The sequence below is a fragment of the Natrix helvetica genome, assembly GCF_964273705.1.
Source record: "Natrix helvetica genome assembly, chromosome: 16".
NCBI lineage: Eukaryota > Metazoa > Chordata > Lepidosauria > Squamata > Natricidae > Natrix > Natrix helvetica.
The window spans coordinates 6,816,434-7,071,697 of record NC_138563.1 but is presented as its reverse complement, the minus strand read 5'-3'; the positions used below and the strand labels follow the sequence as shown (position 1 = coordinate 7,071,697).

General features: G+C 46.4%; 7 protein-coding genes across 16 annotated transcripts in view; all 7 read right to left on the bottom strand.

The window, feature by feature from the left end:
- Positions 1-6,115: 6,115 nt before the first annotated feature.
- PYGM (glycogen phosphorylase, muscle associated) lies at positions 6,116-35,420 on the bottom strand. The gene is made up of 19 exons (XM_081968522.1): positions 35,089-35,420; positions 30,671-30,772; positions 30,028-30,106; positions 27,597-27,832; positions 26,524-26,635; positions 26,109-26,191; positions 24,168-24,311; positions 23,273-23,365; positions 22,503-22,649; positions 20,847-21,010; positions 19,161-19,275; positions 16,951-17,052; positions 16,662-16,809; positions 15,086-15,144; positions 14,272-14,413; positions 11,479-11,686; positions 10,391-10,525; positions 8,251-8,317; positions 6,116-6,676 (listed from the first exon to the last, which is right to left on the bottom strand). Exons 1-19 carry the CDS (start codon positions 35,329-35,331, stop codon positions 6,524-6,526), a joined length of 2,532 nt encoding a protein of 843 aa, XP_081824648.1. The 5' UTR covers positions 35,332-35,420; the 3' UTR covers positions 6,116-6,523.
- A 6,272-nt stretch (positions 35,421-41,692) lies between these two features.
- On the bottom strand, positions 41,693-61,447 carry SF1 (splicing factor 1). 5 transcript variants are annotated; one of them, XM_081967955.1, is made up of 13 exons: positions 60,793-61,332; positions 58,213-58,341; positions 53,983-54,058; positions 51,291-51,443; positions 49,582-49,671; positions 48,417-48,600; positions 46,080-46,195; positions 45,879-45,986; positions 44,868-45,048; positions 44,392-44,665; positions 44,182-44,238; positions 43,883-44,048; positions 41,693-43,479 (listed from the first exon to the last, which is right to left on the bottom strand). In XM_081967955.1, exons 1-13 carry the CDS (start codon positions 61,238-61,240, stop codon positions 43,233-43,235), a joined length of 2,229 nt encoding a protein of 742 aa, XP_081824081.1. In that variant the 5' UTR covers positions 61,241-61,332; the 3' UTR covers positions 41,693-43,232. The 5 variants fall into 5 exon arrangements, with proteins under 5 accessions (XP_081824081.1, XP_081824080.1, XP_081824082.1 ...); XM_081967954.1 differs by having other exon boundaries at positions 43,887-44,048; XM_081967956.1 differs by having other exon boundaries at positions 43,887-44,048; positions 44,182-44,233.
- Positions 61,448-62,852: 1,405 nt separating this feature from the next.
- Positions 62,853-112,691, bottom strand: MAP4K2 (mitogen-activated protein kinase kinase kinase kinase 2). Of its 4 annotated transcripts, none has more exons than XM_081968519.1 (32): positions 112,368-112,687; positions 102,304-102,361; positions 100,483-100,573; positions 99,598-99,662; positions 97,713-97,768; positions 93,997-94,044; positions 93,851-93,893; positions 92,051-92,123; positions 91,093-91,224; positions 88,545-88,607; positions 88,371-88,452; positions 86,903-87,010; positions 85,745-85,823; positions 85,284-85,342; positions 83,877-83,920; positions 83,527-83,565; positions 82,774-82,810; positions 81,715-81,880; positions 80,246-80,358; positions 79,415-79,456; positions 78,903-78,987; positions 78,200-78,279; positions 76,879-76,939; positions 75,787-75,910; positions 74,723-74,781; positions 73,224-73,327; positions 72,921-73,092; positions 72,030-72,098; positions 70,364-70,450; positions 69,070-69,140; positions 68,088-68,143; positions 62,853-66,709 (listed from the first exon to the last, which is right to left on the bottom strand). In XM_081968519.1, the coding sequence occupies exons 1-32, from the start codon at positions 112,461-112,463 to the stop codon at positions 66,622-66,624; spliced, it is 2,550 nt and encodes an 849-aa protein (XP_081824645.1). In that variant the 5' UTR covers positions 112,464-112,687; the 3' UTR covers positions 62,853-66,621. The 4 variants fall into 4 exon arrangements, 3 of the variants coding, with proteins under 3 accessions (XP_081824645.1, XP_081824647.1, XP_081824646.1); XM_081968521.1 differs by lacking the exon at positions 112,368-112,687 and adding an exon at positions 106,701-106,779; XM_081968520.1 differs by lacking the exon at positions 112,368-112,687 and adding an exon at positions 102,739-102,880.
- Positions 112,692-117,653: 4,962 nt separating this feature from the next.
- Positions 117,654-131,811, bottom strand: MEN1 (menin 1). Its single transcript, XM_081967782.1, has 9 exons — positions 131,105-131,811; positions 129,967-130,175; positions 128,946-129,074; positions 126,903-126,943; positions 126,419-126,506; positions 124,761-124,897; positions 122,328-122,466; positions 121,136-121,306; positions 117,654-119,822 (listed from the first exon to the last, which is right to left on the bottom strand). Exons 1-9 carry the CDS (start codon positions 131,538-131,540, stop codon positions 119,391-119,393), a joined length of 1,782 nt encoding a protein of 593 aa, XP_081823908.1. The 5' UTR covers positions 131,541-131,811; the 3' UTR covers positions 117,654-119,390.
- Positions 131,812-135,737: 3,926 nt separating this feature from the next.
- On the bottom strand, positions 135,738-194,245 carry LTBP3 (latent transforming growth factor beta binding protein 3). 2 transcript variants are annotated; one of them, XM_081968500.1, is made up of 27 exons: positions 194,227-194,245; positions 165,156-165,446; positions 163,438-163,652; positions 162,258-162,363; positions 161,304-161,378; positions 160,247-160,369; positions 159,909-160,067; positions 158,630-158,818; positions 156,078-156,094; positions 155,014-155,092; positions 154,454-154,546; positions 153,644-153,769; positions 152,539-152,670; positions 152,248-152,376; positions 151,014-151,133; positions 149,095-149,217; positions 148,413-148,535; positions 147,097-147,216; positions 145,445-145,573; positions 145,192-145,353; positions 144,289-144,372; positions 142,668-142,796; positions 141,310-141,447; positions 139,967-140,128; positions 139,290-139,367; positions 137,850-137,981; positions 135,738-136,929 (listed from the first exon to the last, which is right to left on the bottom strand). In XM_081968500.1, exons 2-27 carry the CDS (start codon positions 165,424-165,426, stop codon positions 136,784-136,786), a joined length of 3,360 nt encoding a protein of 1,119 aa, XP_081824626.1. In that variant the 5' UTR covers positions 165,427-165,446; positions 194,227-194,245; the 3' UTR covers positions 135,738-136,783. The 2 variants fall into 2 exon arrangements, with proteins under 2 accessions (XP_081824626.1, XP_081824625.1); XM_081968499.1 differs by lacking the exon at positions 194,227-194,245 and adding an exon at positions 174,195-174,737.
- A 2,111-nt stretch (positions 194,246-196,356) lies between these two features.
- LOC309400151 (signal-induced proliferation-associated protein 1-like) lies at positions 196,357-249,566 on the bottom strand. Of its 2 annotated transcripts, XM_081968509.1 has the most exons (16): positions 249,386-249,566; positions 237,145-238,356; positions 233,296-233,420; positions 232,136-232,324; positions 229,998-230,172; positions 228,978-229,081; positions 226,888-227,045; positions 218,868-219,468; positions 217,613-217,887; positions 215,862-216,089; positions 214,372-214,462; positions 211,613-211,784; positions 210,534-210,632; positions 209,919-209,994; positions 206,338-206,419; positions 196,357-196,637 (listed from the first exon to the last, which is right to left on the bottom strand). In XM_081968509.1, exons 2-16 carry the CDS (start codon positions 238,055-238,057, stop codon positions 196,485-196,487), a joined length of 3,441 nt encoding a protein of 1,146 aa, XP_081824635.1. In that variant the 5' UTR covers positions 238,058-238,356; positions 249,386-249,566; the 3' UTR covers positions 196,357-196,484. The 2 variants fall into 2 exon arrangements, with proteins under 2 accessions (XP_081824635.1, XP_081824636.1); XM_081968510.1 differs by lacking the exon at positions 206,338-206,419 and having other exon boundaries at positions 196,360-196,637.
- Positions 249,567-252,906: 3,340 nt separating this feature from the next.
- LOC309399803 (uncharacterized protein) overlaps positions 252,907-255,264 on the bottom strand; it is a 45,826-nt gene continuing 43,468 nt past the window's right edge. The window contains 3 exon segments of the mRNA XM_081967915.1: positions 252,907-253,523; positions 254,316-254,725; positions 255,089-255,264. The exon segment at positions 255,089-255,264 is cut by the window's right edge and continues 18 nt beyond it. Of these exon segments, the coding sequence (XP_081824041.1) occupies positions 253,326-253,523; positions 254,316-254,725; positions 255,089-255,264 (784 nt within the window). The 3' untranslated portion in view covers positions 252,907-253,325.

Genomic DNA, 255,264 nt, shown 5'->3' with positions numbered 1-255,264 from the left:
GGAAAAAAAGCCCCTGCTCTTGAAAGCTGCAGATTTCCAAATGAGGAGAAGATGCTTAGCAATCATATGAGATTATCAAATAAGACCTCCTGATCCGTTTCCTGAGTCAAGAGTAGGTGATTTGTTTTTTTAAAAAAAAGATATTTTCATTGATAATTAAAAAACATATTTTATTCCTTATTTCACTAATATTATTATTAATGATGGATGGATAGATGCATAGAGATAAAAGAGATAATAGAGAATAGATACAGATGATAGAGAGAGATGATAGATGTATAGATGATGCCTAAAGTATTTATAGTAATTTTAATATTATATTTATAATAGAAACAGTAGAATATTATACTCCGTTAACATTACGGCGCGGTGGCTCAGTGGCTAAGATGCTGAGCTTGTCGATCAGAAACGTTGGCAGTTCAGCAGTTCGAATCCCTAGCGCTGCGTAACGGAGTGAGCTCCCATTACTTGTCCCAGCTTTTGCCAACCTAGCAGTTTGAAAGCACCTAAAAAATGCAAGTAGAAAAATAGGAACCACTTTTGGTGGGAAGGGAACAGCGTTCCGTAAGCCGTTGGCGTTTGGTAATGCCGACCACATGACCACCGAGACGTCTTCGGACAGCGTCTTCGGCTTTGAAACGGAGATGAACACCGCCCCCTAGAGTCGGGAATGACTAGCACATATAGATAGAGGGGAACTTTTACCATTACCTTAACATTACAGCATCAACCTAGGTTTTTTTTTTCCCCATTAGGAGGCTTTTCCTTTGTGACTTTATTTTCACCAAACACATTCTGTTCACTTCTGACTTGTGAACCTTGCCAAAAAAACCTCCCGGCCAAGCCTTCACGCCCCTGCACCTAAGCGGCATATATTTCACCCCTCATAAAACCCCTGCTCTCCCGCGACAGACAGCAGGCTAATAAAACCTCACCGTTCCGTTATTCATGGGCACCACTACCCCATCCAGTCAGGTCTAACTTGGGAATCCGCTCGATTGACTTCGCCAGCTTCCCCGGACTGGCGGGCTCCGTTCCACTTGAAAAAGCTGCTGAGCTTTTAATAAAACTCTCGCGGCTGGAAGGCAATCTCCAGTTCCTAATTAAAAGAGCAAACCGACTTTCCGAGAAGGAGGGTCTCTCGTTGCCGTAGCTCGAGCGAGAAATTTGGCGGAGGATATTTTTAAAAAAGCAAGCACCTAGTTTTTGCTGGATATTTTGTTTGCTTTCCTCTTTGGGAATTTGTTGCAGGTAGTTCTCGGCTTACAGCCATAATTGAGCTCAAAATTTTTAATATTTGAGGGGCTGCCACAGAGAGGAGGAAGGGGGTCAAGCCTTCGGGTGCCTTGGAGAATAGCTTGACCCCCTTCCTCCTCTCTGTGGCAGCCCCTCAAATATTGGAAGATGCCCTCCTGTCTCCCCTGGTCCTTCTCTTCCCTAGACTAGCCATGCCAACTACTTAACAGATTAATAAGAGTTGGAAGGGACCTTGTAGGTCATCTAGTCCAACTCCCCGCCTAAGCAGGAGACCCTCCATCACTTCTGACAGAGGGCAGTCCAGTCTCTTCTTGAAAGCCTCCAGGGATGAAGCTCCCACAACCTCCAAAGGCAACTTCTGTCCCCATGGGTTGATTGCTCTCACTGTCAGAGGATTAATCTGGATTTGCACCAGGCTCAAATACAATTGGATAACTTGAAAATCAGCAAGCTTTGGGATCCACCCTTTGGGTTTGGGGGTGTTGTGTGAACTGGCTTTTATGCCAAGCTTAAAGGGCTTGAGCAAAGAAACCAATATGTTAGGCTCAACATGGGTGCAAAGGCTTCTCCTGGTTCATAAATTACGCCCGTTGCGAGGATTTGTCCAACTGAGCCCAGTGTGAACTCACCAAATGGATGGGTTGCATTGGCCACCAGGGGGCACCAAACGACCACTTTGATCCTCCCTGGGAATCATCCCAAACATACATAGCCAGATGTTATACAGGTAGTCCTCGACTTACAACCGCAATTGAGCCCAACATTTCCCTGTTGTTAAGCGAAACAGTTGTTTAAGTGAGTTTTGCCTGTTTTGCGACCTTTCTTGCCACATTTCTTAAGTGAATCCGTCGCAGTGGATAAATTAGTACCCTGGTTGGTAAGGGAACCTGGCAATTGACTTTGCTTTTCAGAAGGCATCTTTTGATATATTTTTGTACTTTTATCTCAGGCACGAGGCTGACTGTATGACTATATTTCCGCCGATGATATATTCAAGTTTCTTGTGCGGTATTTGTTTTCTCCCAGATGACAGCAGCTTCTGCCTGTTCTGACCTAAAGGTTCCCCTCACACATATGTGCTAGTCGTTCCCGACTCCAGGGGGCGATGCTCATCTCCGTTTCAAAGCCAAGGAGCCAGCGCTGTCCAAAGACGTCTCCGTGGTCATGTGGCCGGCATGACTCAATGCCAAAGGCGCAAGGAACGCTGTTCCCTTCCCACCAAAGGTGGTGCCTTCTATTTTTCTACTTGCATTTTTTTACGTGCTTCCGAACTGCTAGGTTGGCAGAAGCTGGGACAAGTCACAGGAGCTCACTCCGTTACGCGGCGCTAGGGATTCGAACCGCCGAACTGGCAATCTTTCTGAACGACAAGCTCAGCATCTTAGCCACTGAGCCACTGGGTCCCAATATTATGTAGCTACCAACCTGGGTTTTCCAACCTGGTGCCTTTTCTGACCAAGGCTTCCGAAGAGCGTGAAGCAAACTCCTTGTTGTCCCAACAAAACCCCTTTTTATTAAGTTACTGTGAATTCCTCTCATTCTCATCCAGCAAAGTCTTTCAAAGGAGGATTTATAGTCACAGGCCTTATCTGGCTTGGAGAGCTTCCAGGCCGATGTCTGCAAAACTTGGCCAGGAGTCTCAGAGAGTCATGAACCAATTAAGTGAACTAATGGTCTCCTGCAAACTCCACTCCCCTTTTGCTCCTCTTTTATTTCCTCTGGGAGAGGCCATTCATCGTCCACCTGTGGCCTTACTCCCAAGTCGACCCCTGTTCTTTAGCTATTCCCTTCGTCTGGCCTCTCTGCGCATGCGCACACTGGGAACAGGCTCCAGCTGTTCTTCTGCCTCACTGATGTCTGACTCTGAAGGCAGCTGATAACTGTCAGACGGCTCTGGCCCCCTCTCTGCCTCCGACATAGAGCTCTCCTCAGAGCCTTCCCCAGACTCCAGGACGGCCCATGTTCCTCCCCAAACCCCTCATTGTGTGAATGTGCTGTGAGCTCTGCTGGTCGCTGGCGGGCCAAAACACTGCCTACATTTACCCCGCTAATCCTTCCATTCCTTTCTCCTGCTCACGTTGCATAAATCGAAATTCCTGCAGAACGGGAAAAAGTCGAAGCCTCAGCTGGGCTCCCTTTTTAAGCCCGAGTTCATTTATTTTTAATTAACCTTTTAATTAGCACTTAAACGCTCTTTACGGCTACATTCATAAATATTTTAGCCCTGTTTATGTCGTGTATACGTCTCGTGAAAACATTAACAAAATGCCACCTAAGCAGAGTGTGGAAAGACTTAAAGCAGCCTTTTTTTGATCAACGACAGGTGGAGAAATGTTGAGCGATGCATTTAAGGAAAACCGATGGTTTTTTTTTCTTCTTCTTACTTTCTCGCCGCCTCCGTGCAGTTTTAGCACTGAGGCCTCTTGGAGCTCACCCAAAGGAGACTTAGAGAAGCATTTTCAACCCTAATTGAAATACTAATTTAAAAAGCAACAGGAGCACAGCCTGATGGGCAAATGAGACTCCACAGGAAAAGAAAAGCCATTCTTAGCATATCCCTAAAGATTTTTTTTTTAAAGATTTTTTTTTTAAAGGGATGGCTCAGGGGCTAAGATGCTGAGCTTGTTGATGAGAAAGGTTGGCAGTTCAGAGGTTCGAATCCCTAGCCCCGTGTAACGGAGGGAGCTCCCGTGACTTGCCCCAGCTTCTGCCAACCTAGCAGTTCGAAAGCACGTAAAAAATGCAAGTAGAAAAATAGGAACCACTTTGGTGGGAAGGGAACAGCGTTCCATGTGCCTTTGGCATTGAATCATGCCGACCACATGACCACGGAGACATCTTCGGACAGTGCTGGCTCTTCGGCTTTGGAACGGGGATGAGCACGCCCCCTAGAGTCAGGAACAAGGGGAATCTTTACCTTTTAAAGATTTGTTGTCGTTGTTGTCGATTGTGACAACATCACCCTCCCTGAACAAAAGTAAAACATCTGTTGAAATACATTTTAGTCCTCAACTTGCAGCAGTTAATTTAGTGATCAAAGTTACAACAGACTGAAAAAAGTGACTTATGACCATTTTTCACACACATGATTTACATTGGGATGCTTGACAACTGGCTCGTATTTGTGATGGTTGAAGTGTCCCGGAGGTCACGTGGTCCCCTTTTGCAACCTTCTGACAAGCCAAGTCAATGGGGAATCCAGATTCACTTTGCACCGGGTGACTAACTTATCTATTGAAGGGATTCACTTAACAACAGAGGCAAGAAAGATCGTAAAATGGGGCAAAACGCACTTAACCAATGTCCCCCTTAACGACAGAAATTTGGAGCTCAATTGTGCTCGTAAGTCAAGGAGTACCTGTAATTAACACTCAAAATATAGGGTGTTTTTTTAAAAAAAGAAATATGGCTTTATGAAATTTTGCAGTCACATTACATAAACAAGTAAGTGTTTCTTTGACATTCCTCACAACAAAGTAGAAAATGCCGGATTACAGTTCCAACATCCCCAGCCCAGGACTATAGTGCCAAGTGCATTCCTTACTTTAATGGACTTCCTTGGGGGGGGGGGGGGGGGACCCAACCCAACCCTTCTTACATTACCCTTTGGACAGTGTTGATGTGATTTGATTTAATCTAGTGAAAAGAAGGACTAGGGGAGACATGCTAGCAGTGTTCCAATAATTGAGGGGTGCTCCTATAAAGAGGAGGGGGGAAAGTAAAAATAGAGTAACAGAGTTGGAAGGGATCTTGGAGGTCTTCTAGTCCAACCCCCTGCCTAGGCAGGAAACTCTAGTCTATACCATTTCAGACAAATGGTTATCCAACCTCTTCTTAAAAACTTCCAATGTTGGAGCATTCACAACTTCTGGAGGGAAGTTGTTCCACTGATTGATTGTTCTCACTATCAGGAAATTCCTCCTCAGATCTAGGTTGCTTCTCTCCTTGATTAGTTTCCACCCATTGCTTCTTGTTCTATCCTCAGGTGCCTTGGAGAATAGTTTGACTCCCTCTTCTTTGTGGCTACCCCTGAGATATCAGAAGACTGCTATCATGTCTCCCCTAGTCCTTCTTTTCATTCAACTAGACATACCCAAATGGTTCCTGCAACCGTTCTTCATATGTTTTAACTTCCAGTCCCCTAATCCTCTTCGTTGCTCTTCTCTGCACTCTTTCTAGAGTCTCAATGTATTTTTTACATCATGGCGGCCAAATCTGACTGCAGTCTTCCAAGTGTGGCCTTACCAAGGCCTTATAAAGTGGTCTTAACCCTTCACGTGATCTTGATTCCATCCCTCTGTTTATATCTGAAGGCAGGACAAGAATTAACTAGTAATGAAAGAAATTAATCAAGGAGAGAAGCAGCCTAGAACTAAGGGGACATTTCCTGACAGTGAGGAGAATTAACCAGTGGAACAACTTCCCTCCAGAAGTTGTGGATGCTCCCATCACTGGGAGTTTTTGAGAAGAGACCGGACAACCATTTGTCTGAAATGATATAAAGTTTCCTGCTTGAGTTAAGGGGTTGGACTAGAAAACCTCCAAAGTCCCTTCCAGCTCTGTTACTCTGATTTGCAACCTCCAAGCGTTCCTGTCCACGCAGCCCCATTTCTCTGTGGCTCAACAGAACAGCAGCTAAAGGTGGCTGCGAACTTTGCCGCTTGCTTGATGGGCGAGGATTTTGGATGCAACTCAAAACAGATGTGTTTTTTTTTTTAAAGCTGACATCCCAACACATTGCTCCCTTAAAGCTGCCTTTGTTTTCAGAGCGACACACCTTCCGAAATTAAGCAATGCGTTTAACAAACAAACAAAAAAACCTTGCAGGAAAAAAGAAAGAGGCTCCAGCAGTCAGGAATGTTTTAAAAGCTTTTATTTTTAATTTTTTTTCTTTTGCTTCTATCTTCCGGTTTGCAAACCCTTTCCTCCTCGTTTCACAATGGCCGGAAGGATTGTGTTGTGTTTGGTTTTTTGCTGAGATGAACAATCAGCTTTCTTTCCCCTGCTGGTTCCCAGCTCTTTTGCAGACCCTTCCCCCTCCAAAAGCTGCAAGAGAAGCTTTTTCTCACACTAGGAAGGGGAGGAAGCACAGGAGAAATACGAAGGAAAGGGTGATAGTGAATTTTTAAAAAAAATACATACCGAGGGGGGCTAGGAAGTTGTGGGGGTCCTTCCTAACACATCCCCCTCGTTGGGGGCTTGGCCGAGATGTTGCAGCCGAGACCCCCAGTTGCTGGGGGTAACAGGGCAGGAGGACAGAGGGTGCTCATTCCCGAGGGTCATCGGGGGCAGGGATCTTTGCACGGGTGGGCTCGACTCCCCAGATCTCGCGGGCGTACTGGGAGATGGTGCGGTCACTCGAGAACTTTCCGGAAGTCCCAATGTTCCGGATCACTTTCTTTGTCCATTCCTTGGAGTTCTGCGAAAGGCCAGCAACAGAGGGATTGAGAGAAGGAAGGAAAATCGTTTTCCTCTTTTTTCTTAAAAATACATTTTTATTCGAAGTTTTACAAAGAGCATAAAAACTACCACAAGCTAAGAGAGAGGAGGAAAGAAAGAAAAGAAAAGAAAAGAAAATAGGCAAGGAAGGACGCTAATGAAGGAGAAGAAAGAGGGAGAGAGATAAAAGGAAGGAAGGAAGGAAAAAAGGGAAGGCAGAAAGGAAGATGAGAGAAGGAAGGAGACAAAAAAGAAAAGAAGGAAGGAAAGGAATGGAAAGGGAAGGAAAACTTCCATTTTCCATTGTAGCAAATATAAGTACCGTGTTTCCCCTGAAAATAAGACAGGGTGTTATTTTCTTTTGACACCCCCCCCCCTCAAAATAAGTGCTTGGCCTTATTTTCGGGGAGATCTTATTATTTTTGAGGTGCAGGAGGCAGCGAGCGTGGTCACCTCATGGCTGCTGCTGTGTTGCAATATTTTCAGGGAGGGCTTATTTTCGGGGGAGAGCATGCGCTCTAAAGCCCAATTGGGCGTATTATCCGCGGAGGCCTTATTTTGGGGGAAACAGGGTACCATTGCGACTTATGATTGATGGGCAGGCTCCATCACAATCGTAAATCACATCACAAACAATCAAAACTATTAAAACCATTTTTAAAAATCATCATTGACAAGAACGTAATCCAATTTACTAAAAAATATCGCCCTTTCTCCAATGCACTTATTGCAGACTTGCACTTGCAGTCTCTTTAGAAATGGGTCTCACGGTTTAAAGAAAATGTTAAGATGATGGATGAAAGACCGAAAAACAGAAGATTTTATATCCTTATATTTTAGCATCCGTACCTCTAATCTTTCTCTTTATTAGACTAGACATCTCCAGTTCCTGCAACTGTTCTTAACAAAATGTTTTAGCCTCCAGCCCCCTAATCATCTTGGTTGCTCTTCTCTGCACTCTTTACAGAATCTCAACAACTTTTTCGTATCGTGGTGACCAGAACTGGATGCAAAATGTAATTTTAATTACCTGGATTAACCAAATGCAAAATTTAACAGAAGTACGCTTTGCTCTACCAGCCTTAGCTAAGGTAAAGGTTATGTGTCAGTCGTTCCCGACTCTAGGGGGCGGTGCTCATCTCAGTTTCAAAGCCGAAGAGCCAGCGCTGTCCGAAGACATCTCCGTGGTCATGTAGCCAGCATGACTCAACACCAAAGGCACACGGAACGCTGTTCCCTTCCCACCGAAGGTGGATCCTATTTTCCTACTTGCATTATTATGTGCTTTAGAGCTGTTAGGTTGGCAGAAGCTGGGACAAGTCACGGGAGCTCACTCTGTTAAGCATTGCTAGGGATTCGAACCGCCAAACTGCCGACCTTTCTGATCAACGAGCTCAACGTCTTAGCCACTGAGTCACCATGTCCCAATTATCTAACTTCCAGCCTTAGCTGGATAGTAGCTAATACAACTTATGGTCTTTCTGATTTTCCCTTGATTCAAAGCAGCGCTAATCCTGCAAAAATATATGTCCCTCCCCTCTGGCGCAAACTCACCTTGTAAAGGGCGCTGACTTTTTCTTGACATTTAATGTAAGCTTCGTAGTCGGCAAAAACTTTAAACCTGCACCAAGAAAAAAGGGTGATTACTGGAAAGCCCAGTTTTCTCATTAAGATGCTGGTGGGGCAGCGAATGAGACCCTTGAGGTCATCCAATCCAACCCCTTGATCCAGATTAAAAGCACCTCTGACTGATGACACTCAGTGTTTTCTCACCTGTACCAACTTTAAGACAAGGGGACTTCAACTCCCAGAATTCACCAGCCAGCAATAATTCTGGGAGTTGAATCCACTTGGTAAGGGTGAGAATTTGAAACATTGAGCTTGCTCATTAAAGGTAAAAGTAAAGGTTCCCCTCGCACATCTGTGCTAGTCATTCCCAGCTCTAGGGTGCACTGCCCATCTCCATTTCAAAGCCAAAGAGCCAGCGCTGTCCGAAGACGTCTCTGTGGTCATGTGGCTGGCAGGACTTAACGCCGAAGGTGCACGGAACGCTGTTCCCTTCCCACCAAAGGTGGTTCCTATTTTTCTACTTGCATTTTTTACGTGCTTTGGAACTGCTAGGTTGGCAGAAGCTGAGACAAGTCACGGGAGCTCACTCCGTTAGGCGGCGCTAGGGATTCAAACCGCCAAACTGCCGACCTTTCGGGGGTGGAGGAAATTATCATAATTTTTAAAGTTAGGATTCTTAAGCTTTGCTTAAAGCTGCCCCCTGCTGGACACCCAGCCCAACGGCAGAAAAGAGAGCCTGAGCCAAATATTGTACCCCCAAACAGATGCTGATGAGACGGGTGGACTTCAACTCCCAGAATGCCTCAGCTAGAACGTGTGGACTTCAACTCCCAGAAGGAAAGATGGCTGAAGGATTCTGGGAAGAGAAGTCCACCCACCCCAGAGCTGCCAAGTTGGGAAACGCTAAATATATGGCCATATTTATTCCATTGATTACAGGCCTGATTATACTAGCAATTTATGAGCAAATGCCTATAAGATGTAGACTATGGATGGATAAGCATGATAAAATACGGGAAGCATTTATATGAAACACAGTAGGTTTTTAAAAAAAGCATATTTATGTAATGTATGTGTATGTATATTCCAATACACTTATATAACTATCATGCAAACATTATAAATCTATTTTTAATAAATATTTACAAATTATAAATATAACAATATATCGTTTGTAAATGTTTATTTACAAAAATATAAAAACATTTATTACACAATTACTTAATTATATAATACATATATATTCATAATATATGCATTAGTTACTTCTAAATAGAATGGCAACCATTTTTTGTGGTAACTTTTGCACTATATTTTACATTGTATTTTTTGTTAATTTTTTTAAGCACCTGTGGTTTTTAATAATAGTGTTTTGTTCCTTTTAAGCTCCCCCCCCCCACCTATTACTAACAGAATATCAGACAAAATAACAGAGTTGGAAGGGACCTTGGAGGTCTTCTAGTCCAACCCCTTGCTCAGGCAGGAGACAGATTAACAGAGATTAACAGAGTTGAAAGGGACCTTATAGGTCATCTAGTCCAACCCCTCTGGCTAAGCAGGAGACTCTAAATCATTTCTGACAGAGGGCAGTCCAGTCTCTTCTTGAAAGCCTCCAGGGATGAAGCTCTCACAACTTCCCAAAGCAACTGATTGTTCTCCCTGTCAGGAAATTCCTCCTTATTTCCAGTTTCCATCCATTCTTCCTTGTCTGGCCTTCGGGTGCTTTGGAGAATAGCTTGACCCCCTTCCTCCTCTCTGGGGCAGCCCCTCAAATATTGGAAGATGCTCGCCTGTCTCCCCTGGTCCTTCTCTTCCCTAGACTAGCCAGGCCCAGTTCCTGCAACCGTTATTTAGTCTCTATACCAGGGGTGTCCAAACTTGGGAACTTTAAGACTTGTGGACTTCAACTCCCAGAATTCCCCAGCCAGCATTGCTGGCTGGGGAATTCTGGGAGTTGAAGTCCACAAGTCTTAAAGTTCCCAAGTTTGGACACCCCTGCTCTATACCAACTGGCTGCCCAATCTCTTCTTACTTCAAAAGCAATAACAAATATATCAAAACAAACTTGGAGAAACACCGCTTTCAAGTCATAAGGGAAAAGGAACATGCGCGGATTGGCTCTCACCGGTCGTGGTACATGAGCATGTTAACGATGTCCTTAAAGAGATCCGGCTGCTTGGGTGAGAAGAAGCCGTTGCTCAGCTGGTCCATGGCTTGCTTCAGTTCGGGGATGCGGTCATAATAGTCCTTGGCACAGTAGCTGCGGGAAAAAACAGGGTTTATTTTAGTCCAAAATGGCTGCTCCTCCCTCCCTACACAAATTAAACCGGAGGGGAAAAAAACCTTTTTAAAAAATAGACATATTTTACCAGCTGTTTTGTGGGAGGACACCCCAATCTGATCCCCCAGTGCTTCTCAATGTTTGGGGTGGTTGTGCTCCACCAGCGGAGCTGACAGCAGATTCGGACAGTGAGGAGGTTGGGGAGGAACCTGGGCCAGTCCTGGAGTCTGGGGAAGGTTTGGACGAGGGCTCTGCGTCGGAGGCAGAGAGGGGGCCAGGGCTGTCTGACAGTTCTCAGCTGCCTTCGGAGTCAGATATCAGTGAGGCAGAGGAACAGCTGGAGCCTGTTCCCAGTGTGCGCATGCGCAGAGCTGCCAGAAGAAAAGAACAGCTGAGAAATCAGGGTTGGCTTGGGAGTAAAGCCACAGGTGGACGGTGAATGGCCCCTCCCATAGGGAATAAAAGAGGAGCTAAAGGGGAGGGGGCTTTTGCAGGAAACAATTTGGTCATTTGGTTCTTAGATTCATTTCAGGAGTGTGAAGATCTGTCCGTGAATCTCAGAGACTCTGTGCCCAGAGTCTTTCCTTACACAGCACCTCATTTGGGTAAATATTGACATGGCAGCTTTCCAAGATAGATAAGGTCGGTAGTGATAAATACTCCTTTGAAAGACTGTTTGCCAGGCCTTGGCTCAGTGGGAATGAGAGGAATTCACATTCGATTAATAAAAGGGGTTTTGTTGGGACCAGGACTCTCTGCCTCGGGCTTTTTGGGAAAGCCTGGATCAGAACAACAAAATATCCTGCTGCCCATTTTAGCCTCACCAAGCAAATTAGACTCATAAAATTCTAAAGCTGCAAGAGACCTTAGAGGTCTTCTAGTCCAACCCCTTGCTCAGCCTTCCCCTGCCTTGAGCCCCCTCTGGAACGTACCCCTTCTTGTCCATCTCCTCCACGTCCTCCACGCGCATGCCAAAAATGAACAGGTTTTGCTCGCCGGCTTCCTCCGCCATCTCCACATTGGCGCCATCCATGGTGCCAATGGTCAGAGCCCCGTTCAGCATAAACTTCATGTTCCCAGTTCCAGAAGCTTCGGTGCCGGCTGTTGAGATCTGCTCAGAGAGATCAGCGGCAGGGATCACTGCACAAAAAAAGAAGAAGAGCCGGTGTGAATCAGATCTAGGAGTCCTGCTGGAGCGTCTTGCTTCTTCAAAAGTCAACTGGGCTTTGTTTCTCCTTGAAGGGGTTTTGCTCCTCATCCAAGAAGCTTCCTCAGTTCTGAATGAATGGCCAAGGAGGGAAGGATTTATATTCCTTGCAGTCCTCTGGTCATTGGTACTCTTCCTGGGAGTCGCTGTGGCCGCTTGGAGGTTAATCTCTGCCCTCAGGGTCACCTGAATTGTGCAAATGGGTGTGGAACCTTCTTCGAACTGCTGAAAGGACTGTTGTAAACACACTGACACTCCTTTCAGCAGTTCCAAGAAGGTTCCACACCCATTTGCACAATTCAGGTGTTCCCGAGGGCACAGATTAGATATTAGATTATAGCTTTATTGATTAGCCTATCAAAAGCATAAGGTTCAAACACCTATCGCCAATAAAATCCTATATGGACAATTTAAAATAAGAATAGGGTAAAAATACAATAGTTATAGGATAAGATGCAATATAACTGAATACATAAGTATGTTAAATGGAATAAAATGACAACATTATATTATACAATCTACCCCAATCAGTCCCACCTATACAGATCTCAACCAAACCATTTTGTTTAAGGATGTTATTTTCAACCTCTGGCCGCACATAAAGTAAATTGTTTTGACAAGGGGGATCCCAATGGGTCATTCATTTGGTGTATAGACCCAGGTACCTATCTCTCAGGGACGTGGTGGCTCAGTGGCTAAGACTGGTTCAGAGCTGTCGATCAGAAAGGACGACAGTTTGGCGGTTCGAATCCCTAGCGCCGCGTAACGGTGGGAGCTCCCGTGACTTCTCCCAGCTTATGCCAACCTATAACAGTTTGAAAGCAGGCAAAAAATGCAAGTAGAAAAATAGGGACCACCTTTGGTGGGAAGGGAAAAGCGTTCTGTGCGCCTTTGGCGTTGAGTCATGCCAGCCACATGACCACGGAGACGTCTTCGGACAGTGCTGGCTCTTCGGCTTAGGAACGGAGATGAACACCGCCCCCTAGAGTCGGAAACGACTAGCACATGTGTGCAAGGAGAATCTTTACCCTTTACTTGTCTCTCACTTATACAAGCATCAATCAACTAGGATGTGAGCCAGGTGTGTGTGTGTATATATATATATATATAGTTTTTATTAAGCATTTTAATTTTTAAAACCAGAAAGAAAACATAACAAGAAAAAACAAAAAACACAAGACATATATAACAATATAAAGTAATTATACAGCCTTCTGTATCGGCATTCATGTTTAGCCTTTATAGTTCTCCATTCTGCATTGCCTTCCTATTGATTTTACCTTGTCTAATAATATAATAACAATAGCACTGATTGATTGTTCCTATCACCATTATATTTACATTCTCTATTTCCTGTTTTGGCTTCTGTTTTCTAGCCACTTATAAATTCTATTCCATATTTTATAGAAATCCGATTCTTCTCTTTTCTTTTAGTTCCATGGTCATTTTGTCCATCTCTGCACATTCGAGTACTTTTCTAATTATTGTTTCATCTGCGGGTGTATTGATTTGTTTCCAGTTTTGTGCGAAAGCAATCCTGGCTGCAGTCAGCCTGTGTAGTGTTGTGTATTGAAATTGTTCATCCATTTTCAGGTCTAATATTCCTAATAAGAATGTTTCTGGTTTCAATTCTGTTTTTTGCTCCATAATTTGTTCCAACCATTTCTGAATTTTGCACCAGTATTTCCTTGGGATGAGGCACGTCCACCACATATGGTAGAATGTTCCAGACTTGTGGCTACATCTCCAACATTTGGGGGATAAATTTGGATACATTTTGGCCAATCTCGCTGGGGGGAAATGCCATCTATAAAACATTTTATAGAGGTTGTCTTTGTAGGCTACTGCCGTCATAAATGTATAATTTCTTTCCCATAATTTATCCCATCTTTCTAACTCTATATTATGGCCAAAGTTTCTTCCCCAGTTAATCATTGTCTCCTTTACCGTCTCTTCCTCCATTTTATATCTTAAAAGAAAATTATATAATCTAGTAATCATTTTTCCTGTCGCTCCTAATAATATTTTATTGAATTCTATTTGTTTCTCGTGTATTCCGTATTGTTCCCGATCTTTTTTAAAATCTTGCTTTAATTTGTAAATAGGGCCACCATTCCATATTTATTCCTTGTGTTTTCAGATCTTGTACTGATCTTAGTTCTCCTTTTTCATCTAAGAGGTCTGCATAGTTTGGATATGTCATTGCCTCCACCGTTGATAACCAGATTGGGATTTTCATGTAATGGGTTTTTTTCTATTTTCCCCCAGACCTTAAGCAGGGCATCCCTTACTATGTGTCTCTGGAAATATGAATGAGATTTATTCTTTCCCTCCCACAGGAAGCCTAGCTGGAAATCTGCAGAGGCGCCCCTGAGTGCACAGATAAAACTCCAAGCGGCCTCAACGACCCTCTGAAAGAGAACTAAGAACCAGAGGAATGGTTGAACACTTGCAGGGTGCAAAGAAGCATTCCTTGACAATCCTAGCCAAAGGCAGGGCCAGCAAGCAAGACACCTACCCTTTTCAGCCATGGAGACGCGGTAGTTTTCCAAGAAGATCATCTTCAGCCGGTCACCAACAATGGGATCGTGGTTGACGATGTCTCCGATGGCGGTAACAAGCTTGATGATCATTTTGGCCATGTGGTAGCCAGGAGCCGCCTGTGGGGGATAAGGGGGTGGGGGGTGGGGGTTAACCTCCCTTTGGGGACCCTCATGCAGCTCAGAAGAGCTGTTCTGCCTACTAAGAGTTTGCAAGGAAATGATGGCAGGACATCTCCAGGGAATCAGAGTATCCTGAGCAGAACTTGGTTCCGGAGCAGAGAATATTGGGTTAAATCAATGTTTGCCAACCTCAGCACGTGTAAGATGTGCGGACTTCAACTCCCAGAAATCTTAGCAATGGGCTATGCTGACTGGAGAATTCTGGGAGTTGAAGTCCACCCATATTCAAGCATACTAGCTGAGGAATTCTGGGAGTTGAAGTCCACCCTTCTTAAAGCATGCTGGCTGGGGCATTCTGGGAGTTGAAGTCCACCCTTCTTAAAGCATGCTGGCTGGGGCATTCTGGGAATTGATAACAACATCACTGGAAGTGTTTAAGAAGAGACCGACAGCCACTTATCCAGAATAGGTATAGGGTCTCCTGCTGGAGCAAGGGGTTGGACTAGAAGACCTCCAAGGTCCCTCCGAGCCCTAGGATTGTTTGATTTGAAAGCTAACAGGTGTTAAAAGACCAAGCAGATATTCTCTCTGTATCCCCTCATCACACCTCTGCCTCGAGTATCCCAACTCCCATCTTCCCCAACCCTGCCCTCTGCTTTCCATTCTCACCTTGCCTCCAATCATGACCGTCCGTGGCACAAAGGGCTTGTTAGGTTCTCTCTTGATTCCTGTTGGGGGGGGGGGGCGGGGGGGAGGGGGAGAACAGGCCACAGTCAGGTGAGAAACCAAAACCAGCTTCTTTTGGGGTGTCCCGTATCTCCCTGCGAATCCTTTCAAAGGCAGGATTCGCATGACCGACTTAGCCAGAAGTCCTGCATTCATTGAACTCATTCCTTTACTGCTTCTGAGAAGTAGCGGTTTGGTGCAATGGGGAAGGGTGCTGTGTAGAAACTGGGGGAGGGTGAGTTCTAGTCCTCACCTTAGGCATGAAAGAGTTAAGACTCTCTCCATCACAGTTTCATGGTGGGAAAAGAGAAGGGAGAGGGGTGGAGGCTTAAAGTGGACCAAGTAACATCAAGGCGGGATGTAAATCTGACAATAACGAAATCATCAATGAACCAAGCTTAGCTGAGCTGGCATAATGTGCTAGGCACAAAATAATTTGCAAAACTGAAAAGGAGCTGGGCTTATAATGTGCCCTTGGTTGTTTGGGGATGGATGCAGAGAAAAGGAGGAAGAAAGAAAGAAAGAGAGAGAGAAAGAAAGAAAGAAGAAAGAAAGAAAGAAAGAAAGAAAGAAAGAAAGAAAGAAAGAAAGAAAGAAAGAAAGAAAGAAAGAAAGAAGAGGGAGGGAAGAAGGAAGGAGAGAGAAAAGGAGGGAAGGAAGGAAGGAGATAAAAGAGGAAGAAAGGGAGGGAGGAGAGAGGCAGGAGGGCAGGAGGAAGGAAGGAGAGAAAGAGAAGGAAGGAAGAGAAAGGAGAGAGAAGGAAAGAAGGAGAGAAAGAGGAAGGGAGGGAGGGAGGAGAGAAAAAGAGGCGGGAGGGCAGGAGGAAAGGAAGGAGAGAAAGAGGAAGTAAGAAAGAAAGGAGAGAGAAAGAGATGGAAGGAAGAAAGGAAGGAGAGAAAGAGAAGGAAGGAAGAAAAAGAGAAGGAAGGAGAGAAAGGGAGGAAGGAGAGAAAAGCGGAAGAAAGGTAGGGAGGAAGAGAAAAAGGGGTGGGAGGGCAGGAGGAAAGAAGGGAGGGAGGAAGGAGGGAAAGGAGAAAGAAGGAGAGAAAGAGGAAGGAAGTAAGGAAAGAGAGAAAGAGGAATTAAGAAAGGAAGGAGAGAGAAGGAAGGAAGGAGAGAAAGAGGAAATAAAGGAAGGAAGGAGAGAAAGAGGAAGTAAGAAAGGAAGGAAGGAGAGAAAGAAGGAAAGAAGAGAAAGGAGAGAGAAGGAAAGAAGGAGAGAAAAAGAAAGGAAGGGAGGGAGGTGAGAAAAAGAGGCGGGAGGGCAGGAGGAAAGAAGGAAGGAAAGAAAGAAGGGAGGAGAGAAAGAGGAAGGAAGGAGAGAAAGAGGAAGTAAGAAAGGAAGGAGAAAGGAAGGGAGGGAGGCAAGAAACAAAAGGAAGGAAGTATCTGAGTTTCACCCAGAGAATACCAAACCCCACCAATGCCAAAACACGGGAGAGACTCCCGAAGAAAAAGGGGGGCTTCATTCTCCCCAGGTCTCGCTGCCCTTTAGCCACAGCCGGAGGCCGGCACTCACGGTTGTATAGGGTGATGACATGCAGGCAGTTGAGCAGCTGCCTCTTGTACTCGTGGATCCGCTTCACCTGCACGTCGAAGAGGGAGTTGGGATTGATCTTGACCTTGTACTCCTTCTCCAGGTAGGCGGAAAACTTCAACTTGTTCTCCTGAAACCAAGGCGGGGGGCGGGGGGGGGACGCAAGATAAACTTTGGGCTCAACTGTCGTTGTAAGCCGAGGACTCCCGGCATGTATTTGGGTCCAGCCTGGCCAAAAACCACACCTCTCCCCCACTCCCAACCTCCTCACCTGTTTGACTTTGGCCACATCCCGGATAAACCCTTCGTCCTCCACAAAATTGAGAAGTTTCCTCAGCTGATCCAGATCAGCTATGTAGTCTTCTCCGATGCGCTAGAGAGGAAGTCACAGAAAGCAAAATTAGATTCGATGAGATGATCAGATTAGAATTCTTTATCGGCCAAGTGTGATTGGACACATAAAGAATTTGTCTTTGGCTGTAGATGCTCTCGGCGTACATAAAAGAAAAGTTATATTCGTTACAAATCATAAGGTAGAACGCTTAATAATAGCCATAGGGTATAAATAATCAAATCATACTAGTTTTATTGTTTTTATGTGAGGTTTTATATTCGGTAAGCTGCCTTGAGTCACCATGTGCGAATAGGTGGCAATATAAATTCCGTAAATTCATAAATAAATACATAAATAAATATTTTTTAAAAATGAAAATCCCCTCATTGCTCCTGCAGGCATATTTCAGCTTCTACATAGGATTCCTTTCCCTGCAGACGTTATTGGATACCTCAGACAGTGAAAAATCAAACCCAACAACTAAAAATGCTTTTAAGCATGGACAAAGTGGTTTTTTCCCCCCTACACGCAAGACTGCAATTGTCCTTTTGGGGGTCACAGGAAACAGGAGTCCCACTGCATCAATTCAGTGAGAACAATTAACCAGTGGAACAGCTTGCCACCAGAAGTTGTGGATGCTTTTAAGAAAAGATTGGAGAGCCATTTGTACAGAATAGTATAAAAGGGCTCCTGCTTGAGCAGGAGGTTGGACTAGAAGACCTCTTAAGGTCTTTTCCAGCCTTGTTACTCTGTTAACTATATGGTTACAATATTTGGGAACTGCTAAGCACCCAACACTCAACAGAAGCTTCATACCATCTGCAAAGCCATGCTTTTATAACCACTCTCCATCAAATAAACCAGAATGGGCTGGCTGAACTATAAACCATGATTGACAATCTATAATCGGCTGGTAACAGACAAGAGCCTAGCTCCAAATGCAAACCAACTTGGCTTAGCATCTTAAACAGAGTTTATACATTCAATTTGTTTTGATTTGAGCCGCGTCATTTCATTAATCATTCATTTTGATTTCAACCAAATCGAATTAACCTAATTTAATTTGTGGGTGTTAACTGCCTGCCGTTTAGAGAAAAGTAAAAAAAAAAAAAATAGGATGGGAAATTCATGGCCAGAACAGATATTTGGGGAAAGTGCATGGAAAATCTTTTGCAGATAAAAAGTTTAGTGACTAAATCCTCGCTTGGTCTCATGACACTCTGGACTAATTTTGGCCTAATTACTTTCTCTCAGTCCTGCTGCCTGGATTTCAACGTCTACAAGAAAAAATAGGTTATAAATAAACAGATCAATATTAGGGGAAACTGCCAATGGGAAAGGAAGTGACTGTTTTAATGGATTATTTCATTTTTTTAAAAAAGGAAATCTATTAAAAACCACAGCAGCAAATAGCTATTAAGGAAGGTTGTAAACCAATTTATATTGATCGGTCCATCTTTACTCTCCACCACTTCCAGGCTAAAAACCGTCATAAATTTGCTACCAAATAATATTTTGGGGATGAGCTAAGAATGGATTGAGGCGGTGATGGGGTTTTATTATGGTTGTGGCCAGTACAGCTGGCAGCCGATTCGGACAGTGAGGAGGGTTGGGGAGGAACCTGGGCCAGTCCTGGAGTCTGGGGAAGGCTCTGGTGAGGGCTCTGTGTCGGAGGCAGAGAGAGGGCCAGGGCCGTCTGACGGTTATCAGCTGCCTTCGGAGTCAGGCATCAGTGAGGCAGAAGAACAGCTGGAGCCTGTTCCCAGTGTGCACATGCGCAGAGCTGCCAGACGAAGGGAACAGCTAAAGAACAGGGGTCGACTTGGGAATAAAGCCACAGGTGGATGATGAATGGGCCCCTCCCAGAGGAAATAAAAGAGGAGCGAAAGGGGAGTGGAGTTTGCAGGAGACCATTCGTTCGCTTAATTGGTTCGTGACTCTCTGAGACTCCTGGCCAAGTTCTGCAGAGATCGGCCTGGCAGCTCTCCAAGCCAGATAAGGTCTGTGACCGTAAATCCTCCCTTGAAAGACTTTGCTGGATGTGAAGGAGCAGAATTCACAGTCAATTAATGAAAGGGTTTTTTGTCGGGACGAGGAGTTGGCTTCATGCTCTTGGGAAGCCTTGGTCAGAACAATGACAGGCTCACCTCAGCTATGACCTCTGCCAGCCCAGGGTTGCATAAAACCAGCCACCGACGGGGCGTGATGCCGTTGGTTTTGTTCTGGAACTTGTGCGGTTCAAATTCGTAGAAATCTTTAAACCTTGGGAAGAGAGTGGCAATAAGAAGAGAGGTCTATGCAGGGCAGGGAAAACTATTTCCATTTGGCAAAAGGGCGAACGAAGATGGGAAAAGAAGAAGAAATAAAAAATTATTTCTGAAGAAGGCAAAGAATTATCCATTATTGGGGCCCCATTTGGATTCTAAGATAAAGGTCAAGGTTCCCCTTGCACTTATGTGCTAATCGTTCCCGACTCTAGGGGGCGCTGCTCATCTCTCTTTCAAAGCCAAAGAGCCAGCGCTGTCCGAAGACGTCTCCGTGGCCATGTGGCCGGCAGGACTCAATACTGAAGGTGCACGGAACGCTGTTCCCTCCCCACCAAAGGTGGTCCCTATTTTTTTACTTGCATATTTTATGCCTTTCAAACTGCTAGGTTGGCAGAAGCTGGGACAAGTAATGGCAGCTCACTCCGTTACGTGGCGCTAGGGATTCGAACCGCCGAACTGCCGACCTATCTGATCGACAAGCTCAGCGTCTTAGCCACTGAGCCACCACGTTCCTGGATTCTGTAAATGTCTAAATGCAATTCATATTCTCCCAAACTTGATTTAATTGTGTAGTCCAGGATCCCCCTCTTATCCTTAAATAAAGAATCTTAATCAGAATCTTAATCTTAACTATAGTGTTAGCTAGGATCCTCACTGTAACCTTAACTAAAATCTGGCTTAGAATATTTTTCTTCAATTATAGAGTTAGCCAGCATCCTGATCTTAACCTTAATTCAAATCTTAATTAGAATTTTTGTCTTCGACTATTTAGTGTTAGCCATTTAACCCTTACAACCGTTTTTCACACTTAATGACCATTGCAGCATTCCAATGATCACTTGATCAAAATTGAACTGCGTGGCAACTGACTCCTATTAATGACGGTTGTTGTGTCCCAGGGTCATGTGATCCCCCCTTTTGCGACCTCCTGACAAGCAAAATCAATGGGGAAGCCAGATTCACTTAATAACTGTGTTACTAACAGCTGCAATGATTCACTCAACAACTGTGGCAAGAAAGGTTGCAAAATGGGACAAAACTCACTTAACAAATGTCTTGCTTAGCAACATTCTTTTTAATTCTAATTGGGGTTATAAATTGAGGACAGCCTGTATTACAGCAGCCGCAGAGTCACGTGACACTCGGCCTGTATTTATGACGGTGGCCATGTGATCCGCTTTTGCGACCCTCTGACATGGCGAAGCCAAATTCACTTAATGACCATGCTACTAACTCAACAACCGCAGTGATCCACTTAACAACTGCGTCGAGAAAGGCAAAACTCAACAACGGTCTTGTTGAACAATGGAAATTTTAGGCTCAGTCAGTCCTACGTCAAGGACCTTCTATATTCCAGCACCTGTTCAGTTTCAAGAAAAGAGAGCTAACCCTTTTGTTCCGTCTAGTTGTACTTTCGTGGGCCGCACAATCCTTCTTTTGCACAAGAGAGTCCATTGTGCCAGGTTTGGACAAGGGTCCAGTCTGCCCTCCTCTTGTTTGTCCCCGATGGTGGGAGAAATCCCTCTCCCCCGCTCCCTCCATCTCTCTGAGACTCCAGATACCTACACAGTGGCCTTCAGGATCTCAGAATGGATCCAGGCGACTCCGTTGACCGCATGGGAGCCCACGATGCAGAGGTGCGCCATGTTGATCCGTTTGACGCTGCCTTCTTCCACCATGGACATGCGGCGCATCCGGTCAAGGTCTCCCGGGAAGGTGGCGTAGACTCTCTGCAGAAGACATGGACAGACAGACACACACACACACACACACAAAGATGCTGTTAGGACAATCGTTGCAAATGACCAGATTCACACACAGCCTTGTGTGTGCCTTTGCACGATTCTTTATGTTGTGGGAATGCAACCATTGATCCCTGGAAACAGCTGGAGAACACGAGATTCTCCTTGAGGGACCCAAAGAGAATGCAGGAGAAAGAAGAGAACAGAGAGCCAGGTGGAATGGAGTAGCTGGGCAATGGGTTTGGCTGGCTCGCTGGCTGGCTAGGCCCTTAGAACATAGAATCACAGAGTTGGAAGGGACCTTGGAGGATTTCTCGTCCAACCCACTGCTGAAGCAGGAGAGCCTATAACATTTCAGACAAATGGGTGCCCAACCTCTTCTTTAAAATATCTGGTGACGGAGCACCCCCAACTTCTGAAGGCAAACTATTGGTTGATTCCTCTCACTGTTTGGAATTTCTCCTTAATTCTAGGTTGCTTCTCTCCTGGATTAATTTCCATCTATTGTTTCTTGTCTTGCCTTCTGATGCTTTGGAAAATAGGTTATCCCCCTCTTCTTTGTAGGAGCCCCTTAAATATTGGGAAACAGCTTTCGCATCTCCCCTAAAAGGTAAAGGTTCTCCTCGCACATATGTGCTAGTCGTTCCCGACTCTAGGGGGCGGCTCTAATCTTTGTTTCAAAGCCGAAGAGCCAGCGCTGTCCGAAGACGTCTCCCTGGTCATGTGGCCGGCATGACTCAACGTCGAAGGTGCACGGAACGTTGTTCCCTTCCCACCAAAGGTGGTCCCTATTTTTCTACTCGCATTTTTTACGTGCTTTCGAACCGTTAGGCTGGCAGAAGCTGGGACAAGTAACAGGAGCTCACTCCGTTACAGGGCGCTAGGGATTCGAACCGCTGAACAGCTTACCTTTCTGATTGACAAGTTCAATGTCTTAGCCCCTGAGCCACCGCGTCCCTTATCTCCCCTAGACATGCCCAATTCCGCAACCGTTCTTCGTATGTTTTAAGAGCCATGGTGGCAGTGGTTAGATTGCAGTACTGCAGGCGACTTCTGCTGACTGCTGGCTGCCAGCAGTTCGAGTCTGACCATGCTCAAGGTTGACTCATCCTTCCAAGGTGGGTAAAAGGAGGACCCAGATGTTTGGGGGCAAAAGGCTGACTCTGTAAACCACTTAGAGAGGGCTGAAAAGTTCTGTGAAGCAGTATATAAGTCTAAGTCCTGTTGTTATGTGTTTTAGCCTCCAGTCCCCTAATAATCTTTGTAGCTCTCCTCTGCGCTCTTTCCAGAGTCTCAACATTTTTTTACATAGCGTGGCGATCAAAACTGGACACAGTATTCCAAGTGTGGCCTTCTAAAGTGGAACTCTTATATGTGATCTTGATCCTATATCTGTATCCAGGAGCAGTCTATCTGACTGCCCAAAATATGAGACATTTGGCCACGACGAACTTTTTTGGGGGGTGGGGGTTGCACTCACATCGAGGAAACGCTGGTTAATTTCGTAGATGATCTCCAAGTGACGCGGCAGGAGGGTCTCGAAGAGGTGGACAGGCCAGCGCTCCAGCGCCTCCGGCAGCACAGTGTGGTTGGTGTATGCGCAGGTGCGCACGGTGACGTCCCAGGCCTGCAATGCGGAGAGAGAGCAAAGCTTGTTTCAGAGGCATCGCGTTTGCAAACATTGTACAAAAAAACAACAACCAGTGGTTAGAGTGCAATACTGCAGGTGACTTCTGCTGACAGCCGGCTGCCTGCAATTTGACATTTTGAATCTCACCAGGCTGAAGGTTGACTTGGCCTTCTGTCCTTCAGGGGTGGGTAAAATGAGGACCCAGATTATAAACCGCGTAGAGAGGGGCTGTAAAGCACTATGAAGCGGCATATAAGTCTAAGCGCTATTGCTATTTTTTCTTTCCTTCCTTCCTTCCTTCCTTCCTTCCTTCCTTCCTTCCTTCCTTCTTGTTAAAATGCAGAATTGCAGCCTAACTCTGCTCACAATCAGGAGTTCAGTCCTGACCAGCTCAAGGGTGACTAAATCTTCTGTCCTTCCAAAGTGGGTAAAATGAGGACCCAGATTGTTGGGGGCAAGAGGCAGACTCTGTAAATTGCTTAGAGAGGGCTATGAAGCACTGTGAAGTGGTATATAAGTCTAAGTGCTATTGCTATTTTTCCTTCCTTCCTTCCTTCCTTCCATCCATCCATCCATCCATCCATGCCTAAGGTTTTTTTTGCCAAATTACAGATTCTTACCTTATCCCAATCCAGCTTCTCAATATCCATCAAAATCCTCATCAGCTCTGGGATGGCCAGCGAAGGGTGTGTGTCATTGAGTTGAATGGCGACCTGCAGTTGTCAAAACACAACAAATCCGAGGGAATGGTGGGAACTTAAAGACCTCCAAACAGGCATTGCCATTTCAGCTGTCCTTAGGCCCATTTTACAGCTGGAGAAGGCTGAGCTCCAAATTCCCCAATAAATCTAGAATAATCCCTTCTGCTAATCTCCCTCTGAACAAAAGAAGCAGCCCTATCTCTCCATCCAGCTGGGTGTGACCCATCTTGAACCCTCTAGGCCTGTTCCCAGTGTGCGCATGCGCAGAGCTGCCAGACAAAGGGAACAGCTAAGGATCAGGGGTGGACTTGGGAGGAAGGCCACAGGTGGACAATGAAGGGCCCCTCCCAGAGGAAATAAAAGAGGAGCGACAGGGGAGGGGAGTTTGCAGAAGACCATTAGTTCGCTTCATTGGTTCGTGACCCTCCGAGACTCCTGGCCAGGTTTTGTAGAGATGGGCCTGGCAGCTCTCCAAGCCAGAGAAGGTCTGTGACCATAAATCCTCCCTTGAAAAACTTTGCTGGATGTGAATGAGCAGAATTCACAGTAAATTAATAAAAGGGTTTTTTGTCGGGACCAGGAATTTGCTTCAGGCTCTTGGGAAGCCTCGGTCAGAACAGAAAGGAGGAGAGGCGAAACAGGACTCTAAAGCTGAAAGGGGAGCTGAATCAAAAACGAACCACCCTCCCGAAATGGGGTCTCCACTGGTTCTCTGAAAAACTGGCCCCCGAGGCTCGTCCGGTGAGCTTTCCCACCCACTAAACCTCCTGGGACACAGATTGGCAGTTGCATCACAAACTGCTTTGTTAGGTACCTTGTCTGGGAAAGCGTCAAAGGAGGTGCGGACAGGATCACGGCTGCCGAACTTGGAGGATTTGAACCGGCGGATGATATCTTGAAGCGTGGCGGCCACCACGAAATACTCCTGCTTCAGACGCAGCTCTTTGCCCTCGAAGAACTGCGGAGAGAAAGAGCAGACGTCAACCTATTGTTGCGGCCCGCCAGTGCAGCTGGCAGCAGAGTCGGCAGTGAGGAGGTTGGGGAGGAACATGGGCCAGTCCTGGGAGCTGAGGAAAGCTCAGACGAGGGCTCTGCGTCGGAGGCATAGAGGGAGCTAGACAGCAGTGAGGCAGAAGGACAGTTGGAGCCTGTTCCCAGTGTGCACATGCGCAGAGCTGCCAGAAGACAAGAACAACTCAGAAAGCAGGGTCGACTTGGGAGTAAAGCCACACCTTGGAGGTGATTGGCCCCTCCCACAGGAGACAAAAGAGGAGCGAATGGGGAGGGGGCTTTTGCAGGAAACAATTCGTCCCTTCAGTCGTTTCAAGAGTGGAAAGTTGTGTTTGTGACTATAAGAGACTCTGTGCCAAGTGTGGCCTCGCCCTGCGTTTGGAATCTAGTTATCTGGCAGCTCTCCAAGCGAGATAAGGTGCGTGTGGATAAACATTCCTCTGAAAGACTGTTTGCTAAGCCCTTGCGGACTGGGAATGAAAGGAATTCACAGTTGTGTAAATAAAAGAGGTTTTGCAAGGACCAAGACTCTGCTTCTTGCTTTCTAAGGAGCACCTGTTCTCCAAAGCACCTGAAGGCAGGAGAAGCAGCAGTGGATGGGAAAAGATTGCCTACGGAGAGTCTCAATCCTGGTTGACCCAAAGGTGTTTTTTCCAAGAGGCAACCGGCTCTTTCTGGCTTTTCTTTGAAGAGGTTTCGCTTCTCATCCAAGAAGCTTCTTCAAAGAAAATCCAGGAAGTCCAGTTGACTCTTGAAAAAAAAAAAAAGCACCTTTGGATCAATGGATGGAAACTAATCAAGGAGAGAAGCGACCTGAAATCAAGGAGGAATTTCCTGACAGTTAGAACAATTAACCAGTGGAACCCCTTGCTACCAGAAGTTGTGAGTGCTCCATCACTGGAGGTTTTGAAGAAGAGACTGGACAGCCAACCTTCTGAAATGCCAGGGGAATGGACTAGAACAAGGGTCCCCAACCTTTCGGACCTACGGGACCACTAAATTCATAATTTTAAATCCCGCAGACCACTAATATGATTTGGCTAATGAGTGGCCAACTTGATGTCACTCATGTTGAGGGGCGCCTCGCCAGCCTCTACTCGCCCCTCCCCTCCCAGCCACTCCTCGCCTGCCCATCCGGGCTCCTTAGGGCCCCAACAGGAAGCCGTTGCTGGAGCTAAGCATCCACCGGGAGAAAGAGTTGGCAAAAGAGCTCAGTTCAAATTGGATCTGACCGAGGAGGCTCAGCAGAGGCAACTCACTGAGGACTAGGAGCATGGGCTTTCCAAGCAGAGGGAAGACCTGCAGGAGTGCAAGGCCAGGTGCCAGGGCCTGGAGGCTCAGTGGGCTGAGATGGTCAGCCAGTTCCAGGCCAGGATGCAGTCCCACTGGAACGAGGCCCTCTGGCTCTTCGCCACCAGCAGCGCTTCCCTCCAGCCTTCGCCCAAAGCCCCCCACCAGGAGGCTGAAGCAGACCCCAAGTTGGGATTTCTGCCCCCCCCCCGACCCACCCAAAAAGACCCCGAAGGGGGAGACTCTCTGGAGCAACACAAGCGTTCATTGCACGTATCCATCCCAGGGGCCGTAGTTTGAGGACCCCCGATTGAGTGCAACATAACAAATGGAAATCTTTTTTCTGTGGCCCACCAAAATTTTCTTGTGGACTCACCAGTTGGTGACGGCTGATTTAAAAGTTCCCTAGCACATTCGGGGGGGGGGGGGGGGAATAATAGAAAAAGATACTTACATTATCATTGGGATACAGAACGCGGGAAATGTTTTCTGCCAAATTTCGGTCCAGCACGGCCTGGATGTAGCCACCCACATTGACTGAAGAAGGGAAGGTTTTTAAAAAACGGAGAGAAAAGAATAGGTTAATATAATTTAATTAACCATAGGAAGCTTCAAAATTAAAATAAAAAGACAATGAGGACTAGAAACACAGCCTTCTTGGTGTTGGGGCCACACCTGAATAAAGTTTAGTTCAGGGCCACGTTTCTGAGTTTATCATGTCTGTTTAAATCGAAGTTTCCCAACCATGGCAACTTTGAGGTGTAGGGGCTTCAATTAACAAATCTTTTGCTTAACAACAGAACTTGGGGGTTCAATTGTTGGCACAAGTCACCCGAGATCAGTTTAAATCTCAGGTTGGAGCTACTTACAATCCTTCAGGTTGAACTCGTTGGGAGCCCTGGCCGACCACAACCGCATGGTGTTGACCGTGTTGTTGCGATACCCGGGCACGGGGGTGTCGTATGGCAAGGCGAGCACCACCTGCGCAGGGATGGGGAGGGGGAAAAAGTAACCGTGATCAGTCCCCAGGCAGACCCAGGCTCCCATAGGTAATATAGTAATACTCTATTTCAGACAAATAAACAAGGCTTACCGAACAATGGGTTCACTTAACAACGGCCACAAAAAAGGCTGTAAAAATCACTCACAGCTCACTCACCAACTGGCAGCTGGGAAATTCTGATCCCAGTTGGGATTTTACAGGTAGTCCTCGACTTACGACCACAATCGAGTCCCAAACATTTTTGTGGCTAAGCAAGACATGGTAAGAGAGTTAAATGGGTAAGTCCCATTTTACGATCCTTTTGGCCACAGTCGCTAAGTGAATCACTGCAGTCATTAAGTTTGTTAAGCGGATCCGGCTCCCCCATTGACTTTGCTTGTCAGAGGGTCACAAAAGGGGATCGCGTGACCTTGGGACACTGCGACCGTCATAAATATGAACCAGAGTCCATGGGGATGCTGCAACGGCCGTAAGTGTGAAGAACGGTTCCCGGTCACTTTTTTCAGTGCCGCTGTAACTTTGAACGGTCACTAAATGAATAGCTGTAAGTTGAGGACTTCCTGTCATGTAGGAACTCCAAACAGGAGCAGTGAGAGATGAAGTGAAAAGTCTTGTGGGAATTCAGCCAGAATGCCGGATAAGAGAAACGATGGGTGGTAAATTCAGCCACTTCTACCCAGTTCGGGTGAATAGGTAGTGACGGCGGCGGGAGGCTCCACCCACCTACCCGGATGTCATCACGTCCCATTTTTGATGCTCTGCGCATGCACAGGAGGTCCTGCACATGCGCGGAGGTGGTGCGTGCAAGCAAAGCGAGCGAGCGCTCCCATTTGCAAACAGGTAAGTTGATTTCGCCCCCGGTTGTATCCCAGGGAAGCTGCGATGTTTGGGGAGGAAACACAAGGACACTCACCTGTGCAAGGACCAAAAGCCGCTTACCTGCGTGTCAGTCCACTTCTGTTCTCCCTCTCCGTGTTGCACGCGTCCGTAGAAGTGGACGGGGATCATGTACTCCGGGCGGGCCTTCTCCCAGGGATTGCCGTAACGCAGCCAGTCGTCGGCTTCCTCCACCTGCCAGCCTCCCAAGATCTTCTGGTTGAAAATGCCGAACTCGTAGCGGATCCCGTAGCCATAAGCAGCCAAGCCGAGAGTCGCCATGGAGTCCAGGAAGCAAGCTGGGGGGCGACGGTGAAACCCACAAGAGGACCAGTGAGCAGAACGGAAAGAAGACTAAAGGACATTGGAAAACAGGAGGATGCAGCTTTGACAACATTAGGACTTGTGGACTTCAAGCTGGGTGGGGAATTCTGGGAGTTGAAGTCCACAGGTCTTAAAGTTGCCAAGGCTGGATACCCCTGATTTTGTTCTGACTGAGGCTTCCCGAGAGACTGAAGAGCCTGTCTTTGTCCCGACAAAAAAACCCTTTTATTAATTTACTCTTTCCCATCCAGCAAACTCTTTGAAGGGAGGATTTACAGTCACAGACCTTCTCTGGCTTGGAGAGCTGCCATGACGATCTCTGCAAAACTTGGCCAGGAGTCTCGGAGGGTCACAAACCAATGAAGCGAACTAATGGTCTCTCCTGCAAACTCCACTCCCCTTTTGCTCCTCTTTTATTCCCTCTGGGAGGGGCCATTCATCGTCCACCTGTGGCCTTCCTCCCAAGTCGACCCCTGTTCTTTAGCTCTTCCCTTCGTCTGGCAACTCTGCGCATGCGCACACTGGGAACAGGCTCAAGCTGTTCCTCTGCCTCATTGATGTCTGACTCTGAAGGCAGCTGATAACTGTCAGATGGCCCTGGTCCCCTCTCTGCCTCCAACACAGAGCCTCCATCAGAGCCTTCCCCAGACTCCAGGACTGGCCCATCTTCCTCCCCAACCTCCTCCCTGTCCGAATCCGCTGCCAGCTCCGCTGTCCACTGGCAGGCCACAACAGCTTTAAAGTGAGTTTGACGTAAGGCATGTTGGCTTGGTTTCATTGAACACCCAACACTATGGTTTGTAAATGCACAAAATATGGAAAGAAACAAGCCACATTAAGGGTTCGCTGGTTGTGCGAACCAGTCCCAGTTTGACTGAAACGAGGGGATTGTAGAGATCACTAGGCTGAGCGTGGCACACTAGAGGCAGAAGGGTCCCCAGAAAAACCTGCATGAGTTAGTAAGTTCCTCTGAAATGGCTGCCTTAAAATAGCTGGATTGAAGTTGGAAAGGAGACCAACAGGAAATCTTCGAAGGCAGACGGGGTTCATCTCTTCCCTATCAATGGCAAGCAAACACCGTGGAGTGTCTGCGAGACCACCTCAGGACCTCCACTCAACTCAATAAAGTGAGATTGAACTTTATTCTGAAGACAACTCTCTCGCTAGTGTCATCGGGCCGAGGCTTGTGGCAACACACTCGGGCTGAATTTGCACCATATATCCAGCGTACAAAAACAGCCTGACAAAGCTCAGCCTAAGGAATACACTGTAGATCAGGGGTATCCAAACTTGGCAACTTTAAGACTTGTGGACTTCAACTCCCAGAATTCCCCAGCCAGCTCTGCTGGCTGGGGAATTCTGGGAGTTGAAGTCCACAAGTCTTAAAGTTGCCAAGTTTGGACACCCCTGCTGTACATCAATCCCCAAGTGGGGATTCTAGACTCTAGATCCAATGATGGCGAATCTATGGCATGTGTACCAGAAGTGGCACAGCGCCCTTCTCTGTGGGCACGCATGCCCTCTTCTGATTTTGGGCACTGAACATCATGGGCACCGGAGCGCTGAAAAACATTCATGGCGTTTTCAGGCCATTTGGGGGGCTCAAAATGGCCCAAAACAGCCTGAAAATGGCCCAAAAAACAGGCATGCGCGCTCCGGCCAGCTGGTCTTTGGGGTTCCAGCACTCTGGTACATGCACACATACGTGGATTCCAGTTTGGGCACTTGGTGCCGAAAAGGTTCACCCTCACTGCTCTAGATGATCACCTCTATGCAATTTAGGGGGTGGAGTAGATGACCTCCAGAGGCACCATTCTAATGAGGGTGAGGTTTTACGAGCAGAGGTTGCCCTTGTCTAGAAAAAAAAAATATCCTCCTGACAGGAAGGATTTTAAACTTGGGGGGGAAATTGGGTTCGTCTTTTCCAACGAACCAATTGTTTTTATTCCGTTGGATCCCGCCTGTATCGTTCTTACAAATCTCATTCAAAGGCGGAAGTGTTCAGCAACGTATCGCTTGATCAGCTGATGAAAACGTCGCCCTTCGATACAATGGTAGACGGGGCTTCTCTGCTCCCCAAAAGGCAAGATCGTACAAGATCTTTGCAGGAACTTTGGCCCGCCAAGGAAGGGGGCTGTTATGTCCCAATTTGCCCCTCGCTCATGCCCACCTGCCAGTCGCCCCAGTCCTCCGTTGCCCAAGCCGGCGTCCTCTTCAATTTCCTGCAGCTCCTCCATATCCAAGCCCAGCTGTAACAGGGAAGAAAAGAGAATATAATTTCAATTGTGGGACCCAAAAATATTTATCGGTTAGTTGGTTTGTATTCCTCCTTTATTATTTTTACAATTAACTCAAGGAAGTCAACATATCTAAGATTCCTTCCTCTTCCTCCTCCTATTTTTCCCACCATAACAACCTTGTGAGGTGGGCTGGCGGAGAGAGAGTGATTGGCCCAAAATCACCCAGACAGCTTTCAGGTTTAAGGCAGGACTAGAACTCACCAACTCCAAAGTCACCTAGCTGGATTTCATGCCTAAAGTGGGACTAGAACTCACTATCTCCTGGTGATTGGGCCAAAGTCACCTAGCTGGATTTCATGCCTAAGGCCACTCACCATCTCCCACTTTCTAGCCTAGTGCCTTAACCAGTAGACCAAACTTCCTCGTCCCTTCATAACATTCTCCTTTGTGAAAAACGTGGGGAGGGGGGCATCTTTGCAAACGTTTTTGCCCCCCCCCCCGGGATCCCTTTCCCTAAAGCTGCCCCAGTTCCCTGCCCCCTCCCCAATCGATTCAAGAGAGCAGCTCCCAAACCTGGTAAATGGCTTCATCGCAGGCATTTTGCAAGCCCAGGTTCACCATGGTGTTTTGCAGCGTCCGTCCCATGTAAAACTCCAAGGAAAGGTAATAAATGCGCTAGGAGAAAGGAAGAAAAAAAAAGGGGTGTGTGTCAGTAAATAGCCTTTCCCCCACCCGCTCCGAAGAAGGAAACTTTTGGAATTCTACATTCATCTCTTCATTTTGGAGATGAATTTGCAAATTGGAGACTTGCAGAAAAAAGTGGAAATTTGCAATCTGAAATCTAGGCAGCATCCTAAAAAGCAGAGACATCACCCTGCCAATCAAAAGTGCGTCTAGCCAAGGCAGTGGTTTTCCCAGTTGCAATGGATGGCTGTGAAGGTTGGACCACAAGGAAGGCTGAGCGCCAAAGAATGGAGGCCTTTGAACTCTGGTGCTGGAGAAGAAGACTCCTGCATTGAGTCCCTTGGACTGCAAGGCCATCCAACCGGTCAGTCCTAGAGGAGATCAACCCTGGCTGCTCTTTAGAAGGCCGGATCCTGAAGAGGAGACTCAAAGGCTTTGGCCACCTGATGAGAAGGAAGAAGGACTCCCTGGAGAAGAGCCTCATGCTGGGAAGGATGGAGGGCAAAAGAAGAAGAAGGGGACAGCAGAGAATGAGGTGGCTGGATGGAGTCCCCGAAGCAGTTGGCCTGAGCTTAAATGGACTCCGGAGGATAGTAAAGAACAGGAAGGCCTGGAGGAACGTGGTCCATGGGGTCGCGATGAGTCAGACACAACTTTGCAACTAACAACAACACATCCAATGCATTCACCTGAATCCTGGCTAGACGTAGTCCTCACCCTACAACCATAATTGGAGCCGTTGCTAAGCCAGGCAGTCATGCAGGGAGTGACAGGGATTCGAACCACCGAAGTGCTGACCTTTCTGATCGACAAGCTCAGCATCTTAGCCACTGTGTCCCTGTTATTCCTGCATTAAGGGTGCTCCACCATTACTGGTGGGGAACGGGAAGATTTATATTCTAGAAGACGTATGTTGTATAAATCCTTCCGTTCCCCACCAGTCTGTTCGAACTGAAGGAGCTTCTTGGATGAGAAATGTTTTCAAATTAAAAATCAAGGAAGCCCAGTTGTCTTTTGCAAAAAGTACCTTTGGGACAACCATGACCTGCATAATTGAGAATCTCCATGGACACACTAAGAAAATAGCTGGGCTTCCCAAACACACCTGAACATACATGACCCTCTTTATGTCTGGACTAATGTGAATTGCAAACTCAAGCCAATCAGAACGGAGTTTGAGTCCTAAATCCTTTTAGCTTTTCTTTGAAACTGATCTTTGCACACGGAGTAGGCCATTTTTAAAGCACTGCATTGCCAGCATTGCTATCAACACCAAGTGGCAAACTCCGATGTGAGAAGCTGTCCAGAGCCCAAAACTTGGCATTAAAACGTTAGCAGAAGTTCATCCAGCCTGACTTCAAGTCCTCTAAAATGCCTCATTTCACAAGGTGGTTTTACCAATGGATGCCACATTTTCCATCCACACGGTTAATAAATAAACCACACCTCTCTTCACATCAAATCCATAGACTCAAACGATCGAGGCCTGAATTTTGCAAAAGCCCATAAATATTTTGGAGATGAAATGGAGAGAAAGACCCCCCAAAACACCAAAGGAGAACTCAGATACCAGGGCTGCCACAGAGAGGAGGGGGTCAAGCTACTTTCCAAGGCCCCCGAATGCCAGACAAGGAAGAATGGATGGAAACTAACCAAGGAGAGATTCAACCTAGAAATAAGGAGGAATTTCCTGACAGGGAGAACAATCAACCCATGGAACAGGAGTTGGCTTCGGAAGTTGTGGGAGCTTCATCCCTGGAGGCTTTCAAGAAAAAACTGGACTGCCATCTGTCAGAAATGGTGTAGGTAGCATCTCCTGCTTGGATGGAGGGGGGGTTGGGCTAGATGACCTACAAGGTCCCTTCCAACTCTGTTAATCTAAACAGCAGGATAGAAAATCCTAAGAGATTTCTCTACCGCAAGATTTGATTACATTCTCATTCATTGTGATGATACTTTATTCCAGGAGTCTCCAAACAGGGCAATTTTAAAACTTGGCGGTTTTCAAACTCTCTGCAGCTAAGCTCATAAGCGGTTATTAAGTGAATTTGCCTTGTCAGATTCACATAAACCCGGGATGCAACCCCCGTCATAAATATGAGACAGTTGCCAAGTCTCCGAATTTTGACCATGTGACTTCAATAATCGCCAGTGTGCAAAAATTTCTCTTTTTTTCAGGGCCGTCGTAACTTGGAACTGCCACTAAGCGAAACTTGTAAATCAGGAGCAACCTGTATTCAATGCAATTGTGCACATGGTTGCATTGGCAGACCCTCGGTTTACGGGGGTTGTGTGAACGCAACAACCCCCTTGGGTTTAGAACTGAATGCATCGTGCAAAACAGGAATGGAGCAAGAGCCCCCCACTCCCCAAAAGAGAGATTTGTCAAGAGCAGCCTGCTGCAAGCCGCTCCCCCCTTTTTGACCTCCCCCCGCCCAGTCCAGCTGCGCTAACTCAGCCCTTGGTAAAAAAGTTTGCAAGCCGTATCCAGTATCCCTTGAAGGCTCCTGCTGACACAACAAGCATAGCTGGCATCAAATAGCAAAAGTTCACTCCAAATGTCAAGCCGGCTAAATTTAAAGAGTCGAGGCGCTTTTGCACTGGGGCGCGAAGGGAGAGGGCACCCCTCGCAGGGCAAGGACCCCAAGGATGGGGCGGCTCCAGCTTTGGGACCAGGCTCCTGCTTGGCATGCAGGGTAGTAGTCGGGCTACTACTACAGAAAAAACCATGGCTACCAACCTGCCTTCCACCTGTACACTGCACGAGTCAAAAAGAGAGCAGTGAAAATATCTCTACAACGCAACCCCCTTGGACATAAGTTGATTCAACTCCTACCCTCAAAACGACGCTATAGGGCACTGCACACCAAGACAACTAGACACAAGGACAGTTTTTCCCCAAATGCCATCACTCTGCTAAACAACTAATTCCCTCAACTGTCAAATTATCTACTAAAACTGTATTCCTCTTCTTCTCTTCCTTCCTAGTACCTCTCTCTTCTCACTTATGACTATAGCCATGTTGCTTGTATCTTTACAATTGATATTGTTTTACTTGTTTCCTAGTATGATTTGATTGCTTATTAGTAACCTAAGACTATCACTAAGTGTTTTGTCTTTTTACTCTTGATGAACGTAGTTTATTCTCCTTATGCACACTGAGAGCTTATGCACCAAAGACAAATTCCTTGTGGGTCCAATCACACTTGGCCAATAAAGAATTCTATTCTCCTTATTCTATTCTCTTCCATTTCATTCTATTCCATTCTATTCTCCTTATTCCATTCTATTCTCCTTATTCTATTCTATTCTCATTCTATTCTCTTCCATTTCATTCTATTCCATTCTATTCTCCTTATTCCATTCTATTCTCCTTATTCTATTCTATTCTCCTTATTCTATTCTATTCTCCTTATTCTATTCTCTTCCATTTCATTCTATTCCATTCTATTCTCCTTATTCTCTTCTATTCTCCTTATTCTATTCTATTCTCCTTATTCTATTCTCTTCCATTTCATTCTATTCTATTCTATTCTCCTTATTCTCTTCTATTCTCCTTATTCTATTCTCCTTATTCTATTCTTAGCACAAGGTGAGGGTTTGCTTTGCACACAGGGGTGTGCAAAGGCGTCTTTGCTGGTGGCTTTTCCCCCTTGCCCGTCCCTCATCCCAAACTGGGGCTGTGATTTCCCACCATCCTAAGCGATGCTATCAACAGCTATTAATAGGCACCTCTGCAGCTTTGATCTTGCCCCCCATCGCTGCCAGCTTGCCTCCCCACCCCCACCAGCCCCCTGGAGTCCTGCCTGCCCATAACTGGCTGGGAAAAAAGAATCCGATGTAGACAACGGCCACTGACTTGCTGTTCTCCTCTGGGACTACAGCGCCCATCATCTCAGCCTGGGCGGGGGTGATAGGGCCTGGAGGATTGGGCTCAAGGGGTGCAGAAGGGGTGTTCTTAGGGAGCCGGCAAGGAAAGAAAGGAGTTGTGAGTTTGATCCGAGGCAGAGGCAGGGTCTCCTGCTTGGGCAGGGGGTTGGACTAGATGACCCGCAAGGTCCCTTCCCTCTCTGTTAACTCAAAGTCAAGGAGGTGTGGGGGGGTTCTTATCCCAGCAAGCACCAGCAGCGGATGATGGTTTTGGGGGGGACGCGGGATCCTTTGACGGCAAGCAAGCAAGCAAACTCGTCTTCTCACGCCCAATCAAGATCGCCAGCGAGCGATCCACGCGTGGCTAAAGCGCACAACAGCCCTGCCAGGTAGGCAGGAGGAGGGGGGGAAGAGGAGGAGGAGGGGGGTATCCGCACCTTGGGGTCCTTCTCGTAGTAGTGCTGCTGGGTGCGGATCCATCGCCCGACCAGGTGGTCGCGGACGGTGTGGGCGAGGGCGAAGTAGTAGTCGCGGGGCGTGGAGACGTTGCGGTCCTTGACCAGCGTGAAGTGGAGGTGCCGGTTGAAGCTCTTCTTCAGGTCGGTGACGTTCTCCACGCCGGCCAAGCCCCGCACGCTGATCTGCTTCCTCTTCTCGTAGTCCGACAGCGGCAGCGACATAGCGGCGGTCCGGGATGGGCTGGACGGGACGCAGGGAGGGAGGAACGAGGCGCTTCGCTTGAGCGCCGGCAAATGCGCCCCATGCCTCGCCCCTCCGGCCTTTTAAACCTTCCCCCCCCCCCCCCCGCCGCCGCCGATGCATTATGCATGAAGGGCCGGGCCGGGGTCCCCGAAGCCCCTCCCGCCTTGCCCTGGGCTCCATCTGGCCCCGGGCAGAAAAGAAAGGGGGAAAATGGAAGAGAGGACTCTAGAAAATTGTCTTTTTGGGGTGGAGGGGACACGACCTGGTGGGCCCGTTTGGATGACCAATTCCTGTTTTCTTTCTTTTTTGGCTCTTCTGCTGTTTTTGTGCTCGGTTGCTTTTTTTACTACTAGTAAAGATTTCTCCTGCGGATCTGGGGATTCAATTTTTATTTTCCCTTTTTGCTCTTCTGCTGTTTTGGGGTTTGGTTGTTTTCACTGCTAGAAATGATTTCTCCTGAAGATTTCTTCTTCTTTTTTCTTCTTTTCCTCTATAAAAATAACTAGTGGATGCCATTTTGGGGGGCGTGGTGGGATGATAAATTGGATGATAAATTGTGACTTTGCAAGACTTGGCTCCAGGAATATATTTGGATTTGAAGACCCTGAAGATAAGAAGCAGTTTAAGGGATTGGAGTTGGATTATAAACAGTGATGAAATTCAATTTTATTTATTTTTACTACCGGTTCTGTGGGCAGGGGAAGGAGACTGCAAAATCCCCATTCCCTCCCCACTGGGGCCAGCCAGAGGTGGTATTTGCTAGTTCTCTGAACTACTCAAAATTCCCGCTCCAGAACCTGCTGAATTTCATCCCTGATTATAAGCAAGGATTTTACCCTTCTCTGGGATTACAATTTAAGTATATTACAGGTGGATTATAAATATCAAGATTTCTAAATAAATACATATGAAGAAAACAACGTCGTTGTCAGCGCCTGCTGCCTCCAGCGCCACTGGCAGAAGAACAATGGAACCATCCTTCAACAAGAAAATTAACTCCACACAAGCACAACACTGCTTAGCACACAGAATCATACGGTTGGAAGGGACCTTGGAGGTCCTCTAGTCCAACCCCCTGCTTAGGCAAGAAACCCTATCCCATTGTAGGCAAATGGCTGTCCAGTCTCTTCTTAAAAGCCTGCAGTGATGGAGCACCCACAATTTCTGGTGGCAAGCAGTTCCACTGGTTAATTGTTCTCAATTGTTAGAAAATTTCACCTTAGTTCCAGGTAGATTCTCTCCGTGGTTAGTTTCCACCTGTTGGAATCTGGACTTCTTCTTTATAAAATTACTATTGGCTTGGATATTTTGGTTTCTTTCTGTCCCTAAGGCAACAGGCGGTAGCATCTGGTGGGTGACTTTGAGCTCAGGGATGGATCAGGCCGGAGGAATGCTTTGACGGACAGCTGCTGGAAGAGCTAAAGAAGCTTCTTGGATGAGAAGCAAAACGTCTTCAGAGAAAAACCGGGAAGTTCAGTTGCTCTTGGGGGGGGGGGGGGAAGCAAGGAGCGAACAAGGAGAGATTCAACCTGGAAATAAGGAGAAACTTGACAGGGAGAACCACCAACTCATGGAAGAGAAGTTGCCTTTGGAAGTTGTGGGAGCTTCATACCTGGAGGCTTTCAAAAAGAAACTGGACTGCCATCTGTCAGAAATGGAGTAGGGTCCTCTCCCTGGGCAGGGGGTTGGACTAGATGACCTCAAAGGTCCCTTCCGACTCTGTTAATCTGCTTCTTGTCCTGCCTTCTGGTGCTTTGGAGGATAGTTTGACACACACACACACCCCTCAAATACCGGAAGACTGCTTTATTTGAGGGGCTGCCACCAAGAGTCACACAGCATCTAGCCCTCTAAGAGAACAAGCATCTAGTCCTCAGCATTTGGAGTGTTATACTGCAAAGGTGCTGTGGCTTATACGATCTACTTTGGGCCAGCATGAGGCAATATGAAATCCTGCTGGCCGCTGCAGAACTACAACTCCCATCACTCCCAGGCAGCACCATCATCCCATGTCCTGTAAAACCCTTTGGGGGTGGGGGAGGGAACGGCCTCTGTTGGCAGCTGTACATGGTGTTTTACAGATGGGGAGGGGCACCGAAAGGCAGCAGCTCCTTGGCGACGGAGTTGGCACTGGTGATCCTGGAAAGGGGGGGAGGGGGAGGGCAGCTGCCAGGATTCCTGCCCAGCCTAAACTGGCAAGAGAACCAGGGCACACGCCCAGACACACAACACACACACACTGTGCCTGTCGCTCAACTGGCATGCCTATAAATACAGTGACTTTCAGGGAAAGGTCACAGCTCAGCTGACTGCAGCCTGGACCACTTGGCCCAACCTGAAGCCCCTGCACCTGGTAAAGGCTGCCCCAAGGCAGGCTGGGAGATGTAGTCGCCTTCACACCTGGCCTTTAGGTCTAGGATCCCCATGTAGGAAGTTAATACCAAGCCGTCTACTAGAAGATGAAATATTCCGGGAAATATTAAAAGGGCAGAATATTTCCCCCTAAAAGGTAGGAAGAAACGTATCCCCCTCCCTCACCTTTATCAATGAGCCATTAAGGTCTGAGCCAGTCTACTCTACATAACAAAGGTAGGATTAACCCTCTACAGAAAGTCACCACAAGGCACCTGGGAAAATCACATGGTCTAGCGGTTAAGGCGCCATGGTAGAAAGCAAGGCGGCCATGAGCTCAAGTCCTGCCATGAAAGCCAGCTGGGTGACTTTGGGCCACTCCTTCTCTCTTAACCCAATCTACCTCAGAGTTGTTGGTGTGGGGAAAATAGGAGGGAGGTGTGTTGGGATACGTTGGCTGCCTTGAGTCATTTGTAAAAATAATAAAGGTGGCATATGCATTAAAAAAATTAAATAACATGTAGTCCTCGACTTATGAGACCAAAATTTCTGTTGTTTGTTAAATGAGCTTTGCCCCATTTTAAGACCTTTCTTGAGGGACGGGGTGGCTCAGCGTTTAAGACGCTGCGCTTGTCAATCTGAAAGGTGGGCAGTTCGAATCCCTAGCGTTTTGGTTTTCTGCAGAGAAAGGAAGTTTTCTGGAAAATGCATTCTTTCATTTTTGCAAACGGGGCTTCCCTGGCTCCGAAAAGCGAGAGCCGTTGTCGGCAGATTAAACCCAACTCTTAAAAACTTCCACACCCACCACAGCAGAGCCCCAAGGATGAAACACTCAGCTGCAACAAAAGCTGGCCAATGGTCTTGAGTGGACGGCGTGCAAACCATTGAGGCTGGATCCAGCCCCAATCCCAAGGCAACCAAGGGAAATCTCCAAGGGAGAAGGACAAAGAGCCCAATGTCTTTTACAGCTAAATTCGGTTCCTCTGCACCGATAATAGGGGGCTGGACAATTTATACACAACTCAGCAATTTTGGATAGCGAAGATCTTTTGTGATGATGTTAACATTGGCATTCCCCAAATTGTTGGGGTTTTTTTAACATTTGAATGTTGTTCTCCACACCCGTGTAAATATATCAGAGGTGGATGTGTTCATAAAGACGGATTTTATCTTCTCCCCCAAATATTTCACCCTATATTGTCCTCGACTTACGACCATCCATTTAGCGATCAAAGTTACAAACTTATGATTATCACAGCATTTCTATCTTCTATTCTATCCATCACACACACACACACACACACACACAAAAGCAATTTCAACCAAACTTGGAACACATATGACTTACTCTCTGGAAACAAATAATGTGGGGGTAAGACACCCCTAACACCCCTTGAGGTGTGTGTTCTGTAAGATACAGCCTGTTATGCCTTAAAATGGCTTCTACCGTGCTGCCAGAAAATGGCTTCTACCCTACAGGCAGTGGAGTTGCTATAACAGCTTCACAATACTCCACCAGGGGGCTCCCTCTGGTAAGAGGGAAAATCCAACATTCGAAATTAAAGTTGGTCCGGACATTTTACCCCTATAAATAAATACCTAGGCAATGCCAGGTTAAACATTTGGATACTGGGCAACTGGCACATATTTACAATGGTTGGAACTGTTTTGCAACCATGTGCCCTCCAGACTACAATTCCCAGAATCCCTTCCTGGCATGAGTACTCTGCTTTGAGTAGGGATTATGAGGGTTGGAAGGTACAAAATCAAAGACCACTGGGCAGCCATGGAAGTATATTTTGCAAGTATAACAGGTTTGAGATAAAGTGAACCGGGTCCCATGAATCAGCCCTTAAAGATTTTCTCCTATAAGGTTCTAGTCCTCATGGTTTTTAAACAGGCCAACTTAAAACAGCATATTTGAAAGGCTGCTTTGATATTCAGTCAACTGCTTCAATGTCATGGCTGCTTCAACTCGTGAACAAATGCCTGGGGATTTAAGGATTCCCTGAAAGGATCTAGGATGCAACGAGGGAAGAAATCTTGAGATCCCAGCCCGATTGGATCAATTGTGCAAAATCTGCCTTGCTTTAGCACAGCCTAGCCCAGTCTTTTCTTGCGCTTGACCACTTTTTAAGACCAGTGGAGCTGGCTGGGGAATTCTGGGAATTGGAAGTTCACCGGTCTTTTAAAAGTGGCCAAGCGCGAGAGAAACCAGCATTCGCGCATCCAAGCCATGAATTGCAACAGCCCGAATGATTAATATATGGGGTGACCCTCTTGGAACTCGAGATGAAGGATCTGGTGGCTGAGGAGACCCAGGGTGGATTTTGTTCGGCGGCTCCAAAAACCCGCCCTGCCCGAAAATGGCAGGCGGGAACTTGACCCCCTTCTTAAGACACCCAAAGCTGTTTGGAAGGACGAGACAAGCAGCAAACGCAACCTTCTCCGTCCTGCTTAGTTAAAGGTCAAATATGAAACGGGGAGCAGTTGGGAGCTGAAATCTGATCGGCCGGAGAAGTTATGCAGGATCCTCAAAAGGACGGCAGACCCACTCATGCTCCACACCCCTGGGACAATTCACCGTTTCAAAACGCGCCCATGAAATGAGCATTTCTCCTGGATTATTTCCATTTTAAATACATACATTCAAGCCTTTCTTTTCCCCCGGGAGCTTCAGTCCAGCTTGTTGGCTTTGTCCACAATCCAAAGAGAGTTTTTTAATAGAACTTGCAAAAGTTGGCTTGAAGTTTGTTTGTTTAACGCCTGCAAACTAGCATGGGTTCGCCCGTTTTTCTCCTAAGACAGCAACTGCTTTTTAAGAGATGCTCCTTTAAGTCCAATAAGGAATAAAAATTGGCCATTTCATCAAACGGCCTTAGGGCTTTGGGGGTTCAGTGTCTACCAGCCTATTGTGGTTTGTTCTGTAATTAAAATTCATCCGGTCTGGTGGAAAATACAAACCCAGCCAAGTTCCCTCCGTAGCTAGTGTTTCTCATAAGACTTTAAAGATCCATGGACTTCAACTCCCAGAATCCATGGAGGTTGAATTCTGGGGACTTCAACTCCCAGGATTCCCCAGGCAGCCATGCAGGCTGGAGGAATGCTGAGAATTGAAGTCTACACATCTTAAGTCAGACAGACAGGTGCATTTGGCAAGGACAGGGGTCGGCAACCTTAAAACACTCCCAAGAGCCATTTGGATCCGTTTCGCCACAAAAAAGAACACCGGGAGCCACAAAACCTACTGGGGCTGGAAAAGCTCCATAAATTGCACGCTGGTGGGTGTCACCCATTGGTGGTTGTGACAGATATTTTGAGCGACAGGGAGCCGCAGCAGAGGGATGAAAGAGCCACATGCGGCTCCAGAGCCACATGTGGCTGACCCAAGGACAAGGGAAGAGCTCTGGATTACAACTCCCTCCACTCCTTGATGGAAGCAGGCTTAAAGAAACAACTGAGGGGCTTTTGGGGTGCCTTCTGCTGAGCCCCCTTACAGACTGGACTGGAGGACGGACCCCCTATTCCCCGCAACCCAAGTTTATTATTCTCAAGCTCACCTCTTGGCCGGTCTCAGGATGTTGTTCAAACATCCCCTGGCTGCGGAGGGAGGAAAACAGACACACACTCTCCTTCCCTTTGCTGCCTAATTGAAATTCTCCAGTCTCCACCAGGAACGGGGGACGGTCTCGCTTTACACACGCCGTGTTTTTGGCAGAGGTGAAGGAGAGAAAGGGACAGCCAAGCGCCCGGCGCACGTCACTCGATTTCAGCCACTTTGGATTGCACTGTCCACCCCCCGCCCACCCCAAGAAAATTGGGCTTTGAACGCAACTTCTGGACCGAGTCAAAGAGTAGTAAGAGACCATTGCAAACTCCCGGAGGCCGAGAACAGCCTGTTCTTGGCCGAGGGCGTTTTTGTATTCAGGTGGTGGAGAAAGTCATCCAACAAAGGGGCCCTTCCTGCAAAAAACATAACATTACCAGAAAGAGAGAATTTAATTAATTCCATCATGGAAGCCCAGCTCGCCTTTCTCCAAAGCAACCGCAGGGCGAGTGACGGTGGCTAGGTTCACTTAAACCGCATCCAACGAGAGTTTATGGCCTGCCAAGCCAACGGCGGCAACCGTTCCTTCTCACTTTCTCTCTTCTGACTTGGCTCTCCCAGGAGAGAAAAAAAGACGGATTTGCTCCGGTTTCTGGCAAGTTCCTTATTGGGGAGAAAAGCTCAAGGGGGTTTGGTTCCAGACTAGTTCTTTTCTTTCTAATAAACGACCCTTTGTCAACCATTTCATTTTGAAAAGGAAACTGCCTTAAAACTGTCCCCCCCCAAAAAGTTGGCGTTGCAGCAGGACCATTTTTTGGCGACTTTTCACCAGAACTGTCCCCCCGGATGACTCCAAATGGGCAGAAACGGGAGAGAAAACCCCGGTTTCCCTCCCCTGCCTCCAGAGGACCCATGAGGCTGGCGCCAAGGTCCGTGGCCTCCACCTGCCGGCAGCAGCAGGGCACCAGCCCCCAAAAGGCGTTCCCTTTAAATGAAAGGGAGAACGGGCAGAGGGCTATTTTAAAAGCGGCATTTATTTTGGAACCTCCTCCTCCTCTTTTCTGCATCGGATTTTATTCTTACACACACACAGGAGGGGGGGGGAAGGCCATTAAGAAAATGGTTACAGGAGACAGGGACGTCCACATACACACATCAGAAGCCATTCAATCGGGGGGGGGGGCAGGGGGGTCACCCCGGACCACAAAATTCTGCTGTGTAAAAAAGAAGAGAAGGAAGTTTCCACGCTGATGGACTTGGGGAGAGGCCGAGAGTCTCCCTCCCCGGCCTTCGTTTTTCGGAGGATGTTAAAAGACTCCCTCCGCCCAAAGTGAGGGGGGTGGGGTGGGGGGGTGAGAAACACGTCCCCTTGACACACACACACACACCCTGCTCGATTTGGTGCATGTGGCCTCCACGCACATCCATGGACGTCTGCAAAGAGGGTTTTAAAGCAGAGGATTGAAATGGCTGCAGAGAGAACGCAAAGAGGCGGCTAAAAAAATAAAATGGCTGTTTGGCAAGAAGAAATGAAAAAAGGGACCCTAATGCTGTCCTTCCACCCAACCCCTAAGCCACAGCCTCTCCGTTCAGCCAGGAGATTTCCCCCAAGTTTCTGGGTCTCTCCCCCGCCTGGGGGGAAGGGGGGGGAACCTCTCAAAGGAGAGAGAATAGGGGGACGTGGTTCAGAAAAAGCCGGCTCGGCTCCCGAAAGACACCTGTCAATCAGCCGAGGAGGAGATCAGAGTCACACCACGCCTCTCCAAATACAGACAAGGGCACAACTTCCCCGCTTTAAATTTCACACACACCCCAAGTCCAATTCCTGGCTCTGTATTGTTGGGGGGGAGACGGAAGGGGAGGAATAACGGTATAGAAAAAAAATTGCTTCTTCAGTTCTGGGGAGGGGGCGGTGGGGGGGCCGGGGGCATGCCGAAGGGCGGCAAGGCCGGTACCCCCACCCCCATCATGGTGACAAAATTAGAAGGGTCCATGGGAGGCGGAGGAGGGGGAGGGGCGTACATCATGCCCGCGGAGCCAGGCGGGGGGGGCGGGGGAGGAGGCGGGGCCCCGGGGGGCAGCGGAGGCTGGACCCCGGGAGGCAAAGGCACCATGGAGGGGCTGCCTTGCATCTGAGGGGCCCCCGTAGAAGTTGCTGCCCCCGCCCCCTGCTGCTGCTGCCATGGAGGGATGCCCCCGGTGCCAGCGCTCGTGGTGGTCGTCGTATCTGGAAGCGGAAAGAGCCCGAGGTCAGATCCGGGGGAGGGGGGGAGTGGAGTCCCACGTCCCACTAGGGAGGGAAAGGGCTGACCCCTCCCTGTCTTGCGGTGCAAGGCCGATCAACAGAAAGGTTCAGCCATTGAAAGATGGACCCTTGAGGCAGGTACGACAGGGGGTCTCATCCCCCCCCACCTCCCCCCCCCACGCCCGTGGCCGAAGCGCCAAACCTGCCCTGCCTGAATGGGAGCCTGGGGCCTGAGAAAGGCACCAGAGAGATCCTATGGAGTCGGCTTTCTGCAGGCCCGAATAATCAGGGGGAGGGGCAAGGGGGACCCCCTCCCCCCCGAGAGGCCCCAGAGCGGGAGAGTGGGAGGGGGGGAGGGAGTGAAAATTCAAAGAAGTGCTCTTACTCACTTTGCTGCCATGGCAAGGGAGTACTGCTGCTGGGAGGCGGGGGTGGCGGCTGCTGCTGCTGCTGCTGCCATGGGGGGAGAGGACCAGAGGGAGGCGGGGGAGGCTGGCCACTGGGCGGAGGGGGCGGAGGGGGCATCATACCCATCGGAGGCAGCATCATACCTGCAGGGCCAGAGAGCCCGTTGAGCAGAGCACAGAAGCCACCATCCCCCTCCCGTCGCCTGCTTCTTCCTCCCCCCCTCCCCCCATGCGGGACCCTGCCGTGCCTGCCCCTCCCCCCAATGCCCCCACTCACCTTTTCCTTGGAGGCGATAGGCCCCAGAGCCCACGGGCGCGTTGCCCAGGTACTGATCTTAAGGGAAGGAAAGACCGCAGCCTTAACAACAGCGGGAAGGAAGCAGCCCCCCTTCCCAGGACTGAGCTAGCGCTTCCAAAGACCCTCCCCTCAAACCGAGAAGGGGGCCCTGCCCTGCTCCTCCCGGGTGGGTTTCTGGCTTGGACTCACCCATGTGGTGGGGGCCGGGGTGCCCGTGGGGATGTGGTCCCTGGTTCATGGGAGCGTTGTGAGGTTGCATCCAAGGCGGGGGGCCACTGGGGTTGTGCTGCATGGGGTGACCCCCGTGTCCTCCCATGCTCGACATGGGGTGAGGGAAATTGTGGGGGCCGCTAGGGCCCGTGGGTCCCCCGCTACTGCTGCCGCCACTGCTGCCACTCCCCCCGTGCATGTTATGGAAGGGCCTGTTTTCCGAAGGGCCGGAATTCATCCAGGGCGGACGATTCTAGGAGGGGAGAGAAAGACAGAAGAGAAGGGTCAGGCCAACCGTCGGAGAGTGAGGAGAGCCATTGAGATCGTCACACAAGTGGGACACCCCCTCCAGGCAGCGAAGGCAGCCAAACAAAAGACACAACCAGCTACAGAAAAGCCCGCCCACCCTCCCCGGGGCCAGGTTTGTCCAATGATGGAAGAGTCTGGATACTCACAGGAGGCGGCTGGCTGTTTCCTGGGCCCGATGGCCTGGGGCCACTGGACAGGGGAGAGTTGGAGGGCCCGGAAGAGGATCCCACGGAAGCTGGGACCGGAGCTTCTCCCAGTTCAGCCATCAGAGACAAATATTCCTTGTCCATGCGGGCTTTGTCTTGGGCCGACTGGGGATCGCCAGGCCTGTCCAGAGAAAACCATGCTTTTATGTCATGCACAATGTCCTAAAATGAGCAGGTGGGAAAGAGATGCTGCCTAGGAAACGATTAGAGAAGGGAGGCAGGATCCCCCAGCAGCTTAAGAGTCAGAAACGTAGGAAGGACCTGTCTAGCTAGGAAAAACCCTGCTCACCCCCCGACAGCAGCAACAATGGGAGGGGGGGCAGGGAGAAGGCACCAGAATGCAGGGGGAGGCATCGGGGAGACAATTCCAGCACCCCACGGTCACCAGCTGGGAAAGTCCCAGGTGGACAGAAGGCTCCCAAAACAAAGTGAACTAGATGAACGGACCGTGGGAGGGACAGGGGGAAACAGGAGGTTTTCCTATGCTGTTTGCACGCGAAACTGTCAGAATTGGCTTTTCAACTTCTGTACCCCTATGGAATCTTCAGTAAAATTATTACCCTTAGTAAAAAAAATGCCCTGGGCGTTTTCTTTACTGGTTTAGCCAATGGGGTGGTTGACATGACCAGTCCCTAATGGATCAGGCGGTTAAAAGTAGCAGCGTCTGTATCTTCAGACTTGCACGGTTCTATTAATGTAGCCTTACAATCAAGTGCTCGTGTGGGCTGTGCTTCCTGTCTCCTTGGGGGGATGGCAAACACACCAACACCCTGGGGGGAATAATTAGCGCACCCAAATTGCACAGGTCTTGAGCGGATTTCTCCAAGGGGAATGGAGGAGGTTGGGCAGGCGCTTCCCTCCCTCTTTATGGTCATGACAAGGGAGAACGGGCGCTGCAATTTGGCAGAAGCAGAAGCCAAGAGATGGGCGAAAAAGACTTCCGAGGCTTACCGGGCAAATTTGCAGTCTGATGCTATGTGTCCGGCTCCTCCGCATTTGGTGCACACGGTGGTATTTGTGATGCTGCGAGTCTCCGTGTTTTGCCACGGACGTAGAATCCTTCGGACAAGAGAGAGGCGAATCAGAGCAGGGATAAAGGAGAACAGGCTCTCTTTCTGGCAGCACCCCCTTCAGACGGTCCCATAATCCTACCTGTTGTCATCTTCCCGCAACGTCCCGTTGAGGCGTGCCAGCTCCCGCAGCTGCATCTTGCGCAGGTCGTTCTGATCCTCGGGGGTCTCAATGCCTTGCTTCAGAATATTCCTGATCTGGGGGAGACAAAAGGCCTCCGTTGTTTCTGCCTTCCTTCCCTGAGCATCAACTGCCTCTAAGGGCACCAACCCCAATAAGACCAAGGAGCTTATAGCGGACTATAGAAGGAATAGATCAGACCTCCAGCCCTTGCTTATCAATGGAGTGGAAGAAGTGGCCAGTTTTAGGTTTCTGGGTGTGGTCATAAAAGGGGAGCTGACCTGGGGCCTCACATTGCAGCACTGGTCAAAAGGGCGCAGCAGGGATGATACTACCTGAGACTTCTCAGGAAATAACAACTGAATCGAAAACTCCTGGTGACCTTCTACTGCTGCACCAAAGAGAGTATTTTAACTTACTGCCCCTGTGTTTGGTCTGCCAATGGCACAGTGGCAGATAGGACAGCGCTCCAGAGGGTCAACGTCATGGCCCAGAGGGTCCTGGGTTGCCCTCTCCCCTCTTTGGAAGAGCTCTATAGTTCCCGATGCCTTCAGAGAGTTCAAAACATCCTTAAAGATGCATCTCATCCTGGGTAACCCCCCCCCCTTTTTTTTTTGAACTATTACCATCTGGCAGACGGTACAGGGCAATAAAAACCAGGACAAATAGGCTGAAAAACGGCTTCTATCCCAGGGGCAGTAACTATATTGAATTCTACGGTATAATGTAATATTAACGCAATATCAGGAGGTTTCAATTCAATTCTATAGCACGTGAAGGATGTGCGTTTGTGTTTTTATTTTCATAATAATGTACACTGAAGAGGGCATTTAATTTTGTTGTATGGTTTGCGATGACAATAAACTAAACTAAACTAAACGGTCTCACCAGTCTTCTCAACAGCACTGGGGATTGCCAGAGCTGGGACGTATTTTTGGAAAAGGGACGAGTCTTCCTTTGGGGGAAATATAGCTGTGCATTCCCGCTGCTCCCCACCCAAGAGTTATGTCACCAAACCTTTTGCTGCTCCCCTCCCAATCTGAAAGGGGATGGGCTCAAGAACCTGTCTAGGGTAAGCCAATCCTTTCTTGCCTCTGTTTGGCAAAGCAACTGAATAATTTGACAGGCATTCCAGGGAGCGCCTTAATTTCTGCTACCTTTTCTGCCAAACCAGAGACCCTACTCAGAGCAACTTTCCCTGGGGGGGGGGGGGGGGGGTAAGACACATGATGTTTCTATGTGGCTGCATAATGGTTATCTTTTGAGAGCAGAATGCAATGAAATTTCATTTTAATATATGTTAATTAGTGTACATTTAAAGGGACAATGACTTCTATTCTATTGTGTTCTATTCTTCTGGAAGATCATACAAGGGATATGTATATACATGTGTGTATGTATATATATGCATGTGTATATATATATATATGTGTGTGTGTGTATATATGTGTGTGTGTGTGTGTGTGTGTGTGTGTGTATATATATATATATGTATCTATCTCTCTATCATCTCTCTATCTCTCTATCTATCATATATATATATGTGTGTGTGTGTGTGTGTGTGTTTGTGTTACAACCCCTGGTATGCCTAACACAAACACATACTTATTTCCCTGGCTCAGCTGATAAAGGAGGAGAAGCCTGTGGCATAGTGGTTAAGGCTCTTGCCTAGTGTATAAAACAGCCCAGGTTCGAATCCCAGTAAGGGTATGGCTAGCTGATGAGAGCTAAATAGCTCGAAATGGATCTATACTAGTCTCCCTTTATTTATTTATCAGCACAAATACAACACATATCCTGAACACTCAGATTTTGGGAATTGCGACTCCTGCCTGCCCTACTGGCTGAGAAGTAAACACTCCCGACACAACTGCAGGGAGATCTTCAGTTCCACAAGGTCAAGCCATGGACGTAGCTACAAGGTTAACGAATGCATTTCAGAAATAAATACAGGTGATCCTCAACTTACAACGGTTCGTTCACCAGCTGTGCAAAATTACGATGGTGCCAAACGAAGGGATTTGGGATTTCTGCCTGAAGCATCCCTGCCACCATGTAAACCAAATTCGGGCAATTGGCAAACAATTGTACATCTCAATTCTTTCATGTTTGCTTTCTCTCACTGCTTCACTCTTGAAATAATGCATCGCTGAAGCTGTAGTTATCCTCCGGTTTCAGATTTGGGGGGTAGTTTGAACATAACATGGTGATGTTTCTGCCTTGCTCCTGGGGTGTAGGGCTACGTATCCTTTTAGCGTATCTACGTGTTTACGTATCTAAGAGGTCCATGCAGCCTACCTGTTCCACAGCCTTCTTCACATTCTCCATCGTGTTGGCCGTGACCAAAGCATGCAGTGGCTCATCTTCGCCGGGCAACATCTGGCCATCTTTCCGCCCGACCTTTCCTTCTTTCACGGATCCTTTACCCCTGATCATGATCTTGGCATTGCACTCTTTCTCTATGTTTTTCAGTGTGTTGCCCCTGAAAAGGAAAGGAGTGGGAGATTACATCAGGCAGCCAACCTGGTTAAGAGAGAAAGACTTTCCACCAGTAACACCTCAAACCTGGGAAATGGGATAAAAAGGCTTCCACAAGAAATATACACCTGAAGGACTTCATTATAGAAAGGAATAGCAATAGCGCTTAGGTTTATATGCCACTTTCCAGCCCTCACTAAGCAGTTTAGAGTCAGCCTATTGTCCCCAACAATCTGCTTTCTCATTTTACTGACCACGGAAGGATGGAAGGCTGAGTCAACCTTGGGCCTGGTGAGAACTGAACTCCTGGCAGTTGGCAGAAATAGCCTGTACTTTAACCATTGTGCCACCAAGGAATGACGCGATGGGTTGTAAATGAGCCTCCCCTTAGATTAAAATCATGAAAGAACATAAAAGCTATGTCAGAAAAATCGTGTCTTCCTGGAAGCCGGCCCACAAAATGGTGGCTGCTGGTCACGCGGCCCGATGCCAGCAAGAGCTCTGCCTAGAAAGGCTCCAGCGAGCCGGCAGAGCTCCAGCGCCCACCGATGGGCTAGGAGCGCAGCACCTCAAGGAATCTACCGGTGCCCAGCTTCAAAATCCCCCGCAACGACTCCCAGCGGTCCCAGAGGTTCAAAGGCAATAGACAAAGCCCAGCTACTCACCACAACCAGGGAAGACCAGGGGGGGAGGAGGGGGAGTCAAGGATGGAAGAAATTCTCACAAGTAAATCCAATTGCAGGAGCCAAGAATTTAGTCTCCTATGAGGCCGAAGACTGAGATGAAGACTGGGGCCAGGAAGTGAGGCAGAGGGGTGTGGCCTCAATTTTAACCTCAGTCTCAAGGCAAATGGGGTCTGAGAATAACCCATCAGTGACTCCTCCCACAGGGTCACCCAGGAGACTCAAAGAGCACATTTGCCCCATTAGAGAAGTGCCGTGCCATCCCACCCACCCCACCCACCCTCCTTGAAGCATTTCCATACCTGGGTCCAATCAGAAGCCCAACAAAGTTAATCTCAGGATATTCATCCTGCGGAATCATCACCTTATCGCTCACTCGAGTTGCTGGAGGTCTGGAAAGAACGGAGAAGAAACGTTTACACACCGTTACCTCCCCCATAACACAGGACTGCACTGACTCCAAGAGTCTTTTGTGTCCAGCCAGCTTAAGAGAACTTTACCTAATAACACAGGGCAAAATTAACCAAGGTTGTCAGCTGCAACTTTTCAGGAAATGGCTGAGATCTAGAAGGAGGGACTTCCAAGTTTTGACCATATCGTCCTCAAAAATAATACAAACAATACAGGTAGTCCTCGACTTACAAGGTCATTTAGTGACTGTTCAAAGTTACAGCAGCACTGAAAAAAGAAACCTATGATCGATTTTCACACTTATGACTGTTGCAGCATCCCCCGTCACGTGAATAAAATTCGGATGCTTGGCAACTGACATGTATTTATGACGGCTGCAGTGTCCGGGGGTCGCGTGATCTTCTTTTGCGACCTTCTGACAAGCCAAGTCAACGGGGAAACCAGATTCACTTAACAGCTGCAATGATTCACTTAACAACTGTGGCAAGAAAAGCTGTAAAATGACTTTAGAAATTTCTCGCTTAACAACATACATTTTAGGTTCAATCGTGGTCATAAGTTGAGGACTACCTACCAGGATCACAGCTGTTCATTTGTACAGATAATTACCTGCCCAGCACTAAAGGACCACAAAGGCTCCCCAGGATTAAAGGCAATTTCAATGCCACATATTTGCACTGTTCCTACTTGGCCCTTTAAAGTCTGGGGAGGGTCAGTTCAGAGCACACACACACACACACACACACACACACACACACGTTCTGAGATGCAGCAGGTGGGGATAAGGAGCAGCCACAGGGCCCACTTTAAACCCCCTTATCGTGTCCACCTGTCAGGTCATCACTTTAACTGAGGTTAGGGGACACCCAAACAGCCTTTTAACCTCTCTTTCACGGGTGTCAAACTCGTCATGTCACGCGATATTTCGTAATGTTTTCCCCCCTTTGCGGAGCTAGGGTGGGCGTGGCTTGCACGTGATGCATCCCACCGCCAGTTTTGTCACCCCTTGTTCTGACCGAGGCTTCCAAGAGCCTGAAGCCAACTCCTTGTCCTGACAAAAACCCCTTTTATTCATTGGCTGTGAATTCTGCTCCTTCGCCTCCAGCAAAGTCTTTCAAAGGAGGATTTACGGTCACAGAACTTATCTGGCTTGGAGAGCTGCCAGGCCCATCTCTGCAAAACTTGGCCAGGAGTCTCAGAGAGTCACGAACCGATTAAGCAATTGTCTCCTGCAAAACTCCCCTTTCATTCCCTATGGGAGTGGTCCTTCATCGACCACCTGTGGCCTTCCTCCCAAGCCGACCCGTTCTTTAGCTCTTCCCTTCCTCTGGCAGCTCTGCGCATGAACACACTGGGAACAGGCTCCAGCTGTTTGTCTGCCTCACTGATGTCTGACTCTGAAGGCAGCTGATAACTGTCAGACGGCCCTGGCCTCCTCTCTGCCTCTGACACAGAGCCCTCGTCTGAGCCTTCCCCAGACTCCAGGACAGGCCCACTTTTCTCCCCAACCTCCTCACTGTCTGAATCTGCTGGTGGGCCACAACACCCCTGCTCTATCTGAACACCCCCTGCAGATCAAGGAATCCGCCCTCTGACGTACTTGTAATCAGCCGGTGGCTTGAAGTCTGGATTGAGAGCCACCATCTCCGTTATCAGATTGTGCCTCTCCTCTTCGAGCTTCTTCCTTGTGCGGAATTCCCGGGTGTTCAAGCGCTTCCCCTCGCTATTGTAAATTGGCTCGGGGGAAGGAGACCTGCGGGGAAACAACATCCAGTGATTTCTCACGGGAGACAAAACATTCAAGGCCACCTATTAAGTACTGGCTCACCTCAACTCTAGTGCCACTCAGAAAAAAATTAAAAATTAAAGAGACCACAGGAAAAGGAAGGTGTAAATTTTCAAAATCCATTAACGTGACGTGGACAAGGCAGTTAATGGCAAACCACCGCCAGAAGGGAAAAATCTGGGTGGGGTGGGAGGGGGGTTTACTGGGGAGAAGGAAGGAAAACAGGGTCAGACCTAACCATGACAACAGCTCTGCCATGAGTGTGCCTATTAAAAAAGGGGAGGGGGCAGGGAAGATGGAGAAAGTTGATTCACACAGAGAACAAACTTTCCAACTTCATTATTCCACGGAGCCATACATTTGAACCCTGCCGCAGGAGATAAATCAATGAAGAATTATTCAGGTTAACTTTTGGACTGCTTTGTTTTTGTTTTAAACATCAGGAAGTAACAAGACAGGTTAGGCTTCTATCGAATTCTTGCTGGCGATAATAGATTAAGCCTATTCAACTGGCACCATGTGAAAAGGGTGAATGTTTCTGTGCTGGCTTTACCTTCGGCTGCTGCATCGAGACCAAATGAAGCTGTTTATTATTGGGTTTAAGAGTCAGGAAATGCTTAAGGTACAAATGGAGCAAATGTACCCTTCTCATGCCACCGTCTGGGCCTTTAAAACCATTAGAGACAGACCTGCTTTCTCCATGGGGGTCCAGGTACCCAGAGAGCAGAGGTTTTAACAAAGGAAAACGTTGCAGTTAAAAATCAAATTAATTTTTACCACACAGCTGGGCTTATGGTTTATTTATTAAACCACACCTCTAGGATTCTGGTTAAGATTATGGATCTCCCCCCCCTCCCCAAAACATATTGCAATAAAAATTTAGAATCAGCTGCAAGAAGGGAAGAGATGTTGGTCATGTTAAAAAAAAAATACATCTTTCAAATAATGAGAATCTAAACCCTGTGATTTTTAGTTAGACAATCTCTCTTTTCTAGCTGGTTAAGTGATTGGTTACAGCCAGTTGATCCCCATGTCTTCTCAGCCTGAAGTGAATCGTCAACACAAGAATATGAAATAAAACTGTCAGGTTTGGTAAGGAGTGATCATGTCTAAATTACACTTCTATTAAACTAGGACCCAAATTGGCCTAACCAACCCAAAAGGCGAGCATTGTCCCTCATCCGCAATGGCTAGCCAGTTTTTTTTAAAAAAAAACCTCATTCGCTAAATTAATAATTTTAAAAGACACATGCAGACATGAAATAAATTGATTAAACCTTATGAGTTTCAAGCTTATTATATACCTAATAGTTTCATATTTCCAATAATAACAGCTGCCCTTTTGCAAGTATATATAAAACAATTCATTTTTAATAAATGAAAAGAGGTATCAAATATTTTAACCAATATGGTCTCATCCGAAGAAACGTTATTCAACAAACATCTTATATATGTGTATATATATATATATATAAATGTAAAAAGAGTAACAATAACCCCTTGTTTTGCATTAACTTTTTCATTCATTTATTACATTAAAACCAACCACCCCATTTCATTCTTATAAACATAAAAAGAACATCAATCTAGTCCCACCATGAAGTTCACAGATTATGTTTAAATCTAAATCCCATTATTGCGATTTAAAAAGCAAGCCAAAAGGGCATTTCGCAGCTCTTTGTAACAGGCAATATAATATTTGAAGAGCTAGCATTTAAAACTGTCTTGCAAGGCTCCCAAAAGTTTTAGCAGCTCCAAATTGCTATTTCAGACGGGCTAAATTTAAGGAAAGGCTTTCTTCCTTATTCCCATTTTTAACAATTAAATACTGGCTTGCAAGTTGGATAAGGTGGCTAAAACACAACTCCCAGCTTGCACCTTCTGATAAATTAATTTTTTATAAGCCAATTTATTTATTTTTTTGGAAAATGAAACCATGTGCATGTTATTTATTTAGGGATGATCCTTGATCCCAACAAGACCACAGGTGTCCAATTCTGTACACTTGTAGGTACAGAGTGCCCAGACCGCAAGATACTGGCCACTGCTAGGTAGTAGCTGTTACCAAAGAGAATGGTTAGTGCACACCCTTCAGCCACCACTGCAAAATACTGCAAAATCAGCGGTCAGAAATAGTTCCCAGACTGGGCTGAGAATTCCTCAGCGTGAACCTGTGAGAAAGACCTCTGGACTCTGCCAGGACCAGCACTGCACATGTTAAGATGAGTTGGCCACCATGCATTTCCCCCGCCCCCAAGTCAGGTTAAGCATGACAGCCTACACAGGCTTATCAACAACCCCACATCAACGAGGAAACCTGATCTCTTTCTGGTCTGGTTTCACAAATTCCCTACCAGTCAGATCTTGGCTACCATTTGTCAAGTCAGATCCCTGAAGGTATTTCATTAGGAAGGAACTTCATTGAATTGACATTATGATGCCACCAAAAATTTATTGAGAAAGGTAAAAAGTGTTACTGTCAGCTGGTTAAAACTGTTTTCCCAACCTGTCCTCAGGGTTAGGGGGGATGCCCAGGTCTCCTGTGCGCAGTTTACGAGTCAGGTCTTCTATCTGCAGTTGCACTGGAAGAAACCAGGTTAGGAAAGAAAAAAGGATGGAAAAAAAGACAATGTTACCAAAAAACATCTGAAATCTCAACATCAAAACATGAAGAACTGGAGAATTTTGCAAGGGATGACTGATTAACATCAACATAAGAATGAGGAGACCTTACAATGGTTATGTCAGCCAAATAAGTTTACCAGGAATCCAGAAACGGCCCTTTTTATTTCTAAGTCAGTCTTAAAAAAACAAGTATTCATCAGAAAGCAAGACATTCATTTCAAGATTTTTTTTTTAAAAGGAAGTTTTTGATTGAGTCTGACACTGAAAAATAACCATTTTAACTTGCTGACAGGTTTCCATAGGAATTAAAATATCATTAATTCTTACTCTTTTACATCAGATCAGCCTCAGTGTCTTATGCGTATTGCAGTTACAGTTCATACTGGAATCATATTTGGGGGGATTATGGTTTACAGGTCTTGTTCCTCCTAACTCATAAATACTAAAATGATTAACTCTTGTGCCTGTATCAACTAAACACTAAAATACAGAGTTATGCAACATCTTATCATGCTTTCTTTTACTTGCTGGTTATCCAATTCTGCATAGAGCAACGAACACCTAAAGACAGGACTAATAAATGTCAGATATTTACTTTTTTAAAATAGATCCGTAATATAACATTTTAATCAGAGGGCAAGACAACGAATATGATCTCGACTAATGAAGGGTATCAAGACAGAGCCACAGTCCTTAAATTCCTTGATGGAAAGTGGCTTTTGGTCAGGGCCCACTGGCATTTACCCATGGATTTAATTTGGAGGCCACAAGCTAAAGCACCACAAAGCAAAGGTACACCCCAAAAACTGGTGTTTACACTTCTGACTTTTGCCAAAAATGGCCAAAGTTTGCTTTTACACAGATGGCAGTCACTTTACAAGGAAGTGCAAGAAAGGTTAATAAAAACAGGCCTGCTCACATGGTGACCTGTTTTACGACAGTCACAACTTATGACTGTAGTGGGCAGGCTCCATTAAGTCAAGGACTACCTGCAATTTGTGGCAAATTGGGTGGTTTTAAGTTCAGAAGAAAATATTTACAATTCCATGCACACCCGTACCAAGGTCCCTTTTCTACTGGGGAAACACCACTGGCTCTTAGAAGAGTCCCTCCAGTATATCACTGGCTGTGGGCATATTTGAAATGGCTTTTATGAAATGGCTACGGGAGGGGGGGAGAGAGAATACAGCCAACAATACCTATTTACCAGGAAGGAAGCTAGCAAGGCTGACCCCCACTACCCTTCCACTATCCAGGATACTTTAAACCAGGGGTCCCCAACTCGCAGTACATAGCCCAATACCGGCTGAACTGGTGCAAGCAATGTGTGTGGTTGTGCATGAACCCATTCTCCCTCCCCAGGGTCCATGGAGCCGGAAACATTGGGGGTTGCTGTTTTGAAACTCCCTTTGCTTCTCCCTGGGCAGAGGAGCACACTTAAAAAAGAACTGGGCTGGGGGCCTATGTGGGGCCCAAGGACATTGTTCAAAGTAAAAACTCAGGCTTGGGGCAAATCTTTCCTGTACGCACTTTTTAATTTAACGTTTTTAAAAAAGTTAAATTAGGCAGGGCAAAAATGCTAGTAGGCATCAAGGAATCCATTTCCAAACCTACATTAGAGATGCAGGAATACAAGAGTAGAACACTTGTAAGCTTTTAGGAGATTATATTAACTAACACAACTGTGGGCTTATCAACATTTTTCATTCTTTTCCTTTACTGGTTATTTTGTTTGCTTTTCATTATCTTTCACTTATTTTCAAAGCAAGCAAAGTGCCTTTCAAAACAGAAAGGATGGGTTATAAAGATGCAAACCAAGAAAATTCATTAGTTTCTGATTTTCATAAAACAAAGCCTATATACTTGTCAGAAAGTGTCTCTATAAAATCACACAGCAAATAATTTTGAACTGATCTGTCACTCCAAATCAACTTTTATTTTCATGCTCAAACAGAAATACTGGCAGTAAAGGACCTGGATCTAGAATTACGTATTAACTTTTAGGCATGTGCACATTTTATCGAGTCAAAAAACCACTTTCATTTATTGTTAAATGTAAGATTAAGTGCAACGATATTGCAGAGTCAAGGGGTAAGATCAAACATTATCATTTATTGGAAGGCAGAAAAGATATTTTTGGTAATCTGTGTCAAGGTGAAGGAGGCTCAGAATAGGTTGAAGTGAAAACAGATTTCCAAGAATCAAATTATAGAGCCTAAAATTCAGAGGCTAAGCATGCCTGCTTCAGAACCTGTATGAGCGCTTGGCTCTGTTTCAGATTCTGTTACAAGATACAGGGGGGGGGGGGTTCATTTCCTTTGATCCATTATATTTCAAGAACACAGACAACTCCACAAAGTTTGCATTTTATGCTATTTCCAAATGTTCATAATCTCAAACATTTTATAAACTCTTTCCTTCAGAAGAGTCTGGGATTTTTCACCACTGCTCTCTCTTTAGTTGAATTTGCACTATTAAACTGAGGTGATATTTCATATCTGCTATTAATAGTGCCAAATGATAAATTATCCTGTTGTATACAGTTTCATGTATCAGGAGCCTCTTACAGATCTACCCTGAATTCTTATGGATGTGCATGGACCTTTGCTTGGTAGGGCTAATGAGAGCCACATCCCACCCTCCCATTAAGTATCTTTATTGGGGACTGCCAAGCCCATCTTGAACACTCCAGGAAACGAAGGGTGGCACTCCTATCTCCGCACAGACTGAGAATTCTGATCCAGTTCTATCCATTCACACACTGAACTGAATTTTACCAAAAAATGTTAGACAGATACATTTCTAAATCCAATGACTCAAACACCAGAGAATGCTTGACTATTCATTTGTATAGTTTACTGAATCGGTAGCATTTATTTTTTTGCAGAATTAGTTTACACTGCACATCTTCATTAAGCTGAGTTAAGTGTTGAGCCCATTGAAATAAGCAAAAAGTCAACTTCAGAAATGTAAAGAAAACGGCCCCTTTTCAACTGCGGTGTAGGAGAGGAATATTGATTTTTCAAACCAGCATTAAATGACACATTTTTTTTCATTTTCTTGAGATGAAGAAACTCGGGGATTATGATGACGGTCTGATCATGGATTTCTGAGCAGCCTTCAGTAGTGCTATGGATAGCTGATTTATTTTATTTCAAAATTCTCAGTGAATTATGCAAAAGAAAGGAGTTTTTTTTTTAAATTGCTGTGCGACCCAAATGCAACGAATAAGAGTTTAAACAGCTGTTAAGTTGTGAGAAACCTGCTTTATGTAAAGGCAAGGATTGCATATAGTAATCAACATTAGAAACCCCTAGCTGATTTCAGGCCCAGCATTGATTGACATTGACATATACACATCACATCTTCTAACACAAAATCAAAATAACGTTCATCCCTTTACACAATACAATGACAGTTACCATTCTGTTCCACAATTAACTGACCCAACATCATCATTCCCATTGAACCAAGCAGTATCCCTTTTCCAGCAACTGTGTACATTTGACTTCAGAGGTCCAAGCTAACCTAACAGAGCCCACTCTCAAGTATTGTTTAAAAAAAAAACCACACCAAAAACAAAACAAGTTAGAAGACTTTCCTCTCATTGGTCTTCATCACTCTGGATACTCACATTTTAGATTTAAAAAATTAGCATCAGCACACAAGAGAAAATGAAAGGGAATCATGGTTAGATTAGTTCGCTATATGTCACTGCGAAAGAGGTACTTGCTTTCAAACAAAAACAGCTCGAAAAGGGACTCTTAAAAGTGTTCTCTGCTAAGCAAGGAGTCCGTGAAGAGAACCAGAGACCCTGCCAATAGGTTTGCCAAGCAAGGGAATGTCAGCAAGTTTTAATCCCGGTCGCCTTGGCCGACTTTGCCACTTCTACCATGCCTGTGGAGGACACGGGTTCAGTTAAACAGGGCAGGGAGCTGGGGTGGAGCACAAGTCACTCTTTAAGTGGAGACAGGTTTTATTTATTTAAATAAGGACGACAAGGCTGCCATAACCTGAGTTCTCAAAAACACACACTGCAAACACAGCATAACTGGAAATGGCCTCTGGATCAGTATTGGTAGGAAGAACAAAAACTAGAACAAGCATTTACCTATGTAAGCTCTTTCCTGTTCACGGGTGAGCCCAGGAGGGATGACGGTGGGCATGCCAGGGATGATAGTCTTCTGTTCCATGGTGTCTTGATTCCACCGGCTCCTCTTCCTCTTTTTATTAGGGTAATCTGCAAACACAAGGTTATTTATAGGACCAGGTATCCCATGGCAGTTGGTCCATGGTCGGAAACAGAGTTCACTTTGGCCCTGCACAGATGCACTTTTCAAATTTCACATACACATTTTCTTGCTCTGAATTCTTATAAGCAAGCTTTGATGGGAATATGGGCAAACAGACTGTCTTACAACCAGGAAACCATTTTTTTAGTTCTCCAAAATTGGGATTTTCCCCCTTTAGACATGTATATCCAGCAAAGATCTTTTTGTAGCATTTGATAAAAATTCAGATGTGCGGTAAAGTGAATAAATCTTTTTGTTGGAAAAGCAAACAAGAAGTATCAGGTGCAAAACTTAAAAATTAAGCCATGTCGTTTTGCCTATACATCTTAAATCTTTGCAAGCTTGAGAAATATTGTTGTCCTGTCTTTAATGATATAACAGTGGTACATTATAGTAATTAAAAAACAGAAATTAGTCTTTCAGTTTCTTTATACTATATCTTGATGTTTTTTCCCTCAGTAATTCCTGTCTAATGTGAAAGTTGATAGAATTGTACTTTATTTTAAAAACTGTTAGTAAACTTCGAAAGAATAAAGTAAGATGATATTTTGCTTAATTAACGGTAAAACAACTATTAATTAACGGTAAAACAACTATTATAATCAGTTAGTGCTGTCTTGTAAAATTATTTAAATAGTCATGCCATCATAATAATCTCTTTGGATACAAAGAAGCATTAGATAATTCCATACAATTCCTTATAGATAATAAACACATGAAGATAAAAAGTTGGCATAAAACATTTATGATATATATCCAATTTTCTTTATCACAGGATACGTTAATTTGGAGACAAAATTAGGATTCCTGGATTTGCTCAATGTAGCGAACAATCACAAATTGTATAAGCTACGCCACAAAGAAAACTAAATAGTCTGATAAATGACCAAACTTGGCATGCACTATTGCAAATGGTCATCACTGGCCTAAGTGTGAGTATAAAAATCTGTTTAAGTGTAATTCAATAGACTAGACTGTATTTTCATCAGATTTTATATACTACTTTTATATATCAATATTGTACACCACTCGTGGTGCCTCTGCAAGGGAGATGAGCCTTTTCAAAATTTGATAAAGAAATGGCAATATTTCCAAATCCTAGAATGCAGTTTGCAATCCTGTTGTCACCCTCCTCAAAAACATTTTTTTTTTTAAATCCTACAGAAATACCTATGAAGTGAACATATTTTAGTAAAAGACGTGTTTACATAAGAAATGGAAATTCATATAACTAGTCTATCTATAATGATGGGCACGTGCTTACATACTGGCTGATTATGGAAAAAAGGAAAATGGGGGTGGGGGGAGCACTCTAACTAGTGCAATGTTTTCTCAACATTGGTAGCATGAAGATGTGTGGACTTCTAACTCCCAGAATTCCTCAGCCACCATGCTGGCTAGGGAACATTGGCAATTGTAGTCCTCCCATCTTGAAGCATGCTGGCTGGGGGACACTGGGAGTTGTAGTCCACCCATCTTCAAGCATGCTGGCTAGGGAACAATGGGAGCTGTAGTCCTCTCATCTTCAAGCATGCTGGAGGATGATGTGAGCTGTAGTCCTCCAATCTTCAAGCATGCTGGCTAGGGGTAACTGGGAGTTGTAGTCCACCCATCTTCAAGTATGCTGGCTAGGGAACAATGGGAGCTGTAGTCCTTCCATCTTCAAGCATGCTTGAGGATGCTGGGAGTTGTAGTCCACCCATCTTCAAGTATGCTGGCTAGGGAACAATGGGAGCTGTAGTCCTTCCATCTTCAAGCATGCTGGAGGATACTGGGAGCTGTAGTCCTCCAATCTTCAAGCATGCTGGCTAGGGGACACTGGGAGTTGTAGTCCACCCATCTTCAAGTATGCTGGCTAGGGAACAATGGGAGCTGTAGTCCTCCCATCTTCAAGCAAGCTGGAGGATGCTGGGAGCTGTAGTCAACTCATCTTCCAGCATGCTGGCTGTGTGTGGGGGGGGAGGGGCTGGGAGCTGTAGTCCACCCACCTTCAAGCATGTTGGAGGACGCTGGGAGTTGTAGTCCACCTATCTCCCAGCATGGTGGGAGCTGTAGTCCACGTGCCTTAAAAGTGGCCAAGGTTGAGAAACACTGGCCTGGTGTATTTGATTTAGGATGCTTTGAAAAAGAAATAGGAAGGGCCTCAAATGCACTTTTCAGTCTGCATAAAAGTCCCAAATCGCCCTCAGTTGCGCTCAAAACCAACAACAAAAAAGGAGCCCGGGTCAAAGGAGGTTTGGCGCTTGCAATGAGTGACCAACTAGGACCAGCCGACCGTCATAGATCAGAACAAGAAAGGGGGAAAATGCCCAGAAGGCGGTAATGCAGAACCACCTCACCCAAATACCCAGATGCGATCAGGGAAGCCCCCCCCCCAATACAGCCCCCCCACCACTTGCCTGAGTTGCCTGCCCCGGCCTGGCCGCCCTCGTCCTGCTGGAGAAGGTGGAGGTGCTGGGGCTGCGGCTCGAGGCCCATGGACTGCTGGGGCGGCGGGGGCGAAGGGAAGCGGTACTGGCCGTACTGGGCCGACTGAGGCTGCTGGGCCTGCGGGGGCGGCGGAGGCGGCGGCTGAGGCTGCTGCGGGGGCGGCTGAGGCTGCTGAGGCGGCGGAGGAGGCGGTGGTGGAGGAGGAGGCGGAGGCAGCGCGGCGAAAGGAAACCCGGCGGCCGCCATGAGGCTCGGGATAGCCGGCTGAGGCTGGGCCTGCGCGGGGCCCGGAGGTGGCGGCGGAGGCGGCGGGCCTTGCATCACTAATCCGGGAGGAGGAAGCGGATAGCCGGCCTTGCCCGGCGGCGGGGGCGGATGGAGTTTCCCCAGCGGCGTCGCGTTGGCCCCGGTCGCCATAGGCGGAGAGCCGAGACGGAGGGGCGCGATGGCGTCGGCGGCTTCGCGAACCTTCCACGCACCGCTTTCCCTCACAAAGGCGGACGGCGCCGATTGGCCGCCCCGCCAATCCCTCACTTCCTTGCTCGGCGTTCTGTTGGCTGGAAGACACGTCGGGCGCTCAGCGCCGTGCGCCGATTGGAGGATATTCATCCTCCGGGAAAAACATTGGCGCGGAGGAATTGTAGAGGCGGGCTGAAAACTCATTGGATGAAACCTTTGTCACCTAGGAGGAAAGCGCGGCTTCGCCGTTGCACATTGGCTCCGGGTCTCGGAGGGCGGGATGATTTAGGAACGAGGGAAGCTAGAGGGTGAGCGAGCTCCAGGATCTGAACGCGGGAATCTGATTTGTCAAACGCCCTCAGGGACCTTTGCTTTCTCCTGGAGGACGCCTGCGAGAAATATGACGTAATTTAGGTTTACTCCTATTGGCCGGAGGATTAGAAAGGAGAGAGGGTGTGTGTGGGGCAAGTGCAAGACGAACTTTGATTGGCTCGAAATCTAAGAGCTCAGTGCTCTGATTGGTGAGGCGTCAAATCTGCTGTCTCGCCCCTTTTGCCACCTGACGCGAAGAGGGCGACAGAACTTACGGTTAGGGGGACCCGTCTGAACAGCAAAGGATTCTGGGAGTTGATGTCAAATGCCATGAAAGGCTGCATTATTTAAGTGAACTAACCCAGTTTCCTTGGCTGGGTGTGACACAAGATACCAAATTAAACATTGGCTGCCCAATCTCTTATCTGAATAAGTATTATCTTTATTGTCATTGTACTTAAATACAACGAAATTGGTTTTAACCTCACTGGTGCAAAATTATAGCAGAAATGAAAAAAGAAAGAAAAAGAAAAAAAAGCCCACTTCATTCTACCAATAAAGCTACTAAATTGATATAGAACGATGTTTCTCAAGGTTTTTAACTTTGAAGATGGGTAGACTTCAACTCCCAGAATTCCCAGCTGGGGTGGGGAATTCTGGGAGTTGAAGTCCACCCATCTTCAAAGTTAAAAACCTTGAGAAACATTGCAATAGAATATAATAATAACACCCACATACATTCTCTTTCAAGGAGAATTTGGGTCTGCAGATCTTTTGTGTATTTTTTCCTGGCAATTTGATTGTTTTGGCCTTTTTCCAAGATTTTTTTTAAATTCCCTTTTTAAAGTTTATTCTCCTGAGAAAGCCTGGTCTAAACACATTTTAAAATCAGAATCAGGAATGTTGACTGGAATACAGAGTAATCCCCCAATCCATGCACCCAGCAAGTATAAAAGATAAGCACTGAAGTGTAACTGCACCTATTTGGAAAAGGGATTGGCTTATTCTTTATAGAGATGAAATATTAAAATTACATCTAAATCATATATTAGAAAATTATATGCCATATCTTTGCATCAACTGATGCTGTATACAAAAATTATTTGGATCCCAGCTGTTGTGCTTTAGCCCCACTGTGCAAAGATTTTGATGCCCGTCTTGTAAAAATTACGCCTTCAAGTCGAGGACTACCTGTATATAACCAAAACAGAACACAAGAAAATCCCTTGCATTTCCACCAGAGTAATGACCCCAAATCTCCATCTGCAAGAATTCTCTACTTTTATTTTTTATTTTTTTTTAACAAAAATCAAAAGCCATTCCACCGAGGAGTAAAATATCACAATTTAATATCCTTCTCTATGTTAAATAAGCTATATTTTCTTCTCTCTTTTGTTTTCAAGTTTGGATTTTCTCAGGACAACAACATTCCAGCTTTAGCAGTTATAAAACACAAGGAGAAAAGGGGGGGAAATATTTTTAAAAAAGAGCAGCATTCTGGGAAGGAAAAGCTATAGCATCGGAGTTCAGGGGGATTGTGGTTACTGCCTAACAAGCCAAGATTGAGATTCTGACAAGTTTGTTCTGGGTTCGGGGCTTGCAAAGAATAACCGCCAATTCCTAGTGACCTCAGATTCGATCGATGTTCCTCAACCTTGGCAGCTCTAAAAATGTGTAGATTTCAATTCCCAGAATTCCTCAGCCAGCCTGGCTGGGGAATTCTGGGAGTTGAAGTCCCCACATCTTAAAGCCACCACAGTTGAGAAACGATGTTTTGTCATAGAAATGTCAACCTGTTAAAGTAGACTTTTCAAATCTCCATTTGGGCTGCATAAAGGTAGCGCTCTCTCAATCTGGGCAATTAATTCCTGGCACCCTCATCTCCAAATTGCTCCCCTGGGCCTTCAAATCTTGCCTTTCCATCAACCAGCCCCACCTACCCACAATCATCATCTTAGTTTTAATCACCCCATAATATTTTGCGGGGTGGAATCTGGGCATCAGAATGGAGCTGAGTGATTACTGGCCCGATGCCCTTCTTGTTGCCAATGCGGAGTTTTGTTCAGCCGATATATTTCTCATTCTGCCTAGATTGAGAAATATCTACCTCTACCTAGGATTGAACTCACAGATTGTGAGGCGAGAGCTCCACCTCTAGGCCACCGTGCCACTCCCTACCCACCCCATGCCCCCTGCTTTATTCAAGCAGCAGGCCCCATTTCACGGCTTTGCAACTTGCACATCTGCAAACATCTGCACTTCTAGCTGCTTCTCGGGGTAAGCAAATGCTCCTTTTGACCTTTGAACATGGCAGCTGCAGGATGAGGAAAGGATGGGGAGACCTCACGGCTATCTGAAGGAGGGAGAAAAGTTTTCTTTCTTCTCCTAATTCAGTGAAGGCGAACCTATGGCACGAGCGCCGAAGAAACTGGAAGACCAGGTGACTGGCATGTATGCGCTCACTGAAAATCAGAAGCTCAGCTTCCTGGTGTGCACATATGTGCCAGGGAACTGCTCTTCCAGTTTCCGGAGCTCCCCTGCGAAAGGGCATGCTCTCATTTTGGCACCCGGTGCCGCAAAGATTCACTGACCCTGTCCTAATTTATCCTGAAAGCCATCTTCTCCACCTTGGGGGAAAAACTGGTTTCAGAAATCAGTGGGCAAAGGTTTCTTTTTATGTCCTTGGCACCTAGGGAAAAGTTTCTCCCGGACAAAAAAAATGTGGCATTTTGCCCCCCTCCCTTCCTCCCCAAGGGATCCTTCCCACGGCTGCTATTTTTAAAGAGATGGGATGTACAGGTTGAAGCAGGGGCTACATCAAATATTTTGGGGTTGTTTAGTGTTTTGGTCCTGGGATGTGAACCACGGAAGATTGCTTTCAATTCTCCAGAGCTTTGGAAACCACAGCGTGGAAAGGTGAATCGTAACACTGAAGTTTCGTAGAACAGGAAAGAGACATTTCTCAACCAAGCAATTCTAAACCACAAGGCCCCAGCAGCCCAAACAGAAACAACCGAACCGAATGCTGGGAGAATTTGCCTTAGAGGTCAATCCTCACTTAATAACCAGTCGTTTTAACAACCATTTGAAGTTACGACAGCCATCAAACTGAAGTTTGGATGGCCATGAAAGTCATTTTTTTGTACACACATCCCCGGTCACACTGCTGTTCCCTGTGTGACCATGTTAGCCACATGTTAGCCACATGGTCAAGTGACTGTGTTTTGCAAGTGATTTGCGGTTTTTGCCAGTTTCTGGCAATTTTGTTTTTGCTAATTGCTGGCAAAAAAATTTACCCCTTTAAAAATGAACGGACTTGCTTAATGATTGCAGTCAAAAAGACCAGTAAATTACTTCTGGCCACGTGGAAAGTCTTGACTTACAACCTCAGTGACTTGTGACCATAATTCCAGGCTCAATTATAGTTGTGGGTCAAGAACTACAATACCCAGGCGGCCACATTTTTCATCCCCATGTTCATTTTGTACTTAAGACCCGCTAGCAACTAAGTTTCCTCCCCTGAGATTTTCCAGATGGGTGGGACTAAAAGGCACCTGCCCATCAACGATACGAGGAAAGCACATCCCATGGTCTAGGTGTTTGGCCTTGCTCTTCCAGAATTGTGGATATAGTGGCTGGGGAATTCTGGGGGTTGAAATCCAGACACCTTCAACTCCCAGAATTCTCAGCAACGGCCATGATGGCTAAGGAATTCTGGGAATTGAAGTCTTCATCTTTGGAAATGGTGCACTCACGCACATCTGGGTTGTTAAAATTGAATCGTTTCCCCATACCTCGAAATATGTAGATCAATTCTTTTCTAGCAAAAGCCATGGCTATTCCCTTTGGGAATTCTGGGAGCTGGCATCTGTAGAACCATCGATCTGGTTTCCAAATTGGAATTTGGATCGCCTAGCATCTCCTTTAGCCATTCAAAATAGTCATTAAAAAACATAAACAACACAAACCCGCACAAACGCACCCGCAGAGCAGGAGTGAAATGCTACTGGTTCGGACTGGTTCACCTGAAATAGTAGTAAAATTGCTATCAGTTCGTCCCAACCGGTAGTAAAGAAAATGCTACCGATTCAATACCGAAACTGGTATTTCCGACGATCAGCTGTGACGCCCAATTTCTATTAGCTCGAAAACAGGATTTCCTGCTTCCCGGCTAATTAAATGGCGTGGCACGGTGAATCCTCCCCCTCTCCCCCCCTCCCTGTTTGCTCACTTTTGCAGACGCGCTCGGTAGCAGGCTCCGCCCATTCTCTCGGACATCATCATGTCCGCTTTTGATGCTCTGTGTGGAAGGTCCTGCGGAGGTGGCGCAAGCGAGCGAGCGCTTACACTGCTACTGAACCAATAGCAAAGCTACGTCGATTTCACCCCTGGCGCAGAGTCAAACTATCACACCCGTTCCATTAACAGTTGCCTGGTTTCGTTCGTCCTGGGCGTGGCCCTCAATTTCTCCAGCCGACTGCCCCCGCCCCACCCCTCCCCAAATAAAACATTTATCCCTCGCCCCTTATTTTGGAATAACAGCCCAGAACTTCAATGTGCCCTGAAGACGTTAAAGCTGAAGCTTACGAAGGAAAGTGCCTTCTATACCCGTGACAAATGATTGTCTTCACTCTGTCGGCCGTGCCAAGACGCGGCAACCAAAGGCCGTCACCGCGCACGACTTCTAGACATTTTAAAAGAAGAGGAAGAGGCGGGGGGGAGGAGGAGGAAGAAGCATTGAAGCAGGCACAAGGTGTCAGCCGGGACCGGGTGCGAGTTTCTCCCGACTGCCAAGCGGTTGAATTATTGCAGAATTATCTCAAGAAACGTTGGCCCCAAATGTGGGGAGCAGGCACCAAGACAATCTCGGGTGCCCAACCAGCAGTCGGTCCAGGATACAGGACCATCTGAGCTGTCCTCCGTCAATGCCCACCTGGAGCATCTCCTATTCCAGCACGTTGCCGCCATCGGCTCAGGAAGGGTCTCCATGTGCGAGGAAGGCCTGGGAGTGGCTGCCAGGAGGAAAATCAGTAGCTGCTCTCGTGACCCGTCAGGATGTAGAGGTTGCTATGCGCCGTGGGATTGTCGGTTGGGATGCTCTCAAGGATGATGTCCCTGCAGGGAAGGGGAGAAGAAGGAGGTACGATGAGAATCCCCAGAATCCCCCAGCCAGCATGCTTTAAATTATGTGAACTTCAAATGCTAGAATTCTCTAGCTGGCTTGCTTTAAGATTCATGAATTTCAACTCCCAGAATTCCCCAGCTAGCATGCTTTAAGATGGGTGGACTTCAACTCCCAGAATTCCCCAGCCAGCCTGCTTTAAGATAAATCCCACAATTCCCTGGGCAGAATCCCTGAATACAGGTGGACTTTTAACTCCACCTATAACCTCAGAACTTCAAATCTTCTCAACCATGTCAGGTTTTAACATGGCTGGACGTAAGCTCCCAGAATTCCCCAGCCAGCGTGCTTTAAGATGTCTGGCCTTTGACTCACACAGTTCCCTGGGCTTAAGTTTAGTTGGGCTTTAACCCCCAGAATCCCCCAGCCAGCATGCTTTAAATTATGTGAACTTCAAATGCTAGAATTCTCCAGCTGGCTTGCTTTAAGATTCATGAATTTCAACTCCCAGAATTCCCCAGCTAGCATGCTTTAAGATGGGTGGACTTCAACTCCCAGAATTCCCCACCTAGCATGCTTTAAAATGGGTGGACTTCAACTCCCAGAATTCCCCAGCCAGCATGCTTTAAGATGGGTGGACCTCAACTCCCAGAATTCCCCAGCCAGCCTGCTATAAGATGGGTGGACCTCAACTCCCCAAATTCCCCAGCTAGCATGCTTTAAGAAAGTTGGACTCCAACTCCCAGAATTCCCCAGCCAGCAAGGTTTAAGATATGAAGACTTCAGATTTCTCCAGTCAGCAATTCTGAGGGTTGAAATCCACCCATGCCTTAAGAGGATGTTACTGGGGAATTCTGGGAGATAAAAATCCACATATCTTAAAATTGTTGACACTGGTCCAGGAATCATCCATCTATCTACGCTGTCTTCCTCATGTTGCAAGAGGCTGCCAAGGAATCAGGAAAAGACCCACACTTAATCCATGGCAAGTTGTGACTTTGAACGGGACACAAACCAGATTTCTGGAACGTCAAGAGAATTACACTTAATTGCAAAATGCAAAATGTTTAAAAAGGGGGACATTTCAGACTTCCGACTGCGTTATTCCACCTCAGATGGATTTTTCCTCCACCTACCAGGCGAATTCTGAATTCTCCAATGCCCGTCTTAAGTGGGAAGAGGGATTTTGAGCTTGGAATGCTTCCGGAATAATCGGAACAACAGGGCATTCTTGCAATGGCTGGCATCGTTCTAATTCAAATACGAAACGGTTTTCCTTCCTTGCAATGTGCAATAGGGATCGGTCGTGGAAATGGGGCCGTAAAGGGGGAGCAAAGATGTGCAAATTAGAAGCCTCTTTAGGCAGCTCACCTGTGACCACCCAAGACTCGGAATACCCTGGATTCGTCTGTGACCTCCTGGGTCACCTGGTGGGGAAGCAAAACTATTTATTTATTAAATGTATATACCGCCCATTTCATTGTCCAGCAACTATGGAGAGCTCACAGCATTGTAAAAGCAAATATTGTACCAACGTTAAAATATTAAGCACTACCTGGGTGCCCCTACTTCACTATGAAACTATGTGATCGGGCTTGATACATTGACCCTTAAAGCTTGAAAATTAATGTAGACTGCGCACCTCCTTGGCATCAGAGCATGTTAATATAAGGCAACTGGCAGTTGGAACAGAGTTCTTTTCAGGTGGGGAGGGGGAGTAGAATGTCTAAACTCCCAGCCCGCAGGCTGGATGAGTCATGCGCTGGCCACACCCATATAAAGCAACAGGCAGTTGGAACAGAGTTCCTTTCAGGTGAGGAGGGGGAGTAGAACATCTAACTCCTTAGCATCAGAGAGTGTTAATATAATACCATATAAGAAATACTGATGATCTGATGGTCATTTCAAAAAATCCTTTCTAAGCAAGCACCAAGAGGAACATATGTGCTGAATTTCAAGTTTGTAGGCTTTACAGTTTTGGAGATTTGGTGATGAGTGAGTGGTATTTGGCTTTTATATATATATAAATCTCCGTTTCAAAGCCGAAGAGCCAGCACTATCCGGAGACATCTCCGGGGTCATGACTCAATGCCGAAGGCGCACGGAACGCTGTTCCCTTCCCACCAAAGGTGGTTCCTATTTTTCTACTTGCATTTTTTACATGCTTTCAAACTGCTATTTTGGCAGAAGCTGGGACAAGTCACGGGAGCTCACTCCGTTACGCGGCGCTAGGGATTCGAACCGCCGAACTGCCAACCTTTCTGATCAACAAGCTCAGCGTCTTAGCCACTGAGCCTCCCACTGTACTATTATTTTATGGCAAAAGACTTCTTCCTTTGTGCTTTCCACTCACCTCACTAGATTCCAGGCTTCGGCCTTGCATGCCATGTTTCCAGAAAGCCAAGACACTGTCTTGAAGGCACACTGCGGGGAAGGAAAGAAGAGACTTCGTTAGAGGGCGCCGTATTTGGGAAGCTGGGAAGCTAAGCAGTCTTCAGATGGGAGGCCACCAGGTATAGACCCAGCTGTAAAGTTTAAACGATCCTAGTTGGGGGGTGAAACATCTGCAAGAAAACGGCCCAGCTCAGAAAGCACCAAGGACTCCACGTTTCTTCTCTTTGTCTTTCGTTCTTTCTTTCCCTTTCTTTCTCTTTCTCTCTGCCGTTCTCCTTCTCTTCCTCCTCTCCACAAACACCTCTTCCTTCTAGCTGATGACATTACTTAGTTGGGTTATGAACGCCTGCAAGGAAACCACTAAGCTCAGAAGCACCAAGCATCCCAGTTAATCTCTTGCAATGAGTTGATAGAAATGTCATCTCTTTTCTTTCTTTCTCTTTCTGTCTTGTCTTTCTCTCCTTCCTTTCTTCCTCCCTTCCTCCCCCTTTTCTTTTTTCTTTCTTTCTCTTCCTTTGCCTTGTCTTTCTCGCCTTCCTTCCATTCCTTTCTTCCTTCTGTTTCTCTTATATTCCTTTTCTCCTTCTATTCCTTCCTTCCTCGTCCCTTTCTTTTTCTTCCTTCCTTTTCTCTTATATTCCCTTTCCTTTCTTTCTCTTTCTTTCTTTCTGTCTTGTCTTTCTCTCCTTCCTTTCTTCCTCCCTTCCTCCCCTTTTCTTTCTTTTTTCCTTTTTCTCTTTCTTTTCCTTTCTCTCCTTCCTTCCATTCTTTTCTTCCTTCTGTTTCTGTTATATTCCTTTTCTCCTTCTATTCCTTCCTCCCTTTCTTTTCCTTCCTTCCTTCCATTTCTCTTATATTCCCTTTCCTCGTTCTTTATTTCTCTGTCTTTCTCTCCTTCCTTCCATTCCTTTCTTCCTTCTGTTTCTCTTATATTCCTTTTCTCCTTCTATTCCTTCCTTCCTCTCCCCCTTTCTTTTCCTTCCTTCTTTCCATTTCTCTTATATTCCCTTTCTTCTTTCTTTCTTTCTTTCTTTCTTTCTTTCTTTCTTTCTTTCTTTCTTTCTTTCTCTTCCTTTCTTTCTTTCTCTTTCCCTGTCTCTTCTTCCTCCTCCTCCACTCCACAAACCCCACTCCCTTCCAGCACTGATGATGCCCACCTAGTCGGGTAGTGAAACGTCTGCAGGAAACGACCAAGCTCAGAAACTAACAAGGATCCCAATTTCAATCCTGAGCTACAAATATTCCTTACTTACCAATGGTTTCAATGGGGAAATTGAAAACAAGCTCGGGTGCAAACACTCCTTGCGGTGTCCCGCGAAGATTCACGACCCGGACGCAGCCTAGGGGTGAGGGGGGAGAAGAGGAAGGCTTTGAAGGACAAAGATACAGGCAGTCCTCGACTTCCAACGGTTCATTTAATGACAGTCCAAAGTTACAACAGCACTGAAAAAAGTGACTGACGGCCGTTTTCCATGCTTACGGCCGTCGCGACATCTCCTCGATCACACGATCAAAATTCAGAGGTTTGGGCAAATGGCTCAGACCTATGACCGTTGCTGTGTTGTTTTGCGAACTTCCGACAAGCCAAGTCCATGGGGGAAGCCAGATTCGCTTAACAACTGGGTCGTAACTGACTTATCCACTGTAGGGATTCGCTTAACAACTGTGGCAAGACAGGTCATGAAATGGGGGCAAAACTCACTTAACAAATGTCTCGCTTAACCGCAGAAATTTTGGGCTCGCTTGCGGGACTAAACTATACATTGCAAGAATTGGAAGGGGGGGGGGGGGAATGAAGGCCAAAAAACACATTCAAGAAAACCATTCATAGGCCAAAGGTTTGAGGGACTTAGGTTTGCCTCGTCTATTGAGAAGAATCGAGGGGGGGGGTGATAACTGTTGTCTAACATTTATGGGGCTGCCCCATAAATGAGGGGGGTCAACTTATTTTCCAAAGCACCTGAGGGCAGAACAAGAAACAAGGGATGGAAACTAATCAAGGAGAGAAGCAACTTGGAATTAAGGAGAAACTTCCTGACAGTCAGGGCAATTGATCAATGGAAGTTGTAGGTGTAGAGGCGTTTAAGAAGAGACCGGGCTCTTCTTAAATGGCATAGGGGTTAGACTAGACGACCTCCAAGGCCCCTCCCAGCTCTATTTAGATTGAAACCTACCATATTTTTCAGAGAATAAGACGCACCGGAGTATAAGACGCAGCAAGGTTTTGAAGAGGAAAATGTTTTTTTAAAGTTTTTGCACTCTGCAAACCTCTGCCCTGGTCCCCCCCCCCCCAAAAGGCATGAATAACCTTTAGGGAGCTTGCAGAGTGCTGGGGGGGGGCAAAAACAAGCAAAAAATGGCCCCTTTTTTCATTTAAAATGAAAAGGAAGCTCATAGCTCCTGGGGGCTGGTTAAATTTAGCAAAAAACGGGCCGTTTTTTGCTCATTTCTGCCCTCTCCCCAGCCCCCAGGAGCACTCTGGAAGCCTCCTAAAGGCAATGCAGGGCCATTTTGGGGAAGGGGGCAGGGCACAAAATCCTGTATTCTATGTATAAGACGCACCCAGATTTTCAGCCTCTTTTTTTGAGAGAGAAAAAGGTGCGTCTTATACTCCGGAAAATACGGTATTCTCCAAGCCGCCGGAAGGCAGGACAAGAAGCAACGGATGGAAACTAATCAAGGAGAGAAGCAATCTAGAACTGAGGAGAAATTTCCTGGCAGTGAGAGCAATTAATCAGTGGAACCAGAAGCCCATCCAGAAGTTGTGGGGGCTCAAACACTGGAGGTTTTCAAAAATAGACTGGACAACCATTGGAGTGGGATGGCATATGGTCTCCTGCCTTGAGTAGGGGGGCTGGACTAGAAGACCTCTGAGGTCCCCTCCTGCCGTAGGATCCCACGTTCTAAAAAAAAACTTACGTTCAAAGCAAACAAGGACAGTGTCTCGGTCCATCTGAGTGACGTGGCTGGCCAGGACGAGAGGACGTTCTGTGAGAGGAGAGAGAAGCCGATGCTGAGCCACAGAACTTTCTAAGCAAAAATTTATTTTTTTAAAAGCTGGTGTTTAAGTTGCTTTCGGGACGAATCAACGGGAATGATGGGAGTTGAAGTCCACACGTAGGGAGAGGGGTGATCTTCAAGGCGAGAATCGAACGGCTGGCAGTGGGCAGAGTTAGCCTGCAATACTGCATTCTAACCCCTGGGAGGGAAAGAAGGAAGGGAGGGAGGGGAGATAGCAAGGAAGGAGGGAAAGAAGGAAGAGGTGATAGCAAGAAAGGAAGGAGAGAAAGGTCAGAAGAAAGGAAAGAAGGAAGGAGCGGTAGCAAGGGAGGGAGGGAGGGAGGAAGGGGATATAGCAAGGAAGGAAAGAAGGAAGAGATAGCAAGGAAGGGGAGGAGGAAGGAAGGAAGGAATGATAGCAAGGAAGGAGAGATAGGTCGGAAGGAAGGAAAGAATATATTTTTATATATATATATATATATTTTCACCATGCTTCACAGCCCTCTCTAAGCAGTTTGAAGAGTCAGCCTCCTGCCCCCAACAATCTGGGTCATCATTTTACCGACCTCGGGCGGACGGAAGGCTGAGTCAACCTTCGATCGGGATCGAACTGCCAAATTGCAGGTAGCCGGCAGACAGCAGAAGTAGCTTGCAGTACTGCACTCTAACCCCTTGCGCCACCTCTTAAAACATGAAGTCTTTAAAAATGCAGGAAAGAGATGTTCTCAACTAGGGTTCTCCACAATCCCCTTTTCTGGACCCCCTGCCTCCGCCCCCCCCATCTCCCCCCCCCCAACTAGCCGCTCTTACTGGAAGGACTGGAGGTGGTGTGGCCGGTGCTGAGCGAGAGGACGCTGAAATGCAGCTCAGCTCCCGGCTGATCGCTGCCGGTGACGCCGAAGCAGACTTGGGGGTACTCCTCCGTCTCCACAACCAGCAGCTCAAACAGGGAGAGGGGATCGGGGAGCAGCACGGGGACGTGCTGGCGAGACAGAAACATACAAATAAAACACATCAAGAGGGAGAAAATCTGGGGAGCCGGCAGCAGAATCTGGCTGGGATCTAGAACCCAACGCTAGAGAGGTTCCTGAGCGTTCGCAGACGCTCCCTTACCTTCAGTAGCATAAATTTCTGCAGGGGTTCGTACCACTGTAGGAGAGCCAGGCTGGAGGGCAGGGCGGCACACAGAAAGGTGTTTCCTGAGTAAGGATTTCGGACTGAAATGGGGGGGGGGGGGGGGGGAAGCCAGACAATGGGATTAGCCACCAACTGCTGGTCTCCATTTTTAGCTCCTAGAGAGGTGGACTTCAACTCCCAGAATTCTGCATGGCAAGTTCTGAGAGATGGCCCTCCCTCCCTCCCTCCCTTTTTTCCTTCCTTCCTTCTTATCCTTTTCCTTTCCTTTCTTCCTCCCCCTTTTCATTCCTCCCTCTTTTTCCTGCCTCCCTCCCTCCCCTTTTCCTTCCTTCCTCCCTCCCTCCCTCCTTTTCCTTCCACCCTCTTTTTCCTCCCTCCCTCCCCTTTTTCTTCCTTCCTTCCACTCTTTCTATTTATTCCTTCCTTCCTTTTCTTTCCTTCTCCCTCTCTCCCCTTTTCCTTCCTCCCTCCCTCCTTTTCCTCCCTTCCTTCCTCCCCTTTTCCTTTCTCCCTCCTTTTCCTTCCTCCCTCCCTCCCCTTTTTCTTTCCTTCCTTCCTCCCTTTTTTCTTCTTCCCTTTTTCCTTCTGTCCTTCCTCCCCTATTTTTTTCTTCCTTCCTTCCACTCTCTTTTTCTTCCTCCTTCTTTTTCCTTCTGTCCTTCCTCCCCTATTTCTTTTCTTCCTTCCTTCCACCTTTTCCTCCCTCCCTTCCTTTTCTTTCTTTCTTCCTTCCACTTTCTCTTTTTTCCTTCCTTCCCTCTCTCCCTCTCACCTTCCTCCCTCCCTCCCCTTTTCCTTCTTTCCTCCCTCCCTCCTTTTTCTTTCTTTCTTTCTTTCGTTCCTTCCTTCTCCTTTCTCTTTTTTCCTTCCTTCCCTCTCTCCCGCTCACCTTCCTTCCTTCCTTCCTCCCCTTTTTCTTTCCTTCCTTCCTTCCTTCCTTCCTTCCTTCCTTCCTTCCTTCCTTCCTTCCTTCCTTCCTTCCTCTGCTGGCCTTAGTATTCAAAAATTAAGAACCGCTGAATTCCAATCCTTGCACTGCAGGAAAAAAACACCTGCATTTTTATTTTATTTTTTGCATACAAAAGAGATACACTTTGGCATGAACATGTCATGGGCCTGTTCTCAAAGATAAATAAGGTTCAGGTCCTCAGGGTTTTGAATGAAAAGGGTAATTTAAACAGGCCCATGAAACTAAAGAACCTTTAGTCACGTCTTGGTCCCCCATAACGCAGAGTTTTCTAACCTTGGCCGCCTTAAGACTCGTGGACTTCAACTCCCAGAATTCCTCAGGCAGCCATCTTGGCTGGGGGAATTCTGGGAGTCATAGTTCACACTTCCCAGAATTCTCAGCAAGGGCCCTGATGGCTGGGGAATTCTGGGAGTTGAAAGTGGGGGGAAAGGTACACTAAGTATTCAGAGGCAAATTCAAGAAAGGTGGAAAATCTGCTGATGAAGGAAGAGAAAGGGTCACTCACCAACTTGACATTTAAGGCACCCTTTGGTATCTGCTATCTTGGCTGACAGAGCAAACTTCCTGCCACGAAAGGAAAATGGGTTAATTTGAGCTTCAATATAAGTGAAAATATTTGCAAGATCATCTCTTTAGAAAATTAGCAGGAGAGATATTTCTCTCTCTGGGCACAATGAGAATACATCTGCTGAATATAACTCCGTACTGGCAACAGGAAGGGCATCTGGCCATTAAAACACTTTGCTAGCTGCTCCATTCATTTGCCCATATGCTACCCCGCAAGGGATATTAAATGAAGAGTGGAAATCTATGGGAAGAACCACGGCTGCTAGCAATGCCCCACCCTAGGGCACCATATCTCAGGGGTTGCCACAAAGAAGAGAGTCACGTTATTCTCCAAAGCACCTGAAGGTAGAACAAGAAGCAATGGGCGGAAACTAATCCAGGAGAGAAGCAACTTAGAACTGAGGAGAAACTTCCTGACAGTTAGAACAATTAATCAGTGGAACAGAAGTTGCCTCCGGAATTTGTGAATGCTCCAACACTGGAAGTCTTTAAGAAGATGTTGGATAGTCATTTGTATGAAACGGTATTGGGTTTCCTGCCTAGGCAGGGGGTTGGACTAGAAGACCTCCAAGGTCCCTTCCAACTCTGCTATTGTTTTGTATTGTAAATACAGGGGGTTTGTTGTGTTTGGGGAGCTGAGGCCGGACATTAACTGATTAAGGAGAAATTCCTTCTTAAGTTTCTTTCCATGCTCTTTATGTAGCTGTGGGCCAAGCCTGCTCTTATCTAAGTGGTCCCTAGGCCCCCAGGTCCGTGGAGCAGCACTGGGCTGGGCAAACAAAGCGAAGCCTGGTCCATGGGATGCAGGTAGCACGCAAACCATGCTCCTTCCGGTCCACGGTAAAACCACAGAACCAGTCCCTAAGTCCAGGGGCCGCTGCCCTAGGCAGCATCTCTTCTACCAATCTCTCCCAAGGCCATTCTCCCCCCCCCCCCACTCCCCCCATGCCATTACTCTTCCTTAGGGACCTCTGTCCCTTCCTCCCCCTCACCTCTCCCCACCTGGGGATGATTCTCTCCGTCAGTCGGTTGGTGGCAATGGAAAGAGGAACGGGCCGCTTCTGAAGCTGACGACGTTGTTCGAAAAGACCCAGGAGGTTGTGTGAAGAGATCTGGGGGGACTTCCCTGAAATGAGAGGAGGAGGAATGAGTGAGAAGAATCAACCCACGGAACAGAAGTTGCCTTCAGAGGTTGTGAGATACTGAAAAGGAATTATAAATACCATCCACATAAAATGGAGCTCGCTCAGAATCTGAAATACACCAAGTGAAGGAGATGAAGACTGGGACGTAGAGGAGAGAGGGAAGGGAAGAAGAGAGGGATAGGAGAGAGGGCGGGGGGGGGGGAAGAGGAGGAGAGAAAGGAGGAATGGAAAGGGGAAGGAGAGAGCAAGGGGAAGTAGAGAAGAGAAGGACGACAGAGGGAAGAAAGGAGGAGTGGAAAGGGCAGAGAGGAGAAGGAGAGAGGAAGGGGAAGGACGACAGAGGGAAGAAAGGAGATAGAGAGGGGGAGGATAGAGGGAGAAGAAAGTGATGGATAAGGTACAAATATGATGTACGGAGAGCAGAAGAGCTAATAATTGTTTTTTGGGAGTTGATGGTAAGACGAATTGATGTAAACATTTAATAATATAATACAATGTTGGTTATGTAATAGTATACATGTGGTTATATGTTATGAAAATGAAAAAAAAAACATTATATATATAAAGGTTTTCCAGCATGGCCACAAAGATGCAAATGTGTCTATAACCAAATTCTCTTGGTTTTTGGCCATCCTATATAATCACCAGATGCTCCTTTGCCCAAAAAGCAGAACCTCCACCCAAGAAGGATGGAGCAGGACCGAACTTCCTTTGCAAGTCTTTTAAACAAGGAGATTCCACCCACCACCACCCCGAATTTAGCTAGCACCAACGTCCCCCATCACCGTCACCGTCACATCCCGGCGGCCCAATAGAGGAAGCTGCTTCCACTGGGGCCAAATCTTCTGTCCGTTCCGAAGCAGACCCTCCGCGGATGGAAAATTTGTCCCCAAAACAGGAAAAATAAACATTATTTCCCAGGCCCAGCTGTGCCCCCCGGGAAACTCACCTGCCAAAGTCAGAAGGGTGTTGTTAATACAGTAGAGCCAAGAGCATCGGTGGGGAAGGAGCTGATGAGAGAAACAAGGGGGGAGAGAGAAAGGGCCCATCAATCTTGGTAAACTCCGAGTAGGGCCCTTTTCTGATGGCATCAAACGTGACAGCCAGATTGGTCTAGTAGTTAAGGCTACAAATTAGGCAATTATGAGTTCAGTTCTGTCTCGGCCACGAAGGTTGGCTGGCTGAGTCACCAGGAGACTGTGAATTCTAGTTCTGCCTTAGGCACGAAAGATGGCTGGTGATTTTGGACCAGTCACCAGGAGACTGTGAGTTCTAGTCCTGCCTTAGACATGAAAGCTTATCGATTGACTTTGGACCAATCATTAGGAAACTGTGAGTTCTAGTCTTGACTTAGGCACAAAAGATGGCTAAGTGACTTTGGATCAGTCACCAGGAGAAGGTGAGTTCTAGTCCTGCCTTAGGGATGAAAGATGGCTGGGTGACTTTGGACCAGTCACCAGGAGACTGTGAGTTCTAGTCTTGCTTTAGGCACTAAAGATGACTCGTGATTTTGGATCAGTCACCAGGAGGAGGTGAGTTCTAGTCCTGCCTTAGGGACGAAAGATGACTGGGTGACTTTGGACCAATCACCAGGAGAAGGTAAATTCTAGTCCTGCCTTAGACATGAAAGCTTATTGGTTGACTTTGGATCAATCACCAGGAAACTGTGAGTTCTAGTCTTGACTTAGGCACAAAAGATGGCTGGGTGACTTTGGACCAATCACTAGGAGAAGGTGAATTCTAGTTCCACCTATGGCTTTGGGCTGGCCTCCCTCTCTCTCTGTCTGTCTCTCTGTCTCTGTCTCTCTCTGTCTCTCTCTTCTCTCTGTTTCTCTTTCTGTCTCTTTCTCTGTCTCTCTCTCTCTCTCTCTCTCTCTGTTTCTCTCTCTCTCTGTCTCTCTCTGTCTCTGTTTCTCTCTGTCTCTCTCTTTCTGTCTGTCTCTGTCTCTGTATCTCTCTCTCTCTCGACTCACCTCGCAGGATTGTCGTTGTGGGGAACACAGGAGGAGAAAGGAATATTAGGGACGCTCGCTACCTTGCGTGACCGATAAAAATAATAAAGGTGGGGTATAAATAACTAATTTAAAAATATTTCAAGCAACTTGCTAAATTACACAGAGTCAGGAATGCCAAGCATATTCATTGCAGTTTAAGCACAGAGCAGAGGGACTGGCCTCCTACAGGGTGGCTTAATCATGGCTTGTAGGGGTCAAACAAACCAAGGTCCCCTGCCCCAATCCTTCCCTCGTGTTTCTCTGAGGACAACTCACCTTCTCCATCGTGTCTTCGTGTAGCTCGTGAAGATTCAAGGTGTATATACCTTCCTCTGCTCCCACCACCAGATACAGATCTGCAAACCAGAAAAGGACGTTTATAACGTTGAAAGAGAATACGGTGGATTAGGAATGGAAAGAGACCCAAGTTCTAGTTTCCTCTTGTCCCTCAATTCCGACCAGGTCCAACCTACCCTGCAGGGCTGGCGTTGTGAGGAAAAATTGTACTGCTCTTTTCTCAACGTTGGCAATTTTTAAGATGTTTGGACTACAACTCCCAGAATTCCCCAGCCAGCATGTTGGCAGGGTGTTTCTGGGAACTGAAGTACACACCTCATAAAGGGATTTCTGGGAGTTGAAGTCCACCCATTTTAAAATATTCTGGCTAGGGAATTCTGGGAGCTGAAATCCATCTATCTTAAAGCATTGCTGACTGGGGAATTCTGAGAGTTGAAGTCCATCCATTTTAAAAAATATTCTGGCCAGGGAATTCTGGGAATTGAAGTCCACCCATTTTAAAGTATTCTAGTTGGGGAATTCTGGGAGATGAAGTCCACCCATTTTAAAGCATTGCTGACTGGGGAATTCTGGGAGTTGAAGTCCACACCTCTTAATTTACCAAGGCTGAGAAACAATGTTAGGTAGGCCATCTTCTGATGGAATGTAAAATTGCAGAAATCAACCAGAAATAAATCCTTACCTCGTGTTTCTGGATGGATCCACGTTGTACCTGAGTTGATCTTCAGTGGGCAGCCGTTGAAAACTTTGGAAAAACAAGCTCCCATCTGGGAAAGAAGGAAATGGAAATATTTGGATGTTGGGGGGGGGGGGGTTGTGTGTGCAGGAAATGACTGGGATTTATTCCTTCGTTGTCTACTGTGCTTTTCACCTCATTCCTAGACTTCACATCAAATCTTTCTTGAAGCCCAGAGCTGTTATGGCCCTTTTGATGGCTTGTGGACTTCAACCCCCAGAATCCCTGAGCCAGCTGGCTCAGGAATTCTGGGAGTTGAAGTCCACAGATTGTAAAAGGGCCATAATAGTCCCCCTTAAAAGGGCCATAATCTCCCCCCTACAGGGAGATTTGAGACTTTTCTAAACCCTCCCCCCCCCCCCCCACTCTAAGTGAGCAAAACTACCACCTTTGGGACTTGCAGTAAAAAGTCTAGGAATTTTGGAGAGGGGGGTAGGGAAGAAGGAAATGCAACTTACATGAACTTTAGGCGTAGGGGGCAATCCATGACACAGCAACCTCTGGAAAGGTGATGGAGAGAGAAGGGACATTTTTTTTAAACTTCCCAATATTTTCCTTTTTTAAAATAAAAGAAATAAGGCACTGTCTCTAACTGTATTCCTTGTTCAATTGCAGAATTAGCACCAGAGGCCAGCAGAGCTGGCAGAAGATTTTGACAGTGAGGAGGTTGGGGAGGAACCTGGGCCAGTCCTGGAGTCTGGGGAAGGCTCTGATGAGGGCTCTGTGTCAGAGGCAGAGAGGGGGCCAGAGCCCTATGCCAGTTACCAGATGCCCTCCATCGTTCCCAGCATGAGGCTCTTCTCCAGGGAGTCATTCCTTCTCATTAAGTGGCCAAAGTCTTTTGAGTCTCCTCTTCAGGATCCGGCCTTCTAAAGAGCAGCCAGGGTGGATCTCCTCTAGGACTGACCGGTTGGATGGCCTTGCAGTCCAAGGGACTCAATGCAGGAGTCTTCTCCAGCACCAGAGTTCAAAGGCCTCCATTCTTCAGCCTTCCTTATGGTCCAACCTTCACAGCCATCCATTGCAACTGGGGAAACCACAGCCTTGACTAGACACACTTTTGATTGGCAGGGTGATGTCTCTGCTTTTTAGGATGCTGTCTAGATTTCCATCGCTTTCCTCCCCAGGAGCAAGCCTCTTTTAATTCCTTGGCTGCAATCCCCATCTGCGGTGATCTTGGAGCCCAGGAAAATAAAATCTGTCCCTACCTCCGTTTCATTAGACTAGCCATATCCAATTCCTCCAACCACCAAACACAGTTTGGAAAATCTTGGATTTAGCATGCTTACGGTGGCTTCTTCCTTCTTTTTCATGGTGGCCCACTCAGTGGATAGGAGGCAGTCCGCAGGCTTGGGAGAATCCACCACAGGAGGATCTGGCATTCCACCGAAGGCTGTGCTGCCTGTTGTCGAAAGAGAAATAACAAAATCACTAGCAGGAAAACAGTTTGGATTTCTTTTTAATAAGCTTCCACCCATTATTTCTGGTCCCGCCTTCAGGTGCTTTGGCGAATAAGCCAATCCCCTCTTCTCTGGGACAGCCCCTCAAGTATGGGGAGACCCCTACCATGTCACCTTCTAATCCTTTAGTTTGATACACTAGATCGGGGGTGCTCAAACGTTGCAACTTTTAAGACTTGAGGACTTCAACTCCCAGAATTCCCTAGCCAGGAATGCTTTGGGAACTTTAAGACTTGAGGACTTCAACTCCCAGAATTCCCTAGCCAGGAATGCTTTGGGAACTTTAAGACTTGAGGACTTCAACTCCCAGAATTCCCTAGCCAGGAATGCTTTGGGAACTTTAAGACTTGAGGACTTCAACTCCCAGAATTCCCTAGCCAGGAATGCTTTGGCAACTTTAAGACTTGAGGACTTCAACTCCCAGAATTCCCTAGCCAGGAAAGCTTTGGCAACGTTAAGACTTAAGGACTTCAACTCCCAGAATTTCCTACCCAGGAAAGTTTGGCAACTTTAAGACTTGAGGACTTCAACTCCCAGAATTCCCTAGCCAGGAAAGCTTTGCTGGCTAGGGAATTCTGGGAGTTGAAGTCCACAAGTCTTAAAAGTTGCCAAAGTTTGGAGACCCCTGGCACTCGACATAAAGGCAAGCAGTCCTTGAGTTACGACCACAAATGGGCCCAAAGTTTTACGTGGCTAAGCAAGACATTTGTTAAGCGAATTTTGCTCCAATTTGCCACCTTTCTTGCCACAGTTGTTAAGTGAATTGCTGCACTTGTTTAAGTCAGAAACAGGGTTGTTAAGTGAATCTGGCTTCCCCACTGATTTCGCTCGTCAGGAGGACGCAAAAGAGAGATCCCGAGGACCCCGGGACACTGCGACCGTCATAAGTACGAGCCGTTTGCCAAGCATCTGAATGTTGATCACGTGATCAACTGCTAAAAGTGATCACTGTGTGAAAAAACGGTCCTTTGTATCTTTGAACGGTCACTAAGTGAGTGTTGTAACCCGAAGACCAACTTTATGAAATAAATGTGGAATATTTATTAGGAGTGTGGAATAAGAAGTCTGCTCATCTGATGAGGATGAAAAATGGTGTAGGGTCTCCTGCTCGGGCGGGAGAGGGGTAGGACCTTCAAGGCCCCTTCCAACTGTTGTTGTTGTTGTTGTTGTTGTTGTTGTTGTTGTTGTTGTTGTTGTTGTTATTATTATTATTATTATTATTATTATTATTATTATTATTATTCTATTCTTTGATAGCCACTTGGTCTCGGAATACAAAGTGGAAAACACCTCTTTACCTGGAACGGTGTGGCCCCTGGGCCCTTCCAGATCCGAGCATTCCCCATCCTGCTCCCAAGGAGCCTTATACGTGAGCTCCATGTTGAGAAAATCCCAAAAGGGTCCTCTTTTGATAGTGCTGGAGAATTCTTCCCCAAGTCCCGCCGTCCGCTGGTCTTCCTGGGTCTGCAGGGGGGGGAAAAAACAAAGAGATACAGATAGATACAGATTTGAAAGAGACCTTGTAGGTCATCTAGTCCAACCCTCTGCCCAAGCAGCAGACCCTACACCATTTCTAACAGAGGCAGTCCAGTCTCTTCTTGAAAGCCTCCAGGGATGAAGCCCCCACAACTTCCGAAGGCAACTTCTGTTCCATGGGTTGATGGTTCTCACTGTCAGGAAATTCCTCCTTATTTCCAGGTTGAATCTCTCCTTGGTCAGTTTGCATCCATTATTCCTTTTCTGGCATTCGGATGCTTTGGAGAATAGCTTGACCCCCCTTCCTCCTCTCTGTGGCAGCCCCTCAAATATTGGAAGGCTGCTATCCTGTCTCCCCTGGTCCTTCTCTTCACTAGACCAGCCATGCCCAGTTCCTGCTACCATCGGATGTTTTAGCCTCCAGTCTCCTAATCCTCTTTGTTGCTCTTCTCTGTGCTCTTTCTAGAGTCTCAACATCCTTTTTTATAGTGTGGTGACCAAAACTGGATGCAGGATTCTAGATATGGTCTTAATAAGGCTTTCTAGAGTGGTATTAGTACCTAACGTGATTTTGATTGTATCCCTCTGTTAATGCAATTTATTTATTTATTTATTAGCGTTAATTTAGGATTGCATTAGCGTTAATTTAGGATTGCATTGGCTTTTCGGGCTGCCGCCGCCCACAATTGGCTCATATTTAATTGGTTGTCCAATTGGGTCCCCTGCCTGAGGCTGGATTAGAAAACCCCCAAGTTCCTTCCAACTCTGTTATTCCGTAGAACTATATTCTAGAATGATAGAATTCTCACAATAGTTTGCAAAACGCAAAGGAAATGGCCGTTTCAAGAAACAGGTGTAGTTTGAATAATCCAGAAGCATACCTGCTCTGTAGGACGCGCTGGGCGGATGGTTAGACTCCTAAGGAAGAAAAAGCAATTAAAGAATAAGGAATAGAACAGATAGAATAAGGAATAGAATAGAATAAGGAGTAGAATAAAATATAATAGAATAAGGAATAGAATAGAATAGATAAGGTGTATGTGAATAGAATAGAATTAATAGGAATGGGAACAGAATAGAATAGGATTCAGAATAGAATAAGGAATAGAATAAAATAAGGAATAGAATAGAATAGAATAGATAAGAGGGGGGGTGAATAGAATAGAATAGAATAGAATAGAAGTAAAAGGAATGGGAATGGAATAGAATAGAATTAATAGGAATGGGAATAGAATAGAATAGGATTCAGAATAGAATAGGATTCTTTATTGGCCAAGTGTGATTGGACACACAAGGAATTGATCTTTGGTGCATAAGCTCTCAGTGTACTTAAGGAGAATAAAATACATTCATCAAGAATAAAAAGATACAACACTTAGTGATAGTCATATGGGTTACCAATGAGCAATCAAATTGTACTAGGAAACAAATAAAAACAATATAAATTGGAAGATATCATGATGGTCCCAAAAGCCGCCCCCCCCTCCTCCAATTATGTTGAGCTGGACAAGACCACCATTTAAAACGTTTCATCGAGGACAGAAAACAACACTCCAGGTTTAATGTTGGCTTGTGTGAGGAAAACTCTGCCAGTTCTCCAGTGTTTCTAAGTTAATCTCCCATCTCCTTCTTACCTCTCTTCTAAGGCCTCTTCGACGGACTGAAGCAGGCTCCTAGGGATGGTGAAAACATGGCACAAGGTTACCTATCAGTTCCTCGGTCTGCATATCCCACCCAAGCCACTGTTTGCTCCATCAAGGTTTTCCCAAAGGTGTTTTTCCTTGAAGACATTCACTTAAATAAGAGCCCGCCGTGCCCTCCAGTTGCCCAAAAATGCCAACGCAATTCTAGGCTGCATTAACACAGAACCAAGGCCGTGCGAAGTGTTAATATCACTCCTGATTGTGAGGCCAGAGGTTCACCTCTGGGCCACACCGCGCCTCTCCCAACCCGACCACATCTTTGCCCCTCCTAAATCCCTTACTCTCCATCTCCAAGAACCATCCAATTCTCTTCCTCTTCCTCGGTCTGCAAAAAAGAGACAAAAACGCTTCGTGTTAAATGGGCCAGAATAAAATAGATCCGGTTTTATTTGTCGCCCTCACAGGCTGAGCTGCTTCACTTCCCAATTCTGACACACACACACACACATACACACACACCGCCCACGAAAACAGGGCTGGTGGGAACATAGAGACGGTCCTCAACTTATGACCCCAAAACTTCTTTAGTCAAGAGAATCAGCAGTTGTGAGTTTCGCCCATCTTTCTTGCTACAGCTGTTAGGGGAATCACTGCAGTTGTTAAGTCAGTGACACGGTTCTTAAGTGAATCCGTCTTCCCCCATTGCTTGTCAGGAGGTCGCAAAAGGGGATCGCTGACCCAGGGACACGCGACCGTCATAAATATGAGCCAGTTGACAAGTGCCTGAATTTTGATCACAGGATCATGGGACTTGTTGTGGCCCGCCAGTGGCCAGCAGAGTCGGACAGTGAGTAGGGTTGAGGAGGAACATGGGCCAGTCCTCGAGGCTGGGGAAGGCTCGGACAAGGGCTCTACTTCAGAGGCAGAGCGGGGGCCAGAGCCGTCTGACAGTTATCAGCTGCCTTCGGAGCCAGACAGCAGTGAGGCAGAGGAACAGCTGGAGCCTGTTCCCAGTGTGCGCATGCGCAGAGTTGCCAGAAGAAGGAAACAGCTCAGAAATCAGGGTAGAATTGGCAGTAAAGCCACAGGCGCAAGGTGAGTGACCCCTCCCATAGGGAATAAAAGAGGAGGGGGCTTTTGCAGGAAACAATTGGTTTGTTCGGTGATTAGATTGGTTTCAGGAGTGTGAAGATCTGTCCCTGAATCTCAGAGACTCTGTGCCCAGAGCCTTTCCTTGCATTTGGGAAAATATTGACATGGCAGTTTTCCAAGACAGATAAGGTCTGTGGTCATAAATACTCCTTTTAAAGACTGTTTGCCAAGCCTTTGTTGAATGGGAATGAGAGGAATTCACATTCGATTAATAAAAGGGGTTTTGTCGGGACCAGGAATCTGCTTCGTACTTTTTTGGGGAAGCAGGTCAGAACAGGGACGCTGAAAAGGTCCCAAGTGTGAAAAATGATCATAAGTCACTTTTTTCAGTGCCATTCTCACTAAATGAACTGTCGTAAGTTGAGGACTGCCTTACATATCTAGCAAACTGTAAAAAAAGGAAAACAGCCAACTTACATTATGCGTGAAGAACCCAGTTTGTTTCATCACCAGTTTAAAGGAACGATACTCTCAGCTGCAAACCAGCGTTTACAGCCGGACTATAGCTGCATTCATGAATTAAATCAAGCCAAACAAGTTACACTTGCACAATACGTCAACACAGACAGAACTACACACTTATGAAGGCCACTTACTGGGTTGCCCCATGGCTCCGTTTCTTTCCGTAACGGAGGGCCGAATTTAACCTGGTTAACTGGAAAGGAAGCAGAAACAATTCCAAGGTCAGACAGAGAGGCAGAAATGAGATTCTGCTCGCGGCGTTCGAAAGTCCAGATTTTTAAAGCAAGGCAACACAAAGTTAGAAAAATGGGCCCTTTTGTGCTGACTTTAGACCACAATCTGCTGAGGTGAGTTAAGAACAAGTGAGGTTGTCTCCTTTTTTCAAGAGGCAACGGGGATTTCTGGTTTTTCTTTGAAGGCGTTTCGCTTCTCATCCAGGAATTCACATTCATTTAATAAAAAGGGTTTTGTTCGGACCAGGACTCTGCCTCGGGCTTTTTGGGGAAATCAGAACAATTGCCAAGCTCGAAGCTCAAACCAACAGCCAAACGTACATTTGCACAGAAGGGCATTCCAACATACAAATTAAACTTACGCTGGATCTCGGAGAGGGTGCCTTCTGATGGCCCACGTGGCTTACTCGAGCAGATTTTATCGGGGAAAACGTCATAAGCCTGAATTGGGAGGGAAAGTCACAGTTTTTGTTTCATAGGTAGGTAGGTAGGTAGGTAGGTAGGTAGGTAGGTAGGTAGATAGATAGAAAGGGATAGATAGATAGATAGATAGATAGATAGATAGATAGATGATAGATAGATAGATAGATAGATAGATAGATAGATAGATAGTAGGTAGGTAGATAGGTAGATGATAGATAGATAGATAGATAGATAGATAGATAGATAGACAGATAAATAGAATAAATAGTAGATAGAATAAATACTAGATAGAGAATAAATAGTAGATAGAATAAATAGTATATATAAATAGATAGAGATAGATAGATAAATAGATAGAATAAATAATAGATAGAATAAATAGTAGTTAGATAGATAGATAAATAGATAGATAGATAGATAGATAGATAGATAGATAGATAGATAGAATAAATAGTAGATATAGATAGATAGATGATAGATAGATAGATAGATAGATAGATAGATAGATAGATAGATAGATAGATAGATAGATCTATCTGATAGATAGATAGATAGAATAAATAGATCACAGTTGATAGGGCTTTTGGTTAGGACAGGTAGAGGAAAAAGGACGCCGTGCTAGGAAGAGACTTCCGGTCGGCTCCAGAATGGAACGAGGGGCTTCCAGTTAGGACCTTTGTGGCTCTTTGAGTGTTTAAGGTTGCCAACCCCTGCTCTAGCAGACCTCTTAGAAAAGGGGGTCAGCAGAGCCGGTACTTGTAGGCAAACATACATTTGAAATGTGTTTGAATATTAATAGCTCGGCTTGATGGATGAGCATAACTCCCTGATAATGTCTCCTCGAAGGGTGATGAACCAAATTGCCAAGTTCAGAGCTCAAATCAACAGCTAGATGAAAGCCAGTTCCTGCAACCGTTCATTGTATGTTTTAGCCTCCGGTCCTCTAATCCTCTTTCTTGCTCTTCTCTGCACCCATTCTAGAGTCTCAACATATTTTCGGTGTCATGGTGACCCAGTCTGGATTTTCCCAGGTTTGAAGTGGAAGCGATTAACGTAACCCCCATCTTCCTCCCCCAATGCCCCCAACGCAACTGTACCTCGAAATCCCCATCGTCCAAGGCAGTTGCGTCCAATTCAGGGTTTGTTGCTTTATCCAGTAATTCTACAGCAAGAACGCGGTCCAAAGGCTGGCAGACAAAAGGATGCTACGGAAGAAGAGACACGGATAAGCCGAAGGGATCAAAAGCCACTCCCAGTTTTCATTGGGGATCCCAAGGGGGCCCCAAGATTTGCCACAGCAAATTGGACACCCCTGTCTGAAAATCTCCCATAATACGTTAATGCCGGGGGTGGGATTCAGCCGATTCGGACTGGTTTGGGTGAAGTGGCTTCTAATTTTGCATCCGGTTCGCTGAACCGGTTGTTTTAAGGACCGGCTGGCCCTGCCCCTCCCGTCATTTAAGTACAGGGCCAGCACGGAGGTTCAGGGAGGGCGAAAAATGGACCTACCGGAAGTTTTGGAAGTCTGGTAACCGGCTGGTTTCCAGCTTCCGGAGGGCCCGGGGAGCCTGGGGAGGGCAAAAAATGAGCCTCCCGGAAGTCTAGAAATAGCTCTGTTTCCAGCCTTCAGAGAGCCTCCGGATTCCGGGGGAGGCCATTTCTACCCTTCCGGAGGCTCAGGGAAAACATCCGGAGCCTAGGGAGGGCAAAAAACGGGCCTACCAGATGTTCCGGAAACGGACCGGTTTCCAGCTTCCAGAGGGCCTCCAGATCCCCAGGAGGCCATTTCCGCCCTCCCGGAGGCTCGCAAAAAGCTTCCGGAGCCTGGGGAGGGTGAAAATGCCCCTCCCCCTGCTGTAAAGAGGCTGAGTAGGCCACGCCCCCCCCCCCCCCCCCCAGCAACCGGGTACAGAACTGGTTGCTAAAAATTTTCAATCCCACCCCTGGTTAAAGTTGCTTTAGGGATGAAGCTAGCAAAGAGGGATAGCCCTCCAGAATGGGGAAAACAGGAAGCCCAGTAAAATATCCCATAATCCCCTGGAGTTGACACTAAATCAGGAGACAGGTAGTCCTTAGATTACAACAGTTCATTTAGTGACTGTTCAAAGTGAAAACGGCACTTACGACCGTTTTTTCACACGGCCTCTGCGGCGTCTCCAGGGTCACATGATCAAAACCCAGCTGCTTTGCAACCGACTGACATTTTATGACGGTCCCGGGGATCATGCGATCCCTTTTGGGGACCTTCTGTCAAGCAACGGGGAAGCCAGATTCACTGAACAACGGTGTCGCTCACTTAACAACCGCGACGATTCCCTTCGCAACAAAAATGGGGCGAAAGTCGCTTAACCAGTTATCAACATAAAGCTGCACAGGGTGGTCGTAAGTCGTGGACTACCCGCCGTCTGGGAAAACAAAATGGCCGCTCACGAATCTCTCCAGCATCCCCAGTGAGGACGATGCAGTATTCCTTTCCTTTCCCGCGTTGTTTCTAGACAATTTTGATTTGGGAAGGGGAGCGGGAGGGTGGGATTAACTTTTGCCCACTCCCCAGGCTGGTATCACCTGTAAGAGTTTTTCTGCCACTGGCCGTTTTCTTGGGTTTTTGGTCAAGGAGAGTTTGAGGAAGTGGTGGAAATCAGCAGACCTGGAAGGATAAAACAGGAGTGCAAATGAAGAGAAAAATTCCTAGTGGCCCAGGGGAAGAATTGTGTCTCTTACACACCCCCACAGACTCACCAACACGCCTTATCTTTTAGCTTGGGGGGCTGGAAGCTGCTCTTCGACATCAACATCAGAGCCCTGCACGGCAAAACAAAACAAAGTTAAAAACAACTTTCTTTTTCTCCTTTGTTTTAAAGCAGGGGTGTCCATATTTGGCAAAGTTTAAGACTTGTGGACTTCAATTCCCAGAATTCAATTCAGCTCTATTGCTGGCAGAGGAATTCTGGGAATTGAATTGAATTCTGGGACTTGAAGTCCACAAGTCTTAAAGTGGCCAAGTTTGGCTGGCTGGGGAATTCTGGGAGTTGAAATCCAGAAGTCTTAAAACTTGCCAAGATTGGCTGGCTGAGGAATTCTGGGAGTTGAAGTCCACAAGTCTTAAAGTGGTCAAGTTTGGCTGGCTGAGGAATTCTGGGAGTTGAAGTCTAGAAATCTTAAAGTGGCCATGTTTGGCTCACTGAGGAATTCTGGGAGTTGAAGTCCACAAGTCTTAAACTTGCCAAGTTGGGAGACCCCTGTTTTAAAGAAACGGGAATACCTTCTCTACAAAATTACTTGTCCCCCATTGGCTGATTCCTGGTGATGTCATGGAATGCTCAAACATTCCACCAAAATGAAAGGACCATTCACAAAAATGCTCAATTGCTTTGTTTTCCTTCACACCTCCTATTGCAGGAAGTCCTTGACTTACGACCACAACCGAGCCCCAAATTTCCATTGCTAAGCGAGACAGTTATGTAACTTTTGCCCCATTTTCTACTTTTCTCGCCACCATTGTTAAATGAGTCCCGGCGGTTGTTAAGTGAGTAACACGGCTGTTAAGGGAATCTGGCTTCCCGATTGAGTTTGCTTGGTCGCAAAAGAGGATCACAGGAACTCCCCCCTGGATACGGCGGTCATCATAAATATGAACCAGTTGCTGTCCAAATTTTGATCACATGCCCATGATTGCAAGTTTGAAAAATGGTGATAAGTGGCTTGTAACTCTAAATGGTCACTAAAGAAATAGTTGTAAATCGAGGACTACCTGTGTTGAAGAGTGGCTGAGGCTGATGGGAGCTGGAGTCCCAACTCTTGGGAAGATGTCACATAGCCAGCATTTTTGCAGACAAATTTGGGACTTTGGTAATTCTTAAACCAGAAACGGCTATGAAGGACGGTCAAATATACAAACACACACATCAAAATGTTGTGCAGCTGGTTTTTCTAGAAAAACCAAACCAGTGGGATATTATTATTATTATTATTTGCTATTGTGGTTGATTTAATTCTGCCTCTCCCAAGGAGCCAAATTAATATGCTGATTTTTCAGGGATGGGAGCAAAAATGTGGGTTTTGCAGCCGTCACCAAAGCCAACCTCAAAAAATTCTACGATTTTGGAAGCTGTAATTAGGAACTCAGAAATACAGGCCTACCGAGACGGGTTATTTTAATGTGTTTTTTTTTAAACCAGAGGGACTGAAAAGGTAGTGTTTGCATTGAAGATAAGAAGGGAAATCAGGACTGTGGCCAATTTTAATCAGCAATTAATAAGGAAGCGAAGACCAAACAACTTGCAAAGTAAGGTTTAGTGAGATTCCAGATAAAACGTATTTATAACTTTTTAAATTCTGTTTTTTTACTTAGGAGATGTGAGAGTCGTGTATTTTAGATGGGTGGCCATATAATCTTAATAATAATTAAAAAAAGAAATAATAAAGAAATCAAAGGAGAAGTAAAAATGAAGAGCATTTTTAAATGCTCTTCTTTTAAATGCTGAAAGCATTTTGGCTGGGGAATTTTGGGAGTTATAGTCTACCCATCTTAAAGCATACTGGCTGGGGAATTCTGGGAGTTATAGTCCACCCATCTTAAAGCATGCTGGCTGGGGAATTTTGGGAGTTATAGTCTAACCATCTTAAAGCATGCTGGCTGGGGAATTCTGGGAGTTATAGTCTACCCATTTTAAAGCATGCTGGCTGGGGAATTCTGGGAGTTATAGTCTACCCATCTTAAAGCATGCTGGCTGGGGAATTCTGGGAGTTATAGTCTACCCATTTTAAAGCATACTGGCTGGGGAATTCTGGGAGTTATAGTCTACCCATCTTAAAGCATGCTGGCTGGGGAATTTTGGGAGTTATAGTCTACCCATTTTAAAGCATGCTGGCTGGGGAATTCTGGGAGTTATAGTCTACCCATTTTAAAGCATGCTGGCTGGGGAATTCTGGGAGTTATAGTCTACCCATTTTAAAGCATGCTGGCTGGGGAATTCTGGGAGTTATAGTCTAACCATCTTAAAGCACGCTGGCTAGGGAATGTTGGGAGTTGTAGTCCACCGATCTTAAAGCATGCTGGCTTAGCAATTCTGGGAGTTATAGTCTAACCATCTTAAAGCACGCTGGCTAGGGAATGTTGGGAGTTGTAGTCCACCGATCTTAAAGCATGCTGGCTTAGCAATTCTGGGACTTGTAGTCCATATATCTGAAAGTTGCTAACATTTCAAATCATTTGTTTTAAATCTATGCCAGCCTCTACATCCAGCCCGGTCTTCCGTGCTCTCTCCAAGTTTTCTTTCATCCTTACCTCATGGGATGCAGGTCAAAGAGTGGCGGCTGCAGCTCGGCCAGTTCAATGGCGGTGATGCCCAGGGCCCAGATATCGCACAGGTGGTTGTATCCGCCTTTCTTCTCTACCGCGGCCACCTCTGGTGCCATCCTGGGCGAATCAGACAGAATGCAAAGTCAGAGGAGGAAGGGACTCCCAAGCACATTCACTCTTGGTTGTGATAAATCAGCAAAGGCAATAACTTCCAAGAACTGGGTTTAACCGAACAACAGAGTTGGAAGGGACATTGGAGGTCATCTAGTCCACACACACACCCCCGCTTAAGCAGGACTGCCACTGTTTCTGACAGATGGCAGTCCAGTCTCTTCTTGAAAGCTTCCAGTTTTCATGCAACACAATAACATCAGCGGTGGGATTCAGCCGTTTCAGACCGGTTCGGGTCGAACTGGATGTTAATTTTGCATCTGGTTATTGCAAGGATTGCCATGGTGCAGGAGGCTGAGTAGGCCACACCCACTACGGCCACGCCCACCCAGCAACTGGGCACTGGTTGCTAACATTTTTGAATCCCACCGCTGTAACACGTCTTATCTCTGCAGCTAAGAAGCCTAATCAATAAAACCAACAACGGAGTGTGAAGGCGAACGAATAATCGTTATCCCTCTCTCAACCACTGTGGGCCAAATTCTATTCGCTCCGTTACACCGTGCAAATTTTCAACCGTGCAAATTTTCAACCGTCTGCCTTTTTCCCCCCCCCCACTTGTTCCCCTTTTTAACAGAAGACTCCATTCTGGATGAATGACTTGAATTCATTCATGTTTCACGGTTTCGCCCTGTGATTTAATTTTCACGGGAAGATTTTTCCGGACCGCCAAGTTAAGACTTGCTCATTCTTCCGCGGGACACACGCAGCGTCGACCTCGCAATAGCGGTGCGGGAGGCAGGTTGTAAAGTAGCAAACACAAGGGTTTTACCAATAAGGCGTTCCGATGAACGATTTTCGCTTGGCCACCGAAGCGGTCAACTCTGCCGAGACACCAAAGTCGGCTGTGGAGGAGAGAGAAGGAATGACTGGTGTAGTTATACAAAGGATGAGAATTGTACTCCAATTTTAATGTCTAATCTAGTCCAATCTAGTCCAATTCTATTTTTATTCTAATTATATTTTATTCTAATTCTATTTTATTCTAATTCTATTCTAATTCTTATTCTTATTCTAGTTCTATTCTAATTCTGTTCTGTTTTATTCTAATTCTATTCTTGTTCTGTTCTACTATTCTTCCATTTATACTAATTCTATTCTTATTCTAGTTCTGTTCTAATTCTATTCTAATTCTGTTTTATTCTTATTCTAGTCTGTTCTGTTCTACTATATTCTAATTCCATTTTATTCTAATTCTATTTTATTCTAATTCTATTTTATTCTAATTCTATACTTATTCTAGTTCTATTCTAATTCTATTCTTATTCTATTCTGTTTTATTCTAATTCTATTCTTGTTCTGTTCTACTATTCTTCCATTTATACTAATTCTATTCTTATTCTTATTCTAGTTCTGTTCTAATTCTATTCTAATTCTGTTTTATTCTTATTCTATTGTTCTACTCTATTCTAATTCCATTTTATTCTAATTCCATTTTATTCTAATTCCATTTTATTCTAATTCCATTTTATTCTATTCTTATTCTAGTCTGTTCTGTTCTACTATATTCTAATTCCTTTTTATTCTAATTCCATTTTATTCTATTCTTATTCTAGTCTGTTCTGTTCTACTATATTCTAATTCCATTTTATTCTTCCATTTTATTCTAATTCAATTCTTATTCTAGTTCTAATCTAATTCTATTTTAATTCTGTTCTGTTCTGTTCTACTATATTCCAATTCCATTTATTCCATTTTATTTTAATTCTATTCTTATTCTAGTTCTATTCTAATTATATTCTATTCTAATTCTGTTTTATTCTTATTCTATTCTGTTCTGTTCTTCTCTATTCTAATTCTGTTTTATTCCAATTCTATTCTAATTCTATTCTGTTCTATTCTTCTCCATTCTAATTCCATTCTATTCTAATTCTATTTTATTCTAATTCTATTCTTATCCTTAGCCATATTTCCTTGTGAATCTCAGGCCTGCCAATTCCATTCTTAACGGTTGTTAAATGAATCTGTCTTCCCCATTGACCTAGTTTGTCGGAAGTTCGCAAAAAGGGATCGCGTGTCCTCAGGACATTGCAACCATCATAAGTCAGTGGCCAAGTGCCTGAATTTTGATCACATGACTATGAGGATGCCGCCACAGTCAGAACACACTTAAAAGTCACAAGTGACCTTTTTTTCAGTGAGGTAGGTTGTAACTTTGAATGGCCACCAAAAGAAGGGTGTGTTAAGTCAAGGACTTCCTGTAGGCTCAGTAATCAATCCCAGCCAGGATAACTTAAACTCAAGACGTCTCTGTTGGGCCGCACGCAAGATCAAAGCTCATGCGTGGAAGGCTGAGCACATGCGTTGACATTTGCGCGCTCACATTTCTGAACTGGTAGAGGAAGTAAGTAGAGGAGAATACCACCCCTGGATGGAAGTTGTGTCAAAAAATTCAAGATGGTGGCCGCGGTCATGCAGCGGAAGCCCCGCCCTCTTTTAAACGAACAACCCGTGCTAAGAAAGAGGTGGGGTTTCCACTGCAAGGCCCCGTCCACCATCTTGACATTTTTGACCTGCTCTGCAGACAAACCCAGATGCTGACAAGGAAGGGAAACCCCGAGGAGGAACTGACCCAATTTGACGTCGCCGTTGGTCGTCAGCAGGATGTTGGCCCCCTGAAGGAGAGAAGAAAGAGAGTTCAGAAAAGTCTGGCAGACATTTTGGGGAACATTCTCCCACTTGGAGCCCCCAAACTGACAAAACACTACTCTGTCTCACCTTAATATCTCGGTGCATTTTTCCTTTGGTGTGCAAGTGGTGAAGTCCCTAAAAGGAAAACAGAGATAAAAGTCAACAATTCGGACAGCTTGTCAGAGAGACACGGTGACTCAACAAGGTTTGCATGACGGATTAACCTATCATGGTTTGTTGGATGAACCCTGATCGGTTACGCACCCTATTTCTCAACCTTTCCCACTTTAAGAGAGGGGAGCTTCAACTCCCAGAATTCCCCAGCCAGCATGGGAGTTGAAGTCAACTCATCTTAAAGCCTATTGGCTGGGGAATTCTGGGAGTTGGGGACCATCCATCTTAAAGCATGTTGACTGGGGAATTCTGGGAGTTCAAATCCCTCCATCTTAAAGCATGTTGACTGGAGAATTCTGGGAGTTCAAATCCCTCCATCTTAAAGCATGTTGACTGGAGAATTCTGGGAGTTCAAATCCATCCATCTTAAAGCATGTTGACTGGGGAATTCTGGGAGTTAAAGTCCCTCCATCTTAAAGCATGTTGACTGGGGAATTCTGGGAGTTCAAATCCATCCATCTTAAAGCATGTTGACTGGGGAATTCTGGGAGTTCAAATCCATCCATCTTAAAGCATGTTGACTGGAGAATTCTGGGAGTTCAAATCCATCCATCTTAAAGCATGTTGACTGGGGAATTCTGGGAGTTGAAGTCCCTCCATCTTAAAGCATGTTGACTAGGGAATTCTGGGAGTTCAAATCCATCCAACTTAAAGCATGTTGACTGGGGAATTCTGAGAGTTCAAATCCATCCATCTTAAATCATGTTGACTGGGGAATTCTGAGAGTTCAAATCCATCCATCTTAAATCATGTTGACTGGGGAATTCTGGGAGTTCAAATCCATCCATCTTAAAGCATGTTGACTAGGGAATTCTGGGAGTTGAAGTCCCTCCCTCTTAAAGCATGTTGACTGGAGAATTCTGGGAGTTGAAGTCCCTCCATCTTAAAGCATGCTGGCTGGGGGATTCTGGGACTTGAAGTCTATCCATTTTAAAGCATGCTGACAAAGGAATTATGGCAGTTGAAGCCCACCCATTCTAAATTTGCCCAGCTGGAAAAACATTGCCCTATATTTTGCTTCTATAGTCATCTGCATTGCAGCCCTGCAATCTATGTTGTGTCATGTTTCATTTACTGCAACTCAAAAGGAAAATTTTTTGCTGAAGTGGAAAAATGAGGAGAGAACAATCCTAACAATCAAAATAATTTAGGAGCCCAGAGCAATTCTACCTCTGGAAGATTTAGGTCAGAGGAAGGAGGAAAAAAAAGAGAGAGAACTAAAGTTGGTAGAATTATTTCCAGCATGGAAAAACAGATGAATATTTTCCCTCTAATACAATTTGTATTTATAATACAAATAAAGCTACTGTAAGATTCAAAACAAATTTTAAAAAAACCTACATACAGATAGTCCTCAACTTACACACGAGCCCAACATTTCTGTTGCTAAGTGAGAGATTTGTTAAGTTTCCCCATTTTACGACGTTTCTTTCCACAGTTGTTAAATCAAACACCGCTGTTGTTAAGTTAGTAACATCGTTGTTAGGTGAATCTGACTTCCCCATCAACTTTGTTGGTCAGAAGGTGGCAAAAGAGGATTGCATGACACTGCATTCATCATAAATATGAGTCATTTGCCAAGAATCTGAATTTTGATCATGTGACTGCGGGGAATGCTTCAATGGTCATAAGTTTGAGGACCGGACATAAGTCGCTTTTTTCACTGCTGTTGAAACTTCAATCAACACTAAACAAATGGTTATAAGTTGAGGACTACTTATATCACGTGTCTTCCCATTTATATTTCCTTCCAAACCAGAAATCATGTCTCCGTGGTCATGTGGCCGGCATGACTCAATGCCGAAGGCGTACGGAACGCTGTTCCCTTCCCACCAACGGTGGTTCCTATTTTTCTACTTGCATTGTTTACATGTTTTCTAACTGCTAGGTTGGCAGAGGCTGGGACAAGTCACGGGAGCTCACTCCTTTAGGCGGCGCTAGGGATTCGAACCGCCCAACTGCCGACCTTTCTGATCGACAAGCTCAGCGTCTTAGCCACTGTCCCCTAATATTAAGTTAAGAGTAGACCAATAATGAATATCTGTAAATTTTAATTGTTATTGCACAAGAGATTTGTACCCAGATGACACACTGTTTAATGCAGGGGTGTCCAAACTTGGGAACTTTAAGACTTGTGGACTTCAACTCCCAGAATTCTGTTTTGTTTGTTTTGAATCTTACAGTAGCTTTATTTGTATTATAAATACAAATTGAACATGCTGGCTGGGGAATTCTGGGAGTTGAAGTCCACAAGTCTTAAAGTTCCCAAGTTTGTACACCCCTGGTTTAATGGAAGACGGATTGTTTGTATTAAACTAAAATATTTTTTAAAAAATAAATAATAACTTTCAGAATGCCCCAGCCAGAATTCTGGGAGTTGAAGTCCACAAGCCTAAAACTTGCCAAATTTGGAGACCACAGTTCAGCTTCTTGCAGGCTCCAACATGCATATGGTTCAATGCACAAACACCCCAGAGAGCCAACAAACCATATTTTAGCCCTGTACTCATAGCTCTGCCTCTGCTACAGGAAGGCAGGAAAGAGACAGGATACACAATGGACCAACACCATTTCCTTTCCAAGGTGCACAGCGCTGAGATCCATTTGCTATTTGACAGAGTCAGAAAGAGAAACCCATCAGCTGTTTTGAGTCTAGCCACGAAAACATCCTCTTAAAACTCAATAGACACAGCTGGCCCCAAGAAGCTGAGACTGGATAGGAAAAGGATGGGAGACCACCAGGAAATTGTGCACACAACTGGGAAACCACCTTGTAATTGTAATTATAATTACAACTGTGGGTAGTCCTCAGCTTACGACCCTAATGGAGCCCTACATTTCTGCTGCTAAGCAAGGAATGCCCCATTTTATGACCTTGCTTGCCATATTTGTAAAGTCGCAGTTGTTAAGTGAGTGACACGGCTGTTAAGTGAACTTGGATCCCCCCCCCATTACTCTGCTTGTGGGAAAGTCACAAAAGGGGAACAGATGACCCCGGGACACAGCAATTGTCATAAATATGAATCCGATGCCAAACGGCCGAATTTTGATAATGTGACTGTTGCTGGAACTGAGTCTGTCTAGTTTAATGCAAAGAAGGACTAGGGGAGACTTAATAGCGGTCTTCCAATATCTCAGGGGTTCCCCAAAGAAGAGGCAATCAAGCTATTCTCCAAGGCACCCGAGGGCAGGACAAGAAGCAATGGGTGGAAACTAATCAAGGAGAGAAGCAACTTAGAACTAAGGAGGAATTTCCTGACAGTTAGAACAATTAATCAGTGGAACAGAAGTTGCCTCCAGAAGTTGTGAATGCCCCAACACTGGAGGTCTTTAAGAAGATGCTGGATAGCCATTTGTCTGAAACGGTATAGGGTTTCCTGCCTGAGCAGGGGGTTGGACTAGAAGACCTCCAAGGTCCCTTCCAACTCTGTTATTCTATAAGGAGTTATTCTATAAGCAGTGGGATGATTCAACAGTCATATGTGTACAAACTGGACCGGTCACTTTTTCTAGTGCTGTCGATCCCTAAATAAATGGTCGTAAGGTGAGGACTACCTGTCTATCAGTCCCGGAACTCAATATTGTATACTTTTCCGGGGTAGCGAAACTGACCCCACGTACAGACTCACCTGGAGGGTTTCTCTGCAGACATAGGCAATCTGTTTTTCGGATAGAGGCCCGGTACCTGAAAAAAAAAAAGAAAAAAAATGGAATTAGAATACAGAACTTAGAATAACAGAGTTTGAAGGGACCTTGGAGGTCTTCTAGTCCAACCCCTTGCTCGAGCAGGAGAGCCTCTACCACTTCAGACAAATGGTTCTCCAGTCTCTTTTTGAAAGCCTCCAGTGGTGGAGATCCCACAACTTCTAGTGGCAAGCAGTTCCACTGGTTAATCGTTCGAACTGTCAGGAAGTTTCTCCTTAATTCCAGGTTGCTTCTCTCCTTAGTTTTCATCTGTTCCTGTTGGTGCTTTGGAAAATAAATAACCCCCTTATCTTTATAGGAGCCCCTCAAGTATTGGAAGACAGCTATCAGTCCTTCTCTTCATTAAACTAGACGTACCCAGTTCCTGCAACTGTTCTTTGTGTGTTTTATCCCCCTTCCACTAATCATCTTTGTGGCTCTTCTCTGCACTTTTTCCACAGTCTCAATATCTTTTTTTACAACGTGGCGACCAAAACTGAATGCAGTATTTCAAGTGGGGCCTTACCACGGCCTTATAAAGTGATATTAACACTTCACGTGGATCTTCATTCTATCCCTTTATTCATAACTATTAATCTTGAGTTTCAGCATCTATTCAACACCCCAAATGTTGCAGCAGCTGAATCCACCAAAAAGCAAGTTTGCATCTCTCCATTATTTTGGGATTAAGCTGCACATGACAAAATCCTGAGAGTTTCCCCTATAGAAACAAAGAGGGCATTAATTCACAGAGGAAGGCCCCATGTTAATCACCTTTAATCCACCCTAATCGTTTTAATTCACAGCAGCAAAACTGGCACTTTGGTTTAAATTCTGCATGGGGGCAAACGCCGCGCTGTTTTTACTCCTCTCCGTCATGCAGCCATCACTTCCTTTTCTAACTCCCCACACCCCCGCTGCAAATTTAAACCCCCTCCTGGCACACAAGGCACCGAGAGCAACAAAAAAAAGGAAGTAAAATTTTCCAAAAGAGAAGTAGACAAGGATGGATCATAGATAGGTTTGTTTCTGTGAGCTGCGAGGGGGAAGGGAAATAGACGGCCAAGCCAAAGGATTTAATCTTCCATTTGCAATGTCTGTTTTCTTTCTGTTGTGGCCAATTCTCGGAGGCTGCCTGGACACACCTGGCTTATAGAATATGCGCCTGTTCTGACCGAGGCTTCCCGAAAGCATGAAGCAAACTCCTGGTCCCGACAAAAAAACCTTTTATTAATTTCCTGTGAATTCTGCTCCTTCACCTCCAGCAACGTCTTTCGAGGGAGGATTTATAGTCACAGACCTTCTCTGGCTTGGAGAGCTGCCAGGCCGATATCTGTAAAACTTAGCCAGGAGCCTCGGAGGGTCACGAACCAATTAAGTGAACCACAGTCAATTAATAAATGGGGTTTTTGTCAGGACAAGGAGTTTGCTTCAGGCCTTTGGGAAGCCTCACTCAGAACAGATACAGCTTTGAGAAAGGTATGCGTCGAATATGCTTCTGGTTGTAGCTGTTGTGCTACTCCATCAGTTCCCTCCCTCCCCCTGCCTATGACAACTTAAGAGCAGGCCAGGGACGCTTTGCGAGTTGACACTGTGGTCGTAAGTCGAGTCCTACCATTATTACAGTTTCAGAGAAAGCCAGCCAACTCAGAATTAACATAGCAGGTTTCCGCCTGCAAATTATGCTGGAATGTAGGTAGGAATGTAAGCTGCCCACGCCATCTCTACCATCTCTACAAAAATTCGTTAGCTATAATCCACTTAGAAATGGATCCTAAAAGAGCACCAAATAAGACCCGCCCTCCCCTCCAACAAGAGGCAGAAACTCACTGTGATAAATCTCTTGCAAGGACCCTCCTCCGCAGTATTCCATGCAAATCCACAGCCGATCATTCCTAAAATCCGGAAATAACAGGAAATGTGTAACAGAGAACGGGATATATATATTGGGAAAGCAAAAGGTTTGCTGGTTGGGTGAGATGCAATCCCCAAATCAATCTTCCTAAATCTTGGCGGCTTGAAGATGTGTGGACTTCAACTCCCAGAATTCCCATGCTGACAGAGGGATTCTGGGATTTGAAGTCCACCCATCTTAAAGGATGCCGGCTGGGGGATTCTGGGAGTCAAAATCCAGCCATCTTAAAGCATGCTGGATGGGGAATTCTGGGAGTCAAAATCCTCCTCTCCTCTGCTCACAACAGAATCCCTTATGCCACCAGGCTCGGACAATCTGGAACTACGCTGCCTACGGTCTGACTTAAGCGTAGTCTAACACAAAATTGTCTGCTACAACGTCCTACCTGTCAACGACTACTTCAGCTTCAACCACAATACTACATGGTCAAACAATAGATACAAATTTGAGGTAAACTGCTCCAAACTCGACTGCAGAAAATACGACTTCAGCCAACAGAGTGGTCAACGCCTGGAATGCTCTACCTAACTCCGTTGTTACATCCTCAAATGTCACAGCTTCAATCTTGAACTGTCTAGTGTGGACCTCACCCCGTTCCTAAGAGGTCCTTAAAGGGGCCGTGCATAAGCGCACCAGGGTGCCTACCGTCCTTGGCCTACTGTCCCCATTTTACTATGTTCGTATTTATGGTTATACTTACACCTGTTACCTTGTACATGTCTGACAACCCCTCCAAAATAAATAAAAATAAATAAATAAATAGGTCTCCGTTGTGCTGCTCCAGGGGAGGAGTTCTCTACCTGAGGTAGCTTCCGAAATACATCACAACATTGCGATGGCGACAATCCCTGAGCGTAGTGATTTCTTGCTGAACGGATCCGATGTCATCTCCTACGATGGGAGATCCAAGGGAGAAAATACGTCAGCCTCTTGGGAGGGTCGACTTTCAAACTAGGTCACCCCGGACATAGAACAGCAGGGTCCCATGTTCGAGGGACCTTGGAGGTCATCTAGTCCAACCCCTTGCTCAAGCAGGAAACTCTATACCAGTGAGGACGAACCTTTTCAGCACCCAAGTGCCCAAACCAGAAGGTGCATGCAGGTCTGGGCATGTGCAGGAGCACCGAAGACCGGCTGGTCAGCACATGCATGCCTGTTTCTTTGGGCATTTGGGGGGCATTTTCAAGCCGTTTTTTGGACCGAAAACGGCAGAAAATGGCCTGGAAAATGGCCCCAAAACTGCTAGAAAACTGACTGGTTTTTGGCTGTTTTCAGGCCATTTTCCGGCACTCCGCAACGACCAGCTGCCTGGCATGCGTGCCCACAGAGAGGGCTCTGCCATAGGTTCACCATCACGGCCCTATACCATTCCTGTCTGTCTATCTCTACCTCTCTAACTCTATCTATCTCTATCTATCTATTTATATTTCTATATCTATCTCTATCTATTTATATCTCTATATCTCTATATCTCTATCTATCTATCTATTTATATCTCTATATCTATCTATCGCTATCTATCTCTATCTATCTATTTATATCTCTATCTATATCTATTTATATCTATCTATCTATCTATCTCTATCGATCTATTTATATTTCTATATCTATCTCCATCTATCTATCTATTTATATCTCTATATCTATCTATCGCTATCTATCGCTATCTATCTATTTATATCTCTATATATATATCTATCTCTATCTCTATTTATACCTCTATATCTATCTATCGCTATCTATCGCTATCTATCTATTTATATCTCTATATCTATCTATCGCTATCTATCTCTATCTATCTATTTATATCTCTGTATCTATCTATCTATCTATCTATCTATCATCTATCTATTTATATCTCTATCTCTATCTATTTAAATATATATCTATCTATCTCTATCTCTATCTCTATATTTATATGTCTATCTATCTATCTATATATCTCTATCTATCTATTTATATCTGTCTATCTATCTATCTATCTATCTATCTATCTATCTCTATCTATCTATCTATCTATCTATTTCTATATATATCTCTATTTATATCTATCTATCTATCTCTATCTATCTATCTATTTATCATCTATCTATCTATCTCTATTTATCTCTATCTATCTATCTATCTCTATTTATCTCTATCTATCATCTATCTCTATCTATCTATCTATCTATCTATCTATCTATCTATCTATCTATCTCTATTTATCTCTATCTATCTATCTATCTATCTATCTATCTATCTCTATCTATCTATCTATCATCTATCTATCTCTATCTATCTATCTCTATTTATCTCTATCTCTATCTATCTATCTATCTATCTATCTATCTATCTATCTATCTATATTTATCTATCTATCCATCTATCATATCTATCTATCTATCATCTATCTCTATCTATCTATCTATCTATCTATCTATCTATCTATCTATCTATCTATCATCATCATCTATCATCTCCTTTATTGTCAATGTACAAAACAAAAACGAAGTTGGTTGGATCTCTCCTTTTTAATTTTATTTCATTTCCTGAGCTTGGCCCACCTCAAACGCCTAAACATGGGGCGGTACTAAGAAGTCACCGACTGTTTAGAACCCAAAGTTGGAATTGCCGCTTACCTGGGTCGATTTTCACAATTTTAATGGCGGCCAGTTCTCCTGTTTCTGTATCTCGCCCCTGGGGAGAAAACCAGAGTGATAACTGAAAGGAATGGGACATTCAGGAAAAACCCCTGCGCATGGCTTTTCTGTGGGGGAAGAGATTTAGTGAAACACTTGGCGGGGTTTTTTATTTCTGCCCCAACTTTTCCACACTCCTGCCATCTGCTCTTTGGCTTAAGCCAGGGGTGTCCAAACTTGGGAACTTTAAGACTTGTGGACTTCAACTCCCAGAATTCCCCAGCCAGGCTGGGGAATTCTGGGAGTTGAAGTCCACAAGTCTTAAAGTTCCCAAGTTTGGACACCCCTGGCTTAAGAGATGGAGATGACCATTGCCCCCTAACCTCAGACACAACGAGTGAGGTAAAACCCACAGGGAGTAAAGCTTTACTTTACCTTATCATATGCTCTGCTATCACACTTCCACCCTGAGTAACACAGAAGTCATCCCAAAAGAATTAACTTCCTGTAAAGGATGAGGCCAGTCTAGGAACCCCCTGGCAGGTTGCTCATTCGTTCGTTCATTCATTTGGCTTACTTTGGGCCAATCACCAGGAGACGGTGAGTTCTAGTCCCGCCTTAGCCATGAAAGCAGTTGGGTGACTTTGGGCCAATCACCAGGAGACAGTGAGTTCTAGTCCCGCCTTAGCCATGAAAGCCAGATGGGTGACTTTGGGCCAATCACCAGGAGACGGTGAGTTCTAGTCCTGCCTTAGCCATGAAAGCTGGATGGGTGACTTTGGGCCAATCACCAGGAGAGAGTGAGTTCTAGTCCTGCCTTAGCCATGAAAGCCGGATGGGTGACTTTGGGCCAATCACCAGAAGATACAATACAATACAATACAATACAATACAATACAATACAATACAATACAATACAATACAATACAATACAATACAATAGTAGAGTTGGAAGGGACCTTGGAGGTCTTCTAGTCCAACCCCCTGCCTAGGCAGGAAACCCTATACCGTTTCAGACAAATGGCTATCCAACATCTTCTTAAAGACTTCCAGTGTTGGGACTTCCAGTGTTGGGGCATTCACAACTTCTGGAGACAAGCTGATGGTGAGTTCTAGTCCTGCCTTAGCCATGAAAGCTGGATGGGTGACTTTGGACCAATCACCAGAAGATGGTGAGTTCTAGTCCCGCCTTAGCCATGAAAGCCAGCTGGGTGACCTTGGACCAATCACCAGGAGACGGTGAGTTCTAGCCCCGCCTTAGGCATTAAACTCAACTGGATGACTTTGGGCCAATCACCAGGAGACTGTGAGTTCTAGTCCTGCTTTAGGCATAAAAGCTGGCTAGGTGACTTTGGGCCAGCCGTACTCTCAGTCCAACTCACAAGGTTGTTGCTGAGAGGGAAAATAGGAGGAGAAAGATATGTTGGGTATGTACCCCTCCCTAGGGTTATATGTAATTAATGTGGGTTGGAAACCCATTTATTCATCCATTCATTCCTTGCAACAATCCCACAGGATCTCAGCGATTATACAAGAGTGCAAATATTAAAAAAACATCCACGGTCCAGTATGATTCAGAAACAAAATAAATAAAAAACAGCTGGAAAGTGGACATTGGACCCCCGAACCGAAAGGATACGTAGAAATAACCTTGAGATACAGGAGGATCAATAGCAACCTTGTGTACAGGGAGCCCTCGACTTACAAACAGTTCGTTTAGCGACCGTCCCAAGTGACTACTTACAGCCTCCTCATGATCAAAGGCTCAAAATCCAGACCCTTGTCATTTCCCTTTTGCGATCTTCCGACAAGTAAAATCAAGGGGGAATCCAGATTGATTTAAGAACGATGTTACTCGCTTAACATCGGCAGCGATTCCCTTAACAACAGTGGCAAGAAAGGCCGTCATAATGGGCAAAACCTTACTGGGCAAATGTTTCACTTAGTGACAGAAATTTGGGGGCTGCAAAATTTAAATCCTAAATTGGAGGACTCCCTGTATTGTTTTTAAAGTCATTGTAAGTCCCAGATACCAGGAAAAAACCTTGGCAATTGGACACACGAGCCGAGTCATCGACACATTACAAGCGGATGTCTTGATGATTGTGCAGTCAACACACATCTCTCCAATCTATCTGTTCCACTGGATAAAGCTCACAAGAATTTCCATCCATAGAAACAAGTCTTTCTATGTCCACAGAGAGGAGGAAGGGGTCAAGCTATTTTCCAAGGCAGCCGAATGCCAGAAAAGGAAGAATGGATGGAAACTGACCAAGGAGAGATTCAACCTGGAAATGAGGAGGAATTTCCTGACAGGGAGAACAATCAACCCATGGAACAGAAGTTGCCTTCGGAAGTTGTGGGAGCTTCATCCCTGGGAGAGACTGGACTGCCATCTGTCAGAAATGGTGTAGGATCTCCTACTTGGGGGGGGGGGAGGTTGGACTAGATGACCTCCAAGGTCCCTTCCAACTCTGATAGTCTGTTAATCTGTAATCCCCACCCCCCAGAGCCAGGAGTTCCTTTCCTCCTGGGGTCAAAAAGAAAAGGTCACTAGAAATGTCCATTTGATTATATTTGGCACAAATAATGGACCCTTTTCCTTTGTAGATAAGATTACTACAGTATGGATCAATAAATAAGATTTACACCAATTCATTGAGTGACCACTCAACGTTGCAACGGCACTGTAGGAAAGTGACTTACGACCGTTTTCCCGCACTTACGGCCTTTGTGGCATTCCCCCTGGGATCAAAATTCACGTTCAGTCCCCACCCCACCCCACCCCCGCTATGGCAATCCGATTGCGTTAAGGCAGGGGTCAGCAAACTGCAGCTCCGGAGCCACTTGTGGCTCTTTCCTCCCTCTGCTGCGGCTCCGTCACCAGTCGGCGCCACAATTTTGAGAGGAGCTTCCAGGGGGCGGGGGAGAAGCACAGTGCGCCAGGAGAAGACTCTATGGCAAGGGGAGGGTTTTCCAGTTGTCTCCACCATTGATAGGGCTTTCGGTTATGACGGGTAGAGGAAAAAAAACGCCGCGCTAGGAGGAGACTCTATGGTGGGGGGACTGAACTTCTGGTCAGCCCCAGAATTGAACCGATTAGGACCTTTGTGGCTCGCGGAGTTTTCCTTTCTGTGGGAAACGGGTCCAAATGGCTCTTTTGAGTGTTTTAAGTTTGCCGACCCCAGCGTTAAGCCACGATTTGTCAAAAACACCTACGACACGCAAACGTGCCCCACTTCTTCAGATCCCGTTCTGTTTAGCAATCGGGCGACTTCCTGTCTTCCTCGTTGAGCCAGCTCAACCGCCACAAAGGGTGTGAGGAGCACGGGCACATGTGAGGTTGCAAAGCATCTGTGTGACGCAACCCAATGAGGAAGGAGAGCAAAGCGCGTAGAACCGTTTGCCTTCAGAAATGATGGATGCTACGTCAGGTGGAGGCTTTTCAGACAAGACCGGGCAGCCACTTGTCTGAAATTGGGTCAACCTATTTGCCAAAGAAATGGAGAGATGGAGGGAGATTTTTATTTTCCTGGGCTCCAAGATCACCGCAGATGGGGATGGCAGCCAAGAAATTAAAAGAGGCTGGGAGTCGGGCGGCCTATAAATTTTAAAAAATAATATTATAGTCCTGTGTAACAGGGCTATCCATCAATCTGGAGACTTCGACCCCCATTCCTATTTTCTTTGGGGTGCAGGTTTTCAAATCAGCAAGTATAGGTAGATTTCCCACCTATGAAATAGCAAGCAATTACTGTAGTAGGAAATTAAAAGAGGCTTGCTCCTGGGGAGGAAAGCGATGGCAAATCTAGACAGCATCCTAAAAAGCAGAGACATCCCCCTGCCAATCAAAAGGGCATCTAGTCAAGGCGATGGTTTTCCCAATTGCAATGGAGGGCTGTGAAGGTTGGACCCTAAGGAAGGCTGAGCGCCAAAGGATGGAGGCCTTTGAACTCTGGTGCTGGAGAAGACTCCTGCATTGAGTCCCTTGGACTGCAAGGCCATCCAACCGGTCAGTCCTAGAGGAGATCAACCCTGGCTGCTCTTTAGAAGGCCAGATCCTGAAGAGGAAACTCAAATGTTTTGGCCACCTGATGACAAGGAAGAAGGACTCCCTGGAGAAGAGCCTCATGCTGGGAAGGATGGAGGGCAAAAGAAGAAGAAGGGGACGGCAGAGAAGGAGGGGGCTGGATGGAGTCACCGAAGCAACAGGCGTGAGCTTGAATGGACTCCAGAGGATGGTAGAGGACAGGAAGGCCTGGAGGAACGTGGTCCATGGGGTTACGATGGGTTGGACAAAACTTTGCGACATACAACAACAAATCAGCTTTTTTATAGCTTCCCAGGGAGACCCACTCTTGCCCCCCCACCCAACAGCAGCTTCCCCCTCAGCTCACCGTGGAATTCGAGGAGAAACTTCCTGACAGGGAGAACCATCAACCCATGGAACAGAAGTTGCCTTCAGAAGTTGTGGGAGCTTCATCATGGAGGCTTCCAAGAAGAGACTGGACCACCATCTGTTAGAAATGGTGTCAGGTCTCCTGCTTGGGCAGGGGGTTGGACTAGATGACCTACAAGGTCCCTCCCAACTCTGTTAATCGGTGACGTTAAGGAACTAGGACAAAATTTGTCTGAATGTATGTGTGTCTGCGCCTGAATTTTGACCACAGGGATGCTGCAACGGGGCGAAAAATGGCCGAGTCGCTTTTCCAGCGCTGTTGCAACTTCCAACCGTCACTATACGGAACCGTTGCAAGTGGAGAACTACCTGCACTTTCTTTTCCTCTTATCAGATGCCACATTATTCCTCCCGCCACGGGAGAAAGACCTGTCCCTCCACCCCAACCCATCCTATCCATTTCCAAGCTGAAAATAAGCTATCCTGGCTGCAGGATGACCCGCCCAAAGCTATTCCTGAATTAAGAATTTCAGGAAACGCCACGCTGCTTTCGGAATAATGCCGGCGCAGCGGGCATCAGCCAGGATCCAAAGAGGAGCAGGCCACTCCTGATTTCAGTTTGAAGTCCAGGGGAGGTGGGAGGCTGGGGAAGTCCAGGAGAAGGGGCGGGAGGCTGCTTTATTCTCTTTCGATATGCAGGAAAGAGCGGAGATCCAGCCCTCCCTGCTAGTAGCAAAAAGGAGTCACAAATCAGGGTCTTCACACCAAGGCCCAGCAATTGCTATTCTGGTTCCAGAAGAAGCCTCTTGAGTTCGCTAGCCAGGCTGGGCTGCGTTAACCATGGTTGCTGCTACCCAGAGTCATAAATAGGAGGCAGCTCAATTCAAGCGACTGTCAATTCAAGTCACAATCTTTGGGACCCCAGGGCAGTGATGGCAAAGCTTTTCAGCACCCAGTGTCCAAACAGGAACTCATGCAGGTGTGCGTGCCGGAGTGCCGAAAACCCAAAGACCAGCTAGCCGGCAAACGCACCTGCCTGTTTTTTGGCTGTTTTCAGGCTGTTTTCTGGGCTGTTTTGACTGTTTTCAGGCCATTTATGGGTCATTTTTTCCGACTGTTTTTGGCCCGAAAAACAATCCAAAAACAGCCTGAAAAGAGCCCGACAAACAGCATGGTTTTGGGTCATTTTTCAAGCTATTTTCAGACTGATTTTGGGGCTGATTTTCAGGCCATTTTCAAGGCCACAAACGGCTCAAAAAACAGCCCAACAACAGCCTGAAAAGAGCCCAACAAACAGCATCATTTTGGGTCATTTTTCAAGCCATTTTCAGACTGATTTTGGGGCTGATTTTCAGGGCCACAAAGGGCTCAAAAAACAGCCCAAAAACCGGCTGGAAAAACAGCCCAGAAAACAGCCTCTGTTTTGGGTGTTCCTTTGGCCATTTTCAGGCCATTTTCTGGGGCTCCAGCGCCCGCAAAGACCAGTTGGCAACAGTGCCCGTGCCCACAGAGAGGGGCTCTGCTTGCCACCTCTGGCACCACGCCTGCCATACTGCCCTGGGGGATGCTGCTACGACTGTACGAGAAACGGTGGTAAGTCACTTTTTTTTTTCAGTGTCGTCGTAACCTGGCGCGGTCAGTAAATGAACTGCTGTAAGTCAAGGACGACCTGCATAATAAAACCCACCCTGGAGGGGGCGGGGAATTACAATTTTGCCAGCCAGACAATAAGGCTGAACATAAAAAGAAACGCAGAAAGCGTCAGAAAATAGGATTATCGTTATGACTACTGATGCTAAGGGCACCTCACAGGCTTCTAAGGATGACACACAATCACACTGCACACTTTAATTATAAGAAAACAACACATGGAAGCTTCACAACAGCTGCTCATCCAACTGCCTTCAGTGGATACAGAATCCAAAAAAACGCCCATGTTTTATAATATTTTTGTTCTTCTCCATCTTCCCTCTGGCCCCAACAGGCTAAATCAGATTCAAGGCAAGTATGGGGAGGGGGGAGGAGTATTGAGGACTAGGAACATGAATGAATCAGTCAAAGATGCATTTTGGGGCAAATTTTTCAAAGTCTCCCAGTCAAGGCTCTTCTACCAGCATAAAGATCATGCTGGGTTGAAAATTGTAAGCAATGAGGCCCCAGCATAACTGCAAGATGCCAATTGGACAGGATTATTTCACAGCAGTTTTTAAGATGTGTGGACTTCACCTCCCAGAAGTCCTCAGCCAGCCATGCTAAGTGGAGAATTCTGGGAGTTTGAAGTCCACAGGACTTAAAGTCACCAAGGTTGAGAAACACTGATATAGACATTTCATTACCAATCGAGGTAATATCATCAGGGACAGTAGGGAGTGGAGTTTCCTCTCATTTTATATTCTTTTGCTTGCCCTATCACTATCAGTGGGTATTAAATAAAATCCAGTAAATCTATAAATATCCCACTATCAAGGATCTCAAAACATGCCTGGCCACCAAGAATTCATACTTTCTATAAACCACTCTGGGAGTCGGGCGGCCTATACATTTTAAAAAATAATATTATAGTCCTGTGTAACAGGACTATCCATCAATCTGGACACTTTGACCCCCATTCATATTTTCTTTGGGGGTCCAAGTTTTCAAATCGGCAAGTATAGGTAGATTTCCCACCTATGAAATAGCAAGTAATTACTGTAGTAGGAGATTAAAAGAGGCTTGCTCCTGGGGAGGAAAGCGATGGCAAATCTAGACGGCATCCCAAAAAGCAGAGGCATCACCCTGCCAATCAAAAGTGCCTATAGTCAAGGCTCTGGTTTCCCCCGTTGCAATGGATGGCTGTGAAGGTTGGACCATAAGGAAGGCTGAGCGCCAAAGGATGGAGGCCTTTGAACTCTGGGGCTGGAGAAGACTCCTGCATTGAGTCCCTTGGACTGCAAGGCCATCCAACCGGTCAGTCCTAGAGGAGATCAACCCTGGCTGCTCTTTAGAAGGCCGGATCCTGAAGAGGAGACTCAAAAGACTTTGGCCATCTAAGGAGAAGGAAGAAGGACTCCCTGGAGAAGAGCCTCATGCTGGGAACGATGGAGGGCAGAAGAAGAAGAAGGGGACGGCAGAGAAGGAGGTGGCTGGATGGAGTCACTGAAGCAGTTGGCGTGAGCTTCAATGGACTCCGGAGGATGATAGAGGACAGGAAGGCCTGGAGGAACGTGGTCCACGGGGTCGCGATGGGTCAGCTATGACTTTGCAATTGACAACAACAACTGTAGTAAGAGACCTGTGTAAGCGTGCAACAATATTTCTCAATCTCAGCAACCTTTAAGGTGCCTGGACTTCAACTCCCAGAATTCAAAGCAAAGCTGGCTGGGGAATTCTGGGAGTTGAAGTCCAGGTCTATTTTCAAGTTGTTGAGGTTTTGAGAAATTCTGGCTTGCGGAGTCAAAAAAAAACCTAGAAATCAGATAAGCTTCTAGCAAAGTAATCCCTGTTTAGTTAGCTGCCTTCCTCCCAGGACCCCAAAGTTTCCGGAGGACGCCAAACAGGGGGCAAGAAACCGATGATGGGTGCAAAAACATTGCCAGGGACCCTCTCTTTATCTCTCTTCTTAAAACAGCCCCATAGTCCTTCCTCCCCCATGGGGCTTGCTCACTCAAACCTTACAAAACCCCTGCAAAGTCAACAATTTTAATTTGCCAGGGTCTTTCAACAAAAATTCTTTCTTTCTATCTTTCTTTCTTTTTCTTTCTTCCTCCCCCCCAACTTCCCTCCTTTCTTTTTCGTTCTTTCTTTCCTTACTTATTTTTCGTCCTTCCTCCCTCCCTCCCACACTTCCTCCTCTTCTTTTTCTCTTTCTTGCTTTTTTTCTTCCGTCCTTCCTCCTTCCCAACCTCCCTCTTCTTTCTCTCCTTCTCTTTTTTCTCTTCCTCCCTCCCTCCCACCCTTCCTCTTCTTTTTCTTTCTTCCTTTCTCTTCCTCTCTTGCTTTTTTCTCTTTCTTTTTTCCTCCCTCCCTAACATTTCTCCTCTTTTCTTTCTTTTTCTTCCTTCTTTCTTCTTCCCTCCTTCCCAACCCTCTTCTTTCTTTCTTTCCCTCTATCACTTTTTTCTCTTCCTCCCTCCTTGTTCTTTTTTTTCTCTTTCTCTCTCTCTTGCTTTTTTCCTTCTTTCTTCCTTCCTCCTTCCCAACCTTCCTGCCCTTCTCTTTCTTTCCCTCTCTCTTGCTTTTTTCTCTTCCTCCCTTCCTCCTACCCTTCCTCCCGATTCTTTTTCTCTTTCTTTCTTTCTTTCTCTCTCTTGCTTTTTTCTCTTCCTCCCTTCCTCCTACCCTTCCTCCCCGATTCTTTTTCTCTTTCTTACTTTCACTCTCTTGCTTTTTTCTCTTCCTCCCTCCCTCCTAACCTTTCTCCTCCTCCTTTCTTTCTTTCCTTCCTTCCTTTTCTTCTCTCTGTCTCTGCTCTTCCTGCCTTCCTTCCTTCTTTTTGTTTCCTCTCCTTCCCTCTTTCCTAGCCCCCAGCACCGCAAGATCCGCGCGTGCCAAACTCCCTGGCACACCCGGACAAATGAACGCATTGTGGTCATTCGGTCACTCCAGGAAAGCGGAGCGAGCAGGGAGGGGAGATCCCGCCTGCCTGCCCTGCCTACACTTGTAGCAAAGCCCCACAGAGCCTGACCTTGGCAGGGGAAGCAACCAGCCAGCCAAGCCTGCCCACCCCACCCAGGCCATTCCCTCGCCTGCCTCGCCTTCTCCAAAAGGCGCCCTCCACCTCAACCCTTCAGGGGGAAAAAAAAAAAAGCTTACCAGGGAAATATAATAAAGAAAATATACATTGGATTATTCGTGCAATAATTGCGGCTAGAAATTGTATTTGCAGAACCCTGGGAAGCCGAACAAATCCCTAAGGACGAAAACGTGATTAAGAAAATATTAGATTGTGCAGAAATGAGATGAACACTAGCAATTAAAGGAAAGGAAACCTGCGATTATTATCCCAGATGGGGTTTAGCCGAATGAATATGGATCAAAAGTAAACAGGATTAAATAATTTAGGAAGAGAAATGCTGTAACAGGAGATAATGTGCAGTTGCAAGACTCAAACAAGAATATGCAACTAAGGAACTTGGTGGTAAGCTAGAATTGTGATGACACACACAACAATTGGGCGCAGACGGCACACAGATTCACGAAGGATGAAATGTGTGTTTTAAAAGGGGAAATAAATAAATAAAACTTTTAGCTCCCGGTGCAAAATAAAAAAAGAGAGACCCGGACACGCCCCCCGGGGAGACCAGCCCTGGAACCCCGGCCACAATTTCCTGCTTCTCCACCCCGCCCCACTTCTGCACCCCTTCCCCACTCCGATCCACACCCCTGGATGGGGGGGGGGGAGCCCCGCAGCGTTCCCATCCATGCTCCCCATTGCGCCTCTCCAAAAGCGCGCTTTGGAGAAGTTGGCCAAGGTTTGGGGAGGGGGCTGGAAGAAAATAAGGGGGGCTGCCAATCAGAGGGACCCCCCCCATTAGAAACCCCCTCCCCTTGCTCTCTCTCCCCCCCCCACTCCTCCCTCCTGGGGACCCACCCACCCCAGGCAGGAGGGCTCCCCAAGCGCGCCCCGGGGGAGGACCCTCTCCAAAAAAGCCGGCCGTGCGCCCTGGGCGCGCCGTCTTTTGCGCACCTTGTAAACGTCGCCGTAAGTGCCGGAGCCGATGCGCTGGATGAGCTCGTAGCGCAGCCGCGGGTCCTGCAGCGAAACATCCCGCAAGGCGCTCATGGTCGTCCCCCCAGCTCGCCCAGCCAGGGCCGGACGGCGCAGCCGGGGCCAGCAGCGTTCCGAGGCGGGGTGGAGGGAAAGGCGCCGCCTCCGGGGCGGAGAGGAGCCGCAGAGGCGGCCGAGCCAGCAGGAAGGAAGCCGAGGTGGAGCCCCCAAGCCCCGCCTTGCAAAGCCCGCCCGGGCTCTCTGCCTCCGCCGCAGGAAAGAGGACGGCCGGCAAACGCGACGGAGAGAGAGAGAGAGAGAGAGAGGAGGCGGGCTCGGCGCGGGCGGGCAAGAGGCCCTCTGGGCGCATGCAGAGCGCTCCGCTGCGGAGGAAGCGCGCGCGCCTGTTACAGTGGACTCCCCCACTGACGACCTCAAGGGAGCCCACCTTCCATGAAGCCAATAACCCCACAAGCCACTTCTCTCCCTCTCTATTTTTCTATCGTCTATCTATCATCTATCTTTCTATTTGTCTCTCTGTCTATGTAGTCTATTTGTTTTCTTTCTATCTTTCCATATCTCTATCTAGTCATCTATTTCCTTTTTTTCTTTTTCTTTTTAACTATCTCATCTAGTTTTCTATCTAAATATCTATCATCTATTTTCTATCATCTATCCATCCATCTCCTCTTATTTATATCTTATCATCTATTTTCTATCTTCTATCTATCTAATCATCTATTTTCTATCTTCTATCATCCATCTCCCTCTTATTATCATCTATCCATCTCTTATTTATCCATCTCTTATTTATATCTATCTTATCATCTATTTTCTATCTTCTATTTATCTCTTATCTATTTTCTATCTATCTAATCTTCTATTTTCTATCATCCATCTCCCTCTTATAATCATCTATCCATCCATCTCCTCTTATTTATATCTATCTTATCATCTATTTTCTGTCTTCTATTTATCTATCTTATCTATTTTCTATCTATCTAATCTTCTATCTTCTATCATCCATCTCCCTCTTATTATCATCTATCCATCCATCTCTTATTTATATCTATCTTATCTATTTTCTTTCTAGCTATATATTTTATCTATTTTCTAACTATATCTATCTAATCGTCTATTTTCTATCTTCTATCATCCATCTCCCTCTCTTATATCTATCTATCTTTATCATCTATCTCCATCTTTTATATCTATCATCTATCCATCCATCTCCTCATTTATATCTATCATCTACCTAGCTGCCTAGCTATTCTCTTATCTGTCTATCATCTATCTTTTTCTATTTGTCTATCTCTAATCTATTATCTATTATCATATATCCATCTATCTATCTGATTTTATTTTATTTGCAAAATACAAAGAAAAATAAAATAAAATGTAGTGGAAAACTAAGAAGCAGAGGAAGGAAGGGGGAAAGAAATCTAGTGTAAAGGGAGAAAAGGAAAGAAAAAAAAACTTCCACCTCTCTTTAGCAGAGTAGAAGAGAACATTACAAACCACAACTGTTTTGTTTTTACGCAACAGCTTGCACCAGCCATTTCTATGCCAATATGCCTGTCTAGTTAACAAATCCAAAATCCAAGTTTGGTGAGTTTTTTCACTGCAAGCCCAAAATCCGGAAGCAATCTCAGAATAGAACGAAGGTTAGATATATTCCCCTTTGTGGATAAAAAAAATCAATTTGACCCTCTCTGCTTCTCTCTGCTGCAGGGAGTAAGATATCCTTATTCTATTACTAGAATAGGATTCAGAATCGAATCGAATTGAATTATAGAATACAATAGGATGGAGAATAGAATAGGATTCAGAATCGAATGGAATGGAATAGGATTGAGAATAAAATAGTATAGAATAGAATAGGATTCAGAATAGAATTATATAATAGAATAGGATTCAGAATAGAATAGAATTATAGAATAGAATAGAATTATAGAATAGAATAGGATTCAGAATAGAATAGAATAGTATAGGATTCAGAATAGAATAGAATTATATAATAGAATAAGATTCAGACTAGAATAAAATTATAGAATAGAATGGAATGGAATTATACAATGGAATAGAATAGGATTCAGAATAGAGTTATAGAATAGAATAATACAGTTGGAAGGGACCTTGAAGATCTTCTAGTCCAGTTCCCCTCAAGATCAAATTCTAATCTCAATTGTGGCCGTAAATCGAGGACCACCTGCAACCAGATAGGGAAGGGTGGAAAAGATTCTAGAGAGCTGCCTTAAATTCAGACTTTGCTGAGTTTTCTCTGTTTAAAAAAAAAAAACACGATTCCAATCCACTCATTTCACCGCCGAGCGACGAAACTGCATCCGAGGCCGAAACCGTTCCAGTTGCGTGCACATCCTGTTGACATTTTTAGCGTCAACGCAGCTATATTTGGACCTGGGCAGAGCCTGCTAAGGTGGTTGTCAATCTGGATATTTTTAAAAAAAAAACAAAATCTGGCCTGTTTTACGTTAAGGACTTCTGAATTTTGTAAATCAAACTGGGATCTGTTTTGCAAAGCAGATTTAGACCGGCATTCACCGGAAAAGAAATATTTGACTTTAGCCCAAGCATGCATTGCATTGCTGGCTGATTTATCACCGCCGCTGTTTGTTTTGCAAGTGTTTTTTTTGCTGCATCTTAGCCTGCATCCAAATAGAATGAAATAAATATGATGACTAAAGAAAAGAGAATCCTACTTAGGAACAGGCCCCATTATAGAAGCAATGATGTCTCCCCGTTTATTTCGTGGCCATTCAATTGGCATAAACTGGAGTGGTGCAGTGGCCTAGAAGTAGAGCTCTCCCCTCACAATCAGGAGGCTGGGAGTTCGATCCTAGGTAGAGGCAGATATTTCTCTGGGCATAATGAGAATATATCAGCTGAACAAAACTCCTCATTGGTGACAGGAAGGGCATCCGGCGAGTAAAACACTCTGCTAGCTCCATTCAGTTGCCCGGACTACACCCCACAAGGGATTGTTAAATAAAGATGATTACATTGGCATAAACTCCAATTCTTGATTTGCAACCGCAACTTAATTCAACATTTCTGTCTCTGAGCAAAACAATTGCTCAGTGAGTTTTGCCTCATTTTACAACTTTTTGTGCCACAGTTGTTCAGTGAATCACTGCTATTACAGACCTCTCTAAGCGGTTTACCTTTAGTGTTCTGACTGAGGCTTCCCAAGAGCATGAAGCAAACTCCAAGTCCCAACAAAAAACCCTTTTATTAATTGACTGTGAATTCTGCTCATTCACAGCCAGCAGTCTTTCAAGGGAGGATTTACAGTCACAGACCTTCTCTGGCTTAAAGAGCTGTCAGGCTGACAACTGCAAAACTTGGCAAGGAGTCTCGGGGAGTCACAAACCAATTAAGCGAACTAATGGTCTCCTGCAAACTCCACTCCCCTTTCGCTCCTCTTTTAATCCCTCTGGGAGGGACCATTCATCGTCCACATGTGGCCTCCAGCTGTTCTTCCACCTCACTAATGTCTGACTCTGAAGGCAGTTGATAACTAGCAAACGGCTCTGTCCCCCTCTCTGCCTCCGACACAGAGCCCTCCTCAGAGTCTTCCCCAGACTCCAGGACTGGCCCATGTTCCTCCCCAACCCTCCTCACTGTCTGAATCGGCTGCCAACTCGGCTGGCGGGCCACATGTTAGATGGTTGTAACCTCCAGGACAAATTTGTTTACTGATTTTGATCTTACTTTGGATTCTTCGCCACCTACGCCAAATTCTTTCTTTAAAAATCTTTAAGAGAAATGAAGTCATCCTTGCAAAACGTTACTTTGAAAGCTTTGGAACTGACCTGGTTTCTATTTTTGTCCTGCCCAGACTATGATGATGATTTGTGCAACGGGGAATAAAAATGGTGTCCGCTCACTGGCGTTCCATTGCCTAAAACTGTCTTCTGACATCAGCCCCAAAATTTGAGCAGGGAAGACGCCGCGAGGCTGAATGTCAACAAAGGAACATTTTCCAGAACTAAGCCTGGTTAGCTTACATCTTAACAGGAATTATGCAGTAGAGTCAACGGATGAATATTTTAAACGGTGCTGGACTCGGCTGTTTTTAAAGGTTTCCTAAAGATTTGACAGCATCAGCGATCTGTTGATCCTTTAGAATAGAATAAGAATTGGAAGAGACCTTGGAGGTCTTCTAGTCCAACCCCTTGCTTAGGCAGGAAACCCTACACCACTTCAGACAAATGGATAGCCAACATCTTAAAAACTTCCAGTGTTGGAGCATTCACAACTTCTGGAGGCAAGTTGTTTCACTGATTAATTGTTCTGTCAGGAAATTTCTTCTCAGTTCTAAGTTGCTTCTCTCCTTAATTAGTATTCCTTCTCTGGCCTTCAGGGGCTTTGGAGAACAGCTTGACTCCCTCTTCTTTGGGGCAGCCCCTGAGATATTGGAAGACTGCTATCATGTCTCCCCTGGTCCTTCTTTTCATTAAACTAGACATACCCAGTTCCTGCAACCGTTCATGTTTTAGCCTCCAGTCACCTAATCATCTTTGTCTGTCTTCTCTGCATTCTTTCTAGAGTCTCAACATCTTTTTTACATCGTGACGACCAAAACTGGATGCCGTATTCCAAGTGTGGCCTTACCAAGGCATTATAAAGTGGTATTAACACTTGACGTGATCTTGATTTTATCCCTCTGTTTATGCAGCCTAGAACTGTGTTGGCCTTTTTGGCAGCTGCTGCACACGGCTGGCTCCTATTTAAATGGTTGCCCACTAAGACTGCAAGATCCCTTTCACAGTTACTACTATTGAGCAAAGTACCACCTATATGTGCATTTCGTTTTTCTTGCCTAAATGTAGAACCTTACTCTTCACCATTGAATTTCATTTTGTTAGATAGTGCCCAATGTTCAAGTTTGTCAAGATCCATCTGTATTTTTAGCCTGTCTTTTGGAGTGTTGGCTATTCCTGCCAGTTTGGTGTCATCTGCAAATTTGATGCGTTCCCCATCTATCCGCTCGTCCAAGTCATTGATGAAGATGTTTTAATAGCCTTTAATAGCCTTGGATTGACAAAACCAAGGGAATAAGGTTGGGTAACTCACTTACGGCACGTCTTATTTTAATTAGGTTTATTTTTTTAAGTGGGAGAAGGGAAGCTTTGGATTTTTCAATTGTTTTCAAGTTCAGTTCCCCCTTTCTAAATGGCTGCAGTTTGGTGGCACGATAACTGGGGACTCCAAAGACCGACACATCTTGTGATAATGAAAGGATACAGCAAAGCTAAGAGATTTAATTTTCTTAGACAGCAAGAAATTTCTGTATTCAAGAGATACACGGGTGAAACGCAGCCTGGGGCAGGAAAACAAACCCTGCAATGTTTGAACGGTTTCGTTCCTGAAAAACTGCAAGCAGGACATTCACCTCTTCCCCAGCAGTCCTCGAGTTACGACCACATCTGAGCCCAAAAATGTCCGTCGCTACGCGAGACCGTTGTTAAGGGACGCTTGCCCCAGTTTACGACCTTCCTTGCCACACTTAACAACTGCAGTTGTTAAGTTGGTAACCAGGTTGTTAAGTGAATCTGGCTTCCCCATGGACTTTTGTCAGGTCATAAAAGGGGAACACGTGACCCCGGGACACTGCAACTGTTGTAAATATGAGTCCGTGGCCAAGCGTCTGAATTTTGATCAGTTGTAAGTGTTAAAAAGGATCATGACACTTTTTCCAGGGCCATTGTAACTTTGGTCACTAAACGAACAATTGCAGGTCGAAGACTGTACTTTGGAAAACTTTGCTTTTCTGCTGACTTCTGATCAGAAAAAGCCATCGCCGATTCAAACGTTCAAGGACAACAAGAGACATTTTCCTTTCTAGAACAAAAGAGAACCTTAACATTTATTAATTCTGTCTCCGCAAACGTCTACGAAAAATCCTTAAAGTCCTATACAAGTGCAGAACCAAACCTCCGGCTCAAGATCTTTTGGAAATATTTCTTTTATCCTCGATCAAAGATAACCTTCGTGGGAAGATCAGATCTGCTTTATTTTTGTTTAAATTGTTAGCCGTCACTCAGAATGATTTGTTTGCCGTTCTGGGCATGCTGCTACGGTAGTTCTGTCTTATCCCTTCAACAAGCCGGTCGCCTGGTTTGTTATGACATTAATACCACACATTTGTTTTTAAATAACAAACGTTTCGATATTCAGCCATGTTAGGATCATTAAGTCGTTCAGTTTAAAAAAAGGATTTATATCCCCTGGTCATTACAAACACGAAATTATCCCGCGTCCCATTTGCAAACATGAGACTTAAGGTAAAGGTAAAAGTTTCCCTCGCACATCTGTGCTAGTTGTTCCCGACTCTAGGGGGCGGTGCTCATCTCCCTTTCAAAGCCTAAGAGCCAGCGCTGTCCGAAAACGTCTCTGTGGTTCTCTGGCCGGCATGATTCAACGCCGAAAGCGCACGGAACGCTGTTCCCTTCCCACCAAAGGTGGTTCCTATTTTTCTACTTGCATTTTTTTACGTGCTTTCGAACTGCTAGGTTGGCAGAAGCTGGGACAAGCAACGGGAGCTCACTCTGTTACGCAGCGCTTGGGATTCGAACCGCCAAACTGCAGACCTTTCTGATCGACAAGCTCAGCGTCTTAGACCCTGAGCCAGCTGTTATGAGTCTAAGAAAGAGAGGTTAAAAAAAAAGTCCTTTTGCACACTCTAACGGGATTTCAAGTCACCGTTTTTTTGTCCCTAACCCTACACAACTCTCCGGGGTGTTGTGTTCGATCTCCGGATCCCTCCAAATTAAGCTTTTCATGGCAGGAGCCAAAACCCACCTTTAAAAGCTCAATTTCCAAGCAAGGAAATTGTGAGACCCAACCAGCCAAGAGGCGAAGATGACGATGAAAAAGATCTTCTCAAAATGTTGGCCGGGGGAAAACTGGAGGACGAAAGAACTGGGCAAACTTTTGCCAAGACATCGGAAAAGTTTGCCGTCTGGCTTTGCTCGGGGATCAGAGGGTCTTCCGGGGCCGCTTGAGGAAGGACAGGGCGTAACTTCGAGGAACAGAAACCTTCTGCTTCTTCAGCTGGACTTGTGATTGGGCCGTGAGCTGCAGTTTGATGGCACTGGAGTTGATCTTAGCCGCTACCAGGAGTTCCTTCATGCCTTTCATCTTCTCGCTCTGGAAGGTGAGGACGAGGCCTTCGGGGCGGGGGCTGGAGCCGCTGCTGAGACCCTCCTCCTTCTCCGGAAGCGGCCGGTCGGATCGCTGGGTGGTGCTTGGACGCCGGCGTTCGGTTGCCTTCTTGGCCAGGGGCGGTTCTTCCGGCTTGGATTCTCGGCGAGGGCCACGACGGCGGCCTTCCCGGGGATCCTCGCTGCCTTGGTCGTCGTCGTCATTCGCATCCAGGTCCCTGCTCACCAGGGTCACCTTTTGCCGCACCTTTGGAAAGCAAGGGAAGGTTGTTACAACGGTTCCGGGGAACTGTGTTTCTCAAATTTGGCATTTTTAAGAAGTGTGGACTTCAACTCCCAGAATTCCCCAGCCAGCATGCTTTAAGAGGCGTGCACTTCAACTCCCAGAATTCCCCAGCTAGTATGGTTTAAGAGGCATGGACTTCAACTCCCAGAATTCCCCAGCCAGCATGTTTTAAGATGGCTGGATTTTTACTCCCAGAATTCCCCAGCCAGCATGCTTTAAGATGGATGGAGTTCAACTCCCAGAATCCCCCAGCCAGCATGCTTTAAGATGGCTGGATTTTGACTCCCAGAATTCCCCAGCCAGCATGCTTTAAGAGGCGTGCACTTCAACTCCCAGAATTCCCCAGCCAGCATGCTTTAAGAGGCATGGACTTCAACTCCCACAATTCCCCAGCCAGCATGCTTGTGGAATTCTGGGAACTGAAGTCCACATCTTTTAAAGCTGGGAAAGTTGAGGCACTCTGATTTAGCCAATGCAAAATATCTCCCATGCCATGCATTCTTCAAATTCCTCAATTAATTTATTCACTCGTAGGCGCATCCTGTTTTTCAAACACAAGTCAGCCTCGTAAATTTAAACTCCTGCATTAGCCTCCGTGTTTTTATTTTATATTGTACAACTGGCTTGGAAGATGTTGAGATAGTATTACAACCAAGGATGTCCAAACTTGGGAACTTTAAGACTTGTGGACTTCAACTCCCAGAATTCACCAGCCAGTCCACAGGTCTTAAAGTTCCCAAGTTTGGACACCCCTGTATTACACCCTCTGGCTGGGCTTTTAAAATTCCTAGGGATGCCGACTCCAGCTGTGGGAATAGATCCGGCTGCCATTGAGACCGAAAGAGGGGACAGAAGGAGAGAAACCAGTACAGGCATTTGTTTAGTGACCGTTCGAAGTTTCAACGACACTGCTGGCTAGGGAATTCTGGGAGTTCTAGCTCAGACATCTTACAACATGTTGGCTGGAGAATTGGGGAGTTGTAGTTTGGAAATCTTACAACATGCTGGCTGGGGAATTCTGGGAGATGTAGTTCACACATCTTAAAAGTTACCAACATTGGAGGCACCACTCTACAGTCTTCCTCTGCTGTATGCAGCCATCCTGACCTGGCAGAATACAACAGCTCCAATCCCAGGGACCCCCTCTGAGAAGGCCACAAAGCCCTCTCGCGTTTCTTAAAACGACGTTGCACTAAACCATACTTCTCAAGCTGTAACTCCTTCCGCCTTGCCAACCCCGTAGCCCTCACTCTGTGCCAAAGGCGACATCTTACCGTCCCATCGAAACGGCTGAGGGACTGGACCAGGAAGGTAGCCCAGCCCACGTGGAGGACGGGCGTGGGGCTGCCCTCTTCCCATTTGCAGATGCCGTCGTAGAAGCGCAGAAGGTGGACGAAGCACTCGGGGTCCTGCAACGCCGAGCCTCCCGTTTGAGACGGCGACGCCTAAAGAGGAAGTCAAATTCTTCAGTGATGGGACTACAGGTAACCCTCGATTAACAACAGTTCCTTTAGAGACCATTCAAAGTTACAACTGTTGTTGGTCCGCCAGCAGAGCTAGCAGCCGATTCAGACAGTGAGGAGGTTGGGGAGGAAGATGGGCCAGTCCTGGAGTCTGGGGAAGGCTCTGACGAGGGCTCTGTGTCGGAGGCAAAGAGGGGGACAGGGCCGTAGGCCAGTTATCAACTGCCTTCCAAGTCAGACATCAGTGAGGCAGAAGAACAGCTGGAGCCTGTTCCCAGTGTGCGCATGCACAGAGTTGCCAGACGAAGGGAACGGCTAAAGAACAGAGGTCAACTTGGGAACAAAGGCTACAGGTGGATGATGAATGGCCCCTCCCAGAGGAAATAAAAGGGGAGCGCAAGGGGAGTGGAGTTTGCAGGAGGCCATTAGTACATTCCTGCATTCTTGCCAAGTATTGCGGCGTCTGAAAGATATCAGCCTGGCCACTCTCCAAGCCTAATAAAAGTCGGTAATTGTGAACTATCTTGAAAGACTGTGGGAGAGGAAAGACTTTGCTGGAGAGGAATTCACTGTGAATTAAATAAAAAGGGGGTTATCGGGACGAGGACTTGGCTTCGGGCTGCTGGGGAAGCCTAGGTCAAAACAATGGCATTGAAAAAAATAACTTAGGATCGTTCTCATTTATGATCGTTTCAGTATTACCACAGTCACACAATCAAAATTCAGACTCATATTTATGACGGTTGCAGTGTCCTGGGGTCATGTGACCTTCTGACAAGCAGAGTGAATGGGGACGCCTAGTTCATTTTACAACCACATTACTCACTTAATGACAGCAGTTTTTCACTTAACAGAGGTTGTAAAATGGGGCAAATTCACTTAGCCACTCTCTTGCTTAACAATGAAAACATTGGGCTCCATTGTGGTCGTAAGTCAGGGACTACGGTAATTGGCCATATAGCAATGGTTGATTATTTAGTATTATTGTTGTTACATCACTGACCTCTCCTCTTTCACCAGCTCCCTTGTCTTCAGTAGAATCTGCGAGGCTGGCCACTTCCTTGAGTAAATTGGGAACGACGTCATTGGCCACGTCAAAGAATTCCTTATAAATCTCTTCATCTTCTCGGCAGTAGTTGTAACTTCAGACAGAGAGAAAAAAACACACAGAGAAAAACGCAATCATAAAAGCCCAGTCCAGCCCAATGCCACTGAAAAAGAAAAACAAGAAATTCAAGAAGAAGCCATTATGGCTGCACAAAGATCTTTCTGACAAACTGAAAGACAAAAAGGACAAGCACAGAAACTGGAAAGAGGGACACATAAATAAGGCTGAGTATCCACAGATAGCCAGAAGATGAAAATACAAACTCAGTAAAGCAAAGACTCAGAAGGAACCTTGCTACAAAAGTCAAAGATAATAATAAAAAGTTTCTGTTGACATATTAATAACAAGTGCGACATGGTGTTTAGGGAAATTAGAGCACTTTTGAATGTAAACGTAGATATGTCACCGAGGATTGCATTACTGTTGCTGGTGGAAAAACGGGATATAAATGAAACAAAAAAAAAAAGAATTGATTGTCAATTTGATAATGGCAGTAAGATTAGTGATGGCTAAATATTGGGGACGAAATTGGGATATTCCCAAAAATGAGTGGTATAATGAAATTTGGCAACAGATGATCATTTAACAACAGAAATTAAACTTCAAAAAGGGATGAATAAAGTAAATAATTATAATGAAATATGGGGAGATTTTATAAAATCAGTGTTGGTGGAAGGCAAAGGGTTTAAACCTACTCAAGAATATATGTTGTTTTGGAGGGCACAATTGGAATATATTGTATATCTTTTGGTTATTATAGAAGAAATATAAGAAAAAAAATTGTCTTGGGGTGTGTTTGTGTGTGCGCACTGTAATATTTGTATTTTTCCCCTTTTTTTGTATTTAGTTTTATATGTATCATGTTTGTATTATTTGTATTCCACTTGAAGAAACTAGAAGCATTTGAAATGTGGATTTACAGACGGCTGTTACGTATAAGCTGGGTTGACAAAATCAGAAACGAGGAGGTGACAAGCCTCCTGGGAAAACATTCATCAAAGCCATTAAAAAGCGAAAGTAAGAATATTTTGGACATGTGATGCGATACCCAGAAAAATACAGCATCCTTCACTTAATCCTCCAAGGAAAGATTGAAGGCAAACGAGGTCCAGGAAGAACATCATGGCTTTGATATCTAAAGAATTGATTTGGACAAAACTCAGCAGCACTTTTTCATGCAGCTGTTTGCAAAAATAGGATTGCAAACATGATCGCCAACTTCCCATGACGGGTATGGCACAAGAAGAAGAATTTAAATGGAAAAAAAAATATTAATAACAAGAAAAAAGTCAAGGAAACAAGTAGAGAGAGAAGATGGCAAGGAAATAACAGGCAGGAAGTAGGGAGAAAGAGCTGCTTAATTCATTCTTTGCATCAGTCTTGACACGTAAAGAAATCAACGCGCCGAAAAAACTACAGTAGAAGACGAACCAGAAATAAAAATTAAAATAAAACATGTTAAAAGTCCTCTTAAGTCATCATAAAAAAACGAAGAAGGACTATCCCAAAGCATAGGAGCTTATAAGATTTTCACCCAAGCTCATATGATTTGGGCATTCTCCAAAGAAGCAAATTAGACAATTCCCAAGCTAGAAATGGTAAAGATTTCAACTAACAAGACACAGAAAATCCATCCTTGTTTTGGCCAAGAGCAAATCAGAAGTGCAAATTACAGGGAGTCCTCGACTTACAACTGCTCGGTTAAGGACCGAAGTTACAACAGTACTGAAAAAAGTGATTTATGACCTTTTTTTTTCGCCCTTACGACCGTTACAGGATCCCGCACGATCAAACTTCAGGTGCTCGGCAACTGACATGGACTTCTGACAGTTGCAGTGTTCCCAGGATCGGGCGGCCACCCTTCGTAACTCTCCCAGTTGGCTTCCGATTCATTTAACGACGGCATGATTCACTGCACAAGCGGCCTCGAATCGCTTAACAATGGGGCCAAGAAAGGTCGTAAAAAAGGGGAGTGAAACTCACTGAACAACGGCCTGGCTCAGAAATGAGAAAGTTGGGGTTTCAATGGTCGTCGTAAGTCGAGGACCACCTGTATATCGCAGTGAGCACAGGGGAGTTAATTCTGGAGAAGCCGAGCAGGAGAGGAAAGGAATTTTCCCTTGGTTAAACTTGCCTAAACAGCCACCCGCCAAAGCTGGAATAAAAATTCCAATTTTTATGGATCCCGGCAGAATTTTTCCTGGGCAGGCTGGTCCACTTTGCAATTTTGTCGGAAGAGAAAAGCAGGTTTTTTTTTTTCTTAATTTTTAAATTTTATTTCTTAATTCACTTCTCCCTGTAGGAAAGGGGACATTAAAAGGAACTTACTCCTGAATCACCGTAGCGGAGTCGGCCCACGCCTCCAGGGCTTCCTTGACGTTTTTGTTACGGCAGTGATAGCTGGCCAAGTAGATGTACGGGTAAATGTGCTCGTTGTTGTAATATTGCTTGGCGGAATTGATCCCCTAGCAGAAGACAAGAGGGGGGGGGGTTAAAAAAGGGGGTTAAAAATCCAGATATCTGCACAGGGTTTGTTGGAGGAATTCCCGATCTCAGAATTTCCCGAAGCACCAGAAGGCAGAAATGAGAAACAATGGATGGAAACTAACCAAGGAGGGAAGCAACCGGGAATTTGAGGAGAAACTTCCTAACGGTGAGGGCAATTAGTCAGTGGAACAGCTTGCTACCAGAAGTGGTGGCTGATCCATCGTTGGAGGCTTTTTAAAAAGGAGATTGGACAACGATTTGTCTGGAATGGTGTAAGGTTTCCTGCTCGAGCAGGGGGCTGGACTAGAAGACCTCCAAGGTCCCTTTCAGCTCTGTTCTGATGCTGAATCCAAAGGACAAGACCTCATCCTCATTGCCGAAGACTTGAGGGATCTTCAATCAGTGGAAATCTCCTTCTAGATCCTCAGAGATCACAGGATTTTGATTTGGGGATCTGGGAATCCACAAGGTCTCCTTGATCCTCAGAGATCACAGGCTTTTGATTTTGGGGATCTGGGAATCCAGAAGATCTTCTAGATCCTCAGAGATCACAGGCTTTTGATTTTGGGGATCTGGGAATCCAGATCATCTTCTAGATCCTCAGCGATCAGTCTTTTGGTTTTGGAGATCTGGGAATTCACGAGATCTCCTTGATCTTCAGAGATCACAGGCTTTTGATTTTGGAGATCGGGGAGTCCACGAGATCGCCTTCTAGATCCTCAAGAGAACACGGGCTTTTGATTTGAGGGATCTGGGAATCCACACACATCATTACATCCATTCACCAGGGGCATTGCCTCTCATTCGTGGCTCACCCTTTGGGTTATATGATGGCACACCAGATATCATCCCGAGTCCTCTCTGCCACCCCTCCCAAAAACACAAGTCGTTCTCGACTTATAACAGTTGATTTACAGTGACCATTCAAAGTTACCACGGGACCGAAAAAAAAGGACTGATGACCGTTTTTCACAGTTACGACATTCGCAGCAAAATCAGATCAAAAATTCAGATGCTTGGAGATTGGGAGGGAAGGAAGGAAGGAATATAGCAATATACCGCTTCTTAGTGCTTTTACAGCCCTCTCTAAGAGGTTTACAGAGTCAGCCTCGTGCCCCCCAACAATCTGGGTCCTCATTTGACCCACCTCGGAAGGACGGAAGGCTGAGTCAACCTTGAGCCTGGCGAGATTCGAACTGCCGAATTGCAGGAAGCAGAAGTAGCCTGCAGTACTGCACTCTAACCACTGGGCCACCGAGGCTCGGGTAACCTAATGGGGAGGGGGCTTGGAGGTGGTGGATGGGAAATGGAAAAAAAAAAGGGGGGGGGGAGACCCCTTCCTTGCCCCCTGAAGAAAAGGCATAGGATAAATCACAGAGTAGCTTCCATCCAAGTAAGGCAAGTTTGTAGACACCAATAAAGCTTGGTTTTTACTATCGCCCTGAAGGTGGGACTTTATGCTCCCGCCCACCCAAATCCTTAAAGGGGCAGGAAAATACCTGGTGGTATATGAAGAGGGGGTCAGGACGTCCCGGGGTGGGCTCCAGTTCTTCTAGATCAGCCAGGTTCCCCAAAGCCATCGGATACCTAAGGGATAAGGAGAATCTCTGTAGGTTGTGGCCCGCCATCATAGCTGGCAGCCGATTCAGACAGTGAGGAGGGTTGGGGAGGAAGATGAGTCAGTCCTGGAGTCTGGGGAAGGCTCTGATGAGGGCTCTGTGTCGGAGGCAGAGAGGGGGCCAGGGCCGTCTGACAGTTATCAGCTGCCTTCGGAGTCAGACATCAGTGTGGCAGAAGAACAGCTGGAGCCTGTTCCCAGTGTGCGCATGCGCAGAGCGGCCAGACAAAGGGCACAGCTAAAGAACAGACTAACGAAGTGGGAAGGGACCTTGGAGGTCTTCTAGTCCAGCCTCCTGCTTGGTGGCTCACCCAGCCAAAATTAGGGCAGCCCCCCCCCCCTTAAAGGAAGTGGGAACTACTCACCTCTCCAAGTGGTGCATGTCGTACAGGACCCATAGTAGTTTCTGCAAGGGACAGAGAGAAGAAGAGGTGAGGAATAAGGGAAAAGGGAAAAGCAACGACCATCAATCTTGCAAGGTAGTGCAGACAGGAAACACACCCGGATTAATCAATTCTATTTTTAAGAAGTAGAAATACTTCTTTTTTTAAAAGTACTTCTACTTTTACATTCACAATACTCATGCAAATACAACAGTATGCTTCCCGGCTACGCTTACAAGCAGTCCTAAACTTACAACCGTTCACTATTAAAATACTGAAGTTTGCAACAGTGATTGGTCTCGTTTGAGACAACGATGAATCTGCGTACAGACGGGAGGTTGAACAACTGGCCTCGTGGTGCAACAGGAAACAATGTGGAACTGAACACACTCAAAACCATAGAAATGGCGGTAGACTTTAGGAGAAACTCTCCCAAACTACCACCTCTTACAATACTAGACAATACAGTATCAACAGTAGAGACCTTCGATTTTTAGGCTCTATCGTATCCCAAGACCTAAAATGAAAACCTAAAACATCAAAAAGATCATCAAAAAAAGCACAAGAAAGAATTTTCTTTCTGCACCAAGTCAAGAAGCTCAAACTGCCCAAGGAGCTGCTGATTCAGTTCTACGGAGGAATGATTGAGTCTGTCATTTGCACCTCCATAACTGTCTGGTTTGGCTCTGCAACCCAACAAGAGAGACGGAGACTTCAGAGGAGAATCAGAACGGCAGAAAAAACCATGGCTACCAACCTGCTTCCATTGAAGACCTGCACACTGCAGGAGTCAAAAAGAGGGCTGGGAAAATATCTACAGACCCCTCGCATCCTGGACATAAATTGTTTCAACTCCTACCCTCAAAACGACGCTATAGAGCACTGCACACCAGAACAAATAGACACAAGAACAGTTTTTCTCCCCTAAACGCCATCACTCTGCTAAACAAATAATTCCCATAACACTGTCAAATTATCTACTAAGTCTGTATTAGTGTTCTTCTTCTCTTCCTTCCTAGATCCTCTCTCTTCCCACTTATGACTATAGCCATGTTGCTTGCATCTTTAACTTTTATATTGTTTGACTTGTTTCCTAGTACGATTTGATTGCTTATTAGTAACCTATGACTATCACTAAGTGTTGTGTCTTTTTTATTCCTGATGAATGTATTTTATTTTTCTTTATGTACACAGAAAGCATCTGCACCAAAGACAAATCCCTTGTGTGTCCAACCACACTTGGCCAATAAAGGATTCTGTTCTATTCTACGTCACAGAAAAAAAGTGACTTAACAACCAGTCTTTGCATTGATAACTGTAGTAGCACCTCCACGGTTAAAGGTGATCAAAATTCAGGCATTTACAATGGTTGCGGTGTCCCAGGTCATGTGACCTCCATTTGCGATTTCACTTAAAAGACCGTGTGATTCACTTAACAACTGCCGCGATTGGCTTAACGATTGTGGCGAAAGAGGTTGTAAGACTGGGCGCAACTCATTTAGCAAGTCATGTTTAGCAATGGACATTCTGCTCCCTCCCAATTGCGGTCGTAAGTCGAGGACTACCAATAACTTAGGAAGGGTTCCTTCTGGGATGATTGCCAGGCCCACATTCCCTTTGTGGGCTCAGCTGCCTCTTATCTGACTTGTGTCTGGTCTGCAGCCTCTTCCTCCCGGCTCCCAAAGCTATGCTGGATGGGGAATTCTGGGAATTGAAGTCTTCTATCTAAAAGCAATGTGGCTGGGAGATTCTGGGAGTTGAAGTCCACCCATCCTAAAGCCTGCTGGCTGGGGAATTCTGGGAATTGAAGTCCTTCGATCTAAAAGCAATGTGGCTGGGGAATTCTGGGAGTAGAAGTCCACCTCTCTTAAGTTTGCCACAGTTGAGAAACACTGCCATACATCATTAAGCCTCCCCTGAAGATGGCTTAGAAGAGAAGATATGAAGGCCACATCACAAGAGGTGGACTAGATGATCTACTCTTGCCCCCATCAAGTCTCAAAGCTAGACCGATGCTTTGCTCACCTGCTGGAGCTGCAGCAACTCCAAGCTGTCGGAATGCAGGTCGATGGAGGGGTTGATCGCACAGACCATGAAAGCAACCTCCATTTGCCGAGTGCAGCGCAGGTAGGAGCCCTTCAGGTAGAGCCAGCTCTGCAAAAAGAAGAGAAAAGTTGGAAGCAGGAATCAGCGGCTGACTGACTTGCAGAATAATGATTGACACACTACCATCATTTTTTGCTGGGGATGTTATCACACTAGAATCCAGGAGACAGTGAGTTTCACTCCTGCCTTAAGCCTGAAAGCTGGCCGGGTGACTTTGGGCCAATCACCAGGAGACGGTGAGTTCTAGTCCAGCCTTAGGATGAAATATGACTAGGTAACTTTCAGCCAATCACCAGGAGTTTGTGAGTTGTAGTTTCACCAGAGACGGGACAGATTTTGGGCCAGTCACCAGGAGACGGTGAGTTCTAGTCCTGCCTTAGGATGAAATATGACTAGGTAACTTTCAGCCAATCACCAGGAGATTGTGAGTTCTAGTCCCACCTTATCCATGGAAGTCAGCTGGGTAACTCTGGGCCAATCACCAGGAGACGGTGAATTCTAGTTCCACCTTAGGCCAAAAACTGATTGGTTGACTTTGGCCAATCACCAGGAGATGGGGAGCTCTAGTTCCACCATTAAAAGCTGGCTGGGTGACTTTGGGCCAATCACCAGGAGACGGTGAGTTCTAGTCCAGCCTTAGGATGAAATATGACTAGGTAACTTTCAGCCAATCACCAGGAGATTGTGAGTTCTAGTTTTACCAGAGACGTAAAAAGTCGACGGACAGACTTTGGGTCAATCGCCAGAAGATTGCGAGTTCAAGTCCCACCTTATCTATGAAAGTCAGCTGGGTAACTCTGGGCCAATCACCACTGACTTCTGACAATCACTGATCCTAACTCCCACGCCGCCGCCTCCTGATTCGGCTGCTGGAGGAACCGGCGGCCGACAAGAAATGGAAACAAGGTTTAAACTAAGAAGAGAAACCCATTTTCGTTACCCGTTCAGCCACGCCCGAGTTGACCGTCTGCCCACGCCGGTCCTCGTTGCCTTTCCCATGCCACGTGACTTCAGCCGTCTGTTCCCCGTCCTTGCCAAACACGACCCACGCGTGGTCTTCCGATAGCGCGAGGTGCACATCGTAGAGGCCCAGAGCCTGGCACGCGCCAACCACCGCAAAGGCCACCCCAGAACTGTCTAACTTGGTACCTGAGACAAATTAAACCAACTTTAGACCGACATTTCAGCCAACCTATTCTTCAATTTATGCTCTACAGGTAGCTTACAAGTGTCTGGGCTGTTGCCAGCTGCTCTTCAGGTTTCCAGCGTGCACACCAGCCAGCTGGTATTCACAGGTGCCGAAAAAAAGGACCGAAAACGGCTCGAAAAACAGCCAAAAACCAAGCCGTTTGGGGGGCATTTTCGACCCGTTTTGCAGACTGTTTTCCAACCATTTTTCAGGCTGTTTTCCGGCCATTTTTGACCCAAAAAACAGCCTGAAAATTGCCCCAAAATAGGCTGTTTTGGGGTAATTTTCAGGCCGTTTTCCAGGCCATTTTTCATGCTGTTTTCCAGCCATTTGTGACCCAAAAAACGGCCTGAAAATTGTCCAAAAAACGCCCCCAAAACAGGCTGTTTGGGGACAATTTTCAGGCTGTTTTCCAGGCTGTTTTCTGGCCATTTTTGACCCAAAAAACGACCTGAAAATTGCCAAAAATGCCCCCAAAATAGGCCATTTTGGAGTAATTTTCAGGTCGTTTTCCAGGCCATTTTCTAGGCTGTTTTCCAGCCATTTTTGACCCACAAAATGGCCTGAAAATTGACCAAAAAACAGGCCATTTGGGGGCAATTTTCAGGCCATTTTCCAGACTGTTTTCAGGCCATTTCTGACCCAAAAAACAGCCTGAAAACTGCCCCAAAATGGGCAAAAAACAGGCCGTTTTGGGATAATTTTCAGGTCGTTTTCCAGGCCATTTTCCAGGCTGTTTTCCAGCCATTTCTGATCCCAAAAACGGCCTGAAAAGTGTCCAAGAAACGGCCCAATAAAGGCTGTTTGGGACATGCGTTCTGGTTTGGGCACTTGGTTCAGAAAAGGTTTGCCATCACTAAGACCTCCCACCACGTCCCACGCCCTTCACCTGTGATGAAGCTGAACAGTGACTGGATGTGGGCTCGGTCCTTGAAGTACGAACGGCTCAGGCTGTTCCAGATAACGTCCGAGACTTTCTTGACCAGTTCCCGGGAGGAGTAACCATCTGGCCGAGGGTAGAGCGAGAGATCTACGGCGCCACGGATCTGGGCGGTGAAGCGGGCATGCAGGGCGCCCACGATGCTCAAGTCAGCCACGGGGAAGTAGGTCAGGCTTTCGGGACCCTGAGCCGGCTCGAAGCTGATCCCGGGAACGTTGGTGGGGAGAACGCGGTTGACGGCCAGGAAGTGCTCCACGAAGCCCAGCACCAGCGAGAGGAGCACCAGATCCGGTTGCTCCCGGTGGAGTTCCAGTTCGAACAGGCGCACCACGTCGGAGACGGAGCGCAAGGGGAACAAAGCCTTCTGGGCACTTTTCAGCCCCATGGATGCCGCAGGGCTGCAAGGCGAGAAGAGAAGCAGGGCTCTGAAGGCCCGGCTGCAAGAGAAGGCCCCATTATCCACAGCAGGGAAGCATGGGCTCCCTTTGAAAGTTCATTGTTACTCACTTGTCTACAAAATGCCGGAAATGCAATCAGTCCCCAGGCACATACCACCACATGTGGTGGATGTGCCACAAAACAAGAAAATATTGGGGGAAACTACGTAATTGGCAAGAAGAGATAACTAAACTGAATATAGATTCGAAGCCAGAATTATATCTGTTGGGAATAATACCAGAGGGTTACGATAAAGGGACCACCTATTTAGTTTTACGTATACTGACAGCAGCAAGGATTATATTTGCCAAACATTAGAAAAATAAAACACTCTGTTTCCAGACGAGGAAGTAATTCAGAAAAAAATTTAGAATGTGCTGAAATGGATAGGCTAACTTTTAAAATTAAAGATAAAGAAGACTGTTTATCGGATATGGAACAGTTTTTATGAGTGGCTAGAGATAATGGGTAGGAATTAGAGGAATTTAAAATATTAAAATAAAGGTGGTTTTCAACTATACATATGATAATCTACAAAATATAAATAGGTGAAGATATAAGAAAACCCAGTTTAAACCATTTGGTTATACTATTACAATTATAGTTAATACAAGTGTTTATCATATTATAGTTACTGTAATGAGATCATGTGTTAATATTTACCATGATTTTTTTATTCTGATTTTTGTCTGTGTAACTGACATACCATGTATTCATACACTGTATTCAAAAGCATGTATGTATGTATGTATGTATGTATGTATGTATATTGTATTTGTCCTGATAAATAAATAAAGGGAGACTAGTATAGATCTATTTCAAGCTATTTAGCTCTCATCAGCTAGCCATACCCTTACTGGGATTTGAGCCCAGAACATACATACATACATACATACATACATACATACATACATACATACATACATACATACATATGAAAGTTTAATGTGTTTCTCAACCTTGACAATGTTAAGAGGTTAGACTTCAACTCCCAGAATTCTCCAGGATTTAATAGAAGTAGACTTCAACTTCAGAGGGCTGCGGAATGCCAAATCCACACATCTTTAAAGCATGCTGGACAGGGAATTCTGGGAGTTGAAGTTTATGAACCTTAAAACATCATGCCCTGGGAAATCTGGGAGTCAAAGTCCACACCTCTTAAAGCATACTGGCTGGGGAATTCTGGGAAACATTCATGAATCTTCAAGGAGGCTGGCTGGGGAACTGTGGAGATGACAGTTAGAGCAATTAATTAGTGAAACAACTTGCCTCCAGAAGTGAATGCTCCAATACAGGAAATTTGGAAGAAGAGATTGGACAGCCATTTATCTGAAATGGTGTAGGGTTTTCTGTCTGAGCAGGGGGTTGGACTAGATGACCTCAGAGGTCCCTTCCAACTAAATTCTAATTTTTATTCTGCAGCACTCTATTCTATTTTCTATTTATTTTCTGTTATGTTCTACTCTATTCCTTATTCTATTCCTATTCCTTATTCTATTCTATATTCTATTCTATTACGTATTCTATTCTATATTTTATTCTATTATGTATTCTATTCTATTCCTACCCTACCCTTACCCCTACTCCTATTCTATTCATCTAGTCCAGACTAGTCTAATCCCCTAAAGTAGGATTTTTCCAACTTTGCAATTTTAAGAAAAGTGGATTGCAACTGCCAGAATTGCCCAGCAAGCATGCATTACAATAAATAGACTTTAATTCCCAGAATTCCCCAGCCAGTATGCTTTGAGATGTGTGGACTTCAATATAGACTAGTCTACACTGAAGCCCACACCTCTTAAAGTTTCCCGTCCAGGGAATTCTGGGAGTCAGAGTCCACCCCTCTAAAAGCAAGGGTCTCCAACCTTGGCCACTTTTAAGGCTCGTGGACTTCAACTCCCAGAATTCCTCAGCCACCTTTACTGAGGTCCACAAGGCTTAAAGTAGCCAAGGTTGGAGACCCCTGCCTTAAAGCATACTGGCTTGGGAATTCTGGGAGCTGAAGTCCATTTATAGTTAATGCATGTTCTCCGGGGAATTCTGGGAATTGCAATCTACCCAATTTCAAATTGCAAAGTGTGTGTGTGGGGGGGGGGGGGGAACCCCTGCTTTTATTTAAGGACAAGCCAGCCCAGCTCAACCCCATGCAATGCAAAATCCCCTCCCCCGGGGAAAGGCAGCCCCACCCCACCCCGGGAAGCGGACCCTTCCACGACCACCACTCCTTTAAGGGAGACAAAAGGACCCTTCCCCGCTTTACAAGCGGCTGGAGGGAGGGGGGACTGGAAGGCAGCCCTCCTTGCAGCCCGGCCGGTTGGCGGAGGGGCTTCTCCACTCCTTTGCTGCAAATGGGGGGAAAGGGGGCCCCGCGCCCCCTTGCAACGCGCCCCCCCACCTCAACCCCCGCGCGCCACTCACCTCCTCTGCTGGCCAATTCAAACGCGCGGCAGCTAAGCAATCCCAAGACTGCGCCTGCGCCTCCGGCCCCGCCCCGCCGCGTGCAAAGGAGCCTGGGGGCTGAAGTCCCGCTTTTGCAAGGCACGCTGGGAAAAATTGTTTTGGAAGGGGTTGTTGTTTTGGGGGGGGGGAGACTCCAAGGGGTGGCTTGGGCGGAGTCATGGAGAGCAATTTCCCCTCCCACAAAAACTTTTAAGGCTGGGTATGTGTGTGCAGAATATTAACAGATTAACAGAGTTGGAAGGGATCTTGGAGGTCATCTAGTCCAACCCCCTGCCCATGCAGGAGACCCTACATCTGCCTCTACCTAAGATCGAACTCACAACCTCTTTTGCCAGCATTTTGAAGTAATTTGAAGTAAAAATGTAAAAATTCCTTATTTGTATTCCTAGGGATTTTGTTTTGTTTTTAAAAATGAGCCCGGAAGTGTTATCTCCAGGCATTAGAGTTCCTCTAAAAAATTTTATCTCTAGGTTCACAGCAGAGGCCACAGTCAGGAAGTCCCACTGAATCTTGGGTAGTACTTTTTTTTTAAGTCAACCCTATGCACTCTGGGACTTGTAGTCTACTGGAATAGAAACATGAACTGCAATTTCCAAAGGCTGGCTGGAAGAATTATTTTCTGCATTGTTGCAGAATGCATTCTTCTGCATTTCCTGCATTCTGCCCTTTTCAGTCCTACGTTTAGTGCCATGCTTTTTCAAATAAATTCATATTTTCCCCGCTACAAGCATACATTTCCCTCTCCTTAATTCTAATCTCAGATTTAATTCAAATTCTTAAGAAGAGGATGCAACTGAAGATAGGAGAATTCTTTGCTTTGACCTCAGGATTTTAAAGCTTTTTAAACATAATTCATATCTCTGATATATGCTGGGCCTATGATTATGTCAAGCCGGGCGTGCTGGGGAGTGCAGTGGTTTAACAACTGCGATTGGCTTAAAGCCGGTGATACAAAGGTCGTAAAATGGGGCAAAAACTCACTTTACAACTGCCTTTACCTCGCAATGAAAATCTGGAGCTGAGTTGTGGTTGTCTATTTCTTTGAATGTGTAGAAGAAAGTTTTGACTGTATTAAAGTTGTATTTATGTACTGTCATGATTCTAGTGGCAGTCATCATCTTCTTTTAATGACCCCTGTCATCGGGGTGGAGTCTGGGCAACGGAATGGAGCTAGCAGAGTGTTTTACTGGCCAGATGCCCTTCTTGTCACCAATGCAGAGTTTTGTTCAGCAGATACATTCTCCTTGTGCCCAGAGAGAGAAATATCTGCCTCTACCTAGGATTGAACTCCCAGCCTCCTGATTGTGAGGCGAGAACTCAACCTCTAGGCCACCGCACCGCTCACAATTCTAGTTGTAGTATTTTGTGCAAATTCATAAAATTGGATGAACAGAGAAAACCATGAGGATATATGATAGGAACCCCACAAGCGAAAGCTGCCCAAAAAGGAGCGTAATTTTTAAAAATATCAGCATCCCCGTAGAATCACAGAGAGACGTGGGTGATGGTTAAAAAAATAAACATTTGGGTAGAAATAAACATGCTTTTTGCCTGAATATGTTAAAACGCCCCATGTTGTCATCAAAACTTTCCTTTATCCCGCTGTTCTGACTGAGGCTTCCCAAGAGCCTGAAGCAAACGCCTTGTCCCGACAAAAAAACCCTTTTATGGATATCCTGTTTAATTCTGCTCCTTCACATCCAGCAAAGTCTTTCGAGGGAGGATTTACGGTCACAGACCTCATCTGGCTTGGAGAGCTGCCAGGGCGATATCTGCAAAACTTGGCCAGGAGTCTCGGAGAGTCCCGAACCAATGAAGCGAACTAATGGCCTCCTGCAAACTCCACTCCCCTTTTGCTCCTCTTTTATTTCCTCTGGGAGGGGCCCTTCATTGTCCACCTGTGGCTTTCCTCCCAAGTTGACCCCTGTTCTTTAGCTGTTCCCTTCGTCTGGCAGCTCTGCGCATGCGCACACTGGGAACAGGCTCCAGCTGTTCTTCTGCCTCACTGATGTCTGACTCTGAAGGCAGCTGATAACTGTCAGACGGCTCTGGCCCCCTCTCTGCCTCCGACACAGAGCCTTCCCCAGACTCCAGGACTGGCCCATGTTCCTCCCCAACCTCCTCACTGTCCGAATCTGCTATCACCTCCGCTGGCTGTTGGCGGGCCACAACTCTGGCTGCCGAGGGCAAATCAGACACAATCAATCTGTATGGCCATTTCCTTCTTTTTTTTTTTTAATCAGCAGATTAACTTTGAAGTTTCTGTCTTCTATTTTTCCTTCCACCCATGTCTATTATGTACAAAAGGAATTTATTATTATTATTATTATTATTATTTCTGAATCCTATAGAAACCAAGTGCAAACCTTTTTTTTTTTCTTCTTTTAAAACAAAACCAAAATAAAACCCTAAACGATCCAGCGGGTTAAAAGACGTAGAAACGCAGGAAATAGGTATAAAATTCTACAGCAAAATCAATGCCCCTCATAGTAGCTGGTACAACTTTCCCCCCCCCTTTTTTTTTTTTACAAAAAAAAAGGTCCATATAATAATAAAGTGAGAACTGCCTTGGTGAACTCAGACCCCCGAAAAAAGTCGCTCCAAGGTCAGGATCCAGGATTTCCGATGGCGGACAGCGAGAAGAAGCATCTCACCACGCCCGCGAGGGTAGTGGGAGCATTCGTGGATGCCACCCCCCCTGTCCTTCCATGCTGTGGTTAGCACGACCTGCTATCGTTGAGGGACGCAGATTCCGCGCGGCCAGGACCGCGAGTAGCCGGCCTTGCAAGTACAGAAATAGGAACCGCTGGTGTTGACGCAGCGTTCGGATTTACAAAGGCGCCCTCGTTGGTTTAGCTCCTGGCACTCGTCGATATCTATAAAGGAAGGAAGACATCACAAGAATGGACAAGATGGCGTCTTCCGTTTTCTGCTTTCCGCCTGGTCTTTGGGTTTGCATGCGCGCTGGCCAGCTGGTTTTCGCGCATCCAGAAACCCGAAGACCAGCTGGCCGGCAATTCATTTAGTGACTGTCCGAAGATTCAACGGCACTGCAGGAAGGTGAAATGCTCTGAAGTCTGCAAACGGGAGCCTCGCCCGCAGGCGCTAAGAAGCTAAAGGTATGTCGGACAGCAAGGGGCGGGGAACCAGCAGTGCTGTATGATTTAGATTCGCTAGAAAGCAGGATTTCATGCTTTCTAGCAAATATAAATCAGGCGGCACAGCTGATTGGCGGGAATTTTAGAAATCACATGTCACAGCTGATCGTCGGAAACACCGGTTCACCTGAGCCGGTAGCATTTCACCTGTTTAAGACCATGTCTCGCACTTTATGACCGTCTCAGCATTCTCAGGGTCGTGGGATCAAAACTGAAATGCTTGGCCCCTGACTCCAGTGTCCCGGCTGGGGTCGTGCGATCCTCCTTTTGGGTCCTTCTGACAAGCAAAGCCAATGGGGAATCCGGATTCACTTAACAGCCCCATGACTCACTTAACCACTGCAGGGATTCACTTAACAACGGTGGCAAGAAAGGTGGTGAAAATGGAGCAAAATGCACTTAACAACTGTCTCATTTAGCAACGGCAATTCTGGGCCTCCATTGTGATTGTAAGCCGATGCATCTGTGACGAGGGTTGAGCCTGCTTGGGGGCATCCTAAGATAGACTGCGTTGGATCTGGAGGTTCCACCTAATCCTGAGAGCGTGAAATTAAACACTCCCTGCAACAAAGGTTCAATCTTGGCGAGAATATCAGGGCAGCTCAGGAGCGGGAAAGCCCTGCATCCACTCCTCTTACCTAGGCAGCGGGTGCGAGTGCTGTCCAGCTGGAAACCGGTGGGACATTCGCACACAGAACCCTGCTGGGTGCGGACGCAGCGCCCGTTCAGGCAGCGGCATTCGTCCGAGTCCTCTTCTGAACTGTCGGCCTCTGTAGCCAAAAGAAACAGATGTGATCAAAAGGCCCAAACATCTGGAAAAGGCAGGCAATTTCCTGCTTTGTCTGATCCCAACACACAGCCAGCTGTTTCCTGCACCGAGAGCTGGATTGCTGTTCAGTTCAGCCAACAAAGAAAGAAAATTAAAAAAGACCAGGAATGTTATTCAATAAAATTTGGCAAACACAGGAAACAGGAACAGGTAGTCCTCGACTTACGACCTCTCGCTTAGTGACTGGTTGGAAGTTATGGTGGACCGCCGGAAAGCTACTTAGGATTTGGTTCTGGAGTTAGGATGTCTGCACAGACAACTGCAATCCCATAGTCGCATGGCAGGTGCTTGGCAAATGGCCCACCTTTATGGCCAGTGGAGGCATTAAGGGGTCATGTAATCTGACCTCAGTTTATGAAACTTTTTGCTAGTTTTCAACAAAAGAAGGGACAGGATGGGAGGGAGGGAGGGAGGAAGGAAGGAGTGAGAGATGGATGGATGGATAAAGGGAGGGAGGGAAGGAGGAAAGGAAGGAAGGAAGGAAGGGGAATTTGAAGGAAAGGGAGGGAGAGCAAGGAAGGATTGAGGGATGGATGGATGGATGGATGGATGGGAAGGAGGGAGGAAGGAAGGAAAGATTAAGAGATCAACGGAAGGGAGGAAAGATTAAGAGATCAAAGGGAGGGAGGGAGGGAGGTGGGAGAAAGGATTAAAGGATGGATGGAAGGGGGAAGGGAGGATGGAAAAGAAGGGAGGGGGAGGAAGAAAGGACTGAAAGATGAATGGATGGATGGAAGGAGGGAGGGAGAGAAGGAAGGAGAGAAGGAAATATTAAGAGATCAAAGGAAGGGAGGGAGGGAGGGAGGTGGGAGAAAGGATTGAAGGATGGATGGAAGGGGGAAGGGAGGAAGGAAAAGAAGGGAGGGAGGGGGAGGAAGGAAGGACTGAAAGATGAATGGATGGAAGGAAGGAGGGAAAGGGAGTTTGAAGGAAAGAAGGTAGGGAGGGGGAAGAAGGATTGAGAGATCCAAACATCCTTTGGTCAGGCTAAAGGCCCCTGCAGAATCCTCCTAGAGGGCTCAATCGTCCAAGGAGCCCTGAGTGGTGCCCTTTCCCTGACATCGCCCAGAGACCGGACAGTGGGAGCAAAGATCCTGCAAGGAAATCTCAGCCCGCACGATTTGCAAGCTGCTCCTCAGAGCTCTTCCCCCAATCGAGGCTCTTGGGCCTCCCTCCGTCTTGTGGCAGGGAGTTCCACAGTCAGTGATATTATCGATGCAGGTGGGCTCTGCTCCCCGCTTGGGCTCACCTTTATGCACCTCCCCGAACGGGGTGCTGAAGTCCCAGAAGGAATTGCTTTCGCTTGGAGCAGATTGGCAGTTGGACCCTGAGGAGAGAAAAAGACCCCAGTCCTCATTGTCATTCGAGCTGGCAACGAAGCCCAAGAGCCCTTTTTGCAAGAGCGCCCACAAGATTTACTTATTGTTATCCTGCCTTTATTATTTTTATAAATAGTTCAGGGTCCTGGATATATTTATAATTTCTTCTTTCTCCTATTTTCCCCACAACAACCCTGTGAGGTAGGTTGGGTTGAGAACAGGGACTGGCCCAAAGTCACCCAGCCGGCTTCCAAGCATAAGGCAGAACTAGAACTCACTGTCTCCTGGTTTCTAGCCTGGTGCCTTAACCACTAGAGCAAACTGGCTCAACTATTCTCAAACATATAACCTCGGGCGCAAAGATGGGTGCTGCAGTATGAGCTTTCCTGCAAATGCATCTTCCCCGGATCCATGCGTGTAAGAAAGATAAGGGAACTCTGCACATGCTCTAAAGACCCTTCGGCTCCCAAATTTCAATCCTGATTTTGAAAGAGGATTTGGCTAGAATTTCCACCTTTCTAATCCATCTTTGGAGAATTTCGCAGGAAAGCAGAGCTGGTGCCAACAGGAAGGGCAAGACGCCAGTCTTCCCAGAATGCTCCATTACCTGGGCTGCGTGGCGGGCAGGCGTGGCACTGGTTACCCCACCCTTTGCCATGGCGGCAGCAGCACTCCTCATATGTCAACTGTTGGCCACTGAAGGGCGATGAACACATCCCGTCTTCGCCCCGGAGTTGCCAGCAGACGTCCCGTCGATCGGTCACTTTGTCTGTAGTGAAAGGGGGGGGGGAGAGAAGAGAAGATAAAGGAGGGAGATGGGCTAGAAATTCAACAGGGTGACAACTGGGGACTTTCTGTGCCAGGAGGTGAACTGTGGCTTTGGTTTTGGTAGGCAACCCAACTTTTGGAAAAAGAGAAAGAAGAGAAAAGGGAGGGAGGGAGGGAGGGAGAGGAGAGGGAGGGAGGGAGGAAGGAAGGAAGGGGAAGGGGGAGGGAGGGAAGAAAAGAAGGAAAGAGAAGGAAGGGAAGGGAAGGGAAGGGAAGGGAAGGGAGGAAGGAAGATGGAATGGAATGGAATGGAATGGAATGGAATGGAATAGAATAGAATAGAATAGAATAGAATAGAATAGAATAGAATAGAATAGAATAGAATAGAATAGAATAGAATAGAATAGAATAGAATAGAATAGAATAGAATATCAGAGTTGGAAGGGACCCTAAGTCATCTAGTCCAATCTCCTGCTCAAACAGAAGAGCCTATACCATTTCTGATAGAAGCAAGAAAGGAAGAAAGGAAGGAAGGGGAAGGGGGAGGGAGGGAAGGAAGGAAGAAAAGAAGGAAAGAGAAGGAAAGGGAAGGAGGAAGGAAGAAAGAAAGAAAAGAAGGAAAGAGAAGGAAAGGGAAGGAGGAAGGAGGAAGGAAGAAAGGAAGAAAAGATAGAACAGAACAGAACAGAATAGAATAGAATATCAGAGTTGGAAGCGACCCTATAAGTCATCTAGTCCAATCTCTGCTCAAACAGAAGAGCAAGCAAGGAAGAAAGGATAGCTAGGAAGAAAGGGAGATGGATGAATGGATGGATGGATGGATAGACTGAAGAAAGGAAGGAAAGAAGGAAAAAGGAAGGGGAAGGGGGATGGATGGATGGAAGGAAGGAAGATGGATGGAAGGATTGAAGAAAGGAAGGAAAGGAAGGCGAAGGGGGATGGATGGAAGGAAGGAAGGAAGGAAAATGGATGGAGAGATGGATTGAAGAAAGGAGGGGAAAAAGGAAGAAAAAGGAAGGAAGGGAAAGGAAAATGGATGGATGGAAGGAAGGAAGGAAGGTGACAGAAAAAAAGAAAGGAAAAAAAATACCCAAATGCTGAATGTCGAATTCTGGGAGTTGAAGTCCCCCCATCTTAAAAGTGTCTGAGGTTGAGAAATACCCCCTTAAAAAAAAATCTCACCAATTTTGCTGGTTGGAAGGCACTTCTTCTGGGCCGCATCGTATGTGGTGGAGGCCGGGCAGGCACAATGGAAACTGCCCCGGGTGTTCTCGCAGCGCCCGTTCACACAGTTCGACTCATCCAAACACTCATCCACATCTAAGGGCAGAAGAGAGGCAGCGGGAGAGGAAAGGCTGGGACCCCGACTGCTAATCCACAAGGCCACAAATCAGAATCACCGCGTCTTCCTCCTTTAGAATTTCAGGCAATCCTCGACTTACAACCATTCATTTAGTGACTGAAAAATGTGAATTTTGACCAGGATGTTCTGACTTTGGCTTCCCCAAAAAGCAGGAGGCAGAGTCCTGGTCCCGACAAAGCCCCTTTTATTAATCGAATGTGAATTCCTCTCATTCCCATTCAACAAAGGCTTGGCAAACAGTCTTTCAAAGGAGTATTTATGACCACAGACCTTATCTAGCTTGGAGAGCTGCCATGTCGATATTTCCCAAATGCAAGGAAAGACTCTGGGCACAGAGTCTCTGAGATTCACAGACAGATCTTCACACTCCTGAAACGAATCTAACTACCAAACGAATGAATTGTTTCCTGCAAAAGCCCCCTCCCCTTTCGCTCCTCTTTTACGTCCTATGAGAGGGCCCATTCACCGTCCACCTGTGACGTTGCTCCCAAGTCGACCCTGATTTCTTAGCTGTTGTCATCTTCTGGCAGATCTGCGCATGCGCACATTGGGAAGAGGCTCCACCTGTTCTTCTGCCTCATTGCTGTCTAGCTCCGTAGGCACTGTCAGGCAGCCTCGCCACCCCACCCATCTCTGCCTCTGACACAGAGCCCTCGTCCGAGCCTACCCCATCCTCTCCAGGAATGACCCATGCTCCTCCCCAACCTCCTCACTGTTCGACACTGCTGCCAGCTCTGCTGGCCACTGGCAGGCCACAACACAGAGGTGGTATTCACACCTTCCCTACCAGTTCGCTAATGTGAGTGCATGTGGGTGCTCACTTCACTTGCATTTGCCTCTCCCGTCCATGCATGTGCTCGCCTTCCGCACAGGCGCTTCGGCTTGAAAACAAGCCTAAATGGGAGCTCATAGAGCTGGAGAGGGTGGGCGTGGCCAGCCGCGATTTCCACTACCAGTTCGGGCAAATCGATCCGAACCGGCAGAATATTACCTCTGTTTACTACCAATTTTCACACTTAACGGCCATTGCAACTTTCTCAGGAAACAGAAGGCTCACAATTTACTAATCCCTCCCCCCTGGTTCCTGAATTGCAAGCCAGCTCTGACAGCCTGACTCTTCCTCTGTTGCTACTCAAGAGGTCAAAATTATTCCCCATGCTGGGCTTCCCATTATTACCGACACACTCCAAGAGGTTGGCATCGTAGTAGAAGCCCTGCTTGCAGTAACACTCGTAGCCCGGCTGGGTGTTCACACATTTCCCTTCCTTGCAGATCTCTTCACCAAACAGGGAGCATTCATCGATGTCTGGAGAGGAGAAGGAACAAGGAAGAGGAAGAGACAGAAGGCAGGGGAGGAAGAGAAAGAAAAGAGGGAAGAAGAGGTGATGAAGAAGGAGGGCAGGAAGAGGAGGACAAAGAGGAAGAGGAGGAAGGAAGAGGAAGAGACAGAAGGCCAGAGAAGAAGAGAAAGAAAGGAGCAAAGAAGAGGTGATGAAGGAGGAGGAGCAGGAAGAGGAGGACAAAGAGGAGGAGGAGAGGGATCAAGAAAAAGGAAGAGATGGAAGGAAGGGTAGAGAAAGAAAAGAACAAAGAAGAGATGATGAATGAGGAGGAGGAAGAAGAAAGAGGAAGAGACGGAAGGCAGGGGAGGAAGAGAAAGAAAGGAAGGAAGAAGAGGTGATGAAAGAGGAAGAGCAGGAAGAGAAGGCCACAGAGGAGGAGGAGGAAAGGAAGAAGAGAACAAAGGATATGAAGGTGGAGGAGAAGGAAGAAGATGAAGAGGTGAAAAACAAGAAAAGGAAAAGGAAATGAAGAGGTGAAGGAGGGGCAAGTAGAGGAGGAAAAAGAGAAGGAGGAGAAGGAAAAGAAAGAAAAATATGAAAGTGGAGAAGGAGGAAAAAGAGACAAAGAGGTGGAAAACAAGAAAAGAGAAGACGGATGAGAAAGGCAAGGAAGAAGGAAGAGAAGGAGGAAGGGAAGAGGAGAGGAAAAAAGATGGTGGAGAAGGGAGAAAAAAAGAGATGAAGAGATGGGAAACAAGAAAAGAAAGAGGAGGAGAAGGAAGAAGAGAAAGGAGATGGAGGAGAAAAAGAAGCAGGAAAGGAAGAAGAAAAAAAGTGATACCAGATGCGAAAAGGAAGAATGGAAGGATAAGGAAGAGGAGTAGAAGGAAAAAGAGAAGGCCATTAAACAAAACTCCACATCACCAATATGGCACAGGGGTCTCATGGCCACCCCGAGATGTAACCCTCTCCTCATCCTGCTTTGAGGGCCACGGCGAGGCGGCCAGAAGCACCTCAAGACCCTCAACTTCCCCAGGGGTGGGATTTAGAAGTTTGGACCAGTTCGGGTGAACAGGTTGCTATTTTTACATTTGGTTCACCGAACAGGTACTTGCAAGGACTGGCTGGCCCCACCCACCCTGCCTCCCTCCTCCCAGGAGTCCCCACACGGCCCGTTTTGGATGCTAGGTAAGTGTAGAATCTCCGTGTGGAGATTCTGGGAGGGCGCAAAACGGGCCCGTGAAAACTCCCCCCGCTGCCCCCCACCATGGTGCAGGAGGCTGAGTAAGGCCACGTCCACCCAGTAATCGAACAGAGAACCGGTTGTTAAAATTTTTCAATCCCCTGCCGGCCACTCCCCCTCTTTTATCCAGCTTCACAGAAGTGGGGGGATGGGTCAAGAGGACAATTTGCCCACCCAGGCTCCGCCCCGCTGTGACACCCTCTGCTCCCACCCAGGCCACCTCCAAAGGCCTCCGTCCTCCGTACGTCAGGGCCAGGTGCCCCACAACTCACCGCGATGCGCTGGAATGCCGTAGTTCAGGATGGTGTCATCCAGGATGAACCCTTTGCCGTCTGGGCACAGAGTGTGGAACTCAACTGGTGGAAGAAGAGACAGGTGAAACTCAAATCGTGATTCTGCAACCGTGTAGGAACTCCTGCTTGAGCAGGGGGTTGGACTAGAAGACCTCCAGAGTCCCTTCCAGCTCTATTCTGATTGATAATCACTGGGCCACCACGGCTCTTCAGACATTATGGATGCTCTAACACGGGAGGTTTTTAAGAACAGCCGTGGTGGCGCAGTGGTTAGAGTGCAGTACTGCAGGCTACTTCTGCTGCCTGCCGGCTGCCTGCAATTTGGCAGTTCGAATCTCACCAGGCTCAAAGTTGACACAGCCTTCCGTCCTTCCGAGGTGGGTAAAATGTGGACCCAGATTGTCGGGGGCAAGAGGCTGGCTCTGTAAACCGCTTAGAGAGAACTGTGAAGCAGCGTGAAGCGGTATCTAAGTCTAACGGCTATTGCTATTTTCCTTCTTTCCTTCCCAGTGATTAGAATGCAGGATTGCAGGCTAACTCTGCCCATTGCCAGCAGTTCAATCCTGACTGGCTCAAGGTCAACTCAGCCTTCCGTCCTTCCGAGGTGGGTCAAAGGAGGACCCAGATGGTTGGGGGCAAGAGGCCGACTCTGTAAACCGCTTAGAGAGGGCTGCGAAGCACCGTGAAGCGGTATATAAGTCTAAGGGCTACAACTATTTGTCTGAAATCTTATCGGGCTTCCTGCCTGATCCGAGGGTTGGACTGGAAGGCCTCCCAAGGTCCCTTCCAACTGTTATCTTCCCATTCTGTCCCAAGCTGAGTTTGGAACAAGGCTCCTTTTCAAATTTAACGAGAATGCGACACAGGTGGTTTCCAACTTACTCGAGTTGAGAACGGGGCACGGATAGATCTCGCAGTGATCCCCCCAGCCGGCCCCGAGCGAGCAACAGCACTCCTGGCGGGAGATGTTGGTGGCGAGAACACTATTGCAAAACACGCTGTCATCGAAGTTCAGGTAACACTCCTTTTTATGATGGGGCAGCTCTGCGGAGAAACGTCACTGTCGTTGTCGGGAATTCCTTCCCACTTCAAGGTGTGTTTTCCCCCCCTCCTTTCCTTCGCACACTCCGCTTACCTTCGCAACTCTGCTGGTCTTTGGCGAGCGTGAATCCCTCGTCACACACGCACACGAAGGAGCCCCCGGTGTTCTCGCACACCCCGTGCGGCTGGCAGAGGTCAAGGTCTCGGGCACACTCGTCGATGTCTGCGGAGGCAGCGTGGGTGTTTGTGCCAGGGAGGAAGGCATTCTCACACCCCGGATTCCCCCAGAACTTTACGGAAAGATTTGCACCAACTGATCGTGAATGGATCAGCCATGGGGAACAGGGGATGTCATGGGCCCATCGGGGCCCGATTCGGAGGAGGAAGGGGAGGAGTTGGAACCTGGACTGTCCAGCAGGGATGGTACATCTCCCTTAAAAATGTTTGGGGAGGCCAGAGTTTGAGGAAATGTCTTTCCTCAGTTGAGTCTTAGTAGACAACTAATTAAATACGAGCTAACTGTGTGCGGCGGCAGCCAAAAAGCCAATGCAATCCTAAGCTGCATTTACAGAGCGATACAATCAAGATTAAGTGAGGTACTAATACCACTCTATAAAGCCTTAGTTAGACCACACCTAGAGTCCTGCATCCAGTTTTGGTCCCCACACTATAAAAAAGATGTTGAGATTCTAGAAAGAGTGCAGAGAAGAGCAACCAGGATGATGAGGGGACTGGAGGCTCAAACATACAATGAACGGTTGCAGGAACTGGCCCTGGATAGTCTAGGGAAGGGAAGGACCAGGGGAGATAGGAGAGCATCTTCCAATATTTGAGGGGCTGCCCCAGAGAGGAGGAAGGGGGTCAAGCTATTCTCCAAAGCAACGTCATCAAAACTTTCCCTTATCCCGCTCTTCTGACCGAGGCTTCCGAAGAGCAGGAAGCAAACTCCTGGTCCCAACAAAAAAAAACGTTTATTAATTGACTGTGAATTCTGCTCATTCACCTCCAGCAAAGTCTTTCAAGGAGGATTTACAGTCACAGACCTTCTCTGGCTTGGAGAGCTGCCAGGCTGATATCTGCAAAATGTGGCCAGGAGTCTCAGAGAGTCATGAACCAATTAAGCGAACGAATGGTCTCCTGCAAACTCCACTCCCCTTTTGCTCTTCTTTTATTCCCTCTGGGAGGGGCCATTCATCGTCCACCTGTGGCTTTACTCCCAAGTCAACCCTGTTCTTTAGCTGCTCCCTTCGTCTGGCAACTCTGCGCATGCGCATACTGGGAACAGGCTCCAGCTGTTCCTCTGCCTCACTGATGTCTGACTCCGAAGGCAGCTGATAACTGTCAGACGGCTCTGGCCTCCTTCTGCCTCCCACACAGAGCCCTCATCAGGGTCTTCCCCAGACTCCAGGACTGGCCCAGGTTCCTCCCCAACCTCCTCACTGTCCGAATCTGCTACCAGCTCCGCTGGCCATTGGTAGGCCACTACAGGGGCTGTGGTTTGGGGGATTGAGTGTTCCTGCCTTCAGAATCCCATGGGGTGGGGAATAATCTTGAGGGCGATAAAGGACTCTCTAAACACCGTCCTTGCCTTGACCACCTGGATCATAACAGGTGAGCTTGGCACGTCACGAGTCAATCTATCTATCTATCAGATGCCCCTTCTGGAAAAACACAGGGGTCTCTTGCGAGCCCCAACTTGCTGGCGAGGGAGCTAGGAGGGGAGCTCGCTCACACAGAGACACAAACCTTGGCACATTCGATTACTCTCCAGCTGGTATCCTGTCCGGCAAAGACACTGGTAGGAGCCCACCGTGTTTACACATTCGCCCCCAATGCAGGCGGCGTGGAACTCGCATTCGTTCACATCTGGGAGGGCAGAAAGGGTCGAGTAGAATAAAATAAAATAAAAACGATGGCTTTGTTGTTTTTTTTTCGGCAAAAAGGGCAGAGTTTACGATTGGCTCAGAAATTGTGTTTTCCAGCCTGGAAGCAGGGGCGCGGAGGGAGAAATAATCTCAAATGGACAAGTGCAATTATAAAACTGGTCAGGATTTATCTGCAGAAAATGGCAGAGAACTCTGCACATGGTTATTGGCATTGTTATCTCTCGTGCTACTTGCCAGAATGGTCAATCATATCCACATTTCAGTTCCCAAATCTATCTATCTATCCATTATCTTCTCTGTCTCTCTCTCTTTCTCTCTCCTCTCTATATCTATCATCTGTCTCTGTCTCTCTCTCTCTCTCTATCTGTCTGTTTACCGATCACCTATCTATCATCCTAATAAATTTATATGGTGCCCAGAGTCGCTGGGCAGTAAGATGGGTGGCTTATAAAAAAAATTAATCGAATGGAACGGAATGGAACAGAACAGAATAGAGAGTAAAATATGGAATAGGAATAGGAGGAGAGAAGAGAAAGGAAGGAAGGAGGAAAGGGAAGGGGAGAGGAGAAAGGAAGGAGGGAAGGGAAGAAGAGATGAGAAGAAGGGAAGGGGAGAAGAGAAGAGAAAGGAAGGAAGAAGGGAAGGGAAGGGGAGAAGAGAAAGGAAGGAGGGGAGGGGAGGGGAGAAGAGAAGGAAAGAGGGAAGGGGAGAAGAGAAGAGAAAGGAAGGAGGGAAGGAGAGAAGAGAAAGGAAGGAGGGACTGGAGGGAAGGGGAGAAGAGAAGAGAACTAATTAAACAGATTTGGGAGATCAAGTGAGGCTGGGACTGAACATTTTAATCCTTGGAGCCTTTGGTGCTGTCTGAGTTTGGTGATTTGCTTTCAGACGTTTTCTTACCCAATTAGGTAATGCCATCAGTGTCAGGGAGTGTGAGATTTGCTGCCCATTGCTAAACTTGAGAAACGCTGACTTAACCTCGCGTACAAAATCTGGCGTTCTATTTATTTTTTTCAAGCAAAAACGCTGGCCCAAATTTTAATCACATCCCCGGTGGCTTCCGAGGCACAGAAAACACAGGCAGACCAGCCTTCTCCACATGCTCAACGGTTCTCTTTCCCCGCCACAAAGAAAAAACTCCCAGGAGTTCATGCAAGACCCTCCGTTTCCCTCTCTCACCCTTGCAGCGTGGCCCGTCCTTCACGGCCTGGAAACCCGCCGGACACTGGCACTTGAAGGACCCCAGCGTGTTTACGCAAACCCCGTGGGCGCACAATGAACCGTTCTGGCACTCGTTGACATCTGCAGGAAGAGGAGAAGAATCAGTCCGATTGTCATGCCTCCCCGTCGGAGTCTGGCATAAGAGCTGACAGTGAGTGAGAAGGCAGCTCCGTTGGCCTTGGAGGAAACTGGGGAAGGGCAGAGTCAGTCCGGACAAGGCTGTTCGGAATTCACCAGGTCTTCCAGCAGGGAGGAGAAACAGAGTTCAGATGAGGAGCAAGAACCACCCGCTCCTGATCCAAGAGTTAGGAGAGTGCAGAGAAAGCATGATCAGCGCAGACTGAACAGGCATTCTGGACTAATTATCTGGTTCTTTTGCACCCTGAACTCTTTGCTTTCCTCCTGTTTTGCCAAATACATTTTGGATTTCTTGCCATGCAGCCTTTGCTGCCGACAGCACCGGGCTGGACTAATTGCAGCAGAGGCTGCATGAGAGTTGTGTTGTGTGTTTGTTCTCACTCTGCTCTGGGACTTGCTTGCCAGAAACCTGGGAGCATTTGGGCAGGTTTGGAGCAAGATAAGGGCCCCGTTTGAACTGACGGAGCAGAGTTTTCTGCATAGGGCGTGGAACGGTATTTACCGACGCAGCTGCGGAAATCAGCGGCAGGCGCGAAGCCATCCCCGCAGGAACAGCGGAAGGAGCCGGGCATATTCTCACACCAGCCGTGCTTGCAGGAAACTTCCTCGGCGCACTCATCCACATCTGGGCAGAGGGGAGGGGGAGAAGAACAGGACAATGAGCTCTTTCGATGCTTGGACCTGTCAGTGTATATGAAATTATGAGCTGAAATAGCCATAGCGACAAGTCAGCCAATGGGAACTGTTTGGAGACTACGAAACAGGATCTGTTGCGAGCCGTGGGAGATGGCTCGGAGCCTGGGCGTGGCTTAGCTTAAGTGTTCTATATATAAGAGTTGGTTTGTCCTTGCAATATGACTTCTGTGATTCTGGGTTCTGGTTGTTCGGTTTCTGCTTCTTGTCCTTGTCCTTGCTACCACATTGCAACCGCTGCATGGGTATTGTATACCTGCATCATGTTTTGTATTATTGTATACAAAGAAGTTTCTTCTTCCGACAGAAACTTAAGACCCACCTGTTCCAATTAGCTGGCCTAGCTGATTTATAGTCCCACTTTCAACCTCCTGGCAAACATCTTATTCTGGGGTAGTTTTTAAGGGAATTTTAATTTTTTATTCGAATTTTAACCATTATTGTACAGTGTATATCCTACCTTCTCCGTATATCTATGTATATCTATATTTTTGTATCCACATGGTTGTTTTAATATGACTGTACACCGCCCCGAGTCCTTTCTAGGAGAGGGCGCGGTCTATAAATTAAAGTATTATTATTATTATTATTATTATTATTATTATTATTATTATTATTATTATTATTATTATTATTATTTAAATGAATCCTGCTGAATTATTTACTTGTGCGCTGGTTGGATCGGTGCAAACTCTAACAGGACCCTATAGAGTCGTACGACTGCAAGGGACCCGGAGGCCTTCCCCAACCACCACGGAATCCGAACCTTTTTTTTTCATCATGAGGACTAGACACTTAACTCTTTTTAAAAAAAACATAAACAACCACAATAAAGTCTTGCAATATATTTCACTCGGGAGGGTTACAATCTTTTTAAAAACAACCATAAAGTCTAATGGTATTTTTTTTTAAAGTCACGAGGACTAGACTCTTTTTAAAAACAACCATAAAGTCTGACAGCTGAAGAAGCTTCTTGGATGAGAAGCGAAATGTCTTCAAACAAGAAAGTCCAGTTGCCTCTTGGAAAAAAAAACCCATAAAGGCTGACAATATTCTTAGTCATGAGGACTAGACTTTTTTTTAAAAAAACAACAACAACCAGGAAGTCTGAAAATGTTATTTAGTCACGAGGACTAGATTCTTTTTAAAAGTTCAAAAGTTCTGGCAGCTGGCCCCGCCCCTCCGTGGTCACATGACTGGCCCTCATTGATAGCCATTTACAGCATCCTGGAGTGATGAGACCACAATTTATCATGATTTTTTCCCCAAAAAACAACATTTCCTTCTTGTCTTCGGCAAAAATGCCCCCTAGCGAACAGTAGGTTTGTTTAACGACCGCTGCAAAAAAAACAAAAATGAAAAAGGCCATATAATTGGGCCCGTCACATGATGACTCACTTTTCAACGGTCATGACCTGAGTGCAATGGGCAGGCTCCGTTATGGCTGTAAGTCGAGGATCTATATCTGTTTGGGGCAGGGGGTTGGACTAGAAGACCTCTAAGGTCCCTTCCAACTCTGTTATTCTATTCTAAAAACAACCAGTGTCTGGCGTTTTTAATCATGAGGACTAGATGCTTAACTCTTTTTAAAAGCAAGCATCAATCTGGTAGTTTTTCTCATTATGAGGACTAGGCACTTAACTCTTTTAAAAACAACAACAACAACAACAATAACCATCAATTCTGAAGATCTTTCTAAAGCTGAGAAGCGGTTGCAGTATGTCTTACCATAACATATGCCATTTTGGGCCCGGAAGCCTGGCTGGCATGGGATACATTTATAACTGCCAGGTTTATTTTCACATCTCCCATCAGGGCAAGTTCCAGAGTCAAGGCATTCATCAATATCTGGGAGACAAAACAATTTAAACAAAGGAAAAGGGGAAATCAAAATAGGTCCGTGGTGATGACTCTTTTTTTAAAATAGTATTCATCACAATACTATTAATAATATAACTATAAATCAATACAATTACAATAGTACATAACATCCTCATCATCAAATTCCCTCCATACTAACATTCCCTCTTTTTTATATCTCCTTTTTGTAATAAGTTTTTATTTGTATTCTCTTATATATAGTTACAAGTATACATCCACAGTGTTTTGTATTCTCCCATCCCTATTTTTTCTTTTCTTTTCTCTTCCTTCCTTCCTCCTCTCCTTCTTCCCTTGCCTCTTCCCTACTCCTCTCTTCCTCTTTCTCCTTCTGCCCTCTCTCCTTCTCTTGCTATCCCTTCCCTCCTTCCTCTCTTTTCCTCTTTCTTCCTTCTCTCCCCTTTCCTCTCTTCTCCTCTCCTCATCTCTTCTTTTCCTTTTCTGTTGTTGTGGTTCTCTCTTTTCAGCTCTGAAATGGTGTATTTTCGGGACGGTATTACCGCAAACCCGGTTATAATTTTAGGAGGAGAAGGAGGAGAAGAAGATGTGGTGTCCTTAGTGCTTTCTGAGGTTGGAGTGGGGTTTGAGGAGAGGAGGAGGAGGAGGAGGAGGAGGAGGAGGAGGAGGAGGAGGAGGAGGAGGAAGAGGAGGAGGAGGAGGAGGAGGAGGAGGAGCAGGAGGAGGAGGAGGAGGAGGAGCAGGAGGAGGAGGAGGAGGAGGAGGAGGAGGAGGAGGAGGAGATGTGGCGTCCTTAGTGCTTTCTGAGATTGGTGGTTTTCTTCCAGACATTTCATGACCCAACTAGGGAACATCATCAGAGTTATAATGGAGGGGAGTTTGCAGAAGGGAGGAGAAGGAGGAGGACAAAGACTACTGCAGTGTCCTTGCTGCTCTCTGAGCTTAATTATTTCCTCGCAGACGTTTCATTACCAAACTAGGTAACCGCATCAGTACATTGACACTGACCGGTGCATCACTGATGATGTAACCTACTTTGGTAGTGAAATGTCTGCAAGAAAACCATCAAGCACAGGAAGGACCCCACCCACTTGGGCATTCCCCAACCTGGCTCCCCACTCCGTACCCTCACACAGCGGCTGGCGGGAGGACTTCAGCCGATATCCGGCATGGCAGTCACATTTATAGTGTCCTGGAAAATTGATGCAGGAACCGCCTTCTCCGCAGATGTTGGGCCGGGCGCATTCATCAATATCTAATGGGAGGAGGAAGAGGCAAAAGAGTGAACAAAGGGGGAGATCTGGGGCTTCTCAAGCATCTCCCCCCTGACTAAATAACAGAATCACAGAGTCCTTCCATCCATCCATCCATACACACACACACCCCCATCCATCCACCCAATTCTTGGAAGTGTTACCTGTGCAGGATCTGTGTCCCTTCTGCACTTTCAGCTGGTAGCCTCTGTTGCAGTGGCAATTGTACGACCCACCAGTGTTCATGCACACGCCTTTCCCGTGGCCGCACAGCTCCAGTTCACACTCGTTCACATCTGGGCAGTAGAGAGAAAGAACGGGAATCCGAGAGTTTTATTTTTCCTTTTTCTACAGAATAGAGTAGAATTAGAACAGAATAGAAAATAGAACAGAACAGAACAGGAATAGAATAGAATAGAATTAGAATAGAATAGAGGAGAATGGAATGGAATAGAGGAGAGAAGAATAGAGGAGAATGGAATAGAATAGAATAGGAATTGGAATAGAATAGAAATAGAAATAGAAATAGAATAGGAATAGAATAGAATTCTTTATTGGCCATTTGTGATTGGACACACAAGGAATTTGTCTTTAGTGCTGATGCTTTCAGTGTACATAAGGAGAATAAAATACATTCATCAAGAGTAAAAAGATGCAACACTTAGTGATAGTCATAGGTTACTAATAAGCTATCAAATCATACTAGGAAACAAATAAAAACAATATAAATTGAAATGTACAAGCAACAAGATTATAGTCATAACTGGGGAGAGAGAGGTACTAGGAAGGAAGAGAAAATAATAGTAATACAGTCTTAGTTTCACAGTGTTGTGGGGATTATTTGTTTAGCAGATTGATGGCGTGTGGGGAAAAACGGTCCTTGTGTCTAGTTGTTGTGGTGTGCAAAGCCCTATAGCCTCATTTTGAGGGTAGGAGTTGAAACAATTGATGTCCAGAATGCAAGGGGTCTGTAGATATATTCCCAGCCCTCTTTTTGACTCCTCAATGGAAGGCAGGTTGGTAGCCATTGTTTTTTCTGCCGTTCTGATTCTCCTCTGAAGTCTCCGTCTGTCTTGTTGGGTTGCAGAGCCAAACCAGACAGTTATGGAGGTGCAGATTTCAGACTCAATCCTTCCTCTGTAGAACTGAATCAGCAGCACCTCCCCCTATAGGAGATCCTATACCAGGGGGTTGGACTAGATGACCTCCAAGGTCCCTTCCAGCCCTTTTCTGATTGAGCTCAAACGTTTGAAGGAAGCGGCCCCTTACCTACACAATACCTGTGCTGAGGATGCCACCGATAACCCTGGTAACACTGGCAGGTGAATCCGGATCGGGTCGGGATACACTCCCCGTGGCTGCAGATGTTGTGCTTCAACTTGCAAATGTCCACCTCTGGGTGGGGAAGAGAGAGAAAGGCAGGGAAAAACCATCGGAAAGAGCCACAGTCATTCCGTCGATATTCTCAATATGAAGCCTTCAAACACCGCTGTGGTAAGGATGTATAATTATACATTTTCATACATTTGTAATTGCACTTTGTGGTTCTATCTTTATTTTTCTTTTTGAAAGGAGAAGAATATGTGTTAAATTTAAATCTGCACATTGAAAAAGAATTATAAATACCATCCACATAAAATGGAGCTCGCTCAGAAGCTGAAAATAAATAAATACACCAAATAAAATAAATAAATACACCAAATAAATGAGAGGAAGAGTGGGAAGTAGAGGAGAAAGGGAAGGGAAGAAGAGAGGGATAGGAGAGAGGGCAGGGGGGGAGAGGAGGAGAGGAAGGAGGAGTGGAAAGGGGAGAGGAGAAGGAGGGAGGAAGGGGAAGTAGAGAAGGAAAGAATGACAGAGGGAAGAAAGGAGGTAGGGAGGGGGAGGAGAGAGGGAGAAGAAAGGGATGGATAAGGTAGAGATAGGGTGTATGGAGAGCAGAAGAGCCAATAATTGTTTTGGGGAGTTGAGGGTAAGATGAATTGATGTAAACATTTAGTAATACAATATGATGTTGGCTATGTAATAGTTCTGAAAAAAAGAGGATGGGGGAAGGTGATCTGGGATGAGGGTACTCACCGGTTTCTTGAGTGGGGGGCATGTAAAATTCATCCATTCGGTCCTCTTCGGGATACTTGACCACAACCGCAACGGTAGGCTTCGTGATCACCACTGCAAAGATTAAGAGATTAACAGATTTAGCAGAGTTGGAAGGGACCTTGTAGGTCATCTAGTCCAACCCCCCGGGCCAATCAGGAGACTCTACGCCTTTTCTGACAGAGGGCAGTCCATTCTCTTCTTGAAAGCCTCCAGGGATGAAGCTCCCACAACTTCTGAAGGCAATTTCTGCTCCATGGGTTGATGGTTCCCCTTGTCAGGAAATTCCTCCTTATTTTTAGGTTGAATTTCTCCTTGGTCAGCTTCCATCCATTATTCCTTGTCTGGTCTTCAAAGGTGCTTTGAAGAATAGCTTGACCCCCCCCTCCTCTCTGGGGCAGCCCCTCAAATATTAGAAGATGCTCTCCTGTCTCCCCTGGTCCTTCTCTTCACTAGATTAGACTTGCAACTGTTGAAAATGCCAACACACACACAACAACCCTGGGGAAAACAGTACAGAGAAGTGTTTTCCTCTCACTCACCGGGGTACCGAGGACCCAAAGTCGGGGTATTGCCGAAAAATACCCCCTGCTCCTCCGAAACCGTCGTCTTTCTGGGCAACTGGAGAGTTTGAGAAGGAAAGAGAAGGCAGCAATGAACAGGAAGACAAGATAGAGGGACTTCTCGGCTTACGACCCCAACTGAGCCCAAAATCTAGGCTGCTAAATGAGACCTTGAGTCCGCTCAGTCTCATTTTACGATGCTCCTTGCCGCAGTTGTTACGTCAGGGGTGTCCAAACTTGGGAACTTTAAGACTTGTGGACTTCAACTCCCAGAATTCCCCAGCCAGCATAGTTTTTGCTCAATTCCCCCCACCCCTGCCCCCAGGAGCACTCTATAAGCTTCCTAAAGGCTATCCGTGCTATTTTATTTTATTTTTTGCAAAAAACGGGGCCGTTTTTGGGAGGTTTGCAGAGTGCAAAAACTTTTTTTTTTTAATTTGCCTCTTCAAAACCTTGGTGTGTCTTTTTGCTTTTTTTTATTGTTTTAATTAAACAAAAAACACACACAAAAACATTCTTCATTAAATCTTCCAGAAAGCATGTCGATGGGTTACAAATAAATTTCGTGCGTTACTACAATCATTCTTTATATTTCATTCATATTGAATTGTACCTTTTAAGTCAAGAATCTTTATACCATCAAAATACCATCATTCTCATTTAACTATATTTGTTTAAACGTGCTTTCATCTAGAATCATTTATACTTATATTATAATAAATCTAGACAGAAATTTATTACTAGAATTTATAAGTACCCAGGAGAGATTACGTCTTTATAACAAAATCTAAACAAAAAAAAAAAATTAATAAAATTAGTAACTCTTTTCCCCAGGTCCCATATTGTAGTTTATATCCAAATTGTTTTTACCAGTTAGAGTTATTATTTCATTATTATTGTCATGATGGGTTATCTGTATATCTTATACTCCGAAAAATATGGTATCTGAGATTGAGTTATATGTGAAGGTGTCCGTCCCTTTATTTCTTCCCAGATATTTTATTTTACCTCTTCCACAGTTCTTCCGTCCATCTCACACTTACCATCGCTGGAGTAACGGCTGCAAAACATAAACCAGAGATAAGGGGAGGATTAGGATTTTCGATGGGAACAAAGGCCTGTGCCTTTGTTCCCCCCCCTTCTTCTACTGATCGAAACAATGACGAGTAACAGAATAACAGAGTTGGAAGGGACCTCGGAGGTCCCAACCCCCTGCTTAGGCAGGTAACCTTATGCCATTTCAGACACTCGGTTGTCCAATTTCTTCTTAAAAAACCCCAGTGATGGACGCGCACAACTTAGGGAGGCAAGCTGTTCCACTGATTACAAATAGTCCTCGACTTACGACCACAATTGAACCCGAAAATTGTGTTGCCAAGTGAGACAGTTGTTAAGTGAATCCCTGCCGTTGTTCCGTTAGCAACATGGTTGTAAGTGAATCAGGCTTCCCCCACACTGCAACGGTCATAAATATCTCAATTTTGGTCATTGGACCATGGAGAGGCCGCAACGGTCGTAGGTGTGAAAAACGGTCATAAGTCACTTGTTTCAGTGTTGCTGTAACTTCGAGCAGTCACTAAAAGAACTGTTGCAAGTCGAGGACTAACTGCAATTATTCTCACGGTCAGGAAATTCCTCCTTATTTCTAGCTTGGTTTTCTCCTTAATTACGGTAGTTTTCAACCATGGCTGAAACTGCTCTTCCTTCTTTTCCTTCTTTTCCATCCTTTGTTCCTTTCCTTCCTTCCTTCTTCCTTCTTTTCCTTCCTTCTTTTCCTTCCTTCCTTCCAAGCTATCTCTCCTTCCTTCCTTCCTTCCTTTTTTCTTCCTTTTCCTTCCTCCTTCCCCTTCCTTATTTTCCTTCCATCCTGTCCCTCTTTCCTTTTTTCTTCCTTCCTTTCTTCTTCCTTCCTTTTCCTTCCTTCCTTCCAAGCTATCTCTCCTTCCTTCCTGTCCTTCCTTTTTTTCCTTCTTCCCTCCCTCCTTCCTTCTTTTCCTTCCTTCCTTCCTGTCCCTCTTTCCTTTCTTCTTCCTTCCTTTCCATCCTTCCTTTCTTTCCTTCCATCTTTCCTTCCTTCCTTCCAGGTTATCTCTCCTTCCTTCCTTTCTGTCCTTCCTTTTTTCCTTCCTCCCTCCCTCCTTCCTTCTTTTCCTTCCTTCCTTTCTGTCCTTCTTTCCTTTCTTCTTCCTTTCTTCCTTGCTTTCTTCCTCCTTCCTTCTTTTCCATCCATCCTTCCTTTCCTTCCATCTTTCATCCTTCTTTTTCTTCCTTCCTTTTTTCTTCTTTCTTTTCCTTCCTTCCTTCCTTTTTTCTTCTTTCTTTTCCCTTCTTTTCTTTCATTCCTTCCTTCCTTCCCTCCCCCCTCCCTCCCTCCCTCCCTCCTTCATTCTTTCATATATCCCTAACAATCAGTGTCCAATCCAGTTCCATCGTGGCATTTTTTGAAAAGCTTATAAAAAACGCTAAGCAAAATATTATTTTTACGCACTGCTCTCCGGCTGGAGAGATTGCAAATGAAGTGGCATTCCTATCGTTCCGGGGACTAAAAACCTGTTTGTTTTTTCACATAGGGCACACCACTTCAATCATAAAGTCCAAGAATGTGATTCTTTTTTTAAAAGAAATAACTCCTCCGCAGCTTTAAAAAAAATATCTGCAGTTATAAAGTCCAGAAATGTTCTTTCTTCTTTAAGACTGCAGTAAATCACTTGGTTTTTGGTGGCTGGCAGTAAACCAAGTCAAATAACTAACTGCAAACCTATAAAAAAACAGCTTTCAAATCTAGCAGAAACGAAGATATCTTGACAGGCTGCAGTTATGATTTGAATCCAAACTCACTGCAGTCCGAAATGAAAAGTCTCAAATCTCGGCTTTAGATATTTTTTCCTTAACTGGGAGGGTTTTTCTTTGCAAACAAGAAAAGCCAAGTTTCTAGACCTCATGCTGTTGAAGGGCAAAATGCATGACGCAATGTGGCAAGTTGAAAGGCAAAAGGCCCCCTTTTTACACTGTTGTTGTTACAGCTGAGTTGCGATGGGAGTAGTTAGAAAAGGAAAATGGACTTTAAAAATCACAACCAGACGGGGAATAAATGCCCAGTTTTGGGGCAGCTGAGATTAAGCCATAGGGGACAAAATTAGGCAGAAAAGCAGAATACAGAAACACAGAATCAAAAAGGAACCTTAATAGCATTATCTACTTGAATTTTAAAAAATTGGAGGGGGATCTTCACGTCACGGTGATACGACGACTTTTCCGGCTTCTCTGGATAGCCGTCAAATTCAGATCGTTTGGACGGTCCAATCTGGACCTAAACCGTCCCGAAGAGATGGTGAAAGGTAGGGGGAGATCCTGTGGTCCCAGAGACACCCGCGAAGTCTCTGGTGACCTGGAAAAAGCCCCCTTTGCCAGCGATCGCGAGTCAGCCCCCAGACTGCAGAAACTGTTGACAGCTCCTATACGCAAGCGCAGGAGACAAGCATTGTCGTTTTGGTGAGAGTTTTTAAATCCTTTTTTCTATTGGAGAGAGAACACCCTAAATTTGGAAATTTAATTTAAAATAAAGGCTGACTAGAGAGAAAGCGAGTGAACCAACCTTCCGCTTCCTGGGAGTCGCTGTCCATGGCGGGAGGGGTGGGGGGCTCCGGCCGCAGTTGTGGCAAGTCGCTAGTAGCATCCGGGTGGATCTGGAGTACGAACTCACTCTGTCCCTGGATGGTCAGAGTTTGGTGCAAGGTTTGAATGTGGTAGCCTTTCCCTGCAGGGCAGATTTCTCGGAATGCCGCTATCCAACCGGGAGAGAAAAAACGAGACCGTTAGAAGCTCCTTCAGCCCCGCGGGTAAGATTTGCATGGTGAAACAATGGATGGAGGGACAGAGAATGAGAGGAAGGAAAATGGCAGCTGCAGTGGAAAAGCGTCAACAGGGGAGATGATGTCCAGGACAATATGGCAAAATAGGGATATAGCAATTCCTGAGACTTATATACAGTTTCACAGTGCTTTGCAGCCCTCTCTAAGTGGTTTACAGAATCAGCCTCTTGCCCCCAACAATCTGGGTCCTCATTTTACCCACCTCGGAAAGATGGAAGGCTGACTCAACCTCGACTCGGTCAGGATTGAACTCCTGACTAGGGGCAGAGTTTGTTTGCAATTCTGCGTTCTAACCAGAAGGAAGGGAGGAAGATGATGGAGTGATGGAAAGGTTGGGTGGAAAGAAGGAAAAAAGCAAGGAGAGAGAGAGGCAGATAAGGAAGGAGAAAAAAGGAAATAGAGAGAGAAGGAGAAAGAAGTAAATAAGTAAATAAGGAAGGAAGGAAGGAAGGAAGGAAGGAAGGAAGGAAGGAAGGAAGGAAGGAAAGAAGGGAGGGCAATAGCAATAGTTCTTAGACTTATATACCGCTTCACAGTGCTTTCCAGCCCTCTCTAAGCGGTTTACAGCCTCTTGCCCCCAACAATATAGGTCTTCATTTTACCCACCTTGTATGGTTGTAAAAGGTGATCTCATAACCTCAGGACACAGGGGTGGTCATAAGTACGAACCAGTTGTCAGGTGTCTGAATTTTGATCACAGGAGCACACTACCAAGTGTGCTCATAAGGGCCATAAGCGTGAAAAACAGCCGTAAGTGACTTTCTCCAGTCCCTTTGTAACTTTGAACGGTCCCTAAATGCACTGGTGTAAGTCGAGGACTACCCGTAGCCCATCCCGAGCAAGAGAAAGATCCTGATGTTCAAAAGACAATACCGAGCGAGGACACGGAGAGGGAGGTCCGAGTCACAAACAGGACAGAGAAGCAAGATGATCCGAGCGGATGAATTCAAGGAAGCCGACAAAGCGCCCGTCCCGTCCCCACCCACCTGCCCTTAGACTCACCCGTTCCGTCGGCCGGACATCGCTCACAGTGGTCGCCCCAGGCTTTGCCCACGCTGCAACAGCAGGTTTGGCGAGTCAGCTTGGTGGAGAGCTGATGTTGGCACTTTTGCTCGGGGCTCACCAGCCGATAACACGAACTCCTTTCCCCGGCTTTCTCCGCTGGCCTCCCCCCAAAAAAAGAGAGACAGAGAGGGAAATCAGACGAGGTAGAAACTTTCCCAGGGAGAGGGAGGGAGAGGGGGGGGGAGAAAAAGGGAGAGGGAGGGAGGGAGAGAGTAAGGGAGGGGGAGGGATAGAGAGAATTAACTCTACCACCCCCAACCTGTTGAGATACATACGCACACAGTGGGTGCGCGAAGGTCCCAAAACTTGTCCCGGTTTACACGCGCAACGGAAGCTTCCTTGGGTGTTCAAACACTCCCCTCCTTGGCACACGCCTTGCATGGCACACTCATTGATGTCTGTGGGGTGGAAAAAAGGCCCAAAATGACTATTCATCCCTGTAGCTCTTGCGATTTCTGCTCTCCGAGGAGGGGGACCTGGATTGAAAGCCTGATTCCGGGAATTCAAACGTCCATCTGGTCACATTCCTTCCGCTAACCTCCTATTTGCAAATATCTTCCAGATTCAGAAGATAGGAGTTGTTCCTGAGACTCCTCCGAGGTGACTTATCCCCAACGCAGCGGCCACCTCAAGTCCAATGCACCTGTTCTGACCAAGGCTTTCATTAATTTCCTGTGAATTCTGCTCTTTCACATCCAGCAAAGTCTTTCAAGGGAGGATTTACGGTCACAGACCTTATCTGGCTTGGAGAGCTGACAGGCCGATCTCTGCAAAACTTGGCCAGGAGTCTCGAACCAATTAAGCGAACTAATGGTCTCCTGCAAGCTCCACTCCCCTTTTGCTCCTCTTTTATTCCCTCTGGGAGGGGCCATTCATCATCCACCTGTGGCCTTCCTCCCAAGTCAGCCCCTGTTCTTTAGCTGTTCCCTTCATCTGGCCACTCTGCACATGCGCACACTGGGAACAGGCTCCAGCTGTTTATCTGCCTCACTGATGTCTGACTCCGAAGGCAGCTGATAACTGTCAGACGGCCTGGGCCCCCTCTCTGTCCCCGACCCAGAGCCCTCATCAGAGCCTTCCCCAGACTCCAGGAGTGGCCCATGTTCCTCCCCAACCCCCTCACTGTCTGAATATGCCACCAGCTCCACTGGCCGCTGGCGGGCCACAACAGCGCCACAATCTAATAGAAAGGGAGAGCTAAGGCAGGACTCAAACTCAAGGTCAAAACAATTGGAAGGAAGGGCACCCATGAGAGCAGAGTTTATTTTCACTGACATTCAAATTAGAAATACACACATGTGGAACATACACAGCCCGTTCGTGAAGGCTTACCCTGGCAGTGAGTGCTGTTGAGTCGCTTGTATCCCTGTGGGCAATCGCTTCCCATCGTCTTTTGCACACCCAGATCTGAAAAAAAGAGCACACAGCGAGACTTTACCGTACTTTTCAGTATATAAGACGCACCTAACTTTTGGGGAGGAAAGCAAGAAAAACAAAATCTGCCTCTGCCTCCTAGCAATTTGCCTCCTTGCAGCAAACAGCAATCAGCCCGTTTCAGATTAGCACAAGCAGCTGATTGTCGATTGGATCAGCCTCCCTACGATTAGCTGTTTCAGGCTGCGGGGATTGCCATTGCCGATTGCCGCCTCCGTGCGCCCCATTTTACTCCCGTTAGGGGGGGATCGGAATGGGTAGAAAATGGGACGTGCAGAGTCCAAAAATGGAGCGCGTGGAGGCGGCAATGGTAATCCCTGCAGCCTGAAACAGCTGATGGTCGGGAGGCTGATCCAACCGACAATCAGCTGCTTGTGCTGATCAGGCTGTCTGAAGCTGAAACAGGCTGTTTGCTGATTACTGCAAGGAGGCAAATTGCTAGGAGGCGAAGGCGGGTGTGTGGAGCTACATTTGGTGTATAAGATGCGCCCAAATTTTCACCCTCTTTTAGGGGGGGAAAAGTGCATCTTGTACTCTAAAAAAGACAGTAAGTTTCTAACTTAACAACTGCCGTGATTCACTTAACAACTGTGGGGCAAGAAAGGTCGTAAAATGGGGCAAAATTCAATGACAAAAAACATCTCACCTAGGAACAGATACACTGACTGTCTCTGACTGTGCCAGAGTCAACTTATTTGGCCAAATAAAGTATTCAATTCAATTCAATCATTCCATTTTTCAGGCAAGGAGCGCACCCACAGAATTCGGGCAACCTGCGCTAGGGATCGCTGGGTGGTGCAAGGTCCCCAAAGGGCACCAGGAGAGAGGGGTGGGGAAGGGCTGGAAGCTTACACTGCAGTTGGGGGCACTTATGGCACTTGCTCTGGCCCCAGGAGGTGCCGATGCTGCCACAGCAATCTTCCTGCTTCGTGAGACCCGGGAGTGGGTTACTCCCACACTGCAGTCCCCACCGGAAGGAAAAGAGAGAAGATTTTTTTTTAAGAAAAAAAGACTAAATTCACCAATTCTGTCCTGAAAAACCAAGCTCCAAACTTCCCTATTTCATCCCAGGCCTGCCCCAACCACATTCTCTCCAGCTTGGGTGTGACAGAAAGCGAATCAGCTCATGTATTTTAAGCATCTAGTTCTCAGTGAGGACACGTGTTACATTGGCGCGCCAACATGCCATATTAGGCTCAAACAGGACTGGAAATTTTACGAGTTGGTCTGTTAGGAGGTTGCAGGCCGTTTTCTTCATAGTTTTGTGTAAATCTCGCCATCCCCTTAAGCCGTTGTACATGTGTATATGTATCTGAGGGAAGCACACAGCATTTGAGATTGGTGTGTTGTTTGCACCTGTGAAATTTAATGCGGAGTGGGAATAAAAGTAAATTTAATCCTGTGATCCAGTCAAAATGGTGTTTCCCCCCCAAACTTTAAGATGCGTGGACTTCAACTCCCAGAATTCCCCAGCAAGCGTGCTTTAAGATGCGTGGACTTCAACTCCCAGAATCCCCCAGCCAGCATGCTTTAAGATGGGTGGACTTCAACTCCCAGAATCCCCCAGCCAGCGTGCTTTAAGAGGGGTGGACTTCAACTCCCAGAATTCCCAGCCAGCATCTTTAAGATGGGTGGACCTCAACTCCCAGAATTCCCAGCCAGCATCTTTAAGATGGGTGAGCTTCAACTCCCAGAATCCCCCAGCCAGCGTGCTTTAAGAGGGGTGGACCTCAACTCCCACAATTCTCCAGCAAGCGTGCTTTAAGATGGGTGGACTTCAACTCCCAGAATCCCCCAGCCAGCATGCTTTAAGATGGGTGGACTTCAACTCCCAGAATCCCCCAGCCAGCTTGCTTTAAGATGGGCAGAGTTAAAGTCCAGCCATCTTAAAGTTGCCATACTTGAAAAAACACTGTACTAGAGGCTTCCTCCTTAGCTCTTTGGCCTGTAGTTGATCAGATACACTGCTTTTGAGCAGGGAGGCTTGATTTCATACAGGTTAAATAGCTGGCCAAGATCCCGTTCCACTCACCGACTGCTTGGGCAGCGTCTCTTGAAAACAGCGCCCCAGGGGTTTCTGGGCCGGGGGACGAGTGTAAGCCGGTTTTGTAGCTGGGTGCTGGATGAGATGGTGGGCGCCCGCTGGCCCACTCCCCTCCGAGCTGAGGCTGTCGATGCGGTGGACCTTCACGGAGGCTTCCCGCGGGTGATGGACACGGACGTTGACCAACGGTTGGTGCATCTGAGCTGGGAAGTAGAAAAATAAACGAGGGTGTTGGAAAACCGGACAAGGGGATGGCTACGTCGACGTTTTGCCTTGTTTTGTACACAGATAAACGACCAACTGGGAATTTGAGCAAGCGTTTTGACAGGGCTAAGCCGCTGAGCTTGTCGATCAGATCCCTAGTGCTGCGTAACAGAGTGAGCTCCCGTTACTTGTCCCAGCTTCTGCCAACCTAGCAGTTCGAAAGCAGGTAGAAATGCAAGTAGAAAAAATAGGAACCACTTCGGTTCCCGAATAGCCTGCTCAGTCTGTGCTGATCGCGCCTTCTCTGCACTCTCCTAGCTCTTGGATCAGGAGCGGGTGCTTCTTGCTCCTCATCTGAGCTCTGTCTCTCTTCCCTGCTTGACTAATTCCGAACAGCCTTGACTGACAGACTGACTCTGCCCTTGCTCTCTGGCTTTGGAACGGAGATGAGCACTGCCCCCTAGAGTCGGGAACGACTAGCACATCTGTGCGAGGGGAACCTTTACAGGGCACAAAGATGTGGGGATCCACTTGAAACCCTGGGAGCTGGAGACCATCTTCTTCACATGCTCAAATTTGGGGTCCTTGGAGCTATCGAAGCTTGGGTGTTTTCTTGCAGAGGTTTCATTAACCAAGTGTAACCCCGCTCCATTCTAGCTCTGATGCTGTTATATAGTTTGGTAATGAAACGTCTGCAAGAAATTAAGCTCAGAGAACAGCAAGGACACCTCTTCATCCTCCCCCTCCTTTTCTTCCTCTTCTTCCTCCTCCTCCTCTTCTTCTTCCTTTTCCTCCTCCTCTTCCTCCTCCTCCTCTTCTTGTTCTTCCTCTCCTTCCTTCTCTTGCTCCTGCTCTTCTTCCTCCTCCTCTTCTTCCTCCTCCTCCTCTCAAGCTCTGAGAGAACCAAGAACCCCACAGTCCTCTTCCTCCTCTCCACAAACCCCACTCTCTACAAGCCCTGATGATGTACCTAGTTGGGTTATGAAACGTCTGCAAGAAAACCACCAAGCTCAGAGAGCACCAAGGAGCCCACAATTCTCCTCCTCCTCCTCCTCCTCCTCCTCCTCCTCCTCCTCCTCCTCCTCCTCCTCCTCCTCCTCCTCCTCCTCCTCCTTCTCAAACCCCACTCCCTAAAAGCCCTGATGATGTTACCTACATGGGTCATGAAATGTCTGCAAGAAAACCAAGGACCCCTCATTTCAATCCTGAACTACACACATCCCCTTTTCCTGATGGAAATATGTATTCCATTTTGTAAGGTACGAGGGAGTTAAGAAGCGGCATATAAGTTATACGTTACGTTTGGATATATATTGATTCATAAGACCTGATGGAGTGTTATGTAGATTTATATCTAGGCTGTTTCTCCAATTAAAGCAATATTTATTGGTTGGAGGAAATTGGCTCTTCCTCAGAGGGGGTTTATCACTCCCCACGCCCCCTCCCCAAAAAACAACACCCGCCCGCGAGCCCAGCCCCCCTTTTCTGTCCTGTCCTGTTACCTTCGGAGGTGTGATGCCCCAGGGGCACCATAAAGGTGGAATGGCTCACGGTGCCTTTCGAACCCGGTCCCGAGGGACTGTCGCTGTGATGATCAGACATGACCTGGACGGCGTAAATGGCGTGCTTGCTGGAACCCGTCTCCATGGGGGCCCCGTCGCTGGGGGGACGCGCCTGCTGCCCCTGGCGGTTGGCAGGCATCTGGCAGAAGCGGCCGGTGAATTCCGGGGGGCACAGACAGTGGTTACCAGATGTGCATTGACCGCCGTTCATGCAGGGCAAAGGACAGACCACTGCAGCACGGAAGGAGGGGAGGGGGGGAAACGACAGAGAGAAAAAGACACCCCTGTTAATTTTGCATGGGTTAGAAATAACACCCCCCCGGGCCTCTTTTTGACTTCCTGCTCATCAGCCCAACCTCGACACCGCCAGGAAATTTCTCCTTATTTCTAGGGTGGCTCTCTCCTTGATTAGTTTCCATCCCTCGCCTGAAAATTGAATATTGGGAATATCGACAGGGCTGCCCCCTTCCCCCACCCCCACAAAAAAAATAAAATTAAAGTTTTAATTAAAGAATAGTGCATCCAGTTTTGGTCACCACGATGTAAAAAAGATGTTGGGACTCTAGAAAGAGTGCAGAGAAGAGCAAGAAAGAGGATTCCAACTCTGTTATTCTATTCTATTCTATTCCCATTCCTATTAATTCTGTTCTATTCTATTCTATTCTGTTCCCATTCCTATTAATTCTATTCTATTCTATTCCCATTCCTATTAATTCTATTCTATTCCTATTAATTCTATTCTATTCCCATTCCTATTAATTCTATTCTATTCTATTTCCATTCCTATTAATTCTATTCTATTCCCATTCCTATTAATACTGTTCTATTCTATTCTATTCTATTCTATTCTATTCTATTCTATTCTTTCTATTCCCATTCTTATTAATTCTATTCTATTCTAATTCTATTCTATTCTAATTCTACTCTATTCCCATTCCTATTAGTTCTATTCTAATTCTAATTCTATTCTATTCTAATTCTAATTCTATTCTAATTCTATTCTAATTCTATTCTATTCTAATTCTATTCTTTCTATTCTAATTCTATTCTATTCCAATTCCCATTAGTTCTATTCTAATTCTATTCTATTCTAATTCTATTCTATTCTAATTCTATTCTAATTCTATTCTATTCTAATTCTATTCTATTCTTATTCTATTCTAATTCTATTCTAATTCTATTCTATTCTTATTCTATTCTAATTCTATTCTAATTCTATTCTAATTCTATTCTAATTCTATTCTAATTCTATTCTATTCTAATTCTATTCTAATTCCAATTCCAATTCTATTCTATTCTATTCTATTCTAATTCTATTCTAATTCTAATTCTAATTCTAATTCTAATTCTAATTCTAATTCTATTCTATATGCAACGGTGGTTGCAAAGGGTTTCAGGCCATCTTGTGTGTTTCAGTGTCAACCGAGCCATGAATCAGAAGTTGGATGCGCAACCCCTGCCTCGCTCCAAAACGGAGGCGCGACTGCAGGTGTCAACTTGTGTCGTCTGGAAAAGATTTGCGTGCCGCCAGGCCGGAAGGCCGTGCGTGGGCTGCCGTCAAATTTTCCACTGCTTTCTCCCCGAAATAGCCAACACAACAAACCCTTTGGAGAAGACGAGAAACAAGCAGCGGCTTCAAACCACGTTAAAGACTGTTTGGGTCCCTTCGTGTTTGGGGTTGACTGCCAGCAGTGGCCTGGCCACGTCCCAGCAGAGCTTCTGGCCACGTTTTTCGGAAGCGGTTTCCCCTGGCTTCTTTCCTAGACCTGGGAGTGAGTCAATGTTGGCTTAGCGTCGCCCAGCTGGTCTGATACCGGAGGGAGGACTAGAACTCGCCACCTTCCATTTTCTAACCCTGGGCCTTTGTTGGCAGCCAAACACCTTTTTGTAGTTTGTCCAACGCACCTCGACTTACAACCCATTCATTTAGTGACCAATGGCAGTGACGTACAACTAGTCCTCACCCTTGCCACCGTCACAGAGTTACTGGTCCTCCTCCTCCTCTTTTAACGACCCCATAATCCTTTGCGGGATGGAATCTGGGCAACTGAATGCAGCTGAATGTTTACTGGCCAGATGCCTTTCTTGTTGCCAATGAGTAGTTTTATTCAGCAGATACTGTATATTCTCAGTGTGCGCAGAGAGAGAAATATCTGCCTCTATCTAGGATTGAACTCACAGCCTCCTGACTGGCGGGCGAGAGCTCTATCTCTAGGCCACCGCACCACTCACAGTCGCTAGTCACATGATCAAAATTCGGCAAGGGACTCGTATTTATGATGGTTGCAGCATTCCCGGTGTCATGGGATCGCCTTTTGCGACCTTCTAAAGAACAAAATCAACGGAGAAGCATGGTTCACTTAACAACCGTATTACTGATTTAACAACTGCACCTGATTCACTTAACAACTGTGGCCAGAAAGGTCATAAAATGGGGCAAAAAAATCACTTAACCGCTGTCTAGCAATAATCAGCAACAGGCATTTGGGATTCAAAGGCGGTCATAAATCGAGGACCTCACTGTGCTTCCTAGATTTTGTCTGGCAAAATTTCAAAGCCAGCTGCCTATTTACTCAGAGGTTTATTAGCATACATTATGTCTTACTCTCCACCGATTCTTACTTCTGCCTTATTTTCATCAAATATGAAATGTGTATTATTAATGCATGATTAATGGCCATCACAATCGTGTGATCAAAATTTGGGCGGTTGGCAACTGGCATGTCTTTATGCCTGTTGAGCATCCCAAGGTTATGTGACCGTCGTTATTTGCGACTTCGCCGCCGGTTTCCGTCAAGCAGATAGAGGAAGCTGGATTTACTTAAGGACTGTCTGATTTTCACTTAACAACTGCAGTGATTCCCTTAAGAACTTTGGCTCAAAGGCAGCCTTGACATCTGCCTTGCTTAGTAGCTGAAATTCTGGTCGCAACTGCAGGACTAATTTTACAAAAAAAGGCACTAACTTGGACTCTTCACTTTTAGTTAGGGGAGACATGATAGCAGTGTTCCAATATCTCAGGGGTTGCCACAAAGAAGAGGGAGTCAAGCTATTCTCCAAGGCACCTGAGGACAGAACAAGAAGCAATGGGTGGAAACTAATCAAGGAGAGAAGCAACTTAGAACTGAGGAGAAACTTCCTGACAGTTAGAACAATTAATCAGTGGAACAGCTTGCCTCCAGAAGTTGTGAATGCCCCAACACTGGAAGTCTTTAAGAAGATGTTGGATAGCCATTTGTCTGGAACAGTATAGGGTTTCCTGCCTAGGCAGGGGGTTGGACTAGAAGACCTCCAAGGTCCCTTCCAACTCTACTATTGTATTGTATTATTGTATTAGTTTTGAAAGCAATTTGCATTTAACTGTATTAATGGATTTAGAAATATAATGCTTTATGTTACACTTTGTATGTCTGTATTTTACTATTCTATGATTGGAAATCACTTGGCAACTTTAAGTTGTGTAAACTTCAACTCCCAGCATGCTGCGTGGGGAATTCTGGGAGGGGAAGTCCCCCCCCCTCATCTTAAAGAGTGCCAAGTTTAAAAAAAACACTGTTCTAATCATCATTCAATCAGAGTACTCTGCAATAAGACAAGATGGTCCAATGGTTGTCAGGCAGAAAAATAACTTTCCCTAATAAGCATTATTTTAACCGGAGATACCAAGATGAATCGGGAATTTTCACCCACTATCCATGTTCCACATTTGCACAATACATCTGAACCATAAAGTAGGCAAACAAGCTAGATTCATACAGCAGATTAAGCCTCCAAGAAACTCACCCCAGTTTAAGCCTAACCAGCTGGAGAGATTGTTAGATCTTCCACTGTTGAGCATGGGAGAACAGCCTGGTGTGCAAAGAAGGGTGTGCAAATGAATTTTTTTAAAAAAAATCATGCTTGTTTCAACTGGCTGATTCTAGTTTGAACTTGGCTTTGTGACCGTAACGAAGCCCCTTCTGAATCACGCTGGCTCTTGCACAAACTGGCTGGGTGGGAGGGGGTGAGTGCATGTGTGTGTAAGTGTTGGACTCCGATTGTGTGTGAGTTCGGAGCGGCTTGGATGCGCAAGAGGCCCCAGAGATGGGGCTGAGCTGTGAAGTCAACTTTTCCAGCAGCAAAAGAGAAGAGAATAGACAGGGAAGGGTGGAGAGAGAGACAGAGAGAAAGAGACAGAGAGAGAAAGAGAGAAAAAGAAAGAGAGAGGGAGGGAGGAAGAGAGAGAGGGAGGGAGAGACAGAGAAAGAAAGACACATACAGACAGAAAGAGAAAGAAAGAGAGAAAAAGAAAGAGAGGGGGTAGAAAGAGAGAGAGACACACACACAGAAAGAAAAAGAAAGGTAAAAAGAAAGGCAGAAAGAGAAAGAGAGAGGGGGTAGAAAGAGAGAGACAGAGAGAGAAAGAGAGAGAGTGACAGATAAAGACAGAGAGAAAAAGAAAGGCAGAAAGAAAGAAAGGTAGAAAGAGAAAGGGGGTAGAAAGAGAGAGAGAGAAAGAGAGTGACGACAGATAGACACACCCAGAAAGAGAGAAAAAGAAAGAAAGAAAGAGAGAGAGAGAGACAGACAGCGAGAGAGTGAGACAGATAGAGAGACACACACACAGAAAGAAAGAAAAAGAAAGACAGACAGACAGAAAGAAAGAGAGAGAGAGAGGTAGAAAAAGAAAGACGGAGAAGTAGAAAAAAGAGAGAGAAAGAGAGGCAGAGAGAGAGAGAAAAAGAGAGACAGGGAAAGAAAGACAGAGACAGAGAAAGAAAAGGGAGGGGAGAGAGAAAACATGGAACCAGGGTGCGCAGGCGCATAGGAATCAAAAACAATGTGCAAAAAGTGTCCCAGACTGCGCTCCGTCCTGCCCCCAAAATACAACAGAAAGGCAAAACTCCACGCTAACCAATCCCCGTGCAAAACCGAGCTTGTTTTGGAAAGGACAAGGCGAGCCACAGATTCGACATGCAACAAGACAAACCTGGGTTCCCACATTGCCCTGACCCCCCGTTTGTTTCGCCACAAGGAGTAACCAGCGGGATTCGCCCTCAACACCCCCCCACCCCACCCCAAACAAAGCTGGTTTGCAAACTGCAAGGCTGCGTTGGGCGAAGAGGGACAGTGAAAATAAACAGAAGCGCAAAGGAGCCAGGATGTATGAGGCCAGGAGTTTCGGTGGGGAAGGGAGCCGGGTATAACGTGTTGGGGGTTCCCACAACACATTAAACCCGGTTGCGGAAAGACGCTGGGTTTTAGCTTTGCAATTCGCCCAAAGGGAAAGCTAGGCACAATTCACAGCCGTTACAAAGAGGAAGAGGATATTCTACACCAGTGTTTCTCAACCGTGGCAACCTGGGTTAATTCTTGCTTTGCTTTGCTTGTGATTTAGCATCCTTCGAAGTCGGAATTGGAAGAAATATTAAGAGATCATCTAGTCCATCCCGCTGCCCCGGGCCGGGAACTTATTTCACTGGCATGCTTGTTAGTTCATCATAAACCTGTGTTTCTCAACTGTGCTAGCTGGAAGACGTGTGGATTTCAACTCTAATGCCATCTAACCTCCTCCGTGGAAAGCACCAGGCAGTATCCCACGCCCCATCAACAAAAGGGTTGCAAGATACAAGATTTTAAGAAAGAAAGTTAAAAGGCAGACTAAAAAGTCAATCAATGATGGAATTTCGAAGAGATTTAAGAGATGATGGACAATGAGAAAAACGTATTAACAAAAGTGGAAGATATATATAAATAAAATAGTAGTATATACATGAATAGACAATATATATTTGTTATAACCCCAATAAGTAAAGATTCGTAGGTGGGAATTTAGGATTAGATAACGTATTAATAACATTAATAATGTGTTAAAGTATATTGTGAATTTGAAATAGTAAGGAATAGAAATTATGGGGGGGGGGGTTTCGAAATATATTCCCGGGATTGATTTAAATATTGTTAATAATTGGTATTATTATTGTTACACTTATTGAAGTTATGGCGGAATAATGAGTAATATTTAAAACTATTAAATGATCTTGCTTTAGTAGGGGGACAATAAATATAGGGCAAAAAGAAATGTGATTGATGCTGAAATGAACTTTCGGAAAAACGATAAAAGATTAGGGAAAGAGATCAATATTGTTGAAGTTGGAAGATTTGAAGTACGCGTATGTACACTATCTTGCCAAAAGTATTCGCTCACCTGCCTTTACTTGCGTATGAACTTACTGTAAGTTCCATTCCTAATCCATAGAGTTCAATAGGCGGTCCACCCTTGGCAGCTATAACAGCTTCAACTCTTCCGGGAAAGCTGCCCACAAGGTTGAGGAGTGTGTTGATGGGAATCTTTGACCGTTCTTCCAGAAGAGCATTTGTGAGGTCACACCCTGATGTGCAACGAGTTTACGTGGCCTACCACTTTGTGGCTGAGTTGCTGTCGTTCCCAAACACTTCCACGTTCTTATAATACAGCTGACAGTGGACTGTGGAATATTTAGGAGCGAGGAAATGTCACGACTGGCTTTGTTGCCCAGGTGGCATCCGATCACAGTTCCACGCTGGAATTCACTGAGCTCCTGACAGCGACCCCTTCTTTCACCAATGTGTGTAAAACCAATCTGCATGCCTAGGGACTTGATTTGATACCCTTGTGGCCGTGGAAGTGATGGGAACACCTGATTCGGATTATTTGGATGGGGGAGCGAATACTTTTGGCAATATAGTGTATGTATGTATGCATATCCTCTGAGCCATCCAACATCATAATAAAGTTTGCAAACGAGACAACAGTGCTGGGTCTCATAACTGGAGGGGACGAATCAGCATACAGGGAAGAAGTCCAGAAGGTATCCGTATGGTGCTCAATAAACAACTTACATCTAAATACTAGTAAGACAAAGGAGATGGTGCTAGATTTCCGGAAATCTAGCACCATCTCCTTTGTCCCACATCCAAGCATAGGCAGCCGAACAAACAGGTTTAAAGATAGTTTCTATCCTTGGGCTGTGAGACTTTTAAATACAACCGCAATCACTCCATGCGCACGCTAGTTTTTTTTTGTTTTTTCCCCCTTTCTTTTTTCGTTTCTGTTATAATTTTGCACCGGTGAGGTTAAAACCAATTTCGTTGTATTTAAGTACAATGACAATAAAGATTATACTTATACTAACTTTAGGTATCTATCACTATTGCAGTGATGGCAAAGTTTTCAGCACCATGCGCCCGAAAAACCAAAGACCAGCTGACTGGCGCGCACTTGCTTGTTTTTGGCCATTTTTGTGGCTGTTTTCAGTCTATTTTGGGGTGACTTTTCGGATGTTTTGGCCCAAAAACAGCCTGAAAAGGGCCAGACAAACAGCATGGTTTTGGTTCATTTTTCAGGCCATTTTCAGGCTGATTTTTGGGCCATTTTTAAGGCCACAAACGGCCCGAAAAACCAGCCACAAAAATGCCCCCCAAAACAGCCGGAAAACGATCCGGAAAACAGCCTGTTTTGGGGGTGTTTCTTTGGCTGTTTTCATTTTCTGGGGTTTTGGTGCCCGCAAAGACCAGTTGGCGACGGTGCCTGTGCCCACAGAGAGGGGCTCTGCGTGCCAACTGCATGCCACAGGTTTGTCATCACTGCCCTCTTGTTTAAGTGGCTTAAAAAAGACTATTATAAGCCATGGAATAGGTGGTATAATTGGCTAGAGAAGAGGCGTAAAATTAATACCTAATGAGTAGATAGAAAGTACAATGAAAGGAAATGGTATGCATTCAGAGAGTAACAGAGGTGTAAATGTTGTATATGTTATATAAATGAGTAACTATGAAATAAGGAGGTATATGTATAAAACAAGAGGCCTTAGAATGGAATCCCAAACTAGGGGGGGGGAAAAGTGATAACGGAAAAATGCAACCGTGATTTTAATGCTTAAAAATGTTGATTAGGAATTATTTTGCTTTTAAAAATGTCTTGCAATAAAATATGAATGTTTATACTGGGGGGAAAAAATCAAATAAACACTTATTAAAAAATAAAAAAACAAAGGGGTTGCAAGGAAGCAGGCTGGTGGGGTGGGGGAGGCTGTTGGGCATTGTAGTCCTAGCTTTTCCCGCCGCCCAAGGCAAACAAGGCTCATGGGTAGTGTAGTCCATGCCATCTAAGTAACTTTGCAAAGTGGAAAGCACAAGGCAAGTATGTACAACACATCCTATCAACAAGAGGTTTGCAGACAGCCAGACTTGGGGCTGATGGGCGATGTAGCCAAGGTTGGGGGCTGATGGGTGGTGTAGTCTGTGCCCCCAAGGGGTACAAGGAACCAGCCAGGAGGCTCATGGGTAGTGTAATCTGTGCCAAGGGGTTACAAGGAGCTGGGAAGGGGGCTGATGGGTAGTGTAATCTGTACCCCCAAGTGGTTACAAGCAGCCGGCCGGAGGGCTGATGGGTAGTGTAGTCTGCGCCCCCAAGTGGTTACAAACAGCAGGGCAGAGGGCTGATGGGTAGTGTAGTCTGTGCCCGCAAGGGGTTATAAGGAGCTAGGCAGGAGCCTGATGGGTAGTGTAATCTGTACCCCCAGGGGTTGCAAGGAGCTGGGGGGGGGGGCTGATGGATAGTGTAGTCTGCGCCCCCAGTGGTTACAAAGAGCTGGGTGAGGGGCTGATGCGTACCGTAATCTGTACCCCCAAGGGGTTACAAAGAGCCGGGCAGAGGGCTGATGGGTAGTGTAGTCTGTCCCCCAAGGGGTTACAAAGAGGGGGGGAGGCTGATGGGTAGTGTAGTCCGTTCCATTTAAGAGACTTCCCAAGTGGAAACCATCGGACAAGAGAACACGTCCCATCTACAAGTTGCAAGGAGCCGGGCTGCTGCTGGGGGTGGTGGGGGGAAGCTGATGGGTCGTGTAGTCCGCGCCCGCAAGGCAAACGATGGGCAGGAGAAACCCCACCCGTTCCCTGGCGGGAGCCTCCCCTCTCTCCGCCCAGCGGGTGCAGGGAAGGGGGTCTCCCTCCACTCACCCACGCGGAACCCGGAGCCGGTCAGGGTGTCCATGGCGTGGCCGTTCTCCCCGATGAGCGTCATGTTGCTGCCCGGCTTGCAGCTGTCCCGGCAGCGGCCCTTCTGGCAAGTCCGCTCGCAGATGAGGGGCGCGAAGACCACCTTGAAACGCTCCCGCGCCAGCGCCGCCCGTTCCGAGGGGCCCGAGGCGGCGGCGGCGGCGGCAGCGGCGGAAGAGGAGCCCCGGCCCGGCCAGCCCTGAACCCGCGGCGGCCCCGCCAGCACCAGCAGCCCCAGCAGCCCCAGCACAGCCGCGCCCGCCGGGGGCATCTTGGCATCCCCTGCGCCCCGGCTGGCAAGGAGGAGGGAGGCGGCGGTGGGTGCTGCGCCCGCTGCTCTGCTCGCTCCGGCCCGCCTGGCGCAGCCAATCTCCGGCCGGGGGCAGGGAGGTGGGAGCGCCGCCAGCAGGCGCCGGAGAGGCCGGGCCGGGCCGGCAGGGGGCGCGGGGAAGGGCGGCGGGGACCCCCGGGACGGGCAAGCGTCGCCCCGCTGCAATTGCCACACCGCCACCCCCTTCCCTCCCTCCGGCGGGACTGCTTTGGAAGGGGGGGGCGGCCGCGATGGGGGGGAGGAGGAGGAGGAGGAGGAAGAGGAGAAGGACACCCCCCCTCCTCCGAAGCCGAAACTTGAAACTTTCCTGCCAAACTTGAAACTTTTTGCCCAAACTTGAAACTTTTTCCCCCAAACTTGAAACTTTCTCCCCAAACTTGAAACTTTTTTCCCGAACTTGAAACTTTCTCGCCAAACTTGAAACTTTTTTCCCCAAACTTGAAACTTTTCCCCCCAAACTTGAAACTTTCTCACCGAACTTGAAACTTTCTCGCCAAACTTGAAACTTTTTTCCCAAACTTGAAACTTTTTTCCCGAACTTGAAACTTTCTCGCCAAACTTGAAACTTTTTTCCCCAAACTTGAAACTTTCTCACCGAACTTGAAACTTTCTCGCCAAACTTGAAACTTTTTTCCCAACCTTGAAACTTTTTTCCCGAACTTGAAACTTTTTTCCTGAACTTGAAACTTTTCCCCCGAACTTGAAACTTTTCCCCCAAACTTGAAACTTTCTCCCCAAAATTGAAACTTTTTTCCCGAACTTGAAACTTTCTCCCCAAACTTGAAACTTTTTTCCCCGAACTTGAAACTTTTTTCCCCGAACTTGAAACTTTTTCCCCAAACTTGAGCCTTCCTCCCCGAACTTTAAATGTCCTCCACAAACTTTCTATTCATTTCCTGCTTTCTCCATCTATCCCTCTTCCTCTCTCACAGCCTATGACTATTCCTCTCTTTCTCCTTCCCTACATCTATCATCTATCTATCTTTCTATGTCTATTTACTCATCTATCTATCCCTACCTTGCTATATGTATCATTATCTACCTCTCTATATCGATTCATCCATCTACTCATCTCTCTCTCTACATCTATCTATCCATCCACGGTATGTATGTATGTATGTATGTATGTATGTATGTATGTATGTATGTATCTATCTATCTATCTATCTATCTATCTATCTATCTATCTATCTATCTATCTATCTATCTATCCATCCATCCATCCATCCATCCATCCATCCATCCATCCATCCATGGTATCTATCTGTCTATCTGTTCGTCCATCCGTCTATCCATCCATCCATGGTATCTATCTGTCTGTCTGTCTATCTATATATCTATGTATGTATGTATCTATCTATCTATCTATCTATGTATCTATCTATCTATCTATCTATCTATCTATCATCTATCTATCTATCATCTATCTATCTATCTATCTATCTATCATCTATCTATCATCTATCTATCATCTATCTATCTATCTATCTATCTATCTATCTATCTATCTATCTATCTATCTATCTATCTATCTATCTAAGCTTGTGGACTTCAACTCCCAGAATTCCTCAGCCAATCATGCTAAATCAGTGGAATGACTTGCCTCCAGAAATTGTAAACACCATAACACTGGAAGTTTTTTTTTTTAAAGAAGAGACTACTTGTCTGAAATGGTAGTGTTTCCTTCTTGAGCAGGGGGATAGACTAGATACCTCCAAGGTCCTTTCTAGCTCTATTCTTTTTTAAAAATATTCATAAGCATTTTAAATACAGTGTATTGTATTCATACGATTTACAAAAAAGCAAAGAAAGAACAAAAATAAATTCATATATATTAGAATAGAATAGAATAGAATAACAGAGCTGGGAAAAACTTTGGAGGTCTTCTACTTCACCCCCCCCCCCCCCCGCTTAGGAAGGAAATCCTACACCACTTCAGACAAATGGTTATCCAACATCTTCTTAAAAGCTTCCAGTGTTGGAGCATTCACAACTTCTGTAGGCAAGTTGTTCCACTGAAATTTCTGTCAGGAAAATTCTCCTCAGTTCTAAGTTGATTCTCTCCTTGATTAGTTTCCACCCATTGCTTCTTGTTCTGTCCTCAGGTGCCTTGGAGAATAGCTTGACTCCCTCTTCTTTGTGGCAACCCCTGAGATAGTGGAAGACTGCTATCATGTCTCCCCTAGTCCTTCTTTCTATTAAACTAGACATACCCAGTTCCTGCAACCGTTCTTCATATGTTTTAGCCTCCAGTCCCCTAATCCTCTTTGTTGCTCTTCTCTGCACTCTTTCCAAAGTCTCAACATCTTTTCTACATCTACAAACTGAATGCAGGATTCCACGTGTGGCCTTACCAAGGCTTTATAAAGTGGTAATAACACTTCATGTGATCTTGATTCTATAACCCTCTGTTGATGCATAACGATAATAATAGTGTAAGAATAATTTTAACTGTATTTCTCTTTATATTAGCTTATTTGTAATTCTGTTCATTATATTATCATGTTTATAATTATAAACCATCTTTATATTTAATTCATACATAGCGATAATCTTTCTTCGTCTAATTTCTACCTCTTATCTCTAACCACTCGTAAAGTCTAGTCCATGTTAAATAATATTTTGTGTCATCTTTGTCCTTTATTTTTAACGACAAACTGTCCCATCTCTGCACAGTCTTTTTAGCTCTATTCTATGTTAACTAACTAATCAGTGGGATTACTTGCCTCCAGAAGTTCTGGGTGCTCACTGGAGGTATTTAAAAACAGACTGGATAACCACAATGGCACGGGGCATGGAGCTCGACTAGAAGACCTCCAAGGTCCCTTCCAACTCTTGTTCTTCGGTTATTTATTCTGTTAAAAGACAAAGTTTAAATGCAAAGGTAGGATCCCAGCCTTGGAAGATAAGGACTTGCAATTGGATCAAACTATTTATAAACAACCACAAAAAATGTTGATTCTTCTGTGGCTACTTGGCTACAATCAAAATATAAACATGCACTAAAGAAAGGGTGCGTTGTAGCAGGAGAAAAGGCTCAAAAGTTTTATTTTAGGAAGTTGCAACATTCTTATTATCGAAAAAAAACCCTAAGGTTGCCTTGGGAAATTGCAAAATTGTTATTACATCCTTGCACCATTTCCCTCCCAAAATTTTACTGTGTAACAGCTTTTATGTTTAGCCCTTCCTGTATTCAAATAAAGGTCGGCTTAAAAAAAAAATACCTGTAAGAAGTAGATAAATTGAAGCGGCATCTATCTGGGATCAGAAGGGGAGCGGGGACAGATCACCCCTCCTAAGTACTCACAGGCCTTCTGATGTTGTAGTTGTGGTTATCAACACTTTTGCTTCCTTCTCCTGTTTGTGAGTGCCAAAGAATGGAGGCCTTTGAACTCTGGTGCTGGAGAAGAAGACTCCTGCATTGAGTCCCTTGGACTGCAAGGCCATCCAACCGGTCAGTCCTAGAGGAGATCAACCCCGACTGCTCTTTAGAAGGCCAGATCCTGAAGAGGAAACTCAAAGACTTTGGCCACCTGATGAGAAGGAAGAAGGACTCCCTGGAGAAGAGCCTCATGCTGGGAAGGATGGAGGGCAAAAGAAGAAGAAGGGGACAGCAGAGAAGGAGGGGGCTGGATGGAGTCACCAAAGCAGTAAGCGTGAGGTTGAATGGACTCCAGAGGATGGGAAGGCCTGGAGGAACGTTCTCCATGGGATCGCGATGGCTCGGACACCACTTTGCAACTAACAAAGCCATGGCTAATTCCTGGGCAACACTGTCTGTTGGAAATTATGGGCTTTCCATTTTCTGGGCTGCTCTGGAGGTGTTGGCAAAGAAGCTGCAGGTAGTCCTCATTCAGTGACCATTGGAAGTGACAGCGGTACTGAAAAACGTGACTTAGGACCGTTTTCACACTTGTGACTGTTTGCGGCATCCCCATGGCCGTGCAATTTACTTTGAGATGCTCGGCAACCGATTCATACTTACGACGGTTGCAGCGTCCTGGGGCCATGTCATCCCCTCTTGCGACCTTCCGACACTTAACAACGGTGTGACTCGGCTAACAGCTGCAGTGATTCACTTATGAACTATGAGAAGAAAGGTGGCACAATTCCCCAGGCTGGAAGCCCACCCCTCTTAAATCATGCTTGTTGGGGGATTCTGGGAGTTGAAGTCCACCCCTCTTAAATCATGTTTGTTGGGGGATTCTGGGAGTTGAAGTCCACCCATCTTAAATCATGTTTGTTGGGGGATTCTGGGAGTTGAAGTCCACCCCTCTTAAATCATGTTTGTTGAGGGATTCTGGGAGTTGAAGTCCACCCATCTTAAAGCATGCTGGCTGGGGGATTCTGGGAGTCAAAGTCCACCCTCTTAAAGCATGCTGGCTGGGGAATTCTGGGAGTTGAAGTCCACCCATCTTAAAACAAACTGGCTGGGGGATTCTGGGAGTTGAAGTCCACCCCTCTTAAAGCATGCTTGTTGGGGAATTCTGGGAGTTGAAGTGCACCTCTCTTAAAGGTGCCAAGATTGGAAACAATTATCTAAGTACTATAATAGCTGAAGTACACACACACAGAGCTACACCATCGGGATCTCTCACCGTAGTCCCGTCTAATTAGTATCCTGGGAGTTGTGGCTTTGCCCGTTGTAACATATGGCTATGAAAGCTGGCCGGGTCAGAAAAGCGCCAACTAAGACAAACTGACGTGTTTGAATTGCAGAGCTGGGAAAGCTCAGAATTCCCCCTGAGTGTGCTTCTCATCCACCCTGGTTAAAGGAACAAGCTGCTTCCATCTTGGAAGCTTTAATATATATATATAATGTATTTGTGTTACAACCCCTGGTATGCCCAAATATGGGAGGGAACTACTCCCTCTTTCTGTCCTTCGGCTCATTACAGGGAACCATCCAGGCAGAAAACCATATTTTTATTTTTAATGTTGCCTTTTTATATTTGTGTTGTATTTGTGCTGATAAATAAATAAAGGGAGAGTAGTATAGATCTATTTCAACCTATTTGGCTAGCTGATGAGACCTAAATTGGTTGAAATAGATCTATACTACTCTCCCTTTATTTATTTATCAGCACAAATACAACACAAATATGTATAATAATAATAATAATAAAATTTATTTCTTAGCCGCACCCTCTCCCGAAGGACTCGGGGCGGCGTACAAGAAAACACATAAAATATAAAATAGACAACACATACACAATAAACAAATACATATACATGGACATGGAGAAGGGAGGCAGATAAATAGAGACAATTAAAACACAGTAAAATCTAAAAACCCCAGAATTAAAATTAAAAAACCCGTCAGGAGCAGAGTGAGCGAACTATGGTTGAGCCAGGCCAGCTATTTGGAATAGGTGGGTCTTGAGCTTTATCCGAAAGACGCGGAGGTCAGAGGTAGTCCTAATATCCGGGGGAAGGTCATTCCACAGGGCTGGGCCCGCTACAGAGAAGGCTCTACTCCTAGACACCGCCCCCCGACATTGTCTGGCGGACGGCACCTTGAGGAGTCCCTCTCTGTGCGAGCGGATTGGTCGCAGGGATGTATGGGGCAGGATACGATCCCGCAAGTATCTAGGTCCTGAGACGTATGTATGTATGTATGTATGTATGTATGTATGTATGTATGTATGTATGTATGTATGTATGTATGTATTTGTGTTACAACCCCTGGTATGCCTAAGGGTATGGCTAGCTGATGAGAGCTAATTAGCTCGAAATAGATCTATACTAGTCTCCCTTTATTTATTTATCAGTACAAATACCACACACACAAACACACACACACATATACACATACACTCACACACACACACACACACACATACACACACATATATATATTCTGGAAGTTGTGCCCCAAACCTTCTGCAGTTGGTATCAAGCCAACGGGTCTTGGTCTGAAAGGGTTAACTCCAGCTACGCCTGGGCTGTGTGTGTGTGTGTGTGTGTAATAGTCAAGGGGAGGGGGGGTCTAACTGTCTGGCATCTGCAAGGAAGCCCCTGCAGCTTTATGGGCAGGGGGTCAGGAGGTCAGGGAAGGCGCGTGTCTCCCCTATTTAGACACACTCCTTGGCTTCCCTGGGGAGGGGGCAGAGGAGGAGGAGGGCATGCTGCAAAATGTTAATGCGCCAGGAGGCCTTCCTTGCCCCCCCTCCCCGCCCTTTCCCGGGGAGCAGGGGCGGAGAAGTACAGGAGGCTGGTGAAGGGAAATCATCACCCCTCCCCACCCCCTCCCCTTTTGCAGAGGACCAACTGCGCTAGGCTCAGACAATGTGGCCCAGATGAACCCCCCCCCCCGAACAAAGAGGGAGGGAGGGAGGGAGGGCAGGGCAGGGAAGGTGGCCGGAGGAGGGTCTCTCTCTGGTGACCGTCCTGGCCAAGCTGCCGTGGGAGGGGATCTGCAGCGAAGCGAAGGGAGAGCTTCAAAAGCTGCATTGGAAAAGGAGAATCTCTTATGGAAATGAGGGCCTTTCTTTCTCCTTTCCTCTTTCCCCTCCCTCTCCCTTTCTTCATTCCCCTCTTCTCTCTTTTCCTTTCTTCCCTTTTCTTCCCTACCGCCCCCTTTCTTCCTTCTTTCTCTCTTTCCTTTGTTCCACCCTCCCTGCCCCTTCTTCCTTCCTCCTTTCTTTCCTTCTTCCTCTATTTCTTCTTCTTCCTTCCTTCCTTCCTTCCTCTCCTTCCTTCCCTCCTCTCCCCTCCCTCCCTCCCTCTTCCTCCCTCCCTGCCCTATCTTCCTTCCTCTTCCTTCTTTCCTTCCTCCCTCCCTCCCTCCCCTTCTTCCTCTCCTTCCTTCCCTCCCCTCCTCTCTTCCTTCCTTCTTTCTCCTTCCTCTTCCTCCCTCCCCGCCTTCTTCCTTCCCTTCCTTCTTCCTCTATCTTCCTTCCTCTTCCTCTTCTTTCCTTCCTTCTTTTCCATCTTCCCCTTCTTTCCTCTTCCTCTTCTTTCCTTCCTTCCTCCCCTCTTCCTCCCTCCGTGCCTGCCCTTCTTCCTCTCCTCCCTCCCTCTCCCTTTTTCCCTTTCCCTCCCTCCTTGCTTCCCTATTTCCCTCCCTCCTTCCTTCCTACCTCCCTTCTTTCACTATTTCCCTCCCTCCCTTCTTCATCTCCTCCTCCTCACTTGCTGATCCAACTTGAGCATTAGCCAGGCTAAAACCACAGAGCACCTTCCCATCCTTCCACCCCTCCTTTAACAGAGGACCTCTGAGCATGCACAGAGGGCCTGTCTGCCAGGACTGTGCAGCAGGGCAGGACTGATCTAGCATGGCCTCTCCCAGCCCTGGAGGAAGAGAAGGGACTCCAGTCTGGCTAAGCGTCCAGGCTAATCCATTAGCTTTTCTGATCTGTAGGACATTTGAAAGACGAAGCAAGTGAGAAATGATTTGAAATTCGATATTCGTCTTGACTTCACTTGCTTGTTGCCTTCTAATAAACCCGCTATTTAATCTGGGGCTAAAATTTGCACCCCGTGTTTTGTAGCTCTTCATTTGTAAGGAGGGCTTCGGTTTCTCGGGGCCTTCCGTTGTTATTCCGCTGTCTTTTACTCCCGGATCGAAAATATACGAGGCACAAGACGGAGCATGTGTTTCGTGAGCAGCCTTGGGGCTAAGAAAGATGGATGGAGGCAAGATTTGCATGTGTGTGTCAAGCACTTTTCCTTCACCACTCAGTTCCCGTTACGACACGACTCAACCCCGAGAGATCCCAACAGGGCACAAGCCAAGTTCAAGCTGCTTTTCAGCCTCACTTCATCTTACATCTCCGGCGCTGCAAGCAGATATTCTACACCTAAGTTGAAAAATATTATTTGGCTTCTGTGCAGGATTGAGGAGGCATTGATTTGGGCAGGGGAAGGAAGGAAGGAAGGATAAAGGAAGGAGAGAGGGAAGGAAGGAGAAAGAGAAGGAAGGAACAAACAAAGGTAGAAAGGAAGGAGAAAGAAGGGAGGGAAGAGCAATGGAAAGATTGGGTGGAAGGAAAGAAAAAAAGCCAAGAGAGAGGGAAGGAAGGAAGGTGAAAGTGAAGGAAGGAAGGAAAAAGAAGGAACAAAGATAGGTAGGAAGGAAAGAAGGAAGGAAGGAGAAAGAAGGAGGGAGAGGGGAAAGGAAGAAGGTAGTGAGGGAGGGAAGGAAGGAGAAAGCAAGGATAGAGGGAAGGAAGGAACAAAGGTAGAAAGGAAGCAGAAAGAAGGGAGAGAGGGAGGAAGGAAGGAAGGGAAGAAGGAAGGAGCAATGGAAAGATTGAGTGGAAGGAAAGAAAAAAAGGCAAGAGAGAGGGAAGGAAGGAAGGTGAAAGTGAAGGAAAGAAGGAAAAAGAAGGAACAAAGATAGGTAGGAAGGAAAGAAGGAAGGAAGGAGAAAGAAGGAGGGAGAGGGGAAAGGAAGAAGGTAGTGAGGGAGGGAAGGAAGGAGAAAGCAAGGATAGAGGGAAGGAAGGAACAAAGGTAGAAAGGAAGCAGAAAGAAGGGAGAGAGGGAGGAAGGAAGGAAGGGAAGAAGGAAGGAGCAATGGAAAGATTGAGTGGAAGGAAAGAAAAAAAGGCAAGAGAGAGAAGGAAGGAAGGAAGGTGAAAGTGAAAGCGAAGAAAGGAAGGAAAAAGATAAGGACGGAAGGAAGGAAAGAAGGAAGGAAGGAGGAGGTAGAAAGGGAAGGAAGGAAGGAAGGAGCAATGGAAAGATTGGGTGGAAGGAACGAAAAAAGCCGAGAGAGAGGGAAGGAAGAAAGGTGAAAGTGAAAGTGACGGAAGGAAGGAAAAAGAGAAGGATGGAAGGAACAAAGATAGTTAGGAAGGAAAGAAGGAAGGAGAAAGAAGGAGAGAGAAAGGGAAGGAGGGAGGGAAGGAAGGAAGGAGCAATGGAAAGGTTGGGTGGAAGGAAAGAAAAAAGCCGAGAGAGAGGGAAGGAAGGAAGGTGAAAGTGAAGGAAGGAAGGAAAAAGAGAAGGACGGAAGGAACAAACGTAGGAAGGAGAAAGAAGGAGGGAGAAAGGGAGGCAGTCAGTCAGGCAAAAGCTGTACTCTGATCAGAGTAACCACAATTGTCTTGGTTAAGTCCTGACTGGCCCAGCAATGCATTAGCCACCATTCACTGCATAAGCCACAATGGCCTTCGTTCACTCATTGCCCAAACTCACAAACCAGATTCATCTCGGCTACGGCTGCACAACCGGTTTAATCGAGGCACAACAAACCCAATTTAGCGAGGGAGGGACATGATGGCTGTATATCACATAAAACCCTGGTTTAACGGCTGGAGAATGCCAGGAGTTGATGCTTCCCCATCTTAAGAGCTCCTAAGGTTGCAAAATGCTCTCTATACCGTACAGGTCCTGCCCTGCTTAACGGCGTTTTTGGGTTCTACCCATAACAACACAGCAACAGGAAGAGAGTAAATCTACGTTCTACCGGTTGTAAAGCCTCTGCTTCAGCCTTTCGCGCTGACTTTTCTACAAGGGGGGGCATTAAAGCCAGCCCGTTGGCTTGGTGCCAACCCCCCCAACTTCGCAAACCAGCGTCTTAATCTGGGCTGACTCCTCACCCAGGACTCCATGAGTTGCATTCACACAACCAAACCCAGAACAAGCCAAGATTTAACACTGGCAGGCGGTGCATTGGCACCAGTTTCGTCTCCCACCGATGGCATTAACCGATTTTGAGGGGTTTTCGCATCCCTCTGCACCAGGGGCATGAAAGAGTTAATCCTCTCCCCCAGCCTCAGTTTTACCCTCCCCATTGATGCTCTCAGCCTCTCCAGGGTATCAACTTCCATCCCACCCACCCCTTTTGTCCTGGCGTGTGCCATCCGTGCCCCCAATCTGCATAATGGCAGGGTCCACGCGCCAGGTCACAGGCACCATCTGCTGCCCGCCTTCCGCCCCCCACCCCGGGGGAGCGGGGATTTGAAGCCACGCAGTCAGATCAGCTCCCATTGGCTGCTCTGGCACCCGCCATCTGGGGCCTCCGTCTCGCACAAAAGCAGCCCCAGACCTTTATATGGGGGGGCAGGCACCCCGTGCCCACACAGGCCAGCTGCATCCAGCCGAGCGAGGAGGTGCCAGCCCAGCCTGAGAGCAAGCAGCACTACAGGTTTCAGCTTGGGACGACGAAGCATCGCCGCCTCGACCAGGAGCATCCGTGCAGGAAGCACCGGGGTCTTATTTGTGACCCTAACCCTCCTCTTCCACAGATTTTACCAAGTCTCCCCTTAAAATGCCACGCGGGTTCCTGGTGAAGAGGACGCACCGAGAAGCGCCCGTCTCGTACCGGATCCGGACTCCGCCGGACGAACATTTCCCAGCCTCGCCGCCAGGCCCTGCGGTCCATCGGAAACAGCCCAACGTCGGTGAGCTGCCCGACGGCCAGGCACCCCTGCTGCGCCACCTCAAGGCTGTTCCGCTCGCCAGCTGCCACGACCAGGGGCTCAATTCCGGGTCTCCAGTGCCAGGGGACTCCTGCTCCTCGCAAGCTCCTGGTTCCGGATCGTCCTGTGCTGGGGCCAAGCGGGTCAGCGTGGCCCGAGGAGGCCTAGTTTTGCTGGCCTCCTTCGTCTGCCAGCTGTGCCAGGAATCCTACTCCGGCCCGTTGGCCCTGGCACAACACTGCTGCTCGCGCATCGCCCGAGTCGAGTACCGTTGCCACGAGTGCAGCAAAGCTTTCAGCTGCCCGGCCAACCTGGCTTCTCACCGCCGTTGGCACAAGCCAAGGAAAGAGGGGCATCCGGAGGGAACCAAGGAGAACGAGAACCCCAAATCAACCCGGCTGCCCCCTGAGCTCTCGGAGGGGACTTACGGCTGCCCGCACTGCCCCAAGCGCTTCCGACGGAGGGCTTACCTGTGCAAGCACCTGTCTCTTCATGCCACGGGGACGGTACTCTCCGAAAGTCAGCGTCTGCTCAGCAACCTTGGCCCTCACCCGGCTTCCTGGCCTAAAAAGCCATTATAATTCTTGCTCCTGTCCAAGGCAGCTGGCAGAGACTTGCCACCGAGGCGGGAAAGATTGCCAGCCTGCCGAGATTTTGATTTTTCCCGTGACTTTTGACGGACAGGTGGCAGGAACCAGATTTCCCGGGCTGCCCCTCCCCTGTCTTCCTGCAGACCAGACACGGGGGAGCGAAAGTCCGTTTGTGCATCTGGACAAGAAAGTTTTAAATTTGTCATTTTTGCTATTGTTTGAAGGGGGGGGGGCGTTGAAAGAGATGGGGGGGGTTTTGGATGCAGAGGTATCTTCTCTGCACCCCCCCCTCCAGATTATGAAGCGGAGGGGGGAATTTTTGTGAAACGGAAGCGATAGTAAAAAAAGACATTTTAAAAAATCTAAACTTTTCTTGTGTCTTTCCTACCTGTGCGAAAGGAGCCCGTAGAATTTACCCCTGGGTGTAAAGCACGAGAAAAAAGTTGGGAATTCGAGGTTATATATATACAAGAGCAGAGTTGGAAGGGACCTTGGAGGTCTTCTAGTCCAACCCCCTGCCTAGGCAGGAAACCCTATACCGTTTCAGACAAATGGCTCTCCAACGTCTTCTTAAAAACTTCCAGTGTTGGGGCATTCACAACTTCTGGAGGCAACTTCTGTTCCACTGATTAATTGTTCTAAAGGTATCTTCATAAGCCATCCTCGACTTACAATGCTTTGCTTAGCGACCGTGGAAAGTTATCACGGCACTGAAAAATAGTCGATGGCAGCATCCTTGTGGACCTTTGGTCAAAATTCAGATGCTGGGCGACCGACTCGTGTTTATGACGGCTGCAGCGTCCCAGGGGCTCATGCCATCTTATTTAGCGACCTTCCGATAAGCCAAGTCAGTGGGGGAAGCAGGATTCGTTTAACGACCGTGGGACTAATTGAACAACCGCAGCGGTTCTCTTAACCACGGCGGCTAAAAAAGTCGCAAAACGGCGCTTAACCAGTGTCTCACTTAACGACAGAATTTTTTAAGCTCGATTGCAGTCATACGTCGAGGACTATCTGTATTTGAAATATCCAACTTCCGAAGTTGTATCCATTCCCACGCTGGCCCTTTCCAGGAAAAAAATAAATAAAAATAAAATAGGGAATTGTATAACTGACTTTTTTTTTTTTTTAAATTGAATTCTCGTTTTGTGAAACACTTCGCTTGAGGCAGGATTTCATCCCCGTTGTTGTAATTTGTGAGTTCAAGTGCTTTAATCTCCCTTTTCTTGGGAATATAATTTAAGAAAAATAAGAAGAACGACATCAAGGAGGAAGGTTTTATGTCTCCTTTCCGTGCTGGAATTTGCTTCTACGGCCCTGCTGGATATTTTCCTGTCTCATAGAAATTAGGTGTATTTTCCGAAAGGTCAAAGGGAAAATAAAATTTAAAAAAGGAACTTTTGGCAGTGTTCCCCAACCAGGTGCTATTTGCTGGTGGGGAATAGCGAGGGAGGGAGGGAAAGGAAATGAGGAAAGAAAGGAAGGGAGGTGGAAAGATGGAAGGAAAGAAAAGGAGAGAGGAAGGAAAGGGAGGGGGGATGAAAGCAAAGAGGGAAGAAGAAAGGAAAGAAAAGGAGAGGGAAGGAAGGAAGGAAGGGAGGGAGGTGGGGAGAAGGAAGGAAAGAAGAGAGTGGGGGGAGGAAAGGAAGGGAGAGAAGGAGGAAAGGAAGGGAGGGAATGAAGGAAATGAGGAAAGAAAGGAAGGGAGGTGGGAAGGAAGAGAAGGAGAGAGGGAGGAAAGAAAGGGAGGAGGAAAGAATGGAGGGAAGGTGGGAAGAAGGAAGGAAAGAAAAGGAGAGAGGGAAGGAAGAAAGGGAGGGATGGAATGAAGGAAAAGAAGAAAGGAAGGGAGGTGGGAAAAATGAAGGAAGGAGAGAGAAAGAAAGAAAGGAGGAGAAAATAAAGGAAGGTGGGAAGAAAGAAGGAAAGAAGAGCCTATTTGCTGGTGGAGAATAGAGAGTGAAAGTCCCTTTGCACATGCTCAGAGTTACTCTTGATTTCCCATGGAAAACTGTTTTGAGGGCTTGAGGTTAAATGTTTTCCCTTCTATCTGGCACGCACATAAGAGGGGGAGAAAAAAGAGGAGGGGTCTTCACTCTTGACACATCCCTCTTTTTCCAAGCGGAAAACTGCATGTGGCCAAAAATGAGAGGATTCTTGATCTTTTGCTGCTGCAGGAAATGTATTTTTCGGGGAAAATGTTCAGGAATTTGTACGGCTTGTTTTTGATCCTGTGCTTGAAAGGGTCAATTTTAACATTTTTTTTCCCTAAAAAAAAGGGCCCAAGGAATTTTATCCAGACAGTTGGAGGCTGGCACAAGTTTTTCTTTCTTTCTTTCTTTCTTCCCTCCCTTCCTCCATCTTGCTTGCCTCCCTCCCTTTCATCCTTCCTTCCTTTCCTTTTTTTCTTTCTTCCCTTCCATCTCACTCATTCTTTATCTTTTTCTTTCCTTCCTCCATCTCACTCCTCTTCCTTCCTTCTCTCCTCCCTTTCTTCCCTTCTTCCATCTCACTCCCATCTCCTTCCTTTCCTTTCTCCATCTGTCTTCCTTCCTTCCCTTCCTCCATTTCACTCCTTCTCCTTCCATCTTTATCTTTCTTTCCTTCCATCTCACTCCTGTCTCCTTCCTTTCCTTTTTCCTTTCTTCCCTTCCATCTCATTCTTTATCTTTCTTTCCTTCCTCCATCTCACTCCTTCCTTCCTTCCCTTCCTCCATCTCACTCCCATCTCCTTCCTTCCTTCCTTTCTCCATCTCAGTCTCCTTCCTTCCTTCCCTTCCTTCATGTCACTCCTTTTCCTTCCTTCCTTCCATCTTTATCTTTCTTTCCTTCCATCTCACTCCTGTCTCCTTCCTTTTTTCTTTCCTTCCTTCGCCTCAGTCCCATCTCCTTCCTTCCTTCCATCTTCCTTTATCTTTCTTTCTTTCCTTCCTCCGTCCCACTTCCATCTCCTTCCTTCCATTTTTTCTTTCTTTTTCTTTTTCCCCTTCTTTTTCTTTCCTTTCTTCTTTTCTTTTCAATTGTTGTCGCTCAGCCTCCAGAGACAGCAAGAACTGTTCCTGGCAACATCTCCACGGAGGCTGGGTTGAGTTTTTCAACTCCTCACTCTTGAAAGTTTGGGATTTGTTTATTTTTAAAGCGAAATTGTTTTTGGACTCAGGCGTAATACACTTGTAGAGGGGAGGGGGGTTAGAAGAAACCTGGAAGACTCGCTCTGCTGTGAACTTGGGGGGGGGGAGCGGGTTGCATAGCAACAACAGGCAACCCCTCCTCTTCACCCACCCCAAATCTGGATCTCTGCTGCAAGAGTTTCTTGGAAGCCTGGACTGCCTCACTCAGCTGCCTTAAAGGCATACACGCATCTCTGTCACTTTTGTTCCAGCAAGAGTCCTTAAATGATGGGACACGATTCCAAACACAGGGGAAGGAGGGAAGGGAAGGAAAGAAGGAAGGAAAGAAAAGGAGAGAAGAAAGGAGGAAAGGGAGGGAGGGAGGGAAGAAAATGAGGAAAGGAAGGAGGGAAGAAGGAAGGAAACGAGAGGAAAGGAGGAAAGGGAGGGAATGAAGGAAAAGAAGAAAGAAAGGGAGGTGGGAAGAAGGAAGGAAGGAAAAGGAGGGAGGGAGGAAAGGAAGGAAGGGAGGGAATGAAAAAAAATGAGGAAAGAAAGGAAAGGAGGTGGAAGGAAGAAGGAAGGAAAAGGAGAGAAGGAGGAAAGGAAGGGAGGGAATGAAGGAAGAAAGAATGAGGAAAGAAAGAAAGGGAGGTGGAGAGAAAGAAGGAAAGAAAAGGAGAGAGGGAGGAAAGGAAGGGGGGAATGAAGGAAGAGAGGAGGGAAGAAAGGGAGGGAGGTGGGGAGAAGGAAGAAAAGGAGGGAGGGAGGAAGGGAATGAAGGAAGAGAGGAGGAGGAAAGTAAGGGTGGTGGGGAGGAGAAAGGAGAGAGGGAGGCGGAAGAAAGAGAGAATGAAGGAAATAAGGGAGGGAGGTAGAGGAAGGAGGGGAGGTGGGAAGAGGGAAGGAAAAGGAGAGGGGGAAGAAGGGAGGAAAGGAAGGAAATTGAGAAAGGAGGGAAGGAACATGAGAGATAGAGAGGAAGGAAGGGACAGAGACAGAGAAGGAAAGAAGGAAGAAAGGAAAGAGACGAAGGAGATAGGGAAAGAAAGAAAGAAAGAAAGAAAAGAAAGAAAGAAAGAAAGAAGCAATGAAGCTGCCAGAAGGTGTGTTGTTTTTAGCAGTGCCTTTCCAGTTTTGAACCAATCCTGACATTCCGGGAAATCCAGCCACAGCTGGGCACACATCCGAAACCGCAAACCCGGTTTCCCTCCCACCTCTGCCATCAGGGGGCTAATTTCCCGGTCAGCAGGAAACGCCTGTAAAACGATAGCCACTTCACTCCGTCCGGCCGCTTCCTTCGGCCGAAAAGCAGCTGGAAAAAGTTTTCTCTTTCTTTCTTTCCCTTCAAACTTGGAAAACTTCAAAAGTTTTTGTCCTGCCCAGATCATCACAAACACAAATAACAGGATGTCAACACACCTACGTCTTTCCCCAAATAAGAGAGATCAGAGAACCCGCTTGCTGTCCCCCCCCCGAATGCAGGTAGTCCTCTACTTACAAAGGTTCACTTAGCGACCGTTCAAAGTTAAAATAAAAGGGACTCACAAGCGTTTTTCACACTTACCACCATCGCAGCATCCCCAGGCTCGCGGGATTTACATCCGGAGGCTTGACAACCGATTCACATTTATGACGGTCGTTGTGTCCAGGGGAGAAGGGTGGGGTGGTGTCACAGGGTCCCCTTTTGCGACTTTCTGGACAAGCAAAGTCAACAGATTCACTTAACGACTGCGTGACTGATTTAAGAACGGCAGGGAATCCCTTAACAAAGGGGGCGGGAAAATTTGTAAACTGGGGCAAGGCTGAGTTAACACATTTCTCACTTAACAAAGTACATTTTTGGGCTCAATTGTGGTCGTAGGTTGAGGACTGCCTCTACACACAAAGGTTTTGCTGATGCCATCACCCTCGGAAAGCTTCATAAACCATGTAGCAGTTCGAAAGCATGTAAAAAAAATGCACGTGGAGAAATAGGAGCCACCTTTGGTGGGAAGGGAACAGCGCTCCGTACGCCTTCGGCGTTGAGTCATGACCACGGAGACGTCTTCGGACAGCACTGGCTCTTCGCCTTTGAAACGGAGATGAGCAGCGCCGCCTAGAGTCCGAACGACCAGCACATATGTGCAAGGGGAGCCTATCCATCTCTCTATCTCTATTATCTGTCTTTCTCTATATCTCTCTATCTAACTAACTCTATTATCTGTCTCTATTCTCTCTCATCTATCTATCTCTATTATCTCTCCCTGTCTGTTATCTGTCTCTATTCTACCTCTCTCTCATCTATTGATTATCTCTCCCTATCTAAATCTATTATCTATATCTATTCTCTCTATTCTCTCTATCCATCCATCTATCCTTCCATCCTCTATTATCTATTTCTATTCTCACTCCACCGTGTATCTATATATATTATCTCTCTCTCTCTATCCATCCAACTCTATTATCTATCTATCTATCTATCTATCTATCTATCTATCTATCTATCTATCTATCTATCTATCTAAGCTTGTGGACTATCTATCTATATCTATCTATCTATCTATCTATCTATCTTTCTATCTAATCTATCTATCTAAGATTGTGGACTATCTATATCTATTATCTATCTATCTATCTATCTATCTATCTATCTATCTATCTATCTGTCTATCTGTCTATCTTTCTATCAATCATCTATCTATCTATCTAAGATTGTGGACTATCTATATCTATTATCTATCTATCATCTATCTATCTATCTATCTATCTATCATCTATCTATCTATCTAAGCTTGTGGACTATCTATCTATATCTATTATCTATCTATCTATCTATCTATCTATCTATCTATCTATCTATCATCTATCTATCTATCTATCTATCTATCTATTTATCTATCTATCATCCATCATCTATCTATCTATCTATCTATCTATCTATCTATCTATCATCTATCTATCTATCTATCATCTATCATCTATCTATCATCTATCTATCTATCTATCTATCTATCTATCTATCTATCTATCTATCTATCTATCTATCTATCTATCATCTTTCTTTCTTTAATTGCAGTGATTCACTTAATAAACGTGCCAAGAAGAGATGCAAAACGGGGCAAAACTCAACCAATTCCTCCCTCCGCAAAGAGAAATCTGGCCCTCCATTGTGGTCGTAAGTCGAAGACTCCCTGTGCCTTTGCGGCCTCTCCTGCGGCAGCGAGTCACCCAGGCCCCTTGGTTTACCGAGGAGCTGAGGGTGATGAAGCACCACAAGAGATGCCTAGAGAGCAGATGGAGATCTTCACGCTCCGAATCTGACCGAGCACAGGTAAGAGCCTATTTACGGACCTACCTTGTGGCATTAAGAGTGGCCAAGCGTCAATATTGTGCCGCTCTTATTGCATCCGCACATAACCGCCCTGCCGCCCTGTTTCGGGTGACCCGCTCCCTCCTTTTATATAGGCCGCGGGAAGCCCCCTTGCAGGGTAGAGCAGAGGAATTTGGGGAATATCTGCAGGACAAAATCGCTCAGATCCGTAGTGAGTGGGTCCCCTTCAGTGGTCTAGAAGGGACGCCGGAGGCGAGTCTTGAAGGACCATTCTGGGAGGAGTTTGACTCTGTTACTGCCGATGATATGGACAGGTTGCGTGGACGACTGCGAGCCACTACATGTTTATTGGACACGTGTCCCTCCTGGCTTATACTGGCATCCTGGGAGGTCACACGAGGCTGGCTCCAGGAGTTAGTCAACGCCTCCTTGAGAGAGGGGTTCTTGCCGGCCATCTTAAAAGAGGCGGTGGTGAAGCCCCTACTCAAGGCTTCCCTGGACCCAGCTATGTTAACTAACTATCATCCTGTCTCCAACCTTTGCTTTTTGGCGAAGGTTGTAGAGAGTGTGGTGGCACAACAGTTCCCACGCCACTTGGAGGAAATTGATTATCTAGACCCGCGCCAGTCCGGTTTCCGGCCCGGTCACAGCACGGAGACTGCTTTGGTCGCGTTGGTGGATGATCTCTGGAGGGCCAGAGATGGGGGTTGCTCCTCCATCTTGGTCCTATTAGACCTCTCGGCTGCTTTTGATACCATTGACCATGGTATCCTATTGCGTCGTCTGGAGGGGTTGGGGGTGAGAGGCACCGTTTTGCGGTGGTTCTCCTCCTACCTCTCCAGCCGAGCGCAATGTGTGCTGACAGGGGAGCAGAGGTCGACCCTGAGGCCGCTCACTTGTGGGGTGCCGCAGGGGTCGGTCCTCTCGCCTCTCCTGTTCAACACATATATGAAGCCGCTGGGTGAGATCATTCGTGGTTTTGGGGTCGAGTACCATCTGTACGCTGACGACACTCAGCTGTACATCTCCACCCCGAACCACCCCAATGATGCCGTCGAAGTGATGTCACGGTGCCTGGAGGCCGTACGGGTCTGGATGGGAAGTAACAGACTCAAGCTCAACCCCTCCAAGACGGAGTGGCTGTGGTTACCGGCGCCCCGGTTCAACCAGTGGGTTCCATCACTGGCCATCGGGGGCGAACAGCTGGCCCTCGTGGAACGGGCACGCAATTTGGGCGTCCTCCTGGATGCCCGGCTGTCAATGGATGACCATGTGACGGCCGTGGCAAGGGGGGCGTTCCACCAGGTTCGCCTGGTGCGCCAATTGCATCCCCTATTGAACCGGGACGCCCTTCACACAGTCACCCATGCGCTAGTGACGTCCCGACTGGACTATTGTAATGCTCTCTACATGGGGCTTCCCTTGAGATGCACCCGAAGGCTGCAGTTGGTCCAGAATGCGGCCGTGCGGGCAATCATGGGAGGTACTAGGTACTCTCATGTAACACCTCTCCTGAGCGGGCTGCACTGGCTACCTGTGGCTTTTCGGGTGCGTTTCAAGGTGTTGACTATCATCTTTAAAGCGCTCCATGGCACAGGACCTAGGTATTTGTGGGATCGCATCCTGCCCCATACATCCCTGCGGCCGATTCGCTCTCACAGGGAGGGACTCCTCCGGGTGCCGTCCACTAGGCAGTGCCAGCGGGCGACGCCCAGGAGTAGGGCCTTCTCTGTGATGGGCCCGACCCTCTGGAATGACCTCCCCCCCGACATTAGAATAACCACCGATCTCCGCTCCTTCCGCAAGAAACTTAAGACCCACCTGTTCAACTCAGCTGGCCTGGCCTAACCGCAGTTTTAATTCTTCTAGCCTGCATTTTAAATTTTTAGGGGTAGATTTTTAGGTTGTTTTTAACTTTTATTCTACCGTACAGCCTAATATTTAATTTGATTTTAGGGGTATTTAAGATTATTTAATTTTATATACTGTTTTTATCTTGTTGTCTGTACACCGCCCCAAGTCCCTTCGGGGAGAGGGGGCGGTCTATAAATCTAATAAATAATAATAATAATAATAATAATAATAATAATAATAATAATAATAATAATAATTTATCCTTCCTGACACACGGCTGTCCGTCGGGTGAAAAACCTCCAGTGTTGGAGGGCTGTTTTTGTCACAGCTGGGGAAGGGAAGGGAGCCGGCGGGCCAGATGCTCAGCCAATCCGAAGGTTGAGCCCACTTAATTATATGGCCGAACGCAACCGCTAAATACACACCAGGCCAGCGAGTCTGAACAAGCCAAGATCCGCGTGCCCTGGGGCCTTGGGAAGCAAAAACCCCAGGGAGGGTGCCAACGCTGGAATACCTGGATGGGGAGGGGTCTGAGTAGGGGGCTCTGGGCCCCACACAAAAGGAGGAAGAGGGAGGCGCGTGGGGCTGATCATCTTTCCAGATGGAAGCCCTGCAGAGGGGAGTCTTAACCGTCGTTGATCCGTCCTGGTTTGAACAAACCCCCCACCCTCCTCCCGATTCCGGGGTCTCCCAAAGGATGAGAAGAGAGGCGGAAGTGGAGCTGTGGATGAAGACTTTTTATTGCACGAAGAGGGGGGAAAATCTGTACATTCAGTTCAAATGCAGCCCTTGGCGAAGGCCGGACAAGGAATTCACGCATTCCTTTAACTACAGTTGGGAATGGGGAAGGAAGGAAGGAAGGAAAAGGAAGAAAGAGAGAAGGGCAAGAAGTTGGAGGGGAAGAAGGGAAGGAGAAAAGAACAGAGAGGAGAGGGGAAGGAAGGAATGAAGGAGGGAAGGAGAAGGAAGGTGAGGGAAGGAAAAAAATAGTGAATGAAAGGGAGGAAGGGAGGAAGGGAGGTGAAGGAAGGGAATAGTGAATGAAAGAGGAGAGCGAAGGAAGGAAATAGTGAATGAAAGGAAGAGAGGGATGAAGGAAGGAAAGGAGGAAAAAGGGAGGTGAGGGAAGGAAATTGTGAGTGAAGGAAGAGAGGAGGGAGGGAAGGAAGGAAATAGCGAATGAAAGGAAGGGAGAAGGAAGGAAGGAAAGGAGGAAGAAAGGGAGGTGAGGGAAGGAAATTGTGAGTGAAAGAGGGAAGGAAGGGTGGGAGGCAAAGGAAGGAAGGAAATAGTGCATAAAAGGAAAGAAGGGATGAAGGAAGAAAGGAAGGCAATGGAAGGAAATTGTGAATGAAAGAAGGAAGGAGAGAGGAGAGGGAAGGAAGGAAATAGTGAATGAAAGGGAGGGAGGGATGAAGGAAGGAAGGGAGGGAGGGAAGGAAAGAAAGTGAATGAAAGGAAGGAAGAGAGTGAAGGAAGGAAATAGTGAATGAAATGAAGGGAGGGACGAAAGAAAGAAAGAAGGGAGGGATGAGAGGAAGGAAACAGTGAAGGAATCAAAGAATGAAGGAGGGAAGGAAGAGAGAAGAGGGGAGGGAGAAACAAAATACGGAAGTTATGAAAGAAGGAAGGAAGGGAAGGAAAATAAATAGGAGAAGAGGAGAGAGAAAAGGGGGAGGGAGGAAAGACGGACAGACTACAGAGACACAGAAGAGCTCCAGAAAGTGGTCCCACTCCCAACCGGATCGGGGGATATGAACAAAAAAAAAAGAATGGAAAACTAAGTCATGGATAGCACCATTTTGGGGTGGGGCAATGTTGGGAGGACGAAACCAGGGGCGGGGCAGACCCCACCCCATTCAACAGAAGCCTCTACAGGTTAAGGTGTACAGGTGAAAGGAGAATTCAGAAGACTTTTTGGGGGGGGGGTTTAGTCCTATCACAGCTTTCAAAAAAATAATAATAATTAATAATTCACAGTAAATTGAACCGGAAGCACACCGTGCCATCCCAGACAGTGCGATGGGAAGGTTGGGGGGGGGGGGGGAGGAGGGAGGAAGGCGCTAGAAATGGAAGATTTTTCTCGGGGACAAAATCCCCGGCAGGAAAATCCCCCCCGCCTGGAAGCCATTTTTGCAAATTATTGCCATTTTATTGGTGTGGACCCACCTGCCGTCCTTCTCCCCCCCCCCACCCGCCATGCTGAAGACCGTGGCTTGCAATTTCCAGGAAGAGGGGGAAGGCAGGTTCTTCTCTGCCCCCCCTCCCCTTGCCAGCGACCAGAGTTGAGGAGGGGGCTTTGAGTCCCACGTGAACCTGAGGATGGGTCAAAACCAAAGGCGCCCTTTGAAGAGGCGGCGATGGGAGCGAAGGACTCCGAACAGTCGAAAAAAGCTGAGCGAGGCCACTTGGGTCTTTTCTCCTTCAATGATCCGGCTTCATCTTTGGAGAAAAAGGAAGGGAGACCCCCACCCACCCAATTCGACAAACGGGGAGAGAGAGAGATGAACTTCCAGACAGATGCAAGTGGAGGGTTTTTCCGCCCCCCTTCACAAACAAACGATTAGATCTCCTGGTGGTGCCCTTTTCCCAGGGAGAGAAAAATCAGGCGAGCTGTCCAGGGTTGGGCCACCAGGAGGTGGCTGGCTGTTTGAGGGCGGGGTGGGGAGAGGGTGGCCCCCCCTCACGGGGAGTGGGGGCCAGAGGACCCTCCCCCCAACATCTGGGTGACCTGGCTGAGTTGGGCCGCGGCCGTCTCCGACGCCTCTTTCAGTCGCTTGGTGTTTTGCTGGAGGGTCTCCATTTCGATCTGCAGAGCGGCCTTTTCGGCTTTTTCCTGCAAAGGGGAGGGGGGGAAGAAAAAGGAGGTCAGTGGGGATTGGATGGGGAAGGGGCTTCATTGTTCCCATGCCAAGACTTGAGGATGATCCTGGCTATGGGCTCTGTGTCGGAGGCAGAGAGGGGGCCAGGTCCGTCTGACAGTTATCAGCTGCCTTCGGAGTCAGACATCAGGGAGGCAGAAGAACAGCTGGAGCCTGTTCCCAGTGTGCGCATGCGCAGAGTTTCCAGGCGAAGGGAGCAGCTAAAGAACAGGGGTCGACTTGGGAGGAAGGCCACAGGTGGACGACGAATGGTCCCTCCCAGAGGAAATAAAGAGGAGCGAAAGGGGAGTGGAGTTTGCAGGAGTTCAATACATTAGGGTAAAGATCTGCTCCTGACGTCTTGCCAAGGAATTGCTGCTACAGCATGGAGTTTAGAAGATATCGGCCTGGCAGGTCTCCAAGCCTGATAAAGGTCTGCAGTTGTGAAATCTCTCGAAAGACTCTTGGCCGGGACTTTGCTGGAGAGGAATTCCCTTTCACCTCAATAAAAGGGGTTTTATCGGGACAAGGAGTCGACTCATTCTCCTTCCTTCTTTCCTTTCCTCTCCTTCTTTCCTTCTTCCTCCCTCCTTCTCCTTCCTTCCTCCTTCCTCCATTCTCCCTCCTTCTCCTTCCTTCCTTTTTTTCGCTTTCCATCTCTCATTCTCCCTCCCTCCTTCCCTTCTCTTTTCTACCTCCCTGCTTCTTTCCTTCCTTTTCTCTCTCTCTCCTTCCTTCCTTCCCTTTCTCCTCATGCCTTCCCTCCTTACCAAATTTGAAAAACGTGCCTTGGAGAATTCCATCTCACGTTCTTTTTAGGAACTCCAAAACAACAACAACAAAAAAAAACCAACCCCTCACCCAGGTTCCTGGTGGCTTTTAGGATTGTTTTAGTCTGCAACGTCTGTGGTGTTTTATATTTTTAAATTGGTTTTAGATAACAGATCCTCGACTTACTTAACTTAACTTAATTTAATTTATAAACCGCGCCCTCTCCCACAAGGGACTCGTTAAAACCATAACGGAGCCTGCCCGTTGCAGTCATAAGTCATGACCGTCGAAAAGCGGGTCATCAAGTGACAGACCTGATTTTATGGCCACCCCCTTTTTTTTTACAGCGGTTGTTAAGCGAACCGACTGTTTTACTAGGGAGCATTTTTGCAGAAGACGGGAACGAAATGCTGTTTTTTGTTTTTTGGGGGGGGCGGGGAAACATGATAAATTGTGGTCTTGTTGTTACAGGAGGCTGCAAATGGCTACAAATGAGAGCCAGTCATGTGACTGCAGAGGTGCTGGGCCGGCTCTCGGAACTTCTTTGGAACTTTGGAATGTTTGTTGCACATGTACAAGATAACAGGTATATAAGTATAAACATGGACACGAACAAGGAAATGAGGACAAATAAATGGGTAGGCAAGGACGGTAGGTACTTATGACCTAGTAAAGATACTACGTCCGTAATGGTGAACCCGTGGCATTCGTGGCACACGGAGCCATATCTGCTGGCACGCGAGCTGATTTTTGGTCTTCCGGAGAGGGCCAGGGGAGGCCGTTTCCGAACTTCTGGTAGGGAGGGGAGCATGGTGGAGGTTGTATGCGCTTTGCATTATGGCGCGAGCACACTCACGGTTTTTGCCACCCAGCCACAAAAAGGTTAGCCATGCCTGTATTAGGTCGTAAGTACCTTTGGGTGGGTGGGTGGGGGTGTCCGTCGTAACTTTGAACAGTTTCTCAACAAATTTAAAATAAATAAACAAGCCTGCATAGAACTAATCTGCGAGAACGTTTGATCAGCTTGGTCTGAAGGTTTTGCGCAATGGAGAAGAGAAAATTAGCAGAGTGGGGTGGCATCCGAAAAGCTGCAGGAAGAAAAAAAAATTGGAAGCCTTTATTTCCTTCCAATTTGAGGCCAGCTAAGGGAAAAATAAAAATGGGAATGGCCAGAAATCGATTTTTAACTAGACGCTGAGTCACACAATCTCTCTACAGAACAAGACGAGGCATCGAAACAGCCTGGGGAACCTGAGACCGTCGGAAAGAAATATTTACAAAAAAGGAAATATTTTTTTTAAAAAAGAGAGAAAGGAAGAGTTGAACGAGATAAATGCGATAACCTGAGAGCAATGCGAAAAACGGTCGTTGACGACCTCGCGCTGACTCGAGGGGATGAAGGTCAGATACATAAGAGGTAGGACTCGACTTACGACGGTATCCCAAACGTCTGTGGCTAAGTGGCAAAACGTGGGACGTGGAGTTCGCTCCGTTTCACCACCTTGCTAGCCGCACTTGAATTGCTGCATTTGTAAAATGAGGAGCACGGTTCTTAAATGAACCGGGCTTCCCCCATGGACTTTGTTGGTGGGGGGGTCGCAAAAGCGGACCCCGGGACATGGAGACCGTCGTAAGTACAGCCATGTGAAAAATAAGTCCTAAGTCAATATTTTCAGTGCTGTTGTAACTGTTGAACCGTAACAAAATGAATGGCTGTTCAGTATAAAGGTAAAAGTTCCCCTCGCACATCTGTGCTAGTCGTTCTCGACTCTAGGGGGCGCTGCTCATCTCCATTTCAAAGCCAAAGAGCCAGCGCTGTCCGAAGATGTCTCCGTGGTCATGTGGCCGGCATGACTCAACGCCGAAGGCGCACGGAACGCTGTTCCCTTCCCACCAAAGGTGGCTCCTATTTTTCTACTTGCATTTTTTACGTGCTTTCGAACTGCTAGGTTGGCAGAAGCTGGGACAAGTCACGGGGGCTCACTCCGTTAGGCGGCGCTAGGGATTCGAACTGCTGAGCTTTCTGATCGACAAGCTCAGCATCTTAGCCCCGCGTATAGGACTACGTAAAGATATGCAGATTTTTATATAGAAGATAGACCGTTTGCATATCCCATGCAAAACCAAATTAGCAACGGAATTAATTTGTTGTTGTGATTTAATGCAGGGGTCTGGGGATGTGACTCCGCCTACCTTAATGACATCATTAGGAGGGGGCTCTGTCTCTTATCCCACCCACCCCGTTCCACAATATCAAAGGCTGACATGCAAGCTTAATGCTTGTTACAACTTAATTGAAGTTGTGAATGCTCCAACACTGGAAGTTTTTAAGAAGAGGTTGGATATCCATTTCTCTGAAGTGGTGTAGGGTTTCCTGCCTAAGCAGGGGGTTGGACTAGAAGACCTTCAAGGTCCCTTCCAAATCCTTCCTTCCTGAAAAGGTTTTTAAGAAGATGTTGGATAACCATTTGTCTGAAATGGCATAAGGTTACCTGCCTAAGCAGGGGGTTGGACTAGAAGACCTCCAAGGTCCCTTCCAACTCTGTTATTCTACTCCTCTTCCTAATACCGACCAGATGAAAAACGGATAAACGCCAAACTTCTTTTCTCTACAACCACACCCTGAATTTTTCTTTCTCCTGGTTTTTCTCTTTCCAGAACCAAAATAATCTTATTTCCTGGCAGATTTTTTCGCATGACGTATTTCTGTTTTTTTCCCCCCCTTCGCTTGGCTCTATTTTATTTTATTTTTGCATTTAAAATCAGATCGAGGTCACTGCTTTTTTAAAAAAAAAATTCCCCCCTTGCTTAGATTTTAGAGTTTTGTTTCTGTTGAAATGTTTTCCCTGTTTCGGGACTCTGGCCGGCCGCCACCTGTCCGGCTCCCACCGAGGTATTTACTGAGCCAACAAAAGAAAAGCAGAAAAAACGAAGGACGTATGAAGATAACCGCATGGCCACCCAAGCGATCTTGGATGAAGGCAGAATTTTCTGGTGTAAAGAAATGTGTGCACTTCCTACACTTTTATTTACATACACACCCATGGATGCCATTCTTTCTCTGAGGCAAGCTGCAACATGGAACTTCACAGGGATGAGACAAAACGTTCAAACGGATGATGGCAGAGAACTGTATTTCTCGACCTTGGCAACTTTAAGATACCTGGACTTCAACTCCAGGAATTCCCCAGCCAGCCATGAAGGGAGGGAGGGAAAAGGGAGAAAAAAGGAAGGAAGGAAGGAAGGAAGGAAGAATAAGTGGGAGGGAAGGAAGGAAGGAAAGAAGGAAGGGGAAATAAGTGGGAGGGAAGGAAGGAAGGAAAGAAGGAAGGGGAAATAAGTGGGAGGGAAGGAAAGAAGGAAGGGGAAATAGGTTGGGAGAGAGGGAGGAAGGAAGGAAAGAGAGATACACTGAAAGGGAGAGAGGAAGGAAGGAGATTGGGAGGGAGAGAGGGAAGGAAGGAAGAAGGAAGGAAGGAGAAATAAGTTGGGAGGGAAGGAGGGAAGGAAAGAAGGGGAAATAGGTTGGGAGAGAGGGAGGAAGGAAGGAAGGAGAGATACACTGAAAGGGAGAGAGGAATGAAGGAGATTGGGAGGGAGAGAGGAAAGGAAGGAAGGAAGGAAGGAAGGAAGGAGAAATAAGTTGGGAGGGAAGGAAAGAAGGAAGGGGAAATAGGTTGGGAGAGAGGGAGGAAGGAAGGAAGGAAGGAAGGAAGGAAGGAAGGAAGGAAGGAAGGAAGGAAGGAAGGAAGGAAGGAAAGGGGTTACTCAATTTATGTTAGAGCAATGTTTCTCAAAACTTGCAACTTGAAACACGGGGACTTCCAACTCCCACAATCCATGCTGGCTGGGGAATTCTGGGAGTTGAAGTCCAGCTATCTCCTTGTTGCTAAGATGAAACTACATTGCAATTGCCTCTTCTTAAACGCCTGAGACTAAAAAACAAAATAAAGCGAGCAGAGGTAGAATCCGTCATATACCGACTTCGGCTTCCCTACAACCTCTAGTATCTCCACATTCTGCTTTGCTTATATGGATATTTATTTACTCTCTTCTCTTTCCCACAGTTAACTCCAGCCAACCACAACTTCCTCCTTCTGCCCCCGTCTTGGTGCCCGCAGGCCTGTGCTTTATTTTGTGAGTCAATTTTTGTGTCTCTCTTTGCAAAACTCCCAATCCATTAAAAATAAATAAATGTTTCCCCTTGATATGGGCTCCATTCTGCCTTGGGGGCATTTTCATATTTGGCACTGATCTATTGGTGCACTAATATTTTACGCATTCGAATTACACCTCCCAAATCTGATTTCTAAGATGCAGATCAAGATATTGGGAATCCCCAACTTGCGAAAGCAAGCTTAGGACTGTTTATATATTATTTTGTGTGTGTGTGTGTGTGTGTCTGCATGTCAGTCTTTTAATTCCTGGTGACAGTCTAGACAAATTCCTGCAACTTATGATTTATCTATTCTTCTAGGCAGCTATTTTAAGCTCCCTTGGGCTCAGTTCAGACATGCAAATGCCAACTGGGGATGATGGCATAGGCCAGTATTTCTCCACCTTGGCGACTCTAAGATAAGCGAACTTCAGAACTGCCCCAGATTTGGGGAGGGAAAGCTGGCTTGGCCCACCACCCTCTTTTCCTTTCCATTTTGTTGATCGACTGAAGCAAACATATAACAGAGTTAGAAGGGACCTTGGAGGTCTTCTAGTCCAATCTCCTGCTCCAACAGGAGACCCTGTACCCATGATGGTGGTGGTAGGGGGCAGGCATTGGATGATGGGTGTCGGCACGCACCCATCGTCCTCACTGCCCTATACCATTCTAGACAAATGGTAATCCAGTCTCTTCTTAAAAACCTCCAGTGATGAAGCGCACACAACTTCTGGTGGCAAGTTGTTCCACTGGTTAATTGCCCTCACTGTTTCTCCTTAATTCCAGGTTGCTTCTCTCCTCGATTGGTTTCCATCCGTTGCTTCTAGTCCTACTGGGAAGTTTCCAAGAGCTGACCTAATTAATTTACGAGCCTCGAGACAAAGTTCAAAAAAAACCAAACCCATTCATTTATTAGGACTAACATCTTGGCACGGACTTCTGTGGAGCCGAAACTAAATCCCACTTAATGGCGTCTGAACTTTACCCCTGTGTCCCTTCCCCTCTGCCTGAAGTCATCAATCACATTCTCCAACAGGACGTTACGGCAGGGTTCTGGACATTCACATCCCAGTTACAGAAATATGAGACTTTTTACTCTGAAAATGCATGGCATTTTTCCCCCTTCTCAAGTTGATAGTAGTCATGGAAATGCTTTAGACGTTGACACCTGCTTTTGAGTGCTTTGGAGAATAGCTTGTCCCTTTTCTTTGTGCCAGCAACTGAGATATTGGAAGACTGCTATCATGTCTCCCCTCGTCCTTCTCTTCCTTAGACTAGACCTATCCAATTCCTGCAACCGTTCATCGTATGATTTAGCCTCCAGGGCCCTAATCATCTTCGTTGCTCTTCTCTGCACTCTTTTCTAGAGTCTCAACAACTTTTTTATATTGTGACACAGGAAGACAAAACTAGATCCCTATGGAAGTTCTCGGTCCTCCAGGTCAGGTGCTTTTTCGAGACGCAACTGGACTTTCTAGGAAGACATTTAACTTCTCATCCAAGAAGCTTCTTCAGCTCTGACTGGATGGTGAGAAATGGAAGGATTTATCCTCCTTGCAGACAGCTGGTCATTTGCGTCCTTTTAGAGGGTCGTTGAGGCCACTTGGAGGTTTATCTGGGAAGGATTTATATTCCTTGCAGACAGCTGGTCATTTGCATCCTTTTAGAGGGTCGCTGAGGCCACTTGGAGGTTTATCTGGGATCGATTTATATTCCTTGCAGACAGCTGGTCATTTGCATCCTTTTAGAGGGTCGTTGAGGCCGCTTGGAGGTTTATCTGGGAAGGATTTACATTCCTTGCAGACAGCCGGTCATTTGCATCCTTTTAGAGGGTCGTTGAGGCCGCTTGGAGGTTTATCTGGGAAGGATTTACATTCCTTGCAGACAGCCGGTCATTTGTATCCTTTTTAGAGAATTGTTGAGGCCACTTGGGAGGTTTATCTGGGAAGGATTTATATTCCTTGCAGACAGCTGGTCATTTGCATCCTTTTAGAGGGTCGCTGAGGCCACTTGGAGGTTTATCTGGGATCGATTTATATTCCTTGCAGACAGCTGGTCATTTGCATCCTTTTAGAGGGTCGTTGAGGCCGCTTGGAGGTTTATCTGGGAAGGATTTACATTCCTTGCAGACAGCCGGTCATTTGTATCCTTTTTAGAGAATCGTTGAGGCCACTTGGGAGGTTTATCTGGGAAGGATTTATATTCCTTGCAGACAGCTGGTCATTTGCATCCTTTTAGAGGGTCGCTGAGGCCACTTGGAGGTTTATCTGGGATCGATTTATATTCCTTGCAGACAGCTGGTCATTTGCATCCTTTTAGAGGGTCGTTGAGGCCGCTTGGAGGTTTATCTGGGAAGGATTTACATTCCTTGCAGACAGCCGGTCATTTGTATCCTTTTTAGAGAATCGTTGAGGCCACTTGGGAGGTTTATCTGGGAAGGATTTATATTCATTGCAGACAGCTGGTCATTTGCATCCTTTTAGAGGGCCATTGAGGCCACTTGGAGGTTTATCTGTGTCCTCAGGGTCACCTGAGTGGTGCAAATGGTTCCTGTAGTCTGCAATTTCTCCTCTGAAAATCCATTCCTGCTCCTCCACCATTCCGAGGGTCTTCACCCCAAATTGTACAGCTAAAAAGTCTGTAGAGATTTTCCGTCATGCAAGTCCTGCTTGTCCCAAAGGTGCTTTTTCGAGACGCAACTAGACTTCCTTCTGAAGACATTTCGCTTCTCATCCAAGAAACTTCCTCAGCTCTGACTGGATGGTGGGGAACTGAAGAAGCCTCTGGGATGAGAAGCGAAACGTCTTCAAAAGAAAAAACTAGAAAGTCCAGTTGAAAAAAAAGCACCTTTGGGACAAGATAAAACTAGGTTTTATGTTCTGGGGATGGATCGCCATAACAACCGTGTCAGGCTGGGTGAATTCGCCTCTCCTGGAAAGAGAAAAAATCCCCCTGGATGATTCAAAGGTAAGCAAAAAAACCCATCCTGGATTCAAGCAGAGAAAACCAGACATGGTGCCCGGGAAATAATATCTCAGCGACAACCTCAGGAGATGAATCTGCGTGTGGGCGAGCTGCCGAATTGTCTGGAAAAAAGAGAAGTTGGCTTGGAGATTTGCAAAAAAAGGAGATTTGCGAGGAAGGGACAAGATTTGCCAATTTGTGGCTTTAAAAAAAAACAAGAAACAAGAGGAATGTTCTGTTTAATTAAAGCTTAATGATGGAAGGATTAAGGGTGGCTCAGCGGCTGAGCTTGTCGATCAGAAAGGTCGGAGGTTTGGCGGTTCGAATCCCGAGCGCCGCGTAACGGAGTGAGCTCCCGTGACTCGTCCCAGCTTCTGCCAACCTAGCCGTTCGAAAGCACGTAAAAAATGCAAGTAGAAAAATAGGAACCACCTTTGGTGGGAAGGGAACTGCGTCCCGTGCGCTTTCGGCGTTGAGTCATGCCGGCCACATGACCACGGAGACGTCTTCGGACAGCGCTGGCTCTTTGGCTTTGAAACGGAGAGGAGCACCGCCCCCTAGAGTCGGGAACGACGAGCACAGATGTGCAAGGGGAACCTCAACCTTTACTTAATGATGGAAGGATTTCGTTGCCGTTCAAAGTTACAACAGCACGGGGGAAAAGGTGACACACAGCCGTTCCTCGCACTTACGCCTGGGATAGCATCCCGACGGTCACGTCAATACAATTTGGATAAGTGGCACCTATTTACAACAGTTGCCATATCCATCACTGGAGGTTTTTAAGAAGAGAAGGGACAGTCGCTTCTCTAAGATGATATAGGTTCTCCTGCTTGAGCAGGGGGCTGGACTAGAAGACCTCCAGAATCCCTTCCAGCTCTATTCTTATTGAAATAGTATAGGTTCTCCTGCTTGAGCAGGGGGTGGACTAGAAGACCTCCAGGGTCCCTTCCAGCTCTATTCTTATTGAAATAGTATAGGTTCTCCTGCTTGAGCAGGGGGTGGACTAGAAGACCTCCAAGGTCCCTTCCAGCTCTATTCTTATTGAAATAGTATAGGTTCTCCTGCTTGAGCAGGGGGTGGACTAGAAGACCTCCAAGGTCCCTTCCAGCTCTATTCTTATTGAAATTGTACAAGATCTCCTGCTTGAGCAGGGGGCTGGACTAGAAGACCTCCAAGGTCCCTTCCAGCTCTATTCTTATTGAAATAGTATAGGTTCTCCTATTTGAGCAGGGGGCTGGACTAGAAGACCTCCAAGGTCCCTTCCAGCTCTATTCGTATTGAAATAGTATAGTCTCCTGCTTGAGCAGGGGACTGGACTAGATGACCTCCAAGATCTCTTCCAGCTCTATTCTTATTGAAATGGTACAAGATCTCCTGCTTGAGCAGGGGGGGGGGGGTTGGACTAGAAGACCTCCAAGGTCCCTTCCAGCTCTACTCTATTCTATCCTATCCCAAGGTCATCCGACAGCTCCTAGCGAACTGACCTCCAAAGTCAATTGGGGGAGGTGGGGGGCTGGATTTCCACGATCCGCTTAACAACTTTCAGCGGTTTGCTTAACAACCAAGGGGGCGGAGAAAGGTCGTCGGATCGGGTGCCAAGTCGATTCACCATCCCCTCGCTTAGCCGCGGGAAAACCCGGCTCCCAATTGTAGCCGTGAAGTCGAGGACTCCCTTGGTCTCGCTCATCCGGGACCTCGGAGAGGACGCTCTCCCCTCCTCCCCTGGGATTTTGGGCGGGCGGGCCGGCTTCTCCTCGCCCTTCTGCGTCTCCCTTCCTCACCTTCTGGAGGTCGTCCTGTAGCTCCTTCAGTTTGAGCTCCAAGTATAGGACTTTGTCGGCCAGGCTGAGCGCGTGCTGGGACCTGAAAAACGGTTTAGCAAGGGACCAGAAAATCGGGCGACACAACGTCAATCGTGAGTCAATCTAGGCCTGCAACAACAAGCACACTCCAGGAAATGCGTCTCCCCCGCCCCCCCACCAGCGACGAGCCTTTGGGTACGCTTGATTCCCCCATTCGGGGCCTTGAAAACAACGCGGGTAGTCCTCGACTTATAACCGTCCGTTTACTGACCACTGAACGGCACTGAAAAAAAGAGATTGACGATCAGTTTTCACACTTGCCGCATTCCCAGGCTCACGGGATCAAGCGTTGGATGTTGGGTACCTGATTCAGAGTTAGGACGGTTCCAAAAAGGTCCCCTTTGGCGACCTTCTGATCAGCAAAGTCAAGAGGGAAGCCAGATTCACTTAGCAACCTAACTGAACAGCTGCAGCGATTCGCTTAACAACCGTGTTCCTCACTTAACAGCTGAAAAAAGAGAGATTCGCTTAACAACTGTCTCTCTCACTTAACAGCTGCAGCGATTCACTTAACAACCGTGTTCCTAACTGAACAGCTGCAGCGATTCACTTAAAAACTGTGTTCCTCATTTAACAGCTGCAGCGATTCGCTTAACAACCGTGTTCCTCACTTAACAGCTGCAGCAATTCGCTTAACAACCATGTTCCTCACAACAGCTGCAGCGATTTGCTTAACAACCCTGTTCCTACCTGAACAGCTGCAGTGATTCACTTAACAACTGTGTTCCTCACTTAACAGCTGCAGCGATTCGCTTAATAACTGTGGCAAAAATGTCATAAAATGGGGTAAAAGTTCACTTAGGAAATTCTCACTTAGCAACAGATATTTGGGCTCAATTGTGGTCGTAAGTCGAGGACTACTAGTCGCTAAATCAGGGGTAGTAGCCACCTATGGCAACTTTATGACTGTGGACTTCAACTCCCACAACTCCGTGTTGTAGCGTCTCCACGATCGGGGGATCAAAATCCAGAGGCTAGGCAACGGATTCACACTTATGACCGTTGATGTGTCCCAAGGTCACACGATCCCCTTTTGGGATCTACTGACAAGCAACGTTAACGGGGAAGCCAGATTCACTTAACGACCGTGTCACTAACCTAATAGCTGCAGTGTTTCACTTAACAACTGGGGAAAGAACGGTCGTAAAATGGGGCAAAATTTTACTTAACCAACGTCTTGCTTGGCAATAGAAATTTTGGGCTCAGCCGTGGTCATTAATTTGAGGACTACCTGTGTTATAAAGCCACATTTTTTTCCTGCCAGAATGTTTAGACTTCCACATGGAGTTGCATGCAGCAAAATACGTATGGAGGCCAGGTTTCTGTTTTTGGAAATGAACCCAGGAAAAATAAAAATATTATTGGTATAAATTTGATTAATCTATATATATATAAAAACGTCTGTCTCTGTATGTATGTATATTCCAGCATAACTCTGGAACGCCTCAAGCGATTTCAACCAAACTTGATACACAGATGACTTACTCTCTGGAAATAATACGGAGGGCGTAAGACACCCCTCGGGGTGTGTGTTCTGTTAAGATACAGCCTGTTGTGCCTTAAAACGGCTTCTACTGTACAGCCGTAAAATGGCTTCTACTGTACAGCCGTAAAATGGCTTCTACTGTACAGTGCAGTGGAGTTGCCATAGTAACGGCTCCATAGTACTCCACAAGGGGCCTCCCTCTGATAAGGGGGGGGGGGAAATCCAACATTAGAAATAACGTTGGGCCTAGAAATAAATACCCTGGCAACGTTGGGTCATCGGCTAGCTTATTAAATAAAAATATTAAAGTTACATTGAGGACATAGTTCACTAGGTGGCAGCGCTTAAAAGACGAACAGGGTTAGATTACAGGTAGTCCTCGGCATCCGACCACAATTGAGACCAAAATTTCTCTTAAGATTATTCTCCCCCCTCCCCATTTTACAGACTTTCCTGCTATATTTTTTAAAGTGAATTATTTACGATCACGTGAAGTCTTAATATCACTTTATAAGGCCACGCTTGGAATATTGCATCCAGTTTTGGTCGCCACGATGTAGAAAAGATGTGGAGACTCTGGAAAGAGTGCAGAGAAGAGCAACAAAGAGGATTAGGGGACTGGAGGCTGAAACATATGAAAAACATATGCAGGAACTGGGTATGTCTAGTTTCATGAAAAGAAGGACTAGGGGAGACATGATAGCAGTCTTCCAATATCTCAGGGGTTGCCACAAAGAAGAGGGAGTCAAGCTATTCTCCAAAGCACCTGAGGGTAGAACAGGAAGCAATGGCTGGAAACTAATCAAGGAGAGAAGCAACTTAGAACTAAGAAGAAATTTCCTGACAGTGAGAACAATTAATCAGTGGAACAGAAGTTGCCTCCAGAAGTTGTGAATGCCCCAACACTGGAAGTCTTTAAGAAGAGGTTGGATAGCCATTTGTCTGGAACGGTATAGGATTTCCTGCTTAGGCGGGGGTTGGACTAGAAGACCTCCAAGGTCCCTTCCAACTCTGTTATCCTATTCTATTCTAAATTCTGAGAGCTGCAGTCCACCCATCTCGAAGCATACTGGTTGGGGAATTCTGAGAATTGAAGTCCATCCATCATAGATCTGACAAGATTGAGAAAAACTGTTTTGGACAGGTGCATAGGAAATCCATCCCACTTTAATTGTCCCTGTTGTATCTCAAACTTCACACACACACACACACACACACACACACAGACAGACAGTGAGAAACAGACAGAGAGAGAGACCCACACACAGAGAGAAAGAGAGATACAAGAGAGACAGACAGAGAGAAAGAGAGAGAGAGAAAGAGATACAGAGAGATACAGAGAAAGACAGAGAGACAGAGAGAAAAAGAGAGAGACAGAGAGATACTGAGAGAGCGAGAGACAGAGAAAAGAGAGTGAGGAGACAGATACAGAGAGAGAGAGAGAGACAGAGAGACAGAGATAGAAAGAAAGAGAGAGAGAGGGACAGAGAGAAAGACAGACAGAGAGACAAAGAGAGATACTGAGAGAGAGACAGAGAAAAGAGAGAGTGACAGAGACAGAGATAGAGAGAGACAGAGAAAGAGAAAGAAAAAAGAGAGAGAGACAGAGAGACAGAGATACAAGACAGACAGACAGAGAGAAAGAGAGACAGAGAGAGAGATACAGAGAAAGACAGAGAGAAAAAGAGAGACAGAGATACTGAGAGAGCGAGAGACAGAGAAAAGAGAGTGAGAGAGACAGATACCGAGAGACAGAGAGATAGAAAGAGAGCGACAGAGAGAAAGAAAGAGAGAGAGACAGAGAGAAAGACAGACAGAGAGACAGAGAGAGATACTGAGAGAGAGAGAAAAGAGAGTGACAGAGACAGAGACAGACAGAAAGAGAGGAAGAAAAAAGAGATACAGAGAGACAGAGAGAAAGAGACAGACAGACAGAGAGATAGAGAGAGAAAGAGAGAGAAAGAGAGAGAGACAGAGAGAGAGAAAGAGAGAGAGAGAGAGACTTTCTTCTTACTCATCAATCGCTTGTGGCTGACTGGCACATCTCGGGGTCCCTATGCTGCCGTCTCGATTTTCCAGGATATGCTGGCCTGAAGTCACACAACAAGGCACAGGTGAGCATGACATTTATCAAGGAAACAAACCCCCTTTTGTTACCGAAAACAGCCTAAATTCCAACTTCTGGCCTTTCCAGGTAGCCCCAAAGCAGGGGGGGAAATGGCTCAGCTTGGGGGGAAAAATTACAAACTACATGGATGGAAGCCAGGTAGGTGGTGAATGAAAAATCAGCCGGGAAAAATCTCAGAGGGCACCGAGAAGAGGCCAACGGTGCAACCTTGAAGGATCGGCTTTCTCTGATTGAAAAGATTGTGTGACAAATGCTGCTGCCAATCACAGCAATCACAAGGCAGTGTTTCCCATCGGCAGCCATTTTAAGAGGCGTGGACTTCAACTCCCAGAATTCCCTAGCCGCTGGCTGGGGAATTCTGGGAGTTGAAGTCCACGCCTCTTAAAATGGCTGCCGATGGGAAACATTGCTTTAGATTGAAGCGTCAAGAAATGCTAAGCTGGATGCAGGCAGCTCAGACCGCTCCAAGGACCGTTGATCCCCAGGGATCCACCCACTCACCTTCGCGGGAGAGAGCTTCCAGGATGTTGTTACAAGCCGATGCCAGGTTGGCGATGGAGTCCCACTCGTCTTCCAGAGACTCCCCAGCTTCAGAAAGAACTGAGGGGGGAGAGGAGAAAAGAAAGAATTTACTTGGGCTGTGAAGGACGGGCCGGCGCCAAGAAGCTTTCCCCTTTTGGGGTAAGGGGAAAAGGAGGAAAGGAGAAAGGGAGGAGATTAGGAAGGAAGGAACAGAAAGAGAAAGAGTGGGAGGGAGGGAGGAAGGAAGGGGAAGGAAGAAAGAAAAGAAGGGGGAAAGGAAGAGGAAGAGAGGGAGGGAGGGAGGAAAAAAGGAGAGGGATGGAGGGAGGAAAAGAAGAAGGAAGGGGAAGGAAGGAAAGGGAAAAGAAGCAGAAGAGAGTGAGGAAGAAAAGAAGGAAGGAAAAGAAAGAGAAAGAGTGTGAGAAAGGAAGGGAAAGGAAGGAAGAAAAGAAGGGGGGAAGGAAGCGGAAGAGAGGGAGGAAGGAAGAAGAAAAAGGGAGGGAGGGAGGGAGGAAGAGAGGGAAGGAAGGAAAGGGAAATGAAAAGGAAGAAAGGGAGGAACAAAGGGGAAGGAAGAGGAAAAGAGGGAAAAGAGGAAGAGAGTGGAAGGAAGAAAAGGAGAGGGGGAAGGAAGGTGAAAAAGGAAGAGGAAGTGAGGGAGGAAGAAAAGGGAAGGAAGAAGAAAAGGAAGGCGAGGGAGAGAGGAAGGGAGGGAGGGAGGAAAGAAAAAAGGAAAGGGAAAAGGAAGCAGAAGAGAGTGAGGAAGGAAGGGGAAAAGAAGAGGCAGGAAGGGAGGAGGAGGAGGAAGAGAGTGAGGTAGGAACCAGAGAAAGGGAAGTAAGAAAGGAAAGATAAAGGGAAGGGAAGGAAGGGAATTATCAATCCTCAACACAACCGATTTGGAGAATCCTGACTTCCGTTCCAATTAACATCTCCATCGTAGCCTTTTCTGCACTCCCACTTTTTCTGCACCCCTCCTCACCCCCCCCCCCCGCACCCCGTAATGCTGGGGGCTGAGCCAGACAGACAGGAGAAGCCAACGTGGGTAACTTTCTTACTTTTAGTGATGGAATTCCGTAGCGAAAGAGTCCGGGGCAGAAACTTATTGCTGTCGCTCGCTTCCAGAGGCGGCATGGCCTTCTCTCCCAGCGGGGAAGAAGGGAAGAATTTGGCTTCGTGAGCTACCAGGACAGGTGTGTGATGGTTGACAACGGCCTCTCTCGGATGCTCCTGCAAACACAACAACAAAGCAGAAGGAAGAGACAGGTGAGATCTGACGTGGGATTGTTTGACCAGAGAGAAAGGTCACCATTTGGGAGAAATTGCAAAGTTTCTCCATCATCCCCAGTGTGCTCTCCAAAAGGATGGAGGGGTGGTGGACAGACGGGGGGACCACAACAACTCCCAGTGTTCCCAGCCAGTCTCAAGATTCATGGGAAACGTTCTTCCTGACCTGCTCTTCCAGGGAAAGGTAGATTATAAGTATGAGTAAGTATATTCTTTATTGTCATTGTACTTAAATACAACCAAATTGGTTACAGAGGTAGTCCTCAACTAAGGACCACAATGGATCCCCCCAATTTCTGTTTGCTAAAACGAGAAATGTCTATGCCCCGTTCTATGACTTTTCCGGCCTCGTTCGTTAAGCAAATCACCGCAGTCACACAACTGTGAAATGAATCTGGTTTCCCCAAGGCTTGTCAGAAGGTTGCAAAAGGGACACCCGTCCCTCGGGGATATCGTAAACCGTCATAAATGTGAGTCAGTGGCCAATTTACATCCAAATGTAAATTAGGTGACCGTAGGAATGCTGGCAACAGTCGTAAGTGTAAAAAACAGTCGTAGGTCACATTTTCCAGTGCCGTGGAAACTTTGGCCATTAAATGAACTGTTGTAAGTCGAGGACTACCTGTCCTAAGATTTAAGTTCACCTGTCCTAAGCTTACCTGTCCTAAGATTTAAGATTTAACCTTCCAACTAAGTCCAGCACCTGCAGTACAAGCCGTCCTCAATTTACAACTGTTTTGTTTAGCGACCGTCCCAAGTTACAATTGAATTTATAAGTGGCTAGAAAACGAAGCTAAAACAGGAAACGGGAGTCTGTTTTTTTTTCTAAACTAGTACTGAATAAAAACGAACCAAAATTAAGGACTATCAAACATAAAAGTATTGACCAAAATGTAAATATAATGGTGAAATGAACAATTAACATCATTATAATTGTTAGTACAACTGTTATTATATTATTACAGAGGTTAAAATCGATAAGGCGGCAATGGAGAATGGAGAACTTACAAAGGCTAAACATGAATGTCGATAGAGAAGACTGTATAACTATTTTATATGTTGTTATATTTGCCTTGTTCTTTCTTGGTGGTTTTTTCCCCCTGTTTTTAAAGGTAAAAATGTTTAATAAAAACTATTTTAAAAAAAAGTTAGAATGGCACTAGAAAATGGACCTTACCACCAGTTCTTGTAGGAAACTGGAATGTATTTACAAGTGTTGCAGTATTAAATGAACCCTGCGGTCGTTAAGTCAACCATGTGATTCATTTAACAACTGCAAGAAGAGGTGATAAGGAAAGTCCTCGAATCTGCAGAGATGGATAGCCTCACAAAAGAGAAACAGGTTATTATAAGGTATGGAAGGAATGGTATAAACGGTTAGACGACAGGTTTAAAGCTTGAGGAAAGATTAAACATGCAGGATCGCATCCTGCCCCACACATCCCTACGACCAATTCGCTCACACAGAGAGGGACTTCTCCGGGTGCCGTCCGCCAAACAGTGTCGGGGGGCGACATCCAGGAGCAGAGCCTTCTCTGTGATGGGCCCAGCCCTGTGGAATGACCTCCCCCGTGACATCAGGATTATTTCCGATCTCCGCTCCTTCCGTGTATAGTTGAAGACCCACCTCTTTCAATCATCCGGCCTGGCTCAACCGTAATCTTTTCATATTCCTCCTGACTGTCTTTTTTAAATTTTAAATTTTTATTGTATATTGGATTTTTTATTTGTTAATGGTTTTAATTTGTCTTAATGTTTTAATCTTTTACCTCCTCCGTGCATGTATGTCTTTGTATATATGTATGTTTATATATGTCTTGGTGTACGCCGCCCCGAGTCCTGCCCGGAAAGGGAGCGGCTAATAAATCCAAATTTATTATTATTAAACGAAGAAGATACAGAAATAAGTAATAAATATGAATAAATGGAAACGATCTACAGGGAATGACCGTAACTCTAGAAAATGAATATATTTGTATGTATAAAAACACTGCAATTACATGCATAGATAATGGCATATTGGAATAGTGGGGGGAAATCCTTAATGGATATATACCGATACTGGAAATGTTGCATAGAAGGCAACTGCTAAAGTTATTTCTTTTTCGTTTTAAAAAACTGTGCAATAAAAAATATTTTTTTAAAAAAAACTGCAGCCCCCCCAAAAAAAGGTCATCATATTGGAAGCATCTCACAATGACCAACTTGCTTTGCGGCAGAAATGGCTCATGATATCTCCTTAACAACCACTGGCCAAAACTGTCGTGAAATCAAGAGTGACTCATTTAACAACCGACTTCCTTAGCAACAGAAATTCTGGTCCCGGTTACTTTTGGTAAGCTGTGGCCTCTCTTTTATTACCATTTTGAAAAAGCCTATCAGGAGAATAAGCGCCCTATCGGACGAGGTTGATTCTCTTGGGAGAGGAGTGTGGGTCCCTCTGAGAATTCCCTGCATTCTGATGGGGTCAGATGAGATGGCCTTTGAGGTTCCCCCCGCCCCTTGACACCCGATTCTATGAAACACTTACCAGATCTCGATCCGGAGGGGCTTTGGTAGTGGTTGCCAAGATTATATCGGGAGGAGGATTGGACGTAAGAGAGAAACATTTGGGTGGAATCCTGCAAAAACCAGAGATCTTTGGTTAGCTGAGTCAGAATTCACATGGGAAACCTGTCAATATTAGAACAGAAATGGTCCCTGCTCTGCAGGATTTGAATTTGGCACAAATGGCAAATCCCAGGTATCTTTCCTGTTACAGGAAAGGTAAAATAGGAAAAAATTTAACATCTGAAGAGATGCTTTCCTCCTCCTCCTGTCCCCAAAAAACCGACCAAACATTTCATCCACCTTACTGCATAGCTACATAAAGTGGAGAAGAAGAAAAAAAAAACCAGCTCCATAGGAAAAACTCGGCTGAAATTCCTTCCAGTTTTATAATTAATTCATTTTATTTTTGGGGGGGACGATTAGTCTAGTTCATGAATTTCCTGAACACCTTCGTCTCGAATTCTAACTCAGGCCGCCTCTTTGCTTGTTTCGAATCCAAACCCGGCCTGTCAGATGCTAAAAATCCAAGTATTTATTAACCACCATCTTCCTAAATAATCCCAAAGTCACCTGTTGTATACATCCAATTTTTTCACCCATTATTTTTTCCCGCTCGGCAGGAGAGAGGGGAGTTGTGCCGCGGGAGACGAGTTCAAATCCTCCCCACCCACAGCTGAACCAGCAGGGGGGTGGGGTTTAGGTTGGTTGTGAGAAACTGTTGTGGCCCTCCAGCAGAGCTGGGCATCAGTCGGACAGTGAGGAGGGTTGGGGAGGAACCGGGGACAGTCCTGGAGTCTGGGGAAGGCTCGGACGAGGGCTCTCTGTCGGAGGCAGAGACAGGGCCAGGGCCGTCTGACAGTTATCAGCTGCCTTCGGAGTCAGACATCAGTGAGGCAGAAGAACAGCTGGAGCCTGTTCCCAGTGTGTCCATGCGCAGAAGGGAACAGCTAAAGAACAGGGGTCGACTTGGGAGGAAGGCCACAGGTGGACGATGAATGGCCCCTCCCATAAGAAATAAAAGAGGAGCGAAAGGGGAGGGGGCTTTTGCAGGAAACAGTTAGTTCGTTCCGTCGTTCCGATTCCTTTCAGGGGTGTGAAGATCTGTCCGTGAATCTCAGAGACTCTGTGCCCAGAGCCTTTCCTTGCATTTTGGAAAATATCGACATGGCAGCTTTCCAAGCTAGATAAGGTCTGTGGTCATAAATACTCCTTTGAAAGACTGTTTGCCAGGCCTTGGCTGAATGCGAATGAGAGGAATTCCCATCCGTTTAATAAAAGGGATTTTGTAGGGACCAGGAATCTGCTTTGTATTTTTTGAGGAAGCCTAGGTCAAAACCGAAACACGCTTTCGAGCCCAGAAATACCGCAAGGCAGAAGAGAGAAGACAGACAGAGGCGAAAGGGCCCACAGAGACTCTCGGCTAAGATGGACGACGGACGGAGTTGCGACTAAAACGACGGAGTTCCTTACGGGTCGGGAGGGACCGGGGTTTGGTCGCTGTGGCTCTGCAAGAATTCCGTCCTCTCTTCGGCCAAGAGGTGAGGTGCCCCGTCCTGCAGGGACAAGGAATGCAGGAGCTGGAAGGTGGCCGGTTTGAAGACCACTTCGCTGGCTGGCCGGCTTAGTTCGGTGTCGCCGACTGGCGGTTCGCTCCTCCTCTTCTCCTGCAGGGATTTCTGGTACAGCTCGGAAAAACTCCTGTCCGAAGGAAAGCGAAAAGAATTGAGGGCGCAAGATCATGTACGGGACGGAGGGTGATAATTTTTGAGCTTTTCCAAAATAGACAGGACTACCATTTGATCGGTCTGAAGATCTCCTGCTTTGAGGAAGGGGTTGGACTAGAAGACCTCCGAGGTCCCTTCTACCACGGCGATTCTACCTTCTAGGTTCTAAAAGAGCACTTTCGTGCAGACGTTTCATGACCCAGTTAGGGAATATCGTCAGCGCTAGAAGGAAGGGGAGGCTGCAGAAGGAGGGGGAAAGAGGAGGACGGTGGGGTCCTTAGTGCTTTCGGAGCTTGGGGGTTTCCTTGCAGATGTTTCATGACCCAATTAGGTAACATTATCAGTGCTAGTAGGAAAAGGAGGAGGAGGGAGGCGATGACTGTGTGGTCCTTAGTGATTTCTGAGATTGGTTGTTTTCTTGCAGACATTCTATTACCAACTAGGTAACATTATCAGTACTAGAATGAAGGGGAGTTTGCAGAAGGGAGGAGGAGGAGGAGGGAGAAAAGAAGGAGATTGAGGAGAAGGAAGAAGAAAAAGAAGGAAGAAGGAGGAGGAAGAAGAAAGAAGGAGGAGGAAAAGAAGGAAGGAGAAGGAGGAGAAGGAAGAAGAAGGAAGGAGGAGGAGGAAGAAGAAAGAAGGAGAAGGAGAAGAAAGAAGGAGGAGGAAGAAGAAAGGAGAGAAGGAGAAAGAAGGAGGAGGAAGAAGAAGAAGAAAGGAGAGGAGAAGAAGGAAGAGGAGAAGAAGGAAGAAGGCAGAAAATAAGGAAGAAGGAGGAGAAGGAGAAGAAGGAAGGAGGAGAAAGAAGGAGGAAGAAGAAAGGAGGAGAAGAAAGAAGGAGGAGGAAGAAGAAAGGAGAGAAGGAAAAGGAAGAAGGAGAAGAAGGAAGAAGGAGGAGAAGGAAGAAGGAGGAAGAAGAAGAAGGGAGAAGGAAGAAGGAGGAGAAGGAAGAAGAAGGAGAAGAACAACAACTGTGGGGTCCTTAGTGCTTTTTGAGCTTGGTTGATTTCTTCCAGACATTTCATTAACCAAAGCAGGTACTGTATATCACCAGTGCACTGATGATGTAACTTAGTTCGGTAATGAAATGTCGGCAAGAATACAACCAAGCTCACAGTGCTAGAATCATATTATTAAGAGTGACAATAGCCAAGACAGAAGTCCAGAAGTCCTTTTGGAGAAAATCCACATTTCAAGTCAGTGGAAAAAACCCCAATCTTATTTGATACATATCAGCGTGGGAAGCCGCCAATTCCTCCTTGCGAAACAGATTTTTTATTTTTGTCATTCGGTAAAGATTAAACTTCTCCCGCTCGGGGAGATAATCTTTAACACCCCTAGGCGAGTTGGGCAGGATGGGTTCTGTAGTCCTGACGGTGAGAACTGTCATCCCGCAGAATTGCAAAGATGCCCAATTAGGGAACCCCGGAGCAGGATGAACAGAGGAGAGAAGCGCCCGGACGCTCCGTGCGTAGGATTTGACACGGATCTGCTTACCTTCTCGGTCTTCCGTTTTCATCCGGGGGAACGACGGTGATGGTGACTTTTTTCGCCGTCCGCAGGAGTTCGGCGGTCTGCGGGGGCGTCAGGCCGGGCAAGGGTCTTTCGCACACGCGGACCAAGCGGGCCCCTGGCTGGAGCCCGGCTTTTTCTGCAAAGGTAAAGCGTTCCACTTCGGTGACAAACCCTTCGTGGTCCATTTGGAACCCCAGCTGGCCAACGCCATTCCGTAAGAGGGTCAGTTCTCGAGTCTCGCAGCCGCGGGTCACCAACTAGCAGAGGGAGGGAGGGAGGGGGTTAGATTGGGGCAGATTGCAGGGGTGATACTGAAATATCATCATCTTTTAACGATCCCAGAATCCCTTGCAGGGAACTGAATGGAACTAGCAGAGTGTTTTAATGGCCAGATGCCTTTCCTGTTGCCAATGCGGAATTTTGTTCAGCAGATATATTCTCATCCTGCCCAGAGAGAGAGAAATATCTGCCTCTGTTTTAGGGATTTAAAACTTATATTTATATCAGCTTTGTACAGTTCTTTTAATTGTATTTTAACCTCCTCCAAACTGTACATATTTAACTTTTTTATTGTTTTTATTTTTATTTTATTTTTATTTTATTTTATTGTATTTTGTGATATTCTCTATGGACTGTACACCGCCCCGAGTCCCTTCTGGGAGAGGGGGCGGTCTAGAAGCACCAAATAAACTAAACTAAACTAACTCTATCTAGCATTGAAAGCCTCCTGATTGTGAGGCCCCATAATCCCTTGTGGGGTGGAATCTGGGCAACTAAATGCAGCTATGTGTTTACTGGCCAGATGCCCTTCCTGTCGCCAATGCAGAGTTATATTCACAGAGATATTCTCCATGTGGCCAGTGAGAGAAATATCTGCCTCTACCTAGGATTGAACTCACAGCCCCCTGATTGTGACTCCAGGACACAGCAACCGTCGTAAGTACGAGTCAGTTGCCAAGCATCTGAATTTTTATTCAGATTATCAGTGAGAAAACCATCCCGCGTCCCCTTTTTTCCAATGCTGTTGTAACTTTCAAACGGTCACTAAATGAACTCTTGTAAGTTGAGGACTACCTGTACACACCAGATCGCCTCTGAGCATGTGGAGAGTGCAATGCCCTCCCGGCAAGGAAGAACCGTAAGCCCACGCAGATCTAAAATTCCATAAGGAACCACATTTTTCCCCCTCACCAAAAAAAATCCCAGAAAAAGGCAAATTTGCCCCCCAAAAGCATACTTGTAGCCGATGGACGATATCGCGAATATCGGAAGCCTGGCCCTCGTCCACACGCATGCAAATATAATCCCCAGTTTCGTAATAAAGGTCCAAGGTGCAACTTTCCGAATAAGTCCAAGCCAGGATATCCCGGCACGAGCAGTTAAAAACCACTCTCTTCTCGCGGGCATCAATGAGGACTAGAAACTCCGAGGAGATGCCCAGCAGGCACCGGAGATCCAACGTCTTGCTTTTGGGGTCTTTGCTCCCATCCCGGGCCCAGACGCCCCACACCAAAGCACCGGCGCTGTGGGCCTCGGCTCCCTTAGGAACTTTAGACTTCTCGCGTTTCTTGGCCGCCGGCAAAGTGATCAGAGGCCGGCGGGAAGTCGAGGCCTCCAACGTGCTGGTGGTGACGTGGTTGAGCGCCAGGTCGCGGAGGTACTCCTGGCGCGTCCGGGTGGCCATGGCGTGGAACTTGCCCGATCGCTCGGCGGAGTTTTCGGCGTTGATCACCTTGGCGAGCAGGAGGTCCCGGAAAGCCGGACCCTTCAGGAAACAGTTCTCGGCAGGAATGCAAGGCCCAAAGTGCGGGATGTCCTCGGTGCAGCTGACTGCCACGCTGGACGGAGAGAAGGAAAATGGTTATTGATGGACTCTCCGGGGAATTCTATGCTATTCAGAAATCTTCTATTCTATTCTGTTCTGTTCTATTCTATTCTTTTCTATGCTATTCTATTCTATTCAGAATTCTTCTATTCTATGCTATTCTATTCTATTCAGAATTCTTCTATTCTATGCTATTCAGAATTCTTCTATTCTTTATTCTATTCAGAATTCTTCTATTCTATTGTATTCTGAATTCTTCTATTCTATTTTATTCTTTTCTATTCTATGCTATTCTGAATTCTCCTATTCTATTCTGTTCTATTCTATTCTTTTCTATTCTATGCTATTCTGAATTCTCCTATTCTATTCTATTCTCTTCTATTCTTTTCTATGCTATGCTATTCAGAATTCTTCCATTCTATTGTATTCTGAATTCTTCTATTCTATTCTTTTCTATGCTATGCTATTCTATTCAGAATTCTTCTATTCTATTGTATTCTAAATTCTTCTACTATTCTATTCTATTCTTTTCTATTCTATATTCTCCTATTCTATTCTGTTCTGTTCTACTCTATTCTTTTGTACGCTATGCTATTGTATTCTGAATTCTTCTAGTCTATTGTATTATAAATTCTTCTATTCTATTCTTCTATTCAACTTTTCTATTCTATCCTATTCTGAATTATTCTATTCTATTCTTTTCTTTTCTGTGCTATGCTATTCTCTTCTATTTAGAATTATTCTATTCTATTCTATTCTGAATTATTCTATTCTATTCCAAAGATCTTTTGAAATGATCAAATTTGCAGCTAAGCTACAGGCCATCTGTCAAACATGTCGTGAAAATAACTATACAGGCAGTTCTTGACTTACAACAGTTCGTTTAGTGACTATTCAAAGCTACAACGGCAGTGGAAAAAGAGACTTACGACCGCTTTTCACAATTTACGACCACTGCAGCATCCCCCCCACCCCTCTGGTCACGTGATCAAAATTTGGACACCTGGCAACTGATTCACATTTATGACCGTTGCAATCCTGTGGTCCCCTTTTGCGACCTTCTGACCAGCCAAGTCAAGATTCACTTAACAACCGTGTGGCTAAACTTAACAACTGCAGTGATTCACTTAAGAACAGGGGCAAGAAAGGTCGTCAAAGGGGACAAAACCCACTTTTGACAAATGTTGCGCTTATCAACAGCCATACTGGGCTCCACCGTGGTCGTAAGCCGAGGACTACCTGTATTCTACAGTCTCTTTCCTTTTTTAAAAATTTAAACCTTTGTATGTGTGTGTGTGTGTGTGTGTGTGTTTGCTTGCAGAGGAAAGGTACACAAAAAAAATTAAAGGAAAAAAAAAGATTAAAAGAATTGTCTGGTGGAATTTCATGGCTGGTCCTGCAGCGCCCCCTAGTGGGCACTGCAGGAACGGAGATTCTGCAAAAGCTCCAAATTAAAACCACAAGAACCAAGATACAGGTAGCTCTCCACTTATGACCACGACCGAGCCCCAAATTCCTGCTCTTAAGTGAGACATCTCACAAACATTTGTCTGAAATGGTATAGGCTAGTCTCCTGTTCGAACAGGGGGTGGAACTAGATGACCTCCAAGGCCCCTTCCAACTCTGTTATCCCACTTTCTATGTGCTAACCTTTCTTGCAAACTGGTTAAGTGGATCACTGCAGCTGTTTAGCTAGTAACACCGCTGCTAAGCGAATCTGGCTTCCCCATTGTCAGAAGGTCGTAAAAGGGGATCACACAACCCGGGGACATTGCAACTGTCTTGAGTACATGCCAGTTGCCAATTGTTTGATATCATGGACCATGGGAATTCTGCAATGGTCATATGTGTGAAAAATTGTCACTTTTTTTTCAGGGCTTTATTCAAGAGCTGAAGAAGCTTCTTGCATGAGAAGCGAAACGTCTTCAGGGAAAAACAAGGAAATCCAGTTGCCTCTTGTAATTTTGAACAGTCACTAAATCATCCTCATGTTTTAATGACCTCATAACCACTTGCTGGGTGGAGTCTGGCCAACTGAAGGGAGCTAGCAGAAAACTTTACTGGCCAGATGCCCTTCCAGTTTGCCATAGCGGAGTTGTGTTCCAGCAGATCTATTCTCATCGTGCCCAGAGAGAAATATCCGCCTCTACCTGGAATCGAAACGATTGTAAGGCAGGTGCTCCACCTCTGGGCCACCGCACCAACAGTCGCTAAATGAGAAGGTTGTAACTCAACAACCACCCGTACGAGAGACAGCTGTGTTCTGTACATGAATGCAACCTCTTTTATGGTGTACAAAGAAAAAAAGTTGGAAATGAGATTACTATCGCATTCACAGCGGATTCCTGGAGCACAATTTTTTTTGTAAAACGGGATTTCATTGCACAGCTTTGATCGGTGGGAGATTCCAACAGACTGAATAGCTGTAAAGGAATTCTAAACAATTGGTGACGTCTGCATTTGATCCTCCAGATTCAGGGGCAGTCTATCGGTAATTGCCAAAGAGCAGAAGCAAACAGCTTCCTGTCTTTTCCTGCTTGGGGAAAACGGGATACAGTTACTCTTGATGGCAATGAGGGCCAGAATTTTTCATCGCTAAGAGATGCAGTTCATAAAGCACAAGGACACTGCTTAAAGGCCACAATCTGGTTACCGTTAACTGAAGTCCCATTGCCACAGGGCCATACCCTTACTGGGATGGCTAGCTGATGAGAGCTAAATATCTTGAAATAGATCTATACTAGTCTCCCTTTATTTATTTATCAGCACAAATGCAACACAAATATAAAAAGGCAACATTAAAAATATGCTTTTCTGCCTGGATGGTCTCCTTCAGTGAGCCGATAGACAGAAAGGGGGAGTAGTGAGTTCCCTCCCATATTTGGACATAGCAGGGGTTGTAACACAAATACTTACATACATACATACATTTAAAATAAACTACTTCAGCTTCAACCTCAATAATATACGGGCAAACAATAGATACAAACTCAAGGTAAACCGCTCCAAACTCGACTGCAGAAAATACGACTTCAGCCACAGTGGTTAACGCCTGGAATGCTCTACCCGACTCCGTTGTTACATCCTCAAACCCCCCACAGCTTCAACCTTAAAAGTGTCTACTGTGGACCTCACCCCATTCCTAAGAGGTCCGTAAAGCGGGCGTGCATAAGCGCACCAACATGCCTAATGTCCCTGTCCTACTGTATTTGTCTGTATTTACTTCCTTTGTTCATGTCCGTGTTTATACTTATACCTGTTATCTCGTACGTGTTTGACAAGCTAAATAAATAAATAAAATCAACAAATAAATAATATCTAAGGGTATGAGTGCTGTTGATCAATTTGCCTTCTGAGAAACATTAATTCCGTAAGAGGGCCAAGGCAGCTTCTCCAGGCATGTACATGCATGAAAGGATTTCTAGTCCACATTAAGAAAGCATTCTTAAGAACAGACGCATTTTTGGGAAAAAAAAAAAAAGCTTTCAAGAAATCCCCTTCTGGTATGATCTATACACACAAAGAGCTTCTTTCATGCACGAAATGACCACAGAGGAAAATATGGGTATTTTCCAAAAACACAGCTTTCTCACTCAAAGAAACGCAAGCAATTCAACGTATCTGGGACATGAATTAGGCAGGTTTTTTTGTGGTTAACTTTTCATCAGCGACGTCAAAAACGCCATCGGCTTTTGGAGTGACCCACAATGAGGTATTTGAGTTGGTTTGAATCTCATTTTTTTTATTTTTCCTCCTGCAAAGGAACACGGGACTGCAATTCGTTGCACATTTCATTCTCAAAAAACCAAAATAAAAAAACACCCCGATCGTTTCCGTGCGTAATGGAAGCAAAGATAAGAGGAAGGAGGAACTTTCTCAAGTCACGGAAAGTTTTTTTTTTTTTTAAAAAAAAGAACCACAATCAAAATGTGAAATTCTACTGATAGGAAATAGATTACATGCAAATCATGTCTTTAATAACTCACTGAAGCCAATGAAGGTTTCATAGAATTCTAATTTTGCTCTGATTACAATACAATAGTAGAGTTGGAAGGGACCTTGGAGGTCTTCTAGTCCAACCCCCTGCCTAGGCAGGAAACCCTATACCGTTCCAGACAAATGGCTATCCAACATCTTCTTAAAGACCTGCCTTGACTCGTTTGCCAAAAATATCGAGGGAGGGAATACCTATCCCACATACCTTCCTCCTCCTATTTCCCCCCCCCCATATAATGACAACCCTGTGAGGTAGGCCCAGAGGGAGAGGAGGAGAGAGGAGGACTGGCCCAAAAAGTCACCCAGGTAGCTTTCGTGGCTAAGGCAGGACTAGAACTCACCGTCTCCTTCTTTCTAGCTCTGGTGCCTTAACCATTTAGACCATGCGTGTCCAAACTTGGCAACTTTTAAGCCATGTGGACTTCAACTCCCAGAATTCTCCAGATGGGGTTGGCTAGGGGATTCTGGGAGTTGTATCCCAGATATCCTAAAAGTACCACAGTGGTGAAGTACTGCTTCTGGGCCAATAAATAATCCTATCCTATCCCTCTATTCTATTCTATTCTATTCTATTCTATTCTATTTCTATATGCTATTCTATTCCTGTATTCTATTCTATTCTATTCCTATATTCTATTCTATTTCTATTCCTATATTCTATTCTTTTCTTTTCTATTCTATTCTATTCGATTCTATTTCTATATTCTATTCCTATATTCTATTCTATTCTATTCTATTCTTTTCTATTCTATTCCTATATTCTATTCTATTCCTATATTCTATTCTATTTCTATTTCTATTCCTATATTCTATTCTATTCTATTCTTTTCTATTCTATTCCTATATTCTATTCTATTTCTATTCCTATATTCTATTCTATTCCTATATTCTATTCTATTCTATTTCTCTATTCTATTCTATTCCTATATTCTATTTTTTTCTTTTCTTTTCTTTTCTATTCCTATATTCTATTCTACTCTATTCTATTTCAGCTCTGCAAAATGGGGAAATATTGCTGCAAATCAAAACTTTTACCGTGTTTCCCCCGAAAACAAGACAGGGTCTAATTTTCTTTTGAGCCCCCGAAATAAGTGCTTGACCTTATTTTCAGGGAGGTCTTATTATTTTTGAGGTGGCGAGCGTGGTCACCTCGCGGCTGCTGCTGTGTTGCAATATTTTCGGGGAGGGCTTATTTTGGGGGAAAGGGTTTATTTCAGTGCAGGCGCTCCAAAGCCCGATTGGGCTTATTCCTTATTTTCGGGGCAACAGGGTATTTGGAGGTGTTTTGAACCTGAAAACTCTCTTATAATTTGCGCACTCCAGACAGGACTATTTAAAAAAAAAAAAACCCCAAAACCCCCACACTTTGACAAAAACAAAGGCACAGTCATTTCCCATAAGTGCAGAAGTCAGGATGCAAATGATGTCTGAATCACGCTAAAAACCACATCACATTCGACCGAGAGACCAACTATGTGCGCGCAAAGTTTTCCAACACATCACATGCGAAAGTGTGAATCAACAGAAGATTATGGCCTTTTTTGGGGGGTTGTTGTTATCAAAAGCATCAAATAAAAAAGAAATTGTGAATTGTCTTCACCCTGTAGGTCTTTTGCAATGATTTGGAAGGGGGGGGGGCTGCCTAAAACCGGAGTGCTACTAAGGACATGCCACCCCTTTTCTCCACTTAGTAAGGCCATACATGGAATCCTGCATTCAGTTTTGATCACCACATTATAAAAAGGATTTTGAGACTCTAGAAAAAGTGCAGAGAAGAGCAACCAGGATGATGAGGGGACTGGAGGCTCAAACATACGATGAACAGTTGCAGGAACTGGGCATGGATAGTCTAGGGAAGAGAAGGACCAGGGGAGACAGGAGAGCATCTTCCAATATTTGAGGGGCTGCCACAGAGAGGATGAAGACGGTCAAGCTATTCTCCAAAGCCCCTGAAGGCCAGAGAAGGAATAATGGATGGAAACTGACCAAGGAGAGATTCAACCTGGGAACAAGGAGGAATTTCCTGACAGTGAGAACCACCAACCCATGGAACAGAAGTTGCCTTCCAAAGTTGAGGGAGCTTCATCCCTGGAGGCTTTCAAGAAGAGCCTGGACTATCATCTGTCAGAAATGGTGTAGGGTCTTTTGCTTGGGCAGGGGGTTGGACTAGATGACCTACAAGGTCCCTTCCCATTCTGTTAATCTGCAACATCTTCCAATATCTGAGGGGATGCCAGAACGGCGTCAAGTTATTCTCCAAAGCACCTGAAGGCTAGACAGGAAGCAATGGGTGGAAACTAATCATGGAGAGAAGCAACTTAGAACTAAGGAGGAATTTCCTGACAGTGGGAACAATTAACCAGCGGAACAGCTTGCCACTTGCCAGTTGTGGGTACTTCATCATTGGTTGTTTTTAAGAAGAGACTGGATGACCATTTATCTGAAACGCTATAGGGTTTCCTGCCTGAGCAAGGGGTTGGACTAGAAGACCTCTAAGGTCCATGGTTGCAGAAATTGGGTTTGTCTAGTCTAGGGAATCGAAGGACCAGGGGTGACATGGCAACAGCCTTCCAATATTTGAGGAGATGTCACGAAGAAGATGGGTCTACTTATTTTCCAAAGTACCAGAAAGCGAGAGAATAAATCACGGATGGAAGATCATTAGAGACACATTCAACCTGGGATTAAGGTAGGACATTCCTGATAGTGAGAACATTTAATCAACACAACATCCCAGAGTTGTGGGGGGGCGTGAGTCAGGAGCACAATAAGGGTGCAAAAGGGACGTAAGGGGGATGCACAAGACACAGGTCAGAGAAGTGTACAAGAGTTATGGAAAGGTCATGATCTATTCCAGTTCCTGTGTTTACACCCTGCCAGTTATGCGCAGATTTTTTTTTTTTTAAAAAGCAGATGTGAAAGTGAATTTTAGCACGATGAAGTGAGGGAGGTTGGGGTAAATTTATCTCCAGCTGATGTTATTTAAACGTCAAGACAGACGAATGGCTATGCCAAGATTTGAACTGCCAAGAATTTCCGCATGAGTTAGTTGCATGAAACATTGCTGTGTGTCTACCCAAGTGTGAAAATCAACTCAAACCGAAGCCTGCTTGGGCGGGGGGTTGGACTAGATGACCTACAAGGTCTCTTCCAACTCTGTTAATCTAATCCAATCCAATCCAATCTTCGGTTTGCAAGTGATCTTTGGGTGATTAGACCACAATTAAAATTCTTTCGAAGTCAGGGCAATCCAGGAAAAAATCACACTATAAACAATACAATACAATACAATACAATAATAGAGTTGGAAGGGACCTTGGAGGTCTTCTAGTCCAACCCCCTGCCTAGGCAGGAAACCCTATACCGTTTCAGAAGTACTTTGAAAACAGGACGGCTTTGTCAGCGCTTCCCCCCCCTCCCACACCCCCATCCTCACCTGTAGGTGGTATGATCCGAGGAGGAATGGTGTACTCTGACCACAATGAAAACGTGCTGGAACTGGGAACGAACCAAGCGAGGGGTGAAGGGGAGAGCTCCCGGTTCTTGGAAGATGATGGTGACAATGTCGTTGCCAATGTGTCGTTTCCTCAACAGCTGGAAGGAAAGAAGAAAAAGGGAGAGAGGATGTCAAACCGCTTACGGCAGTGATGGCTAACCTGTTTCGGGCTCCCGTGCTATGCGTGTGACCCTAGCGCGCATGGGCGTGCTCCCCCACCCCGCCTGGGGGCTTCAGGAGCTTCCCTGAAGCTTCCAGATGGCGAAAAATGGCCCTACAGGGAACCCGGAAGTTCGGGAACGGTGACTTTCGGTTTGCTTGTAGGGCCGTTTTTTGCCCAGGGAAGCCTCCTGAAGGCTCCGGAGGGCGAAAAACGGCCCTACCAGCAAACCGGAAGTCTGTTGACTAACTTCTGGTTTGTTCATAGGGTTGGTTTTTCAAGGAAGCCTCTGGAGGGCAAAAACCAGCCTCAAACGAACGCCGAAGTCAGCTGGCCATCGTCAGCTGACAGGGCAATGCCTGGCGTGCCCTAACGAATGGACAAATTCTTTGTGTGTAGCCAATCACACTTGGACAATAAAGAATTCCTATTCTGTTCTATAATTCCATTCCATTCTATTCTACTCTACTCCTATTCTAATTTTACTCAATATTCTATTCTATTCCATTCCATCCCACTCTATTCTATTTTTATTCTAATTCTAATAATTGTTATTCTATTTTATTCTACTCCTATTCTATTCTAATTTTACTCAATATTCTATTCCATTCCATCCCACTCTATTCTATTTTTATTCTTTCAAATTCTAATAATTGTTATTCTATTCTACTCTACTATTCTAATTTTACTCAATATTCTATTCTATTCTATTCCATTCCATCCCACTCTATTCTATTTTTATTCCTTCTAATTCTAATAATTCTTATTCTATTCTATTCCATTCGACTCCTATTCTATTCTAATTTTACTCAATATTCTATTCTATTCTATTCTATTCTATTCTAATTTTACTCAATATTCTATTCTATTCCATTCCATTCCATCCCACTCTACTCGATTTTTATTCCTTCTAATTCTAATTCTAATAATTCTTATTCTATTCTACTCTACTCTTATTCTATTCTAATTTTACTCAATATTCTATTCCATTCCATTCTATTCTATTTTTATTCTTTCTAATTCTAATAATTCTTATTCTATTCTATTCTACTCTACTCTTATTCTATTCTAATGTTACTCAATATTCTATTCTATTCCATTCCATCCCACTCTACTCGATTTTTATTCTTTCTAATTCTAATTCTTATTCTATTCTATTCCAATTTTACTCAATATTCTGTTCTATCTCATTCCATTCTATTTTATTCTATTCTAATTTTACTCACTATTCTGTTCTATTTTATTCTATCTCTATTTTCATTTTATTCCATTCTATCTCTACTCGATTTCTATTTCCACTTATTTTGTATTTCTATTCTATGGACACCAGTCACACAGACCCTGTAATACAGGCAGTCCTCAACTTAAACAACCATTTCTTTAGTGATGATTCACTGTTACAACAGCACTGAAAAAAGTGATTTATTTACGAGCGTGTTTGGCACTTGCAACACTGCAGTATCCAGTCAGGTGATCAAAATTCAGACGTTTGGCAACTGACTCATAATTACGACGATTGTTGTGTCCCCTTTTGCGACCTTCCGGCCAGCAAAATCCACAGGGAAGCCAGATTCCCTTAACAACCGTGTGACTAACTTAACAACCGCAGCGGTTCACTGTGGCCAGAGAAGTGTAAAGTGGAGCAAAACTCACTTAACAACTCTCTCGCTTAGCAACAGAGAGGTCAGGCTCCATTTTGTGGTCATAAGTCGAGGACTACCCATACTTTTGAACGTCCCTGATCTGCCTCACAACAGTTTGATATTTTCACCAGACAATCCCAGATTATCTGAGGAAGCATTCCCCCCTCGCCTGGCATCTCAGATCGGCAACTCGCTTTTTCTGCTTTCTCTTCTGCAATTTCACTCACCTGTTGGCGGTTATTTGGCGTGTAGGGCAACATGGTGGAGACATGGAACATAATCTCATAGTCCTGATACGTGGTATACAGGGAGTGGGTCCCCGTGGAGTCGTCTGCAACGAAGGGGCAAGGGAAAGATTGTTTTGGTAACTTTAAAGACAGCCTGCTTTAAAGAAAACCGTGACAGGCAGAAAGAATCGGAGGAACCATCTTTCAGATTGCAGCGTGGAAGATTCAGTCAATTCTTGGGCTAGAAATTTTTGAGTCTACAATAAACATAAAGGTAAAGGTTCCGCTTGCACATCTGTGCTAGTCGTTCCCGACTCTAGGGGGCGCTGCTCATCTCCGTTTCAAAGCCAAAGAGCCAGCGCTGTCCGAAGACGTCTCCGTGGTCATGTGGCCGGCATGACTCAACACTGAAGGCGCACGGAACGCCGTTCCCTTCCCACCAAAGGTGGCTCCTATTTTTCTACTTGCATTTTTTTACGTGCTTTCGAACAGCTAGGTTGGCAGAAGCTGGGACAAGTCACGGGAGCTCACTCCGTTACGCGGTGCTAGGGATTCGAACCGCCCAACTGCCAACCTTTCTGATCGACAAGCTCAGCGTCTTAGCCCCCGAGCTACCCTTAGATAAATGGCAGCAATTGTGGGATGGAACTATTAAATTGACAATGTCGACTGCCCATAAGGAAAATTTGTGTAGAATGTTTTATCGATGGTACTTTGCACCGAGAATACTGGCAAAAACGTTTCAAGTTAGATCGGCTAAATGTAAGCAAGCCTCTGGCTCATACTATCATATGTGGTGGACATGCCCCAAAGCAATTACTCCTGGGCAGGAAAACAGCGGAAGCGCGACAATCAACTCGCCGAGCGACTCAGCGGAGATGGTATAGGTCCGTAAAACGCAAGGCGGGTAGGCGGGCCCAGCTGAGGGATTTGACTGTGCATAACCCTGGGCCCGAGTTGGTGTCAATGTGGATTTGTGTGTACATACACTTACAGCAGCTGATCATACCCAACACTTACTCTTGTTGTCCAGTTGCGCACGGTATTTGTCGAAGCCGAGTAGGCGGACTCGCTCCCCCAAGAGGTTCAGGAACTCTTCAAAGGTGGGCCCAGCCTTCTCGTTGTTATACATGTCTTCCTCCGACCCTTGTTTTTCCCGGCAATACAGGATCCCGACTTTGCGCTGGAAACTAAGCTGCAAGAATCGAAGAAACGAAAGCAAAAAATGAAACGGATGGCTGGCAAGGCAAGAAGCAACGGATGGAAACTAATCCAAGGAAAGAAACCACCTGGATTTAAGGAGAAGCTTTCTAACATTGAGAGCAATTAATCAGTGGAACGGCTTGCCACTAGAGGTTGTGGGTTGGGCTAGAGGACCTCCAAAGTCCCTTCCAACTATTCTGTGCTCCAATTTCCTGATAGTTAGAACAATTAACCCGTGGAACTGCTTGCCACCAGAAGTTGTGAGTGCTCCATCACTGGAGGTTTTCAAGAAGAGACTGGACAGCTATTTGTCCACAATGGTATAAGGTCTCCTGCCTGAGCAGAGGGTTGGACTAGAAGACCTCCAAGGTCCATGGTTGCAGGATTTGGGTACAGCTAGTCTAGTGAGAAGAGGAATCAGGGGTGATATAACAACAGTCTTCCAGTATTTGAGGCGCTGTCCCAAAGGAGAGGGACTAGAACTCCCTGTCTCCTGGTGATTGGCACAGTCACCTACTGTTTTCACGCCCGAGTTGGGACTAGAATTCACCTTCTCCAGTTTTCATGCCTAAAACAGGACTAGAACTCACAGTCTCCTGCTTTCGAGCATAATGCCTTAACCACTAGGCTAAATTGACATTAGCAGTGTTTCGCAATCATACGATCACACTTTATGATGTTCCCCCCCCCAAAAAAAACCAGCGCACAAAAAGCAAACCGTTGTATCACTTAATGGCCGCCACGAAAACAAAAAATCTTGTAAACTGAGTCCTTTGGGAGAAGGGCGGCATATAAATCCGATAAAACTATAAACTAAACTATAAAACTAAATTGGAGTTGGCGACATTGGTTACCCTATTGACGAGAGTTTTATACATGGCATTTGCCTCCAGAGAGATTGGCCAAAATGTACCCAAATTTATCCCCCAAATGTTGGCAATGTAGCCACAAGTCTGGGACATTCTACCATATGTGGTGGAACGTGCCTCATCCCAAGGAAATACTAGTGCAAAATTCGGAAATGCTTGGAAGGAATTACGGTGCGAAAAATAGAACTGAAACCAGAAGCATTCTTATTAGGATTATTAGATCAAAAAATGGATAGACAATCTCAATACACAATCATACACATACTCCCTGCAGACAGGATTGCTTTCGCACAAAATTGGGGAAAAAATCAATACATCCGCAGACGAAACAATAATTAGAAAAGTACTCAAATGGACAGAGATGGACAAAGTGACAATAGAACTAAAAGAATCGGATTTCTATAAAATATGGAATAAAATTTATAAGTGGCTAGAAAACAGAAGCCAAAACAGAAGATAGAGAATGTAAATATAATGGTGATAGGAACAATCAAATCAGTACTATTGTTATTATATTATTAGACAAGGTAAAATCAATAGGAAGGCAATGCAGAATGGAGAACTATAAAGGCTAAACATGAATGCCGATACAGAAGGCTGTATAATTACTTTATATTGTTATATATGTCTTGTGTTTTTTGTTTTTTCTTGTTATGTTTTTCTTTCTGGTTTTAAAGATTAAAATGCTTAATAAAAACTATATATATAGTGGCTAAGACACCTGCCTAATACGTAATACAGCCCAGGTTCAAATCCCAGTAAGGGTATGGCTAGCTGATGAGAGCTAAATAGCTTGAAATAGATCTATACTAGTCTCCCTTTATTTATTTATCAGAACTATAAAGGCTAAACATGAATGCCGATACAGAAGGCTGTATAATTACTTTATATTGTTATGTACGTTTTGTGTTTTGTTTTTTCTTGTGGTGTTTTTCCTTCTGTTTTTCAAGATTAAAACATTCAATAAAAGTTATTAAAAAAACCAAAAACGAGTCACAAGGTCATCGCTTTGAGGAATACCTGCCCAGGTATCTGACAGCATTATAGCCCCAGCCCAATTTTTCCAAAACGCCCCATCCAACCTACCCCTTGCTCGTCCAACTTCAGCAACGTCTCGGGGACTTTCGGCGAGTTGGAAGCGAGACGCAAACACGGCAGGCTGAGCTCTGGCATGATGTGCTCCAGCAGCTTCTTGGGAGGGACGCCCCGGGGAGAGGCATGGCGAGCGGTGAGAGGCAGGGCATCCTCCAAAATGGATCCACGGAGAGTCCGCAGCTGGGAGGGACAGAACGAGAGGTCATTGGTGGAGGGGGGAAAAGTTCACCTGTCGCAAAGCATCCGAAGTTGAAAAATATTGATGCTGGCAGCAGATTCGGAGAGTGAGGAGGTTGGGGAGGAACCTGGGCCAATCCTGGAGTCTGGGGAAGGCTCTGAGGAGGGCTCTGTGTCGGAGGCGGAGAAGGGGCCAGGGCCGTCCGACAGTTATCAGCTGCCTTCAGAGACGGAGATCAATGGGGCAGAAGAACAGCTGGAGCCTGTTCCCGATGTGCGCATGTACCAGGAGAAGGGAGCAGCTAAGGAACAAGGGCTGACTCGGGAGTAAAGGCACAGGTGGACGGTGAATGGCCCCTCCCATAGCGAATAAAGAGGAGCGAAAGGGGAGTGGAGTTTGCAGGAGTTCAATCCATTAGGGTGAAGATCTGCTCCTGACGTCTTGCCAAGGAATTGCTGCTACAGCATGGAGTTTAGAAGATATCGGCCTGGCAGCTCTCCCAGCCTGATAAAGGTCTGTAGTTGTGAAATCTCTCGAAAGACTCTTGGCTGGGACTTTGCTGTAGAGGAATTCCCTTTAACCTAAGTAAAAGGGGTTTTATCGGGATGAGGAGTGGGCTTGATGATCTTGGGAAGCCTCGGTCAGAACAGCACTGTGAAGCGGTATATAAGTCTACTTGCTGTTGCCATAGCTATTTTGCTTGTGGGAATTCTGGGAGTTGAAGTTCACCCATCTTAAAGCATTGAAAAATATCGACGCGAGGAATAGATGGACCCCGAAGCGGTATATAAGTCTGCTGGGTTGTTGTTTTTGAGTGGTGTTGTAACTTTGCTCACTAAACGAGCAGTTGTTAAGGTGAGGACCACCTGAACCATTTGTAAGGTAGCAGCTCAAGAGAGACTCTGGGCATCTCCCACCTCCTTCCCACAACCCACACCTCTGCCCTCCATTGGTGCTCGGGACCGCTGCCCACCTGGCTGGTGCGTATGATCAGACGGTAGTTGTATTGGGGACCGCCACTTCCTTCCTTCTCTTCGCGGCGGAGGGAGATGGCCACAGCGCCCAGCTGATCGTCCACCCCGAAGAAATTTTGATGTTCTGGGGAAGACAGCGGGAAGAACTCATGTTTTAGGCACACAGAAGGAAGGCGAGAAAACGCACCCTTGAACAAGGGCAGCTGTATTTTAGTGCCAACCTTCCTCTTTTACGTCGGCCTGCACCAAAAATAATCGAAAGAGGAAACAGGGTATAGATATATTTTTGTTTTGTTTTACGAAAAGGAAATGAGGAAATGGTAATGACTGTAGTATGGGCCCCGCACCACAGGAAGTGGAGATATCTCCCAGCACGAAATATCTAAAAGGAAAGATAAAGTCATAATGAAATGTACGTTGCCTATATGGTCTTTTACTGACACCGATAGCTTTCAATAAACTTTTTTTTTTTTTAACTTGGCTTCTCCGGTCATTTTTTCTTCAATCTTGGCCACTTTATCCAAGTTATATCAAACAGCAAAGCTCCAGAAACAAAATTATTACTCAAATTGGATAAGAGCAATTTGAAACGACATTTGATCAAATGCAATTGAAAATGGATTTTGGAACAAAGTACCATTTGAAATGGAATTGGGAGAGAATACAATAATTTAAGATATAGATAAAATATGGCAAAGTTATATTTCGGGGTCACCCTTACAATCTACTCCAATCAGTCCCACCTATGCAGATCTCAAGCAAAACATTTTGTTTTAAGGACTGTGCTGTGTTAAATGTTATTTTTCGGTTCTGGTCACACATAGAAAAGATGTAGAAAAGATGTGGAGACTCTAGAAAGAGTGCAGAGAAGAGCAACAAAGAGGATTAGGGGACTGGAGGCTAAAACATATGAAGAACGGTTGCAGGAACTGGGGATGTCTAGTTTGATGAAAAGAAGGACCAGGGGAGACAGGATAGCAGTCTTCCAATATCTCAGGGGTGGCCACAAAAAAGAGAGAGTCAAACTATTTTCCAAGGCACCTGAGGGCAGAACAAGAAGCAATGGGTGGAAACTAATCAAGGAGAGAAGCAACTTAGAACTGAGGAGGAATTTCCTGACCGTTAGAACAATTAATCGGTGGAACAGAAGTTGCCTCCAGAAGTTGTGAATGCCCCAACGATGGAAGTCTTTAAGAAGATGTTGGATAGCCATTTGTCTGAAACGGTATAGGGTTTCCTGCCTAGGCAGGGGGTTGGACTAGAAGACCTCCAAGTTCCCTTCCAACTCTGCTATTGTATTGCATTGTACATAAAGTAAGTTGTTTTGATATGGGGGATCCCAATTGGTCCTTCGTTTGTATATAGACCGAGGCACCTGTATCTTACCCCACTTTTGCAAGCAACAATCAAATAGGACATGAGCGAAAGATGTTTCTCTATTTAAGGTACATTAATAATTCAGTTTATTCAGTATGAAACAGAGCGTGAGGCTGTAAATATTCTGCAATATCGGGACTCCCGGTGAACAGCCGCTGCGGGACAGCTGCTCTTTAAAAATTACAGTTTTCAACCTAATTGATTGAAATCAAGCCTTTTTACTCGGGATTTAAATTGTGATTTAAATCGACTTGATTTAAATCCAATCCACCCTGCTTCCTTTGCTGCAAAAGTTCACCGATTTGGGGTGGGGGAAAAAAAGGACACGTCAATCAGAGGTGGTATTCTACCAATTCGGGTCGCCCACCCGCTCACGGTCTACGGCGGGGGTGTCCAAAGTTGAGAACTTTAAGACTTGTGGACTTCTGGCTGGGTGGGGAATTCTGGGAGTTGAAGTCCACAAGTCTTAAAGTTCCCAAGTTTGGACACCCCTGGTCTACGGCATCCCATTTAGACCCTTTTTTCCGCCCAAAAGGAATGCGCGGAAGGCATGGCGCCTGGTCGCAATTGCGAACCGGAAGGGAAGTGAATGCCACCTCCGACGTCAATGATATTCAAAGGAACGTTGTTCATTTAACCCAAACGCAGGGAGGATGCGGAGTCAGCCACGGGAGTTTCGGAGCGAAGTGGTCATGTGAACGGGAAACAAGCCGAGGCAGAATAAGGGACAGTTGTAGCTTCTATTTTAAAACCAAGGGAAGGACGCAGTCAGAAGTTCTTAGCCAGAGAGACATCAAAGGGCTCCATCCTGGGAAGAATGGCTAATCGAGTTAGGGCAGAAGGCTTTGATGTCCCAAATAACTCTGCATTCGAAGATTAAATCTAATCCTAAATCTAGATAGAGATAGGTAGATAGAGATAGATAGAAAGAGATAGAGATAGAGATAGATGATAGATAGATAGATAGATAGATGATAGATAGATAGATAGATGATAGATAGATAGATAGATAGATAGATAGATAGATAGATAGATAGATAGATAGATAGATAGATAGATACCGGTAAATAGACAGATGATAGAGATATATGATAGATAGATAGTTGGATGGATGGTAGATATATGATAGATAGATAGATAGATAGATAGATAGATAGATAGATAGATAGATAGATAGATAGATAGATAGCGGTAAATAGACAGATGATAGAGATATAAGATAGATAGTTGGATGGATGGATGGATGGTAGATATATGATAGATAGATAGATAGATAGATAGATATTAAGATAGATATTAAGATAGATAGATAGATAGATAGATAGATAGATAGATAGATAGATAGATAGATAGATAGATACCGGTAAATAGACAGATGATAGAGATATATGATAGATAGATAGTTAGTTGGATGGATGGATGGATGGTAGATATATGATAGATAGATAGATAGATAGATAGATAGATAGATAGATAGATAGATAGATAGATAGATAGATAGATAGATAGATAGATACTGTGTTTCTCTGAAAATAAGACAAAGTCTTATTTTCTTTTGACCCCCCCAAAATACAATACAATACAATAAATACAATAGCAGAGTTGGAAGGGAACTTGGAGGTCTTCTAGTCCAACCCCCTGCCTAGGCAGGAAACCCTATACCGTTTCAGACAAATGGCTATCCAACATCTTCTTAAAGACTTCCAGTGTTGGGGCATTCACAACTTCTGCTCCACTGATTAATTGTTCTCACTATCAGGAAGTTTCTCAAAAATAAGCGCTTGGTCTTATTTTTGGGGAGGTCTTATTATTTTTGGGGTGCAGCAGGTGGTGAGCGTGGTGACCTCATGGCTGCTGCTGTTTTGCAATATTTTCGGGGAGGGCTTATTATCGGGGGAGGGCTTATTTTAGCGCCTGCGCTCCAAAGTCCAATTGGGCGTATTACCCGGGGAAGTCTTATTTTCAAGGAAACGGGGTACAGTTTTAACCCAGGGAATTCTTCTACGCCCCCAAATATGGCGTAGACATCAAAATATCTTAAAATAGATATTTAAAGAGACTTAAAAATAGACTTACAATATTTTAAGTCTGGGTAGTCCTCGACGTACAACCCTTACCCACGTCAGTATTTCTGTGACTGAGCAAAGCTTTGCTCATTGGAAGTCAGTTAAAAATGGCGGAGGACGTGACCCCCAGCTACAACAGTCATAAGTACATGGCAGTTGCCAAGCAGTTATATTCTGATCGCAAGACCATGGGGATGTTGCAACGGTCGCAAGTGCCTGAACAGGCCCCGTTAAGTCACTTTTTCCGGTACCGTTGTAACTTAGAACGGTCGCTAAATCAATGGCGGGAAGCGGAGGACTACCCGTGTTTCAATTTTAGGAGAAATAGCAGCTCGTTGGTAATTTCCCCTCTGCTCTCCCCCCCACCCCACCCTCGGCACATTCTCCCTGCCACCCTGCATTCACCTTTGCCGTAAAAATGCTTCCGGTAGTAACAGGCTCCGAGATCGGCATATTCGATGGTGTGCATCACTCGGCTACTCCTCTGTCCGTAACTTTCGCGAGGTTCCTCCAGCACTGAAACGGCCATGTTTGGACAGTGGAAGCCCGCCGGCAACCCCCGGTGTTGGCCTAGTCCCCGTTCGACCTCCCCTCCGGCTTCCACCCGAAAGGCGGAACAGCTGAGCACCAGCGTGCCTCCTTCCTCCTCTTCTGCCCCGTCCTCCAGAATCGGTGTCACGTCCGCCGTACGGCACTGCGAAGCCGCCGAGGCGCCCGTGGTGACGTTGCCCTGCCTCGCAGCTTCCCGGGCCCCCTCGCCCGGCTCAAAGAGGATACTCTGAACATCATAATGGGCCAAGTGGCGGCCCCACACCGGCGTGGCCACTTCCGATGCGGGAAGTGATACGCTGGTCTCCGCCGACGGGGCGCCACTCCCGTTCGATTCCCAGACATCCGAGGCTGCCAGTCCCAGCAGGACCAAGGGATCACGGAAACGACGTGCGGTGGGACTGCCCGCCCGTGACTCTTCGTGGCTGTGTGCCCGGGCTCGAGGGGGCACCATGCTCTTTGAGGGCATGCTGGGGCTGCTGCTATTTCGCTGGAATCCCGTCCCGGATGCTGCGGCCAGCGGTAACGGGGAGCTGGGAGTGCCTGCAGCGGTTGTCAGCTCCCCTTCGCTCAGGGTCACGTCACTGTTGCTGCGATGCATGAGGCTGCTGCGCTGTGGCGACTTCAGTGGTGGGCCACAGTGGCCCACGAGCGGGCCCTCGCACGCCTGGGGCTTGGTGGCCCGGAAATTGTCGAACGAGAAGGAGGTGAGCGGTGGACGGTTCGAGTGGCGTCGCATCTTGCGAACGAAGAGATCGTCCGACTGCATCGCCCCTGGCCGGCGTGCCCTTCAGGATTCCGGATCCCACCCTTGTCTCTGATTGGAGGAAAGGCCCCGCTGCCTCTCAGGCTCGCCAGCCAATCGAGGGCTTCCGAGACAGCCAGCAGTGGTCAAGTAGACAGAGAGAGGCAGTGCGCTCCCCATGGAGAGACGCTTGCAAACCGTTGGGGAAAGGAGCAATTCCTGGGGCCCACTTCCACTCCGCCGCTGTGGGTCAGCATGCTGCAGCCATGGCCATCGCAAAGGCTGGGAAGGGGCAACGATCCCGCGTCATCTTGGAAATGTTTCTTGGACAAGAAAAGAGACAATGAAGCGTTAAAAGTGGATTATGGGCAACCGTGCACGTTGCATTGAAGTGACGCACACGATTAAACAAGATTTAACATTATTTAAAACATTGCTAAATTTTTGCCTCATATAGGCATTACGACCACAATTGAGCCCAAGATTCTGTTGCTAAGGGAGACATTTGTTAAGTGACTTCTGCTTCGCTTTATGACCTCTCTTGCCACACTGGTTAAGCGAACCCCTGCAGCTGCTCAGCTAACTTAACTGACTTAAGAACACTTTTTCCGGAGTCTCGACCTCTTTTTTTTCATACCGCAGCGCCCAAAATTGGATGCAATTTTTTCTAAGTGTGATCTTAACAAGGCTTACCGGAAAGTGGTATTAACACCTCCAACCGCTCTTCTTATTAAACAACATTTAACATTATTAAAAACATTATAGACATTACGACCACAATTAAGCCCAGAACTTCTGTTGCTAAGGGAGACATTTGTTAAGCGAGTTCTGCTTCGCTTTATGACCGTTCTTGCCGGCAGTTCTTCAGCTAACTCAACTCACTTAAGAACACATTTTCCGGAGTCTCGACTTCTTTTGTTTCATACCGCAGCGCACAAAATTGGAGGCAATTTTTTTCTAAGTGTGATCTTACGAAGGCCCCGTAAAGCGGTATTAACACCTCCTACCGCTCTTCTAACGGTTTCCCATAATTAGCGGGAGTTGAGTCAAGAATGGGGAGGCTGGGGGTGGAGAGACACAGACAGACAGAAGGCAAGAGAAGAAAAAGGAAGGCGCGTCTGGGAAAACTGCGAGATCCCATCGAGGCGGCCTCTGACCAAGCCGCCCCAGGGCAGAATCTCTTGCTCGCTCATCCTCCACAGAGGAAGCGCAAAGACACACTTCTGCAACAATCAGGGAGGGGGGGGAACCCTTGTGATGCAAGCACAAAGAACCTCAACGCCGGAGGGCATTGCACTTAGGAAGACGGGGTGCTTTCTGCCCTGACCCAGAAAATAAGAAATTAGCGCAAGGAAATGGAAGTCGGTTTTCAAAAAAAAAAAGTAGAGAGGAAAGGAGGGCGGGGGGAAGGTACGCCTCCCCAAAGTTGCGTGCAAGGAACAACCGACTGGATGAAGCTGTCCTTCTCTGGTTTCCATAAGGGGAGCTATTTTGGTTCTTTTGCAAATAAAAGGAATAAAATAGAAGGGAAAAATTACTCAGTTGGATCCGATTTAAAAAAACCAAGGCAAAATTTACTATTTTGGGAGTTGAAGTCCACCCATCATAAAGGATGCTGGCTGGGGAATTCTGGGAGTTGAAGTCCACCCATCATAAAGGATGCTGGCTGGGGAATTCTGGGAGTTGAAGTCCACCCATCAGAAAGCATGCTGGCTGGGGAATTCTGGGAGTTGAAGTCCACCCATCAGAAAGCATGCTGGCTGGGGAATTCTGGGAGTTGAAGTCCAACCATCTTAAATTGGCCAAGGTTGAAAAATGCTGCTTCAAAGTGAACCCAATTTCTACCTGCTTCATACTTATGACCATTGCTGCGTCCCAAGGTCACGTATCCCTTTTTGCGACGTCCTGACAAGACAAGGTCAATGGAGAAGCCAGATTCACTTAGCAACCTGTGTTACTAATGTAACAGCCGCAGTGATTCACTCAACAACCGTGGCAAGAAAGATCGTGAAAATGGGGCAAAGCTCGCTTAACCAATTTCTCCCCTAGCAACATACATTTTGGGCTCCCTTGTGGCCGTACGTCGAGGGCCAGTGGGAAAATAGAAGCAAGGTTTCCACTGTCACTCTCCCACCCTCCCAAAAACAGGGGTGGGGGGAACCCCCCACTCTCCGAAGGGTGGAATATTTATCTTGTCTTTTAAAGAAAATTGTAAAAATGCATTACTCAGGGGCCTGCAAAGTTGCAGATCTCTCCCCCCTCCCTCCGGCGCTCTTCCAAAAATATTTCTGAATGGCCTTGATTAGAACTTGTGAGTTCCTTTGTACACAATGCCACCGTTGGTGAAAATGACAAAGACGCACCAGCGAAGGAGAGAAGTGTTTCTGGGCCATGAGAGGGGTGGGGTGGGGGGATTCAGATAGCAGCCGAATCTGGCTTGGATCTGCTTAACAGCTGCATTAAAAACTGAACAACGGCGGTCCTTCACTTGACCACTGGGGCAAGAGAGGTGGTAAAATGGGGGCAAAACTCACTTAACGACGGTCTCGCTTAGCTACGGAAATGTGGGGCTCAGGTGTAACCTGCAAAAGGAGGAAAGGAAGGGGGGAAGGGTTGGTTCACGCCTCTGGGGAGGGGGGTCTTTGTGACTGTCCCATCAGGAGAGGGAAATGAAGACACCCTCTGTCCAGAGGTTTTTCAGGGAGGGAGGAAAGGAAGGGAGGGAGGGAGAGAAGAAAGAAGGGAGGGAGGAAGTGGGGGGTTTGAAAGAAAGAAGGGAGGGAGAGGGAGGGAGGATTGAGGAAGGGAGAAAGGAAAGGGAGGGAAGAAAGGAAGGGAGGAAGAAAGGAAGGGAGGGAGGGAGGGGAATTTGAAGGAAAGAAGGTAGGGGGAGGGAAGAAGGATTGAGAGAGGGATGAAGGAAAGGGAGGGAAGAAAGGGAGGAAAGGAAGAGAGGAAGGAAGGAAGGGGAGTTTGAAGGAAAGAAGGTAGGGAAAGGGAAGGAGGATTGAGGGAAGGAGGGAGGTAAGGGAGGGCAGAAAGGAAGGGAGGAAAGGAAGGGAGGGAGGGAGAGAAGGAGGGAGGGAGGAAGGAAGAAAGGGAGGGAGGAAGGAAGAGGAGTTTGAAGGAAAGAAGATAGAGAGGGAGGAAGGATTGAGGGAGGGAGGGAGGGAGGGATGGGAAGGAGGGAGGGAGGAAGTAAAGAAGGGAGGAAGGACTAAGAGATCAAAGGAAGGGAGGGAGGAAGGATGGAAAAGAAGGGAGAGGGTGGGAGGAAGGAAGGACTAAAAGATAGATGAGTGGAAGGAGGGTTTGAAGGAAAGAAGGGAGGGAAGGGGAAGAAGGATTGAGAGATGGAAGGATGGAAAGAAGGGAGGGAGAGATGGAAGAAGGATTAAGAGATCAAAAGAAGGAAGTGGGAGAGAGGATTAAGGGATGGATGGATGGAAGGAGTGGTCATTTGGTGATAGGTGGGGGGGGGGGGGGAGACAGAAAAAGACCTTGGGAGGGGAAGCATGGCCATTAAATGAGAAAAGGGACTTGACCAGTGGACCAGGGGGAAGGTGGCACACACACATTAGATACAATGGTTTTGTGTGATTTTGGGGTGGCTGCAGATAACATATCGGGGCCAATCGCACCGCTGTGATTTTCCTATCAAGGGGAACGGGGTTGAGGTGGGTGGGGGCTGTCTTCCCATCCGCGGCACCCCCCAATTTGCCCAGATCTCCCCTAGGTGGACCACCCCCCCTCCCCACACTCTGCACGCGGGCCAAAATTGGGGTAAGGGGAGAAAATGAAGCCTGGATGGCTGACGCACAGGGCTGCTTCCTGTTTTGCAGAGGAAATGCAACCGAAGCGGAAGTCCGAATTCCCTGCCCCCCCTTGCCTGCCCCCCCCCACTGTCCCTGAGCTATGGTGTTTCTTCCTCTTTGCTGACTCTCCCCCTACCCCCCCAACCCCAAGACAAAAGCCGTCCACGTAACATCCTCAGGAAAAAGCGATTGGATTTGCAACCACGTCTCAACAATACCCACAACAGATAGTAGCTGGGTTGTAGGACCTACGTCGCACGTCCAACATGCGTGGCCGAGCAAAAGAGACCCTCCCTCTCTCTTTGGGAGATAACACCCATTCACCTAGCCCCCTCCCAAACACTCTTTTTCGAAGACCCCATGCCAAAGGGCAAAAGGCGAGCGTCCCAGTTCAGCCACTCCTTTAGCAGCTGGGTTTCTAGCTGCGATGAATGGGGGTCTTTCTCCCTCGGGAAGGGCAGGTCAAGGGGGGAGGGGGACGCGTGCCATTCGGGCTGCGTCAGACTCCAGCCGGCTGGCAAGGCAGACAGGGTGGGCATTGAAAGAACGCTGGCATCCCTGCGAGGAACGGGACTATACAAGGCAGTCCTCGATGTACGATGACAATTTCTGTGGCTGAGTGAGACGCAACGGGGCTCCCCCCCCCCCCAACAGGCAACTGGACTTTCTGGTTTTTTTTCTTTGAAGAGGTTTCGCTTCTCATCCAAGAAGCTTCTTCAGCTCTGACTGGATGGAGGGGAAGGGCAGGATTGATTCTCCTTGCAGGCAGCTGGTCATTTGCATCCTTTTAGAACGTCGTTGAGGCTACTTGGAGAGGTTCATTTGTGTCCTCAGGGTCTCCTGAGTGGTGCAAATGGGTGTGGAAGGACCCATTTATTGGAGGACACAGATAAATGGATCCTTCCAAGTGGCCTCAACAGCTCGTGGGATTAGGAATGGATTTCCAGAGGAAAATTGCAGATTGCAGGAACTATTTGCACCACTCAGGTATCCCTGAGGACAAAGATAAGCCTCCAAGTGGCCTCAACGACCCTCTAAAAGGATGCAAATGACCAGCTGTCTGCAAGGAGGATAAATCCTTCCCAGATAAACCTCAAAGTGCCTCAATAACCCTCTAAAAGGATGCAAATGACCAGCTGTCTGCAAGGAGTGTAAATCCTTCCCTTCCCCAAGAAGCAGAAGAAGCTTCTTGGATGAAAAGCAAAATGTCTTCAAAGAAAAAAGCAGAAAGTCCAGTTGGCTCCCGAAAAGGCACTTTGGGGACAACCAGAACCTGGAGGATTGAGAATCCCTATAGACATTTGGCTAAGTGAGACATTTGCTAACTGACTTTGACTTTGCTTGCCACCGTTGTTAAGCGGATCACTGCGGAACGTTACGTTAGTCACGTGGTTGTTAAGCAAATCTGCCTTCCCTCTTGGCTTGGCTCGTCGGAAAGGTCACAAAAGGGGATCCCAGGACTCTGTCACCGTCCTAAACATGAGTCAGTTGCCAAAGGGGCGAATTTTGATCACATGACGGTGGGAAATGCTGCTACATCGGTCGTAGCGGTGAAAAACAGTCGCAAGCCTCCTTTTTCAGTGCCGTTGTAACTTTGAATGGTCACTGAATGGAACTGTTGCAAGTCGAGGACTACCTGTAGTCTGCAAGGAAGCAGAACCATTTTTTTCCCTCTGCTCTTTTGACTTTCGGCTCAAAGTTTAGGTAGTCCTCGACATACAACAATCCTTTTTGTGAGCCTTCAAAGTTACAACGGCACTGAAAAAAAAGACTTGTGACTATTTTTCACATTTGCGACCTTTGTAGCAACCGCTGACTCATACTTAGGACGGCCGCAGTGTCCTGGGGTCATGCAATTCCCTTATTGCGAGCTTACAACAACCAATTTTCCACGAGGTTGAAAACCTTCAAGAGCTGCTAGTTCTCATCGTCCATTTGGGCTGCGGTTAGTGCCTGTACCATTTTCAGAATAGATAAAGGTAAAGGTTCCCCTCGCACATCTGTGCCGGTCGTCCCAACTCTAGGGTAGGCTGCTCATCTCCGTTTCAAAGCCGAAGAGCCAGCGCTGTCCGAAGATGTCTCCGGGGTCGTGTGGCCGGCAGGACTCAACGTCGAAGGCGCACGGAACGCTGTTCCCTTCCCACCAAAGGTGGTTCCTATTTTTCTACTTGCATTTTTTAACGTGCTTTCGAACGGCTAGGTCGGCAGAAGCTGGGACGAGCCACGGGAGCTCACTCCGTTACGCGGCGCTCGGGATTCGAACCGCTGAATTGCCGACCTTTCTGATCGACAAGCTTCAGCATCTTAGCCACTGAGTCACCACGTTCCTATTCTCAGAGTAGCAATATAAAAAAATGGTTTGCATTGGCTTCTCATGGGAAAATCTTTTCAACTTGGGAACTCTTGATGGCCTTCCATCCAAATTCCCTTCCTGGGTGCATCTCCCCGATTTCATCTTTTGAGAAATGTCTACTAACCCCTGCTTACTACTCCCTCTTTTTAAAGCAAGGTGCTTCTGAGGCAGTTGAGCCTGGGTTCCCCCATTCTCCAGGGTTACATTCACACAAGACACTAAACCAGGTTAAAAAAAAAACCCACCTTGCATTCGTTCAACGGGCTAAGCTTGGTTAGAAATACCAACGTTAAATTGTCATGCTGTGCCAATAGACTTATGGGCATTCGTTTAGCAACTGTTCTAAGTTACAGCCGCCCTGAAAAAGGTGGCTTAGGACCAGTCCTCACACTTACGACCACCCACACAGCATCCCCACAATCACCTGATCAAAATTCAGACCCTCACCAACCAGAGTTGATTTACAACGATTGCAGCGTCCCGGGTTACGTGACGGCCGCTTACGTCGGAAAAGCAAACCCAAGGAAAGTCGGGTTTGCTTAACGACTGCCTGATTCCCTTCGCGACTGCAGTGGATACGCTCGATAAATGTGGCCAAAAGGACCGTAACATTTGGCGGCGACTCGCTTACCAACTGCCCGCTTAGCAACGGAAATTTCTGATCCCCCACGGTGGCTGAAGGGTGAGGACGCCCTACACTTCTTCAAGCCACTGTGCAAATGTGGGAAACGAGTCCATGCAATAACCAGGTTAAGCGGCTGTGTGAATGCAACCGTGGGTGGAGATAATCCTTTTCCCATCAATTTGCAATTCCTTGCTTTTTTGCATGGTCCAAAACCCCCATCACGCATTTTGTGATTTCGCCTGTCCTCCGCGCAGGAGGCGGGCGGCCCTAAATATTGTGCAGGGACTCCAACTCCCATCGTCTCTCAACACGTGCCCTGCTGCCCAAAGCCGGACAGAAGGAGGACCTCAATATCTGAAGACTTAATGTGCGCCTGCCTTCACCAACCCTTCGCATTAACCACGATGCTGCAGCCAAGGCGATGTTTGAAGGTTAAATCAAGTTTAAACCCCTTTCCACGGGAAGCCTAACAAGCATTTGATTAGCCAGGATCGGAAATGAGAGGTTGGGAGGGGGGGGGGTCTCCCTGCAGCAGGAAAGACGGTCAAAAGATTCTTGGTGGCATCTAACTGGTGGCAAGCAGTTCCGCTGGTTAATTGTCCCCACTGTTAGGAAGTTTCTCCTTAGTTCTAGGTAGCTTCTCTTCTGGGTTTATAAGGTACAAATAGTCCTCAATTTTACAGCAGTTCATTGAGTGACCGTCACACTTCGGACTGTCATCAAAATTCAGACGCTTGGCCACTGACTCGTATTTATGACGGTTGCAGTGTCCCGGGGTCACGTGATTCTCCTTTGGCGACCTTCCGACAAGCAGACACAGTGGGAAGCCAGATTCACTTAACAACCGGGTTACTAACGTAGCAACGGCAGCAATTCACTTAACGACGGTGGCAAGAAAGGTCCTAAAATGGGGCGAAATTGACCTAACGGCCATCTCACTCAGCAACAGAATTGTTGGGCTCAATTGTGGTCAACTGTGCATTTATTGCACTTTTGCTGTGCTGCAAATCCCACACCGTTCCCTGGCTTTTGAGGTCAAGAGTCACCCTGGCTGGGGATGATGGGAGCTGCTGTTCAAGACCCAGGTTAGGGGAAGCTCATATGGAGGGTGGATGCAATTCAAAACTGCTTTCCACCCCATGCAAATGGCGGCGTTGAAAATCTAAAAACCACACCAAGTTGCAAAAGAGGCAGATTTTCCAGAAGGAAGAATTCAAGAGAGTCTTGGGTTCAAATCTCAGTGACAAAAAGTTGTTCTGCACTCTTAGGATAGGCAAGAGCGAAGGAAGCAGCGTGGCTGGGTTTATTTAACAATCTAACCTGGATTAAACCATGATCTGGGTCTGCACCTTCCTTTGAACCTAAAAGACTGAGTTTACACAACATGCTACACCACAATTTGTTAAGTTTGAAGCTAACCACGTAACCCGAGAAGCTCAAGTTTGAATTTTAACATTTCTGGAAATATGAAGTAGCCGGATCTAAAACCTGTATTGAATTTTAATATCCACATTATGCTGGTTGGACCCAACCGTCTCATTCGCGTGAATTAGCTGCGGTGTTTAATCTGACTTGTCATTCAGAACCTTAAGGACTAGAACCTTTGCTTTTTAGACCCTAAAATCTTATTTATTGTTTGGGGGGGGTTGTTTGCTTTTTTGGGGGTGTTTTTTTTGAATGCTTGTTTTTTTTTCCAAACGGGTTTGGGAATGCAAATAAACTCAACGTTATTGTTATTTGAATAGCGCCGCTTAAAGAGTTTTGGAGTCTTTTGAATTTCGGGATATTTTGGGGTGATGCTTTTGCTGTTCTGAATTTTTGCAGGCTGTCTTTTGAAGGGGAGGGAGTGTTGAATACATTTTATGATAAAGGAAGCCAAATTTTGCTTGATTTTGGGGGTCTGGGGAAGATTGTGGGGGGAAAAAAATCTAGATTTCCCCCAAGGTTGCAAAAGAGCTGAGAGCCAATTCCTGCCAGGCTGCCTTAATTTAGCTCTGCTGTTGCCACCTCATTGGGAAGATGCTTCCAACAATCAGCCAAAATTAACTATTTTTCAACCTCGCTCGTGTGAAGATGAGTGGACTTCAATTCCCAGAATCCCCCAGCCAGCAACTCCTCCCCTCTCCCCCCATGGGCCAGTCCTTTATTTGAGCACAAAAGTGTCCTTTTGCACATCGGAGGCAGGCAACCCACAAGCCCTCCCCCCCCCATACTGTACTCCAACTCCCATCGTCTGTCATCGTGTGCCAATGCTGGCTGGGGAATTCTGGGAGTTGAAGTCCACCCCTCTCTTCAATTGCAACCAAGGTTGAAAAAATATGTTGTATTTGTACTGATAAATAAATAAAGGGAGACTAGTATAGATCTATTTCGAGCTAATTAGCTCTCATCAGCTAGCCATACCCTTACTGGGATTTGGAAGCTTAGGCATACCAGGGGTTGTAACACAAATATCTATCTATCTATCTATCATCTATCTATCTATCTATCTATCTATCTATCATCTATCTATCTATCTATCTATCTATCTATCTATCTATCTATCTATCATCTATCTATCTATCATCTATCTATCTATCTATCATCTATCTATCTATCTATCATCTATCTATCTATCATCTATCTATCTATCATCTATCTATCTATCTATCTATCTATCTATCTATCTATCTATCTATCTATCTATCTATCTATCTATGTTGTATTTGTACTGATAAATAAATAAAGGGAGACTAGTATAGATCTATTTCGAGCTAATTAGCTCTCATCAGCTAGCCATACCCTTACTGGGATGTATATATACGCTTGCAAAAAATAAAAATAAACGAGGGCACAAATCACACATCCGGATAGACAACCAGGGCACCACAAAACTGCACACAGGACAATCCAGCTGTCACAATGACCTCCACTCCCTTTCAAGGGGAGGGGGGGCACGTTTTACGACCCAACCCATCCTGATGTTTCCATCACTAGCCTCCCCGTTGCAGCCAGGCGCCCGCTAAGTAGTTTTTTTTCCCCTCCAGGCACCTCTGGCAGAAAAAGCCATTGTTTCCCAAAGGGGCTCCCCGTCTTCCTCCAACCAGATGCCCTGCAGATGTGCTGGCTTTGAACCGTTCTTTGCATCTCCAGCCAGATGACCCACGGATGGGAATCGGAGTCCGTGTCCAGAGGCCAAGGACGGGCTGTCTTCCCTTCCTTCCTTCCTTCCTTCCATCCACCCACCCACCTCTCCCTTTCCCAGGGGGGAAAGAGAAGATGCCTTCGCTCAACATCTGGATCGCATCTTGGGGCTGACACACAACACACACACACCGCAGGTTGGGGGGGGGGAACGGCTCTCCGAGAAGCCAACTTTGCAGGGTCGGTGTTTAAAAATGCAGGCAATGAGTGGAAGAGAAACCCACGTTTCTTTCTTTCTCCCACCTTCCTTCCTTCTCTCCCTCCCTCCTTCCTTCCTTCCCTCCTTCTCTCCTTCCTTCTCTCCCTTCCTTCCTTCTCTCCCTCCCTTCCCTTTCTTCCTTCTCTCCCTCCCTCCTTCTCTCCCTTCTCTTCTTCCCTTTCTTCCTTCTTTTCTTCTCTTCCTTCCTTCCCTTTCTTCCTTCTCTTCCTTCCTTCTCTCCTTCCTTCCTTCTCTCCCTCCCTCCTTCTCTCCCTTCTCTTCCTTCCTCCCTTCCTTCTCTCCCTCCCTTCCTTCCTTTCTTCTCTTCCTTCCTTCCCTCCTTTCTTCCTTCTCTCCTTCCTTCCTTCCTTCCGTCCTTTCTTTCCCCTACCATCCCAGAAACCCGGGTGACCTCCATTTCTTCCCCAAACCAATCCCTTGGTAAGCCAAAGGCTTTCCAAGCAAGGAAGCGCACTCTGCACTCTGCACATGCTCCGGTGTAGCAGGAGCCAAGCAGGGGGGAATCGGGGTTTTTTTTTTTTTTTGCTCTTTTTGAGCACACAATAGCAGCGGAGAAGACGGCGGGCAACCCTCCGGGGCCGCGCGCGCGCGCGCGCGCCTGCAAGAAAGCCCAAAGCCGGGAGCGCGTGCAATCCTCGGGCTCCCGGCTTCCTCGCGGGGGCGCGCCCGTACATATGCGCGTGCCCGACGGTCCCGAGCAGCAGCAGCAGCAGCAGCGGCGGCGGCTGTCACGTTGCAAGAAGCCTCTCTCTTTTTTCGCGATACGGTGGGGAAAGCGGGGCAAGGGGGCGCGCGCCCGCCCGCCCGGTGCTCGTGCCCGCCCTCCCCGCGTCTTGCACGGACGGACGTCTGAATGGGGAGGCGGGGGGGGGGCTCTCCCGGATATGTTTTTTTCTTTTTGCAAAAACCGAATGAAGCAATTAATTTTTTTTGCAAAAATTCTAAAAGCAATTTTTTTTGCAAAAAACAATAAAGCAATTTTTTTTTTGGTGCAAATAACGTCCCCGGTCTTTCTTTTCTTTCTCCCTCCCCATCTCCGGTCCGGGTTCGAAATCTGGGCGCCGCCTCTGCCCTCCTCCGCCTTCCCCGATGCAACGTGCAGACAAGATGCGTGTCCGGGCTTGGAAAGGCGCCTTGGGTTTCTTTTCAGGCTTACCTTATTGCGGACCGGCACGCTTTTAGCTCTTTGGAGCGGGGCGCTGCCTTCCTTCCTGCCGCCGCCGCTTCTGCTTCTCTCTTGCCCCGCGTGGACTCTCGGCGTCCGCTCCCTGCGGCCCAGGCGGTGGCGCCGCCCTCTCCTTCCTCCTCCGATCGGGGGCGGGGAGACCCAGGATGGGGGGGGGGAGGAAGCGGGAGGGAGGGAGGGAGGAGGCGCAGTGAAAAGCGAGGAAATCTGGGTTTCCTGATGGGCGGGTGGGGGTGGAGGGAAGGAAGAGCTGCAAAGGGCTTCTGAACATGTGCAGAGCGCCTGGTGGGACAGACGGACACACACACACACACACACACACCAGCGCTCCTTTTGCAACCCTAACCCTGCAAAACGCAGGTCCGCAGGACTAAGGTTTCCCACCCGACTCTCTTTGGGGTCCTCGGTTTGCAACGGTTTCGTTTAAGGACCGACGTTGCCAGAACGGCGCCCGCAAAAAGCGGCTTGGGATGGTTTCGTACCTACGGATTGTTGGTTCGCAGCGCCCCCGTGCGGTCCCTTGATCAAAATGCAGGCACTTGGAAACTTGATTCATAGCTATGACGGTCGCAGTGCCCCTCCGGAGAGGCGGCGCAGGGCAGAGCGAGGAAATCTGGGTTTTCTGATTGGGGGGAGGAAGGAAGAGCTGCAAGGCAAAGGCCTTCTGAACATGTGCAGAGTGCCTGGTGGGACCTCCCTGGTGGGCCTGCAGGAGAGCAGAACGAAGGTTTCCCATCTGCCTCTCTTGGTGGTCCGAGGACAGGTGGTCCTCGCTTTACAACGGTTTCGTTCAGGGACCAAAGTTGCCAGAACGGCACTGCAAAACGCGGCTTGGGATGGTTTCACACCTTGCGGCGTCCTCCCCCCTCCCCCCCTCCCCGTGCTGAAAATTCAGACGCTTGGAAACTTGATTCGTAGCTATGACCGTCGCAGTGTCCCGTGATCCCCTTTTGGGGTCTTCCGGAAGTCAGGTTTACTTAACAACCATGCTACTAACTTAACCCTGGGAGCGATTCTCTTAACGACTGCGGCAACTGGAGGCTTTCAAGAAGAGATTGGACTGCCATTTGTCAGAAATGATGCAGGGTCCCCTGGTTGGGTAAGGGGGGGGTTGGACTAGATGACCTATAAGATCCCTTTCCAACTCTATTATTAAGGTGGGTTGCAAAACTCAACTCAGCCACCGTCTCGCTTAGCAACGGAAGTCAACGGGGAAGCCCGATTTGACTTCACAATCCTGTTAACTAAGTTAAAACAACTGTAAGTCATTCACTTAACCACGGGGGGCGAGGGAAGGTCGTAAAATGGGGAAAACCCACTTAACTGTCTCGCTTAGCAACGGTGAGCCTGAATGGTGGTCGTAAGTGCAGGACTACCTGCAGATTGGCTTTTTTCTTTAAGGGGGGGGGAAGCACTTGTTTTGTGCAACATTGAATGTGCCTTTGAGGGGGGTGAACTTGCACCCGCTTTAATGGGAAACTTAGTGGATGTTGCATCAATTGTCTGTGTCTTCTTAATCATCGGAGCAGTAGTTTAAAAGGCCCCCCTCCATTCTTTTAATATTGCTTAAGTGAAATCTTGGAAGGAAGACAAGGGGGTGAAAATCTTTGGGACCCTTGCATTTAAAGAGCCCAAAGAGAATCTAATTTGAAGTCTGAGTATACTTAAAACTAGATTCGATTCGATTCGATTTGATTAGAATAAGAGAATGAATAGAAGAACGGAATAGGAATAGAATAACCGAATGAATAACAATGAATAACAGAATAGAATGTATTTAAAATAGAATATAGAAAATAAACATAAAATATGGAGAACAGAATAGAATAATTGAATGAGTAACAATGAGTAACAGAATAGAATGTATTTAAAATAGAATAGAATATAGAAAATAAATATAAAATATGGAGAACAGAATAACCGAATGAATATCAATGAATAACATAATAGAATGTATTTAGAATAGAATAGAATATAGAAAATAAATATAAACTATGGACAACAGAAGAATAGAATGAGCAAATGAATAACAAAGAATAAGAATAGAATGTATAGAAAATAGAATATAGAAAATAAATATAAACGATGGAGAACAGAAGAATAGAATAAGCGAATGAATAACAGAATAGAACAGGTGTATATAAAATAGCATAGAATGCAGAAAATAAATATAAGCTATGGAGAACAGAAGAATAGAATAAGCGAATGAATAAGAATAGAATGTATATAAAATAGAATAGAATATAGAAAATAAATATAAAATATGGAGAATAGAAGAATAGAATAAGCGAATGAATAACAATGAATAAGAATAGAATATATATAATATTGAATAGAATGTAGAAAATAAATATTCAAAATGGAGAATAGAATAGAATAACAGAATGAGAGTAGAATAGAATAACGGAGTCGGAAGGGACCTTGGAGGTCTTCTAGTCCAGCTCCCTGCTCAAGCAGGAGACCCTATATACCATTTCAGATAAATGCTGTCTAGTCTCTTCTTAAAAACCTCCAGTTATCTCCCACTTAAGTGGGCCAGCCAGCTCCTTTCTCCCTCCCCCCCCCCCCCAAAAAAAAAAGCTTGGAAATATGAAGTTTTTATCTCCGGGTGAAATTAAAATTTCAGATTTGTTGCCCTTTGCTTGACCGTAAAGCTGGATGGAAAGAATCTAGGAAGAAAGCCAGAAAACCTTAAAGAGAAGTAACTGGACTTTGTTTTTTCTTTGAAGAGGTTTCGCTTCTCATCCAAGCAGCTTCTTCAGCTCTGAGTCAGAACTGAAGAAGCTTCTTGGATGAGAAGCGAAACGTCTTCAATGAAAAAAAAAAACCAATTGCCTCTGGAAAAAGCACCTTTGGGTCCTGGATGATGGAGCATTTCCATAGACCTTAAGAGAAATGAGACAATAAACACCCCAACCTATCAAAAAAGAACCAGGGGACGCGGTGGCTCAGTGCCTGAGCTTGTCGATCAGAAAGGTCGGCAGTTCGGCGGTTCGAATCCCTAGCGCCGCCGCGTAAAGGAGTGAGCTCCTGTTAACTTGTCCCAGCTTCTGCCAACTTAGCAGTTCGAAAGCACGTAAAAAATGCAAGTAGGAAAATAGGGACCACCTTTGGTGGGAAGGGAACAGCGTTTCGTGCGCCTTCGGCGTTGAGTCATGCCGGCCACATGACCCCGGAGACATCTTCGGACAGTGCTGGCTCTTCGGCTTTGAAATGGAGAAGAGCACTGCCCCCTAGAGTCGGGAACGACTAGCACAGATATGCGAGGGGAACCTTTACCTTTCCAATTTTCTGCAAAGATACCCCAACAAGTCTTGCGTCTTTCCCCGCTTTTCTCCAAATCCTGAACGTCGAAGTTCGTCGGCTGCTGTGAGATTTTCCCCCCCCTTTCCCGCGTTTTTTCATTTTCCCACCAACCCCCCAACTCTATGATTCTGAGAGGGGGAAACACGGGGCGGAAAAAAACGAAAACAAAACGAAAAGAATTATTATCGTTATTATTAACCCCGAGGGACGACAAAGAGCGGGGGGGGGAGGGAGGGGGAATGAGGGGCGGGGGCAGCCTTGAGCATCGCCCAGTGAACGACAGAGTGCATGAGCAAGGCGGGTCCTTGTGATTTGGGGGGGGGGGGGGGAAAGCCTGCCCCTGCAGGCGAGTGGAAGATATTTGGGGGAGATGGTAGAAGAAGAAGAAAGGAAGTGCAAATGGAAGAAATTGCAGGCAAGGCTAAAACAGCCTATATTGCTTGTCCTTGGTCTAGCAGACAAAAACATTGGGTCAGGTTGGGTTGTGTGAATGAACAGAAGAGCCGGGAGTGATGGGTGACCAGGCGGAGAAGCCAGGAAGAGTCAAACGGGACCAGCCCGTAGTTCTATAGGACGTCAAGAGTGTGCGCCCCCCCCTTCTAATTCAATATTGATGATCCAGGAGGGGTTGGCCGGCCGCGGGACTGTCTTCGTCTTCTCGTTGCCGGCCCCATTCCGCCACCAGAGGGTCGGACTCGGGGAGCACAGAGTCTTCTTGAGGGGCGGCGGAGGGGGGTTCCAGAGGCAGCTGTGGGCTAGGGGTGCTGGTGGCAGCCTCGGGGACTGGTCCTGGAGCGGGAGCCTGCGGGAGAAAGGGAGAAAAGGCGTGAACGTTATATATGTGTGGACGGCAGCGAGATTTCGCGCAAAAAAACGGAAGGGCGCTTTTAATTCCCGGAACGGATGAAGGGCTGCAGAAGTTGGCGGGAGTTTAACGGTGATGGCTAAACCGACTTGCTTTGATGAAAGAAAACAAAAACAAAAAGAAACCGTGAGCCAGTCAGGATCGAACTGCTGGCAGTTGGCAGAATTAAGTCTGCAATACTGCATTCTAAGCACTGTGCCACCACAGGAACAGAATAGAATAAAATAGAATAGAATAGGATTCAGAATAGGATTCAGAATAGAAGAGAATAGAATACAGAATAGAATAAAATAGGATTCAGAATAGAACAGAATAGGATTCAGAATAGAATAAAATAGGATTCAGAATAGAATAGAAGACAGAATAGAATAGGATTCAGAATCTTATTCTATTCTGAATCCTATTCTATTCTGTATTCTGTTCTGTTCTGCAGTATATAAGTCTATAGAATGGAATAGCAATAGCAATTAGACTTGTATACCGCTTTCTAGTGCTTTATAGCCCCCTCTGAGTGGGTTACAGAGCCAGCCTCTTGCCCCCAACAATCAGGGTCCTCATTTTACAGACAGAAGGCCGGAAGGCTTAGTTCAACCAGGACCCTGTCAGGATCGAACTCTTGGCAGTGGTCAGCATTAGCCTGCCATACTGCCTTCTGACCACTGCGCCACCATGGCGCTTAGCCACTGATCGTTCAATGATGGGCAATGTGCATAATCAAACACTACCTACCTGAGGTTTAGGGCTCCCTCCAATGGTGAGTGTCCCCAAGGCGGCAACAGCGTTAGTCGCTACAGAAGAGCTGTCCTTTGTGTGTGGGGGCGGAGTCCCAGGCGGGAATTCGCTCTCGCTGCCCCCTAACCCGTTCAGTCCTTTGCGGGTGGGCAGGCTCCACTTGCTGCAGAGACCCTCGTAGACAAAAGGGGAGAGAGTCCCGAGGCTGGGGTGGAGGGGCAGAGGGGTACGTCCGGCGCCCTCAGCCACGGAAGCCGAGGAGCTGGCGCAGGAAAGCTGGCTTCCGAGGAAATGGGGGCCTGGAGGCCACGAGGCGGCGGGGGTCGGCGGGGGGCGTCCGTCGGTCTGGCTTAGCTGGGGCTGGACCAGCCAGCTCTGGCTCGGAGGAGGAAGGCTGGGATCGGATTCTGTGGAGAGAACAAGGCAAGGAAGTCAGGCGAGTTTGGGGACGGAGATGACAGCTGCTCTTTAAAAATTAAAGTCAATCGACTTGATTTAAATCAAATCCACCCTGGCCTCCAACGTTGCCGACTTTAAGACCGGTGGACTTCAATACCCAGAATTCCCCCAGCCAGCAGTCCACAAGGTTGGACAGCCCTGCTTTAAATCAGGCCTCAAGTGCTCCACCCCAACCTGGCTCCCCAATTCTTCCTTCCAATCACCTTCAGGAAGTGAGGGGAGCCGAATGTCAACTCTGAAGCATTCCTGGGAATTAATTAGGGCATCCGTTGGAATCCTGACACAGGCGACCTTCCGGAAAGTTTTCTTACCTGCCTGAGATTGGGCACCCGTGGGCCCCGGCTCGGTGGGGTTCGCAGCTGCCGGCCCGGCGTTGTGAGCCGTGCTCCCGGGGACCTGTGCGCTGTGCCCGGGGGGGTTATTGCTGAGAGACGAGCCCCCACCACAGTCTGAATCTTCGATGTTGCCTCCGCTGTTGCAGCCGGCT

Coding starts and splice junctions, on each gene's coding strand:
- PYGM (XM_081968522.1), bottom strand. CDS start 35,331: ATGTCGCTGCCGCTGTCGGACTACGAGAAGAGGAAGCAGATCAGCGTG. Junction 27,833..30,027: donor AGGACTGGGGCGACTGGCAG/GTGGGCATGAGC, acceptor GTCGCCCCCCAG/CTTGCTTCCTGGACTCCATG. Junction 8,318..10,390: donor ATGCTCATGTACCACGACCG/GTGAGAGCCAAT, acceptor TTCTTGGTGCAG/GTTTAAAGTTTTTGCCGACT.
- SF1 (XM_081967954.1), bottom strand. CDS start 61,240: ATGGCGACCGGGGCCAACGCGACGCCGCTGGGGAAACTCCATCCGCCC. Junction 54,059..58,212: donor ACAGGAAAGAGCTTACATAG/GTAAATGCTTGT, acceptor GGTTTCTTCCAG/TGCAACTGCAGATAGAAGAC. Junction 43,480..43,886: donor TCCCTTGCCATGGCAGCAAA/GTGAGTAAGAGC, acceptor TTCCGCTTCCAG/ATACGACGACCACCACGAGC.
- MAP4K2 (XM_081968519.1), bottom strand. CDS start 112,463: ATGAGCGCCTTGCGGGATGTTTCGCTGCAGGACCCGCGGCTGCGCTAC. Junction 94,045..97,712: donor TCTGCAGAGAAACCCTCCAG/GTGAGTCTGTAC, acceptor TTTTCCTTTTAG/GGACTTCACCACTTGCACAC. Junction 76,940..78,199: donor ACGAAGACACGATGGAGAAG/GTGAGTTGTCCT, acceptor TTCTCTCATCAG/CTCCTTCCCCACCGATGCTC.
- MEN1 (XM_081967782.1), bottom strand. CDS start 131,540: ATGGGGCTGAAAAGTGCCCAGAAGGCTTTGTTCCCCTTGCGCTCCGTC. Junction 126,944..128,945: donor AGTTGCTGCAGCTCCAGCAG/GTGAGCAAAGCA, acceptor TGTCCCTTGCAG/AAACTACTATGGGTCCTGTA. Junction 124,898..126,418: donor CCCTCTTCATATACCACCAG/GTATTTTCCTGC, acceptor GTCTTCTGCTAG/GGGATCAATTCCGCCAAGCA.
- LTBP3 (XM_081968499.1), bottom strand. CDS start 174,504: ATGCCCCCGGCGGGCGCGGCTGTGCTGGGGCTGCTGGGGCTGCTGGTG. Junction 151,134..152,247: donor CCGCCAGCCGCTGTGTGAGG/GTACGGAGTGGG, acceptor TTTGTCTCCCAG/ATATTGATGAATGCCTTGAC. Junction 148,536..149,094: donor TGATTTCCGCAGCTGCGTCG/GTAAATACCGTT, acceptor CTCTTCCTGCAG/ATGTCAACGAGTGCCAGAAC.
- LOC309400151 (XM_081968509.1), bottom strand. CDS start 238,057: ATGCAGTCGGACGATCTCTTCGTTCGCAAGATGCGACGCCACTCGAAC. Junction 227,046..228,977: donor CGCCAAATAACCGCCAACAG/GTGAGTGAAATT, acceptor CTTTCCTTCCAG/CTGTTGAGGAAACGACACAT. Junction 211,785..214,371: donor CCCCTCCGGATCGAGATCTG/GTAAGTGTTTCA, acceptor TTGTGTTTGCAG/GAGCATCCGAGAGAGGCCGT.